The sequence below is a fragment of the Epinephelus moara genome, chromosome 10 (genome assembly GCF_006386435.1).
Source record: "Epinephelus moara isolate mb chromosome 10, YSFRI_EMoa_1.0, whole genome shotgun sequence".
NCBI classification, from domain to species: Eukaryota; Metazoa; Chordata; class Actinopteri; order Perciformes; family Serranidae; genus Epinephelus; species Epinephelus moara.
Window position 1 is genome coordinate 25,900,699 of NC_065515.1, and position 288,358 is coordinate 26,189,056.

Here is a 288,358-nt window from a genome sequence, read left to right on the forward strand (position 1 = left end):
GATGGCCCTGAGACAATGCAGAATAATAATTCCCCATCACGAGCCAACTACACCTCTGCGGAACTTACATGAGATTTTCTGTTCATATTTTAGCAGTGCATGGCAGCCATTTTTACTGTGGGATAGGAGAATGTTATTATACTACGCACCAAAAGTGTTACATGCCCCATTGCTAGTATATTTCTAAAATTATATGTTCTGTAAAAATACAGTAATAAGATAATATTACAGCATTTTGAGTCAGACAGCATTTAATGTGTCTCTGTAATTACAAGTTACGACCATACAGACACCACTGATCCTTATATATTTTGTTAGATCTGTGGCTCTTAGTGTGTTTTATTAAGTCTTAACCATTGTATGTTAACTCACCAACAATGTGGTTACAGCATAGCTACACAAAAACACACTGTATCTTTGCAACTTTGTAAAACTAAATAAATGTTTTTAATCCTTAATTTACCTTTCTCCAAATTAAATTTATACTATATGTAGGAATTGTCTATCACTGTACATAAACAGTTTTGCCAGCGAATCGAAAGCCAACTCTAGTTTCATGTCAGGTTGGTATTTCTGAGGCCTGTACTACAAGGCAGGATTTAGAGTTAGTGAGATAACTTCAGGGTTAACTGGGGTTTTCAGTACTACAAAGCTGGTTCTATTTTTACCGGGATAAATCACAGTGGCAACTAATGCTGAACAGCTAACCTGCAGGTTAATTTCAGGGTATCGGATCACACCCTGTCAACACCTCTGCCAATCAGATCACTGAAGATAAAAGTATCCATGGACGAAAGTCAGGAGTCTCAGGTAAAAAAGAGGAGCCTGTATGTTGTTAAATGCCAGTAGAATCATTGGCTTTTCACTTTAAAACACAGCTTCTAACAAACAGAGAGATTGTTCACAACACTCGTGATTTTTTTCAAGTATTTGAACTCAAATAACATGACACACCTGTGTGATGAGAACTTGGCTAAAACAGATAATATTTTATGAGTAAAATAAGCCACACACTGTTAATTAGCTCCCGTTATGATAAATGCCACATTTCGGTCAGATAGACCTCATCAGTCATTAACTAGGCTACTTTTTCACCAATTACTTCAGTAGCAGAAACAGTCTGGTGTTACTTTAAGTGTTTTATGTGATATATTCAGAGTAGTTTCATCATCATCCAACTAAACAGCAAAAAATACTAATACTAATTATAATGTCACATAAGCTACATAGGCATAGTGATACCTACACATTATTTGTGTCTCTGACAATGAAATTTTACTGTACCATTTCATCTCATATGATAAGAAGCAGTCTACTTCATTCATGGTTCTGATGATGTCACTTGTAATTAACACCCCCGCCTCTTTCACATGAACGCGCTTGTGGCTGGATCGGAAAACCAAGAGCTGACTGAGCTAGTTGATAACCAGCTTTGTAGTACTGGTTAACCAGACTAACAATGTTAGGGTTAGTCAAGCCAGATAATGAAACGATATCCTGGGTTGTTATGAACTGGCTTTACAGTACAGGCCTCTGCTCTTTATATCTTTGTGGGATTTTTTTGTGTTCTTTCCTGGCTTCCTCTCGGATGCTGCTGCTTACAGTCCGGCACCTGGTTGCTACCTTTTTATAAAGTCCCAGCCTCACCTGCACACTGTACTCAGGTACGTCACGACCACAGCAAAATAAATAGAAAGTAAGAAAATACATGCAGAGAAGCAGAGTCTCTGCAGATAGATACACTGCCATAAGATGAATGAGAGAGATTTGTTTGTTGTTGTTTTTTTTAATCCTGCATAGTATGTCTTTAAGGCCCTAAAGTGGTTGTTTTTTCTGATGAAATCATCAAATGACCATTACATTTTTATTTGAAAAAAGTCATCAGTTGTTGGGCTGGCGTTGGCCGGTCAGAAAATTCTAACATGATGCTCAGTCCTCATGTAGCCTTCATAATTCTCGACCAGGAAAAAGACAGAGAAAAGGGCAAAAACAAAACAAAAAAATGACCCCAAATCACAGAGATGCCAATTCACCCAGGATAAATACCATCACTTGACCTTGTCATTCAGCGAAATATGGAGGAATTTTTACTTGACAAACTAGGGACATGGCAGATTCACATGGCATTAAGATCACACACGACCATCACTGGTATTACAATTTACCAGGGGTCTCCAGGTCTTGCTAGTCCAGTGTGAATAGGAACATATGAGGATGCAGTAAAGACAAAATAACACTTTATTCAGTATCTAGTTGTCGTTGCCTGATAGATAGTTGAGTGTCATCAGTGGACAGTGTAAATAAAGTATGGTGTAATCGTGGTATAATTGCATTTGATGTGTTTATGCTTTATTAGGTTTTGATCATGTGTCAGCTCCAGTGCCTCGTCTCGTACATAAAACCATGTTAACTCTATTTGTATGCAGCACTTGATTATTTTTCCCTTGTATTTTGCTTGGCTAATAGCTGAAGCACCCGCGGCACACTTATTTCCCATGCACTAACAACATGGAGATTCCCCGCCGACTTTAAATCGAATCACTATCACGCACAAATAGCAAGATGCTCTGGCACTGAACTTTTCGATTCATTCCATTTTCCAGACGATGCTATCCGACTGCTTTTCTCTGATTATGCAGATGATATTACTTTTTTTTTCTTTGCCGATATGTGTTTAGGTGTCATTTGCAGTGGATGATGTTCTCATTGCTCAGTTTACCGCGCCCATAATAAGATCACCTGTGGTATGAATACATTTTCCCACTCTGCTCGTGTATTTGGATTTGCAGGGTAAATGAGTTTCTCTCAGCCTCGCAGAGAGCGGGAGAGACAGAAAGAGAGAGAGAGAACACATCAAGCACGTTCTTAGATTCACTTTAGAGCTTGACACCTCGGCGCTCGGTCAGTAAATGGCTTTTCTACAGGAGGAGGTGGGAAAGGGGTTTGTGTGTGCGCGCTTGCATCAACATCTGTGGATATCTCTGTGTGAGTGTCTATGCGGTGACGAGACCGTACGTGTGTTTTCTCATGTTTCTGTGTGTCTCTTGTAAGTGTGTTTGCGTCAATGTGTGTGTGTGCGGTGGCCTAAGCCGAATTTTACGGCCACATCTACATCCATGTGCCCTCTTTGTATTCCACCCTGCTACCCAAGCACAGGCCTCAGCTGTCATTATTCCCTGTCCATCCACAGAGAAGTTATAGTTGGCAAAAAACCCATCAGGTGGGCAGGACAACGGATAATTGAGGTGATGATCGGAGCTGTTCAAAGACAATTGATAGTGATGGAGACAGGGGGAGCGGGGAGCTCAGCCGGCTGACCGAGCTCTCCGGGGGCTCGGGGAGCGCCAGACCAGAATGTGGAATAACACATAGCATAGATACTGCTGCTCCTGCACCATAAAAAATGTCCAGTTTTTTATCATTTTATTTTTTCACTGAAAATTAATCAAAAAAAAAATTCCACTCTCAACCAAATAAAAGGCTGTTTTCTGCTTTATTCACCGCAAAAAAAGTTGCAGGTTTTTTTCTTTGACAACAGCAGTACAATATGTGCTGGCCCCGAGACCACCCTGGGCTTTATTAATAGCCCAAATCCCCTTCGCCAAGCCTGCCTCAATCACACAGCAACATATTGAACTAGCAGAGAAAGCCATGACCTGAACATCATATTTCCACCTGCTCCAATCCGAGTGACAAGTTGCCAAACTTCAAAATCTCCCAGAAAACCCAGTTAAGGCAAAGCAAGTTGTAAAGGCGTTTTTCATAAGCCGAGGGACAAGGGGGAACAAATGGAGGTTATTACTTTCCTCCATTCCAAATAGCCCCCTACTGTCTGGCTGAAATGGGCCTGGCAAAAAAATGTCTGTATATCTCACATCCATACCTGACATCATTCCTCTGGATTTTTCTATTACCCACTGGCACCTTTTTTTTTACCTCCCTTTTCTCCATTTTTCTTTGCCCACACGCAAATGTTATCACCGAAATGTCATCAATTGTGTACATATAAAATCAGCCCCGTAATGTTAACACATCAGCTGATTGAGCAGCTTCAGGAACATGTATCTTCAAAGTCCTTGGATGTCTTTGATGAAAACTTTGGATCCTGCCAGCGAAACTATCCGTCGTGTTTCTGAAGCGTGCCGTTTTCACCTGACTTGCATGCAGGTGTTGTGTTTCTTGGAATCGATGGGCAGTTTGAGTCCAAGTGCGCAATATCAATAACTCCATCACACATATGGTGACACCTCACACACAAAAAAAGTCATAGACACACATAAACACACGCACGTTAAAGAGGCAGCGTATCAATAACTCTTTCATTCGCACGATGACGCACACACGCTGTCACACACACGCTGTCACATGCAGACACTGTATCGATAACTCAATATTTCAGGTGTCAGTCTTGTGTGGTGTGCCATGCCCTCTGAGTGGCGGGAGGGGGGGGAGCAGGTTGGCAGCAGAGGACAGGGAGGGACACTCCCTGACAAGGCCGTCACACCTTTCAATACCTCCGCTCCGCCTGTCATTAGCTCGTACGTGTGTGTGTGTGTGAACTCCTGGCTTGAGCTGGCACAGTCAGCAACTCCGTCTCATTTCCACCACGCTCACACACACACACACACACACCTCGTCGTCTCAACATTCTGCAGACTTCACCTTAAAGCTGGCTGATCTGGGAGGGCGACCCACTCTAACTCCCCCCTGTGACTCCCCCCCTGCTGCATGATCCTCCACCAGCTCCTGAGTATTGACCCAAGCTGTCACCCTGGCCGGCACCCCTGACCCCCCTCGGCGGCAGGGGATCCATGGCGAGGCCGAAGGTTCAAATGATTTTCCTCCACCTCCCGCCATCCTGTTTTCCCACTGAGCTGATTGCTAATGACAACATTAGAAAAGGGCATAATGGAGATTCCACAAACAATTTGCCCCTTGGATTTGCAAACCTAAATATCTGCAGAAGTTACAAAAGGGTGATGGATGGTTGTTTTGTTTGTGTTTGCTCACACTGGAATGTTAAAACTGGGAAAATAAAATATTTGGTGCTTAACGACAGTGGGCCCCCGTGGGCCTTAGGTTTGGAACAGTTTGTTCATAAAAATATACTGAATAATTGAAAAAGTAATGAAATAACTGCATTCTTGTTCATGGGTAATAAAAACGCGTTGCCGATGGGGCATCCTGGTGGCTGGTGTTCAAAGGAGCTGAGCATTTAATTGTAACGTCCCTGGTTTGAGTCCAGACCGTAGACTTTATATAAAGATAGACGACGTGTTTCCACTTCCTCCCACTGTACAAAAGTGAAATCAAAATATCCTGGATATGGTCACCACCATTTTGCGCTAGTGACGTAATTTGGTATTGAGTTGCCGCCCACACACCTGTTCAACCAATCGCAAGCAGCACCATTGATCAAAAGCACACCACTTGGCACACACAGCTGTCAAATAACTAATTAAAACCAGACTTATCAGAACATCTTGGTCATCTTCCATCTTTGGAAAAAATGTATTTGATGTGTACTTTTAGTTTTTGGTTAAGCCCTTGTCCTTCCCGCTAACATGGAGGGGGTGGGGTTTAACACCTACAATGCAGCCAGCCAGCGGAGATGTCATGTCATCCATCTTTATTATACAGTATGGTCCAGACAGGGGCTGAATCCAAATATCCGAACTTGACCGCACTTGCAGAATTGCAGACCTTTTCGTATGCGTTCCCGGGCAGTCTGGGAGTGCTTAGGGCTGTCAAAATCCACAATCCAACAAGTCCACAAGGGGCCAAAAGCAGACTTTCTGCAGACTTCCAGAGAGTATGCTTAGGGTGCAGACTTCAGCAGACTTCACTGATTTAATTACTCACAGTTCATCGCAATGCGGATGTGATGTTGTGGGTTTTTCAACTGCCAAAAAAACATAAGAATGTGTAAAATACTTGATGATAGTTGGGCCTATTAAAACGCTACTTGAATTGTGTAGGCCAGAAATAATATTCAACCACATCATGATACAGACATATGTATAGCCTAAGTATAGGGCTATAGAGGGACTGAAAATGCATTGTAGTATTGCAGTCTATCAGGCTGTGCAGTGTAATAGGCAACAAACAAATGGCCGAAAAACACAAAAGAAGGTCTTCTAATGTCAGTAATGCCTGATTTATTGGGTTGTAGTCCTGTCCTTACTTACAAATGTTCTGTTTTAAAAAGTGTGTAGCCTGTTATACAGAGATGTATTAATAGCCTATATTTTTGTTTAGTCACAAAAAAGATTTATATCTTGGTATCTGCAGGGACAACTTGCATGACATGAATATGAATATGACAGCAGCGTAGTTGAACATTTCCACAGCAACGAGTAAAACAGTCTATCATAGTCTATCAGCCACTTGTGGTCTCTGTCCAGGCAGACTTTTCGTGATGACAGTGAGTACGTCACACTACGTACAACTAAAGTCAGGGAGGGCTCAGTCCACAAGTCCAGAGGGTGAGCATTTGGATTCAGCCAGGTACTTTTGTGCACCTCATCCCGCATCTCTCTTATCTGCTATCAAATTAAGGCCAAATTGCCCAACAGTGCTAAAGTCCAACCTGTGCTTATGTCAAGATGCTCTTCTGAGAAACTGTAGCACTGAAAGGGTCAATAAAATATACCCAAAGAATAAAAATTTGCTTTGAAACTTCATTTTTACCAAAGGAAAATGCAGAGGTTGAAACAAGAGCCTGTCTGACGATAATAAAACCAGTCCCTGCAGTCTTTTATCTTTCACCTCGCGGATTAATGCTAATGTAAGTTTCTCTCTCAGCGCAACCAATAACATCCTGCCAAATATCCTAAAAGGATCCCCAGAGCAGCCCTGATGCTCCTCCATTACAGGCCTTATAATAGCTGCCTGAGATATATGTATTTATGTGGCAGGAAATAACATCAGAGTGAATTGCCATAACAACTTTATAAATCAGGCAGGCACAGGGATGGCAGGTACGGGAGAAGGAGAGGGAGAGGGGGAGAGAGGCAGTGCCAAGGTGGCGGTGACGCTCATGAGAGGTATCTGAGATGGCATCCATCACCACTGTGAAGCCATACGAGAGAATGGGCTAAACCCTGGTTCAACCATCGGGTGCTCCCACAAACACAGGCCTTTCTACATCAGCACCATCCATGTTAAACCTGCCGGTCCTGCAGGTCGTCCCGTCCCCCATCCACCCAGAAAAACAGGGGAGATCTCCCCATTAATCAAAAGTTACAAACAGACTTCACCGTGTCATAACTCTTGCGATGGGCTTTTCCGTTGATTGATTCCTATACACACATACTGTCTGATTACCATAATGTGTTCTTGTGGCGAAAATTCTGGCGGCAGGGGCGAGTGGGGGTGGGGGTGGAAGGGAGGGTGGTGTTGGTAGGGGGGTTTGGGGAGCGAGGAGGGGGGGCTGTTGTGAAGCGAGCGGGAAGTAAATAACAAATGGCCCAGACCCCACCTCATCCGGAGTGATTTCAATCCAATGTTCCATCATAGCTAGTGGAGAGAGGCGAGTGTTTGGGGTTTGGGCTATCAATTACAGATATGTGTAGGCAGGCAGACACTATCATTTCGCTGATTGTCACCAGTCCACCGCAGTGACATCAGGAAGTGATTCATCAGTCTATTTCCTGTGACACCCAGAGAAAGATGACATGCTGGGGCCTGTGGAATTATGGGGGATCCTGAAAGAAGGGCTCTTTAACATGCTTGGGGGGCAAACACATTCTAATGCAGACATTTAACCTCTCTCTGCCAGCAATTGCTCTTGACTGACTCGGTCCATTCATTCATTTCAGCCAGAGTCTGGCTGTTGATGAAACTATCTGTACTATTTGCTCACCAGCGTGTCAAAACGTGTCTGCGGTACCGGAAACACTGAGAAGTTGCCTTTTACAAGTAGCGCTAAACAAATCCTCCCGCTTAAAAAAAAAAAGTGACAAATTAACATCCATATAGAAGAAAAAAAGATAATAAAAATGTATGTCCTTATTTATTATCATTATGTTTATCACATTGATAGACAGCAAATGTGATTGTAAATGTTGCAGTATTTTAATAATAATGCAGTTACCACAAGAAGCATGAGTAAACATTAAATGTTAACGTTAACAGAAGCAAACTGTGATTGTAGGTTAATTATCTCAGTATATGTATTCTTCATTAAGTCAAGGTAATTCCACTGTGATAGTGCTGAATAGCTCAAACAGGAATTCTAAAGGGACACAGTGGGTTTTTATTTTCTTCGTTTTCATCCCTAAAATACATGCTTAACAAGCAGAATGTTTTTAATTACTTGCATCTGCTCTTATTTTACTATATACTAATTTACCCACTCTGTACATTATGTCTTGTGTCATTTTCTTTGCAGTACTTATAGTGTACAACTTGCACCAAACAATTTTTCATATTTTTTGGATGCTTTAACCTGAAATAACAAAACACACAAGGGGACAGAAAATTAGCCTGCAGCTAACATTTTACAAGGTCAGTGTCTATGTTCGGAACTCTCATGGCCTGAATAGGAGGGCTAGTGTATCTAAACTAGAACAGCCCAACCTAAAAAGCAAAGTAGGGAGAAGCACTTTTTTCTGCAGAGAGGGGAGAAGTGGAATGAAATCCCAAATGGAATGAAATCTGCCTAACCTCTAAGTATTATTAAAGGGGCGTCGGTAGCGTAGTGGATAGTGCCGGCCTATATACAGAGGCGATTCATCGCCGCAGCGGTCGCAGGTTAGACTCCAGCTTGCAACCATTTCTGCATGTCATCCCACCACTCTCTCTCTCTCCCCATTTCACCCTGTCCTATCCATTAAAGGCAAAAATAGCAAAAATAATCTTAAAAAAATACATATATATTATTAAAGATCAGCTTAAAGGGTGAATGCCAAGTAAGTTAGTAAAACATCGCTTCTAGGAAAGTTCTAAGTTTTGGACTGGTTCCTGATCTTGTGTTTTGTTTTCTCTATTCATTATTATTTCAATGACTGTATATTATTGATGTTTTTGTTTCGGTGTAAAAGTGTAAAAATGGGATATTAGTAGCAGCCTCCTACCCCTCAGGATGGCAATGGAAGTTAGTTGTGTGACTTTTTTGTAATATCCTGATGAATTCTAGTAGTTAATGCCCTTTGTTTACTGTATTTTAATTTATTCAATACAATCATCAACTAATTATTAATGACTGATGTCTGATGATTGATGGTTAATGACTGATTTAAGTATTGATTCAACTGCTAATTTTTTTCTTGGTTAATTTATGATCCATAACATGTCAAAAAATTGTGAAAATGTGCGTCACAGAGCCGGAGGTAACATCTCCACATAACTTGTTTTTTCCAACCAACAGTCAAAACCCCACATATATTAAATTTACTATCACATGAGATGAAGGAAATAATCAGAACTTACATTTTATAGGCTGGGACAAGGGAATGTTGGTATTTTTTAGTCAAAATACAAAGCTGCTTTTGATTTTGATTGATTTTTATGTTGATCGACTAATCACTAGGCTTATCCAAGAACATTGTAAAGAATTATCAGTAGGATATTGGTGCGTCTTTGTGTACAGTAATTATATGGAATAATAAACAAAGAATAAAAATATTGGTTGTTGTGTGGCAGACATGACAGTTATGTGACGATGGTGGCCCATCACAGCTGCATGGATACAAAGGAAACAGAGGTAAATGTCCTGTGCCTTGTGTTACTCTCAGGTCATCCTTCCCCAGAGATTCATACCAAGCTGGCAGTAAGCACAGATGATACCAGCAGGCCAAACTTTATTCCTCCCCGTTGCAATTGCGTCTGTGAGCAGTGACTCTATCAATCTGCTGGCGCTTGGGAAGATTGCCTAATCCGGTAGCCAAGGGACTCTTATCATCAGTCTGCCTCTTCATTGTATGTGTGTGTATTTGTGTGTGTTTGTGTGTGTGTGTGCGACCAGTCAGTACCTTATTGGTGGGAAATGTATGTACTGCTCCTCTGCTTAACATTGTCACCCTCATTTGTAAACACAGTCATCCATCAGGTGCCGGCCCCCCACTTATCCAAACAGATGAAGAAGGTGTATGTTCTTATAATTTGCTCTCATCTCGGAGAGAGAGAGAATAATAATAATCTCTCCCTGATGTACAGTTGCCCCCTCCTCCTTCTTCTCCTTTTTTTCCTCCACTTTCATTCTCTCCTCTTTCCCTCTTTATCGCTTGTGGATAGTGTATTAATGAAGCGGCCTAATTTGACACCCCACCGCAGCGTAATGGATTAAAACGCAACACTGCCATCCGTCTGCCAGCCACAAATAAAGCACGCAGTATAAATATTGTAATTCATACCTGTAATAAGAATCATGGTGCCACCTCTTGCTTGTGTGATAATAATCTTAACCTGCTGATGTCTTGCAGATTGGAAAAATGTGCAAAATGTATGGGTGTTTTGGAATTCATGCTTGTGCTGCATGGACTTCCACCATTTATGTAAAATTGTGCAAATGTTCCTGTTTTCTACTCTTCTAGGCCGTATTATATTTTGTGAGGCTTTTAATGAACACATACATGCTCAGCATTGTTTCGACACATTTTTGACCCACCTAATATTCAAATATTTTCATCATGAGTAAGCCTATAGAGTTGCAAAGTTGGGGTATGTCAATATTTTAGCCACACTGTGAGGGACCCCCCAGTATTGGTTTCAAAATTTGAAAACTCCTGTACTATTTTGTTATATTATTTATCATAAGCAAAAACAGCTATACAGTGTACAATATGAATATGGAATAAAAAATATTACTATCAACATAAATTACATGCAGTGTAGAATAAATGGTTGACACCTCATGTGGGCTATCTGAAAAGTACCATAATAAAGACACTATCATTAGGTGAATAGGCCTGTGAGCACTGCTTTTGGTCGCTGGGTGAATATGTGGAGAATTACCTGCAGGTAATTTAGCTACAAATGCTGACATTAATGATTATTAATTGATAAGCATTCTCAAAATTGGCTTAATTCCACTCCATTTACTGATGCTTTTTAGCAGAATATTATTTATTTCAATAATTGCAGTTCCAGCACATATGATCATGCATGTCCTGACTAAAAATAAAGTGTTATTATTGACAATAAGTTCACCACCAACAACTTATGGGCTCGTTAATGGATCCTAACTATATGCAAAGCTAACAGGTGCTCACAATGTATCTGGTGTTTGTTAGCTAACGCACAGAATGTATGCTAGCTAGCTAACGTTCTGACAGGAATTCAGCGCAACACGGGCTGTTGTCACGCAGTCTTCATACGTTTTCCCATGAAAAGTAATGCACCAAAATTCATACATATCCCAAGAAACAAAAAAACAGTAATTTGCACATAACCCACATATTTTGGAAGGCTGTGATCACGTGGCAAACGCATGGGAGTTAAGAAGGAAGCGGTCCTGAGGAGTCCACTACAGAGGCTGTTTGGGGTGGTGTATGGGTCACAAAACACAGGACTTTCCCCAAGGAGACCAGTTTTCAGAACCACGTGAACTTTCAGTGAACCTTGATTCATTTTATGGTACGTTGTCACCATGTTTATTTTCCTAAACATAACCACAGTTACTTTACTTGCCTAAACCTAACTTCCATAACTACATAACTGCCTCATCTGTGAGGCACTAATTCATAGGATATTATATATTTGATGCACGTCCGTGAGGAGAAAATGGATAAAGAAAGAATGGTTCTCTTGACAAGACCAAAGTTATTTGCATTTACTGTCGATGTGAACTGAGTTACCAACAGAGTATGTCGAACTGCTTTAAAAAAACAGGGGATGTTTAGTTAATCTTAACATTGTGTTAGTTAACTAATTAATATTACATTCAGGTCAACATGACCGCCTGTTGTTGATTGTTGGGCTTGAGTTTGACATGGTTTGCTTTCAACATATTTTTTGAGCATGCAGTACCTTTGAGGTTATTCTGGAGAATATTCTGGACATGTCATTGTTTTGGATTGTTGCAATAATAATAAATATACATTTGCATAAACTAAACATAGTTGTCCACTCCCATATTGATATACTGCTAAAAACCTTAAAAATATCCCTATAAGGTACATTTTGAACAGATAAAAAGATGTGTGATTAATTTGTGATTAATTGCGAGTTAACTATAGACAGTCATGCAATAAGTCGCGATTAAATATTTTAATCAATTGACAGCCCAAATATATATTTATATATTTTGTTATTACTACCTTGGGGGAAGTGTTTTTCCACATGCAGTATTCCCATTTTAAAAAAATTCTTTAAATGATATCTGCATCTATTCAATATGAAATGACGCCATGTAACAATCATATTAATTAATGTTATGACCACTAGTTTCTTTAATTTTACTCCATCATTGGTTTTGTGAACAAACACTCCATAGTTGCTAAATTAATCTAAAACTAGCAGGGAATCAAAAGTGAATTGATTTAAACTGCACTTTGCATTGTCTGTTCTATAAACAACATAAACTTTAGCTTCCCCGTGTCATTATCGGCACATGTAATAGACTTTTAAGACCTTCGATTGGATGTTTTTATGTACACAGCATCGCACCTGTTTTCAAAGTACCACATATTTTCTAACGCAGGTAGAAATCATCTTATGACGACTTATGATTCAACCAGAAGGGTTTTATATCCATCAAGCCGTAGAAATACTGCAACTGTCAATCATGTAACATTGTCTATGGGAAAAATGAATGGCCAGCTCTGTCCACACAATGATCATCCCCTCCTCCCTTTCCACTTTGATTGCAACCACACCTCATCATTCTTTTCTTTTTGCCCTTTTTTTTTTTTAATCGTCATGTTCATCACCATCATCAGTGTCCAGCCATCCTCTTAAGCAGCAGGTGTCCTGACTTTACCAACTCTTCTTTATAAGCTGCTCAGACTGTCAGCACTTTCGTCACGCTCTGGCAAGGAGCTTTAGGCCATTGTGCTCCCGGCTTTGTCTGCTGCCAAACGTGGTTGACATGCTGAGATAGTCATCTGTAACAACTTTATGAATGGACATGTGACGCGTGGCAAGCTGCATGGGAAAAGATCGGTAAGGCAGTTATGAGTGGAGATGTTGCCATCTGTTCAAGCTTCTGGACACCCTGAGAGATTTAGACTCTTACGTCTTCACAGCAAATATTTCTGGATGTTGAGTGTGCTTGCTGCTGTTCCAAAAAATTTATTGTGAAGAAATTTAATTGTGGATTTAGACATCATATTGTAATATATATAGTAAATGTTTTATATATTTTGGACATTTAAAATAGCCAGTATTGCTGCAGGTAATGCAGTGTCGGGATCAATTACTGCTGAATTTATGTTCTTGTAATGTATTTTTGCTTTCTTAAATGTATCTCATAATGCAGCTTTTCTCATCAGCAAATAAAATACTGTTTATAGAACTTGTAGAATGAAGTTCTCCTCTGAATCTATTGAATTTAAATGAGTTTCTAATGTTATGCACTGTGGCCACAAAATCAGCCTAATCCCCTCAACAGCATTATGGTTGACTATTGTATTCAGAAGTGGACCTCTTGTATAAGCACTCTTACAAAGAGGGCCTATCTCAACTGATGCTGTCTGAATAGCAAACATCCCAGCGCCTCCATTTGCAATGTAGATGTGCGTGTGTGTTCCCGCTCTCTATTGAATTGTTTTCTTAATCGTTTCCTTTGTGCCAAGAAGTAAAGAAAACAGATTGTGTCTGAAGAGCATTGGAAGTGCCAATGACCCCTGGTCACGACAGCAACATTAGGACTGCCAGAACAGCAGATAAAGAGCCAGGCGGGTCAACCACTCTGTCCTGCCATGATTGCTAGCACCAACATTTTCTTAAAGGCAGACCATTTGGAATTCTGTGTAGCCTCTTGCATTTTAAAGAACAGGAGATGAATATAAATAATTCTGTGTTGCTATTATCCTTTCTTTTGCAAGATCTGGACTAATGCTGCGTCTCTATCACATATTTGTCCTGTCACTCTTCACTGAATGCTCTCTACCATAAGTCATATCTTATTATTTATTGAGCAAACATCAGAGATCATTGCGATAGGAGCCAATATTTAACCCAGTGCCTCTCTTGTCTTAGCAGAAAGGGGCACATTCTCAACATATAAATGTACCCCACACTGTAGCAATGATCAAAAGGCCAAAACATCGTATGATTGGAAAGAAACCTAATTGCCTTTCAAACCTCTGTGGCACGTTCTATTTATTAATCTGAAAGTGGTTCCAAATCTTGGGGATAATGAAAATCTCTTTTATAAATATGTATGCAGTGAAGTCACAACATAATAGGGGCCTGGTGAAAAACAGGAGGCAGCAAGGCGGCTGAAGGATGAGGCAGAGGCCCTGCAGAAAAGAATGTTCCCCCAGCAGAAATTGGTTTAATTAATAGGACATTTTACATAATGATTACAGTGTAATTGCACCGACTAGCAGAGTGTCATTAAATATATCCTTGCTCCTTTACAACACCCTCCAGCTAAAAATAATGAGTTACATTGGAAATCACTATGCAACAGGTTCATAAATAACATTTAAGCCCATACAAGGCAAGTACTTATAAATAATAAATATTTGCCTTTTGTAATTGAAGAAAAAATGACTGCCTCTTTTTTTTTCTCCACCGCTGCACATTGCTTTGTCCTGTTGTAGCCGTGGAAAGGAGATTTTTCCCATTTTTTCCCCTCTTGTAAGTGCTGAATAATTTATTTGCCGGCTAATAGTCAACACTGTCAACACCCGGTGGTTAAAATATACCTGTGTCCAGATAAATGCAGCAGCAGGCTACAAAGCGATTATTCCCTGCTTCCAGATATTTTGTTGGATGCAGTCCCTGTATACACTGCAGTAAATCACCAACTTCCAATTACCTTCCTCCATAAAACAAGGCTCGTATTCAAATCAGGCCCCAAAAGAGAGAGACAGAGACGGGGACAACTGAACCCATGCCTCGGGGCGCTGACTGAATGTGTGCATGCTTGAGTGTGTGTCTGTGTCTGCGTGGAGGGGGGTGTGTGAGGGGGGTGGAATTTGTTTCTTCGTTTAATGCTTATTCCATTTTACTGCAAAGTGGCACCGCTCCACTATCCCTGCAATAGCGCTTTCATGCTGGCTGGGTTTTCATTGGCTTAAAAAGTTGGCTACTGAAATATTTTCATTAGTCTTTCTTCAACTGAAGAGCCAAAAGTTTCTCTTGAATATCATCCAAAACAGGATGAAAGAGTTAGATATGCCATGATCAAGTGCCAGGATTGCAGAATTACCAAAGCGGTGGTAATTGTTCTCAGGGGATTGTTGTGCTGTAAGTGGATGTATCAATCATTTTTATGTATTGGAGCTCGGAGGCGGATATTGGAGGCCTTGCTTAAGTCCTTGCTACTGTTGGATGATTATCTTTCATCATCAAAAAGTCAACCTTTCAGAAATTAAGAAACATGAAAAATTGCTTTGAAATATTTTGGAATTGCACTTATGTTTATCAGAGTTTTAGAGTGACAAAACACACTCAGTGCAAAAACTTGATAAAAAAGCATTTAGAAGTTTTTTTGTATTCAGACAATGTATAGTTTATTATCATCATAGTAGAGCTCACTGACATCCCAAAGATATCAGGTCATATCTCTGCATCACCTTATCAGTGGACTATCAGGATTAGTGGTGTGACTCTAATTTGTTCTCTTTGCACCCCCTATGAACTCTTTGAGCACTGTTTACAGGCCCCGACACACCAAACTGATGCCAAAGAACTAGTGGCAATGAAGGCCGACTGTTGGTGTCACCTCATGTCGCCTGAAAGGCCAGAAAGTTGCACTTAAACACACTGCAAAGTCTACAGCTAATAGCCTGCGGGAGAGGAAATTAATATCCTTACCAGCAGGGGGCGGTAGTCTGTCTTAGTCATTACAAAAGGGAAATTTAAAGAACATTGCAACCAATCCAAGATGCTAGTTAGCCAGTTAGCACATTAACAATATAACCCAATGTTGAAGGAACAAATTATATTTACCATGCGCCAGCAAACAGTAACACCAAAAATCACAAACTGTTTCTACTAAAGAGTTCAATGGCTAAAAAAAAAATCTTAGCAAAAGATGTTTGTTTCGATCTCGTGCCTTCTTCCATTTCTCTTCTTGTGCACAGCTAAACTGCCAATTAGAGCGATTTTTTTTCACGGACAGGCACCGCCTGGTCCGACGTCAATTCAATATGCTGAATCAGCCAAAACAAAGCCAACAAGGGCTGAGTGGTGCCAACGGTGAGGGGCACACCATAGAAACTAGGGCAACAGACACTCATTGATGGTCTGACATTGACCGACAGCTAACTGTCTGCTTTGCATGGTAGGGCCCTTAGACGTATGTGTGTGTGTAGCCCTTTCCTTTGGCACTACATTGTGTGTATTCCTATGCATTAGCACAACTATGTGCACACTGTATTACGCCGCAGATCGTCTGTTTGGGCCAGACTTTCAGTGGTTTATGGAAGAGACGGCAAATACAAGAAAATAAAAAGGAGTGATTCTGACAGCAATGAAGTCTATCCACCATGGAAACAAGATACCATGAACCAGAGTATACAAAAGAACGTTAACAGAGGGAGACTGAACGGGCTGAAAGAGTGTTGGAATACCAAAGTTCTACAGTTGAGAAAATGTAGCGCCAAAGGAAAGGTCATCTGACGACAAGGTAAATCAGTAAAAGTATTCTCATTACTTGAAGTTTTATTGATGTTTTTTAGGTGAGCCTTTCTTTTAGGTGGCTGTAATATGTTTTGCTGCTGCCCCCGCTCATAGCAGTGCATTGCTTAGCTTCCGTGCCAGTACTCCTGCCTGCTTTTCCAAACTGGGGGCGAGCTGACAGCCACCTCCTGTATATATTACACTGACTATAAGTACCTCATACAATCCGACTTTAAAGAATCAGAACTATCCCCTTAAGCGTTCAGGGAATTGATTTAAGTCAGTAGTAGAGTGGTACAACTTTGCATCTATGTATGTGTGCAAAATTCATGTCGCTCCCTTCCACACGCCGCCCACCTTCAACGACCTCCTTCTTGTCCTCTCATCACCAATCCTTCTTGTCATTTTGGCTCCTTTCCTCCACATCCTGCTATCCTTCTTGTTCCCATTAAACTAGCACACAGGGTCTGATAAATGTCTACCCAGGTATCATCATCACACATGCAGATTCCCCTCGAACACGATTCACTTTTGATCAGCGCCTCTGTACGGCGGTGGATAAAAAACATTCAGGATGCTCTCCTTGCTGCTCGCCTCCCTGCCTCTGAGTGTATTAAATACCCCGCTTCCACTCCATACACACACACATACACACACAACCAGCCGCCTTCCCTCCATACCTATATTCCGGCAGCAGACACCATCAATGGATTGCATTTATGCAGAATGCATCAATAACCGGAAAAACTAAGAGGCCTTGTCAGGGACGGGGAGTTGTCACAGGCGCGGGCAAACGATTCTACGCGGTGCTCATCTGAGCTGCAATCAGCCCATAATCTGAGTATACATCAGGCCTCTGTGACATGGAAATTTCCTGCTCCTCCGCTCTCATTTTTAGAGGCAGTAATCACAGGGAGAGGCGCTCAACCTCACCGAAATGTATAAATAATTTTCATTCAAACATATTAACAGTCAAAATACCAGAATCCATCATGGCGGTGCAGGGAGCTTCTTAAGAAGCAATCAGGGCCTCTGCATGTGTTCTTTGTCTTTGGCAGCTGAGAGACAGGGCGCAGATTACTTGTGCGAGTCCTGTTTTGCATAATGGCCTACCCCCTTGGTGCTTTTAAACTTTCCTGCCGATCCATTACGTTTACCAAGCCCAGTTCCCTGCCTGTCTTTAATATCATGCTTCCTTGGGAAGAAGATCTGGACGAGGGTTTAAAGACCTTTTTATTAAGGCAGGCATGTGGGCCTCCATCCATCTTCCCCAACCAGCAGACACGTTTATGTTCCATGGATGGGTTATGTACCGCCATCTTAAAAAGCGAAAACTTGCCCTTTTTACCTCACTGGGAAAAAAGGAATTTTGGAGACGAGTTGGTAGTTTTCAAGGTTACCAGGCCAGAAAGACCCGGAGCAGCAGTGGACGAAAACGTCTCTTAAAGTGTGTGTTGTGTGCCATCAAACTATATCAGATCATTTTATAACAAATTTAGATGAAAGGCAATATTAGACCTGAACAGGCGACCCCTTGTGCCGCCATGGATATAGTGTCATATCCTCAACACATTTATGTATGAAGATGTAAAATGGCATAATCCAGGCATAACACCATCTCATTAAAGCACAGCAAAATATCCCTTTTTTCATGCCAGAGGAGAAAGAGGATGTTAGCGCAATTCACAGGAGGTGAAAATTAAGGCAGTTTGAGCTTGGAAGCCACCCGAGCTTGACAGGACATGGGCTGCAGTTTTATGTCACGTCGTTTATCTGCAGTTTATATTTTCTATGACCGCATTGTCTCTTTCAAGAACCTTTGGAAAATACACAGGCTGTAAAAACAGCCACCTTTTGTCTGCGGTGTACCTCACAAATGCTAATGTTTTTGTAACAGTTGCAGCCTCTTAATGATCCACAAACACTTTTTGCAAGATATTTCTCTCTAATATCGGTTTATGTCTTTCCTAAGCAGCAGATGTGGGGTCAGCGAAGGTGGGAACCTTAGGAAAAATAGGAGAGTAATGAAACATTCTGGAAATGGTGTAAAGCTAGTGAGGGATGCCCTCATCGTCGACGATAAAGCACACTGAGGCAAAGCAAACACCCATGGATCACAACCCTTTTCATTACAACTGTAAGAGGATCCATACTTTCCATTTCTCACCATCAGCTTTAAACGGTAAAACCCAAACTTTGATGTAAAGTTCCATAATAAAAAGAATAATAATGGCTCTCTGTGTGCTTACTGATTAATGGGTTGGATCCTAGCTGTGTGCAGACAGAGAGCAGAATATATTCTTTTCTAGCTGGAATTAAAGTGAAAAATAGGCATGTCTTATCTTTTAATCAAAAGATATGGTACGTGCACCCTGACCTCTGACAGATCATCCCAGAAATGTGAAGCTTTCAGCATAGCGTCCTCTGTAAAATGCCGCCACACATTCTTTTCTTGTTGTTCCCCCTTTCCTTTGGCTTTATATAAAAAGGTAAAAAAAAACTCATCACCAACTTTAAGACCCAAGGAGGCAGCATAAGAGCATTCTGAATACAATGTAGACAACGTAAACAGGCCAAAGCAACTGTCATACATGACAGTAGAGTGGAAATAACTTTTAATTAAGACACATAAACAGGTATTAGTATTGAAATCCATTTAAAATTACATTGACCATTATTGTTTCAAGATCCTTTTAAATGGACCTGAATTCACCAAAAGTGATCACCTCAGACAAGTTCAATTTCCGTCTTACCTTTAAACCATCTAATTTGTGGGGCGTCGGTGGCTTTGTTATAGAGCAGGCTCCCCATGTACAAGGCTGTTGCTGCAGCGGCCCGGGTTCGACTCCAGCCTGTGGCCCTTTGCTGCATGTCACTCCCTCTCTCTCTCCCCCCTTCACACTTGTCTGTCCTGTCAAATAAAGGCTAAAAATGCCCAAAAAATATCTTTAAAAAAAAAAACCCAAAAAACATCTAATTTGTTACATGAACACTATGTCTTAGTACATATATCTTAATAAGTAGTTGTTTTTATGTGCTTTTCTCTTCCTTTTATTGTTTTATAATTTGTTTCTTGTGCTTTTACCTGTGTAATCTGTAAAGCACTTTGGTTTGCCTTTAGGTGTGAAATGTGCTATATAAATAAATTTGCCTTGCCTAGTAAGTATTGTATATGTTCAATCTCTTATCTTCCAACTCTTAGCTATTAAGCTATTATAAAAAACTGATGGCATACACAGAGCATTATCATGTAGAGTACCATGGTTGGTAGTACCATCTATGCATGTTGTGACAGTGATTATTAAATTGTAAATCAGGATGGCAAAGAGAAAAATGCTGGCTCTTATTACATCTATTTTTTATTTTTTTTTGCTCCTCTCCCCTTTTCTTCTTCGTCCTCCCCTCTCTCTGGCCCTCTAGACTGTAAGGGCAACAAGGAATTATAGCTCAGTGAAGTGCAGTGGCAAAGCCCCAGAGATTCATAGACAGTCTCAATGATAAAGTCCAATCCGGGAGAATCGCTACTAGTGCAATAACAGCTAGAGAGGGTCACAATAAAGTTTAGTTTAATGACAAGAACAAATAACTTTAACATTTGGCTGGGGCACTGAACCCCTTCCCCGGGATCGCATCTGATATATCAGCGGGCAACTGCCCGTGACTGCTGGGCGATTGTGCTCGCCACTCTGGCACTAGTGATGCATGCGGGGTCCCGTGGCAGGTGTCCATTTTATAGACTTATTCAGTCTGAAATGTTGGACACTGGCTGAGGCTCAAGCTGGGGCGGAGAGGCCTGGCTGGATTGTTGTTACTGCACAGCTGACATGTCCCCGGCTCCTCTCTGTGCTGCTATCTGGCCCTGACACTCAACCTAACTGTAAGCCACTGAATAGCTAACAGCCAGCGTCTGAGGTGATATCAAGGCTACTGCTGCAGAGCTTGGACACAGTCCTGAGGACAGAGCCACTTAGCCTCTAATCGCCACACAAACGACACAGAGCAGAAGAGGAATTATAGGCGACCAGCTGTTGGTCAGTTTACTCTTCTGCTACTGCCAGCCAATAACATTAGAATTGTTCATTGGATTTTTCATACTAAATAGGGCCACAACTAACGATTATTATCATTACTGATTAATCTGGACATTATTTTTCAATTAATTGATTAATTGTTTGGTCTAAAAATGTCAGAAAATAGTAGAAAATGCCAAGTACAATTTCTTTACATCCAAGGTGACGTCTTTAAATGTCTTACTTTGTCTCACCAACAGTCCAGAGCCCCAAAATATTCAGTGTCCACTCATGTAAGAGCTGCAAACCGTCATATTTAAAGAGGTGAAGTGGGTAACGTGTGGTAGTTTTGCTTGTAAAATGATTATCAAAAAGTTGCAGATGAATTTCCTGACGACTGACGAATCTATTAATCAACTTGATATTTCAGTTTTTATATTAAATAACTTGCTTACAAAGTAGCAAGGGCAGATTTCTGTCACAGTTATCAGCCTGCAAAAGATGAAGGCAACAAACTCCACCAGTAGACGCTTCAAAAGTTTTTTCTCACATGGTAAACCTGTCTTGCATCAACATGTGAACAACATGAGCAGGCACGGTGCATCGATGAGAAAAATCTATGGATCATAACAATATTCAATTTGCAGCCACAGCACCCTCTGACAGGCTACTTAGCCCCGGTGAGTGATGAGAGCCGATGGCCCCTGAGGTGTCGCTGATGGCTGCACGGAGCTGCTGGGCAGCTGCTGGTCTTCGGTTGGATCAGGGGGTTCAGGCCGGCAGCCATATTGTAAAAACCAGCAGGGGTGGAGGCCATGGGGAGACAGATAATGGAAGATAGATACCATGCACAGGACTATTTTCTCACACCTGAAGTGATGGGCTTAGATGTTGCAGGTTTAATTGATTTGGTTTGGAAAAAGATATAATAAATGTTAGGATGGAAAGATTTTAAGAAAAAAAGCAGCTTTCGGTAACTCAAACCTGTTTCATGAGACTATCGCCTGAACTCATCCTCATGCTAAGTCTCTGTCTGCACTCACTCATCCCAGAAACCCTCCTAATGGTTATTTGTTGCCACATTTCTAGTTTACACGGCCTGAAAAGAGCCATTCAGGACAGCTATTGTTGAATGCAGGCCTCATATGCAGATCCATTTGAAGGGCCATTATCCAAAAAGAATGTGGGAGACAAAGTGAAGACAGGCTAGTGACAAATGATCAACCTGATAATAGGCTGTAAGACACACTTACCATGCTAACAACACGCCGCACAGAACGTACGCGCCCCCCGTTGAAAACAAACAATGTGCTTCCAATCTATCATCGTTGATCCGTGTCATCATTACCCCTCGATGGCCGCGCGGACATCAACATGACAATGCAACATGCAGGAGCCGCATTTAGCACGATAGATTATTATCATAGAGAATGTGGCACAAATCTCTTATGGAGCATTATAGCCGGTGTGGATGGTAACAAACAAACAGATTTATGTCGTGCTTTCTCTGAGGAGGCAACCTGGCTGGGCAGTGTGTATGCGTGTGTGTGTGTGCATGCATGTGTGTGTGTTGGAAAGCTTTGCAGGTGAAATGTTGTGCTAATTTTGTACAGGTTGGGCTAATGTCGAGCCCCCGGGTCCTGTTCTGTTGGCAAGCTGATTGGTGATTAGAGATATAATTAAGAGCAGCTTTGACACAGGCGCTGTCCTCCACCTCCTCAAGCTCCTTTGTCAAACCCCCCCCCATGCACACACACACACACACACTCCAACTGCCCCAACCACCCAACCCGCAAAGCCCCCCAGGCCACTTCCCATCGCTGTTTATGGTGCTTCCTCCATTATCCGACAACAAAAGGAGTCCTCAACACACAAAACCCCAGCCAGCTGTGTGCCTGACATGGTGGGGAATACACAGCCCCTCTCCAGTGACAATAAAAAGAAACTTGAGTTTAAACAAAAAAAGTTACACCATATTTGCTCAGACTAACTATGATGAAAGGCAATGAAGACAAGGGCTCCTCATGTAGGTATCAATATAAATATTACTGGAAGGTCAATTAATATGTAAATTAACTCCTCCATTTAATTAGCTATTTAACTATTTTCCAAGGCATGGACATATTAAATCATGCTTAAAGACCCCTCTAACTAGCCTCCTGACAATAGTGCCAGGGAGTCGTGGGCTCATAAACTACCGGCTTGACCTATAAAGAGCCCCGAGTCTGCTAATTCCATCTCAGCCTAATTTTATGACTTGCATAAAATAACCATAGTGCAGCTTTGTAGCTGTAAAGAGGATATGGGTAATAAAACGGAGCCGGGGAAAGCATCAGAAATCTCCTCTTCACTAGTGTCCTCATTTATTATTCTATTATTCTTTGCAGGGTACCAGGCTCATGTGAAAGACAAATGACCTTATTATATTAAATAATTTGTGAGGATATTAACCGTTAATCACACATAAACAGCATTTAAAAGGTATTGATTTTCCAGCGCTCTCAACAGCTTGTTAAATTTACGTCCAATAACATGATAATAGATAATCAGGTGAATGATACTCATTTGTAGGGGACAAAGGAAAGGTAATGGGCATCGCTGACCCTGACTCCACCTTATCTCTCTATCCCACTCTTTTATGACCTTCTAACAGGTATTTGACCTTGAGCACATCTCAGCATAAGTCTGCAGTGATTGACAGCCACATGTCTGATATTACGTCCAGCCAGGGAATTTAGTTTCAGGTCGTAACTTGTGCTTTCTAGCCAGGGTTTGTAATGTTTCAACATTGTGCTGATATCTGAAAATACTTTAGACAGACTACATCTGTATAACATGAATTCAAAAAGTTAATCAGCTCCTTTTAAAAATCATTTATGTTTTTACGCAGATTCGAGGATTTGCCTGCCGTTCACTGTTTTATATCATGGTACACTAAATATTTGGGTTTTGGAATATTTGTCAACGAAACAACACATTTGCAGATGTCATCTTTGGCTTTAGAAACCTGTAATGTGCATTTTTTAAAAACCAAACAATCAAATTAATCTAAAAATCAATCAGTAGATAAATTGTTTTTAACCTTTTTTTTTTTTTCTATAGTTTTATGTTATTATTCCTTTTATTTATTTATTTATGGAATTCTATTATCAATTTTAAATTCATTTAAAGTACTAATTTATTTTGTTTTATTTTATTTTATTTTATTTATTTTCTTGCCAGGGTTGGGGATATTATACTTATTTTCTTTGTTGAAATGTCACTGTTCACATTTAATGTTTAAAAACTCCATAAAAACAATTAGTCAGTAATTACAGTAACCTCTTCCACCCTAAATTAGTGCTATTACTTTATTGTGTGTTGTTATACTGAGCTGATGGCAGCCCATGTGAGTAGAATGTCTACATTTTTATTGATTTAAATTTCTGATTTGGACAATCCAAAGGGACAGAAAACACTGGTAGATAGCTGAGGATAAGATATGACACAAGTTGAGTTGAAACATGGTGTTACAAATGCTGTATGTAACATGTTGTAGCCCGCTGAGCCACAATGATGACCCCACTGTGTAGCTTCATCAGAGCCAACAAACTTGGGCTGAAAAGTTGATAACCGTTTCTTTGTTTCTGAAACAGTCCAACACTTCATCAGAGGCATCACTTTTTGTTTGGCACCGTTGACAGCTGTATTCTGATCTCCATGATTACTTTTTGATGCAGCTTTTCCCCTCCTCTTTGTGTGTGTGTGCGAGAGAGGGAAACAGCGTGTGCGTGTGTGTGTGTGTGTGTGTGTGTGTGTGATTTCTATGTGTCTCCTGACCGCCCGCAGATACCATTTAGGTTTGAAAAGTCCTCCAAGTTGCTGTTGGGGAAGCTGACTTGCCACAATAATAAATTTGCGGCAGGTAGCAGAGAATAGCGAGTGGCATGCAAATCCGTCTTGGTGTCCCTCTGGGGCCCCGGTGCTCACTGCGGGAGAAAATGAAGCCATGCTGCTCCAAATACTGTCTCTCTTTCTCTCCTGGGCCTAAAGTTAATTTCAGTGGAGAGAGCCAAATAGGGTGTCGACTGGTCTCTTTTCTCCAGCCATGTAGACACACCGGGGCTTGTTCCAGAGATGGATATGTGAGAGGATAGACTCACACTACCTACCTGACACTGGCCCTCTTGATTCATTATGACAGGCCAATCTTTTATTAGCCTGGGCTTCGTATTCAAACCCTATCAAGAAAAAAAAGTGAAGAAGCTGAATTTTCTCTAGATGAATACAGCAGATTTATTATGCAGCGCCTCCTCCTCCTCCGCCGACCCCCCATATAGAGGCATGTAATTATTAGCCTCATGTTTTTGACAGATCTGGTTAGCAGGCTGTTATTTGATATCCATGTTAACCGAGGCACCTGGATTGACAGATATAACCACACAAACAATTATTTTAAAAGAGATGTACTCCGTAGGACTGTTTCTAGTGTACTGGCCGAAAGGATGGGATCAAAAACATCCCGTTTTACCATTACTTGCAGATTTTAGAACAGTAAATGAATACAAGGCTGGACGGTAGAGTAATTCAATTACTGTGTGGCAGTGCAGGCCCGGTTTTATAGCCCGCTCTCTGCTCTGTGAGCACATCCACAGCTAAATGAACATGATAGGCAATGGTCATCTCCCCCTGTTGTTACAAGATAGCTGTTAGGCTGCCTCAGTAATGATATGAACCAAGCCCTGGGTTCCCCGGAGTATTTATGAGGCATAAAACAATATTTTAATTTGGTCAAAGGATTTTATTTTTTAATGATGTATGAGCACACACCAGCTCGTGAAATCCACCAATATTAGCTGTTGAATTTTTCTTGGGAATATTTGACACATCCTTAAAATTGGGAACTTTGGTCCAGATTTCTTTTTCTATTCATTGTAGAAATAAGAGCAGGTCAGGAATTCAATAAACATTCTCAACGAGATATAGAAATGAAAATGTCCAGGCAATTCCTACAAGTTTACTCCATCATCCTACATATAATTTGATATATAAAACAACTAGAGCTGCAATATATAGTTGATAAATTGATTAGTCGATCGAACGAAATCTGATAAGCAACTATTCTGATCAAATTTGAAAACAATTTCTGCAGTTTTTCAGGATAAAATGCCAAACATTACCAACTACTACATCATTTCAGTTGTGAGGAATTGCTGCCTTTCTTTGTCTTATGCAACTGCAACTGGAATATTTTGGGGTTTGGGACTGTTGGCCGAACAAAAAAAGCAATCTAAAGTCGTCACTTTGGGTTTGAGGAAACTGTAACGGGGAGTTTTCACCATATATGGATTTTTCAAATACACTAAACAATTTGTCTGGTAATAAAAAACAAACCTGCAGATTATCAATAATTAAAATAATCTTCAGTTGCAGCCCTAACAATACATAATGATATTGCATAGGAACATTTTTGTTTGTTTGTAACAGAACTGTATAAGTGCTGGTGTTTATGTAGCCTACTGGTAGTAATTCACATATTGCTTCATGTTATTGCATGATTATTGCTGTATATTACTCAACAGAAGGCTATAAAACACGATTTTCCACCTGATTTTTTTCCATAATGAAATCATTCACCACTATAATGCCAAAATACTTCACTATGATTGCAGCCAGAAGCAGCAGTGTCCAAACCGATTGGGCCTCTCTACGGCTGAGAGCTGCCTAGTCACTTCAAACAAAATAAGAATTTCTCAGTCAAAGATATCCATCCACAGAAGCCCGCGCTGTGTGCAGTCGAACTCACAATAAATCTGTGAATCATCTTTGAGTCCCATCCCAGTCTTTCAAAAGTAATGCTTTTGTAAAATAAGTCCAGCCTCTGTATGACAGGGAGCTGGCTAGCCAGAGAGTCGAGCCTCGTAGTGCAGCTGATTCCGAGGCTTGTCTGTGATGGTGTTGGTGGATGGATGTGCTCTGGTGTTGGGCAAGAGGGGTAAACTGTATTGATCCTGATCTAGTCTCATTTTTGTAAGCAGACGGCATTTCACGCTGTGTTTGGGTACCTTTTTGATGGCCCCTGACAGCCTCTGCTGAACGCTGTCGGAGACTATTTGACAGGCTGGACAAGGGTGGGAGGAGGGGTGAGACAGGAAGGAGGAGGAGGAATGGAGGGAGGCAAAAGGAGGAGGAGGAGGAGGAAGGTAGCTGTTCAGCTCAGCGCCGGCTGGTGACAATCGCTTCAGCCTTGGAATCAATTCCCTCTGTTTACAGACCATTTCACAGCCCTTTACCTGTAACATCACTTGTGTCAGTCCCATTAATACCCCCAGATATATAATGGTTGAATTAGCATAATGGCTAGAGCAAGGCCCTGGACTGTGAACACATAGCAAATGTCAACATGTTCTCTTCACTAAGCCAATTAGAGGCCATTAACAGGCCTGCTTGGCTGCAAACATCATCAAAGTTAAAGACAATTCCAGACAGCATCCCTCCGACCCCCTTTTTCACTGTTGTAATAGATGGGCCATAGAAACTGAAATGTTAGTAAACAGTCGGCCAGCTTAGACTTCTGCTAGTTCATCCTCAGTCCGCCAGTGTATTCAGCCTTAAAGGTAAATTGCTGTGGCTGTATTAACTCCATGTACCTGAGTCTACATGGTACTACTGTCCTAGTGGTTCCCAACATCTGGCTTACACCTGCTTAATACAAAGAGATACAACCCTCGTGTCTTTGGTGTCTTGGAAAGAAGCTAAATTAATTACATTTACTTGTATGAAGGAAAAACATTACTTGAAATAATATTTTTTTTTACATCAAAATCATAACACAAGGTGTTGAAAGGACAAAAAGGTAGGCAGGCATTTGCAGATCATTGATTCCAACATGTGCTTAGCATGCCTGGTAAAATTTTATGAATTTAAATGCATATTTAGACTTGGCCTATTAACTTTTTTTTCAATTACCAGCTTCAAATGATGTACTCAACTGCACAGAGTCTTTAGACAGCTGGTGGTCTTGCATATGTTAGCAAATTAGCAAGATAATGAGCACAGTTTTAAGATAAACACCAGAAAATTACTATATTACATAACAAAAATGCATCCAGATGCAGCTATCTGACAATTATCGAGTGGTGTATCAACTGCGCAACACACAACAGACTTTGCATGTACACATAAATCTGAGCAGTGTGCTTATACTTTAACATTTAGCGCCTGGCCATCATATAAAAACTGAAAGACAATAGTGCTAGTGTTAAGTAAAGGCCTTGAAAGTATTGTCACAAAACTGCAGAGGCAAGCAAGGCCAAGAGTCGAGTGTTCAGGACCACACATCATCCTTTACGGCCTTCGAGAACAGTTAGCTGTGTACTGGACAGATTAAAGTTCCCCTGCTCATGAAAAACTCTCAAGATGTCAAGAGAATGCGTGAGTTTGTCAACATTATACAAAGGGCTGGTCACGCACTTAAACTGTGATATGAGTTATACTGTAGGCAGGAGTTGGTTCTTTCCTTTGTCGCATACTGTGTGTCACATATTTCAGTGTATCAATAGTGGGGATATGCTCTGATTTTTTTTTTTATTCTGGACAGTGTTCTAGCACTGACATGCATCCCAATTTTATCAGTTTGTTTAAACAATTTAGGATGGTGTCCAATTTTTGGAGCTCTATGTTTGTAGTTTCTGCAGTTTACCTATGCCATGTTTTGGAAAATAGCTGCAGTATGTTAAGCTTTTGATTACAAACCTCACTTCCACACATCAAATAACTTCAGAACAGTTGTCTTTAGACTCTTCAAAAAGAGTGGCGCTTGAACATTTGCAGCACGACAGAAGTAAAGACGTGCTTAAGTTAAATAATGTCTTTGCATTGGATTGGAACTCTGTATCACCACAGTCCAGCATGTTAGGCAAATGTTAGGCCAATCGGCAACAGAGTTAGATCAAAGCTTGTGGTTCACCATCTTCAAAGTCTGTTTTAAAAGTCAGAAAGTCTCTCTTAAGAAGTGTGGTCTTCACTCCAACACACAAAAGACAGCAGCCACTTATTGATCCAACTAGCACCAACTATATCATGAATGCATGAAGGTGGCTGAGAAAAAAAAGGGAGGAAAAGTACCTGGCAAAGAAACACAGGACACACAAATCCAACACCAGCCTCTGCCTTTGTGTGCACTGCCTGTGGAAGACTGTGTGCATACCGCATTGGACTCATGACAAAAAAAGTAGTAGTCATCATCAGACACAATGGACAACAACAATCTTTCTGCACTTACCCACACAAGCACACATAAGTTATACCGTGGCCAATCATTTCATTCATTAACCCTCTAAAGTAGTCAGTCCAACAGGCCTGCTCTTCATTTTTATTTTGTCCTGCTATTGTTCTTCCAACTGCTCCCAAGTTTCTGGCTTTGTTTCTCAGTATCTACTTTATAATACTTCTTAATTATTCCAGAATGTTGAATTAAAAAATTGAGCTCACCATAATTAATTCATAGGTCTCTCACAAACATCTATATTATTACAACTCATAATTATGTAAAAATCCCCTCAGAATTATCAGATAATTTAACTGTTATTTGTCGACTATGGTGTCTAAACATTACCATATTTCACGGTCTGCTTTGATACAGGACCAAGAGTTCTATTCGGCTTAATCAAGCTTATTTGTATGAGTTACAGTTCTTCGCTGTAAACTCTTGGTATGAACGTTCTTCTGTAAATTCAAGGACAGGCCCAGACTTGTGGGGGCCCTGAGATGGATTTGGTTTTGGGGTAACGTGTTGCCACTCCATATGGCACTGAACCAATGTGTGTATTGTTAATATTAGTTTAAGCATACAGTATGTAAATAAGCATGTAAATACTTAAGTGGGACCTAATAGCTATCTTGAAATAGACCTCCAAACATTTTGTTTGTTGTTGTTGTTTGCCACAGAATACTGGGAATGCTTGTTTTATAGGAGACAGTACATTTCTAAGTCTACGTACTATATTTTCCATTTCGACAGTCTCTGAGATTATGGCTACTATGTTGCCCAATATGTCACGGAATGTTAACAGTTTTAAAATTCATTAGTCTTATTTTTTTTAATCTTTTCCAGGAGGCCCCACAGAGCAGGGGTCCCAAGTGACTGCTTATATCACTTAATGTATAGGGTCAGCTCTGTGTAAAAAAAACTTCTCAAGGAGAAGCTTTTGTTTCCAGAAAAACAATTATTAGTGTCCTGACACAGAAAAATCCCTTTTACTCTTAGATGGCATCACATTTAGTGTGTTTAAGCATTCTTTCTGGCTGAAATAGTATAATACCCAGTCTGTGCGCCCTCTCCAAGAGATTTCTCCCCATCTTTCCCCGTGTTGACTCATAACAAATTGGTCACTGCCTGGCGGGCAGGTCACCAACAGCCCTCACCTCACGTCTGCATCAGGATGCAGCCCACTGTCTGCCGCCCCGCTCGGCTCAGCTCAGTTGAGCTCTGCGGCCAGCCCGCAATGATAAGTCACCCAGCCAGCCAGTATTGATTGGGGGTCCTCGAGGCTTATACAAAGGCAAGGAGGGAGGTGACTGATTGTGTTTTACAGAGAACATTATCACTCCACTCAACGCAGGAGGGCCGACAGAATTTCCGCGCCCAAGAAATGGAGACGACCACCCGGGCTGGGAGTATATGACTTGACTCACTGAAGCGCTAAGTCCAATTTGAAAGCCAAATTGTGAGGCTTAGAACAAAGGGGGGAAAAAGAGAAATGGTTACAGTTTGTCTGGTGATTTTTCTCCCTTTAGCGCTGCTGACCAGTCCATACAATACCACCCTTTCTATTTTCTGCATTTTCTATAAATTCATAAAAGCACTGAAACAAATTGCCTTCTGTACGTGCTCTGCATGCTCTTGCTTCGCACACAGGAGCAGCTATAACATCAGGTTTTGGCTCATTTTTCCACCTCGTATTAGGTTCTTTTATTGCGTCAGGTGGATATAGTAGGATAGCCCTGGATGACTTTGTCAAAGGTAGGCTCCAGAGAAAAAGGTAGTGCATGTATAAATCTATTCCTTATGGGAATTTAAATAACTTTTTATCTTAGCCTATTTTTTACAAAGAGGATTTATGCCAGAGCACGGCCTTTTATCAACTCTGCTTGCAGATTAAATGTGGATCAGGGTGAGAGCTGCTCCCCCTGAATGCTATAATGCACAATAGAAGATGATCGCGACTGATAAAAAACTGCTTCACGGTGATAGTGCTATTGAGTCTCAACCCGTGGCTCCAGTTTTATCCCTCTAACTCTCCATATCTCCTCTCCCCCAACTATCTTTCATGATCATTTCTTCCTAAATAAAGCTTGCACTCTCCCCGAGTAATCAGGCAAGAGTATCAGGATCTAATAGACTCACACAAGCTCCCTTATCAGCCAGGTGCAATCTGAGGCTGCTACTGCTTAACAAGGAATTAAACATTTTTCCATGCTACTGCCAGCACTTTAATTGATTGATGCTAAAAGTTTGGAAAATAAAAGCCTAGTGCGTCAAGCGCCGCACTGCTTTCCAGCCCCTGCCGGACCCCGCAGAGACCGGAGCCCTGGATTAGAAGTGGCAGCTCGCATTTTCAGCATCAGCCGGCCCTGTCATCTCACGCCCAGCCAGGATGTGTGCGTAGGTGTGAGCGCGTGTGTGTGTGTGTGTGGCATGTGTGTCTGCCACTTCACATGGAGAGCAGCGGCTGAAAGACACATGTACTCGAAATAAGGGAATCAATAGAACACTTAATGAACAATTAGGAGAACAGCTGTAGGCCTGTCAGACACCCATCTGTACACAGATCTGCTCTGAGAGAGGGAGAACAAGAGAGAGGCCTCACCACAGCACAGAGGCTATCGCTTCAGGACATGTGCAACCCCCCCTTTAGCCTAACTACATCCACCCCGCTCCCTCCCTCAGCCCCACGCCATGAGAGCCAGGCCCAATTTAGCCAAGCAGACCTCCATCTCCTTCCATCCCTCACCTCACATTAGCGGGAGAAGCCGCTAAAGATATGGAAATGGCACAGGACATCCTTCAGGCTTGTGTCAGGGGAGGGGGGGATCGATAAATTTGACAATCCATGGCATTTAATTAAAATGGCTGCCGGAAGCTAGGCAGTTTGTTTTTCTGTGTAGGACCCAGCCCGGCGTTTATTGCTCAAATGAATACATAAGTATATTCATAAGCACCCCTGTACATTAAATCCACCTCACTCTTTGAGATGGGTTGGGGGCCCTCTCAACTTTCAACGCTGAGCGAGCACACGGACACATGAAATTAATATCTCCACCTCTCCCCCCCAGTGATTTTTAACGTATTCCTGATGCATAAAGAGATATCCTCCTCAACGAGGGCACTGACAAATGAACGTCGACCACAGTCAGCTCTCCTGATTTGCCTGTCTGTGACAGTGGCGACCTTATGTGCCAGTCGGGACGAAAAATAGTCAACAGTAAACGTACACTGACAGAGGTGTTGGATAGATAGGTTCAGCCTTCGTCTGGGCGTCTGACGTTTTTACGTGTAGATCAGCAGGCTATGACTGACAGCTATTATGGCTAACTAAGCACAGGGATCTGAGGAGAGTATCAGAGGATGGGCAAAGTCTGATAATTGACCTTGTACAGCCTCTCCGTCGTTCTTTATTAAAACTTCATTTAAAGAAGAACAACCCCGGGTGGCTGCTGCTGGAGACTCTTTATCTCTCGCTCCCTCAGCAGCCATAATGGATTACATAGGAATCCATTATGCATTCCACACAAGAAAGAAGTAGGGCCCAAGACCTGCTTAAAAATATATTTTTAGTACTGAAAATTAATGTGTTCACGCAAGCCACTGAATCATTTTAAATGTTCTTTTTTAGTATATTAGGTATATGTGTTGAAAAGACCTATATTTCAATGAGGCCGTGGGCCCAGCGGTGCGAGAGTAATGGGCGCACTAATTTATTCATGATTTTAGCTGTGTCGCTATCTGTGTTTTTTCTTGTGGTTGTTGTATTGTATTGTTTAATAGTGTATGCACTGAAAACTGGAACACCTCTTTCACACCTCTTTCCATCTCGTGAGTTTAAAAGACAACAACGAGGAAGTAATCTGCATGTGTGCTTCTTTAAAACACGCTTTCACAGCAGTTGTCAGGCTACACGCACAGCCCCTTTGCACTCCTTTGCAACTACCATTCCCTACAGGCTATATTTAGGTCAAGGTCTTTATAGGTTGTGCCACACATAGAACCACCTGGTATCTGCTGAATCACTGCACTCCAGTGTTGAACTCTTCCTCATCTTGCAAGATTTGTTTGGGGAACTTTGCCTTTGTTTGATAGTGACAGCACAGGAAACACGGAAAGAAAGAGATGGGCACAACATGCAACAATGGTCTCAGGCCAAAATTAAACAGGGGACACTGCAGTTATACATGCAAGTGTTTTGTACAGTCATCAACAGCCAGTTTGGGAGCAAAACTACTGGACTTACAGGACTAAGCTACTGCATTGTAATAAAAAGCTGTGGTTGTTTTCAGAAAGTTAAAGTCCGAAGATAATAGAGCTCAACAGACCCTTTTCATATGAGATATTTTACCATGTCATGGGAAGAAGCACTGTTCTAAATAATAGGATTATTAGTTCCTGTAACTGTTCCACTTGCATGCTAGCTAGTTGTCACAGCTTACTAAAACACTCAAATGGAACAGAGCCATCATCACCGTCTGAGCTCCACCTGTGCTTTTCTTGTTATGAGAAAAGTCAAAATGTCTGCTTTGAAAAAGCTCTCTGTTGGATGTTTGGTCAATCCAGAAACTGGCAAAGTGAAATTCATTCCTGCATCTTTTCCAAGGGAATGTATTTGTACCATCCAATCCTGTTTCTCAACTGAGTGCAAACCATGCCACATCTGTTTTGTGGAGCAGAGCAGTTCATACTCAGACAGAGGAGGGTTGCATAAAACTGAATGCTGTGACACAGTTAATATGACAGCTCCTCCTTTTCGACTCCCCAGTTCTCTTCATTCCCTTGAAGATCAGCACGAAGAAGCAAGAAGCTCTGAAATTTTGAAATTTGAAAATCTCTAATTCCCGCTCCATATATGTTACTTTTTTGGCATCAGCTATCATCTTATGACCTAGGGCTGCAGATAGTTGAATTGTTTTCATTATATAATTATTTTCTTTCATTGCTCGGTCCATAAAAAGTTAGAAAATAGTGCATTTCTTCCTCAACCAACAGTCCAAAATCCAAATATATTCAGTTTACTATCATAGTAGAGCCACTAAATCTTTAAAAAAAATTCCCCAAGATAATTTGAAAAAATGATCTGTTATGAAATTGTTACATTTTTCCTGATCGACCAATCAATTAGTCAACTAATCTCTTCAGTTCCAATGTAAACACTTAGTTGTGTGATGTCATCATCCTGACATTTCTCTCTCTCTCTCTCTCCCTCTCTCTATGACACACACACACACACACACACACACACACACACACACGCACGCACACACACTTTCCCAGATCTGCGCACTCAGCAGACTGCAGCTTTAATATTTGCCTTGGACAATGGTCCACTCATTGTCCACTCAAGAGTTTCAAAATACAGAATGATTATCAGGTGTATAATTTTTTACAATTCTAATTTCTGGGGTATTAAAAGGTTAGATTGCACCATTAGGTTGACTGTGAGCACAGGTGCTGATTAAGTTGATTCACTGAGGCAATTACAGCCAGATCCCCTTTAATTACTGTGGGTTTTATTGCAACTGCGTGATAATGGTGCACGGGGCCTGCAGGAGTTTTAGATGGAGATGAGATTGCAAAGTATCACACATAGACACAAATCTACAGGATGGAGGATACCTTTCACACACACACACTGACACACACTGTTACATGCACACACACAAAAAAGAGAAAAAAAACCAAAGAAAAAAAACTCACATGGGTTTTTCTCAGTTTTTCTCCCTTGATTTATCCCTATCTCTCTCTCTCTCTCTCTCTCTCTCTCTCTCTCTCTCTCTCTCTCACACACACACACACACACATACACACTCATTGTCTTTAGGCAGTCACTGGACAAAGCTTACAGGCCACAGCATTGCAGAGACTGATGCTACTTACAATCCAAGAGTCAGGTTGAGCAAAGACTTGTGATGTGTGTGTGTGTGTGTGTGTGTGTGTGGGTGTGTGTGGATGATACACACTCCTTAATTCATAGCATGTCCTGCCACACACGTTTACGCACACACAGACAGGCTGACACCCTCCTAACCTCCACCCTCCCATCCACGCATACACACAACACACTTGCCACCCTGCTCAACACAGGCATGCAATAAGAAACAAGTCGACAGCTACACAGCAGGCAATATCCCCTGCCTTCAACCTCGGCGCCCGTTTCGGATGCATCTGGTTAGTAAAAGCTGACAGAGGGCCGGCCATGCCTCAGAGGACAGCAGAATGAGGAATTTCGGCGTTCCTCCACATCACCCCTGAGATGCAGGAAACACAGGAGTGCCCCCACCCCCCAACACACACACACACACACACACACACACACCTACACACACACACACACATACACAACCCGTGATGTGCTCCTAAGATTCCCTGTCACCAGGAATGGAAATTGAAAGCGGCACACACATCCGTTATCTAAATGTTAACTCCAGTGCCCTTCTTGTTGTCACAGGCGGGCGAGGTTAGCCAACACAAGGTGAGGAGCTTTGCTTTGGGCCTCTGCCATGGTACACTCCTCTCAGCAGGAAGAGAGGAAGACTCTGATGCAAAACAATCACAGCCTCCTCTCATGAGTTCTGCTGCATTATTTAAGTAAAGTAAAGCACAAAGGGAATGGTCATACTGAGCTACGATGCCACACAGTACATTTATTTGTTTTTTGGTTACCTATCCATATTAAATCTAATATAAAAACAATTCAATTATGATGAAGCAATGAATATTTTCTCTCCAAAAGTCCCCACCGACCTTGTCCTAAAGACAAGTTCCTCATTTCAGTTCAAATAGTGATTGTTTACACCAACTCTTGGCTACTCTTTACTGAAGGTGTTGTGACTGTAAAGAATGATGTCAACATTTATAGTAACAACTCTTATCAGACCTAAACTGATCTCTATTTGACCTCTAAACTATATTGAATAAAACCAGTGAAACTCAGTTGGTCTTCTGTTGACCTTCTTTTCCGTGTGTGTGTGCATAGGTAGAAAAGTCCCAGGGGCGTAAATAAAGACAGTGCAGGCACGGTGGCTGTGCTGGAGCCCGTGAAATGGGGGGTCCCATGGAGAGAGTGGGCCCTCCAACAAAGTGTTGGGTGGAGAATGGGCCCTTATGAGTGATTACCAACTCAGAAATATGCCTGTGTTCAATGAAGAACTCTCATTAAATTAAAAACAGTGCCATTTGCTAGTCTATATATGAAAAAGGCAGACAAATCTCTGTCATATTTTTTTTCTTATTGTAAAATAGTCAACAGCATTTATAACAAAACTATACTGCTTATCCCAAATAAACTAAAATAAACTATTAATATTGTTAAATTAATGATTTCTTTATATGCGGATATGCAAAGATGATTGCTGGGTAATACGTATGTTGATCTTAGCCAATCTCAAGTCTCTGATCATGTGATGAGACGATATGTGCACAATAGTATGCACAAGAGCCCATCTTAGCATTCGCTGGGGACCGTCGAAACTACCTTACGCCACTGAAAAGTCCATCCAATTTCTAAACTTATCCCATTCAGGGACCCAGTGAGCTGGAGCCACAAACTGCAAGACAAATCCAGGTAATCCAAAACCTTTTACATTCCTCTAAAACATGAATACGTTGATGTCTGTTGACTTTAAAATTGCAATTTATCGGAATCATTAAAATATTTATTCTGCAAAAAAAATAAAGTACTTGTAATATAACCAGCTCATTATATGAATCCACTGAGAGTCAGTGACGTCCCCTGATGAGTCTTTGGTTCATTAAAGGATCACATACTTTTTTCTGCCATGTGTTGATTCTGCCCTGGTGGTGAGCTGTATATTACAAGAAAAGCAGTTTTAATTCAGCTGAAATTATGTGTCTCCTGTTTGATCAAGTGTGAATAAAGTTGAAGTACCTTTGCCCTAATATGTGCTGTGGGACATGTTCACATGGTGGAGCACCCTTAAAGCTCCTGTCCTGTGGTGCTGATTAATCATCATCATGACATCTTTCTGGCTTCGACCCAGAGGAGATGTGTGAGGCATGCAATGCCTCAGCACTTCTCCAGGAGCTCCTCTGAACGGGATAGATGGGGGGGGGGGGGGGTGAGTTGGTAGAAGGAGACGGGTGGAGACAAGTGGACAGTTGCGTGGACAGACTTGAGACTCTGAATGCAGTCTGATGCAGCGCAGGCGGTATTTACGCTCTGACGGCTGCGGGATCCGGGAGCCGGATATATTTAGCCGCCTAGAGATATCACGCCGAGATGAGATTTCAAAGTGAAGTACCTGTTTGAAGATGCATGGCATTCCACAAGGGTGGGCAAGGGCTACTGGGTATAAATCTAGCACCCCTGCACCTGGTGTGAAGACAAGGAGGGAGTGTGACACCTAAGATTTAGAATGACTTACACACAAGACGTACATGTGTAAACTACACACTCATCCATATAAATTTACACACTACTCATGAATGGAAAAGACCGGACACATCACTTTTTAGCTCTTTCACATCCACACAGCCTCACACACACACACACACACACACACTGTGCATATTACATTTCTCCCTGTGTCGTTCTCTTTTTGTTAAATCTAATTCTCCTGGATGTTCTCAGTGTCATCCATCATGGTCTGATCTTGGCTGGAGGAAATCCTGAGAACCGCAGGGTTGGAGGGAATAGAAACGACACTTTGTAGTGCATCACAGTCATCTTCTTCAGCACAGCTAGATTACACTAATTTGATAATCTGATAATGGAAAGGAGAATTGTTTTATGTGCTGACATGGTGTGCGTGAGACTCAGACAGCTTGAGACACCCCACTCAGTGCTGAGAATATGTGTGGCTTTCATAGGCCTCAAAGGGAAGAAGCACTTTCTTGCATTATGCGTAATGTCACAATAAAATGATATGATTAATACTGTATTACATGCACTTGGATTTTTAGAGTTTTATCCCAGTTTCATGTTGAAGACACATTTTCAGAAGCTTACCAATACTTTTAAGTCTTTTGTATCTGCTTTTCTTTCCCATTTTCTGTAATATTTTGAAGATAACATCTCACATCTCAACCTCTAACAGCTTATCTTGGTATCAAGATTAACCCAGCTGTTCTCAGATCCCAACTTTAGTTCATGGACTAAGTCCCAAAGGTCTCCTTGTCCCAGTGAAGCCTGCAGGACTAAGCCTAATCAGGGGTTTATCCCTAATACAGGTATGATTACTAGATATTAGAAGGTCTTACTTGATCCCTCTTCCCTGTTGATCCCTCTAAGGGCTGCATGCCACAAGCCATTTCCTCCTGTGGATGACACCAAAATAAAATCTTTATTGGGCGTCTCTGGGTTTTTACGTGCACCCCTCCCTCTCACACATCCATCCATCTGTGGAACAGAGGAATGACTCTCATGGACTCCCTCTTTGTGAGGAATTTGCGCGGCTGCAGATTAGATTTTCAGGAATCTGCAATGTCAATGACACTTTAGGCAGCTGTGTTAAACGGGAAACAGGGTGGTGTATGTGTCTTCATGCGTGTGTGTGATCGGCTTGCTTTGTAAAGCCACCGCTCGCTTATTGCATTTCCCTTGAGCCTGTGTCTCATTAATCAAATATTCATACATCCCCTGTAAATACATGGAGAACACAGTGAACCCTCAGAGCGCTGTGTGCCCCCCAGCACAAATGCTCTTTCATGTTTCTCACAAAAATCCCCAAATGTCCCACCCCACCCTCCCCACACCTCCCTCCTGTCCATTCAACCCTTCCATCTTCCAGATTTGGAGAATGCCGCCGGTTCTTTGCTCCTGCATACTTGATGTTCCCGCTCTGTCCAAACAGCCGCTCGGCCGTCCACTAAAATAAAATAAAAAAAAGACATTGAGGAAGACACAGATCAGACGGGGGGATCTAAATGATGCCTTTATGTGTTTTGCCATTGCTTCTCAATGGTGGAGAAGAGAACAGATGAGGGATTCTTCTTCCTGTCCGTCCATCCATCCTCACCCTTGCCCCGGCTCCCTCACAGATGGGACAGTTCCCTCCTTTAAAAAGCAAGGCTCATCATAATACAAGAATTTGTATTGTGCGGGAAAACAGTCCGGCATAGCTCAAACTAAGGGGGCAACACACAGATTATCCATGGTAACAGAGCTTTGCACACAAGGATATTTTCTTTTCCTCCGCAGAGGAACACAATTGCCGCCAGTGTCACTGGGTCACATTTTTTCCGGTCCCTGGTTAATGGGCTGTAGAGATGGTTAGCACGTACGATTAGTTTTAATCTACTACATTTGACCGGGAGAGAAAGGGATTGAATACATTTCAACACACCACTGAGGTTTGTATCTCGCACAGAAAATGAAGCAAACTATTTTTTTTATTCTACTAGAGTCAAATTCTTCAAGTGGACCCAAAAGAAGAAAACTGGTTAAGAAAATCAAATATTTGACTTTATTCAAAATCTTTGTTTCTCCTGGCAGGGTTAAAATCAGTTTACATTTTGTAAGTTAATTTATGCAAACAGAAATGCAGGTGTTTTAATGCAGAAAAGCACATGAAAAATATCCAACAGTTGGAATACTTCAGTGTTTTGAAGGTAAAAACCAAAGTGCATGATCAACTTCTGCAGCCTAACGTGTGAACTAGCGCACTTCTTCACTTCTTTTATGTTCAAGTGTACATTACGTAGAGGTGATGAGTTAAAAAAAATCAAAAGATCATTTAGCAACTCAATGCTGGAGACTATAAAAAATACACATTAGGAATACAACATGAAATGTTAGAAAATGCTTTGAAATAATTGGCCAAAATTGTTAATTGCACACAACATATACAAATAATAATATTGATTTTAAAAGCTGATGTAGTTTCGGATTTCTTTATGTGGTGTAACTATATAGTGTAATTATCTGATCCGACTAAGGAGTATTTTTATGTCTTGACTTCAGTGTGTGTCAGACAAACAGTAAATACTTTTACATGTAAAGAATTCAATTGTAAAGGGTAACTTATGACAGACAGTGCTTGGTAAGACATAACGCATGACTTCATGTCCCCACTGGTCACATTGCACTGCGATGCATATCTCAGTCAGAATTAATACTACTCAAAAGCACACAAGGCAAGCAAGCAAATATCATCATACAACACCATTATGTGTTATTGCTTGGAGAAAGAAATTTGCCCTAGTGTGAATACAAAGAAATGTTGGCAGGATTATGAACAGGGTATCCCATATGCTTCTGTTGTCGAGGTGTTTCAGACGGGTGAAGAATTCATCTTGTTTGATGACAAGTTTTTGGCAGAGAAGTTTGGAAAAGTTACTTGGCTCAATCTTAAGAGAGAGGCCTTGGCCCATATTAATTAAGGCTTTTACAATACTCCTCTTAGCACAGTGCTAACAACAGAAAACTGTCTAAATGCTGTAGGTGTGGCCCTGGGAAGAGATTTTAAAGTGGGCCAACACTGATTTTAGTCATGGTAACTATGACACTGTTAGCCTTGAAAACATGCCCATGTGGGAGTGCTGAACTGGACCTTGTGGTCATTGTAAGCAAATCCCTTTTAGACTTCTTCAACATGATGTAATGTGCAAAAAAATCCGACACCAAATCTCTCAAAATGTGACACACTGATATCGTTGCCATCAACCCCTTGTCTCAAGTCCATTAAATCACAAATAACGGTGCAAAATGAATAGTGTTCCCCTAGATGTTCCTATTCTTTAGATGAGTATATAAAACATTTTCGGTCATTAAATTAAGCAGAGCACCAACAGAAATGTCTCAAGGTTCCCTGACAAAATGTTAAGCAAGCCCACATTGCCGGGCAACAAATACAAGTCCAACCAGTTAATGACAGTTTTGGCAAATATTGCTCAGCAACAAAGTTTTCAACAACGTATAAACTAAATTACTGTAGTTTTAAAAAAAAAAGTTCCGTAACCTTCAGCGTCACGTCAGGCTCAGACACGAGGCTTTGGATATCGAGCAGTTTGATTCATTAGAAGAAGAAGTTCCCTGGCTGTCAGTAGTCTTTTAAACAGCGCCGTCAAAGCAGCACAAAGTCCCCGGCAGTGGTGACCGTCCTCCGCGGGTCACGGATGAAGGGCCATTCTCTCTTCTCCGGGGTCAGGCCTGCAGACAGGTTGTAATCTCTGCCGTGACCTTGCACTAAAGTGAACGCGGGGTATTTCTCCCTCGCTGACGGCTGCAGCACCTGGAACAACAACAGACCAGTGTGTTGAGAGGAGTGCTGGTGTTACGCCATACTGTGCACTTCATAACAGTCTGAATGTCACCACTGTAACCTAACGAGGGGTATTTCATCACACCTTAATTGTTCTCACTTAGAAATAACAGTATATTCATTTTAATATAATTTCTATAGAGTCTTCTGAGCAGAAGTGTGATTGGTTTGAGGAGGGAAGACTCTGGTTTGCACCATTTACCCAACATGTTGACTGGTTAAGGAAGCAAAGTAGGAGCAGATTCATGGCTAAAGGGTGCCACCTACTGGTCAACTTTTACCACACATTTGCAGGACACAAAACAGAATTAATCTAACATGATAATAATAATAATAATAATAATAATTGTGAAATGTTAGTAAATTTTAAGTAGTGCCGTACTATTCCCTACCTTAGAAAGCTCTTGGCTGATTCTCTCATAGTCTTGAGCACTTCTAGAGTAGAAACCTATGGTGCAGCTTGGGTCCATCTTGCTGAAAGGCATCTTCTTTGGCGAGGGGCAATGATACGACTAGACAAAAAGAGACAAAATACATCAGAAAATATTCATCAAGCTGAAGGGCCAGGTGATGTGTAACAACTGCGGGGCATACATACACTGCATGGCAGCGTCAACAGCGAATAAGATGTATTCTGCATCATTTGATGAATGAAATCCTATTTATCTGCTGTCACAGCATCCATAAATTTACAACTCTGGTGTGTTGTCACATTGTATACCACTGCATGCAAAAGCATAAAACAAAGTTGCTATACAGTGCTGTGTGCTGATTTTTATGTATGGGTCCTGAAATATTCAGGCTCGCCGTACCTGATCCGGTATTTGCCGTATTTCTCTTAAGTGGCAGCTTCACACTTCTGAGCAGCAAATAAATCAGCAGATAGGGACTCGGTAATTGGGCCGAGGGCTGCTTTAAGATTCATACCCTTAAGTACTAACAGAAACTATTAAATTCACATTACTGGGGCCCCAGTCAGCTCGTCTGTGTAATTTCACATTACCTGGAGAGGGAAATCGCTGGTGCTGACATCCACAAAAGACTGACAGTAATGAGGGTCCATGTAAATCAAGCTGTCATCTGCAAGGACAAAACAAAAGACAAGTTATTCAAAAACATCGGATTATTACAAAAACGCGCTTCTCTCCAATTTCTATGCAGAGTAGCTCAAAGTCACCCGCTTGGCCTACTGTTAGGCTTGTGTGCGTCAAATATGCCTCCCAGAAGGTTGTTGCTTTTTAATATCCACCAGGGTGGATTAAATTCCGCATAATCAGATGCGTTTGTACAAGCACATTCTTTACTCCCACAAAAAAAGGGGTTGTCATTTAATTTTTGTGTGGGGGAATTACTTTTACAAACACGCAATTATATTCGACTATTTGCATATGATAAATGCTGCGCAGAGCCGCGCCTTGGCAGGGAGAATGTATTGCTTGTCATTTAGACATCATCCACCACTGTATTTCAAATTGGTAAAATGTAAATGCGTAAATATTGACTGCCAAGATGTACAACTGAAGGTTCCTCCTGGCTCCTGAAGGTGATGAAGAGTGGCTCACTTTGGGGCCCGGATGAAATTTAATGCATGCCTCCTATGGAAATCAATTACAGCTCACAACTTGGGAGGTTTACTTGTGATAAATGGGCGAGGCTTTGATGGGTCAGAGAGAATAAAGTAAGCCCTGCTTCACTTGCTTCCATCTCCACTCCTCTCCGTTTTCCTCGCGCAAACAGGAATACATTAACTTACTTTGTCTCTTCACATAAGAAGGGTATATTATGCAAAATAATCTGTTATTCGCACCAGCCTCTCTGTGTGTGTGTCTTTCTCTGTTTTGCATGACGCTAACACTAACCTTGAAATCCTACAAAGTAGCAGGCCTGTTTGGGCTTCCCTCCGATGATGCCTATGCAGTACTCCAGACTCAGTATGCTCTAAATGCAGAGAGAGGGACAGAGAAATACAAAGTACATCTGACTCCGAGTCTAAATACTTTCATTGTGTTTCCCCACATACTATATTTAAATGACAGTAAAACTCACCAATCCCCACAGTGACTACTTCCTGTTTACAGTATGATAATTTCTCTTACTTACATGTCCATCTTGGCGATCAACAGGGCTGGGTATTGGTACGCAATGCTTTCATTATCTACAAAATAACCCAGAACCAAGTAGTAATCAAAACTTCTCCAGTCAAACAATGCCTGCATTCGATCCTTTTGTACCCAGATCATGGGTAACAATACCCAGCCCTAGTGATCAAACACCAAAAGATCAAGTTATCTGACTGACAGAAGGTTCTACAAACTTCCCCCTGACCTACACGCATCTCTCACCTTTGCAAAGTTAAAATAGTCAGGGTTTGTCTTCTCCCCTCCCAGCCTCACAGGGATGAGGATGATGACGGCTCGGCTGTCGGACGGAGTGGAGTCAGACACTGGTTGGTCGCTCTGTGGAGAGGGAGGGGCATCTGATCTCTCCGCAGAGGTCTGCCCTGCTCTCTGTGCCCTGTGGCTATCCATGACATCGGCGCTGTAGACTGTGGAGGATCAATAACACAGAGGTCATTTGTCGGTTTCTGTGTCTGCTGTGTCTGTCTATCAATCTGTCTGTTCATCAGGCTCTCTGTGGTCTCTGTAGTATGAGATCTTTCTCATAACTGTCTGCAAAATTGTCGTACTTCAGTAAGAGTTTGTTACGGGTATCATAAATGTCACTTCATCTTGAGATATTTTACAGTGTGGCTTTTAAAATTAAGAGACCTTAGCGCTCTTGTTACTCAAATCACGAGTGTCTTTAAATTTTATTTTGGGCAAATATGCTTCTTTCTTTTGTTTGACTTTTGTGTCTGTCAATCTGTCAAGTACTTTAACAAATTATTGTAAAATCGATTAATCTCTAGTGCATCAGAAAAGGGTGTAAAATGGCCATTGCATAATCTCAGAGCCCAAGATAATGTCTCCAAATTCCTTGTTTGTCAGACCAACTGTCCACAACTCAAAGAATTACATTTACAGTGGTATTAAACAGAAAAGCAGGAAACTGTTTAGCATATTTGCTTGATAAATCACAAGGAATATTAACAACTGATTAGCAAAATAGTGACAATTTATTTGATTGACATTTGATTAACTCCATTAAGGACAGACGGTTAAATTCCCTCCTACATTCCCTCTGTGCCTCCCTCATATCAGACTCATAACACACCAAGACACTCGCTCTCACACCAGCTATCTTCTGCTGCGGCTATGGAGGAGACAAACATGAATCAAAACCCAAGTTATTGGGGTTAACAAGAGGTTGGAGCGGGCCGTTATAGATTTGGAGTCAATGTATTTGTCGGGGAATAGACATAGTGAGTCTCCTGTCACCGTTCTAAGCGGCGCCGGAGTCTCCCAGCAGCAGAGAGAGATGGTGGAAGAAGAAGGGTCAGTTTGGGCGTCGTGCCCAGTATCCTGTTTTTATCAACAGCAGGCTCATCTTTCATACCTGTGCAGTCCTGGGAGACATAAGCAGTTATACCCGCCAAGCCAGGGTCCATCGCCTCCTCGACAGCTTTCCTAAGAGAGAGACGGAGGAGAGGAGGAGAGAGGAGACAGAGAGAGTGAGGGGTTTTAAATGTTTACATGCAGAGCTTATGCTAAGTAAACATCAGGCATATATATACTGTATATCACCATGATACTACAGAGTTAATTACAAGTTAACTTGTGTCAGATCAGTGTGTATATTCAAAGATACTTTCATTAATATATATCTGAATGAGTGAGATGCTGTAAATTTTCTATGGTATACAGTATATGCTAGTTCCTATGCATTATTTCATTTATCTGCAAGCTTTTTATACAACTTGAGCATTTTAATATATTGCACAATTGCATAAAGCTGGCTTAACACAAAATACTTTGATCCCCTACAGTACAGCTATGTGTAGGCTTTCTAGTTGGTGTAATAATATAATAATTACACAGGAGTCACTTCAAAGAGTTCAATAAGGAGTTATGAACATTCTGCTGGGTCTTAGTAATATCAATCCTGCTTGTTGGCCCTAAAACAAAAAGAGAAATGCTGCTTCATAATCGTGGGAATTAAACTCCCTGGATTAAATTTGAAGGTACAAGTCTTGGTGTGATCCTTGATTCAGATCTAAGCTTCAATCCCACATTAACAAGGTGATGAAAACATCACATTTCCACCTCAGAATCACAGTCAAGGTACGACCATTTCCAAATGAAAAAGATGCTAGGAATTTGATTCATGCCTTTATTTCAAGCCAACTCGACTACTGTAACACACTTTTTACTGGCCTCCCAAAAAACACAACTGAGAGACTTCAGCTCATTCAAAACTCTGCAGCTCGGCTATGAACCAGAATCAAGAGGAGAGAGCACATCAGGTCAGTCTGAGCTGCTCTGCACTGGCATCCTGTTACATTTAGAATTGATTTTAAGGTCCTTCTCTTTGTATACAAAGCCCTAAACGGGCTCGAACCGAGCTACATTGCTAACTGCCTTGATAACTATTTGCCTCCAAGAACACTGCAATCATCTGCTGCTGGTTTACTGGAGGTTCCCTGCAACAGCTGACAGAAGATCGGGGATGCAGCCTTTGTCAATTATGCCCCAAAACTATGCAACACACTACCTATAGATATCAGGGAAGCTAGCTCGCTAAATTACTGTAATTACGCAGTAATTACTCTTAAATCAAATTTATTAGTTGAATTTAAGACTTACTTGAGGATGTGTGCCACCACAGCAGGCCCATACCAGTCCCCTGCCTGTTTCCCCATCGTCAGGCCCATGCGGACCAGCCTGTGGAGGCCCAGCTGCGCCGAGGGGCTGTCCCCGAACCAGGACACCAGAGTGCGGTGGTACATCTCTTTCAAATGTGCATCTGCCTCCTCTGCAGACCCCTGAGCCTGGCCTTGGTGCATCGGTGGTGATCCATGATCGGAGGGGCTGGGGGAACCTTGCAGAGAGGCCTCCAGAGAGGCCACCAGACGCTTGGCTGCGGCGGTGGTCCACGTCTCTGTGTCCAACGGCTGGAGCGCCAAGGCTTGCGACCAGGTCCAATCTGCGGAGGAATAAGTCATGTATAAAACAAAGTAATGTTTTAAAGTCATTAAGAAGGCCTAAGAACTATTTTTTCAAAACAATGATGGCACATGGGAAATTTAGACGTTAAGAAAGAAATCCCCAATCAAGACTACAGAGTTTCTTATAAGTTTGAGATGAATATGTAACACAAATCCTCATTTAGGAATTGATCAAATTTGTAGAAGTGGCTGCTGCTTTCTCTACTTCAAGTGATGAGATTTAAATAATGAAAAAAAGAAAATTAAAAAGGTAGGATAAAATTACTGTCACGTGACAACACAGAAAATATGTTTTTCAAGGTTTTCAAAACCTTAAAAAATTATGGAAGACATCTATTTGACCAGGTATCTGTGAGGCTCTCTGAACCTGATCATCCAGCACATTAGAGTTTACATTTTAGAGTATCAACATCGAGAACAAAAGTCTTTCAGAACTAGTGAAATTTAAGGTTTTTCCCTTAAACAGACAGATGTATGTGCGCTTCAGTAACAGCATAGGCGTCATTCCGTTCAATTATAAGTTTGAGTGTCCCAGTATTTCACTTTAACGGTGCCTTAGCCTTACAAACAGGGTGGGAGCTGAAGGAGGAGAGAAAGGGAGTGGTCGTGGCTATAAAATGGGCCAGAGCAGAGTCTAAGGCATTAACAAAATGACCTTGATCCAAAGTGAATCAAAGTGAAATTGATCAATAAATATCCTTAAGTGGCCATTAGTCATTTTATAGAGAAATATTTCATTAGCGACATATTTTAGATTTGACAGACGAACAAGTTTTAAATATTGTTTTCTAAATGGCTGCATTAAAGTGGTAGTCATCTCATTATGTGGACCTGTAAAGCCGAGGACACTTGAGAGACAATAGATCTGACAAAGACAGGAGGAATTCACTCATTTTAAATGCCTCGCATCAATTAAATCAAACTTTCACTTTTGAGGTTGAGAGAGAGGAAACTCTCTAAACCAGCTACAAGTTTGGCTTCCTGCTTAGAAAAAGAGACACTAGACTTAAAAGAAATAAAGAAACTTATCACAAGAGACAGCTGCAGTGTGTTCCAAAATTACCTGTAATGATCTGTAGTCTAAGTTACAGTTGCAGTTTCTTTATAACTAGGATATACCACATTTTTATGTTGCCCAGAACTTCAGCCACTGTAGTTAACATGCTGAATAAATGTCCCATTTAGATCTTTGTATCATTAAATTATGACTTCTGCTGTTGATATATCAGTGCCCATCTCCACATTGATATACAGTAGTTCCAAAAATGAACACTGGGGAGCTGCAGGATGAAGCAGGCACCAAATATCTATCATATTGGCAGTATCTCTCCCAGCACTCCAAAGGCACTTCAACTTGAACTTAAAATATATTGGGAAATGCTAGATTCTTATCTTATCTATCATTTTAGGCTTTATTTACTTAACATTTTAAGAAGGGAGAATGACTTGGTTAAACTGCTCATGTCTTTTGTACAGTATAGACACTGCTTTGTTTCACAAGCCAAAAAGTTTGGGGCCCCTTACTTTAAAGGTTAAAGAAGAGGGCTTGTGGCAGGGAAGTGTCTGATTTCAATCCTTGGACTAGCGGTAAAATTTCAGTTGTGAAAAAGAAAAATATCCCTTCATACATAGATTGACGCCAGAGAATATGAACATAATTTTGTGTGGGAAAAAAAAGTTGTATTCTTTTTTATACTATTGATCATGTTGTGTTCTACAGTCTCTCAGGTATGGTCACCATCATTCCACCCACCTCTGCCCAAGAAGTGCAGAACAAGCGCCTGAGCCAGCATCATCTGCCCGGCTCTCAGCATGCAGCCCCAGCCGCAGTCGGAGGTCAGCGTGGAGCCGGGCAGGGGAGGGAACTCCTCCCTGTAGGTGAGCCACAGGCGGGACGCAAAATCCTTGCGGAAAGCGTCCACGTTCCCCATGACGAAGTCCTCATCGGAGGCTTCGTAGCAAGCTTCTGTGACACTGTCGTCATCTGAATCACACAAACGACATTTAGATCTATGATTGGCAGTTTGTCATCTTGTGTCCTGTGGAAAAGTCTAGTTTTGAAAGTTAATAATGTATTATTCATTTTAAGATTCCTTTTGCTATTTCTGTTTTGGACCACATGAATGATGTCTTATGTCGTGTCAGATAAATTTATTGTGGGCATTTTTATTTTTTGAGAAAGGGCTGTAACATAATGACACAAGTAAAATATCTTCCCACTGTTTTACTAACATCTCAGAAAATGAATAGCCTACCTCGTTTAAGGCTTGCATCGTTACAAATAAATGCTGGTGGTAGCTACACTGCTTTGTTGTCGACATTTGTGGTCCCTGAAATTAAATATGATCAACAGAGTGGTGTTCTATAACTGTTTTACATTGTGTGTTTATGTCCTCATTACACTCCATATGGCTGTTACAGTATAAATGGGTATGTATGTCAAGCCTTTGCACATGAATGCATACGTCATTGTGTATTTTAATTGTAGTCGTATGTGTTTGTGCATGTGTGTGTGCACCATACCTTCAGCCTTAAAATGGTAACACTTTCCGAGCAGAAGCACTGGGGAATTCCTACTGAATGAGGTCTTTGATTTCAGAGCCCAACCTATGACACACAATGAAAAGACAATATGTTATGCTTTAGTTATGGTTAAAAACAAAACTTTGAGACATCCTATTTACTCAGTTGGCTGGCGCACCCATCATTCAATGATCTGGGTTGCTCCCACGATTCCTGCCTACTACAATATTAAGTTTTTCTTCACTTTCTGTTGCATAATAGACTAGAATAGCCATTGTGTTTTTAAGTAAACAGAAACTTTAGTCCTGGGGAGCTGAAAGAACGGAGTGTTGCACACAAACCAGAGTGGACAGAATGACAAAGAACTATTTTAAGGGCTGACTCAACAGCAGTAGGTTCTTGTCTCATTTGATTCTGATGCTTGCTTTTATTTGTGAAGTCTCTTGTGTCTGTAGTATATGTTGTTGTTGATCTCTCTGTATTGACTTTGACTTGTATAGACAGTATTGTGCACACCTACATCTACTTGTATATACACAAAAGTTCTATGTGTATTTTTACCCATCTTTGCTCAGCTGTGTTGTCCTTGTGTTTAGCTGCATGTCTATTTCTATCTCCATGGAAACTGTCCTTGGGATTGCTAGTATGTGTAACGTACACATACTTAGCCAATAAAGCTGATTTTGATTTCACCTATATAAATTCCAGTTTAGGTTTCCTAATTCAAATTGTGTCAAGAAAATGAGATTGTGGGCTATATAGGCAGGTCGACACAGCCCAGCAGCGATGCATAAATACATTAGAAACAAAGTGGACACAGAGGACTGAGCTCGGGTGGCAGGGCTGTGTGTCTGTGTGTGTACTGGCCTCAAGCAAATCACTTACTGTACTTCACATTGTGCCACACAGACAAGAACTTTGTCTTCAATGTTTCCACCTCGTCGCTCCCTTTATTGTCCATTTGGACCAGCAAGGAATGTAACCCATTCCCACGCGGCTGACAAACCCTGCTGCACAGTGCACGCGCACACGCACAAAGAAGGAAGAGAAAGAGAGCTGACTGTATCAGTATCACTTCACGATGTAGAATTACGTGTAATCACAGCTTGTAGAAAGCACTTCGTTACCTTAGAGCTTCTTTGATTCAGTTTTTCCCACTTCCGGTCGCTCTGTAGCTCAGTACATACTTAACAACATTGTATATTACTGTAATACCAATAGTTTAACACTATATATCGCCCATGACTCGCTGTTTAACTTAACACTACCCTGCGGTCACCAATGTTTACACTTTGGGGAAGTAGAAGAGTCAAATCACGTGATCTCGCGGTGTTTCCGCCGGGACTAAGTAGACCTTCGATATAGTGATCAAAGTAGCCCAAGCGGGCGGTGTTTAAGCCGTTTTTCGATGACTCGTAGTGTCTAGACTCAATGCTCCGCTTTTTGGGGGTGTTCCGTGTAACAAAACATACATACTTTGTTGTATAAAGGCATGGCGACGCATAAAAAGCCAGAGAGCATCTGTTATCCAAACTATTTATCACGTCACCTTAAAATTAATTTCTGCCGGTACACTGATTACATTGCTGTTTTGATGGACATTCAAAAATACACGTTTCTTTATTCACTCGAAATAAACCAAACAGTCAAACATGCATGGTCACATCAAACACCATGCCAAACATTTACCGTAGCCAGGGTCATTGAAACGTATCATTGATTAATTTGATCAGTTGTAGATTTTTTTTCTTATTATTGCCACAGTTTTTGCTGTTGCAATAATCTTTTACTTTATATTTTGCTATTTAGCTTTATTATTTATTTATTTATTTATTTTTACAAAATATAGATCATAGGACTTCTACCAAATTTTCCCAAGGGAAATGATCACTTTAAAAGCAGTGACAATCAATAAAAACATCACTGAAAGCATCATTAACTATAATAACTAAGTAATAATAATGATAATAATTTGGTTTTCTATTACTAATTTGAGAATGGAAAAGTATTTTCAGATAAAAATATTTAAACTTGATCTTCCTCCCCATATAAGGACATCTTTCTTGTTTTTCAAAAACTATTGCTGTTCAAAAAAAAAGCTTTGTTTTTTTTTATACCTATCAGGTCCCCCTAATCCCAAATAGTTAGGAGAAATCAAAAACACATACCAAACAAAAGCTAGTGTCTCAGGAGGTTAAGATTAAATGTTAAGCTTTATTGTCATTATCTTATATAATACAGGACTACCAATGAAATGCAATTGCAGCTACCTCCACATTACACATATAAAATACATTATACAACTATTCACTTACTATTGTGTTTATTTTGCATTGTCTTAAAAGGATCAAATGCCTTCTATGTTTGTGTATGTCTCATTTCCCAGGTAAAATCAGATTTAAAATAAAACTGACAACATGTCAATCAAAGTATGGGGTCATTTCTGTCTGAATGTCTGAATGACCAAGACGAAATAATCTGATAATAACAATGAAAAAGTATATTCCACATTTTTGGAGTATTAATGCATTATGATAAATTACATTTATAAAGGTGAATATTATGTAGAATCTTTAAGTAAAGCTGCCCAGCTGTTTGAGTGTATTCCCCACAGTACGGTGCGCAAGGGCTTTTCACTGGGTGTGTTCTTTTGCACACCATTGCGGTGATTACGGTAATGATCCCATTCTCCCGTTTTTCCCGTTTTCCCTGTGGCCGTAGTGAGTGAGTGGAAAGCGGAGTCTGCCTGCTGCCTGCCTGCCTGGGAATTTCAAAGCACATCAGCGGCCACTGCCATGGCTGAACGCCGCGCCTTCGCCCAAAAAATCAGCAGGTAAAAGCCTCGAGACCCCGAAACGAGCTCGGTAAAGGCACACCGTGCACTTTGTCGCTTCTATGTAGGTCGCCCTCAGACCACCGCTGAGGGAACCCTGTGAAGGAGGCCCAGCCATAAGCACAGCCTGGCTGCTCAGAGCTAGCCGCTCGTTAGCCATATCGGCAAAGATGCTCAGACCCACCCAGACAGACAGCGACACTGCTAGCTGCTAGTCTCTTTTTTCACCCCGAATGCTAACAAAGGAGCGAAATGTAATTCAGTTGTAATAAACGTATAAAACAGCAGTTAGGTTTTCAGTAATTACCCGCTCCGAAATGGACTTACTGTAAATTGAAAACCGTTAATTTTAGACAGCTAGCTATCTTGCCTACAGTTGCTAACGACTGGTAGCTAGGTACTACTGGTAGAGATGAGGCTGAACTTTGTTGACTTATGTTTTAAGTAAAAACCCAATGACAAAGGAGAGCAGATAATTGCAATACAGTAAGGCTGCAAACAAAAGCCTCCATCAACAGTTATCAAATAGCGATGTATTAATCCCCTCCCCGCCCCTCAGACAGATCAAAGTAATCTCTTTAACAAAGGGCTTTGTGCTAGCTGTCAAATACCATCATCCCAGGCGATAGATATATATTGTAGATCTGGTAGAGATGAACTGTGGTCTCCTACAGCTATCAACATTATTTCTTAAATCACTGATATTGCTGCTTATTTAAATCCACAGGGAAGACATTCTTGTAATTATGAGCTAAAAATAAACGCAGTCTGCTTTTTGGTTCAGCTTTTCTGTGATCAAATGTCAGACGTCTTTATCAGATAAAACAAGATTTCACACCCATCTGGAGAGATTATCATGATGATCTAAGGCTTTCTGAAAGGAGGAATGTCTGCTGTCACTGTTGCTTTCATTTTCTATATGCAAAAACGAGATTATTTATGAAAGGCCATGGACATGCTCTTCAATATGTCCTCTATAATTGTAGAACGGTTAATCTCCATGAGCCTACTTTATGTAACTTTAGGACAAAAATACAAGTGCTAGCTCTTGTGATTATGCAGGATGTCCATGTCTTTGTTGCTGCCAGGACTGGAGGAGTACGCATTTCTATTACAGCATGAATCCAGTTCCATTAATCAAAACCACATCCAGTTATTGAGAGTTTCATATTGATTTTTGTGGATTGAACATGTCCCACCTCATAGCAGGTTATTCACGCAGGATGAGGCATGATAGGATGGTCAGCTGACAAACTTACAGATGATTATACACCTGCATACATCTTACAGTGTAATAACAGTACCACGACATCACAAATTGTAGCCTCAACATTTCCCCTAGAGATAAGGCAACAACTCTGTGACACAGTTTAAACAGAAAATGAGCATTATAACCTTCACAGAGGTGGCTGGCAGATTGCATTGTATTATTCAAGTCTTTTGCAGTTGACGTCTCAGTAAAACTTCCTTCAGTAGATAAAGGTGAAAACCTTGTTTGCTGTTTTCAGACTCTTAGATTAGTACTCTTTTTGCTTTGCTCAGTTTTGTGCATTCAGCAGTGAATAAGTGCCTCTGTTGTACCTGTTAAAGCATGCTAACTTTTAGTAATGGAAGTGAGTTAGCATATGTCACATGTTGTGGCAAATTAAGTGACTAAAATTGCTGGTGGCTTTGCCCACAAGTTTGAATCACATGTCTCAGTTGAATGCTTTGCATATATATGATCTTCAGTCACTACAAGTTTATATTTTGTTCCTGAGAGAGATTGTTGTCGCCATCTTAAAAAGATAGCCACAAAGGCTGTTTGTTTAATCAAGTTATTCCCATGTGCATTGACCAGTCAGTGCTAAGTAAAGGTCTGGTGAGAGGCTTTGGGGAGGACTGTGGAATGTGTTTGTCGGTTCAGTGCTTTTGCTTTTCTCCAGTTGTGACAGCACTGCACTGCAGAGGCCACTGGATCTCTACTACAGTACATTATCACGTTTATCATAAGCTGGCAAGTTGGACCATGCAGCTGTTGTTGTGTTTTCTTGCTGAAGATGATAAGCTCAAAGCTCTCTTGTTTTGCTACCTTGTATTTTTTAGGAAGGAACAGTGATGAACTCAGCACTATAGCAGCTTAGGGAAACTAGACTCTGTTTAGACTTTTGAGGTTTTGTGACCTTGCAGACTGAATCACACCTAATCCTTGCTCACCATCACAGTAATTATGGCTGAGAGTAAAAGTAACCTTCAAACTAGCAATTATGATTTTGCTTTCACGATGTAGGAAAAATGGGTCAGATTGTTGGTTATGAAGAAAAAGTTTATCACAAATGTTAAATCCTTATAGCCTCTGTGTTACCTGTGTGACATCACCTTGAGTTCAGTGTATAGCCTTTATCCTTGGTTCTAACTTGTTATTTGTTTGTGTCACATCGGGCAACTTGCTGCGTTGTTGTTTTGTTCAAGGCAAAGGTCTTGGAGTGGTTTTGTTGGTTGCTGTGATTTAAAGGACCTGTGTATGTGTGTGGCAACGGCAGCGGTTGAACATCAGGAGCTTTGTGCTGACCACTGGGGTCCAGTGGTTTATATTTGTTTCGTTCCTCTCTGTCTGGGTGTAATATATGATGCTGTCCAAGACGACACAGTAAGACTATGAGACAAAAAGAGAAAATCCTAGATGGACAAGAAGTGTTTAATAGCCTTGTATTTGAATTTTGCAAAATACAGCGGTGTGAAAAGAGTGTTTCTAATATTTAAATATACTTTTAGTTGAGTAGCAGTAAGTCTCACTAGACCCCAAGTGTCAACAGAATATCTCACAATACAATATCATTGAATAATATTAGCCAATTTGTGATAACGTCAAAATACCTTATGCCTCCAGAAAAATTTAATACTGAGATGAATTCTGCAATTTAGCCTATTACTCTTTTTTATTTCATTTTCACAGCTAGAAGATTAAACCTAACATATTCCTGGGGCCTTAAGTATTTTTATTAAACTAGGATTAATTTGGCTTTGAAGCGTTTCAGTTTGATTTAGTTTTCTGTTTATTCTCAGACAAGGGCATAGGTTTCATTTCACTGGGGTGGATACACATGAAAAGGGAGTTTCAGAGGTCCTTCCCCAGGAAATTTTGAGAATCAGCATCATTTCCTACCTTCTGGTGAATCTTCCTGCGCCAATTTTATGCAGTTTCTGCATCAGTTTATGGTGGAAATGTTTTTAATTCTTCCAAAATAAAGGAGCGGGGATGTTCTAAGTATTGAAGGGGGCTGTGGGCCTTTATTTGACAGTCAACAGTGTAGGGAGAGATAGGAAACAAGGCGAGAGAGAGTGGTACGACATGCCTGGCTGGACATTGTGGTTATGTGGTATACGCTTTAACTATTAGGCTAAAGAGGCTCCCCTGACTTACAAACTCATGTTGCTTAATTTAGGCATTTTTATTTTCTTCAGTTACAGGTGTTAGGATGTGTCATACAAGATTGCCTTGCAGTTGCAGCATTGATCATGATGTGTCATAGCTGAAAGTCTTTCAGTATGTGCATTGCAACATCACCTGTATCCTAATCCCATTATTATTATAACCAAAGTATGTATTGCTGTTATTTTCAGCCCTAAATGCAAGCCCCAATCAGGCCAGCAGTATCTAGTGTATGGATCTTTGCACAGACTTTTAAAAATGGGCTGTTTTCACTCTCCTCCTCGATCCACCAATCTTCCATCTGCTTGCAGGACTGTGGCAGCAGAGGTCAGGAAGCAGATCGCTGGCCAGTATGGAGGCTCCCCACAACTCTTCAAAAACCTCAATGTTGGGACCGCAACAAGCAACACAGTGAGTAGTTTCAAAGACCATCGAAAGGCCAGAGCCTGATATTGACATTCTGTCTTGGATCATCATACGAGCGTGACAGCTGCTGCCGCTGCACCGTCTGAAAACGTCAGCCTAAATTACAACAACAGTGTCTGTGCTCTCAACAGTTGCAATGCTGTTGATTTTTCACACTTGCCTAAGTACATTTCTGGTGTCTGCTGTGTTGGGGAAACAAACACACAAGCTGGTGAACTGTCTGCTCACATGCCTTTATGTGTTTTGGTATAAAGATATCACACACTGGGCTGGTTGGAAAACAATTTGCTGCTCAGCTCAATGATATATTATTTCTTTGTTTTGTTATTCTTATTTTATGAGTTAAAGTTTATTGAATTTCAACCTTTTATTATTCCTAAGATAGTATTATCTCTCACTGCTGTTGCTTAATGTGCAACTGTAGAGTGTAGTTTTTAATTAAATTTCAGCATTTAGCAGATTTAAAATGTTTGAGAATGTGGTTAAATGTTGGACGTGTATCATCAGATACTGATTAATCAGTGCAGTTGTGCAGTAATTTAATATTAGGGATACCTGTTGACATCAGTCTAAGCGTACCACAATATTACAGCCTAAGACAAGGATGTCATTTCTGGTTGTTTGAATTGCTGCACTGCAGTTGTTTATGTCATGCTAAGTACCATGAGAGATAACCATTGATTGTCCTGTTCACCACATCTAGTCTCTGCTGCAGTGTTACAAATGTATGAGGTCAGACAGTGTGTTTGTTAAAGGGGTAATGCCAATTGCCCCTCAGCAGGCCTGAGCCACAACACTGGCAAATACCACCCCTCCTCCTTAATTAGGCTACAGTTGGCTTTTAATTAAACTGTGAAAGGTATTTGTGTTCAAATTCCTCGGGAGGGAGAAAGAGAGAAGCAAACACACACACACACACACACACACACACACACACACACACACACACACACACACACACACACACACACACGTTTACACTTAAACTGAACCTGCTGAAACAAAGATTCCCCCCTGGGTTCATCATTTTAGAAGCTGACTAAGACCCATGAAACCATTAGTCTAAGCTTGAAGTAGCACACTTGCTAATCTGGTTACTTGTATCAGCTCGAGGGCATTTTAAAGCATTTGCCCAAATCACACATGCATCTTTCTCAGAAGTGATTCTCCTATTTGGAATTAAAGACGATCCATAAAGCAAAACTGCTCTCTCAACAGAAATAACAGAAATTACCTCATATCTTAGGACCTGTTGGGGCTTTACATGGTGCAGATTCATGGAATGACTAATAACCCATAACTCTGCTACTTTCTTTAGAGGTTTTGTGGGAAATCAATCCCCTAAAGCCCTAAAACTACAGACTTTAAGACTTTACCAAGGCATTTATGTATGGAAGAAGTACAGACAGGAGAACTGAATAGCTGACTATGTTTTCACAGCTAATTAACTTTTCCCATCCCTCTGATCTCTCTCATCACCCACTAGGTTCCCCTTACAGAGGCGGTGGAGCCTGTGGATTTTGAGGAGTACCTCATCACTCACCCTCCCATCGTTGAGTCAGGTCCCTTGAGAGATCTGATTGAGTTTCCCCCAGATGATATTGAGGTCATCCACACACCCAGGGAGTGTCGCACAGTGGCGCAAGCCGTCCCTGAGGAAGGGTAAGAGTGCTGTGTGGTTGAAATACTGTAGATGGTAGAAGCAGGTGTGGAATTGAGCATAATTCTTTCTCATGTAAGAGCATTTTGAGTATTGAACCCAGAGCAAATAGTGTTTATAAAGGGAATTATTCATATTAACTGGACTATAGAGGGATCATTTTTTGGGGAATTGTAGTACAATACAGTGTACATTATCACTTGCCGTGTGGACCTCTTTAAATTGTATGCCACATGGCCATTAGGCTGTGCTATCTCCCTTTGAGCTTTCCTTGCTGCTTTGTATTAGATACTGATACAGAAGGTTTAATATATTTATGTAATCTAATCATAGCAATCAAGTTATAGCATATGTTTCTATTAGATTTTTTTGTGTTGTTATTTTATTTTGAGGTTATAGTGACTTTAGGAAAATGCAGGCATTTTTTAAAAGTAGTGATAATAAGTCTCTATGCTGCACCACATGTTTAAAGATGAAAGATCAGTAAGCTTGATGTCATCACTTAGCTCTGGCTCTTGGTATATCAGAAGAAGTGGCACAAACTGCGCGAGTGTACTTCCCTGTCTGATGTACCAGGAAGAATAAATGACATCACTCTGGTAGCCTGTCGTCTTTATTCACTTAGACTAATGCATTTAAGGTCTGACTCTTGCTGGTAAAATAAAGCTTGTTTGATTGATTGAGTCTGTCTGGCTGCAGGGACACTGATGCTCATGTCAGAGACTGTGTCAGATCCTACACAGAAGACTGGGCTGTCGTCAACAGAAAGTAAGGATTTACTGTGTGGAATTATTAATGTTTGAATCACCCAATTTTACTAGGTAACACTTTACAATTAGGATTATATCTGTACAATATTATGGCTATATTTAGTGTTAATATTAAGTAAATGGCTGTTTCTCCCCCAGATACCATAAGCTTGGTACAGGCTTTAACCCCAACACTCTAGACAAGCAGAAAGAGCGTCAGAAAGGCCTGCCCAAACAAGTGTTTGAGGCGGATGAGATGCCGGACAGCAGCAGCTACCAAGATGACCAGGTACCAAGTCATCTAGTTGTAAAAAAAGTCCTCTTGAATATTTCAGATTGGTGATATACATATTTTAGATGACCATGTTTATTTTAATACAAGAGTTTAACAAAATGCTGTGCATGCAAGGCAAATTTTTTTGTGTTGTTTGCCCTGTAGGATGACCTGAAGCGGCGGTCGATGTCTATAGACGACACCCCACGTGGCAGCTGGGCCTGCAGCATCTTTGACTTGAAGAACTCCCTCCCTGACGCCCTCCTCCCTCACCTCCTTGACCGTGCCCCTAATGAGGAGATTGACAGGCACAACGAAGAGCATCGCAAATCCAACCGCCACCGTGAACTCTTTGCTTTGCACCCTGCACTGGATGAGGTAGTTCACCCCTTTATCTTTGCTACATTTCCAATATAAATTGTTACTTTTTAGTGACATTTTTGTGAGGTTAATCAGTTTAATTAATTAAATCAAAGCCAATTAGCTCAATCTTTGTGTTTGAAATGATTCCCACGATGTCAGTAATTTTCTTTGTAATGAATATATTTGCATGAATTAAGTGTTTTTCATCACAGCATCGGCATTCACAGATCTTTTGATCATTTTTACCGATTTTTGTATGTGATCTTCTCTGTGATTGTGTAGGAGGAGCCCATCGAGCGCCACTGTGTGCCTGAAGTACCCAAAGAACACTTTGGCCAGAGACTACTCGTCAAGTGCTTGTCCTTGAAGTAAGTGGTGGACAGCCTTTTTCAGAAAAAAAAGCATTTTAGTGCTTTTCTTTAACTGCTGCTTTCTGCTGACCCATTCCTTTTTCTCTCCACTTGAAGGTTCGAGATCGAAATTGAACCGATATTTGCTAGTTTGGCCTTATACGATGTCAAGGAAAAGAAAAAGGTAAGCTGTTATGCTTTCCACAGTGCCTCCTCAGCCCTGAGTTGTTGGGTCACTTCTGCAAGCCATTAAAATTGTTGGGAGGCCAAAACGAATTTGATGAGTGGACTATAAAATTTTATGTTGCGGCCCTGTTATGCTTGTAGGAATGCAGTTAAATCATACACTGGAACCATGTGTCTATCCGAAGAAGAACATCCACTGCTGATTCTTTCCACTCCTCTTTAGCTGACAAACACTAGAGGGTAGCAGTTGCCTTGATAAGTAGATCTCTCATATATATTGCTCTGCACAGGAGCTCCATTGATTTACAAGTGGGTCATTTGTCACTGAAATGTTACTATGTTTGTCAGCCTCCACAAGCAAAAAATCAGGTTGCCGCAACACAGCCGTTCACTGAAAAATTTTGATTGAATGCTAGTGGTTATCATGGCCTGGTCATAGGATTACATTTAATGTGCGTTATGACTGTGTTGCAATCACTTATGTGTCTGTCTGTGTGTGTTTTGAATGTGCCCCTCAGATATCCGAGAACTTTTTCTTCGACCTAAACTCTGAGCAGACAAAGGGAATGCTTCGTCCACACATTCAGACAGCAGCCATCTCCACGCTGGCACGCTCTGCCATATTCTCCATCACCTACCCCTCCCAGGATGTCTTCCTCGTCATCAAGGTCAGACAGTTACGATATAGTTTAGTCTGTCTTGTCAAGACTTGTTTTGCAAATAAATGACTGAGTAACAATATGACCCTGATTTTAAGATGATCCAACACCTGTTTTTGGAAAAGGATTTTTTTGAAAATAGAAACCCTGGCTAGGAAGATACTGTGAATTGAAAGAGAAGAGAGTCCTTATCCTTGCGGCTTTCCTCTTGTAGAAGTGACAGTAACAGATGATTGAGTCTGTGGTCTGTTTCAATGCATTTTCACTCTTTTATTTCCTTTGTGGCAGTAAAATATGTTATACTAAAACCCTTGTTGGGTTGAACCGTGAGAGACACATGATCCATGGACTCAAATAAGCTTGCTAGCCTAATAACATTAAGGCTACATGCAACTAATATTGCAGTACTTTCTGTACAAGCCAGTGTTACACTTGTACTCTTTCCATGCAAAAAGAAATTTCATAAGAAACAGTTTATATGTGGGCCAATACTCTAATTTAAATACAGTTAGCTCATATTTGATGGTCAGTCTTTATCCTGTATGATCACTTTGTTGCTGTGACTGAAAGTAGTGACTGAAAGTGTGTGCTTTGTCCGCAGTTGGAAAAGGTACTGCAGCAAGGTGATATTGGAGAGTGTGCTGAGCCCTACATGGTCTTCAAAGAATCAGATGCTGCCAAGGTATGATCAGTGTGAATTAGATGTTGAATAACACATAAAAAGTTTTGAGATTTTTCCCAGATGTATGATAATAATACAAATACAGTTTGTGTTCTCTTTAATGTCAGCTACATCACTGTTCCTAGCAATACTGTCAGTTTTATCACTTAAATTGTGCACAGTGTATAATCACGTGTTAATGAATAAATTAATAAGTACATTTTAATATAGTTAACAAGCTGTTTATTTTATATAAATCGCAGCTATAACTAACTTAAGCAAGCATGTATTTTTGTTGTAGAATAAAGAGAAGCTGGAGAAGCTTCGCAGCCAGTCGGAGCAGTTCTGCCAACGTCTTGGCCGCTACCGCATGCCCTTCGCCTGGACCGCCATCCATCTGATGAACATTGTGAACAGTGCTGGCAGTCTTGAGAGAGACACGGAGCTGGAGATGAGCCTCTCAGGTCTGATTTTGTCTGTTAACACAGCCCTTTGGTTTGCCACTGTAAACACACAGTATCTCATTATGAAGTCACATTCAGCGTAGAGGCGTATAGGTTTATGTTTTTATGCTTGTACTAACTTACAGCTTCAGTGTCACATTAGTTATCGGGAGACAGAGACTATAAGAGACCTGGCAGTCACGCATGAGGCTCATGGGCTTGTCAATATATTACCACAGTGTATTGTCTTTATCTAAAATCAACTTTCCAACCACAAATAGTAAGAAAGGCAAATTCAGACCGAGAGCAAAACACCTAAACAAAACATGGTGCCATATTGATCCTTGGTGTGTTCTTTTTGAGTTTGACCTTTGGTGTTTGTCTAACCTTTAACCTCACAAGGTATCTTTGATGCTGACTGTGGTGGCTGCCTTTTTGTTGCTAGGCAGATCAAAGAAATGTATGTTTTCTGCAATATGGACAGAATATGGGAATAAGCTTGAGCCTGATGTAGCATCCATAGAAGAAAAAGCTGTCATTAAACAGAACTTAATATTTTTTAAACAATGTTTTCCCCTGTGTGCAGAGAGGAAAGGCTCATGGTCAGAGCGGAGGAACTCGAGTATCATGGGAAGGCGTTCCCTGGAGAGGACCACCAGTGGAGATGAGTCATGCAGTCTGACCGGCTTCAGACCTGCAACACTTACCATCACCAACTTCTTCAAACAGGTCTCCACAACCATATCTACTGCACACACATACAAGTCTAAAATATGTATTTTTTGTACTGCTTGAGATGCACGCACACAGACAAAGAGGGATATGTCCTCTAGCTTATCTGACACTATTGCTGCTTTGTAACTTTGTACTGGATTTTTATATGTTGCAAATGTGTGTTTTAGGAGGGGGATAGACTAAGTGATGAGGACTTGTATAAGTTCCTGGCTGACATGAGAAGGCCATCGTCAGTGCTGAGGAGACTCAGACCTATCACAGGTACAAGCGTGAATTGAATCAACCTCGATTTCCTTATCCAATTGGTAGTTGTAAACGTGATGCTCATAATTGGCATCATGGTTCCCTTAAATTGCTTAAAGTGAACCACTTGTCTTTAAATTAATGCATCTCTCTTTTTTTTTTTTTTTTTTACCTTCCTGTGCACCTTCTCTCTTCCCATTCTGTCCTCTGTGACTGTCACCACAGCCCAGTTGAAGTTGGACATTTCTCCAGCTCCAGAGAACCCCCACTATTGCTTGACCCCTGACCTTCTGCAGGTCAAACCTTACCCAGACAGCAGGGTACGCCCCACCAGGGAGATCCTGGAGTTCCCTGCCAGGGATGTCTATGTGCCAAACACCACATACAGGTACAGGAAAATTGAGCTTTCGCTTCTTCATTTTTTTCAGTTTAGTCAATTTTGTCAGGAGAATGTATTCATTTGGCAAGATAGAATTTTCTTGTCAACGGGTGGCAAAATTACAAGCTATATTTAACAGCTGCATCTAATTTTAAAGCAACTATAAAATGAATATTTTAAAATGTATTTACACATGACCTTTACGTGCCTCTCATTGAGACATAGCTTTATTGGCGTACGTGTGCGTTGGCCTCTGTACAAATATTACATTTCAATAGCAGGAAACATCCTCAACATGCGGAAATCAGTATGTGTCAATTCAAGCTTTGCACAGTGATGACCGACGCTGTGTCTCGTTAATGTTCACCTCATGCTGCAGGTCACTGTAGTGCGGGCATATTCCATCTGAGCAAGTGCTATTTCAGTCAAGGTTACTTTGAGTGAAGTTCTTATTAGCAGACGTTGCTGGTGACATGACCTCGCTGTCACAGGCTTTGTTTGTCTGCAGATAAACAGGTACATTCCTATTGTAGATTAACTAATGCCAGACCTAATTGTGAGCCAGCAGAACTGGGTCAAAGGAAATCATAATGTTGCATTTTATTCATAATGTTTTTTGTTTTTTTTAAATCACTGAATTATTGCAAGTTGTCTGAGATCACAAGATTTCTGTAAGCCTTATTGTTTGATAGTCTTAACTATCACTACTTCTCCTTTTAAGTATATTTGAATGTCAGCTATACTTTATGAGGTCATTGAAGTGAAATAGTGCCAGCAGGTTACAAAAATTTATCAAGCAACCTCGCTTTTATAAGACGCAAACAGGAGGATATAGGCCTTGACACATCGTTGTTTTTTTTTAAACTTACACATGTAAGTATATTTGCGGATTATAGCTATATGGACTCAAAGCACATTGATGGGGGCATACTTATGAATTGTCAGTTAATGTACATCGATCAGCCAAAACATTAAAACCACTGGCGGGTTAAGTGAATAACATTGATCATCTTGGTAGTGTAGTCTTCTGCTGTGAAACCTTGGGTCCTGGCATATATCTAGATGTTACTTCTTGACGCACTCCACTCACCTAAACGCAGACAAAATAAACAAACAAACAAAATAAACCCCCTCATGGCAACAGCACTTGTCGATGGTAGTGGCCCCCCCAGCAGGACAATGCACCACGCCACACCACGAAAACTGAATCAGGAATGACCCCAGGAATGGGACAAAGAGCTCAAGGTGTTGACTTTTCCTCCAAATACCCCAGTCCCAATCTAATCGAACATTTGTGGGACTTGCTGGTACCCCAGAGGTAGCCCAATCCATGTTGGGTCCTCCTTGGACCTGACTTGGCTCTGACCTGTCAAGGCATGGACACAGGACCTCTGGAGGATGTCCTATAGTGTCTAGCACCAGGGCGTTGGCTTCAGATCTTTTGAGTCCTGTGGGTTGTGAGGTGGGGTACTAGCATGCCCCACAGATGTTTGATCAGACCGGGATTTTGGGATTTTTTATTTTTTTTTTCAGGTGAATGCCTTGAGGTCTCTGTCATGTTCCTTGGGCCACTCCTAAACAGCTTTTGTGGTGTGGCATGGTGCACTGTCCTGCTGGGGGGCCACTGCTACTGGGGAGTGTTGTTGCCATGAGGGGGGGTACCTGGTCTGCACTGGTGTTTAGGTGGGTGGAGCGTGTCTGGTGGCATCCACATAAATGTCAGAGCCCACGGTTTCCCAAAAGAACATTGTATTGTAATAATATGATCAATGTTGTGTGCTTCACTTGTCAGTGGTTTTAATGTTTTGGTTGATCGGTGTATTGTTTTAGCTAGGGATGCAAGATATTGGATTTTTTGCCGATAGCCGATTTGCAAATATGTAACAACTCATTTGACTGATAACCAATACAGATATTGATATATGCACTTTTTTCCCCTACCTAGTTTTAGTGATCATCAAGTCTCTTCCATAGTGGAATTAACATCATGTTATGCATGCATACCCTTAGCATGATGGCCCACCAGCAGATGGAGACATGAAATATAATACTTTTCAATGCATGTAATGCTCATTCATTGTGCAAATTAAGAAAAAACACGTTGGCTGATTCTAATATTGGCCAATACTGATGACACACCAATATTATCAGCATGTCGGCCAATTTCGATATTTAATTTTAAGGTATATATATATACATATATATATATATATATATATATATATATATATATATTGATGATGTGCCGATATTATTGTGCATCACTGGTGTTAGCAATTATTTTTAAGCTGTGAATGAGTGTTGTCTTACTGACTGTGATGGACTGCATCATGTGTTCTTTTTCTCTAAAATTTTATTTGGTTCAATATTATATTACAGATCAACACACAATAAAACAGTTAGTCATCAGGTCAAGATTTTTATTTTGTCTTCATAAATATGATTTATCAGAGCACATAGCTACTTGTCAGGGCGACGTGTTAGTATTATGCACATTGACAATAAAGTTAGTAATGTTGTAATAATGGACAAGAGTCAATATGACTCAATAACATAAGAAATATACGGAAATTATTTTTTTTCTAACAATACAAGCATAGATCATATAATAGCATGAACATGGTTTAAATACTTTACAGAGTAAAAAAACATAGAACAAACAAAGGGAAAAAGTTCACCAGTGTGCTGCCAAATGTTTGACTGCTGACATTGTCCACACTATAAAGACTGATTTACTTTAAACTGGGGATGGAGAAGAATAAAATACCAGGATAAAAATGACCTTCATTGGGAAAAAAAATACCATTATTGACACTTGTTGAGAGTGTTTCTCTTGACCCCTGACTTATATAATTTGCATGCTTTATGTAATAACCTGTTGGTATTTCTGCCCATAGCCCCTGGGAACATGCAACAGTTTCACATAATTGGGTTGCTGATGTGGATCAATATGTCCATTTTGCAAGTGATCACTGATGTTGCATAATGACAAGTCTACTGTCCTTGCCAGACCCATTAACCCAGTGGGTTAATGACCCGCGTGGTGTTGTTGCATCATCGCGACAGTTCAGCATTTGTGACATTTTTGGCTTGTTACTTGTTGTTCAGCACCGGCCTCAGACAAAACGCTGTTAGGAAGGAATCAGCTAAATGGTGTAGATAAACTTAGGAATTTGTCTGTTTACTTTCTCCTTCTGTGAAACTTTTAGGCTGAGCATTGGATATTATCAGTGTTTTTGAATAATGCCCTGGTGTGTAAGAGAAGGTATGACTTGTGGGGTTCAGTTGAAGTTTTCAGCAGTAGGGGCTGGTCGTATGGTGATCTTGGTCATCTTGAGGGAATACGAGGGTCCTGTGCCAGGCCTCCAGTGAATGCCCCTTCTTCTCATTGAGCGTCCTCTTGTCCTCAACCACAAATACCTTCCATTAAGGCTGTTCTCTCCACAATCATTGAACCACCAACCACCTGCCAAAGGGTCAGCACAAGTGATATAAGTTATATAAACATAACTTGGTCTTTACAAGTTTGTCTGAACAAAATGACTTGTAATACCAAACAACCATTGCTGATCTGCTTGTAAAACTGTTCACCTGTGTAACGAGGGCAGTTTGAGTTTTGGTGGTTGTCATCATTTCTGTCTTTTGTGGAGAATCTCATGCCGGTGCTGTTGGCCATGGCATCAGGAAGGTCACCAGAGGAATGGCTGACATGAAGGGTGTAGGCCTTGGAGGGACCCTCCAGTGAGAAGGTGTACTCCACCCAGTGCTTCCCCTCCTTCAAGTCCTCCAAATCAATACGCAGGATGTAAGCTCCCTGCTGTGTAAAGCTGTGGATCTTCTTTAAGCCCAACCAGAAGTCCTCTGCATAACACATCACATTAGCACATTTTATCTTGTTAGGATATCTCTTGTGTGGAAAAAAAAACCTTTTTGTCTGTTACCAGGGAATCTCCAAAGGTTATAGATTGATTTGTTTGGAAAGATTGTTCATGGAATAAGGAAGAACTGATAACCTTTTGGTGTGCATGTCTCTATAGCACTATCCACAAAGGTTTACAGTTCATTTTGAATAAGAAATTCTCTGCTTCTTTATTCTAGTATTGAAAATTTGTCTTGCACAATACGTGTACAACAAAACACTTGTTTCCTTGGGCCTGCGGCGGATTGCTGCACCAAACTTCAAGGTATAATCATTAGGGATGGTAATGGCAACTAAAATTCATGGCTGCAGGAGCCATTACTTTGGAATCTGTCATGGCTGCACCCATGAGCGGCTGTCTGAGCCAGTAAGTGCTGCAGGGAAAACTGCCAAACCTCTTTGTGTACTCAGGCAATACAGGATGTCACTCTGTCAGTTCAGGTTGATGTGTAACAAATATTATTTCCTATGACCAGTCGTACAAGAAGTACTTGCTGTACTTGCCCCCACCCTCCCATAAAAGGATTAAAGTGGTATTAAGTGTAAATGGTCCAGTGCTGTAGTGCTATCTTCAAATACTTTTTATTCTGTTATAAAAATAAAATGTACATAAATATTTATACCCCTGTAAAGCGTTATTAACTAATGTGTATTTATTGCTAGTAAGGGAAAGGTCTTAAGTACAGTGTGTATAGTTTTGGCAAATCTTAAAAGTTGCATATTTTGAATTGAAGGCAAAGTTTAAAAAGTACTCACTCTCCAGATTTCCAAAGCCTTTCTCATACTTGTCCCATGTCTGGTCAAAATCCACTGAATCATCGACCCTGCGCTGGATGACAGTTGAACCACCATCTATAGAATGGATAAGAAATATATCTCAAGTCAAGTAACTGTTGTGCAAGCCACACAAAAGTTTACAGAGAATCAGGAAGCCTCCTTATCATAGATAACGTGACGGGGATATCCACCCCATTGTCTGCCCTACGGGTAACCTGCTTCTGTGGCTATCTTGCTTGATAACCTTTTGCTTCTTGATAGGAACTGTGCATGCATGCCAATACCTCCTCTTCAACATGTCATTGCAGCTGAATACAGAAATAGTATTTTAATGCCCTTACTTAAACCCCAGATTGGTGTACTCTCACCCACCTGAACCCATTTCACAGTAAACGTTGAATGGCTCAGATTGATTTGGCTTGATGACATAGATTCCACTGTCTGCCTCTCCTTTGTTAAACAGCTCACTGCAGTCCATGGCGAGGTCTAAAACACATTGAAGAAAATCTAAATGAATGCATCAAAATATCCTCAAACATTTGCATTCTTCTTTTGTTTTAAGACATTTTATCTGCGTGCCTACTTATAATAATTGATGATAAAATATCTTTACCATTTGGGTCCAGGTCAGTTGAGTTTCCTGTCAGATATTCAAACATATCAGGAGCTGCAGGGTCTGAATTCATTGGCTTATCGAGTGTATCTTGAAAGCTGTCATAGCTTAGCTGCAAGAGAACGCAAATGAATCTATGATGTTAAATTATGTTGTCAGCCCTCGATAAAGCACTTTCCCCTCCCCATATTTCTTTTTCATTCCCACATAAAGCAGAATTGGCATAGATAGCTCCAAGGACCAGACTAGGTTCTCACAGATAGATGTTTGACAAAATGTAGTGAAACCATGTTGAACAGGTGTCTACCTTGTCCTCCAGGTTTTTGATCTTGGTTTTCTGATTGTCAAGCTGATCGTGCTGCTCCTTCACAGCTTTCAGCAGACTGGTGATTGTTTTCTCTTGAGATTCAATGACTTCCTGAAAATGCCATAATTAATACACTGTTAAATACAACACATGTAGGTTTGATTGACAGATAATGGTTGTGAGAGCAGCTTTTGAGTCACATGAATCGAAAAAAAAAAACTGTTGGTTATGGTCATTTGGATGTGAACCACATTAAATGCATCTCCATTGTTAACCTGATTTGAAGAAAACTTTTGGTGCAGTTTTTACTAGCTTACTCTTCACTTCTATTGATGTGCACATATTATCCATTAAGTGATAGAAACTTGAATAAGGAACTTAGAGGACTTGCTTCAGTGTGTATTAGCTGCTTACCTTGAGGGCTGTGATTTCACTAAGCTGGTCAGCAGGGATAATACTCTCTGACAGTCCCTTCAGCCGCTCCTCGAGGCTCCCCACCTTGCTCTGTAGCTGTGTGCGCTCCTGAAGGATGCCGTTGATCTTAGAGTTGATTTCCAGCGACAGGTTCCTTATCTCCTCATTGTTTGTCTTTAAGAAATTTGTGGTCTTCTTCAGCTCCTCCTCTTCCTCCTTGATCTCAGACGTGACCACCGAGAGCTGGTAGAAAGAGCGATCGAAAATGTTCAACTTTTGGAAGATGTCGTTGATTTGGCCCTTTGTCTTGTGGACGAACTCACGTAAACTCTGGCCTAGCTGAAGGAGGCCGTTTGCGAGGAGACGAACGTCATCCAGCATGGCAAAGCGAGACTTTGCCTCAGTTGGGCTCGGTGCTGTGGTGAGGGCCTGGGAGGGCAGGGTGGGGTACTCTTCTCTACCTGAGGACTCCAGAGGGACAGCAGCAGTGTAACTAGCCAGCAGCAGCAACAGGCAAAACAGCTTCATCGTGACTTTCTTGTCCAATCCCGGGTTGTGGAATATTTTCCAACACAGTGTTCCACTGCTCCTACTTTCCCCTACTTTTTCTTCCCCTCTGCTTTTAACCCAGGCTTCTTTGCTGTTTAAATGATGTGAGAGCAGCAGGCTGCCCGGTGTTATATACTGCCCTCTCAGTAGAGGAGGGGGGGATTAGCTGATCATTAAACCCTACTATGTTTTAGCTCTGTACCCCACCTCCTTCCAAATCCCCCTCGAGCCCTCCCTCTCCTGAACAAACAAATCACAGCAGTGAGCAAATGACATATATACACCCTCCCTCCCCCCACTACCCATTTAACCCCAATCCCCTCTCCATACCACACCCTACACCGTTCTCCATCTGTGGTGCAGAGCTTTAGCTGATCAGCAGAAAGCCAACAATGGCCATCACAGGTTTTTGATGGATCGTCAGTCTGATCAATCTCAAACCTTATAACCCTGCACACACTTTGCTCTGATTGATAATGCAGTGTGTAATTAATGCTCTTGGGTTTGATTTAGCATCGTGCTGAATCAGCCCAGCACCACGCTCTCTCTCTCTCTCTCTCCCTCCTTCCTTCTCTTTGTGTGTGGAGGAGAGCGAGCCTGTCATCTGTGCCAGGGTTGAGCTTCTTGGCATGAATGATGTCGTAGAGTTTGGACAGTGTGTACTCATCATCTTGGTTTTATTGCTCAGCCTTGTCATTTTTTTCAAGTTTGTCATGTCTGGTGTGATATTTTTTAATGTCACCAGACATGAGATGGGGGATATATAGTTTCCTGATTAGCTTGCAGCTTTTAAGGGATCTTTCCGTTGCTCTAAGTCCTGTCGTAAAAAAACAGTCTTTATGGGAAATTCTTAGTAAGTTGTTTCACGCTGCAATGTTGGTGAAATATGTCCACCTTCAGCCAGAGAGGGAGGAAGAACTAATCAGCAAAATGACTTGGTGCAGTATAATTGGAATATAAATATTTATACTTTTGGCACTGCGTGCTGCATGGTTCTCAACCTCTAAAGTAAATCTGTCATGTTATGTAGTGTGAAAAAAGACTCTCAGACAGTATAATTGCCATGTCATGCAGTGATTGCATGTTTTGGCGAATTAAAGCCTAAAATTGGTTCTCGTTCACACAGGAATGTATACATTGAAAATGTGCTGTTTTTATGGCTTTTATGGAGTCTATTTATTATTGCTGTTAAAGTATATTTTCATTTGTCACCTAATCTGTCACTTTGTATGGCAACGGATCAGATGATTACATTACTATGAATAGCAGAATGTACTGTAATATTTGGCTTTGGTTTAAGATGGAAAACACTTCTGGCACTCTGGCTGTTAACAGTGCATTTTAAAATACCACACAGTCATCTTAATGAGCTTTCTCTAGTAATTTGCGGTTGTTAGAATGGATTACTTTAGCTTTCAGTAATGAGGGACTGCTACTTTTTCATATGGACAGAGCAGAAAGAAAAGGTCCTATGGAAAGAAAAAATTGGCCATGGACTGAGTGAACGTGCCAGGAATTTGCTCCATCAGCATAAAGCTGGTAAAGATATTTAGTATCCGTCATGCCAGCACGGTGGTTAGCGTTTTGGCTTAGCAGCAAGGGGGTTGAGAGTTTGAACCTAACATGACCTGCTGGGGCCTTTCTTTGTGCAGCTGGCATGTTCTGTCCAAGTTTAGATTTGCAGCGCAATTTTCACTCACTAAATTGGCATTTAGTCACCTCAGCAGTATAGCTAAATAAATAACAGGATATCCTCTGTCCATCACTGTGTTTGTTTTGTGGAAGCGTTACCTTTGTGCTTTCTAATGTCATCTGAATTTTTAATTGTCCATACTGCTGTATCTGAAGCTATACCGATTATTATCATGCATACTATCAATTATCCCTGTGATATTCTTGTAATTCCATGCATTGATCACCTCGTTTGTTGACCTCTGGGTGAGAGGACTGCTCTGATAATGTGTTGTGAGTCAGTCTTTTGTTCTGTGGTTGGATAGTGTGGATCCCCTCCACCACTGCCCCATCCTTTGTTAACCACAAGGTGAAAATAAAAGTCACGTTCACTCACTGTTGTAGCACCTCATTGGCTGAGTCTGTCAGTCTGACTGTCATGTGTTTATATTTAGTTGCACTTAAATATGTCTCTAATTTTTGATCTTGTTTGAACAGATTTTTGTGCTTTTAAGAAACAGACACTTGGGTGGACTGAAAAGGATTTAATTAAAACTGTAGTTAGGAATAATCTAAGATTTGTTAATCCAAGATTATTTTCAATTCTGTTTTAAAGATTATTTTTTCGGGCTTTTGCCTTTAATGAATAGGACAGAGTGAAATGGGGTGAGAGAGAGAGTGGGGGGGTGACATGCAGCAAATGGTTGCAAGCTGGAGTCGAACCTGCGACCGCTGCAGCGAGGCATCGCCTCTGTACATGGGGCGCCGGCACTATCCACTACGCTACCAACGCCCCTTCAATTCTGTTTTAAACTCTTAAACTCAGCTTGTCTAAAGTTCTCGCTTTATTCGATTATTATTTTTTACCATTTTGATTTAGAGGAATATGTGTAAAATCAAACCTGGAGATAGGGTTGCCTATAAGAATTAAGGTCTGGTGCTGGTGGGATGCAGTCTAGTTCTGCTTGGTCACTATAAAGTGGCACTTGCAACTGTACAATTAAAAGCACAGCCTCTACAAATATGGATCTAAGAGTCTCATCCATTCAGTTATTCAGGGTATAAAGGTTAAAATTAAATGTCTAATAAGTTTGGGCTGACAATATTTGTGAAAAATACATTGTAGCAAGTTGGACCATGTGTGTGCTTTTTATACAAATTGTAAAGCGTGAGCAAAGTTCTTCTACTCGCTATACATTTCTGCTTGTCACATTGTCCTATGATCATGGTAGACTTACAATTTATTTACTGTTCCTTCTCTGCATGCTTTGAATTAATAGAGAGTGCCCACTGGTAAGAAACTCATCCTGATCTATGTTTAGAGTCAGCAAATAATGACTTTGTCCCCTTACAGTATGTCGCCTCTGGACTCAAAGTGGGGAAAGGTCTGTAGCTGTAGTGTGACTCTGCAATGCAGAATTTCTTCCACAGTATTCATGTGTACTGATTAACCGGAGTTGGATCTGATGAGATAAGCTGACCAATCAGTGATACTTCCTCACTGTGCTTATATGGGGACAGTTTTTCCACTGAAAAGTCATCACGGGGTCTATTTCAGTTCAAATTCAGCAACCCACTTTAAAGCTGCCATTGTTATTGTTAGGACATGGTACATGGAAGGGAATGATTTCCAGTAATCAGACCAAAGAGATTCCCACGCTTCCTTGTCATTTGTGGTTCCAGCTGTGGTCTCTGTGGGGCCGTCCCCTACAGACTCGACCACGTCATTGCGGTTTGTCAGCTGATCCCGGGTTACTTTGCACTTCCTATTGTAGGACTTCCTCCCCCTTCCCATCAGTGTAGCGACCAGTGTTTTCGACAGTACAGTACCATTCCTTTTTCTGACAACGATCATAACAATGATCAGGGCTGTTGAATTACCCAACCAACCACTTTCAGTATTTTATCCGAAAATGCATTTTGAACAGTGTCTTACAACAAGTTAACATGTTGTAGCTGTCAAGGTGTGAGGCAGAATCAGCCATAATGTCATTTGAATTATTTACATGATGGTTCCCCTTATGATGACCTTTGCTCAACCTCTAGTGCTAGCTATTGCTACTTTCAGAAGAAACATAGATAATGACATAATTTCTGATGTGCCTTGTTTTCTCTGTGTTTGTGTCTGTCTTTCAGGAATCTGCTGTATGTGAACCCTCAGAGTCTTAACTTCGCTAACCGCCAAGGCTCTGCCCGCAACATCACAGTCAAAGTGCAATTTATGAATGGAGAGGATCCAAACAATGCAATGCCGGTACGTCATGATGAAATGTTAAAAGATAAAGAAAACAGTTTTTGTTTTTGAGGTTATCTTACTCCAGTCTACCCTCTCAGTGGTATGTGTTGTTGTGTTGACACCTAAGAACTGATACCATTTGATGGTAAAGTTATAACACTGGTCCAGTGTTGTGGCATTTGGTAAGACTGTGGTTGTATGGCAGAGCACTGCATTGTCCTTGTGCATGCTACCTAATAAACTCTAGGTAAATATATGTTGACAAATGGTCATAATTAATTGTAACATGATTTCATGACCACCTGATTGTCAATACTTTATTCATCCCCCAGGTGATATTTGGCAAGTCCAGCTGTGCTGATTTTGCTAAAGAAGCCTATACTGCTGTGGTGTACCATAACAGGTAAGTTCGAGTCTCTACAGAGTGCTGAAGGGAACCTGTGATGGCGATGAAACGCAGCCAAACCATCCAGATATCCAAACGTTCTGACTGAGAGCTCCATAGCAATAACATATTTCAATTCCTTCCAGTAGTTAATATCAACATGATATGATTTATATGATGACCCCTCTCTGTAATGTCATGTTAACTCTTGACATGCTTAGCCTTGTACTCACATGGTCTTCATGATTATCATGGTGTTTGCCGATTGAAAATTAGCCTTGCAAATATTCTCCTTTAATTTGACATCAAAGTAATATCTACTATTACACCTCCATTACCTTACCTTTGATGGCGTTCATTAAAGAATAGCTGGAGTCAACCTTCTGGATATTGTCAAGCGGTGTCCTTGGCACACGTTTCTTTCATCTCTACATATAAGCTGAGGGGTCTCTAATATTTTATCACCACTATCAGGTGTTTTTACGACATCCAGCGGTTTGTCATCTGTCACCCAGGGGTCACACCTTCAAGGCTAAAATTAATCAACCTGTGAATAATGTACCACTATGACCAGGATAGCCAGGACTTAATCAGACTCTAAGAAGTGCTTATGGGCAACGGCCAATTACAGTCTGCGTTTCACTCAGAAGTAGTACAATATTTCTGTTGTCAAAACTCTTAAAGGAACATATGAAGAAAACTGAATGAAAAGGGGACAAAACAGCTCTCTCTATTATTAGACTTGTTTTATAATCTGGAAAGCTTCCACTTTGTTACACAGCTTTGATGTAACGTGCTCAGCCAATAACCCTTTATCTTTTACACTGCGGTAAAAGTTGCTCCTGGTAGTGTTCTTTCTCGAGGATTTTTCTTGCTCTGGTCCATAAACAAAATGTTTGTTCCCATGAGAAATAATGGCCCCTCTGTGATCTCTTAAAGCACTTTTGGTAATTTCAAGCCTCAAGGCAAGCCTAGTGTGTTTGTTGATTGGCCTGCTGTACTGAATTTGGGAGTTGTTTGTTTTTGGGCACTGACCTACAGTCGAAGCTTCCTCCTGAGGGACTAAAAAGAATTCAGCTGAAGTGAGTTATGATGCATTAGGTAATTTCTTTCTTTTTAGACCACTTTAACTATAAACACCTGCTCTTGCTTTAGACAGACATTCCAAAGTTATAAATGGGCTCAGCTGGAAATAAATGATTTGTGCATGATGCACATCCTTAGCATGTATATTAGCTTGTTTAGCCAGAATCTGAAAGCATGGAGCAAACCATTCTCAATAGTTCCCAGAATGAGTCGTCTAAAAGTTAAAAAAAAAAAAAAAAAAAAGCAGTGGTATGACCCTATACATATTTATGACTACCTTATCCCTGATTCAAAAACATGTTATATAGAGAGCACACCAGTATTGAGGAGGAACTAACAACAGAGCAGGCAATTGGTAGAGGAAAAAGTTGCCCCCTCGTAGCTTTGATGCAAAAAAGAGACTCGTAATGGAGAACTATTGAACTGGTACCCATAAGCAGATGCTTTATCTGAAGTGAGATGTTGTTTTGATTATAAACTGCGTTCAGGCAGTAGGATATTCATGGTCAATGCAGATATGATTAAAACTATTAAGTTTAAGTCGAATGCCATTTAGATGGCAGCCCGAACCACATGACTCAACACCTCTACCTACTCTGGAAACAAATCTAATTTAGGTCGTTGTCCTTCCTAATCTACCAGTTCATGGAATATGAAGCAGCATGCAACACTGTGGTTGAATAGTTTTATATTATTGTTACTAATTGCTGTCAACAGATCCCCTGACTTTCATGATGAGGTCAAGATCAAGCTGCCTGCCTCCCTGTCGGACCACCACCACATTCTCTTCACCTTTTACCACGTCAGCTGTCAGCAAAAGCAGAACACACCACTGGAGACCCCTGTGGGATACACGGTAGGTAACAGCCAGCTACAGCTTCAGGAACCACATGTGCTGTTACCGTGGTTGTAGAAAACAGCTATTTGACTTTTACCGTGATCTTTTTCTTCCCTGTTTCTCTGTAGTGGATCCCAATGCTGCAGAATGGGCGTCTGCGGACGGGACACTTCTGTCTGCCCGTGTCTCTGGAGAAGCCACCGCAATCTTACTCTGTTCTCTCACCAGATGTAAGACAGTTTTTTTTAATAAGAATATACATGTTTTTACAGTATAAAGACATTTTTTGAAGTATGAAGAAGTATGATTATAATACAGATGTATTTGAAAAGGCAGCCAGGTCTCAGCCTTCTACGCACAGTGACCAATCGTTCATTTACACCGCTTGTAAAATGAGATTTACTCAGGTGTTTTTGTATTTCAGGTTCCTCTCCCGGGGATGAAGTGGGTGGACAACCATCGAGGAGTTTTTAATGTGGAAGTTGTGTCTGTTTCAACCATCCACACGCAGGTAACAGTATTGTATTCATTAGTTTTACTAACAGCGCTCGGGGGATTTGCGGATTAACCTTCCTCAGCTCTCATCCTCTTTTCTCTGTTCTGTCTTCCCTGTTTTTGTCATACATTTGAGCAAAGGAAAAAATGCTGCTCGAAAATTATATTATCAAAATAACCTGCTTTTCAGGAATGAGGAATAGCTGTTTTATTACAATATCAGTTGCCGTAGAATGATTTTCTTAAGTGTCACACACAGGTTATCAGTAAGAATTTCAATTTCATATCAAGAGAAACAAACTTAGTGTTTTCACATTTAGACAGTAATTCCTCCACAGCACCAGTTCATTAGTGGGTGAAGCTGGTCTCGGCAGTAATTTACTGAGGTCTACTCCATCTCTATGTCGGCCGGTGTGTGGAGGGCTTGACTGTGGTCCCCAGGAGCCTAACTGGGACTAATGTTCTCATAAATCACTGCTCCTGGCGCAGATTAGACTTGCTGGATTCTACCGTGTTCTTGTAGTAACGTTCGTTTTGTGGTTTCCACTCGGTGAGCCAACTTACAGGCGAGTAGATCCAAGCTTACTTTTGTTTGTCGACTTCCTTCCCCTCTTTTCTCCTTCACCTTTCTCTGCCTTTAACACTGTTATATTTTCTACTCTAATCTTCTTCATTATGCTTTCTTTTCTGTCCATTCATCTCTCTTCTTCTTTTTGGTTCTTTTACCATCTGTGTCTTTCTGTATCCTCCTTTTCTGCATTTGTTTTAACAACAAATTTCTCACAATGTCTCCTCTCCCTTGCACCCCTCCAGGACCAGTACCTGGATAAGTTCTTTGCCTTGGTGCACGCCCTGGACGAGCACATGTTCCCTGTCAGGATAGGAGACATGCGCATCATGGAGAACAACCTAGAGGCCGAGCTCAAGTCCAGCATTGCGGCACTCAACTCCTCCCAGCTGGAGCCGGTGGTTCGATTCCTTCACCTTCTGCTCGACAAGCTGGTGTTGCTTGTAGTGAGGCCGCCAGTCATTGCTGGGCAGATAGGTATGATATGCATGTAGCCTGTGTGATATACAGTATATATATGATGACCACATATATTTTATATATTTAATTACTATGAAAAAGGAAAAATGCAAAGAAAAAAAATGCAATAATTATGATTAAGATTCAACTGGACAGATGTCGATATGAGACAACTGACCCCGACATAGTAGAACTAGATATCATTGTTCAGCTCATGTACTCTTTTTTTTTTTTACAGTAGCCACTGTATTCTGCACAGTAACACAAGCACATAATTCTTATAACAAACTCTATAAAGTTTTTAAGTTGTTTCAAAAACAGTATTGTGCCAACTGAGTCATTACAATCCCAAAAATTTTGTAAAAACAATATTTGGGAGACATAAAAAAGGTCTAAATATTTATGCTAAGAAATGTCTTGCTATGTGATCGCCTTTTTGAATGTCTTATTTCGTCATCCTTTGCACATGTGTCACTTTGTTTGTCTTTTTAGTGAACCTGGGCCAGGCATCCTTCGAGGTCATGGCGTCCATAGTAAACCGGCTTCATAAGTATTTGGACACCAGCCAGGACATGCATGGTCGCAACGGCCTGCTGTCCTCCTACATCCACTACGTCTTCCGCTTGCCCAGCACCGACCCCAACTCACCCTCTCCAGGTATTCCACCATCAACACAGTGAACCATCTTACATTTTTCTTTATTCTGTACCTGTTTTTTCAGTTTTCTCCTTTTAAGTTAACTTCATCCTACCTCCAACTCACCTTCACTGGGTGTCTTATTATCAGACCTACCTGCCATAATTTTTCTTCTTCGATTTCTTTTTATCTTTTGCCTTTTTTCCCTTCCACATCCATTTTGTCTTCTGCCTGCCCAACACAGACCCCAACTCTTCCTCAACAGGTAGATATGGCCCGCCACTGTACATGTCACTGTGTGAAATTATTCTTCCCTCTAAAATTAATATTGCTTTGTAGTTTTTGAAGTAGTAATCCACTTTGGTTGAGCATTTGATGTGTGATACATGATTTCCTGCAATCAGTCACGTATTGGCTAACTAACCATCCACTGCCAAGATCAATGGAACTATAATATTTTATGAGTAAATATTTTTATGAGTTTCTTACCTGTGTGTTCACCTCTGGCAAGATAAAGTGTTGTGTTTGGCTTTTTGATAAGAGGCGGGGTTGGTACAAATAAGGCATTTTGAGCTAACAAACAACCAATCATGTGAGTGGAACCACAATGGCTTGGTAGACGTAGTTATTCCCATCACATCCCAGTTGTTCTATTTTCCTTCCTCTGTGTGTTGTCCCAGGCCCAGGAGGGTTGGGAGGTTCAGTTCACTATGCCACCATGGCTCGCTCAGCTGTTCGACCAGCCAGCCTCAACCTTAACCGCTCCCGTAGCCTTAGCAACAGTAACCCCGACATCTCCGGTACACCCACCTCTCCTGACGACGAGGTCCGCTCCATCATTGGCAGCAAGGTAAGGTCATCGAACAATGTCTTCGGTTATACATGAGCCTGCAACTTGTTTTATCTCTTGTAGTGTTCAGTTGATTTTCTGTTGCGGCATGAAAGAGGAGCTCAAACTTAAAATGCGGACAGAACCAGCAGGGATCGATATTTATGTTTTTTGGCACTATTGCAATATTTGGCTTGTCCACACTGCACGTGGATGACAGATATCAGAGTTAAATATTTAGCATTGCCGTAGTCTTGCAGCTCTCATCGATTTGTGATGTATTTTAGACATGCTCATGTAAGGTGATTGAACTCAAGTCTCCTCTATAGTTCTTTACTCACATCAAGGCAGAGACCTTCCATGTGCACAGTGACCCAGGGGGCTATTTTGTCACATGCAAACTGTATAGCCAATACGTAAACATAAGATTGGACATCTTATCTCTCTAACCGCTGTAACAGCAGGTTACCTGACACACACGCAGTGCTCAGTGTGTGCAGGCTGTTAAAGGCACAAGAGACACTAAGTTTACAGACACATCAAACAGCAGATGCTGTCATGCAGATACAACAGCACATTGTTTTATTAGTCATTAAGAATAGCTTAGTCATGTCAGTCTCTACTGGTTTTGTTTCCTTTTAATTTATCTGTTGTCATTTATTTTGTCTTGTTTTAATTCGTGATTTCCCTCTTCAGACATTTTATTTAACCCAAAAGTATCTAAGCAGTGAGTGAATGCAGCCCCTTGTTTGATTGATGTTCCCTTTGCTGCTGATACTTAACTAAACCTTTCTTCTCTTGTCTCTGAGGGAGGGGAAGTTATTTCTTACACAGAGAGGGAGAGAGAGAACCTATGTGCTTTGCTCCTCTGTGGTGATGATTTTTGGATTTTTTTAATTTACTGACAGCTAACCTGTTTTGGGCCCTTGGCATCTTCCAGCAGTCCTGAACCTCTGAACCTCTTTTAACCTGTCATTATTCCTTCCCTCCTCCTTCCCCCGTGCTGCTCGCTCATTCCCTTGCTTCCTGCCTGCCTTGTGTCCTTTGACCATGGCACGCCTAGGGCTTAGACCGCTCCAACTCGTGGGTGCACACCATGGGCTGTAAGAGTGCCCCCTGGGGATCCAGCCCTGGGTCCGCTCCAGAAACCATGCAGGTGGTTTTATGAATGCCCCGTCCTCTACTTTGCCTCACTACAAAAAAAAACTCACCTTACTCGCCTTGAAGGGATACTGGGATATTTGGAGTTTTGGTTTATTTGTGTACTGTGCCGGAGTAACTGGCAGAAAGGTGAGAGTTGGGGCAATTTATATCCTTAATGAATATTTTAGGTTTTACATTTTTTACTCCCGCTTTTATGTGTTGTCATGATCATATATTTAATTTATAAACTCAGCCTATCGTGAAGCTACTTTTGGACGTATTCACAACATCAGAGATTTCTAAACCATATCCAGTGTGACTGGTGTATCACAAAGACATGAAAGACCAAAACTTCAGAATATTACAGTATTCTGGTAAACTTTAAATCACAACCCTCCCATGATCCCATACATGGGAGTCACAGCCGCTTCCATGACCCTCTGTCTCTCATACTAGAATCGTAGGTGTCATCCCTCTTTACTTGTCACATCTAACACCTCCCTTTTTCTCAGTACTTGCATGAAAAGACACATAGTCTAAATCCAAATATTCGCATACCAGTTTACCAGAGTTAATCATGGCAGCAATTTCTTGGACATTGTTGGCCTCCCTTTTTTTCTGTATCCAGCCTGCCTGCCATTTTGAGCCTATGGTGGTCAGTTGTTGCCAAACCCAAAACCAAGACATACTGTGATCTTTTTATGTGCGTATAGTTCGCAGAGGACTTTTGGAGTAGTAGAGAAAAAGAGTAGTGTTAGAAATCATCGTCATTCGCAGAGTAGATTTTTTATTTGCCTTCACTTTATTTCATTTATTCTTTCCTTCTCTCTTTTCTGCCGCTAACATTCATTCTCTCTGCTTCAACCTCATAGTCTCCACTCTCAGATAACATCCCTGCATGACTTTACTAACCCTGCATAGCATTCACTTTGTCACTGGAGCATGGTATATCTGTGAGTGTGAATGTGTGTCTGTCCACATGCGTGAGGTCATTTGTCAGCTTTCCATTCTCATGTGATGTTATGTCCTCTGTCACTTTAAGTTGCCATGACATATGCCTGTGTTTGTCACAAATTTATGCATTCAATGTGATGAATATCAGACAACCAAGATTAAGTGAATTCTGTATATTGGAATTATGAAATCACAGCTAGTTTACAACATGAAATTAATTGTGCCAACACTGACAGAGCACGTGCATTATCAGCATTTAACCTAGGACGGAACATTATGTTAGTCTGTCTACCAATACTGTGGGATGGTTTTGTCTTGTGCCATTTTGCATCATTGTACAATTGTATTCTTCTGGAGGGATGCAGAATGGCACATCTTTAAGCAGTGGCTGTAAAATCAAGGACAAGAAAACCAATATAATATCTTCACTTGATCTTACAGCCATTTATGCAGCTATTTTGCATCCCTCTTTTAAGGCACTCAATCTGTATCTGACTGTTGTAGATTATGGGTACAACGCTTTTAAATGTTGTGGCCCTGTCCTGTGTCTAATTGTTTTGTGTCTCCATGTGTGACAGGTGTGTGCAAGAGATCACAAAAGTGTGTAGTGTGCGTGTCTGTGTGTGTGTTTGTGGGTGCGTGTGACCCAGCAGACACATTTTCCCTGTGTGCTGAGGAAAAAGGTGCAACCCCACGCTCCCGTTGCTCCTCCACTAACCTTGTTGTCACCGTTCCATTCATCCCACCCATAGGCCATGGAGCGCTGTGGCAATCGCATGTCTTCGCACACTGAGAGCGCCAGTTTCTTGCAAACTTTAACAGGACGGTTGCCCACAAAAAAGGTAGAGCAACTTGCACTGGGGGAGGAGCCAACCCCCCGCCCACCTCTCAAATCGCCTCCTCACCTGTCTTGTCTGTGGATGTGTGCCTCTGGATTGGTTGATGTCGTATTTGGTGGTTGTGGAGTCTTGCTGAATGCTGAATGTCACTGATCTGCCTCTTGTTCTGAATGTGTCGAGGAGTCTTTTTTTATGTAACATGAATGTTGGTTGTAGTCTGGCTAACTTTGTCTGGGAAGTCTCCTTTTATTGTGCATTATTCTGTCAGGTATTAAGTGCATATATTTTTTATTTAAGAATGTGCAACTTCCAATCAGTTTACCGTGACACTACAGGAGGTACTGCACCAGAATAACACATGGTTATTTAGGTAGCCATAAGGATACAAACCGCTATAAAGTTTTCTAATATTAAAGAAGTTGTTTCTCAAAAAATATTCTTAACACAGGCTCTATTTACAAGCTTTTTCCTCCAGAGCTTTATACCGCAATCCATGACCTACCTCAGCAGATGGAGTTTGCACAGTTGTTTATACTGAACAGCACTAAGTTGTCAATACTGACTACTTTTAAAGTAGTGGAAATTTTGTTTCTAATAAATACACACATAAAGATTAACAAAATGTGTCATTTTCGTATGCAGCACTTGAAGAACCAGTGTGTAGGATTTAAGGAGATCTTTTGGAAGAAATTGAACATAGCCTAATGTTCATAATTATGTTTTTATTACTGTATAATAACATGAAACTAAAATTGTTGTGCTTTTGTTAGCTTAGAATGAGCTCAATAGAAAGATAGGGAGCAGGTCCTTTTCCACGCCATGTGGCACCGCCATGTTTCCACAGTAGCCCAGAATGGACAAACGAAACACTGGCTCTAGATAGGGTCTTTTGAGTTTTTACGTAATCTGAAGGCCAACATAGGTTCTCATACAGGCTTGGAAGAGTAGGGCTGAGGGAAGAGGTATTCTGTTGGTTGCAATCCACAGCCTCACCACTAGATGTCACTATATTCTACACACTGGACCTTTAAGTCACATATAGTTAATGTTCGTCAGATGTAAAATGTGAATATAAGTCAGGTCCTGCCCCTTCCTAACCTGTGCAATATGTCAACATGATCAAGGAAGACTTGCCAGACTCACTGGACAAGAGTCGGTGTGTTAGCCAGACTGTGTTAGATGTTGGTTTTGCACAAAAACACACCTAAATAAATGCAAGTTATTGATGCATAAGACTTGGAAGAACAACCTCTTCATGCACACAGGAATATATTTTGATCACTTCAGTCATTTATAGCATTATCAGAGAGTAACATGATGTAATACAATAATTTGCATGGTGATGAGGATGCATTTGTCGTCGTTTCACAGAAGTGAAAGTTGTTGCACACAATATTAAATAATATCAGATGATTTTTTAAAAAGTTTTATTAGAATGATGTTGTTTAGAATTTTTGTTTTAAGCTGGTAACCCTTAACATGTCTATATATGTAATGCTTTTCAGTTAAACCTCACTTTGTCTTTAATCAAGTTAATTTTCAGTGTTGGGGGCGCAGCAGCTTTACTGGACTGCTATTTTGTCATATATATAATATTAGAATTGCTAATCCTGGTTAACTAAACCTGCTTAACGTTTCATTTCATGCCATATCCCCCATTAAGTAAAAACACTGTGGAATCCAGTTAACAGTATATTTGCTGAATAATTCACAACATATTGATTTAAGTATAATTTAAGATGGACAGTGATACTTTCCCTGGTGCCTCACAGTCTTTCTGTCTGGCTCTATTGCCTCTCCATCTCTTCTCCTCCCTCTCCACTTCTATGTTTCCTGCTTTCCTTTTCCTGCTCAGCTCTTCCACGAGGAGTTGGCCCTGCAGTGGGTGGTGAGCAGTGGCAGCGTCAGGGAGGGTGCTCTACAACAGGCCTGGTTTTTCTTTGAACTAATGGTAGGAAACAACTTTTTTACACCTAAAAACTGCTTTGACTTGGATGGATATGTCCTCTATAGTTCTTAATAAACTTATCAGTGCAGTACTTTTCCAGTGACAAAATATCTTGACCATTACCACAGGTGAAGAGCATCATCCACCACCTGTACTTTACCGATCGCTTAGAGTCTCCCAGGAAGAACCGTTTCCCAGAGCGCTTCATGGATGACATAACAGCCCTGGTCAGCACCATCGCTGGTGACATTGTGTCTCGCTTTCAGAAGGTAAGTAACATCCTAGTGAAGTGTTACATATTATTACATCTATCCAGTGGGCTCATAGCTTGTGGAATATTAAGGTGGTTTAGAAACATACAAGGGAAGTCAAGGACTATATAAATGTTATAAATGAATCCTTTCAGTATTGTGTTAAAACAGATGATTTTGACTTTCATAATGTGGCTCAATAAGTTTTAGGCCACAAGGAATGTCCCATATTATCCTTTTTGTCTGTTAGTTTCAACAATTTTATAGAGTAGAGCAAAACAGAAATCATTTTTAAACCCCCATCTCTTGAGACTTTAAGATGTTTATCTCATCCAATCAGGACCTAGAGTTGGTGGAGAGACTAAACACTAGTCTGGCCTTCTTCCTCAACGACTTGCTGTCAGTCATGGACCGAGGCTTTGTCTTCACCCTAATAAGGGCATACTGGAAACAGGTAAATACTTTAGATTCACGAATTATATACATTTCCTGTATTACTGTGTTTTTTTTCATGATTAAGAATAATACAGTTTTATCAGGATTAGTAGGAGTGAAGAGAAGAATGCATATGAATTTGTATCACTTTTTAAATTTTTAAATCTCCTTTTAATATGGGTATTTATTGAAAGCTGCTGCCAGATCTTGTCCTATTTGTCCATATTCTGGTGCTGTGAAGTGCACCTTTCATGCTGTCCAAGTTAAGATGTATAAATAAAGCAGCCTTAACCTTTCCTCCCAGCGCTAAGAATATATTAAGAGCTAATTTGTGATATTTCAAGATTTCAGTTGTCTTCACAGCTCATGCTCCCATTCTTTATTTTTGTGGTTTTCAAAGTATTTCCTGTAAAAAAGTTAAAAAATAAAAAATAATGTGTGATCTGCTCTCTCCAGGTGTCCACAAAGCTTTACGCTCTTCAGAACCCAACCCTCGAGTCTTTGAGGCTCGATTTCTTGAGAATCGTTTGCAGCCACGAACACTACGTCACCCTCAACCTGCCTTGCAGTCTGCTCACCCCACCTGCCTCGCCTTCCCCCTCTGTGTCTTCAGCAACTTCACAGGTCAGACAAGAAAAGGGGGTGTAGGGAAGTTGAAAAACCTGCATGCAAATAGACATGCACCCTATGATACAGTGCTACACCAACAAAACAATTTGTGCAGTGATTTCCTAACCGATCATGGTGCCACTATATCAGTTATCTTTTCAAACATTCCTGCAAAATTAGCAGCCTAAAAAAGTTGAATCAAGTCCAGTTAAAACACTTTTGGTTTGTCAGATTTTAAGGTTTCACCACTCCTCATGACAAAGATATCCTAAAAGTCACAGAAAAATGCATATTTGCTTAATTTATTTAGTAATAAATATTAATGGTCTTACTTGTTTGGATGTTCTGTGTTGTTCCCCTTTCTGTCCTGCAGAGCTCTGGGTTCTCCACACATGTCCAGGACCAAAAGATAGCCAACATGTTTGAGCTGTCTGTCCCCTTCAGAGAACAACACTACCTGGCTGGACTGGTACTGTCTGAACTGTCTGTGATACTGGACCCAGACAATGAGGGGTTAGTATGTTTTTAATGCACACCTTCTACACTTAGGAAGAGTTTGTCTTGACTGAGGGCGAGTTGAGGGTGAAAAATAGGGTTATGTTTTAGGGTCCACTCATGTTACATTTATGGATGGGTGTCAGTATATGCGCGTGTATTCGTGTGTGTTTACCCAATAAGAATACAAGTACTGTATAGAAAGGAAGGGGGTGTTTTAGCTCGAGTCTCTGTATCTGTTGGTGAGAGATAAGCCTGTATGCATGCTGACAAGCATTCATGTGAGTGAGTTATGGTTACAAGCTTCTCCTGTCCTCTTACCCACTGTGCTTTTCACACTTGAAATGAAATACTGTACCTCTGTGTTCCTCTTTTCTTTCTTCCATTTTACATTTGTCTTTTCTTCTGTTTCCCTGTAGGATGTTTGGCCTACATAAGAAAGTGGTGAGTGTCGTTCATAACCTCCTGTCAAGCCACGACTCTGACCCACGCTACGCTGATCCTGAGGTCAAGGCCAGAGTCGCCATGCTTTACCTGCCTCTCATTGGCATCGTCATGGAAACACTACCTCAGCTCCATGATTTTACAGGTAAAGACTGGGAGCATCTTTGAACAAGAATTTTGTCAAATGTCTGTTGTTATAACCAACTGTTGGCTTTCCACCATCCGGCCAGCAGCACTCTTACCAAGTTTCCTTTAAAGGAATACTTCTTCCCCAGTGATAATTTGTTTATCAATTACCCAGCATGTGTTTGCTGAATTTGCAGAAAACAGCTTTGTTTTTTATTGCATGCCTTCATGTTGAATGAGGAATTTTTGATGAATTGAAGTCATAGGGGGCCACATTTAAACAAAGCAAAATTATTTCCGATCATCCATTTACAAACTCTTACACAGCTCATGCAGTTAAATCTAAGTCTCATTTATCCAGTTGTATTCTTACATTTTCACTAAAACCGTAATATTTAAAACACTTCTGTATAAAAAGTGCAGGTGCGCGACAATCTCACACAACTTGTGTGAGATTGTTGATGCAGAAGTGTTTCAGTTGTAGCAAAAATGCATGTGCTTGGTAAGTACTGAGCATACGACTGGATAAATGGGACTTTGATTATACTGCATGTGTTGGGGACTTCAGTTCATCAAGAATTTTCTGCATTTTTTGAATCGTCGATCACTGGAGGCAGTTTCCTTCATGAATTTAATGTAAAACCAGCTGAGTAATTAAACAAATGATCAATTGGGGAGTTAAGTACTCCTTGAACTGAGAAAGTTGAGATGAGGCGTACAGCATTGTGGCACAGATGTTCAGTTTGGTACACTGAAATCCTCTCTCATGAGTCATAATGTGGCAACATTTCAAATAACCTGAGCTAATGACGTGCAGTAGCATTACCTTCGTAATTCAGGACTCATTTGAATTTTGAACCCTACTCTGTCTTGATTACATCCAAATAACATTCTCACTCTCTAGTGTTCTTACATCATGCTATGAACTTTAGTCCAGATTTTCTAAATCATGTATTTTCTCTAATTCCATTTGATAGGGTAATTTAATTTAATTTGGTTCTTTTCTTCTTCTTTTTTTGTGTCACTAGAGTCCCATAACCAGTGGGGTCGGCCAGGCGGTCCCCAGGGGGCAGCGATGGGCAGCAGTGGAGAAGAGGTAGAGGGAGAGGGTAACAGTATGATCAGCCAGACTGTCGCCATGGCAATAGCAGGCACCTCTACCCCCACCCCAATGTCACGACCAAGCAGCTTCTTGCTAAACTCGCAGGTAACTCCCTGTTCGTGACTTTTGTCTGCAATTAATGGAACAGTCCGACTACTGGATGTTGTTACCTAATCTTAGAGAGACAGTTCACCCTGAAACACAAAATACATATTTTCCCTCTTACCTTTAGTGCTATGTATCGATCTAGATTGCTTTAGTTTGAGTTGCAGAGTGTTTGAGACATCGACTGTAGAGATATCTGCCTTCTCTCAAATACACAGTAATGGAACTAGGTAGCACTTGTCTTGTGGTGCTCAAAGTATTGTTTTTTTCAATACTGTATTCTTTATGTCTTCTTTTCTCCATCTCTCCATCTCTCCAGGCGAGTCGTCAGCACGGGAGCTTCTCAGCCGAGTCAAGTCGTAGTCTGCTCATCTGTCTGCTGTGGGTGTTGAAGAACGCTGACGAGCTGGTGTTACAGAAGTGGTTCACAGACCTGTCGGTGTCCCAGCTCAACCGCCTGCTGGATCTTCTCTACCTCTGCGTCTCCTGCTTTGAGTACAAGGTAACATCAAGAGTGAATACACTAACTAAATGACAAGACGAACTAAGGCTACATCCACAGTAATGTTAGGGCTAGACTTTACTTACATACCTTTTGTGGTTTTATCCTTCTTGTGTGGATACTCCTTTCCTATCTCCTATTGCTCTGGTGATGGTTAATACTCTCGGCACCACACTTTGATATGTCGCTGTGTTTGCATTGCAACGAAACTCAATCTGTTTTTTGCCGCCTTTATCGCACATTACTTTCAGTAACACTTCTACCTCGTCGTCGGTCTAAGCAAGGAAGTATCTGGTCGTACTGCCATCTCCGTAGTATTTTCTGTATCTAAGCAACCAACTGCATGGTTGACAATCTGCTTCCTGTTTACATCGGCACACGCTCAACTCTCAACTCAATAAATTATACTTTGCTGTGGACTTTTATGTGGTGTACTACATGAATTATTTTAATGTTGTTTTAACTTTTCTAAATCTCATATGGATGATTAGTGGTGTGGTGCACTGTGGTACGCTTCCATACAAAACAGGCGTCTCTGCAGTCTATATGCTTTGGCTACTGAATGTGGTGATAAAATAGTACTCAGACAACTTGCTGCTCTCTATGCTATAATCATCTATTCTGTGTATTTCACTTTCTGCTATGCTAAATGGTTGCTGTTTGCTTCTCTATGCTTGCACACTTGCTTATGTGCTTCTAACCTGCTTTGCTTGCTGAGTGCTGTGCTGCAAGTAACTTCCCTGCTGTGTGTTCTCTGTCCGTCCACCTTTCCTCTGCCTCATGGATACAAGGCCCATGTTGTGTTCACCATGCAGGGGAAGAAGGCGTTTGAACGGATGAACAGCCTGACCTTTAAGAAGTCCAAAGACATGAAGGCCAAGCTGGAGGAGGCCATACTGGGCAGCATCGGGGCCCGACAGGAGATGGTGCGACGCAGCCGCGGACAGCTAGGTGGGCGTAGCACATTGCAGCACATGCTCTCGCACATCTACATACTTTGGAAGCTTTGAACTTAAATAGTACTGTAGAACATCGTACTACAGTCACGTTTCACTGTGTACACACTTTATTTCACCACCAATAAAAAAGTAAACAATCCGTTCTCCAATATTCAGAGCGAAGTCCATCTGGCAGTGCTTTTGGCAGTCAGGAGAACCTTCGGTGGAGGAAGGACATGACCCACTGGAGACAAAACAGCGAGAAGATGGACAAGTACGCTCTTTCAAACAATCCACTCTCTTACTTTATATTACAGAAAAACCTAAATGATACTGTCAACACTCACCAAACTGATCATTCACTCAGTGGTGTGTTTTCTGAGGGACCACATACACACAGATCATTTCAAGTGCATAATCCATAAATGTATATGAATATGTTCATCAGCACTTTAAATTTTCAGCTCCAATCAATCATTTAAAGCATTAACCAATATATTATGTTCCAGTTTAAGTGGGAAATCCAAGAGTTATCATCTCTACTACTCAAGTCCATCCAATAATAGATACAAACCATCACAAACTCTGCCAAAGCCCATTCAGTTTTCATTATTATTTTCATGTTTCCATGTGTTTTATGTTTTCCATCAGGATTTACGTGGGAACAGAATCACATGATTGACAAATTTTACCATTTCTATGTTTGCCCAGCAACTGCAGATATCTGTGTTGCATGCACTCTTTTAAAAAAGCCACAGTTTTGTATCTTACGTCATTTATTTTGACCAATCGTGGCTAAAGATACAGTGCTATGCTTTTTTTTTCCTGTTCTTTTGTAAATTCAGCTCCAGTCTTTGTTTTCTGTTAATTTCCATTTGTTCTCTCACGTTGCTGTGTGTTTATGTAGGAGTCACAGATCAGTCAGGTATTGTATGGTCCACATTTGCCGTGTGCCCCTTTGAACCCCCGCCCGCTTTAGTTCCTTGTTTACGGCGCATTTACATGCTTGTGTGCAGTTAGACAGTTGTGATGGACACATAATGAATTAATTAGTTTGTAGATTTCCTCCTGATTAACTTGGCTTTAAACAAGTCATGATTTCCTAATTCATTTTGTCTTGGGTGAGCCATGTTCATTTTTCTAGCCACTGATGCGCCCGTGTTATGATTAATTTCTTTCTCCATTTTGACTGTCTAAGTTCACACATGCACATGAATGCACCAGCAGAGACCCCCTGATCCTGGTTCTGACCCCTGAACCCCCTCCCCATCCATCCCATCATTCCCTCTGTCCTGGTAACAGTGTCTGTCTCAGGGTTGGTAGTGGTTGCAGTGGGTCTGTTTTGCTTCTTAACCAGTGTGCTTCTTGTTTTGGGTCGTGTGTTTTCCTGGTTGCTGCTGCAGCAATAAGCAAGATGAATGTAGCCATAGCTTTTGTTTGTCATAGAGTCTTTATTTGTGCTTTTGATGGTGGTGAAATGTGATGGTGAGATGAAATGTGATGGTGAGATGGATCAGGACTAAAGGCAGTACCTTTTATAGTTTATGTCCTCAAACTTGTAGGACATGTAGATGTAGAACATTTAGCCCCACCTGTAGTCCAGGAATGGATTTCTCAGCTGTTCACTCACTAAATAATGAAAAACAGCCTCATTAATCCTTTAAACCTTTTGTCTTTGGTTTGGTGAGGGAAGTTATAGGTTTGGACTAACTGTCTACGTATGGGTCAGCATGCACTGTCTGTGGTTCATTTGAATAGTTTGGGGTCCGTGCCTTGCAGGTCAAGAGGCATCTTTCAGCTCAAAACTAATTTGAATATGGATAGACAAACAGCTTTATTAACCTCATCGATGTTTATGAAAACAAAGATACTGGCTGAGGTTTTACTAGTAGTACACTGTTTATGACTAGTTTAGACTATGGCTTGAATGTGGTGACTGGGAGCTTAAGCAACATTTCAAGGGTGTACATCATCAACATCGCAGTTTAGGGGTTGGTAATAATTTTGTGACATTTCTCTCTGGTTCTCGATTGTAGGACCAGAGCAGAGCTGGAACATGAAGCACTTATCGATGGTAACCTCGCGACGGAGGCCAACTTAATTATTCTTGATACTTTGGAGATCATTGTACAGGTATGCAAGTAAATCTACTCATGTAGACTCAAAAATACTGAAATCCTTATGAAGTGAATGTGGAAGCGTACATAAACCCCAACATGCTTCTATAACAACTGCATATGTGTCATTCTCCCTCTCAGACGGTATCAGTGACGGAGTCCAAGGAGAGTATTCTGGGTGGGGTGCTGAAGGTGTTGCTCCACAGCATGGCCTGCAACCAGAGCGCCCTCTACCTCCAGCATTGTTTTGCCACACAGAGGGCGCTCGTTTCTAAGGTTAGATGACTGGACTTTTATTAAAGTGCTTAAGCCCAGATCACCTTTACAATCTCCTCCAGGACTTTATACTTTCATTCTCTTGTTTTAATTTGGGTGTATTTCTCTCTGCCCGTGTAGTTTCCTGAACTGCTGTTCGAAGAGGAAACGGAACAGTGTGCTGACCTGTGTCTGCGATTGTTGAGGAGCTGCAGCAGTAGCATAAGCACCATCAGGGCCCACGCCAGCGCCTCCCTCTACCTCCTCATGAGGCAAAACTTTGAGATCGGCAATGTGAGTACACCTGAGAAACTAAAGATTTACAACCCAGAATGTTTGGCTGTTGGTTTGATAGCAGTATTTGTTCATAAACCTAACCATAAATGTCTAAGGCTCCCTGGAGTGTAGCTTTCATAGAGCTATTATATATCAGTGGTGAAGGTTAGAAGTACTGTTGCCTGCGTCAAACACGCCTCCAGAAATGACCTCTTATTTAATCTCACATGTTAAGAAACTGAAGCCATGTGCAAACCCTTCTCATTAGCTTGCCAGTCCTCAGCCATATATTCATTTTGCTTTGTTCCTATTTTTCTTTCACCTTACGTCACCCAATTTAGTACAAAAGCACTGCAATCAGCCATCCAATTTAGGCCCAAATTATTGGTGAATACATTATCTCCTCTGTTATAGTCCAGGCAGACTCTTCACACACACCATTTGAAAATTACTGCCAGGCTAGAAGGGATATTTGCTCTGTGGAGTGCTTCCTTTGCAGTTCATATTTATTACACAAGAGCCAGCAGCGCTGATACATTATTATTTGTTCAAACCTTTCTTCTCTTTGTGGTTGCACTTTCAGAATTTTGCAAGAGTCAAGATGCAGGTGACCATGTCTCTGTCTTCACTGGTGGGGACATCTCAGAATTTTAACGAGGAGTTTCTGCGTCGCTCACTAAAGACCATCCTCACCTATGCAGAGGAGGACCTGGAGCTGAGGGAGACCACGTTCCCAGACCAGGTACTGATTTATCTATCAAATTATTTAGTTGTCCACCACAATGTGAGCAGGACGGTTGACTGATGAAGAACTTTTTTTTCCCCCCAGGTCCAGGACCTTGTGTTTAACTTGCACATGATCCTGTCTGACACAGTCAAGATGAAGGAACACCAGGAAGACCCTGAGATGCTGATAGATCTCATGTACAGGTACAGAATACATGCGCACTCAAGCAAACACCTCATGATCACTTACAAATGTATTTCTGCGCTGTGATCATCATTATCTTGTTTTTGTGCTTCTGTGTGTGTGTCTTTGCCTTTGTCTCTCCAGGATTGCAAAGGGTTACCAGACGTCACCAGACCTGCGGCTGACGTGGCTTCAAAACATGGCTGGTAAACACTCAGAGAGGAACAACCACGCCGAGGCTGCTCAGTGTCTGGTGCACAGCGCCGCTCTGGTTGCAGAATACCTGAGCATGCTGGAGGACCGCAAGTATCTGCCTGTTGGCTGTGTCACCTTTCAGGTAAGGAGAATACTGAATACATGTGTGCATGATCATGTCCACCAATAGAAATGTGGGCTGATGTGTGTTCTTGTATTGTTTTTCTTGTATTTATTCATACATGTGTATACCTGCACACTCCAGAATATTTCCTCCAACGTGCTGGAGGAATCTGCAGTCTCTGATGATGTGGTGTCACCAGACGAGGAGGGCATTTGCTCAGGGAAATACTTCACTGAGATTGGCCTCGTGGGACTCCTGGAGCAGGCTGCTGCCTCTTTCTCCATGGTGAGAAGTGGAGAGGGATATATGTGTGATTAGATGAATGGATGAATGCCAACTATGTAGTCACAATGAGTCATTGTGTTCAGCAGCAAATTAATCCTAAATCTTCTTATCAGAAGGTTTGTAAACAAAGAAATGTGCAATACAAAGACTGTAGTCTTCTCCACTGACTCTAATTCAGACCTTTAATACTTTATACTTTGATACTTTGAAAAGCTCTACATTTAGGCTGAGATGTCGGTATTTTTCACTGACTGGTTGTAACATGATAACATTTGTCTCGTTTTTCCTTCCAGGCGGGCATGTATGAGGCTGTAAACGAAGTGTACAAGGTACTGATCCCTGTCCATGAAGCTAACAGGGATGCAAAGAAGCTAGCTACCATTCATGGTAAACTACAGGAAGCCTTTGGCAAAATTGTACATCAGGTAAACACACACTGACACACAGTGCAGATCTCTTCTTCCACACTAGTCTTTAGCAGCTTGAGGTTCGAAGCGGACACTGAATTTACACAAGAACGAATGTTTGTTTTATCTCAATGTGACCCAGGCTTGATGAAAAGGTCACATCTGTGTTACATAAGCTTATAGATGATTTTTCATTTGTTCCTGTGTAATTTCAGTAATTTAGATCAAGTGTTGAAACAGAAAAGCATGTTCTAAGATCATCACTCAGTAGGAACCCCACAAAACCTCACTGACACAGTCGCGTTAATGTTTTGCACGGGCACACTTGTGTCGTATCACATCTGTCACATTTGTGGGGCAGTGTAGAGTGGTTAAGTTTCTCCCAGCAGGATTTTATAATACTGAAATGGAACATCACCAAGGTCTGTCCAAAAGGAGCGAAGTGTTTCACCTACAATACCTCAGAATACTTTGCACTCTTCACGGTCCTCGCACGAATAATGTCAAACACAACTGGAGGTATCCTGGAGACGTAGTCATGTTGCCTAGCCTTCACACAGACACAGCTTCGCATGGTTTTATCATTTGGCATTTTATTCCCAGTTTATTTACGTATATATAGTTTGTCAGATACCTTGCATGCTCTATTATATTTGTATGTAGTATGAAACAAGATGCATGAGGTTTGTGAAGAGACTCCTGTTTTGGTTTTTAAGGGCCAGTTGTGTGACTCATAATGATGATTTCAAGTTACAGTGTGGGCAAGGTTACAGTTGTCTGGTGTGCAGAGCAACCGCTCGCACAAAGTCAGTTTGTAAGAAAATATCCTTGATTCATTCTAAAAGGATAAAATTCCATGTCCGCTTTGCAAAAAAAAAAAAAAAAAAAAAAAAGTTGCTCTGTTGCTCTGTTCTCCAGCTTGACAGCTAGTAACCTGGATTAGTTTCAGAGAGTCCATTCTCCTTACTGTAACATCACCGTGTGTGCAAATGCCACACTGTGTGGGGGGTGTTTGTGTGTTGTCGTTTACATGTCCTGTATTCTCTTTGTCACACAGAGTACTGGCTGGGAGGTAGGTGGCTTAACGGTTCCTGCTTGGCCCTGCTCGTGTTGTTTATCTTTTTGTTATTTTTTATTTTACTCTCATCTTTTGATATGCTAGCCGTGGGCATTCTGTTGCTCTCTTTGCTTTGTTACATACAGCCAATCCATTAACATCTGCAGACAATGTCAACTGTCTGCTCCCCCCTGCTGGGGACACTCGCTGTACAAGCAGCAACACCCTCATCGTTTCCCCTCTCTCCTCCCTCCTCTTCATGTTCAAGGGGAGCTTTGTTTTTATAATGTGACCGTGTTGGCAGGCTGTGCATGGGAGCCACAGTGTGTGACACACTAATGACAAGTCTCAGTGAATGCATCACCTGCACAATCCGCCCTCTCCCTGTCCTCATCTTCTGTCTGTCTGCTGGTGCGTCAGTCACAACACATGCATTGACTGACACCATCTGCTGTCACACTTCATCTCATCTCATTTTCAACCACAGGGCTCGATTTCAGTGCACCGTTTTTACGCGAAGGGTATCTGTTCTGTTGTCACCATTGGTCATTCTTTCCACACACCATTAAATGAGCCTTTTAAAACACAAGGTGTCGCAGACTTGCATTGGGTCGAAGCTGGAACCAAATTCCTGAGGCAGTCAGTTTTTTTTTTTCCAAGAGGGTTCAACTCACAGTAATCTCAGGATTACTTGATTTATCCCTTTTGATTTTGGTTAGTTCTTATTCTTGCCCTTTCTTTTAATAGATCAAACTAAATCGACCCCTGATTATTTTTTTCATCCATTCTGTTCTTTTGTTAACAGTATTAACCTCTGAGTTCTCATGGTTTGTTGCATGAAATGGACAGAGCACTATGTGTTCCTGTTGGAGATGCACTGAGAGTGCATGTTGTTTTTCTCAAGGTTTTGGATTTTATATTTTTTCTCACTTTGTTTTCCCTTTTTTTTTCTCTTCATAACTGTCTGCCTTTGCATGGTCTGAATCCTCCACAATGACTTTATGTTCCTTTTCAAAATCAATGGAGATATTTTTGCTGTTGTGTGTTAGTTTGTGTTGTTTTTGGAATTCTCTGGAGGAACCCAATCCTCATTAAAATTTGTTCTGTTTTCTCCTTTTTGATTTCCCTGGTTGCCGACCCTTCCTTCCCACTTTACTTAATTGTGTCTTGTGGTAAGTTCCTTAGTTTTCAGGGCCTTAAATTTATACTTAAATTTCTTTTCGAATGAGCAGCTGCATTAGAATAAAAGATGGATTTTAAGATTTGCCTCAAGCTCGCAGTTACCAAGAGGGTTTATGAAATGAGCATTTACTAAAAGTCAAATGCCAACCTGCTCGACTTATTCACAACTTCTCCCTTTCTCATGTTACACACACACACCTGTTCACTCACATCCACACTTGTATCAGACCTGCTGGGCTTTCTGACTTAATGTATGTTCTCTAATGTGATGCTGCTTTCTGGATGAAGTAGAGGTCTATGCAGAACAAAATTCTTACTTTCTGGTTTTGATGACCATTTGTCTGCCACCAAGCATTAATACAAGGGGTGGGAATCGCCAGAGGACTCACGATACGATATTATCACGATGCTGCAATATTATTGCAATACATTTTTGGGATACAATATATTGCAATTTATTACCTTTTTTCCCAACTGCATATTATTTCCCCAAAGGAAGACTTAGTCAACATCAGTTTTACCTCATAAGATAAAGTTTTCAGTCATTTTTATTGCAGCAAAATGTGATCAAAGCAGACAGACTGACCAACGCCATCGTAAACCTGTCAGAAATGCTGCATACACCTGACAAACTTAACTACTGACAGATTTAACATCCCCTGCAACTGAATGGCAGCACCCATGTTAGAAGCCTGTCTGTTACAATGACAATCTCCCATTCTCGTGCTGAATTTTGCAGGTATGTAATGTTTGCTCCGGTGTGACTTTCGTGTACTGTTCTAATTTGGAGAACGTGAGGCAGCAGTTGCCAGTTCTCTGTGATATAATATGCTGCTGTAGTCACATATGAATCCACTGACCTTGAAGTCCAGGCATCACAAGTTAATACCACCCTTCCTTCTCTACTCAAAGATTACTTAACTTTATGCTTCAAGACACTGTGGGTTAAAAAACATCAGGATGGAGTCACATATCTGAGTTTCAGTGTTTTTATCATGTAACAAAAGCCTTCGTTTTCAACAACGCTGTATGGACTCAGATCTTTGCACTTGAAGTAGGTGATGGACCGTGTTGTTTTCTTAGCTCTCTCAGAGTTGGATGGTAGTTTTGTCAAGCTAAGTGTGTCCATTTCTGGTCATTTTTTTCGGCGGAGCAGGTTTAGCATTTGCTTGGTCGTCAGCGGCTAGCACTATCGCTGGCTGATGGAGCGTAAGGCAAGTCCTCATGTTCATAGTATTCCCAGAGTATTTTACTCTCATGACACTGTTTGCAAATCGCATGTGTCATATCTAAATCCTCCTTCCTTTCCATGATAAAAAAATCAAAATAATACGGACGTTTAATTTAAACACCGACGTCGTGCCTCTGATTTCTTTCTCCAGTGCCTCCATCTTTTTTTTTTTTGATGAACTTACTGCCTAATGCTCCAACTGAGACCTCTGCTGACCTCACCAGGGAAAAAAAGCCATCAGCACCATCTAGTGGAGGGAAAAAGCAATTGATTTTATATTCTAGTACAAAAAGTTGTATTAAAATGGTATTTGCAAAAATTAATAATGCATAAAAGATCTATACTCTTTCTAGATCTATCTATACTTGGCATCCATGTATCGATACAATATAATGGAATATAATACAATACGATGCAAAATATCGCAATACTATGGTATATAGATTCCCCCCCCCCATCCCTAGTTAAGACGTCCTAAAATATCACAGAGTGGTTGAGTTTAGGCTTCAGTTTAAAGTAGCTGTGGCCATATTTGTTCTGCACAGTCTCTTTTCTCAGGGCTTCCTTTGTTCTCTTTCTCTGCTCATGGCTCTTGTGGGTGATGCCATCTAAGACTGCTTTTAAGCAGCGTTATCTGCTTTGATCTTTGAGCTTGGCCTGATTTTCTCAAAACAGACAAAACACAGACGCAAAATACGTACACACATGCTAGGGCAAAAAGAAAAGAAGTCAAAGTTTATTTGATTATATTGAATAATGTACTAATGTAGGAGTATCTGTTTAGACATGTTCATTACGTGGATATTGTTTTGGGACAATGTCTCTGGTTGATGTTTTGTCCTCTGCGTGTTACCCTGAGGAGAAACACTGTACCTGCCTGTCCTCTGTGCACTTAACTATCGAAGAGGAGGAAAAAACAGGCTCATAAAAACTGGAAGTGCTGCAGTGGATGCAAATATGTCATGCCTGCTTATTACTGTGGGACTGTGGTTACTGTTGACAGAATGTGTGGATAATAATCTGGAGGTTGCTGACCTCCTCTTGGCTGCTTTTGTATCTTACACTGGCATTCATAGAAAAACCACATACACTTGTAAAGACTACAACACACTACAACATAGAGAGAATAAGCAAATCACTTAGTGCTATTACTTCAAGTTTTATTGATGTTAGCAAAGTGTTTGCAGGTAGCCGTGCTAATGATGAAACTTGCTGTTGCATTTTTAGCTGTCATTTCTCTGAAAAAAAAACCTCACCATTGTGAGAGCTTAGGCTATGCACTGTATATCACTGTATCTGATTCGAACTGTGCCGTTTTAAATATCTGAAAGGTTTTTTCTTATATTTTGACAGTGTGGTGCAAAATAAACAGGTTCTTTTTTAAATTTAGTTCCTATTCTTGCTCAGCACTGAAAGTTGTCTCCCTCTGCTCGCAGGATGGAAAGAGGATGTTTGGTACGTACTTCAGAGTCGGATTTTACGGTTCAAAATTTGGCGACTTGGACGAGCAGGAGTTTGTGTACAAAGAGCCTGCCATCACGAAACTGGCAGAAATCTCTCACAGGCTGGAGGTAAATACCCACCATGAGGCCCCTAGATTCTGCTGTGATAACATGATTCTTGATTCTTAAATTATTCTCTCAACTGTGTGTGTTTTAAGTAGTCTTTAGCTAAGAACCAGTGATGCGTTTCTTCTCAGGGTTTCTATGGAGAGCGATTTGGAGAGGACCAAGTAGAAGTCATTAAGGACTCCAACCCAGTGGACAAGTGCAAGCTGGACCCAAATAAGGTCGGTGTTTGGCACATTGTGTACATTCCCATATCCTTGGATAAGTGGATGGAATTTGTAAATGCAGTTTAGGGTAATTTTAGTCAAGCTTTTAGTTGATGCATCAAGCTTTGACACAAGGAACATGAACTAAAAACTCAACCAGTCAAAAATATGATTGTCTTCTGCAGGCGTTCATCCAGATCACATACGTGGAGCCGTACTTCGACACGTACGAGATGAAGGACCGCATCACTTACTTTGACAAGAACTACAACTTGCGACGTTTCGTCTACTGCACCCCCTTCACTCTGGATGGACGGGCCCACGGGGACCTGCACGAACAGTTCAAACGCAAGACTATCCTCACCACCTCGCACGCTTTCCCTTACATCAAAACACGCATCAACATCATCCACAAAGAGGAGGTGGGTGCAAAACAGCATGGAGTAACTGTTCTCCACCTGTTGGAGGAAGACATTCTAGAGATTAGGCGGTGTGCTCTGATCACTAAAACCACTTGTCTCTGTCATTTTCCAGATTATATCCACACCCATCGAGGTGGCAATAGAGGACATGCAGAAGAAGACTCAGGAGCTGGCCTTTGCCACCCACCAGGACCCTGCTGATGCAAAGATGCTGCAGATGGTCCTGCAGGGATCAGTGGGAACAACTGTCAACCAGGTAAAGTTTTAAGATGTAATTAATAGCAAATATAACTCTTAAGTTCTATATTTGTATTGGTTCACTTTGGAGTAAGATGCCTCCATTTTGAGTTTTGGCATAAAAGACGGCAAAAGCTTCAGTACAGGAATTTCTCAGGATAGGTAAATTTGTAGATTGATAATCATATTTTCTGTTTTCCTCAGGGTCCTCTGGAGGTGGCTCAGGTGTTTCTGTCAGAGATTCCCAGTGACCCAAAGCTTTACAGGCACCACAATAAGCTACGGCTCTGCTTCAAAGACTTCACAAAGAGGTATGGACTGTGGTTGATGAATCCATCCGTGGAATTATGCCCATATATCAAATGTCTTAATAAGCTTTGCGCCAAATTGAGCAAAGCAAAGATTCTCTGTCTACAGTTGCATTTTTGGTATCAAACTATTCCTCCTATCAGAAAAGTCAAAACGTAGTACATAATCTACATTCCATTGTTTTTTCTGTCAAAGGTGTGAAGATGCCCTGCGTAAGAATAAGAGCCTGATTGGTCCAGACCAGAAGGAGTACCAGAGGGAGCTGGAGAGGAACTATCACCGGCTGAAGGAGGCACTGCAGCCCCTCATCAACAGAAAAATCCCTCAGCTTTATAAACCTGTACTGCAGGTCAACTCACACAGGTAGGACTGAACATGGGCACCATTTCTGTGTGTGACTGAAGATGATATAAGGTGTCCACAGAGTTTTAAAAAGTGTTAAAGGTTGATAAAATCGTTTTGGGAGAATTAAGGCCCTTAAAAAGTCTGAGACACCACCATTGTTGTCTGGTCCCATATGCTGAGTGCTAGCCACAAACCTGCTATGGGACGCAGACAGCAGAGCCAGGATGCATAAAACTGTGTGGATTCACAACTAAAACTGTGTACCCACAAAGACAGACATATGTCTATGCAATCTCTTCATCTGATTTTCAAAGACATACGTACGTCTGGTTCTGTTTTTACATGTCTTATTTCTTGTGGAGCTTGCCGCACATGCACATACCTCATGTCCACTCCTACAAGTGGCTATGAATGGATGGAGGAACACCTGTTTGCATATCGATATTTGTGCCCCTTCTACCACTCATTGGGCCTGTTAGTGAGAAGAACAGCGAACAAGAAGTACAGTTTCGCAGTCGCACCAGTGAGGTTCCCCAACAGCACCACAATGGCTGCCATTACTTGAAACCGCTACACAAGGCTGGGGTTGTTTGAAATGTTCAGAAGCTAATTCATTAAGTGTACCTGAAAAGTTGACCTACTTAACTATGAGTTTTTCATGACATTTTTATGACATACTATACCATGACCTTTTTGATGACATTTTTATGACATACTATACTATGACCATTTCATTGACATTTTTATGGCATACTATCCTATGAGTTTTTGATGACATTTTTATGACATACTATACTATGACCTTTTTGACGACATTTTTATGGCATACTATACTATGACCTTTTTGACGACATTTTTATGGCATACTATACTATGACCTTTTTGACAACATTTTTATGGCATACTATACTATGACCTTTTTGACGACATTTTCATGGCATACTATACTATGACCTTTTTGACGACATTTTTATGACATACTATCCTTTGACTTTTTGATGACATTTTATGACATACTATACCATGACCTTGTTGATGACATTTTTATGACATACTACACTATGACCTTTTTGATGACATTTTATGACATACTATACCATGACCTTGTTGATGACATTTTTTATGGCATACTATACTATGACCATTTCATTGACATTTTGATGGCATACTATACTATGACTTTTTTGACAACATTTTATGGCATGACCTTTTTGATGACATTTTTATGGCATACTATTTTATGATGTTTTTGATGACATTTTATGACATACTATACTATGACCTTTTTGACAACATTTTTATGGCATACTATACTATGACCTTTTTGACGACATTTTCATGGCATACTATACTATGACCTTTTTGATGACATTTTTATGACATACTATACTATGACCATTTCACTGACATTTTGATGGCATACTATACTATGACTTTTTTGACAACATTTTATGGCATACTATACCATGACCTTTTTGACGACATTTTTATGGCATACTATACTGTGACCTTTTTGATGACATTTTTATGGCATACTATACTAGACCTTTTTGATGACATTTTTATGGCATACTATACTATGACCTTTTTGACGACATTTTCATGGCATGACCTTTTTGATGACATTTTTATGGCATACTATTTTATGATGTTTTTGATGACATTTTATGGCATACTATACCATGACCTTTTTGACGACATTTTTATGGCATACTATACTATGACCTTTTTGATGACATTTTTATGGCATACTATACTATGACCTTTTTGACAACTTTTTTACGGCATACTATACCATGACCTTTTTGATGACTTTTTTATGACATACTATACGATCCTTTAATAGACATTTTATGGCATACTTTATTATGGCTTTTGTATGACATTGAATAAGATTGTGTTTCTAGCTCTTGGGTACTGATATTACACTTTGTAATAAACCTTGCATTGTGTTCATCACCTAGTTCATTCCTTTGTGTTTTGTTCCCGCCCCAACTCTCTGATCAATGCTTTATTGATACAGTGGCTCAAAGAGTTATCACAAACTGAGACTGTTTAGTAGTGCTATCTTACAATCAGTGTATAGTAAATATAAGCTACAAAGGTTAGAACTTACAGTGGCAATGGCGTCTTACATGTAGGCAAAGGGTCTTGTAAAAGGTCATAAGTGGTATTAAATTTAACTTCAGGATTCCTGTATATATCCTGCAGTATGTTTTGGATGTTAAATTAAACGAGTCTTTGTTTTTGCTTCTGTAAAAATCACGCAGCAAACGGACAGCTTGACAAGGTAGTTTGGGACTTTCAGACTACATTTTGTGATGCTGTTTTGAGTCTCTATGTCCTGTGTTTGTATTATGTATGGACGTTTTAGTCCTCCCAGCCTTACAGTGTTGCTACTCTCACAAGCCAGATGTCTTTATAAACAATGGGAATGGAAAAACCAACCAACAGTGTAACCCTCCAAATCACTTTCTGGTTTATTGAAAAACTCTGATATTTCTCTGCTTAAATTAAAAACATGTTTTTCTTTTCTTATTTCCAGAGATTCCTTCAGCAGATTGAGTCTTCGCAAGCTTGACATTTGAAGATGAAGAATAATACAGACACAAACACACACACACACACACACACACACACACACACACATACCAGAAATTGCAATATTAATTTATTCTCGAGTGTAAATAGGAGTGTCTTGAAGGTTGGTCAGTGTTTTGGAGAGTGTGCTAAAAGAAAGGCTCAAAGTGTTGCAGCTCGGTACGTCATTCCAGTGTCTTAATTTGTTTACAGACAAACTGTTACACAATCAGAGGGACGAACAAGTGGATCTTAAAGATTAAAGAGATACCTTGGCATTTAGAATTTTTCTTTACTGGCCATTTGTCACACAAAGGGACAAGTCTTTATATTTGTCCCTACGCTACCACAGACCACTGATGTAAACTAACAAGCCACTGAATACAAAGAATGCTCTGAGCTCCCTTTATTAGTGAATTAAAGTGCCAAAAAAAAAACTATTTCTTCCGCCAAATTTCAACAAGTGTCCACAGAAAAGGTACGATTTTAAAAGTCAAGGTGTCTGTTTAACTATGTACTGTGTCAAAAATCTGTATTCAATTTCATGTGTGCACTTTTTTATTACGGTGTAGCAATGCATTTTACAACTTGAAAGTTTATGTAATTCAAAACTGGGGGGGAAGGAAGAAAAAATGAAAACATGCAAAAAATGGTACCATTATTTATCATGATGCTTTATCATTTTTAGTTGAAAGAATGTTTGAGTTAGGTACTTTAAACATCCTTGTATAATTTTATGTAGTTTTGTTTTGTTTATTTTAAATATTTTACTAAATAAATATTTTAATGTTCAGTCGGGTGTATGCTGGTTATTTCTTTGCTTCCTAATGTATTATTTGTGTTTATGTAGGACAGTAAATCAGTAGGATGTGAATAAGAGTATCACCAGAGAGGACGTGAAAGTAAAAACTTTATTGCTTATAGAATGAACCTGCCGACATTAATATAATTACAGCTGGAATGAGGTACAGTTTAAAGGAGACAACACACACATTGGGCCTGTCACATTATGTTAAACCAGATCGGAAAGCATTCTAAAACTTGCTCTGAAAACAGTTCCCATGTACACATGATTTATACTGAAATAACTGAACCATAGCCCACAATGTCTATTACTCACTTAGCTAAATAATAACTGATTCAATCCCTGAAACTGACTGGACATATAGACACTCAGCTGTGGAACCTAAATGAACGATGTCACCTTTCAATCAAAGGTGTTTCAGTTGTCCAACGCCTGGAATGAGCCTGACATCTGTGGAAGTTGCAGAGCAGTAGGATGTTGATTCACTTACAGCCAGAGTATTTTGTTTTGCAGTGCTCTCGGCTACAGTTCACACTCAATCGATACAAACTGCCAAAACTGGATGAATGAAGATACCAAGCAGTTACATCAATAACGCTCAGATGTGTCTTGTGCTGCTCTAATGTCTTGTGCTTAATTGTTTTGTCTTAAAATGATCTTAAGTAGAACAGAACTGGAGGTAGGTCGTATGATGTCAGAGTCAAGAGTCACTGAGCAGGAATTTAACCCGTCTTCTGAATTAAATAACAGATCCATTAAGCTAACTGTTAGTCACACACTAAGTTAGATAGGAAAATGAACGAGGCAGTTTTTCATAATCTTGCTGAACACATCTTATAAAAATATGATAGCTGAGTGAAGAAATATACATTTAAGTTTCACAACTTTTACTCTGCACTGGCACCTTCAAAAGGCTCCTGATGTGAAATGAGCGAGACTATCAGCATCCTGCATAAACTATTTGAGTATTAACAGTACCAAAAATATGTATACGCTTGGCACAACTAGCATTGTTGTAGAAGTCACAAATCAGTCCAACAATTTTTTCCAGCATTGATGGCTTCAGTTTCAGGCTTCGGATGTATTACAAAATTTAATAAATCAGTGCAAAACAAAGTTTCTGAGAAGCTGGTATGGGAGGTGGGCAAAGTTCTCTCCAAAATTACAGAAAATATTGCAGGAAAAAAAACTGCAGCATGTTGTTCTTTCTAACCCCATGAAGTGTATTGTGTATTGCTCTGAAAATGGCAAATATATTTGGTTGTTATTTTGGCTTCTAGTTGAGTAAACTATTCCAAACATACACAGCACGTAGTCTCTTGTAAATGCAAATAAATTTTAGAAAAGTGTTCAGCTAGAAAAAGACATTCCCCAACATTTTTGCATTTTCATTGAATGAGATTTTAGTTCAAAAGTGCTTTTCCAATTTGTAAAAAGGAATCATATAAACTCAATAGCTGAGAAAACATTGAACAAAAAAAAAAGGACGTTTTAGACAAAAAATCATCAAAGCCAGCCAAGAGAGAAAAGTACAGACAGCAAAAAGACAGGTCACTGTACTCAGTTTACAGAGGTTAAAGTCACAACCTCCCAAAACATGTCTCAAAAGGGCTGAAGTAATCCCGGCACGTAAAAATGAATCCCCATTTCTAAAATACAACCTTGAGCTTATGGACACTGATGCGAGTCTCTCTCAAACCTGTTTCCTCTGTAAAATGTATCTTTAGTTCAGGTGCTAATATGGCAGCCACTGGATTTTTGGCACTGTTTATAGTATTGCAAAATACAACCGTACTTTGTCTGGGTGCTCAACTACTAAAGGTCTGTCTGCCCCAACCCCCTGAATCAACAGCGGCCCTTGTGATCGCCTTAGTGTCCGGGTTCGGGCATCCTTCTGTAGAACAGCAGGTAAGGTGTGGATGAGGAGTATGTCTCAGGAGAGCAGGCTCGCAGGAAATCCTCCTCCTCAAACAAACGCACCTCAGAGTCATCAAACAGCAGCCATTTGCCCTCATACTCGAGGAGGTTGTTCAGAGCCTGCTGCTCTGTGGCCTCTGCCCCACCACAGGCAGTCACTGATGCTTCCTCTCCTACTTTGGCCTCCTTGGTAAGTCCTGCTTCAGTATTTTGGCCCAGGTTACTGACTGGTGTCCTCCGTTTGGATCCCTCTGTTGAGCCACTGCTGGCTGGTTTGTCTGTGTGTTTGCTGCTGTTGCTCCCCAGGTCACAGCTAGACAGACTCCTCTGCCCTCCCAAGAGTCCGACCCCACCCTCTGACAGCTTCTTTCCTCCAGTTTTGCTGCCGGCCAAACTCGCACCTCTCTGTCCCCTTGCATTCAGGCTGAAAGACACCTCTCCATCATCATAGTCCAGCACTTCCTCTTTCACCTGTATTCCCTCTTTACTTTCCTTTTTCTTCTCCTCCTCCTCCTCCTCCTCTTTTTCTTTTCTGTCTCCCAGCCAGAGCTTCACATCTTTCAGATCGGACATGCGGACGTAGGCGGTGTAGTGGCCGCTGCTGATGGTGACGCCGCTGTGCATGACCACAGCAAACAGCTGATAGTGTTGATCCTTTGCAGCTGAGGGCCGGGTGCACCACTCCTCTAGAGACAAGGTCAAAGGGGTCTGCAAAGGCGTGTTCACTTTGGACAGACCTGCGTATGGGTCCAACCTAGGAGGAAAGGAAACAAGGAGATGAGTTATATTCCTGTGTAATATCAGGCTCTTACAAAAGTCATGATATAGTATTCCATAAAAGAAGTGCACAAAAATGTCATAGTATGGTATGACATAAAAATGCCATAGTATAGTATGACATAAACATACCATAGTATGGTATGACATAAAAATGCCATAGTATAGTATGGCCTGAAATGACCGTAAATGTGTTAAAAATGTATCAACTCACTCTAAACTGTTGGCAGAAAAACGCTTTAGGTGAATGGTGATCACTTCAGGAGTTTTGTCAAACAGCAGACTTCTCTCAGCCTCCGTGTAATGATGACACGTCTCACAGAAGTATTTGTCCTCGCCAACGATGCGCTCCACTGAGGCAAACTGGCCGATGGCCCATTTCAGAGTCTTCAGCTCTGGTTTGGGATCAGGAGAGACTGGGAAGAGAGAGGACATCAGTTACTGAATTAGTTATTTTTCTTCTGCACTGTGGTCTGGAAAAAAATGAAGGGTGTACAGGAAAGCTCCCAATGATAGCAGGACTGACCAGGTGCAAACAGCTATTGTATCTATGGGAATTAAAGTAAGACTCCTCACCCTCAGAGAAGTCATCTGGGCTGCTGGGTTCGTCATCAAGCACTGGGACACTGATGTCCTGGAAGTCCTCTCTCCTCTCTGTGAAGCTCTCGCACTCCAGACAGCGAGTCCTCAGAACCAGTCGACCCTGGAACAAGTGCTCCATCAGGTCCAGACCATCTGGATAGGACGGAAACACAGACGCACACGGCTGAATGATTTTCTGTTCAAAGACTCAAGTATACCCGGCAAATAGGACCACCCATATTAAATCAATACCAAATAAAAGCACAGCCCATGTCCCACTCCTCTTATAGTAACTATACCTTGATGTTCCACTGCTTTCTTGTCTTTAGCCGTGTTTTCTGATCTCTCCTCATTGGTCTTCTCGTTCGGACTCTGGTCGTCAGTCAGCTCTTTCTCCTGCTCTGACTTGATCTGGTTCCTCACAGAGCTGATCTTCCCCACACTGAGGAACTTGGAAAAAATACTCGGTTGTTTCCCAGAAGGCCTCAGCCAGCTCAGCTTGGACCTCTTCTTTCTTTTCCCATCTGCCACTTTACATGCCTTTTCACCTTTCCCCTCGCTGTCGCTCTCTTTTTCCTCCTCTTTATTTAGCTTCTTCATCCCTTCGTCCTCTGCCTCCTCTCCATCTTTGTCTCGGGCGCTGTCCATCACGATGTCACTGGAGGACTTCCTTTTTGAGCGAGTGAGGGGTCTATTATCTTCAGCTTCGGCTTTCTTACTCTTGACAGATTTCGGCTTCTTCTTGGCATTCCCCACTTCGGTGTCGCTCTTTCTCTTGCCGCTGACTTGGCTGTCCTCTTCAGTGGGAGATTTGGATTCTGTCACAGAGCTGCTGGAGCCCGAATGGACACCGTTCTCAAGTTTAATCTCAGTCTTGATGTCATCCGTCTCCAACTCCTGCTCCTTCCTGATGGTGTCACAAGCCTCTTGGATGCATCCCAGGATGCACTGCAGCACCTCCTGGGCGTCATGCTGGAGATAGCCTTCGTACATAGGGTTCAGCTGCCTGCAACACATATAGAGCTGTCACAGTTAGTTCACTGATGGTAGTTTAAGAAAACAATTTCTTTAACATTTTTAGGAAAGACAAGAGAATCAAAATTCCACTCATGTCTCATTCTACATCATGCACCAACACAACTTGTTTCTGATTTATCTGTGACAAAAAAGACAGTTTTGTCACACTGATTAATTCAGGTGCAAATTAACTACCTTGCTACCTACTACATCACTAGGTCAGCCATCTGGGTATAATTTATAATTCAAAATAACCACATCATTACCTGAGTGTGTGGAGTATTTTTCGAGGCGGTGTGGCGAGTTCCCCTTCACTGAAGCTGTCAGGGTTTAACAGGAAGCTGGACTGCAGCTGCTCCACGGACGTTATCAGACTGTTGAAGCTCCCAATGAGCTCAATCTGAGGTGGCAAAGTCTCTGCAGCAAATTCTGACTGCTGAGAAAGAAATTACAAACAAAAAATGTATAAAATAAAAAACTCTCTGAACTGTAGCTTAGTAATAATATATATATTGTTGCTTGTTTCATTGTACCATATTGTACAATAGCCCAAAAGTACATGTGCTGACCTCATGACACTCAATTAGTGGTGTTGATTTTATGCGTTTTTGGAGACCATTGTTTGCAAATGTAAATCTCATAAAATAAATGTAATTTGCCTTGCACCAACCTCTTCGCTTGTATCAGCTTCTTCCTTTGGTTTGTCCTTTCTTTTAGACAGGTTGTACAGCTTCTTTATGCCTTCTCTGAGCCCTGGGCAGTAGTACAGCACCTGCAGGGGCAGAAAGACACCAACAAGATTAGTCATAAGGATATGAATGAATGGCTGGCTGGATTAACCATTTCGATAATAACTAATGAAATGTAGAATTTTTCATAAGGTACTTTTTGATGCAATTGAACATTTTAGGCCTTTTCAAGACTGTGGTTACCCTGTAGGATGTCAAAGCATTACACACTAATACAACACTGAAAAGTTTCCTGCTTCCATACTGCATAATATGTTGCCTTATTGTCTAGTCAGTGGCCAAAATGAAGAGTGACCCAAACACATAGTGTATGTTCTTTACTCTGCAAGAGAAAAAAAGTACTTCTTATTCCAAACAAGAGAAGAAATATGACTACACAGCTACAGAAACTATCTGAACAGGTGTGGCAGAGATCATACAAGTGCTGGAACGTGTGATCAAACCTCCAGTGCCTGCCCGTCTCTTTACGTTCTAACACTGCCAATACAGATAAGCCAAAGTGACACGATCTGATCTGAACACAGAGTATGTCACAGTACTGAGGAGACATAACACAGCGGAGGAACAACTTAGGTACAAGTTGTTATCTATTATTCATCAGCCGCAGAGGACACTGTTTGCCAACTATGTTCAACTATATTCCCAGGAACAAGAAAGTCATTTTCTTTCTAAATTACTTCCTGGTAAGTTGCTTGATGATTCTTTGTGCAAGACAAGGCCTGTATCTTGACGTTATGTTATGACTTGTTGTACCACACACAGAAGGGGAAAAAAGTGAAATCCACCACTGAAGTCAGATGAGATGTGGATCATAAATTATCAGTGTAAAAAACATGGACTATTCATGTTATGATGCAGGAAATTCATTCCATGAGATGAATACAGAGAACCTTTGCAAATACAAATTATGGTCTTGGTTGCCTGTGCTAATTACTGAGTTGTTTAGTCTAATAATTACACTTGCCTTGTGAAGCATTATCCTCTTTATACATTTTACATATATGGGTTATAAAACATGAAAGATGTACATCTATTCTGTCTCTGGTGAGGACCCACCTGCAAGATACTGTTCAAATAGCAGGTGTTGCCCAAGTTGTTGAGCCCCACGAATGGCACCAAGGACTCTCTCTTCTCAGATGGCAGGAGAAGGCCAGGTGAGGCTGGACATGGAGAAGGACCAGGGACCACCTGATCACAGCTGCTGAATGTGGAGAAGAAAACACAGTTTCAAATTAAACAGAAAAGAAGAACAGTTACTTGTTACTGGTTTGACTCGTGCAGTTTGACTAGAGCTGGACGATATGGTTGTAATCACTACCCACTGCTGTGCATTACATGAAACTAAACTCTTATCATGTAGGGTATAAAACTGAATACAAATAACTGGCTAGTTTTGATTTAGTTTGCTTAAAGTCATTTAGTGTGAGAACTGAAATTTGTAACATGGTAACATAATATCTATATTACAAATTCAACATATAATGCTTATTGTTATTATGTTTGATCCTAGAATTACTCAAATATCCAGTTTTAGTAGGCTTATCTGGCAAAAAGCAGGGTTGCAGGACCAATCAGGGGTCCAAGGTTCCCTTGGACATAAGTAGTAGTTTGGGTTTCTAAGCCTTGTGGCCACATTTTTGGCCCCCCTTTCCCCACAGGATTGAGAGTTGTTAAATTATCATATGAATTAGTGTTTTTCAAACTTTTTGTGACCAAGGCACACCAAAGGGCAAGCCAAAATCTCAAGGCACACCTACATTTATATCAGTGCACAATAGCTTTTATAACTTGTGTTATCACTCTTATCACAACATAAGACAATAAAAATAAGAAAAAAATAAGACAGGTAGTCTTTGTGATACCGTCTGCTAACTCATTGGTAGGTTGTCTTCGCTGGTGCTTTGCTGTAATTTACTCTGTACAATAAAGCGATCCATTGTCCCACTCACACTTTCTCCTTTGTAATTGTTATCACCCTCACACTGGCTGTCAATCAGGGCTCTTGATGTGTCACATACATATAATTCCCATTTGTTAATGGCGACAAATAGGTTCCCCATGAAGGTTTTTTTTTTATTATATTAAATGAAATTGCATTGATTAACTAGAGTTTGCCTCTTTATTATAAAATGGGTGTGCACTACATACTGATATAGTCGATTAAAATTCATATATTTTTATATAGGCCCAGTTGTATATTGCAATAATAATGTGTGGTTGTCACAAAATCCCATGGCACACAAGGACTGGCGTCATCAATTGAGAAACATTGATATAAATGATCGAATTTTTTTTAGATTAATTTTGATTGTGTTTTAAAAGCATAAAGATAATGATTTGAGGAAAATAAGGATGCATTTATCATCAAATCTCAAACCTATCCCTGTTATCATATCCATTCATTACCATGTCATTACAAAGGCTGAGGATTTAGCACAATAATATGATAGGAACAACCTAAAATGTGTGACATGACTGGCAGGCATGTTTTAGGCGAGAAGCAACAGACAGCTTTACCAGACACACCATTCTTCAACAAAGCAGGGCCATAAAAGCTGTGTTCTGAACTTTGTGTGACCCCACATTAATGGCACACTGACAGACAGCAGAGACCCACCTTGCCTCAGGCTCCACTTGTTCAACAGTTTTGGGTTCATCTGCCTGAGGTTCAGAGAAATCCAGGACCCGTTTAGTTTCTTTCTTCTGGAGGAACTTCAGAGACAGTTTGCTCTTCTTGACGGGGCTCCCCAGCGCCGCCACGACATGTTCCCCCTGCAGACCTGGCATCTTTGCTCCTGGTACCTTGAGGGTTTATTTCCTCTACAGATATGCAACAGCGCCCCTCACTGGCGAGAACAGGAAACACAGAATGTAATATCAATAGGCGCCATAAGAGTTCAACGAGACCGAAAAGTAACTAACTACGCACTTAACGTTAAGTTAACACTGCGTAGTTGAGTGACTACAACCAAACAAGCTAGCTTAAATTACTGCAAACAGCTTTAGTTCAGGAAGTACAACCCGGCTACCGACTGAACACCGAATTACATAACATGTTAGCCGGCTAACGCTAACTTACTGGTGCTTCTCTTATTTCCGTTGCCTCCTCTATGTTTGAAATAGAGCCGTTAACATGAACAACCGTTATCTTTTTGTCGTTACACAGCAGCAGAGACGAAGCAAAGACGGCTCATTAAACTGCACTTTGCACACAGCACAGCCACAAAACTGGGTCAAAACGGTGCGGCGGAGAAGTGGGAAGAGAAAACAAGCAGCACGCCGCTTCTAACAGTCCACTCCAACTAAACTAACTCCAAATATCCCCACAATGTCTGCAGCTTTTTATCAACTCTTACCTGTATGAGTCATTCCAGGTTTAAGTTTAATATATTTCACGGAATATCCAGGTTTGGAGCCATTTACAGACTGTTAGACGATTCAGACGATGCAGCAGAAGTTGGCGCTTTTTCCGACTGGAAGACCCAACGCCGACAACATCGCCAGTGAAACACCAGCACGACTTCACAACATCCGGGAAAAACGTCCGAATAACGGTCGTTCCTGACTCTAAACGTATTTCAGAAGTATACGTTAAACATTTAAATGTGCGTAGACCTTTGCAAAAATTATATAACCAGAGAAAGTTATATTCTAGATCTCAGGCATATATTAAGTCGCCTATTTAATTTAGGACCCTCGGAGCAGGGCTTTGTCAAGCTGCGTCAAGTTAGATTGAATGATACCGGAAATGGTCTTTTAGACTCCTCCATCAGATTAAAAGTGAAATAAATTGTTGAATATGAATCCTGCACGTGATCTCAAGTTAATCTACATAAATAAATAAATAAATAAATAAACAAACAAACTAAAAGGAACACATTTTAAAAGGCATTGTTAAAAAAAAAAGTTTTTCCTGATAACACAATACCTGTGTAGTTTTTCTAAAGTACAACTGTAAATGCAGGACTTTTACCAGTAAAGCCTGTTTTTAAATTGTTTTAGGGCTACTTTTGCTAAAGGAAGTAAATAATTCCACTCCTGATCGATTGCTTTCTCAGCAAACAAGGGACAGAGACACTTTTCATTTTATTTAAATGTACTTTTAATTACAATTTAGGGTGTAGATTGCAGGGGGATGCCAGAGACACAGGAAAAACAGCCCAGTTTCTCTTTACTGGTTTGATTATTGTACATTTTACCAGAGCTGGGCAATATGGTTGCAATCATTTGCAGCTGCACATTTTATTAAACCAAACTCTTAACATGTATAAAATCCAACATGACTAAGGCACGTCTACTTTTTATTTAGTTTTATCATTAACTTTAAAAGCTGAGGGTTGTAAAATGACAAGATATGATTATATGTAACTATTATCAGAATATTTTTTTTTAAGTGTGTCTCCAGTCATAAATATTCATGGTCATATCTCCCATGTTACAGCTGACACATTGTTCCTTGGCGCACAGATGTATAACAAAAAATATTTTACTTTTAAATCCCAGAATTATCAAAAAAAAAAAAAAAAAAAATCTAGCATTAGTAGGCTTATGTGGCCAAACTCAGGGTTGCAGGGCCTCCATTTGTCATTGAATGAGGTTCAAGGCCCTTGTGGATTAGAACCCCGCAATAAAAACATCAGGATAGCAGACATAAAAGCCATAAAGACACGAATGGATGCGGAAAATGCTTAAATTGGTGTATAAAAATTCTCCACAAATCAGGAAATGAAGTGTTTGGCGCTCAAGATTTTCTGGCGGTGGTATGCAGTGTTGACAAAGAGAAGTCAAGCAGTGTATTGAAAAACCTCAAGCAAGACCATGGGATCCAATCCAAGTGGGAACTGAAAGAAAATCATATGCATTCACACAGAAAGTACAGCAGATGGGTTAACCACATTACTGATGCAAGCCTATTTGAACCAAACCCTAGTGCTGTTGACTAGCCTATAGCAGGGGTGTCAAACATACAGCCAGGGCCAGAACTGGCCCACCAAAGGATCCAATCTGGCCCACTATGACTTTGCACACCTAATATTGACGCACTTGTGAAGGCTAAGAGGTGCCAGGTTTCAGAAGCAGTTTAAACAGTGAGCAGATACATCATGTAAAATGCTGCCCCTGAGGTTTTACCATCCTGACCAGAATAAAGTTCTCTGAAATAACAGTGACTAGTTACTGTGGTCATATTTAAAGATACTGAACATTGTGCAAAATATTGTCAACCAGCAGCTTCAGTATGAAAGAATCTGCATCAGACTTCTATCTTAAAACAATATGGGTGAAACCCTTTTGCTAAAGCACCAATAAAACTTCACTTTTTGCAAATAGTTTGTGAGGCAGGGGATGACTTAACCTGCTTCCTCAACAGCGTTCACTTTAGTGGGAGTGGAAAATTATGAAAAAAAATGTACATGTAATGAAAGTGAGTAGCAGACTGTCTGAATGTGGAAAAACTGACACATACTGTTGAATTTGCACATATTTTTCTTAGGATATCACGGGTTGTTCATCATTTGTTTTCAGAATTGTCTTCTTGACACTAAAAAAACAGAAACATTTGAAACGTTGTTATTCAGATGTTATTATGCAATGGTTTTACTGGTCCAGCCCCCTTGAGTTAATTTAATTTAATTTAATTTAATTTCATCTAATAATTTTATTTCATTTTATTTTATTTGTCTAAGAGGGACAATGCACAGCTATGTAGCTGCACTAGAGTTAGCTATTATCTAATTTTCATCTGTAGTCACTGGGCAGGGACTAAAGACACTAGTTTCTCGGCTTTTATTTTGAAGATAATGAACGGAAGTGCAGTTATATTTCGCCTGACTTGATAGTAGTCCTTTTCGCGAAACTCAATCTAAAAATTATTTGTGAATATTTCATATTAATAAAACGCTGTTTGCGCTTCAAAATATTTTAGGAAGACTTTTCTTGTACATAAACACGAAACAAAACAGTTCGTCACCGTGAATGCTTGAACACGGTTGTTACCGGCAGTGTCCACCTTCAGCCGGCAGGGGGCGACATTGTACATATAAATGAAGGTAGAAGTGTTGAGCATCAGTCCCTCCTCCTCTGGAGCATCGCTTCATCTGACAGTCAGCAGAGGCTATCCTTCCACGGTTTTAACGGTAAGATACTATTAACGATTTCTCCGGTGTCTGCGTGAATAGATGAACTAAAATGCGCTTGAAATGCTCACTGTGAGAGCAGCCTATTTAATCTCTGTTCCGGCTCATCTGTATCAGTTGTAGTGTGTTAATTGTGACAGGGCTACTGAGTAGTCCTGCTGGCGTGCGTTTTATCACACACGATGGATCGCAGCAATTCAACGCAGCGCAAAAATAAGAAATGACAGGTGTGTCGTTTCCTGCTCGCACACAGGCAGTATAGGCATTTGTCAATACGATGGTATGTATGCAGGACGAGCCGCTGCTGCCGCTGCTGCTGCTGCTGCAGAGTGGCTGCTTGGTCAGCAGCAGAGATGTATCGATGGACATGAGCATCTGTGTCTCAGCTTCCACAATCCACTCTATTTATTTCCTGGCTTGGTGATGAAGTGATGTTGCAGTAAGGATGCTGATAGTGGATGGGAGTAGTTTGGAGATACGGGACTTCCTGAGGGGCTGTTGTGTTGTGGTAGTGATGGAGCTACAGCATGCAATCACCATCACCATCCTCAGAATGTGTTATCTTTGCCATCTCCAGCTCTGGGTTGGCTGCAACAGTACATTTCATCACTAAATGAGCAGGGCAGAACTCCATACCTCATTTAAATTGGGTTGAAATTATCTTAAACCCCACATATGATATTTAATAATTGCCCGGTGAAATAGATTTCATTACAGATGTAATAACCAGCAGGTGATTTATCCAGGTTTAAAAAGGAGCACTGGTAGAGACGTGTTCTCTTACATCTCGTCTAAAGCCTATCCAGGAGGTGCATTATGAAGAAGGATTACCGTGTCCCACTTCCCTCATCACCTCCTGATAACATCATTTTCTCAAGGGGAGCAGTCTTTGCCTGCACTCCGAGCAAGGCAGGTGTCCTAAAGCGATGCGAAATCAACACGAGGCCTTGCTTTTGATTGGCTGTTATGTTACACACTGAATGCAACAGGACTGTCACATACTGAACAAGGTCACTGGACAGATTTGAGGATTTGAGGTGGTGGAAATGTGCATGTACGCCTGTGCTCCTGGGAGACTTTCTTTCTATTTTCTGAAGAAATAAACGCACAGATTGAAGGAGAAACAAGAATCAAACATTCACCGGCTCCTCATTGAATTCTGGACAAACTGCCCCCACTGTGGACGCAAACATTTCAGAGATATTGCCACCTACTGGCCCACCCCACAAGAATTTAACCCCTAACCTGTATGAGTAATGAGGACCGTTCTCCATGCACTGAGCACTGGAGTTGGCATTTATCAAGGCAGGCATTGTCCCAGGAGGCATGGAGCTCTCTCACAGCCGGAGCAGCGGAGGTTGGCGGTGTGGCAGCTCTAAGTCCTGGCCCATGACACAAAACCCCCCCCCCCCCCCTACCAAGGAGGGGAACACTGGAGGGAAAATGAAAGCATGTTGAGCGACAGGCAATGGTGCACTCCAAGAATGAGAGGCATGTCCTGCAATCTACTTCAGTTTACCTTTCAACAACAAATCCCTCTGCACACACACACACACATACACACACATGTGCCTTATTTTTTGTACGCCTGCAGGGTATAGCAACTCCATTAACCATTTAATCACAGCAAACAAACAAGATGTAACATGTTAATGAGTTTTAGCAGTGCCAAAGGTGGATTCTTTTAACCTTTGAACTTTTTCTTTAGAGCCCAAAATTGAAGAGTATTTCAATCACAAGGAATTAAAGGTAGGATTTAGAGGCATTTAGCAACCAACTGAAGCTTCCCTACAGGAGAACTACGGTGGCTGACGTTAAAACACAAATGGTCTGAGAGCCAGTGTTTGTTTTGTCCGTTCTGGGCTACAGTAGAAACAACATGGTGACCTCCATGGAAGAGGACCCACTCCGTATGTAGATACAACATACTGAGGTAACTAAAACACAATGATTCTTATTTTCAGATGATTATACACTCAAGAAAACATACTTATCATATTATATATTCCGTTTCTGCCAATATATTCCTCCAGCTGGTGGGTCAGGGTCCAAAAGTGGGTTGCGGGCACATTCCAAACGGACCCCAAGTGACTCCCAAAGTGTCAAGTTTGTAGAAAAACACACTTTATTTTCAAGTTCTGTGAATTTCTAGCACAGAGCTTATATTTTAAAGTGCCGTTTTCTGCTGTAGAGCTATTCATCATAGATGAAACTCACTGTGAGCTCTAAATTCAACTCATTAAGGGCTGTTTTTGCCATGAAGCATGTTATTGCGTTGCTCTCCCATCAGCTAGTTTATTTATTTTCCCTGAAATCCCCGCAGACATCTCACGCAGGCTCTGTTCAGCCGAGAGAGTACTTTGTGTGTGTGTGTCTGTCAGTAAAAGGGAGCTAATGAGATCCTCCACGAGTGTATGCCTGTGTGCATAACCTCGCATGCATATGTGCATATATCAGATCAGATCAGGATGCCTCCCTCTCTCCCTCCCTCACACACTTTCTCCCTGCATACTTTAGAGCATCTGAGCGACTCCCATTTGATGCATGCTGACGAGGTGGGTGTATCCAGCCCAGCCGCTCTGATGTTTGGAAGCAGTAACTCCTTCATCCTACTCAGTCTGCTCTCTACTCTCCATGCTCTCCTGTTTCAGCCAGTCTGTCTGCCCTCTAGCGTAGTACTCTCCTTTCACTCACCGCTATTCATCACCGTCCAGGATACATTTACACAAACCCACGTAGGTAGACAGAATACTGTCCCAGTGGAGTGAAGAGTTTGGCTGATAGATACAGATATATGTACATTACCTTGGAAAGAGCTAGAAAGTGGGGATCTGTAGCGGTGCAGTTGAAGCTGAAGTTTTCTCCCCCACTACGTTTTTTTTTTAATGATTTTTGTCCCAAAGGATACCACACACAGCTGCAGAGGTAAGGGAAGAATAGATGTGCTCTGCACTTTTTGCTATTTTTTTCTCTTTATTCTACTGTTTTGCTCTCATTCTTTCTTTCCCAGCTGTTTTTTGTGTACCATTTTCACAAAGCATCCTCTGTCAGTTATTGATATTTAATGTATCTTCATCCTTTTTGCTGTCTCTTTTTTATTTTTTACCACTTTTCCTGTTTATTGTGCTGCTATTCAGTGCAATATTTTTCCATTTTCTTTCCTCTCTTTCTCAGTGCAGCTCATTTTAAAGCCATTTCTGGAGCTGCTACATTCTCAAACCAGCACACATTTATATACATCCCAGCCATGCTGTGACAACTCCAGCTTTTATCATCTTTCTCTCTCCCTGTGCTGATGTTCATTTTTTCGCACTAAGCTTTAGGATCTTCTCGCATCTGTGTGGTAATCAGATGCTGGAAGTTAGGCACGCATGTACATATTTGTGCACAACATGTACAAACATACCGACAAAGGGGATTTCTCTTTTTATCTTTATCTGTGTGTTTGTCTTTTACGTCTCTCTATACCAGTTGATCCCCTCTCTGAAGCGTTTCATTAGCTGGACCAAGTTTCAGTAAAATTCCCCTCTGGCCTGACTAATGTCTTTCAGCTGGAGTCTGACACGTGCACATATGAATACAGTTACAATTCATACATACTGTAGGAAGCACGCTAACTAGGCAGCGGATGGAGCTGAGAAATTGCAAGTGATGGTTGTTTAGAGTGATCATATATGTAACTCGTGCAGCGATCTGCATGCATTCACTCTGCATCTTTGCTTCGCTTGCCATCCTCGGTCTCTCTCTCTAACACAAACCCCCCTGTCTTTCTCTATCTCTGCTCTTTTGTGGTCTGCATGTATTCTCAGTTAGCCTTGGTCACTGCTCTGCTTGCCTGCCACAGAGCATTGGCCATGGTTGGTTGGTTGGCTAACCGCAGCTACACAGCATTAAAAAGGCAAAGCGTCCCTGTTACATGGGGCATGTTTACAGGGTGTCACATTGTGTGTGACTGTGTTTTGTGCTGCATTCACTGACATTAAGAACTCTTCACCCATGCCCAGGTTAAAGGCCACATTGTTATTCTTACACACACAGTGTCCTCTGAGATATTGCTGACCCGCATTAGTGTACAGTCCCCCTCGGTGTGTGTGTGTGTGTGTGTGTGTGTGTGTATCAGCGTGATTTCCTCGGAGCTGCAGCGAGGTGACTCATAGCGGCTCACATGCTGGTGGCTGTTAGATGTGTTCACTGTAACGATGCCATGATGTGTGATTTGCAAATAGGCAGTGTCTGATGAAACCATGTATCTGTGAAATGTCAACTTTTCAGGAAAAGAAAACAAGGAAAACAGCCCCTCCCCCACATTATTTTCACCTTCCATGAATTCTTAGGGTTATCGAGTGCGATCTGAGAAGATATTGTCAAATCTCAAAAGATTTTTCTAAACATGTAGAAGAGTTTGTAATGCTTTAAGGAGAGCTTAAAATATTACAATAATCTAAAACAATGTTTATGCTGTATTGACATCAACAAAATTGAATTTCTCCATTGGGATAAATAAATAAAGTTTCTCTTAATATCTAAAACACTAAAATCATCCATTTGTTTTTAAAGGTTCAGTGTGTAGGATGTAGGGGCATCTATTGGCAGAAATGGTATATAATATTCATATCTATGTTTCTATTAGTTTATAATCTCCTGAACTTAAGAACTTTACCTTAGAATCAGCCATTGATATCGGCATACCATGCGGGGCCTTCTCCATAGAGTCCGCCATGTTGATTCTACTGTAGCCCAGAATGGACAAACCAAATATTGGTTCTAGATAGGGTAAATGGACTTCATTTATATAGTGCGTTTTTAGTCTTCCATGTACTCAATCACTTTTTACACCACGAGTCACATTCACCCATTCACACACACATCCATATACTGGTGGCCGAGGCTACCATACAAGGTGCCACCTGCTACTCAGTTTTTCATACACTCACACACTGATAGAACAGCCATTGGGAGCAATTTGGGGTTCAGTGTCTTGCTCAAGGATACTTCAACACGAGAATGGAGGAGCTAGGAATTGAACCACTGATCATAAAATTAGTGGCCGACCCGCTCTACCTCCTGAGTCACAGCTGCCCTAGGGGGCCACAGATGGGGGGCAAATCACATTTTCACGTCGGCCATCGTAGTTCTCTTATATGGAAAACCACGGTTGCCGATGACGTTTCAGTTCTGCAACCTCACCGCTAGATGTCACTAAATCCCACACACTTGACCTTTAACTGAAAAGTGGTCCAGGGACGGCAATGTCTGTCACTTTGGTCCAGACTGAAAGATCTCAATAACTATTGGATGGATTGGCATAAAATTCGGCAGACGTATTCATGGTCCTCAGAGGATGAATCCTACCAAATTGGTGATCCCCTGACCTTTCCTGTGGCTCCACCAGCAGGTTGACGTTTGTGGTTTTGAGTGAGATGACAGCTATTGGATGGTTTGGTATTGAATTTAGTGCAAACATTCATGTCACCCTTAGAATGAATTGCTGCTGTTCATCTTTTTGTGAATGCTGATTCATGTCAGGTGGCACGGTTGTGGAATGGTTAGCATTGACGCCTCCTGGCTCCTGGTTTGAAGGTTTGAACCCAGGGTGGGGGGTTCGAATCCAGGGTGGGGGAGCCCTTCTGTCTGCATGTTCTCCCTGTGTCATCATGGGTTTTCTCCGGGTACTCCAGCTTCCTCCCACAGTCCAAAGACATGCAGGCTAGGTTAATTGGTCACTCTAAATTGGCCGTATGTATGAATGTGAGCATGAATGAATATATGTCAGCCCTGCGATAGTCTGGCAACCTGTCCAGGGTGTACCCCGCCTCATGCCCAGTGTCAGCTAGGATAGGCTCCTCGCGACCCCCAACGGGATAAGTGGTTACAGAAATGAATGAATGTATAATGGTTTATGAACAAACCTGCAAAGCTAATGACATTCCCATTGGCCTCAACTCTACTTTTTGTTCAGTGCTAATTAGCAAATGTTAGCATGTTAACACGGTAAAGTAAGATAGTGAACATGGCAAACATTAGATCTGCTAAACATCATAGCATTGTCACTGCGAGCATGTTAGGATGCTGATGTCCATCTCAAAGAATCACTGTGCACATCACCTACAGGAGGGAAAACAAACAAGATTTTCTGGGGTAAACTAAATGTCACGAATAGTAAAGTAGTCCACTTTAGTCCTGCAGTGGAAACCAGACCATTAGCGACCAAGCCTTAGGTAGAACTGTATAGGAAAGGCTTAGCAGCTTAATCTGATGGAAAGTGTATTGAAGCACATAGACAGGCACACACACACACAGACATGCACACACACACTGGGCCCACCCAGAATCTGTAGCCACTCCAGTAAGCATCTTGGGATGGCTGCTCTTATACAGAGCAAAGCACACAACACTTTCTTCACTCCGAATAACTAAACATGCTATGCCGTCACGCTGAATAAACACACACCGCTCGGCTCGTGTTTTCTGAGTTTGTGAAATTGTCACAATGCTAATTATTCGTATTCTAAAGTCAGCTGTCAGCTCCGAAACAACACAAAACACGAGGCACATGGCACGAATCCTTCACACAAACATTGTAGTGATGCATGTGTGTCTGGCGTGTCTAGAGCAGCGTGCTGCAGGTTGTTTTCTCACCAAGCAAGATGGGCAGTAAAGTGCATGGTGTGTGTGTGTGCGTTTGAAGTTGGCCGGTGCTAGTCGATGCCAGCCTGTGCTCTGTCTGGACTGGCCAAGCGCCCGGTGCTCCCATGTGGTTCATATTCTCCAGACTTTCACATCCACTGACTCCTCCTAAGGCCTCTCTGAACCTATAAATGCCTTTGTTGGCCCACACAGCGGGAGTGTGTTTGCGCACAAATATGTGTGTGTGCTAAGTTGATTGCTGAAAGGGATAAAGGTGTTCGGTTTCTTACTGAACCAAATAATCCACTACAAAGACAAAACAAAGCTAAAAAAAAGAGAGGATCTGTGAGGGTGTGTGCGAGCTTTCAAGAAGACTTGCAAGTGTGCTTGAGATCGAGCCATGCAGGGCGACACTAGGTTGGATTTTTTATTGTTTTATCTCCACAGTTTGGAAAAAAAAGAGATGTTCTTTCATTGAACAAGTGGCAGAGCTTGGGCTAAGGAGCTTTAGGGCTTCTTAGCTGTGTTGTGGGAGGGAGAGGGACTCCCTAAATTCTCTGTCTGTGTCAGTCAAAGAAGCCAAAAACCCCTCGCTGTGAACACACACAGATACATGAGAGCCACGAGTCAGCAGGCTCACACTCGCACACACCAGCTGAGCGAACGCCTAGGGATAGCACTACTAATCTCATTCTCTGTTGACACACTATTCCTCAGCTGTGCCATGCTTTCACAGCTCTCCCTCTCACCATGTTGGTATCCTAAAGCTAGAGGTGTGCTCCTTCCTATCACTGTCAGCAGAAGGGTGAGTTTGCACCGTGCCGGCAGCGTGTGTGTGTGTGTTTGCTTTGTGCCTGCAGCACATCTGCTCTGCAAACCACAGCTTCCCACAGAGTGCACAACTTTAAAGAACAGTGGGACTTTGCAGAAGTTCAGATAAAGTGGCTCTGTGGTCCTCAGGTGGTTTCATAGGGGCGGGTAGGAAGAGGAGAAATTCTCTAAGTAACTTAATTTATTGGATTTTCCAATTCTAGTGAATACATTCTGAACAAATCTAATTCAATCCAGTTTTTGTTTTCCTTTATTTCAAAAATGTGGTCCCTTGAAAAGGGAAATTTAAGATATAAAGAAAAAGCTAAGATAATAGAAATGTATGAATTCAGAGAAAATGTGAAACTTAATTTACCTTCGACAAAATGAAGAGTTTGTACACATCAGCACTTTGGCCCCTGACAATTCATGAGTTTGTTGTGGCTGATGTTGATCCAGCCCATTTTTTGGACGGTAGCCAGCCGGCATTGAAGTCATTGCCAAGGTAGGCAGATTTCTTTCTTTGCCCTGAAAGCACATTTTATGTTTAAAGGAATGTCAGCTGGCTCAGTTCTGTACAAAGCACAGCCCGATGACAGACTCTTAGCTAATTTGAGTCTTTCAGATGTGTTATTGAAATGAGCAACTGACTGATGACATGATATGTGACAACCGAGGGACCCCACCTTATCTGTCCACAGTGTTTAACTGCTACTGTGAAGGTTGAGACTGATAATTCAATTTAATTGAATTTAGTTGCCAGAAAAAGAGCAGACAATGGTAATTAACCTACAGTATCTTAGAGTGGCAGTCCAAAATAATGCATTTCGGCTGATCTGTCACTGAGCTCACCACATACACCATTTATTGTATTATGACTGGTAATGGGTTATCCCTATGTATTTTCATGCAAGCTTATTGGCATTGGGCTCCAGGGCAAAATATATTCCCATAGATCACCATCAGTCTTTCAACCAAAGGATCACAAAGCTTTTAAAGGTATACAATGCAGGATTTTTCTAAAAAAACACAAACAAAAAATTATTTATAGATTCATTTTCTGACTTTCTTATTTTGCTAAGTGCAGGACATTCGTGGTCATGGTGCACAGGTGACTTTGAGACTTAATGAAAAGGCAGCGAGGTGTTAGACACTAAGCAGCACGCATCTAAAAGGAGGCTATGAAAATCTTGGATACAGCAACTGAAAAAACTGGGGCTGCCCCCGACAAAAAATATTCCTAAAACCAGTAGTCATCATTTAGGGCCATTAGTCGACTAGTTGCCAGCATGTTCATGATATTAATTTAATTATCAAATGATATATTTTGGGCGGGGCAACTCAATGGTTTGAGTTCAAGGTGTGAGAAAGAATACTATCAGTAACATTGTTAACACTGTGCTACATTACAGAGAAATACAAAAGCATACTAATGAACCTTCATTAATATAGGCCTATAGGCAGAGTTTACATATCACCTTGGGTTCGTCCTTCGCCTTCTCAAAACGATCCCACACTTTGGATTTCCTGCCCGACATGTTATTAACTAGCCTGTGTAATAACCGCAGGTACCAGTCCTGTAAATTAGGGGTCGTACACATGCTGCGTCCTTAACTGCCTGGAAAATGTGAGTTCGGGCACTGGGTGCTACTCCTGTGCCTTTTTTGTGCCAGCTTTCAAGAGCGCGGCGGCAGGTTGCATCTGAGGTTGCTAAGCAATCTTAACAAGCATGGTATAGCCTGTTTACCTGAAATCCTGAGTGCAGAGCTGATCTTCTTCCAGGTGCTGTTTATAAGTGTGTAGGCCTATCGTCCATGGGACAGATGTAAAGCTCTGGGTAGCCCTGCACTAAAATGATCAACTTTCCCGTATTTATCAGACTAAAAATTTATGGAAGAAGGGAAATTGTTTTGTAACGTGACTCCTGTCTGACTTATGTTGCCTCTTCCTGTGTCTTTCCTTTCAAATTAAATTCCCACATGGTCCAGTCATGTAAGTTTTGACTTATTTTGACAAGGCGCAGCTCTCAATAGAGTTTCACTTTTTTTTCTTTTTTGTTTTTCCTGCGACTAAGCGTCTAATAAAATCTTGCCTACTAATGACCTTTCTTGCCAACTAATGTTTGGTCTACTATTAGGGGGCAGCCCTAGAAAAAATGCAATTATAGTGAGGCAAAACGCCAAACAGACAAAGCTTGTTTCAAAACGAAAGTGAATCTAGGTTTGGCTTTCATTTTCTCGTTTGCTGGCAATACTGTTTACAAATAGTAGCCAACAACACCTGCATACTATAGCTGTAAGCAGAATATATACTGGTAACCAAACAGACAATGTCGTATCCCTTTTAAAGCCACAGTGGAGCACTACGGGTGGGCTGCCTGTGAATACGATCCCATATTTCTCTGTTTTGCAGCATTGTGCCTTTATCGTGTCTCATTTGATGTATTGAACATTGATGTGGAAGAGATTCAAAGTGATCAAAAGCCAAAAAAGTCCATCATTTTCTCCACACATTCTTCAAAACAACATTTCTCCTATTTTCTTGTTAGTGAGATGATGTAGGAAACATCCCTCTTTATGATGTGACAGTAGCCTTGTGAAAGACAATGCTTTTAATATTTCTTGTGTGACATCTTTCACCTCTTTGTCAGAACAATCCCACTGAGATCTGAATGTGCTTCCAGCTTTTGCTAAAATGTGTGTGTGTGTTTGTGTGTGTTTGTGTGTGTTTGGGGGGGGTTGCCTAGACAGTCAACAAACACCTCGAAGATTAACAGCGTGTAATACCGTATTGTGATGCCTTTGTAAATCAGTTCAGCCTTTGAAAAAGAGTGGGTTATGCTGTTTGCATTGTTATTGAGCTCCACAATAGTACGTGTGTTTTTGTGGAGTTTCCATGGTGGATGTGTGTGTGTGGGTGAGTTTAGCAGGACAAGGGTCACTGAGGTGGGCTGCAGTTCATTGCTGAGGGGAACTGTGGAGATCAGAGGAACAATACAAGCTGTAAGACTTTCCCTTGTCCCAAGGCTGCTGGTTGGGTGGGGGACACCAGCTTGGTTTTCACTTTCTAGCAAAACCATTTCTTAGAAACCGTCCACTTTTTAAAGGACTGCACCAGTGGCTTTGCAGATTAGCAATTTACTGTGTATATTTCACACTCCTGCCAACCATTTCCCCAAGCAAGCAAAGTTTTTTTCTACAGTCTTCTCATGGTAGGATAAAAATCATTAAGACATTATCTGGTGGCAGCAAAAGCTTGAATGCCAGAGTTCCCTTAAATGCACCATACCATACCAATTTATTTATATAGCACATTTAAAACAACAGAGCTGAGACCCAAGTGCTTTAAGTAAAAGAAAAACAAGTAACAACTCACAATCACAACTCATAAATAAAAACATACACAGTGTCACATGAAGAACACCAATCACTCAGGCTGTGCTTGAAAAAGCCAAAGAATAAAAATGTGTCTTGAGGCGTGATTTAAACACCTGCAGAGTGGGGGCTTGCCTAACATGCAGAGGCAGCTCGTTCCAAAGCTTTGGGGCTGCCACTGCGAAAGCCCGGTTTCCCCTGAGCTTCAGCCTGGATTTAGGGACGGCCGGGAGAAGCTGATCGGAGGACCTGAGAGACCTTGGAGGGACATAGGGTTCCAGCAGGTCGGAGAGGTAGATGGGTGCCAAGCCGTTAAGGCGCTTGAAAGCAAAAGCAGAATTTTCAAATCAATCCTATAGCGCACAGGCAGCCAACGGAGGGAGGCAAGTACAGGGCTAATGTGCTCTTGCTTACGTGTACCTGTTAGCAGACGAGCAGCGGCGTTCTGGACTAACTGTAAGCGAGAGATGGAGGCCTGGCTAACACCAACATACAAGGCATTACAGTAGTCAAGGCGGGATGTCATAAAAGCATGCATTACAGTTTCAAAAACAGAACGTGATAGAAAAGATTTAACCTTGGACAGCCTCCTGAGCTGGAAGAAGCTCTTTCGCACTACATCATTTATCTGTTTGTCCAACTTTAGGTCAGAGTCGATTTTCACCCCTAGATTTTTTGTTGGCTTCACGAAAGGTTCAAGGGGGCCTAGATCACCAGGAGGAAACACATGTGCACTGCTGGGACTAAACACCATAACTTCAGTTTTGCTGTCGTTAAAATTTAAAAAGTTTAAAGCCAGCCATGCTTTGACATCTTCCAGGCATGTAAACAAGGGTTTTAAGAAGTCAGGATGGTTTCGTTTTAGAGGCAGGTAGATTTGACTGTCATCCGCATAACAGTGGAAGGAGACACCATGTTTTCTAAAAATGGATTCTAGGGGGAGCAGATACAGCATAAACAAAATTGGCCCAAGGATTGAGCCCTGTGGCACTCCGCAGTGGAGAGATGCTGTGGAGGATGTAGCGTCTCCCAGGCTGACACAGAAGGTTCTCCCTGACAGGTATGACCTGAAAAACTCCAAGGCTGAACCTTTAATGCCAACCCAGTGCTCCAGACGGGAAAGCAAAATAATGTGATCTACAGTGTCAAACGCTGCAGTGAGATCTAACAGCACAAGAATGAGAGAGTCACCAGAGTCTGTGGCCAAAAATATGTCATTGAAAATTCTTAGGAGTGCAGTCTCGGTACTGTGGAGTGCTTTGTAACCGGACTGGAACACTTCCAAAATGCCATGAGTGTTCAAAAATGACATCAATTGGACAAGCACAATTTTTTCCAAAACTTTGGAAAGAAACGGGAAAATTGGATAGGACAGAGGCATCGAGGCTGGGCTTCTTAATCAGTGGTTGCACCACAGCATGTTTAAAATTTGCTGGTACATCTCCTGCCAGGCCTTCATTCATGATTCTTTGGACATTTGGCCCTATAGCCCTGCTGGTCTCTTTAACAAGGTGAGGGGGAAGGACGTCTAAGGGGGAGCCAGAGGGTTTCATGCACCAAAAATAAGACGCTTGTACACATTCCCAAAACCGCCCTACAGTGAGACGCTAACATAATTAACCCCAGTATGACCCTTAAAAGACAAGGGTCAGGTGTAGTTTCCAGTGAGTCATAATTTATACACCCATGTCTTCAGGTAGAATTTAAAACAAGCTCCTGCACCGCAGCTCAACCCGAAATAAAGAACCACAACCGGACATCTCTCAAGTAGCAACGGTGAGGAACAATGGCTAGGTCCATCCTCACATTGTTTCCCTACGTTGTATCCCCACCACTGCTCCTTAATGGGTTCCTGGTATTGACAGGCAGGAAAAAACAGAGTCTGTCGTGTGAGGAGTCGAGAGTGCACAGGGGAACGTGGGACTTCCTAATGCAACCTTCTTCACCGTATGCTGTGTTGTGATTGGCTGGCTGCAGGAGGCAGGAACTTCCTGTCTGAGTGTTGTTGGAAGTGACCACTCCCTGCAAAAAGTCAAAAGACTTATTGAGTGTGTGCATGCATATGTGTGTGTGTGTGAGTGTGTGTTTGTGGGAGGCTGTTGTGTATTTTGAACCTGAAATAACCTTTGGCTCTCTGAGTGTATATTTGAATGTTTGAGATGCTTGCGTGTGTATAAATACATCGAATGTGGATACAGTTTGTGTTCTTATGAAGGTTGAGAAAATGTTGTTTCCTCTGCAGACTAGAGTTCCTCTTCCAAACTCAAACAAGACATACTTTATTCACTGAAAAATGTTGTATATCTAGTGCACTTTTATTGCACTGCAGTCTATTTATGCACACTCTGTTTTTAGGATCTTTCCCTGTGCTGCCTTACTGCACAATTTGCAAACACTCCTGTTCCTGTTCCTGCTGCTGGTCAGTATTACAGCATTTCCCAAGTCCCACTTTGACCTCAGCATCCACCTGCAGGGTCTTGATTATAAGTTTTCCCAATTGGTTTATTATCTTCACTCCCCAGTCTCTACTGTGCCGCACTTTGGGGTGACAAGACCAGAGCCTTAACCTCAGTCATCAACATACTCTGCATCCACATTATAAGTCTGTTCAATGTGAGCTCGCTGACTGAAATGTGCAGAAACACACACACACAAACACACACTCAGTGACTGTTGCTTACTATCTGCATTGCCTCCCATTGCTCTTGCTGACAGCATGAGTGGCAAGTAGAGATTGTGGGTAAACCACAACTATGTGAGAGTATAGAGAGCTGTGATTGTCACTGTGGCTGCTGGACAATAGTGGGATTTCTGAGGGATTTAACTGTTATATCAAACCAAGTCAGGGGTTGGTGTCGGAAATAGCTCATTTAAGACTATTTCCTAGTTTTGGTCAACAGACTGACTAAAAGTAAAAAAGAAGGGGAGATATGTTAAGCCTGAAACAATGAGTCTATTAATAAATTAGTTAATGTGAAACTATTTTGATAATTGATTTCATATTTAAGATTCTTTCAGGCAATATGTGAAATACTTGATGGTACCAGCTTATTAAAGGTGAAGATTTCCATTTTCCATTTCACCTAAACAAAAATAACCAATCGGAGCCAGGAGGAGTACGCTATCAGTCAAGCGCAATATCAGCGCACAGGTTCAGGAAGCTTTGCAAACACATTCAATGAGAAACAACCACCAGCAGTGAAAAAACTGCCCATCCCTCCTGTGCCAACAACAGCATACACTGCAACATCTGCACTGCAACACAGTCTTCTTCTGTGAAAGTGAGAGCAAGCTTTTTGTTATCTTTGCCGTGTACGCTGTTGTTGAATAATAGAGAGCATGCATGGGGAGGGGGGCAGTGTTGCACGTGGCCTATGAGAGCATTTATACGTGTGCGGTGGTGGGTCTGTGTCACCTCCAAAACACTAGTCAGCGGCAGGGTTATAGTGAAGTTCTATAAAGAATTGTTGATTCAAAACACACATTAAACATGGCTTAATAGCGACAATTTCAAACACAAGCACACAGATCTGCTTAATCATAATTTGCAGGATTCACAGACAAAGCGCTTGTCTTTATCTGGACACATTTTCCCCACAAATACAACATGCCAATGTTTTTAGCGCAAGCCTATGGCGTTTTACATAGTATAAATTAGCCTAGCGGCTAGCAGACTTTTCCTTCACTCATACGAAGCCAGGGACAACAGTAACATTTAACAATGGTAACGTCACGTTACAAAATTATGCTCCATTACAACACACGAGGTTCACTGACAAAACTGTCTTATACTTAACACATTTTCCAAACAAATACAACATGCTAACATTATTAGCACAAGCCTATGACATTTTACATTGTTATAAATTAACCTAGCAACAATCTGAGTTTTCCTCTACTCATTTCCTCTTCACAATTTATTGTTTATCTGTGAAATTAAAGTAAATAAAAGCTTTGTTTCCACTGAAATGGTTTCAGCTTACAGGAGGTCTGCGTTGCTGCACTGTGTAGTTACATTTCTTGGGAGGTGCACGTCAGGCTACAGTTTAGGGTACAGCGTAGGCTCTACGTCGACGTGGAGCCTACTCTGGAGGTACGCTGTTGATTCGATTTAGAAATATAAATCCCACAAATAAGTCTCCTCCTGGCTGTGATTGGGTGTTTTCATTTAGGTGTGGTGGATTCTTGCAGATGTCATTAGGAGCACTAGGAGGAGCCAGGGGAACCTGATTTTCTCGCAGATTATCTGCTGCTACTTTAAATGCTGCATGCAACTTGCATGGATGGATGACTGAGAGGAACAAGTGACATCCTTTAGGAGGTTAGTAGAGCAAGTCAGAGATGTCTACAGACATATTTCTCAGGTGTGTGGTTCCAAAATGTGTGATTAAAAGAGAAACAAACAGAACTGGCACACACTGAGCACAGTAACACAAAATCGTCTCTGCGAACACCCCAAACCTGCACAGACCAATATCACCCAGTTGCAGAGCTGCAGTGCCAGCAGACTTGTGCTTCTATCAGCAAGAAGTGGAACAGCAGCAGCTGTATAGAATTGCAAATGTAGACATGTCAATGTGTATGTCTTTCTGCTTAGCGTGTGTGTGTGTGTGTGTGTGTGTGTGTGTATGTATTTGAGGATTTTAGATTTTACATTTTAAACTTGTGAACTTCCAAATGAGTCACGAGCCACTTCCATGAGCTGCTTCCCATCTCAAACTTCTTGTTCTTTCTGTCAAAATGCATCTAGACTCTGATGTCATTCATTTAAAGGTCATTTTAGAACGTGTGAGCTGCTGGCGCTTAAGATTTTGCAGTATTCATTCCTCTTGTGTGTGCAGGTTTTTAAGTCGTTTTGAGCATTTTCTTGACTGTTGTGTTATCCTTGTGTGCTTATGTGTGGGCCTTAGTGCACCAGTTTTTACTTACTGATGGTTTTTATATTTGTCTCTCACTCCAAACCCCCCAAACTCATTCACAGGATAACGTCAACACATGCTTTTTCGATCTGACAACTTTTTTTCTTATGAAAGTTTTGTGTCTTCAATCTGCAAGCCAAAGAAAAAAAATGACTCTATGGCACTCTGTCTCTTTCTCTTTCTCACACATACACACTTAGCTTGATTTAAAATGTTATGATCCAGTACATCTTTAATACAGCAAAAAAGTAGAAAGTAGAAAGACACATTTCCTTGATTTTTAAAATTGTCCATTGTCCTCATAATTTACAGCGAAACCAAAGTGGGTCCAAGCACCAGACCTGTAGGTTATTGGAAGATCATGCATTTATGATCAGGTTACTAACTATCTTGAGACAAGCTAGCTTAGCGTAGCAGTAGCAAGGAGGACATTATACTGTATTAAAGACAGTTTAAGCTGTATATTTTCTTTTACAAAGTAACAGAATAGTAACCTGGAAATCCAGATGCCCCGCCCCTAGCAAATTCAAATTTGCACTGCACAGGAATATGGCCCCGACGAGCAGAACCCGCTGAATCGCCAATCGGACCAATCAGATCAGTCTATCTGACAGAGGCGGGCTCTGGGGGGGCGTAACATGATGAAGACAGCGCTGTGCCGTAGGAGCCGAAAAGTAAACAGCTAAGATGGCAGCTGCCGAAGGACCGCGTGCATTCAGTTTAGCTCTGGAAGAAACGCTAAGCCAACTACTCTTTTTCCTTGAGAGAGAAACAGAAGACTGCCCTAGAAGCCTTCTTTCCAGGAAGGACGTTTTTGCTGTTTTTCCGACGGGATACGGCAAAAGCATAATATATCAGTTAGCCCCACTGTTCGGCAAACAAATGGGGCTTACTGCAATGAATATGTCACCTTGTTTTTTGCTCTGATTGGCTATCGTGCTATTCAATTGCATGCGGCAGCATTTGAAATGCCTCAGTTAGTGCCACCCCTTGGATAGGAAGGGTGTATTGGTGAGGGCCAGACTCCAAATCTTTCTAGATTTGAGTCTGGATTTCCAGGCTAACAGAATAGTTGTAATGTAGTTTGTAATGCGTACTGAACCCAAAGCCTCGTACTTTGTTCAGTACTAATACGTGTATTGTTACACCACCAACACACATACACACACACACACACACACACACACACACACACACACACCTAGACTTACCTCAGTTTTTTCCAAAGCCCCTTTCTCACTCTCAAAAAAACCCACCAACACCTGCTAACATCTGGCTTTTTAATGCAATGGGAAAGGTTTTAATCGACATTTACACCCGGGTCAAACGATTCTGCAGTAGTCACCAATATTTATCGCCTCCAGCGAAAGGCAATGACGTGCCACCACAAAATACTGTCCATCTCCGCCCAAGCAAATGAGTCCGCACTTAGTTTGAGAGAGAGACTTAATAAGTAAGAGTTTCAAAAAAGTAACTAGTATTAAAATTTCACTGGCCTCTATGGTCCATTCTACTGTTTGTTGGCCTGGCCTGTCCGTGACACTGAAACTCACACACACACAGAAAGGCTTACTCATCTGCAGCAGAGTCGTGTACACCATGCTGATCTACTGGCAATTGGAAAGGAGTCTATATCACTTGTTTTTAGCAGGTTTACTCATGGTAAATAAAACACCATACACATGCTAATCTTGGTGGAAAAGGGGTATACAGGTAGTTAGTGCTTTCCCAGAGGTCAAAGCACACACAGTTGAGATGATGGAAGTAAAGAAGAGCACAAGAAAGGCAGAGATGAAACAAAGATGAAAAGGAAGAAAAAAGATGACAAGATGAGTGGGAGCGAGTGAAGGGGAGAGACAAGTGCGTTTATGTGTGTGTGTTCGCAAAGCTTGTTTGATGTTCCTCCCATCTCTCAAACTGACGCTGGTGAGATGGCTTGCATGAAGCTCAGGAATGTAGATCAACAGATGAATGCCTCACTGCTGCATATGACTGTCTGTGTGCTTGTGGTGTGAGAGAGTGAAAGCACACTGCACAAGAATCCAGTGTTGGTGCACACACATTCACACATATGGCTGCTTGTAAGCTTCCAGGTTATGAGCTTTCAGAAGTGTGTGTGTGTGTGTGTGTGTGTGTGTGTGTGTGTGTGTGTGTGTGTGTGTGTGTGCCTCAGTAAGAACCTTTCTCGTGTGAGTAGCAGAGTGTTTGGCCTCAGTGGAGCTGCTGCCTGACTGAGATTTAATGAGCCCTAACCCTTGTCTGCTCCTCCACCTGTGAGTGTGTGTTTGTGCATTTCAGTTTCTCGCAGCTTGTTGTTGGAGCTGCTAAAACACTCGTTTCCCACCAGGGACCAGGCGGACATTTCCGTATCTCAGAGTGTTTGCCCAGTGTTTTCTGTTACGTGCATACACACATATCCGCAGATGTTGTGGTGCGTTCTGACTGAATTTTCAGGAAACCAAATGTAAATCTGCCAGACATTTAGAGGTTACATTCTGGGTCTTCAACAGAGGGTCCCTGACCCCTATGTGGTCCTCGGAGATATCTCAGGGTGCCCTATTTAAACTGCTCTGGCCTGCCTACTGTTGCTGCTTCCTCTGCAAGCTGCTTTGCAACCTGCCTCCACCCCAGCTCCTCCTTTTCATGTTGTGTCTGACTTATCAGTGTCATTTCTGTTTGTCATTGATGCTGGCTCTGCCCTGTTCCCTGGGGGTCTTTGATGCTGCTCTCTTTTCTTTAGGCTTTCCATGTAGGCGCAGGGAAGGGCAGGAAGGTTCGCTCCTTCTGCCTCAGATTTTCCTTGTTTGCACGTGAAAGGGCAGAGAGGTGTACTCTCTCCGCCTTAGGCTTTCCACATAGGCACAGAAGAGGCTTTCTGCATAGGCCTGAGGAAAGACAGAGAGGCCCCAGAACAGAGCCATACTGCCAAATATAATACTGCAAATGGAAATTAGGTTTTCTTTGAGTTAAGTGTTCCTGACGGAATTAGCTTTATTATTATTTCAAGTGTGGGGCCATAGTCTTTTGTGAGCCACAGTCATGAACGGATTACGAGACAATGGGCCTCTAAGCATAGATATGCTTAGGAGCTATGCTATGCTTAAGACCCCACTACCTCTCCACCTGGGTTAGTTTTGCGTCTCTTTGTAGTCATTATGCAGCTTTTAGTGGGTTTGTGTTTCTTTGTGCTCATTTTGTGTCTCCTTATGGTTATTTTGTGTCTTTCTGAGGATATTTGATGTATTTTTGGTTGTTTTATGTGGCTTTATAACAATTTCATGCCTCCCTGTGGTTATTTTATGTCTCCTTGTAGTCGTTTTGTGTCTCTTTGTGGTTGTTTTGTCCATTTTTGTAGTTATTTTGTCTCTTTGCACTTCCTTTGCATCTCTTTGTCTTTTTGTGGTCATTTTGAGTCTCTTTCTGGTCGGAACATGATAATTTGAGTGACATTTTGCAAGTGAAGGCTAGGGGCCCCCTGACCATTTGGCTCCCTGCACCTGTGCCCAGTAGTCCCTTTCAGTAATCCATCCATGGATCGTTTTGTAACTTTTTGAGCAAGAGAGTCCTAAATACCATTCACCTCAGGAACAAACATGATGTATGAAAATATGAATCAACCACTAATTACTCTTTTAATAGCGTAGGTATGCACTATAAAAGGGAATGTTTAGTATACAACCCAGTTTTATACAATGCATGTAGTAGGGGGTCCCTGCTCCATCTCTCTTTCAGCTAAAAGGTCCTTGGCCTGAAAAACGTTGAAAACCCCTGATTTATGTAATACTGTGTAACAACAAAAATATTCTTAACAAGCAAAGACCATTAAAGTATTTACAAAGTATGTATTGTGCGTCAGTGAAGTGTTTTAAACACAGTTTGTGGCATAAATGTCTCTCTGTGGACAGATAAAATGAATTTTGTGTGCTTTCAGATAGAAAGGAATTAGCTCACAACTGGATTCCATTGGCAGCAGGCAAAAAGATTCAAATGTTAGTAAAAAGGCAGTTTATGGAGGGTAACGCTCGGTGACAGGCAGACAGGATCAGGCAAACAAATACTGCAGACTTGGCAGGCAGAACATACACAGCTGGCAGGCAACAGGTAAGAAGCAGGCAAACAAACAGAAATTGCTTGAAATCCAAAGAAACCTGCCACTGTAGCTCAAAGGAAATTTGACAATAGGGCAGTAGATAAAAAATAGCTAGATCTACAACTGTGTTTCCATTCAAGGGTTCCTTACTTTGAATTTATACATCAGACAGGGCTGACCCCCTTCAAGCTAATTTGAGAATTGTGGCTGCAGCCATCTGAGCCCTTAGCATCCCCAAATCCACTGTCCATCCTCTTGAAGGAGGCGGCCCCTGACTACTCTACCACAGAGAGAAAAAAAAAAAAAGAGTCGGAGGGATAAGAGGAGGGAGAGAGGGAAGGCGCAGGTGTCACTGTGACACAATCAGACTAGATTGCAGCACTTGAACTGGCACACCCACCATGAATGGCTCCAATCAGCAAGATTGTATCATCAGGGAGGCCTCTTCTGACTGTCAATCAGGGCCCAGCGTTTGAAGCCATCCTTCGTTTGAAATCCAGCTTCTGATCTGAAATATCAATGTTGCAAAACTGCTTTGAAATATTGTAGTTTATTCCCCAACAGTACAACAAATGAATGAAAGGGGAATACCTTGTACATTAAAGGATTCCTATAAAGTACACCAGGAATGAATCCGAAAACCCGGAAATGAGCTAGCATTTTAAAATTCGTCTCAAAGTCAATAGGTTGACCACAAGCTTAAGAGACCGTAAGTGCTATTATCGTAGGCAACTAGACTTGCTTGTGTTTCTTGAATTTTTCAAGAAATGCAAGCAAGTCCAGTTGCCTGTGATATTAGCACTTACGATTACCATGACCTGGATGACTGAGAATCTTCACCAACAAGCCTAAGAGACTTTCACGTTTTGTTCTACAACATAAAATCTGTCAGTAAATACCCTCACTTGTGAATTTTGAAGGTTCCATCCGTCTTAAAAAAAACAGCTAACAAGTGGCTAGATGACTACAGAATATCATCACTCTGAGCACAGCTTTACAGCCATGTTGTGGTGGCAACTGTGGTGTAGTTCATTTATAGTCTAACGGTAGCTTTTTACTTCTGGCGATTGAGTTTAGGCTTCAAAAATCAAAACAAAATGAACAAAATGTGTAAGTTTAAAAAGCTTATTTTCTGCAATAATCCAAAAAACAATGCAAAAATCCCACAGGCTTTTTGACTAGCAAACCAGGACGCTAACTTTTGCCTCGGCCTTCAGAAGAACATCATCCCTGGAGCACTCTATTTCACCTTTTTTTGTGATCCAGACATTCAGGAGGTTTTTACTGTGAGCCATATTATCTGCAGAGGTCTCTTGCAATCAGTGTTTCTCTGATGCTTTTTGATATGTCAGAGTTGGGCTGTGAGGCTACCATCTGCCAATGTGTGCTCACTTTTTTCTCTTATAACTTAAGATCCAGCCAACTTCTTTCACCTGGAGCTGAATTGTCCACAGATCTCCCTTTCCTTCCAAAACAGAACTGGTGATTTAAGCCAGTAGACACACTGAATAAAGCAGTTTTGCATTTAACAATCAGTGTTTTTCTGCCACCTTGACATGGAGGGACTTCCAGCTATGGTAGTCCTTACGAAAAATGTGAATGGCCCCATGTAGAGCCAGCATTGGGTTTGCCCATTCTGAGCTACCACAAGAAAGTGGCGGTGCAACATAGCAATTTTCATAGGGGAGGACCTGCTCCCTATGTAGATATAAACAACTGATTCTAAGGTGATGAAATCACAACAATTCTAATTTTCAGGGGATTAAACACAAAAGAAAACACACTCATTATATTCCATTGTTGCCAATATATGCCCCTACAGTAAACCCTATACCATTGGACCTTTAAGCAGTGAAGTTGTTTTTGGACAGTGGTATTATGATTACAACAACTGTGACTCATGCAGAAGGCAAATTATTTGAGTAAATCCTGAGGAAAAACTTCCTTTCATCAGCGTATAGTGAACAATTCTGAGTCACCCTTCAAGGCATTTTTAGAGAGAAAGTGTACTGTATATGTGTTCACATATGTTCATACTTTGATTCATTCATTTTTTTTTTCTTGCTTCGCCTCACAGTGATGTTTGCAGAGCCTGGTCACACAGTTCACAAGATGACTCCTAGAGTCTGGTTATAGAGAGTAAAAACTAAAATTCAGATATACTAAAACTGTGACAACACATAGGACTGGACATCCTATCTACTTCTATCTTCTTCTGGCCCCTGCAGCTGAAGAAGTTGCTGACACAGTGCCATTATCTCCCTGTTCTCCCCGGTAACTAAAATCCACAGACAGCTCTCCATGTCAGCCAATCAGATAACAGATAGCCCCTAATTTTGAGTCAGTGCTGCATGCCTTTCATCCCAGTGCTAGAAAGCATTTCGCTAGACAGATAGGATCCTGCCCAGTGTTTACTGTGTGCAGCATCTGAGAAATGGACATAATGAGATAGAAGAAACAGAGGGATGATCTTGCGCTTGATTTTAAGGATAAAGAAATGAATGGAGTAGAAAATGAGCGAAGCAGGGAGAGATATAGCCCAGATGAAAGCAGGGAGACAAATAAAATAATTCTAAAGGAGGGAGGGATGATGGGTGGAGGGAGACAGAAACCTTCTTTCAGCTCACCGCTCCCATGTCAGCTATAGGAGGGCCTAGTAGAGAGACATTAAATGAATGAATGAGTTTGAGCAGCAGGGAAAGAATGTCAGCAGAGCATTCCAGAGGCCATGTTTACCCCGGCTATCTATCTTTCTGCCTGCATGTCTGCCTCCCAATCAGATATTTCTATCAGTCAGCAGTGGGTTCCTGAAACACTGAGCCATCTCTTTTTTGCATCCAGCAAATCAGATGCAGAGAGATGGAGGAAGGGAAGGAGGGAGAGTGAAAGATTGAGGGTAGAAAGGGGAAGAAAAAAGCAAGAAGGATAGACGATGAGAGGAGACAGCAGTGATGGGCGAGAGGGGAACGAGTGCGAGAGCAGAATCTGCACCTCTGATATAATTGGCATCTTAAATGAGGGTTTCGGTAGCACCAGTACACTCACGCTTTGGAGCAGATTTCATTGCACCGCATTCGTATTTCCTTAGCAACATTAAGGTCCTAATGAAATTCTCGTCTGAGCCCAGGCCAAGCCTCAGAGCAAATGAGTTTCTCCACCACTATGATTTCTGGTTGTACCGCACATTTACAAACGGATAGAGAAGGCTTTCCTGTTCAAATTAGCCTGCTTGGTCAGCTGTCACTGTGAATTATTTTAACCATCCAGTATAATAAATGTTTCAGATTTTCGTGGCAGGGTTGCGGATCTGCACACAGTTTCATAGTGGATGCATACAATAGAAGCACAACAGAAAGGAGCCGTCAGTGCGGAAGATGCACTCAAAAAATATGTAATCAATATCTAGCTCTGAAGGCAGTTGGGCTGCAGCGTTGGAGGAATGTGCAATAAATGAACAGCAGTGCAGAAGTCAAAGTCAGAACTGCTGTAACATATTTTTACCTAATGGAAGAACTGAAAGCATTTTCGAATTTATATGTCAGCATGTCATTATGCAATTACAGCGTTTTTTCCTTTGGGCTCTGTATTCATAGCTCTACATTTGTTTTGTTTTATTCCATTTTACTAATTACACTGATGTTGTTAGCCATGCTGGTGACCTGACTCCAGAGATGGTAATGTCGGTTGGTCCATCGTGGCCCAGAGTGAAATGTCTCAACAATTACAGGATGGACATTCATCATTTATTTTGACCAAATAACCTGCAAATCCAGTGACAGTCACATCAGCCTCGGCTGAATTTTGTGTTAAGTGCTAGGTGTTAGCTAGGTGTGTTTAACGAATTAGCGCCCCATACATGACATTTCGTTGTAACATAAAGCTACTTTGGTTAGGGTTAGGAAAAGCATCATGGTGACGACGTACCTTAAATAACTCAAAGTTCACTTGGATTCGTAGAGTTCTGAACACCTGTCTCAAGGGGAAAATCCTGTGTTGTTTGACCCTTCCTTCACCCTTCAACATGTTTCCCTCAGGCCCCCAGGAATGCCATTCAGCCTTGCATCCAATTTGTCCCAGTGGCCATTCATGATATTGCAGCAAAAAAAAAAATCCCCTGTGGCCAAAAACTGCAAACAACAGAGGTTCTATACCTGTAAAAATGGCGAGAAAATGATTTAGAAATACATGACATTATCACAATGTAATGTCTATGAGCCAAGGGGTAACCTGTGGGTGGGGCCAGCGGGAGAAACACATCTGCTAGTGATGGGCAAAGCAGTTCTTTAGATGTTACTGAATCACTAGAATCAGTTCATTAAAAAGATTTGTTCAAAAGATTCATTCACCGAATCGTTCAGTGCTTGGCGGGAGGAGCCCTGACCATGTACTGCATAGTCCGACTCACTGAACTGATACGCGGCTGAGCAGCTGCTGTGTCTGCCCTGCACTGGTGAGACATTAGCCGTTAGCTTGGAGAAAACGGTCCCTATGAAAGTGTATTGCTGGGAAGAAATTATTTGAATAACTCTGGGATCGGGGTTACGTCGTTCACCGAGTGATTCGTTCACAGAGTGATTCGTCATGCGGTAGGCAGTCCCTCCCTGCACCCTGGCTGCCTCGTGACTCAAGAGTGATTCATCGCTTGCACGAACTGAATCGGCAGTTCCGCTCCCGGCCTGCACGCTCGCTGCTGAGCTCAACTGAACTGAGAACTGAACAAATCAGTTCTGGAAGTGATTCAGTTCAGTAAGTTCACTCAACAGATTTGTTCTTTTGAACGATTTTTTTGCGAACTACACAACACTAACATCTGCGCATATTCAAAAGTAAACTGGGGGGAACTTTTTTATGCCCTCAGCGAGCAGTTCCATAGGACGTAACAGGTGCCATCTTGGCATTCAGTATTTAGGTATTATTATTCATCTACGGTTCCCTTACATGGACTTTTCAGTCTTAATACTATTTCCTTCTTTCCTCCCTGCAGCTAATTGGTCAGGTGATGGCAGCCTTCCTGATTACGTGGGCTATATTTGTGGTGCATTCGTTGTCATATGTAGCACATACAAACAGTGCAATCCTGCTAAACATAAGCATGTTGGCATTGTGATCTTGATAGCATGCTGCTGTTAGCATTAAGCTCAAAGCAACATTGTGCCCAAGTGAAGCCTCACAGAGCAGCTAGCATTACTGTAAACTCTGTTGTCTTGTTTCACAATAAGTGCAGTCTGCGATATTTGGACTGGGACACATTTTTGTGTTGACTGTCTGTTCCGGCATGTCAAATGAAATAATGACTGTGAGGTCAGCTGTTAACTTTAATTTAAGGTTTGTTTACATTTATGTTTGGGTACATTTATGTCTGACTGTCCAAATTTTGGGACAAGGACTACTCTCAAAAAACAAACAAACAAACATCAAAACTGAAAATTACCTTTTGAATCCATTGATTATATATATACATATTCATGTATATATATATGTATATATATATATATGAATAAGGAAAATGGCCGTGGGCGCCATCAGGCCCGGGTACATCACACTTTGTTCCTGCTGTGTGGTCATGCCTTCTCCCAGTAGAGAGCTAAAGCCAACACATGCTTTGCCAGCCTGCATTGCTGCACAAACACAAACCAATAGTGACCCACTGACGCTTTGTTTTTCTGTGTCATGATGCCACCGCTGTGCATTGTCTTGCAGCTGACTAAGCCGCTTCAGAGCTCTCTATGCAATGCGGCAATTTGGCCACAACCCAGAGCCCCAGATTTGTCCTAAACCATTTCAGTTAGGGATGTTTGTGCCAACTGTGGTTTATTATGGAGAGAAATAACTAGCCTGCGTAACAAACCCAATTTTACTCACCAGGATCAAGCAGATGGGTTGTGTTTAGTATGTCTGTTTGGTCCAGTCCTGTCCTGTCTCTTTATCTGATTGTCTCACTGTTTTGCACATGTATCTGGCACATCATCGTAGGTGGCCATCTGTCTGTTTACTGTGAAAAGATGTAGGCTATCTGGACAACCGCTACCTCCGTGGCTGCTGATCTGCCAGTAGATTTATGGTTAGTTTGGATCTCTGTATGAGGTGTCAGTACAGTATGTGTGTGTTAAAGCTCTCTCCTCTATCAGTGCTGAAAGCCTGATTCTCTCCCTTTGAGCTCTCACACCATGTACAGTAGGTCTACATGCATGCACAAATGGATGGAGAGAGGTCTGCAGAAAAAAGAAAATCTCTTCCTGGCTCCGAGGTTATTTTTATCCTGAATGCTCGTAAGCTATGTGTCTTCCTTTTTAAGTACCTCTGTCTCTTAGTGACTTCTCTTTCCCTTTCAAATCACTCTCATTCCACCCCTCCCTCTTTCTATCCATCCATTCATCTGGGCTGTGTAAGAGTGAGGCCACGAGACAAGAGATGAAAGAGTGGTGTTTTCATCATATACACACACAGCTCCTGATGTAGTTATTCGTACAGTAACTGAATTCAAGTGTTCATCTGTTTTCATTCTGATGTTCACATGATTCACCTCCTGATTAAACCCTGGTGATAATAAAAGGATTAATGTGCTTTGCCTAAAATGGAAAATTTATGAATGTAAAAGTTGCATCATTCATCAAATTCAGGACCAATTTTATCATTGTGTGTGTGTGTGTGTGTGTGTGTGTGTGTGTGTGTGTGTGTGTGTGCGCAAGCATGTTTGTGTTTTTGCACCTTAAAAATAACCAGGATAAGTCAGTTACCAAGAAACCGTGACAGTGCATTTTAGATTTCACAAAAAGTGTGTGTCTCTGTGCGTGTGTGTGGGTGGGTGGGTGGTTGCATGCACATTATTGATGTGAGTAAGAGCATGAATACATTTTTTGTTTTTGTTAACACCAGCAGCCTTCAAAGCTGAAAAATGAAGCCAATGCAGAAGTGCCAAAACTGCAGTTCACGGAATGCCACTTGAGGTTGACCTCAAAAGTGAGTCAGTCCTCATAGACACTAATGTTAATATGCTTAACTTTACACCAGAAATAAACATATTTACAGCCTGGCACAATAAACAGCTAATATCAACGTTTCTGATAATTGTACATAAAGCTACGCATATTTAAAGGGATAGTGCACCCAAAAATGAAAATTCAGCCATTATCTACTCACCCATATGCCAATGGAGGCTCAGGTGAAGTTTTAGAGTCCTCATAACACTTGTGGAGTTCCAAGGGGAGAGGGGGTAGCAACACAGCTCCACCTAATGGAGGCTTACGGCACCCCAGACTTGCCTCTCTGTGCACCATGCGCAAGCGCACATGTATGCGGTGCACAGAGAGGCAGTCAGAGCTACAGGCTATAATGAGGCTAAAAACAAAGTTCAAATGACGTTTTTCCAAACAACTTTTTATGTCGGGGCTTCAGTACACTTGGATCACTACGGACAAGCAGTATGGAGATATATTGTGGTTTCAATTATGTTTTTGGACGTTTGAATCTGGGGTGCCGTAAGCCTCCATTAGGTGGAGTTGTGTTGCTAACCTTGCTTCTCCGCAAGTGTTGTGAGGACTCTAAAACTTCACCTGAGCCTCCATCGGCATATGGGTGAGTAGATAAAGGGTGAGTTTTCATTTTTGGGTGCACTATCCCTTTAAGGACGTTGCGGCTTGAGTGACACGCTGTCTGCAAGGCTTCACTACAGTCTGTGAGTCAGATCCACCCCTCGATCCTCCACAGCTCCACCCTCTTGCCAAATATGGACACTTCTGGCTGCAAAAATTCAAGATGGCATTGGCAATGGCCAAAATGCCGATCAATGTCAATCAAACCAATGGGTGATGTAGCTACAGTCAAGTCAGTCCAAAACAGTCATAATTTCCCAGAACTGAAGATAACATCTTCATACTGTTTTGTCCAGCCAACTGGATGTTTGGCAAGTTTGCTCGATGAATGACTTCACCTCCTGAATGATTAATTAATTATTGTCATCCGTAAGTATTTTTGTTACCCGACTAATTCATCAGTCGACAAATGGTTTTAACCATGCCATAAACTGTTCTTTTGTTTAGTTAAACTGTCATTTCATGGCTACAAAATGGATCACTATGGCTGTCACCAATAATAGCCAAAAACATAAATGCTATTTTTCACGTTACCGTTAACATTAAAATGCATTGCCACAATTAATTTGTCTTGTCAATGAGAAAATCCTCTCTGCAGCACCTTGAAGCTGAATGAATTTTTGGAGGATGCAGTGCTGCTGAGTGGGAGCGCGACGTCTGCAGACCGAAGCCCGGTTGACTCTTGACATACAGCTTTGTGGGGGGTTTAACGTGGTGTTGAATGGAAAGAGCATAAACTGACAGGCAGAAAGAGCCCTCCTTTGATGGGATTAGCACAGTGGCAGACAGGGACTAGTGCTTTAGATTGATTAAAGTGTAATCCTGGTGGATAATCATGCCTCCTGATGTGACATGTGTGACCAGCACCCTCGTGCCGCAGCCCCCTCTATTTTACACGCATAAACAAAACAAACAGCATCCTCATTCCAATCACTAGAATATATGATGGCATTGCACGTTTCTGTAAAGCAAGAGTATGTAACATTTGTACATCATTGTGTAGCGGATATATTTAAACTTTCCGTTTCGACAACAGTGTGGTTAACATGTGGTTGTGTTTAGGCACATAAACCACTTGTTTATGGTTAGAAAAATACCATTCATGGCTTAAAATATCGGCTTTTGATGGCACAGTCACCGCTGATGTCTCGCCAAAAAGCAAGCGGCATTGTTGTTTGTTGGTCTCAAACAGTGGTCTGCAACTTGGCAGCTGTCTCTCCTTGTTGTCGTGCCATCCACTTCCAAATGACAAAGTCACCACATATATATAAATGCAACTACGTCACTTTAGAAACGTTGATATGATACATATGAAACATACAAATATAACGTATTTGTGGTTTGAAGAAAAGTATAATGTCAACCTTGTCTCCCGGCAACTGGGTTGCTCAGTCACATTCATGCTCACTGCTCCATCTTATTTTTTCTTATTGTCTTAACTTGACTGTAGCTTATTTGAAAAGGTCAAGAGGACTGAAGAGGAGATGGCAACGATGGGAAATGAACACTCTGGCTGTCATGTCATCTGTGTCTCATCCAAGATGTGTTTGGAAGGTTTAAGGGATGGTGTGGAGCTTGCATCATCGTGGAAAAATAGGTCTCCCTCACTCCATGTTTCTTTTTTGTGAATGGCACCCTAACTAACATAGAGAGACGCCATGTCCAAAATCACACATTGAGCACGCAATAGTTTATAGTAGATAGCAATGTTTTACTCTAGACGGTCATGAATCATCATCATCTTGAGCCATCACTGGCAGGTGCTTAACTGTGATTTACACCTCGACTAAAGGCAAAAACACTGTAGGATTTTTAACAAAAAGTTGTGTACATGCTATGATGATCTCGTTACTCATTTTATTGTGTGAATTTTTAAGGTGAACCATAGTGCATAGTGAAAAATGGCAGAAATAGTGTACTAAGTAGCAAATACTGAAAGAGAGACACTGTCTTACATTCTCCTCACATTTGAAACAATCTTTCTTTATTGTCTGCTATTCCAACATGGTTGTTAGTGTTGTAAAAGGAAATCCCTTTTTAACATTGACATGGTTGTCATTTGCAGTAGGTTTGGCTGTGTTCCCCCAAGTTGCAAGTTTGTTTTTCCAAGTTTGGCTCATGTCTATCGTAGCCTTTCACATACACCTCTCTGTATACAACTTCACATTGTGGAAATACATTTGCATTGGCCAATGTTGTCCACAGACCTTACCTCTAAACTGCATCCCACATCTTCAATTCAAATAGCGAGACAAAATGGTAGTGCACTTTGATTATGAGATTAGGCTGGCATTCATTATTTATGAAAGAGTTGAGCAGCATTGTCCCCATTAGAACGACGACTCAGTAAATACAGTACAATCATCATGGATAATAGCAAAGACAGAAAGCAGCAACCTCGGGGGCTGAAAAATGAAGCCAGTGCGGAAGTGCCCAAAACTGCAGTTCTTTGAATGGCCACTAGAGGCTGCCCCCATAGACCAGCTTAACAGCAAAAATTAACATGGAACAGGGTTGTGGTCTCTATCGCTAATTTCCCCCTTCATGACAGTTGTTCAGGGAATTAATTTTCACTCACCGGTTTAAATTTTATTAAGGCTTAGAGTTCTGCATAATTATGGGCGTGGCCGCTGTGAGTGAGTCGAAGAAGGATCCTCAAATGGCTGAATTTCAAAGAGGCTACGTCATCAACTCCCACCAAAGGACTGTTCCAATGATCATAGAGTTCTACCAAGAGCCGAGTACTTCCTTCAGAGAATTTTCAAGGATGCATGTATGTATCCTCAGTAGGCATGAGGTACCCACAATTCTTAGTGCATTTGCCAGAATTGAAGGCGAGACCTCTTCGATAATGCACACCTGGAACTCACTAGCCTGTTCCGATGTGTGTTCACAGAATGCTAGGAAGAAGTCTTGCCTAGCCTCTGTAGGACCCAACTTGGAAGGACCCGTCCCACCAAGGAAGCATCTTTGACTTTGAGAAGCACTGCACGAGTAGGATCTACCCTCCATTCCTCGACAGCTCCACCCTCTTGTCCAAAAATGGTCACCTTGGGTTACCTCTGATTCCAAAGATCCAAGATGGCAACTGCCAAAATGCCAAACTCAAGGCCTTAAAACAGGAGTCCACAAACCTTTATGTCAATTGTTTTCATACAGTCTGTGGGTGATAGTGTTGCCGAAACTATAACTTAGGTAAGTTTAGTCAGTTGACAGGAAAATAATCATAGGATTAGTTTTGTAATCGATCAGTTATTTAATTCGTTTATTGCCAAAACTGCTCTTTAGTTGCTGGCGTTGCTGGCTTCTCAAATATGAGCAAAAACAGCAACAATAGGATTTGCTGCTTTTGACAGGAAATTCTGCTGTTGCTGTTTCATAACATTGTAAACTTGGTAGTAATTTGGACTCTAGGAAAATGTAATGAGCATTTTCACTATTTTCTGACTTTTAATAGACTTATTGGTGAATTGATTAATCAGAGAACAAATTGACAGGTCCACTGATGAGGAAAATCATCCTTAGTTTCAGTAAATGACCAATTCTATGCCTCAGTTGAGCAGTCTCTATTAGCACTACCACAGTAAAATTAGCATCCTTGGATACAAAATTCTTTCCAGTGTTCCATGTTTTGTTTCCAGATGTGTGACTCATGGGAACATTGTGCATGAGGGGCACTGACAGTATGGAACTGAGGTCAACTATCAGCACTTAGCCAGGCATTATCACGATGGGAAAAATAAGCCCTGAGCTCTGCGGGGTCTCTGTGTGATAGCCTGGAGTATGGGAACTCGCCTGCAGCCCAACGGAGAAGAAGGCTATTTATTTTATTTTCATATACCACATCCATGGTCTGGATAAATTCAGCCGTAATGTATTCATCATGTTCTGAGGGAGATTAAAATGTGATTATGTCGGGTTTTGTGGTGACTGTGTGGTTTAGCTTTGAGTATGGGAACGCAGTTAGCAGCCCATAACATGAGGTCTTTTATTCTCTGAACTGTTTATTCTGGCATTTACACTGTGGGTTGTAAAAGAAAAGAGGCAACAGAAGAAATTGTGACAAAGTGGATTGTGAGAGAATAACAAAGAACAAAGAGTTGTAGTACATACCAGCAATTAGCAGAGGAAAAGCAAGGCGGAAATACATAATAAAACACCCAGGCTGTTTACTGCAGCTTCACACAATAATCACACAAACATTGTGGGTGATTTTCATCTCACCTGTACAAGCTGTGCACTTCCCTCTTCCCTCTGTATTTTTGCTCAAGGATTTCATTATATCATAGCAACTCAAGTGGTGACATCTTATCCTGGCAGACAAAGCAGGGGACAGGAACGAAAATCAATACAGAGAGAATAATATAGAGCCAGAGATATAAGATGGTGCATGCTGGTATTTGTCGAGATGAAGACACAGAGATGTTGTTGACCCTGATTCTGCTGCTATTCTCTGTTCATCAGGGAGAAGGACTGGCCCTCTTGGGGCATATTTTGCATGGTAACATATGGAGGCTTGTCAGCATGTCTATTTGTAGGTAGGTAAGTAGGCCTGTGAGGCTGTAGCTGCCCATTTGCTGTTGCTTTGAGTTGTTTTTAATTCGTTATGCATCATTTGCTAGAGATATCCTCCCTCACATTTGTTTAAAACTTTCTACAAAATTGCTTTTCAGGGTTTTCTATCATCACTTTCTCTGAATCATTTGCTGAATCTGTCTTTGTCCCTCTTTTGGACACTCTGGTCTCACACATAGACAGAGTTCATCTTAAGCCATCTGCACTGTATGTCTCTGGCCATCTGCTCTCTCAACCTCTTGACAGTGGTCTAAATGTTACTCAGTGCTTTCGATGGAGAGGCGAGCAGATTAAGCTTTCTGACTTTGTTTTTTTCCCCGCACATCACTCACAGTGTGTGGTGCTAAGAGACTATAAAGTAACAGATGGGTTTTCGCACATCAGCATCATGAAAAGCAGGGGATGGTTTGATTTGAAGGGCACTTCGCTCAAGGTGATTCTCAAATAAACATACAGCACAGAGTTTTTATTGGCAAGCTAATCCATTGCATCCTGCTACAATCGACATATTGGACACTGCCGACTTAATTATGATTGATTTTGGGGAATAATGTCAGCCCTGTGATGGACTGGTGATTTGTCCAGGGTGTCCTCGCCTCTCGCCCCTCAAGACCTTAAAACAACGTGATTCATCCATCTACACCCGCTTACAGATGATGGCTGGATAGATTGATGAATGTGTCACGTCACTGTGCCCTGCTGTTGTCAAGATTGGACTGGATTTTGGGCATTATCATTGTCTGTGTGTCATATAGAGCAGCTTCAGTGCATATCCTCTTTCTGTGTATCAATCACAATTATTATTCGTTTGCACTTCATCGTTTTCTGCATCATTTTATCGGATTGGCATGTTGTTGGTCACGCTCACTTAAGGAAGAGTTGAACATTTTGCGAAATTTGCTAATTCACTTTATGTCTGACAGTCAAATGAGAAGCTCAGTAAGCTCTTACAACCAACAACAGCTGGGCACAGACAGTGATTTCCTGGAGTCTTGTTGTCACAGTGGGGTGGCCAGATTTGGTACCTACAGTATAAATCTGTGCTCACTAACCACATCTGACAACAAGTGCTGGAGCTGTGGCTGTTATAGAGGTGCTTGTCGGGTGGATACAATTTTGTAATAGTTGTCCTTTACATTGCTGTTTGTGTTTGGATTAAAAAATCAGATACAATGGGATTATTGGTGAAGTTTACGGGAACAGTGCGTAAGATTTAGGGGGATTTAGTTGCGTGTAGTGGTGAGGATTGCAGATTGCAACCAGCTGAAACTTCCTCTGGCTAGAATTCCCTCGGTGCTCATTGTTAAGGAGAATTTTACCAGGAACCGAATTATATGCAGAGGTCTCCTCTTCTCGGAAACAAATGGGCCTGGTGATTTAAACATGTTGAAACACAGAATAAAGCAGTTTCACATTACAAATCAGTGTTTCTCTAACCCTGTATGGCATGATGGAGACTGGCCCCGAGCTTAGCACATGCTAACGTATACTCCCCTTTTTTTTTCTGATAAGTTAAGATCCAGACGTTCAGGAGGTTTTAACTGGGAGATGAATTATCTGCAGAGGTCGGACCCAGTGATTTAAAGCAGTAGAAACACTGAATAAAGCAGTTTCATGTTGCAAATCAGTGTTTCTCAGACGCTGTTTGCCTTGTTGCAGATGGGCTGCTAGCCTAGTACCTGCTTATGTGTGCTTATCTTTTTTCTCAGATAATTTAATATCCAGATGTTTAGGAGGTTTTTAGCAGGAGCAGCATTATCAACAGAGGTGTCTTTCTCTTCAAAACAAATGGACCCAGTGACTTAAACCAGTAAAAACACTGAATAAAGCAGTTTCACATTTTAAAAAATTGCGTTTTTCCGTCACTCTCTTCACGGAGGGACTGCTAACTATGCTGGCTGAAGTGAAAATGCAAAAGGCCCCATCTAGAGCCAGTGCTTGGTTTGTCCATTCTGGGCTACGGTAGAAACATGGCGATGCAACAAGGAGATCTCCGTAGATGAGGAGCTGCTCCCATATAGATATAAACGGCTCATTTTAAGGTAACAAAAACACAATTCATAGTTTCTCATACACTGAAGAAAACATACTTGCTATGTTATATTCCATGTCTGCCAAAATACCCCCCCTAAATCTTACACACTGGACCTTTAAGAGGTGCTGGAAGACTGATTTTTCATTGCTGGACAGAGCCAGGTTAGCTGTTTCCACCTGCCTCCAGTCTTTACGCTGAGCTAAGTTAATCCCTTTCTGGCTCTAGTTCTGAACTTTGTGCACAGACATGAGAGTAAGTTTAATTTCTGTAAAATGTTGAACTATTTCTTTAAAACTGTTTAAGACTGTCAGGCAATCATATGCGTAATTCCTACATAAAGTAAAAATGATTGTCAAGGCCTGAAACTCTCTTGCTTCCCATCATTTCATGTAAAAATCAAATTAAATACCTATGTTTTCATGACTGCAGAGAATAATTGGAAGACATTACTCTGGGCTAAAGGGAGCTGTGATGGGCACTTGTCATTGACATTTTATAAGTTAAATGCTTAATGAATTAATTCCTGCTGTGCAGCTTGATTAAAATTTAGTTGATGTACTCTCACTGTGAGCTGGTATTAAGCATACACTATTTTTGACTATATTGGAAATGGGAGATATTGTGTCCTCACCCTATTATTCATCCTATTATTAATTTAAATGTTTTTTTAATTCCTCATTTTTTGAGATTCAAAATCTGTCGACTCCCGTGTCCCCTTCACTTATTCTCTTCATCTTGACGAGTGTGGAAGTCCAGAAAAGGCTCGCAGTTGTGTCCAGCCCTCGCTGCTGTAGGTAGCGTCCTTATTTTTACTAGCTTGCAAAGCTGTGATTTCAAAGTGGCTCTTACAACTCTGGCAGGTTGACAGCCAATCCATGTATTTCCCAGGTCAGTAGTTCAGTGCGAATGGAGAATGAGAGCTGAACAGCATGAAGTTGTCATGGTGTTGTGGCCACAGTGGCGAGAGAGAGGAGCAGCAGGTAAAAGAGAGCCGAGGCCAAAAGGAAAAAGCACGAGTGTGCACTCAGCTCGGGAGCTAAAATAAGAGAGGCAGGAAACAAACATAGCTTCATTCCATCGACTCAAGAGAGAGATTCAGTCATGGTTCTTTGAAGAGCAGGGGAATCCCACTGAGGTGACCGGCTCCCAGAATCCTTCGTTTAGCCAGTTTCCTGTTAGTGGTTTCTCTTCCCTGCACCATATGATCATAACCTTACAGCACGCTCTTTAAACAAACAGAAGACCATCCAGAATACACTTTGGTGGAGACAAAAACAAGTTGAGGAAATAAGTAAAGCTCTGTCGTCCCTCAAGAGCTGCCAATAAGTTGCTCTTGAGCTTGGGACTTAAATCCCAGCAGCACCAGTAAAGCTGCCCACTGACCAGAGAGTAGATTGCTGGTGTATATGTCTGAAACAATATGAATGTTAAACTGTGCAGTGAAGGAAAAACATACGTTTAGCAAAACCCTTTACTGCATAGTGAATTTACATAGATTTTCTTAATATTTTCAGATCTTGTTCTGCACTCTTGGACACTTGAAGCCACTTTAAATCCATGATAGAGTTACTGAAATGGGTAACAGAGTGATTTTTTCGTATTTAAATCATCTTGACTTTTGGTAATAAAAAATATTGCAGAGCAAATGAATTCAAATCAGGGATGAACGTGCATGAGCAAGTGCTCCGAGCCAGCACAGAGGGTTGTCTTAACACAGCCAAGTTTTCACAGACCATGGCCTGTTCTTTCCCGCATTTGAGTGCCTTCTGCCACTGCCTCTTTTTGGAAAGCAATATGACTTCATCAGTTTTGTCCTTGGCTGCGAGGACTCTATAATTCCAACTGTGAAAATGGTCCTTTCCCTGCACATGTAAAAGCTATGTTTTAAGTTTGGGTTATCAGCGAAAGCAGGTGTGTTACCCTTAGGGATCAGTGAATTGTGTTATGCATCATCACCTAACCTAGTTGTCACATGTATTTTTATTAGCTCTATGTTTACTTCATTGCAAGGATATCAAATTACAAAATATTTCTCCTCACATTCAGTTTCTCTCTTCTTTCATCTACATCTTTTATAAACATCTGAGCTGCCTCGAAGCGGTGTGTCTGCCTCTACTCAGCCAGCCAGCCTTTTGTTTAAGAGTCCTCTCTGCTGAAAACAAAGTCTGTGTTTTTAAATTAGCTCCCTTCAGGCCAAGCCATATTGTGTTCTCTCCATTTGGATTTTCTAGCTTTCATTGTGCGGGGATGTACAGTCGACTGACCCAGTGCCCGTGTCCTGGTCTGACTGTGGCCTTCTTCAGGAGACTCTTACAAAACACATTCTAGTGGTCTGTTTTATACTAAGTAAGAGTCACAGCAGCTGAATGTGGGAGCCAAAGCAGAGGAGCCTTAAGCTGCAGTCCCCCCTAATGACCACTAAATGCTGGCTTCAAAGAAACTGTGACTGCACATGGAGAAAGCTCCACCGTCTCTCTAGAAATAACAAGTCCATTTATTTTATTTTTTTCTTTGAGAGGTGGAGACTTTCTCGCTTGATTCACAGATGTCCCAGTCGATTACACTCCAACCTTCAGTTGTTTTTGTCACCAAACAACTGACAAGATGACAGTTGGTGTTAAATCTAACTCCAGGCTTCAAAACATCCCTTCAGGATGAGGGACATCAAAGGGGCGACCTCACTGTTTTTCACAGTCAGTGTTGCAGTATTCCCTCATGGGATTCAGCAGCAGTGAGGCAGTGATGCAAACATGTAAGAAGTCACCGAATCGTACAGTCTTGACCTGTAGTCTTCTCGGGTGTCTAAAGTCAGCTGTGCACCTTCTGCTATTGTTTAACTTTAATCTATAATAACTCATTCTCACAGTAATCTCACACAAAGAGTTTGTGTCTGTGTCACTTTCGAATCTTCCCCCTTTGTACCACAGTGAACCCAAATACATTCCCATGTCATTTCATCAGAGAGCCATTCAAACCTGTTTCAAGAAGCTGGTAATTTGGGAAGCTTTGGAAACAAAACGATGCTGGAGAAGCAGTCTTTTGACTCATTCTGTCCATTCTCTCAGGTTTGGACTGGCTGACTCCAGCTATCTGTGCAGTCTAGGTGACGGAGGAGGGATTGGAAGATGTAGGGCTGTCTATTTCCTCAGATGGAGAAAGAATTAGGGTATGAGGAACACTGTAAGATTTATAATGCCATTAAGCTCCACAACAGAAGTGTAAGCCACTGTTTTACTATTACTATGTTCTAAAAAAACACAGTAAGAACTACAATACAAAGTTTTTACCACAACCTTCAAAATACTGTATGTATGTGTGTGATTTTCCACGCAGTTCCTCGGTCCATCATCTGCAGCCATTTTTGCATTGACCTTTTAACCTTTGTCCTCCTCAAGATTTCATTGGCTGCTTAGATGCAGAAAAAAAAGAATAAAAAATAAACATGAAATCCTATTCGGAGCTGTGCCTTATCAAAACAAATCAAAACCTATATTACTGAACCATGTGGGAATTTACTTTGAAAGGACAGACACAGGAAGTGGCCACACTCAGCAGTCAGACAGGAGGTCTGGTACCTGTGATTATTACACAGGTTAGTTAAGAACATGTTGGGCAGGAAATCCAAAGTGTGGGATCATTTTGAGAAGGTGAAGGAAGAACCCAAGGTGATAGGTAAACTCATCTTCATTGGTCGACTACAAACATGACGTATCATCTGAAACATGGAAGTAGCTACATGCCCATTAGCCACTTAGCACAATCATTACTGCTTTGCCGACAGCGTCATTAACAGGCGGCTCGCTCAGTGTGTGACGTGCACTTGTAGATAAAATATAGGCCTATATTAATGAAGGTTCATTAGTACGGTTTGTATTTCTCTGTAATGTAGCACAGTGTTAAAAAACCATTGTGTTGCCCCGCCCAAAATATATAATTTGATAATTAAAATAATATCGTAAACATGCAGCAGACTAGTCGACTATTGGCCCCAAATGAGGACTATTGGTCGACGAGAAAAATTCTTAGTCGGGGCAGCCCTAATTCCAATTAAGGTTGTTGGCCTTTGGAATTTTTAGTTGAAATGTTTGTGAAACTGAAAACAGAATACAAATCAAAAAAAGATGAAATATCATTAACAAGAGTTAGACCAAACATACAACATACAACTGCCAGGATGGAGCAAAGTATCATCAGTTAAAAATCAATATTAAATCCGTGTAAGTACAACATGAGCTGAGACAGTCACAGAGCTCACCGAAGCATGTACTGCTATGTTCTGTAAAACCACGCCCGTCTGCCTGAAACCTCATGTTTTTAGGGAGTCCAAAATCGCGACAGTATGAGGAACTTTTAATTTGACACTGACATGACTGATGTTTAAAAACCTTCTTGTTGCTCTGTGTAAAGCAACACAGTATCCTCATGGGTGTCTTCAAGGTGCTTGTGTGTGTGTGTGTGTGTGTGTGTGTGTGTGTGTGTAAGCCCAGAGATTGGTCATATGACCACTGCAGTGAATAATTAAGCAGGACTCCCATCATCAGGAGGAATAATGTCTATCCTCCTTCCTCTGTGAATAAACATTTATATGTCCGTACTTGAATTTGTGTGTGTGTGTGTGTGTGTGTGTGTGTGTGTGTGTGTGTGTGTGTGTGTGAGTGAAAGAGTAAGAGGGAAAGAGAGAACTAAAGTGACCTTGGCAACCCTTTTTTTCCCCCCTCTGTCTTATTTCTCCTTGAAGGAACGAGTAGGAGGCAGTAAGGAGAGGAGTGGGAGACGGATTTCATTTGATATCTCTCCCCTGCTCAGGGAATACACCCTCCTTCCTCTCTCAGTCCGGCTATCTGTGTGTCTTTCTCTTTGGTTTACAGCAGAATAAAAGCTGCCCTTGGAATTAATGACTTGGATCTTCGTCTCCATTAACATGGAATTTACACATGATCTGCTCAGGGATCATGGATGGATTTTATGGGACTGCCTGACCTCTATGAAACCTTAAATTAGAATCAAACTGAGATTAGTGCACTAAATAATTTCATATAATTTATATACAAGTGTACAAACCCTTATGTTTTGTCTAGCATGTTAAGAGCTGCTTTCCACTTGTGTTGTGTCCTTGTTAACACAAAATACAGTGGAAATGTTTCCAGGAGACTTTCAACATCTTCCAAACTTCTTGATACTAATACTGTTGTTAGGTTTGACTGAACGTCTCCCAGCTGTCTCAGTCACTGGTGTTAAGAAAGCACTGATCAATATTTCCCCTTCTCTTCTTGTAGCTGTGACCAGGAGATAAATTGGCTAGAAGCTAAGCCAGGCTGAACACAAATAAATTGGGCCTCTCTCAGTGGTATAACCGCACCACGTACTTGTAATGCCGTGTGCCTCTGTACGATCAAATGAGTCAGAAATACCCAACCAATAATTATGAGATTAAGTGTGCGCTGTGAGCAGTTTAAGTGCAAGCTGTGGATCTGAAGAAACATTTCTTTTCGTGTATTTGTGTATCAGAACAGCATTTTTTTAAAACTGTTTTGTCCCTTTCTTCAGTCATGCATTTATAGTCTGAACCAGCAATTAGCTCAACAAGCAGCACCTGTGCCACTGAGTGTGACCCACTGAAAGGCCCCGCAGACCTGCACAGGTGTTTTCATTTATTCTGGATGATTAGACCTCTGCTCAGGTTGAGACTGGGAAGAGCAAGGCTGGTATGTGAGGTCACCAAACTCTATGGCTTAATTAAAAAGGATGACAGCGATTGGAGAGAAGAGGTGATCTTTATCGGGCTAAGGATTATGTGAGCAGGTTTTAATTCACCGCTATATTTAACTGGAGAATACGATGTTCTGAAAATCTTTTTCAGTGGTGCTGTAGTAAATATTTTCAAAGAGTGAAAAACACAAAGAGATTATAATATGAGGCAGGGAGGAATGGAGTTAAAAAGCATTATCAAATATATAGGTCAAGGATCCCGAGAACTCAGGAGGGGGTTGATAGGTAATGTCATGGAGACAGGATTAGGAAATTATAATATCATAAATCAACCCACTCTGGTGCAGTATGCGTCTTTTACATTGGTCTGCAATCCACCAATGAACACAAAGAGGAAACAGAAGGTGCACTCTGGATTCCACTCTCCATTAGGTTCTATGAAGATTGACAGATTGTTTGTTTATAATCGTAGTTCTGTTACATTACAGTGACACAGATTAATGACACTAAATAATTTACAATCTGTATCTGTACATATATTTATATTCAACTACATTAATATTATCCATTTCCATTTCCACTATTCATTGCTCCTGCACTACTGGGTGCCTTAATTTCTACCTACCCACCTGTATCTCTTGAACCAACTAAATATCTGTACTCGGAATGGGCGGGATTTATGCCAGAAGTGGGTGGGGTTTAAATCCAAACTGGGTTGGGCCTATTCAGAAGTTGTTATTTTAAGCCTGAAATTTGTATGGATCAATCAGAATTTGTAATATTTATTATCTATGAAAAAAGTATTTACAGAACAGCTCCAGCATTGAGCTTCAGGTAGAAAACTGGATTTTCCTTTATCAGATAATGACAAGTCGTACTCGTGATAAGCACATTATCTGTACTGGATACTCGTTTCATCTGAGTATTCGGCTCAACCCTAGTTACAACCCTACCCATGCCATTTCCTGTTCCGTCTTCTTTTAGTCAAACCATGCAAGTGAATTTCATCTGGCACAGTCCAGTCTGACCACAGTGTAATAGAAAAATATAAAGGCAGCCAAGTCTGTCTATATACAACCATGCAGTCCTCTAAAGAGGTCTAATCGGGCAAAATATATGAAAATACCTGTGTGGGTGCAACATGGCTGTTCAAAGCCAGATTTAAAATAAAGTTTTTTATTAATTAACTTTTAGAAGTATGTGAGATGCTTGTATTAAAGGGACACTGTATTTTAAAAACCTCCATAAATTTGTGGATTAATAAGTGTTGTATTTTAACTTCCATACTTGATGCGATTTGTCTATTTTCCATTAAAACGTATATTTAAAGTTTAATTCTTTATCAAAGTTTCAAACTGTCAAAAGTAACATCTGCATAGTGCTCGCCATTTGCAGCTCTAGATCTGTAAAGAGAGAACACATCCTCATACAATGGTTCGTATACTAGGTTATGAATTAGGGCCCGACCAGGTAGGTTAGGATTAGGAAAAGAATCATGGCTGGGCATGTAATGTAACAACATGACATGGCAACATGATGTGACGTGACGTGACGTGATGTGACGTGACGTGACGTGACAATGTTACATACTTAAAATAACTCTTATAACTTTTAGTTTTGGGACACAAACCCCAGTCTGCTGGGTCAAAGTCCTGTGTTTGTTTGACCCAACCACCTCCCTATGCAGACTTTATCGCTCTTTATACTGCGGCTCTTGACTTCCATCTTCACTCCAGTCATAGGAAAGACGGCAGCCTGCAGTGCATAGGTTACGTGATCACAGCCTCCTGGTTCACATTAACATGGGTCACCGGTATGTATGAATTATTGTGAATTACTTTTTGTAGGTATCAGTACTAACAGTGAATGAGAACAGCCGCCACATCATACACTGTGAGCAGTAGCAAAGGGAAAGCTGAAAGTTGAAATTGCTTCATTTTTACCGCAGTTCCATTTGGTGTTGAAGTTACGGTTGTCAGAGTTGACTTATCCCTCCTAAAATGGAATATTATAGAGTTTGCTGTCTTTTCACTGGTTGAAAAATGACCTCAGCAACATTAGAGACATCCTGATGGAAAGGATGAAAGGATAAGAGGCAGTCCATCCCGTTGAAGCTCTAAAAAGTTGCACTCACTTCTTGTGCTTTTTATTGAAGTGAAAGTGGAGGCACCTCCGTATTAAATCTGTCTCACATAGATGTACACTCACTCACAAACTCTCTGGATTGGTGTTTAGCCAACTTTTTTCAAAGCCTTGTCTGACGGTTTCACTCTCTGCTTTTGATAACCTCATCAGTCATCCTAAATTGAATCCGGTCTCTAATATGTAAATCTTTCTGGCTTTGGCTCGGTGTTTAATAGTTGTTTTTCCAGGTTCTCACTAACAATTGCCCCTCAGGCTGTCCTCTGCATCGAGGGAGTGTAGTTACACATCTGCTGTCCATCCATCATCCTCTTTTGTCCCAAACCCACGTACCCATACGACAGAAGGTATTGCTGCAACAAATGACTGAATACACCTCCTTTTTTAAATTACACAGGAAATAAGTGTTTAGTCTCCCAAACACACCTAAGAGTTGCCAATTGAAAAGAAATATTCCACATCAGAAAGTACAAGGTGCAGCTAATGTAGCTGCAGCACCCTGACCAGCACCCCCTTCATCTCACTTCAGCAAGATGCAAAAGTGATGGATTATGCCACAGTCGCAACTGAGTGGAAAATCAATTTTTCCCTGAGAAAATGTTTCTCTTACATACATTATCATATTTCACGCTACATGACACAGACTGAGATGTTTTATTTTCAGATTTTCGATTTCGCTTACGGCAAAAGCAGAGACGGGCTGATGATTAAAAAAAGTGGGAGTTGGTTAACGAGGTGAGAAAAAATAGTACTTCAAAGCCACAGCCGGGTGGTGCAGAGTTGGGAAAGAGGTTTTTTTTTTGTGCTCATTAGGAAAGAGAGAGCAAGAAAGGGAGAGGAGTAAAACTTGAGGTTGTTTACACTTCCACTACACACAGACTTAGGGTTTCTACCTGGATGTTAAATTACAACCGGGGTGCTGTCTGAAATCTGTTTACATTTCCAGAAATGATATTCTAACAAATATCCCTCAGTGGACGTACACAATAATTAATCTCCTTAAATAAAAACAAAATAAGAAGCATTTATTCAGTATATGGAGATCTTGAAATCAAGCAATTAGCAAAACAAACCAGCATTGGATTGGCACAGTTTACAAGCAAAATATCAGAAACAGATTTAGAAAATGAATCAGTAACAAAAAATAAATTGGAATGAAATGAGAATACTAATTGGCTGAGTGTCTCTGTGGAGTCAGAATGGATGAATGCCAGAATCCATAAATAACCTTGTTTCTCTAAGGCTGTCTACCACATGATGAATATAATCTCTGTTTCACAGGTGCAGTTAATAATATGTGTATTTCTTAATAATAAAAAAAGAAATATGTTTTATGCAAATGTATGCAAAATTAAGACTATTAATCCTGCTTAGGGAGGGGAATATAGCTGTGTCAACATGTCAAAAAAGGATGAATTACTTTAAAAAATGTCTTTAAATGTCTCCTTATTGGTATTGCATGACCCGCCCAGCCCTCCCTCTGATTGGCTAGTTTGTTGCTTGGAGAAGGTTTAGGCATGAGGAGTGAGATTGGTTAGTGTTAATGCTCATTTATACTCCATATACTTTGTCTGTTTCGGACATTGTGAACGTCACTACCCTTCCATGCGTCCTTTATGATGGCATAGATACAGCCAATAGATGGATAGAAGTCAAAAGTTTCACGCAACAACAAATGAGGCGATGGTGGAGAAGGGCTTAATATTGTACCTTTTAATGGATGCAGCGTTGTAGATGGAGGTGGTCTGTGTGGATGGAGAATTCTTTTCACTATACTACCAATTCGTTCCGTTCCGCAGTTATTTCAATTTCATTGTTGTCTCCTACAGTCGTATCTCGCTTGAACCATGCTACATTCGATCTCCAGTGGACTGCTGTTTCGTCCATATCCATAAGTTTTCAGAAAACGTGCACAGATACGGACCAAATGAACTCAGTGTACGGACAGAAGCCTTCGACTGTCTCCATCTCTGTATCTAATGTTGACCCTTGAGGTGAGAATATCAGAAAAAGCCAATTAGAGGCAGAGTAAGGTAGAGTAGGGTGGGCATGCCTTCTCCATCCCAGGATAAAAAAAAAGAACACTCCACACTTGTGGAGGGTGTTCTATGTCTTTTAGAGACTACAGCTGGTCACCATACTCAATATCTGACAAGTGCTCTGCATTTTCTACAGCTCTGATTTGTGCATCCGACTGGCCATCACTTATACTTAAAGGTTGGATCTGGAGGATTTTCAAACAAAACAAAATATAGACATATACAAATGAAATCCTGCTTAATTATCACCTATGGGCTCCTACTCATGTGTGGTGGTGACTCTGTTTGCAGAGCTCCTGCCCTTTAACTGTATTTTGATGTTTTTGTGAGCTCGGACCTCTTCTGGGCGGAGATTTCCCCAGCCAATGAGAAAGTGCAGGTGCCGTGCCCGAGCGTGTCCGAGCGTGCACCAGCGCGAGCCTTGCCTGAACCTCTTCTGTGAAGCCTTCTTCCGTATCCCCTTGGATATTACCTCCAGGTCTGAAAAGCAAAACCAATCCCAAAGTGCCTTAAAGCTGCATTCTGTCTTATGGCCAGCAGGGGGCGACTCAACTAGTTTCAAAAACTAGTCTGACTGGAAACAAGTCTATGAGAAAATGACCTTATTTCTCACTTGTTTTATTGCCTCAGTAAACATTTTTCCAATGAGTTTACAGTCTCATTTGCTAGTTTCAAGTCTTCTCCAATACAAGATGATGTTCACTTTGTAAATGATGGTCCCATTTAGAGTAAAATAGACAATAAAGCAAGTGATGCTTTAGGGTGTGGCTACCTTTGCTACCGACAAGTAGCATTTAGGGCAGTGTCCTTGGGTCTTCAGTCACATCCACCTTTCTCTCCTCCACAGCTCCACTCTCTTGTCCAATTATGGTCACCTCTGCGTTCAAAAACAAAGATGGTGACTGTCTAAATGCCAGTCTCGAGGCTTCAAAACAGTACTCCACAAACCAATGGCTACATCCACTTCTTTTGTATAGTCTCTGAGCATATAATTAAAATAAAACATTAAATAAAATGTGGCTGGAACTAGCAGCTCCACACAGCTCACGACTCGATATGCTTGTTTGGTTTCTCATTCTACTGCAATGACTCAACTTCCTGACAGCAATCGTTTTAATCTATTATAAATATATATAGAATGAAATAAATTTGTGGAATTGTATGCTATCACGTATCATATTATAAGAGCAAACATTGGCATATCCAGATCATGCTTCAAGCCCTCAACCTTTATCTAACAGGATATACATATCAAGCATGCTTGGTAAAGATAGCCTGTCATGTTCATTGCTACACAAATGGCGAGCCGCTGTCTCAGACGCTTGTCTCTGCTGTGACATATTTACTTTGGCATCAAGAAACTGGGAGAGGTTTCTTTATCATTGTGTCTACCTTCTTCTCTCTGTGTGTCTGTAAGAAGGGATAAAGCCTTTGGTATGTTATCCAGCAGGATTCCGTTACTTACTTATTCCCAGCTCACCCCATGGTTACTGCAGAGATAGATGGCTTCTATTAGACAGTGAGAGACAGAATGAGGTGAGTTGAACGGGGGTTTAGCTACACAGAGGCAGACACCCCCCCACCCCCACCCCCCCACCCCCCCATAAGACATTGTTTTGATAAATTTGGGGTCTATGAGATTTTGGGATTCAGCTACAGTGAAAAGGGAGATGGAGAGGTTGAAATGATGTCTCCATTGTTCAACTGAGCATGTCCCAGATCTTCAACATCTGTGAGTGCATGTGTGTCGGTGGCGCGCGTACTGTATGCTCTCAAGCTGCAGTAAATGTGGGTTATATGTGCGTCTCCTTGTTTGTGTTTGGTGTGCAATTTTAAAGAACTGTATCCACCCACTCACGCGGCAGCTGACAGACAGACAGATGGATGCGCAGCAGTCGCGGCATCTCTTCAGTGTCTCTGGGGAGAGCAAACTACAGTGCTGTCAATATGAAAATCAAGCAGATACATTTTGCAGCAGGGCTGGGCGAAGACTGAGCAGGACCCAGTGAAAATGCTTACAGCGCAAGATCAAAAGCACTTAAGAAAAAAATTTTGCTTAATTAAAACGATTGCGGGGATGTGATCAGAAAGACAAAAAGTGCAGGGAAGTGGCACTCTCCTCGCAGAAATGAGCCCCCTCAAAATCCTCTAGAAAATAAAAAAATATACCTCACTGACACCCCGGCTAATGATTTATCTCACCTGGCAGCAAGAGGGAATGAAAATTAAAAGCCCTGTTGTCAAAATGAGTCCAAGCTGTGTACTACAGACAGGTCCAATAATCAACACCCCCTCATCAGCATCTTGTCTGCCTGTCATTTCTCTTTCCTGTCCCTCTTTAGTATGTGGTTTCATCTCCTGTCTCTTTACTTTAATTTATTTCACTTCTCTTCAAGCTCCCTGTGTTTCCTTATTTCATCTGACTGATATCCCTCAATCCTCTTCTCTCAAAATGTCCTAATTGCTTGCTCACTCTTGTTTCCCATCATCCCCTTCTCTCACTATGATTAAAGACATGGTCTCATCAGCAAGTGGCACAGTAAAGTTCATCTGCATGTCTTTGGGAAATAGGCAGTGCAAGCTTGGTGACGTAGGGAGTACAATATAATACTGGCAGGATGGAAAGAACAGAAAAAACATTCATACATTAGGTGCACTATTACTTTGTATGATGTACATTACTACTTTTCAATATTTTGTATAATATTTTCTCAACATCATGGTGCTATATTACTTTTCATTATCATGATGACTTGACAGTGTAGTGCAATATCTATTTCTCAAATCATATGCAGTACTACTTCTCACCATTATATCATACTAGTCCATACCCATTGAGTACAGCATACCATACCATGACTTAGTCATACCAAAAATTAAAAAACAAACAAAAAAAACACAACAACATTCAGCCACAGGGGGAGCCACAGCGATCGGTCGCATTTTAGCCATTTTTAAGCATTTTCTGTTGTTATAGCGCATACATATCTACCAAGTTTAGTAAAAATAGATATGGCGGTTAGGCCTAGATAAGAAATTAGCTCTCTAGCGCCCCCATTTTGTTTGATGGGGTCAATAATGGAGGGGTCCCCTCAGATTATGAGTGGTCATATGCCTACAAAGTTGCGTGGTGATCAGTGAAACCCTTGAGATGTTATACACCTTTATGTGATGAGCCACACCCTCCGCAATATTCATTGCCTTATAGAAGCTCAGTTTTAGTAGTAGATTGGTCACACTTCCTAGGAAGAGATCGATTTTAAGTGTTTTTCAAAAAATTCAAAATGGCAGAAAATCTATATAACCGGAAGTTATGGGTTCTTGGGGCAAATTTGTTCCTCATGAGGAGAGGCATCTCTGTGCAAAGTTCCATGTCTCTGCAACATAGAGATATGAGATATATGAGATACGCCCATTCAAAGTGTGCAATTTCGGTTGCTATAGCGCCCCCCCTTTGGCCAATTGATATAATATTGCTTCATTCACATCCTCCCATGACCCTCTACCACTGTGCCAAATTTCACATGGATTGACCAAGTCAGTGAGGAGAAAAACATGGAACACACACACACACACCTACAGACAGAGTTTTCGTCATTATATAGTAAGATGTAACATTGATTATCAGGTACAGTCTGCATTTTCCCACCATTTTAGTTCATTTTAGTAACTCTTGTACTTATCTTACTGCTATTGTTACTCTATTAGGCACTGTTTTTTCGCTTTTGCTCCTTGAAAACACTTCTTATCCTGTATATTTTTATATTTTTCCATATATTTAATACTCTATTGTTTTTAAAACTGGGCCCAGTGAGTGACCCTGATGTGGGGACCAGACTGGTCGACCCGTATGCTTTCATTCAGTGGATAGATGATGTGACAGGACTGCTGAAGGTGGGATGGCCAGCTTTGTATTACTGTGCCAATCTTACAAAGGAGGACAACACTTCAACAGTTTCCTCCAGTTTGTTTTGCTATTGAAGCTAACATTAGCTAATGCGCTAAAAAAGTTAGCGTTGTGGAGAAATCCAATATTCTTAATATCTCCCCAATTTCTGATTCTGTGGACATGATAACCCTTAATAAATAACGTTATTCATCCCTACAACAGTAAATACCTTTTCCATAACCTGATATGAAGTGTGCGCTGCACAACACGAGCATTTTTGATGATTGCCTCTGTCCAGTCCTTTCGTGTTATCGCATTTAACCATAGCTGTCTTCATTTTTGTTGACGGGCAGTGGCGGCTGGTATGTGATAAAATGTAAGTTTTGAGCCATGACTCCTTTTATTCTGGCACCCAATAACACAACAAGACAACATTTTAAGACTCCTGTGTAGCCTATAGCCCTGTGGTGGTGAGTTGTGTTTTGCTTCCAGCTAACAAACTGACATCATTGTGACGTCAGCCTTAAAGGGCCCTATTTGTAGCAGTTCATTAACAAGAGAAACCAGATCCAAACAGTGTATGATAGCCCTCTCCATTTTGGACTCCCCAGCTCTCCATTACCTCACAGATCAGACCATTGTGTTTCTCTTTTTCTGTTTGATATTCTTCAGTTCTCCCGTTGCCTTTTTTCAGTTTTTGCTAATTGCTCTTACCCCCCATCATCAACCTCTCGCTTCCTTTATCTGCAACGTTCTTCCTGTTGCTGCTCCCTCAGTCTCACAAAATTCTCTATTTGCACCACTGGATTATCTTGGTACATAAAGAACGGCCCGTCAACATCTACATCGCCACATCTTCGGCGTTAAAGCCAGCGGGGCCTCGTTTCTCACACCTGTCCAATATTCCGCTGCTGCTCTTTGTGCAGTCCTTCTGCCTGCAGCGCTCTGCTGTATTTAGTGTGCTTCCCAGTGTGGCGAGACAGATAATGAAAAAAAGGAAAGCAAAAGCACAGAAAGAAATACAGGTGGAGAGAGAAAAAGGTTGAAGAAATGAAAGGGTTCAGCCCCTGACTCTCTTCTGTGTAGCCGCAGGCAGCTGTGTTGCTCTACAATGCCAATAAACAAACCGCTCCCCTCTGGTTACACTTCATCTTCCAGATTAGTTTGACACTCCAGCTTTTTAAGATAGGGAACCATGGAGAGTGTCAGGAAAGATAAGAGAGCCGGTGTGACACGAGAAAAGGGCTGTGAGCCAGACTAGAACCCTTGATTTCACAAGCACATGGTAGAAGCTCAGCCAGCTGATTCACCAGTGCTGCCTCCTTCTACATCTCCTCCTTGTTTTCTCCAGTTTTTTCCTCATCTTTCCTGAAAATCTCTCCTCTCCTCTCGATTCTAAAAACACTGAGTGGGAGTAAAATGCCCGAGTCCACATTCTTTTTGTTTACTTGCAACTGGATCCAGACCAGAAACAAATTCCCTCAAAAGACAGTTTATTTACCCAAAGAAATTACTTCCATTGTTATCAGCAATTATGCAAATCCCCTAAGCCATTTCCAACATGTGGCCTCAGTTTTAAAAAATTCACAGCATTTTGTTTGAATTATAAAGATCTATGTACATGCTATCTCGCCGTTGTCTCTTTTCAACTCAAAGGAAAACATTACACTCAAACAAAGGACTCCCTCAGGGCAGATAAAGATGGCTCTGCTTTGTGTGAGCAGTACGCAGGGGTCTAGAGTAGGAGAGAGACGAGTATATGTTGTATGAAATGATGTTTATCTTTAAACCTTTTATGATTAAGGCTCACGTCCGATTTCTGCGAGGCCTTTTCTTGCTGACCGTAACATTTTGTTGCAGCATGTGTCAGACCTTTCCAGATGTAATACATTACCCTTACAGCATGACGACCAACCGAATAGATTTAACCCTTATAGCATCAACACATCTATGACCCACGCCACCCCCCTCCCCTCCACCCCCACGTCGCATTTTCACTTATGTAAGGAGAGATCCTGGGAATTGTTCAGACAAGGTCGCGACCCCCATGTAGCTTCCCGTCAGACTCAACAAATTGCCTGTGCTGAGAGAGGTGAGGCAGCCTCCTGGCCAACGCCACTGTTTTCCACTTGTACAGTGTTGGACAGAGTGAGCTCAGATGTGCCTCGAGATAGCTGGACAGATTTAAAGGAAATCAGTGGGAAGCAGAAATATTCTTTACCCTCCAGAAGCTTTGTAGTCATTGCCCTTTTAGAAAAATAAATTTCTTGGGTGTTACTTTCATATATTTATCCATCATTTTGATTGGGAATGATGACATTTAACGCCTGGGTCCAGACCTTTGATTCCGCCCACTTCACCGACTTGACTGATTGGTCTGGCATCATGGCATGAAACTGCAGTTTCTCGGTTGAAAAGTTGATTGATCGGGCACCCAGTGGCTCAGCAGGTAGAGCGGTTGTCCCATGTACAATGGCAGTGTCCCTGCCTGTGGCCCTTTGCTGCATGTCAGCCCCTCTCTCCCACTTTCATACATTGCCCTGTGTAATAAAGGCATAAAAGTCATCTAGAAAAAAAACAAAAAAATGATCAATCCAGTGAGCACTGCAAAGAGGCAAACGAATAGCCAATCAGCGCCACCGGCGAGACTATCACCGCTGTAAAACTGATGTCAAGCGCTGTCAGGCTGTGCAACAGAACCAGAGATGTAAACACTGAATGCAAAAAAAGCACACGCACCTTTTTATATACCTCTTTTCTCCACTTTTCTTCCCACTCAAAAACAAACACACTGGTCTGGTCTCTCTCTCTCTTGTGCAGAAATTAAGCTGTTCCACTTAGCGCTCCCCCTAGAGGCCTGGGGTCTCATTTATAAATATTGCTTATGCACAAAACGGCGTACAGCACTTCCCACGCAAAAGTTGGGCTCTATATAAACAGACTTGATGGGAGAAACTTTGACCCATGCTTATAAACATTTTGGAGACAGGAAATTGGTGATGCCAGATTGTAGATGGTCAAACATTTTTTGGCACATGACATTTTTGGCTTTTGTCTGTACGTACATTTTTAGTATGGATCCTATGCACCATTTTATAAATGGACTTCTATTGTGTGTGTGTGTTGCATTTTTTTCGGAGTATGTGTGTTTTTGACTTTGCATAGTTTCTCTATTTGCAGTGTGTTTTCTGCTAATGTATTTGTGTTGGCTTTCTGCAGCATGTTTGTGTTTGTTTTTGATTTTTATAAGTGTTTTCAAATTGGCATTCCCTCTGAAGTTGCAGCCTGTTTCTCCAAATGGAATTGTTTAGGGCCATTGTAGCACATTTACCCTTGTCAGCCACCTAACAGATCTGCCTGCCAGAGCATTTTCCATTTCTTTATAATGCACTGTACAAATATGGTACTGAGTAAAACAGTATTACAGTATGTCATAGCTGATAAAAACATGAGAATAACACCCAGGTTGAACATATAGTAATTCCCCTTTAACCATGCCTATTATCATGAGCTTTCAGGCTGTTAACACTACTGCCACTTTTGCAAAGTATATATTTATACATTGATTTCCCATCTTCCTGAGAGCTGCTTATTTCTGTCTGTCTCATGACGTGACGAAAATCAGTGTGGAAAGACTTGAAACCTGCTTTAGATGGTTAATCAATCACAGTCAACATTTAGTCAGTTATACTGTCATCATGCAGCAGTAGGACTGTCTTGATCTCCACTACGGGGCCACTGCTTCCCATTGTTGCCCGTATATCATCGCATTTGTTTACATGCATAACTTACAACTCTCCCATTATAGACTGGAGGGTGAGACACATTGGCTGTCTACTCGGGTCATTGTTTAGGCTTCAGCGGCTTCAGGGTTGATTCATGGTGGGGAATAAACTTAGCAAGATATGCCAACACAGAGAGAAATACGAGATGTACCGTGCCGCCAGGAAGACAATAAAACATAGATAAAATAACAGGCACATAAACACTATCTCTCTCTCTACTTTGTTCCGCTCGCTCAGTGCTCTGTAGCTGCGGTTTCTTGGCTGTAGTGATTATTAGTGATATTAGAGCGTAGGCTGTAGTCTGTGTAGTCTGTCGCCCCCACAGGTCAGCAGAGTTCAGCCCTACAGGAAGAGGATGTCTGTGGGAGAGTGCAGACCAAAGTCACAATCAGGTTATTGCTCAGCCATGCTTCACCCACACTTAATGATAAAACTCTCTCTGTGTTTCTTTCCCTCTATCTTTGTCTTTCCTTGGATCCTTTCATTGTGAGGCCCGTGCATTCTCTTTTCTTTGTCAGTTTTTTTGGTCATTTTTCACCTCTACAATTTGTCTCCGTCCTTCCAAATCAGATCACCACCTAGGAAAGACAGAGATTGAGATCAGATAAAAGTGACACTGAGATCAGATTGAGTGACACTGGGGGATAAATAAAAACAAATCTTATTTACAAAGACAATAAGAAACTGATGCTGAAGTTCCACTCCCAGCATCAGTCACTGGAAAGTGCTTCCTCACAAAATCAATGAAAGCCGATCACATTGTGTGCGAGCTGCGGATGCATTGTTTCACACCTGATAGAAAAGTGCAAGCTCAGAAATTGCCCAGATTAAATTCCTGACGACTGATGCACATTTCCATCCCCATCTAGTGCACTGAACTAACAAGGAATTTGATTTTGTTGTGTTATGTTTTATTGACTCCAGTAAAAACATCGTAAAATCCACACAAGCTATCATGCCCACTTAAAGACAGGCCTGTGTTTTAAAGTGACAAATCTCATCCAAAAAGTAAATAATGTACCATTCGCGCCTGCCTCCAGTTTGCTGTATCGCAGTTTCTTCAAGCTTAAAACACCAAAGCTGTTGTTTTGCACACTATTAACTAAAGTACAGATGCATTTTCCCTCTGCTCCTCTTTGCAGACAAGCCACTCTGTGGCAGCTAGAATGACACATTGTCATGTTTAGTAGAATTTGTGGGGTATAGTGACTCCTCTGAGGCTCAGATGAGAGTCTGAAATGACAAAACCAGGGAAATGTGACATTATAAAATACAAAGGAATGCATCTGGGCACGTCTGAATGCATGAGAAGCTTGGCATACGGAGGAGAAACTAGAATTATGTCACACTGTCTTTAATGTGTCCACTCTTTCTGTTTCGCTGTTGTCTGTCTGAGCTGCTTCTCTCACAAGCCAACAAGGAGATCTTTTTGTCCACTAATTCACATATTGACTACATGTATGTTTTACACAACAGTCATAGGCTGTGGTGACCCTTCGTAGACAGCCTGTCACTCAAAGTGGCCCCGGCCTGAAATGTTCATTCAATCATTTTCTGTAACCGCTTATCCTCTTGGGGTCACGTGTGGGCGTCTTTCCCAGCTGACATTGGGCGAGAGGCAGGGTACACCCTGGACAGGTCACCAGACTATCGCAGGGCTGACACATAGAGACAGACAACCATTCACGCTCACATGAATGAGCGGACAATTTAGAGTCACCAATTAACCTGCATGTCTTTGGACTGTGGGAAGAAGCTGGAGTACCCAGAGAAAACCCACGCTGACACCGGGAGAACATGCAAATTCTCCACACAGAGGGGCTCCCCCACCCTGGGTTCGAACCAGGAACCCTCTTGCTGTAAGGCGACGATGCTAACCACTGCCGCCTGGCCTTAAATATGCGGAACTTTAAGCCTTACTAAACAGGTGAGTTATATAAAAAATCACCACCCCCATACAGTTATCATGGGAAATTAGCTTTAGAGACCAAAACCATTTTTTGTACCACGCTGTAAACATGTTTACTTCTGCTGTAAAATTTGAACGTGGGGATATGTGGGGATTGACTCTCTTTGGAGCCAGCCTCAAGTGGCCATTCTAGGAACTGCAGTTTCTGGCACTTCTGCACAGGCTTCTTTTTTCAGCCCCGAAGAATACCGCTTGATGCAGACATACAAGGCTGACATGACAAGGCTGAGTTCCATCTTTAAGACTGCTTCTCTCTGGCTTGCTTTCTCCCCATCTGACTGTTTCTCATACACACATACACACACATACACGCACACACAGCGCTCACCACAGCTCAGGTCATTTCTACTTGAGCTGTGCAATGAGGTGTGTACTGTGGTCAGTTCAGTGGGCGTCTGTTTCAACGTATAAACAGCCTTTTCCCTGCCGGAGGCCTTATCAGCCACTGGCCTTCCTCAGGATGTCTGCCAGCCACATACACACACATTTACAATATACACACACACAGACACACACTCACACACGTTCTCAGTGGAAAATCCTGCTCATAGCTTGATTCGCTGTTTTTTCCATCTTAAAACCATCTAAGTAATGGATATTTGTTGTTACAGTTACAGAAGTATTTCTTGAGCGATAGGGTAAACCCTGAAATGAGTGGGTTTAGTCTGGGGCTGATCTCAACGCTTCACTTGCTATGAGCCATTATGTATTTCAACTTGTAGATATAAAAACAATTACTCCAGAGGAATTCTCAATAGTTTGCAAGTGGATGGTTGGTTGTTTTCTCAGTGCAGTTTCTGCAGAAATTTACTGGTCAGTCAACATCTCACATGTCAAAAACTGTACTTCTTCTACTCTGAACAGATTTTTGACATGATTTTAGCATTGCAGACATCTTAACGTCATCTTGGGACACACAAATGAATCCACTTTCACATATACACAACTGGAATTTGACCCAAGAGAGGATGTTTTTTGAGGGGGGCTACACAGGTTAAAAATTCATCCGAGGCAAATGTGCAGGCAGCAAGTGTGTCTCTATCCTCATCTCTGTGTCTGCATATGCATCTTCCCTGCAGGAATAAGAAAACAGAGCAGCTGTGATAGCCAATGATATCATGTTGTCAGTCGCTGGTGCAAGGTTAGACTAGACTATATATGGTCTTGAGCTGGAATGTTTTACTTCCAAGAAGAGATATTTGATACCGTGTGTGTATCCCAGCAATGATGTATGGCTTCAGTAATACACAACACGCATTTCAAACATTTAAAAAAATATGCTGGTATAAATTAAAATCAGTTTGACAGATGTGGTGAGCCAACATCTTTGCGAGATAGTGTAGATCACGAAAGGAATGTCTGTTCAAAACATTTACGGTATTTTGCTTGATAAATGAGGCACAATGTAAAACTATGAAAAGAATGGCAAGCCTAAACATTGATGTATTGCCACATAGGATTTAACTGAAATGTTACGTATCCCCAGGCAAAACATGGTCTCATTCATGAATGATTATATACTACTGGTACTGGATAAAGACAGTTTTCTAAAAGCAATGCTCAACTCCAAACTCTGTTTAAAGCACAATCGTAGTTGCATTTGGCAAAACAGAAGGTGTCCATCCTAACATTAAACAATTGTGATTAATTACATTTTATACATTTTTTAAACTTGTGTATTTAGTTCATTTTCAGAGTAAAACTTATTCTATTTGTCCAGAAGGCTTCAAGCTGTTGAATTTGATGTTCTTTGAGAACTGTGAGCTTTGCCAGTAAAAACAGTTTGAGGTTTTTCACACTTGCATCCACTCAGACACACTGCACACACATACCGCAGGCTATACTTGCACAGATAATTGTGTGTTGCAAGACTTGGCATGAATCTCAAGCTGCCAGTGAACCTGAGCCTGTAACAATAGCACACAAAATGATGTTACGAAACACAGAGGGCATTTAAAATGATTAGTAGGAGTGTATTCCTTACAGTATTATGAAAACTTAGATTCATTGCTATTCCCAGAATTGGGATAATGTAAAAAAAAAAAAATGCATGCAAAGTCAAAATATTTGACAATGTAACTTGATTTGATGTGAGTTGAAGAATTAGAAGGAGCAAAATTTTGGCTGATGCTGAGTGATATATGATTATAATCACATTCTGCATATTACAAATACTTTACTTTCTTTGTTACTCCCACGGTTATAAAAACAGCCTGCATATGACTCCAAGCTGTTATGCTGAACTGTATTTTTATGAGCTGTGGAGTGCTGCAGTTAGAACATTTTTAGGTTTTCACATACAGCCAGACGCATTCAAACACATGCATTGGCAGAATCCTGGGGTGCCAGACTTTGCATAACGCTGCCTGTTGTTATTTTAACATTTTAACTGTGTTTTTGCCCGAGCTGGAGCAGAAAGACTGAGCTCTGCTCTGCTACACAACAATACACTTTCAGAATTAATGTTCTGTTTCAGACATGGAGAGTAAAAATCTCCAAAGCCAGGATTTCAGTCGGCCAAGGTCCCTGCCTTCAGTAGCCATCGCAAACTGTACTCTTACCTATTCTTGTAATGATGACGTGAGCAAAGAGAGAGATCAGATGGCATTAATATAGATATTATTATGGAGAAAAAAAGTCCATGTACAAAGGATGTTGGGGTGGATGGTCAACAAAACATTGGACTTTAACAAAGGAGACAGCTGTTTGTTTCCTAATACCAACCGACAGTCAGCCTTGTCTTATTTAAAAGCTTTAACCATGCGGTTATTGTTGCGTCCATGACAGCAAAGGTCTCCTAACCCTAACTAAGAACTTCTTTTAACCCAAACCATGATCTTTCCTTCAACCTACCCAATCAATTTTTGTGCTTAAACCTAATCAAACCTTAGTCATAGCATTGTCACCCCATAAAACAGCGATTTCTAACTTTTTCGAAGGCACAGACAGGTGATGCTGTCCTACATATGGGGGTGTCAGATCAGAGGACTTGTTGTGATGGCACCGTGTGGTTGCTTTGGACTGAGCTGGCTAGGTCTAATAAGCCCAGCCACAACACGCTCACCTGCAGGTTCCCCTCACAGGTCTCGTTCCCAAAGGGGGAGGGGCCTGATCTCTGGGCAAAGTTACATTTTCCCAGACTTTGTGTCTTTGATCACTCTCCAGCCCAGTGCTTGTCGGATGGTCAAACAGCACCTAAAACCCCCTCCCTGGACACCTTTTCCGACATTGGAACTGGGGAGGCTGTGTCTATTTTTGTAACTTTCTGAATCAGACAAGCATGACCACTTCACGCAATGCTTGGCCAGGTGAGCAGAAGTGAAAAAGTATGCAGGAGGTAAACTCGGGCTTTGTTTTTTCATTCTTTACTTCCATCACTTTTTGTACGGAGAAACAAGTGCAGCAATATGAGTGCCTTCGGGAAAGACTTTCTGAAGGTGTGTGCTGTTATTCCCATATTCAGATGATAATTGCATCGATGATGGCCAGCTTTTCACCCTGGAGTGAGGCTATTTAGAATAGCTGTGAACTAACCCCTAACCCTAACCCTAACCCTTAAGACATGGTCAAAGACACATAGCATACTACTTCATTTCTAGCCTCACCTAACCTTTAGGCTCTTTGCCTTGCCTTGGGAGAACCCCCCAGGAGCTTATTTCCCAACAGGTCTCAGGATCATGTGGTCATGTGAATCCCCCACCATGATCACTTTCAGTCTATTACCCCTCAGCCACTGCACCAACTCACCATTTGATTTCATACTCCATCATCTCAATCTCAAGACAAAGAGATACTTGAGCTTTTGACAGAATCTCCCTCCCAACAGCTGTTTGTTTCAGTTCACACTATTTTGACATTGCATTTTCATTTCTTTTAACATAAGAACAAGCAAGACGGACAGACAATGTCTAACCTCGACACACAGAGAAAAGACAAGAGGAGTGAGACTCTAGACGTCCTTGGGGCCTGAGGTGGGATCTGATCCCTCCTGACAGGAGACGGTTCATGTGATCGGCAAGGGGGAAGCTTAACCCTCCAGGCCGCATTACACCCTCTTTCAGTCCGCTGCTTTAGATGAAAGGATGTGAGCTGATTTTATGCAGTGTGTTGGACACATAGGGCGAGGGGAGGATTTAGCCACAGATGTGAACATTGTCTAAGTTTGTGTTTGACAAGCGGTTCTCTGTGCGAGTTAACACTCTCAGGAAAGAAAATCATGTCTTCTTTTATCAGTTTTAAAATAATGGGCAAGGAGCACCCTGAAAGGTCCTCTTAAGCTAGTGCAGAAGGTCCAACGTAATATTTAATTTATGTTCATGGTGCTTATATTAAATGTGTATTGGATTCCATTATCGTAACGTTCAGTCCTGTCCATGTGCCGTACTACATGTTCTCTATGTCATCCGGTTGTTCGCTCATCAGCATCACCACACACTCACAGACATCCTCACATGTTCTGCTTCCCGTACTCTTATTTAGTCATTATTAGAAACAGCATCATCAAAGTAAACAAAGTAATTTATGACACAATTAAAGTGCAAATTAGCAGTTCAGCTATCAGCAGTGCGAGTGTCAACTTCTCTCCCCCCAGTCTTAATTAAAATGAACCCTTGGGCCTCAGAAAACATCCATTCACAAGGGTTTTATTTAGAGGCCTGGCACTGCTACAGCTACGCCATATATCCACGTGAATATTTCATGTGCTCTGTATATCTCTGCACTCACATGGCATGTCAAGCCAAAGTGTGGAGGCTATACTTCAGATGCAGCGCGCTTGCTGCCGAGTCGTTTTAGGGTGGATGTTTGCTTTTAAAATGTGTTCCACACTCTCCCTGAGAGGGGAATTAGCTTTGGTGGTCTGAGGGATCGGTGCAGGAGCAAGATAAGAGATAGGACCCATTAGCCTGGGCAGTTAGCCTATTTAAAGGCTGTTAATTATTTACCTCATTTACACTACAGAGCCGGCTAGGCTAGCCAAGGTTTACTCATTAGGCTGCTTTCTGTTATTGAGATGAACAGAGCTAACTAGGGGGATTACTCGTTAAATTCACAGAGATTATACCTTGGCGAGGCTAGTTTGACGCTTCTGAGAAGCACTTTTGATCCAGTGTGGAGCTCGACCTGGACAACGCAGGCCTCGTGTGGCCCTGTGGCAGCACGGCGGGGGGTTGACTTTAACTTCTCCGGTAATAATTAGACTGGTGCATGGTGGGAGTTCACTGCAGGGCAGGTCTTGTGCCCGCAGGCTAAATACACATCACACACACATACGTCAGAAACACACCAGTGGATGCATGAATGAATGCAGACCTGTGCACAAAAAGAGTTTGCATACACACAAACACTTAAGGAAATCTCTGGCTTCACAGATACACACACTCATATCTACACACACTAAAAGTTGCTGCACTATCAACACATACACAGAGAGAGGTGGTTGATTACCGTGTGTGTGTGTGTGTGTGTGTGTGTGTGTGTGTGTGTTCTCCGTTGAGCCCATTTATCTTTTAGGGTGTGATTTTTTTCTGGGCCAGTTGGTTGCAGCGGGCAGGCTGGTGAATCTATCACACTACGCGAGCAGATACTCTGACCAGCTAGAGAGCTTCTTTTTCTTCCCTCCACCCCTCAGCACCATCTCTGCCAACACCTCCACCCCTTTCCCACCCTTCCTCCCTCCTTTTTTCTGTGTTTTTTTTTCTTTCTTTCCCTGCTGAGGTTAAAAGAGAGACAGGGTCAGTAGCACTCACAGAAACAGGAAGGACACGAGGTGAGTGGAGCTGCATGGCAGGTGAGAGGCACACCACCCCATGAGAATTCACTCCCTTTTCTCATCCTCCCATTTTTGTCTTGTTTGCCAGTGTCCTCTCATTATTTTTTCTCCCTTCTGACTCTTTTCTCTCTCATGAGTAATTTGCTCTCTGTATCTCCCTGTTTTCATCTGCCATAATTCCATTTTGTTTACCTCACATTGCTCATCTTCTCTTCTGTGATCTGCTACACCTCACCTCTCTCTTTTCTCACTCCCTCTTTCCCTGTCTATTTTTGCAGGGTAGGACATGGGTCACATGTTGTTGGCTGGGATGTGTGACAAAGAGTGTGAAGAGAGAAAGAGAGAGTGTGTGTGTGTGTGTTTGTATGAATGTCTAAGTGCATGAGAGAGAGATAGAGAGGCAGCGTGGTGTTTTTCTATCCGCAGACTGTTAGCACTCCTCACACAGCTTTGGCAGCTGATACAATGCGGGAGGAATAAATGGGCAGGCCGAGTCAATCAGGCAACACACATGCATTTAGCCGTTCACACACACTCCCACATGCAACACAGTGAAATGAGTATTGAGCTTCTCTGTGGCATTCAGCCAACTCTTCTTTTTCTGAGGCGGTATTTGATTATACGCATCCGATCTGTGTTCTCTGTCATGTATGTGTGTTTTTCTGTGTGTGCGTGTGTGTGTGTGTGTGTGTGTGTGTGCGTGCAAGTGGAAGCCGAGCTGGAGGCTTGTCATCATGCTAAGATCAATAGAGTGTGAATTTAGAAGTGTTGATTTCTTCCCAGAGTTGTCCTGCCTGCTCTGCAGACTGTGCTGCACAGCCGTCGCCTGCCTGGCTTCACACTTCGTTGGTGTCAGGCGGGCCACTTATCACCGGGGGGTGTGTGACTGTGAGGGGGGATAAATTGTGTGCATGTTTGTGTGTGCTTTCATGCAAAAATGTCTTATTTCATGTTTGCCCGACTCTGTTAGAATTTCCTGATTGCGTGTGAGTGTGTGTGTGTGTACTCAGTTTTGGCTGTGTAAGTAGAAAGTGGTAATTAATGAGCAGGGGGACCCAGAGTTATTTATAACCCATGTTTCCATGAGAGTGTGTTAATACATCAGCCTAATCTTTCTGTATATTTAAATATTTTATGCATGTTTGGTGTTTGTGTGTGTGTGAGTTGTTTTTACCTGTCATGGTGAGTAGGGGGGGATGTAATGTGACATGGCAGCGCTGTAAGTGATCTACTTGTCTGTTGCAACATACAGCACACCTCTTTCCTTTTGCTTTTTTCCTCACTCCTGCCTTCCCTGACTGCATATCCTCCTCTGCCCCTGTCTTGTCTATTTCTCACTTTTTTTTTCCCACCGCCACTTTCCATAAACCACATTCCCTTCTTCCCCCCCTTCTCTCTATCTTTCTGCCATCTCTTACTCTGCCACCCATCTCCAGCTGTCCCTGCTCATTTCATCACTTGTCATCCTTTTCGACCCATTTTAACATCTGCCAATGTTGACACAGGAATAGTCCGATAGCTCCACGTGCTAATTAGCGGTAGCAGTTACTTCACCACCCTCATTAACTTCCAGGAGCGGAAGTAGCCGTAATGCTAACGTAGCTCCAGCTAGAAGGGGTTGGCTGTGTGCTCCAATGAATAATAGATGGTGTGTCACTTCCCTTATCGCTAATGAAAGCAGGCAGCTGCTGCTCGTGCTGGAATACCATAGGGCGTGAGGAGAGCCGCCTGAGAAAGGAAGATGCTTTCGTTCTGTGTACGGAGGGATAAAGCGATCGAGCGATAGGCTGATAAGAAAACAGTTGCAGGGAGGGCATGGCGCAAGGGTTATCTGTCCTTCGACAGACAAGGCAGAAGCGGGACAGGGGTGGTGACGTTACAGTCACATCCACGCCAGTGCAGATAAAGTTGAAATCTATTTTCGATCCACATTGTTTTAAGCAGACTTTTGAAAACACCCTCCAGAATTAGCAAATTTAAAAAAATGTCTCACACTGTTTAGGCTGAGAAAGTCTTTCTTCCACCTCCCCCCCGTGGTCACTTACTTTGTATTAAAAATAGCATAGTGCAGGTTTCATATGACTGGGTATAAAATGGTGACTTGATTAATGGTCCTAATGCAGTAGTCCAGGAATTACCACCCCAGTTCACAGGGACCACTTATGCACCACAGGTATATCAGTATTTCTATGCTCAGTCGTTTGACAAGAAAAGCACATGGTGTGTCAATGGGAACACCTGCAGTGTACATTTAACAACATTATATTAAAATAAGGAATAAATGATCACAGAAAGTGTGACAGGTGACAGGATGTAGCTGTTCTCTTTTCAGACCGAGCAGAGCTATTCCTTTTCATTGATTTTTAGAGTAGTCTCTCTCACTGTTTAAAATCAGCACTGTTCAGTGCCCAGTGTAGCCCTACTGGAAGGCTAAGCATCATGGTGCAAAGTGATTCCTCTTGTAACATGTGAAGGCCTTTTGTGAGCATAACCCAACATGTTTAGTGTGGTCCATATAAACGGCTGGACATAGACATGGTTCTGTTAACACTACATTGGGTGTCATTTGCATTTTGACAAGGATATCAGAGGATCAGAGGGGTCTACCACAAAGCAAGATTAGTGTGTTAGTGAGGTATGTTGAATCTAAAGCCGGGGTTTCCCATCTTACAAAGGTGGATCTCTTTTAACCTGACTAGATCGCCATGGTAACTTATGGGACCAGTTTTTGTTCCAAGCTAAAGAGCACCTTTTATGGCTCCTTTGATTAGCGTCAATGCATGATACAGATTCTCAGGTAAGGGAATACGTTATAAACGCACTTTATCCATGCACTTGTTAAGCCGTAACGTTACACTACCGAACAAAGCCCTGCAATTATAGGAGCGCTTACTGCATTTATTATCATTAATATTATTTATTTACCATGGGAACCTACCGTATATCAGTGATGTAGAAAATCTGAGCAAGAATTTTATTGTTTTTTTTACTTGCAAGGTTGTTCTTGCTCTCACTGGAGTACTGAATACATCTGTAGTGTCTTCACTGGCTATAAAAGAACCTTATATAAAATCAATGGTAGCATTGTTATTACTGTTATTAATCAGGATGACATTTACTTGCATATGAAATGTGGTATATAACCCCTTAAAACCATAACGTTACCACTTCATGTTTTTATGCCTGGTCCTTATGTGCTGAGGTCTGTTTAACACTGCTGGTATGTTATAGCAAATAGTACACCGATTAGAATATTGATCTATTAGATTAATCTATTGGTATTTATCACAGATAATATTCAATCAATAAATTTTGAGTCATTTCAACATTATGGGACAGTGTCAGTATACCAAAATGTAGTACTTGTACTGTAATATTTTAATATTCGGGAAAGGTGGATGTAGGCAGCACAGACCAATCAAACAAACATGTCATTTGACTCATTTTATGGGAACGTGCACAGACCCTGAAGAGCAAGTTGATAACCAGCTTTCTGGTACCTGTTATCTCTGATTGAGGCTTTAGGGTTTGTTGATCTAGCCCAGACAAAGAAAGCCTGGCTCTGTCGAACTTGTTTCGTGGTACAACCCTCAGGTGTATTCAGATGACAATTTTCATTTCTGTCAGCGTACCCATTACATCACCGCAAAGCAATGGCTTATATTTGGCAGCAGCACAAGCAGATCTTTCCAGGTTGAACAGAACGATACATTGGAGGTCACCCTCCACATGCTTCCTGTACATTCTTTGTCATCTCTCTGAATGCAAGTGAAATCCTTGGGCCCTGTGGTGTTTGATGTCCTCACAACTAATTTCCTTACGCGGAAGCAGAGGAAACTCGCAACTGAATGGAAAGACTTAAAAGCCATCAATTTGTGTCTTTTGGTTTCTTTCTTTCTTTTATAAGCACGAGTTTCTTTTGTTTGCCCTGCGCGCAGTAAGAAATTTCTATTCAGCAGTCAGTAACAGAACATAGTGCTTGATGTAAGCTGAACTAAAGTACTGATAATAGAGTTTTTCTAGACACAGCTGATTTGTTTTTTGTCTCTTTTGGGCTCTACAAGTAACTGATAACCAGCAAACCAATTAAGGTAGCCAGTTTTTTAATTTTTGCAATTGTCACTATTGTACTTTGAGGACAACATGTGCTTATCATGGTTGTATTAAAATTCATGTTCCACTCAAATATCTGTTCTCTATTAAAGTATTCAGTGCAACCCATTATCTTAATTTGCAGTTCCTCACAGAAAATGCAGTTTAAAGTGACCTACAATAAAACAGTAGCCTGCTAACTACAGCCCCGCGGGATAATTTTGCCACTGTTTAATGAAGCCCATAGACAGAAGTTCCCTTTCCCATTTTCTCTCTGGGGTTGATAGCCAGATGTTGTGTAGCACAAAGGGAACAATCTGGCCCCTTGTGAATACAGGCACTGTTATACTGGACTAGACTAGATCATACTGGATTAGGACCGGAAAGAAAAGGCCTGGATAATGAACTAGAATGGACCTGACTGAACTGGGGTGAAGAAGATTAGAGCTAAATTGGCCCAGAAGATGTATTATAGTTGTAGGGTATTGTTGTAATGGACTATACATAGCCAGAGACAATCTTAGACTGGTGTGAGGCTGTGCTCAAATAGCTCCTGTAGAGCAGAGGGATTGATCTGTTCCTGTAGAGCACACAAAGACTAAGCACTGAGATATCAGATAAATGTCTCCTGGTTCTGTCTTTATGATCTGGACGGCAGCAGCACCCTTCATTCGATCTGACTCAATCACAGACTTTCCAGTTCCCAGTTGTCTTGTCATTGAATTTTCTCAGTTGGCTGCGCTGGAGCATCTCCATGCTGTAGTGTGTCATTATGCAAAATTGTCATCCACACCTGCAACTCAGTAGACTGAACTAATTGTACCGTCAGCTGCGTCCCTCACTCACACTTGTGTCATAGGGAATGTCTCTGTAATGGGACACAGATGAGTACAAACATCAGGTTTAATGTAACACCCTGAAAAAAGCAACAGCTGTCATGATGTGATCCTAAATCTATTCAAAGTGAGTTGTCGTGGCCAACAGTGGCTAATGGCGAATGCTAAAACATAGTGTAACAACAGTACAAGTAGAGAGGATGCATAGAAATATCACTGTAAAGCTTGCTGCCATTAGCTACCATTAGCTTCAGTAAGCTACTGGTCATACACAATGGGTTCACTTCGGGTCTGAAAAGTGAAATCAATGTGGAAATGCATTAAACCCTGCAAAAAGAAGTCTGTTTGTATAGACGTCTTTCAGAAAATGACCCTACTTCTCATTGATTTATTACCTCAGTAAACATTTTTCAAACGAGTTTATGGTCTCAATCACTCAATAAACGATGACGTTCATTTTGTAAATTGTGGTCCCGTTTAAAGTAAAATAGATGATAAAGCAGGGTGTGCTTTGGATGTGAGTACCTTGTGATTGACAAGTCACTACCCCAGCAACCTTTCAGTCAGCATAGAGGCAAAGCAATGCGTGTCCTCTTTAGCTCCACCATCTTTCCCAAATCTGGTCACTTCTGGCTCCAAAAAAACCAAGATGGCAACGATGCCAAACTCGAGGCTTTAAAACAGCAGTCCACAAACTAATGCTTGACATCACAACTGCTGTCCACTTCTCCAAGGCCCCGATCACATAGACAGTTTTAGTTTTAGCAGCTGGAGCTGCCAGTTGTAATTGATTTTAATGAGAATGAAGCTTTTTGCTTGTGTTTTTTGTGTTGCAACGCGACGCCTGGTAGTTTTGCTGTAGCACTCTGAACTCCTTGAGCTGAAAAATCTTCAACTCCGAGCGGAAAATCGCCCAATGTCATCTCTTTTTTTGGTCATCTTTTTTCCTATTGTCCAATCAGATAATTTGAGAGGTGCGTTTTCTGTGGTCGTCATGACAACAAGTTTACAGTTGGTAAACAACAGAGGAGAAACTGGTGGTAGCCGTTGCTGGATACCCAGAGCTATACGGCCTGACGATAGACAGGAGATTATCACCTGCCTCCGAGTCATTGTGAAATATGCCTGTAAACAGCCATCATGGAGGAGAAGCTCCTGGACCAACTGGTGGTGCTCCCCATTATCCACCCTCTTTTTTAGGGTCTCATGTACCCACACAGATCTCTGTTTCCCTGTGCCCAACTAACTATTTACTGACAGCCTCTCACCCTCAACCAGAGCTACAGCAAGTACCCTCTGCCTCAACATTTTAGTTACTAGCTACTAATTACTGGGGGAAAAAACAAACAAATATAAACAAGTAGAGTGATTATACGGGAAGGTTAGCATAAGGACATGATGTTGTGGTTACCTGGCAACAATGAAAAGGCACAGCAGGTGTTTTTTTTTTATCAGTGGAATTCAATTTAAAGGAAAAAAATGCAGCGCGGTGTGCTTCGTGCTTTGCAACCTGCAATACGCTTCCTGTGTGATCAGGGAGTCTATGGTCACACCAGACCAAATAAGTGTGTAGCAGTAAAGAGTATTGAATTGAGCAATAGAGCCTATTATCACTGGTTTATTCAACATTTATTTGTAGAAGTAATAGTGTGTGGTTTCCTCTTATCAGAGTTACATAATGTTGCTTTAAAGGTATCAGAATAGCACAGGACAGACTGCACTTGTGCACAGGTAGGTGTCATCTGTGACATCAAAATTGCACATGCGGCTTGTTTTTGTTTACTGATACACCCCTCTTTCTGCCATTTAAATGCACTCACATTTATAGCAAGTGACCCAAATAACAAAAAGGCAAAGAACAACAATAATGAACAAAAACAATACTGAACTGCCATATAAAGCATCCACTTCAGCGTAGCAGTGTGAAGGCAGAGGTTTAGCTTTTCACAGGCAGAACAAACACAGTTGTGGTCCTGACTGGCTTTCAACAATAACTCCTCTAATTCGAATGAGCTAAGCCTGCTTAGTGAAAGCTTCTAAACCCTGCAAACTTGCCTAATTTAATTAATTTATCTGGTGAGGAGAGCAAAGCAAAACCAAGTGGCTGAAGTTAACATGCTGTAAAAAACGGCTACATTTTGTTTTTAATCCTGTAGGCTACCTTTAAATTTAGAAATGTCCTCAAATGGCTTTAAATGTTAATGAGGTACCTTTAAACACCCAAATTAGGTTGCAAAGTAATCTTTGACTGTGGTGCCCCTTGAGATACCACCTTTTGCTGCCGGCTGTGAGGTTATGCTGCAGTAGGCATTTAACACAAGTATTGAGTACTTTGCATACGTGTGTCTTTATCAGTGTCTCCGTGTTTGTCTGCACATGTGCTCTTGCTTGAATTTGTTGGTGTCTATCTCAGGCTGAGAGCTGGCGTATTAAGCCGGACTGTTCTGCCTTCGTTCTCAAGGTAGTACATGGGTAAACAGAGATAGCCGGTCCCATGTCAGGGCTGTGATAAGGACTAGGGGACTTGTGTTATTGTTGCTGTCCTTTCTGTTTTTCCCTCCTCTGCTGCAGCTTGCAGCTCCCTACTGCTGCTTTCACACAGCCGATGAACACTAATGTGCAGAGCTGCAGCCGGTGCACAGTGTTCAAGCGTACGAGAGATTGTAATGCATTCATGCGTACCTTTTTTTTTTTTTTTTTTACATGAGATGAATACGAGACAGAAAATGACAGAATGAGAGCTTGAAGAGAGGGAAACGTAATGGTAAAGCTGCTCTGCATGTCTGTGATATGAGCGTACAGCTGCCACTCCCATCTCTGCCTCTTTTTCACTTTCTCACCCACTTTCTCTCTCTTTCCATACCGCCCACCTCCTGTCCCCCTGCTCGCGCTCTCCAATCCTATTTCCTGTTGGCCTGTCTTCTGTCTAAGCCTGCTCTGTGTCAGTGTATCAGACTAATTCAATCTCCAGTACACAGGCACTCCAATGTAATGACCCATGACATTCAATTAATGCTTTTCCCCCTTTTCTTGGGTAGGTTGGGTCAGCAGTAATTTTCTGTGTATGTGTGTTTGTCTGGTATGTGTGGGTGTGTGTGTATAATTTGAAAAAAAGCTTGGCAGTCACTGTAACATTAATTCATATCATCACAGGCTGGATTTGCAGAATTCCCGCAGCAGTTTTCCCTACTGACTGCTGTGTGTTTTTGACATTTTACAATACCACAGAGTATTTAGTTGACTCCATGGGTCTCTGTTCCTAAAATACCCCCAAAACAACTATATTACTTTAGCTGAGGTTTCCACACTGCTGACATATGAAACCCCCTGGCTGTCAGTACAAACTTATTTACTACACTCTCATTATTCCTGTCTTCCGGGCTTCACATAACCGATGTCGTCGCCTCTCGACCAGCTGTCCCGCTTATTGGATTGCTGATGAGAGATTACTGCATGTCCTTTAAGGGGTTATGTCGTGCATGTGCGAGACTGCTCAAAAACAGTGACTCAACCTGACACACACATAAAACCGACATACTATAAGCACACACACATAAACAAACACTGACAAAGAGAGTGACTAAATTGGTGCTGACACTCACAAATACAGTTTTGGACACACATATCCGTGGCTTCCTCTTAGCCTTGTGTAGCCTGTAGCAAATACTGTCAATTTGGCTTAACATAGCCTTTATGAGCTTTTAGCTCATAGTCATTATGAGTGTAATCCAGTGTGGATTGTGCAGCACCGTGGGCTTCCAATATTTAATCACCAGTCTAACCTGGATAATCTACTAGTTACCATGCCGCAATAACACCGCATATACAAACTTATGCATTTGCAGTGGGTGTTTACATAGACTGATATTATGGCTCATCATTTATGGTAATCATTTATATTACCCAGCTGAAGTTCACCAAATACAACATGATTCCTCTGTTGCTCTGAGGCTTGTCATTAGTCACACAGCCATTAAAGCTGCAGTAGATAACTTAAATGAAAAAGCTGAAGCTGTCACAATATCCTGACAGTAGTTCATGAGACAGATAATCTGTGAACCTGATCCTCAGTTTCCTCGTAGTGCTTGTAATGGCATTTGCAATAAGTTGTGCAAACATGCCTGTCCTCACAGAAGACACTGCGCTTCCTTTGGTCATGATCAAAACACCTGGGTCCCAAACAGCTACATGTTTAGACATGAAAAATATTAAATTATGTTCCTATTTAAAGTCATTGTACCCCAAATTAACATACAGAAGGCCCCCAAACAAATATTAAAATCAATGGTATGACTTGCTTACTGTGAATTACTACCTCTACTTCAGAGGAAAACACTGTACTGCTACATTTACCTGATAAAGACATGCTATTGGTTATGCTGAAGATTCAGATTTTACTCACAAAATATGACGCTTAAAATATAATGCATTATAATTCATTAAACTATCCAGGATTATAACTGATTAGAATTGAAAGCTACACCTTGAACAGCCGTTAAGTAAATGTACATTGTGTTGATAATGCCTTGCTTCACTCTGCACTTTAACCTTTAAGCTTCTTAACTGTGTGGTATTCATAGTTTTACCCAACCTTACCTTTTACCTATAGTCTTATATTTAAAAAAGTCCTGATAATAAAAATTTTGAGAAGCTACTTCCTCTGAAACTGCAAATAGCCTACTTACATTCCCCAAATCACTAAATCTACCCTTGAAAATCACACTCAAGTCATGGCTACTCGTAGTTAAAATCAAAGCCAAAGTGGTTGTATTCATTTTCAAATAGATGTAATAGTTACTTGCTTTAACCTCTACAGTTATAAAGTAGAGCATGAATTGAATTAATTGAGTTATTTTGCTGGCAGTAACAGTATTAGTGTTCTAAGCTAATGTTGCAAACGTATACACTTAGAGTTGCAATGGCAGAGTGGCGCTTATTCTGTTGGCTCTCCGCTCGTGCTCATTAATTCCAGGAAAATGAAGAAGAGTTTGGTTGTAACATTGGTAAAACAAAGTCAGGGAGCCACAGCCAGCTGGTGGGTATGGTTAAGGATGGCATGCCGCTCGCTCTGCAGGGCCCTACACTTCCTTGGGTTCAGTAACAAAAGCATTTCTGAAAGTTACATTGCTGATGCTTGAAATGTTTGCTACATGCAAAATCTCTGGTCTCTTTCTTCATCTGTTGTTAAATGTAGCATTACCGTAGTGAGCGACAGAGTCCTTGCTTACATAGATCAAGGCATGCTCAAGTCTACGTAGAGCCCTGAAGCCCCGCCCCCTCCTCTGCACAGACCGCCATTCACTTGTTCATTCAAAGTTTATTAATACTAAACAAGTAGCATGCCCCAGTCGCTCCAAATTCAACACTGCACATCCTTGGGTCCCCAGCAATAACCTCGTCAAGTGTGAAGTAATTGATGAATGGCTCTCGATATATGACGAGGACACGCACACACAGACTCCTTGCTTTATAGATAGATCCACCGTGCCTGAAAGTAAACAGCCAGTCAGATCCAGGGGGAGTCTCTATTGCAGTTCCAAGCATTATTCCTGCACATGCTGCGCTGCCAACAACAGCATACATGGCACAAACAAGTAAACAGAGAAGGAGTGACGATGAAAAGCAAGCTAAAAAGAAAGAGTTAAACCGAGCCTGAGATAAAACGAGTAAACTTTGGAGCAACTTTTCTGAGGTGGAGAGAACTACAAAGCTGAAGCCTCACGCAGACGATTGTGAACTTGACTCAGTAAGCGCATGCGCGTGGGAGGGGAGATGCACAGTGTGTGCACAAGCAGTGATTGGCATGCCTTCTAGAGTCTTCCTGGCTCTGACTGGTTGTTTGGTGGATAGTGGATTCTTGCAAATGCCATTTGGAGCAGTAGGAGAAGCCAGAAGAACACATTTTTTTCAAAGACTATCTGTCTCATTACTGCTGCCAGGATATAGTGACAGTTTCAGCAAATATGACAAAAATGTATTTTTTTTTAATAAAAGTTACCTACTGTAATTTTAAGAGTGACTTTAATTAAAAGGAGGGATTTTAGAAATCCTCACAACTACACTGTGGAGAAGGCCAAGTAGACTCTCTTCTAGCAGTTCTGTCAAGTCACTGATTGTTACAGTGGCATTTTTTTTCCCACAGTATCATCTCTTCTGTCACGTCTACCCCTCCTCATTTCTTTCTGTCATACTCATCTGCCAAACTCAAGCTTTCATTCAACATTCTCCACATATTCTCCACCCTATCTCTACTCTTTTGTCTCCCCTCTCTCCTTTTTTTAGCTCCCCCTCTTTCTGTCCCTACTCCATTCTCTCCTACTCTACCTCTCCGTTTCGGTAATGATCTAATTAAGGAGGGTTTTGTTGCCTGCCCACTGTGTATAATTGCCAGTGGGGTCTGCCTGTACTTCACTCAGCAATTACGAGCAGCATTCTTCTGCTCCCAAATCGGCTAATTAAGCCTTAAGGACAGCGAGCCGATCGTAGTCGCATTAGGCATCAGGAGGAGTCAGGAATGCCTGTGCTCTCCTCACTCCTGGGACACGCAGAAGTAGTGGATTGAAGAATGGTTGCCATGGTTGCAATCACATGGTGTCAGATCCTTTGCAGAGGCTGTCAGTCAGTTGATCTGTTTGCCTCCTTCTCCATGTGTGCGTGTGTATCTGCTCATCTGTAACAGAAACAACATTTCTGCTCCAGGTCACCAGCTCTGTTCATTATTAAGGCTCAATCTATGAGGACGATGCAGGAGCCAAATAGAGCTTGTCACAGTTCCTGTTTAGGCCCCTGGGTGCCCTGGTTGTCATTTTGATTGATTGCATCGCCAGCTTATGTATTGCTTGGTTTGCAATATGTCTCCACTCAGCACTGCACGACACAGAGCTTACCTTGTGGCCAGGACTATGCTCTTGCTCCAAACTTTTTTATATCAGTGAAGTAGTGTACTGTTCAAGCACAAAAACATGCTGCAATGGATGTCTTATTGCATTTGAACTGTGTCACATGCAGTAGAGTGTGGGTGACTTTGTGATTAGAAACTAGGACTGAACTGCTGCAGAGATAATGCCAACTTGTTTGTTGAGTATTTTTCGTGTTAGACCTTTTTTTCAGTTTCACAAACTTCTTGTTGAGAGATACAATGTGGAGGTGTGTGTTCCCATTCTTTCGAGTCATCAAAGCAGCCGTTTCAAATGGGAGAACCGCCTCTGTAGAGACAGTTTCCATATTCCCACTGGACCTTTATCCTCTTTGAGTGTAAAAATGGTATCACAATAGGAAAGCAAACGACACATGATAGAGGAAACACCATTAAAGCAACATGACCTGCACTGTTGCACTGTAATATCTATTTGCAATACAGTATAGCATCAGGCATAACATCTGCAGTAACTTGTAACCCAGGGGCATAATAGAATACAGTGCCTGAAAGCCTGGTGTAAAAAAAAAACAAAAACAAAACTCCATCTGTACAATCTGTTCCAATACATATACCATATAACACTATGGTAGACCACCCACTATAATAATGAAAATGCTAATTTACACCTCACATGTTGAAGATTGAACTCTAGCACGTATTAAACCAGAGCTGCAGGCACTTGCGCTAGCAGATATTTTTCTCCAGTGACACAATTTGCATGGAAATTGCATGAATAATATGTGCCTATTTGCTAAATAGCCTTAAAGTTGATATTTGTCTGTGAGGGCTCAAGTGCTCATTTAATGTGGATTTGAGCTGTTCAGCTCGCTCAAATCTGGCCAAATTGCCCAGGTTTTTTTATTAGTATTGGATATTTTATTAGGAAGCTTTACATAAGCCCTTAAAAGTTCTGACTCCTCTCGCTGAATTGTTTTCCACTTAGCTCTACTCCTTAGTAAGCTTATTGTACAAAAAAAGAAGGGCAACTGGCTCTGGTTTCTTGGCTTCTCCAAGTGGAACAAATGATACATAGTGGCACCAAATGGATGTTTTCCCTTCTGTGGGCCTGTTCAGGGTTGTGTTGACTTTATATGGCTCAGCAAGGCAAATCAAATTAAGTTAATGGACACAATGGCATTACCTTTCCTTTCATTGCACTATTAATATTCACTGTTGCTTGGTATACCTTCCTAATGTTGTCTTCAGTAGAGTAGCTGAGGCTGCACAATAATTAATTACATATTTACCTTTTAATTACATTTAAAGTCACAGCTGCATATGAGCCGAATAATTGAAATGTCTTTCCACACCCCAGTATAACCATCTGGACTGTTAGCACTGCGGCTCTGCTGTATACTAAACCATTTGTCATAAGTGCTGCTTTTTGTTTAGCCATTAAAATATTACTACATGTACATTTGACATAATGTTTGGTTTTACTAGATACTGTTGCTAATTGCTCAGGTTTTGACAATCAGCATATTTTGTACCATTTTTTCCATGCAACCCGGTCAAGGCTGGAGTATGGTCTTACATAACTTATTGAATATCTTATCTCAGAGAGGCAAATATTTGTTCTCCTGTAGTATGAGCCTGCTGTCATTTTGTCTTGTTTCAGTTGCTGTGCTGAATCAATGAAAATATTCAATAAATCTTGGAGAACAAGTAACTTAAACAAAAGAAGCCTTCAAGCTGTTTCAGGCTGCACACGTCCTGGAACCTTATCCACAAGGACCAGACACTGTTTTCCTTCTTTCATTTGATTTCACAGATCTAGCATTCTCCTGTAAAATATTAGACACGGCAGAATGTAGGACTCTCTATTGTTCAGGCGACGATGATGGATAATATTTCAGTTTCTTATACAGCTCTCTCATTTCTGTTTTATCCAGGCTGCCAGCTCCAACTGTAGCAAACACAAGTCGATGACTGAGAACTCTGCGTCCCATGATGGACAAGAAAAGTGGTGAGTGTCACTGAAAGCCTGCGCTTAAACAAACAATTGCATTGCTTCTAACTTGTGCCACAAATTGGATTTCTCTTATTTTTCTACAACTGTAAGTACAGTAATTACTCCTTTAGAATCTGATTGTTAATAACACAATACAATAAAGACATACAAGGTTAAACATTTAACTTCCTGTTCTTGTATGTGGCCAAGAGCAGTGAAGGCTTTATTTCCTTCAGGTGATAACCGTCCCCTGTCTCATACTGTATTCATAAGTTGACACAGCATGAGCAGCGTTTTGCATGCTGATTAGTTTGTTTTGGCGCAATCACTGCATGATAATTACTTTCCAGTAAGTGATATGGTTTTACATAATGAAGCACCATGTGTGCAGCACAGTACAGCCTGTCTGTACAAGTGATAAAAAGGAATAATAATGCTGATGATAATCTGTGATTTGGTTCACATTCATTTTATCAAGCAATTGCACCTTAATACATTTTAGTTGTTTAATTTCAGCTATTATTATTGTCATTGTTGTTATTTGTAGTAGGAGGAGAAGTATTGATTAATTGATTGATTTTTATGTTAATTCCTTACAGCCAACGGCTTTCAGACCAAGGCCAGTGAGGGCGGCGTTCAGAGGAAGCAGCTGCCCTACTCAGTGGAAACTCCCTATGGCTTCCACCTGGACCTGGACTTCCTCAAGTACGTTGATGATATTGAAAAAGGCAATACCATCAAAAGGGTCCACATTCAGCGAAGGGTCAAGGGACCGCCCAAATTCAGCACTCTGCCCAGAAATTTCAGCCTTCCTGGGCATGGGGCTAGGCCTGCCCCGAAGGAAAAGGACAGCACATGGTCTGGTACGTCCACCCTGGGGCCCAAGCCTAAATCACGGGTGACAGAAGTCCAACAGATCTTTGACTTCAGGGCAAGTGAAGGGGGAACTTCCACCCAAAGCAGCAGGGGGACAACTGGTGGGGTAGCTGGCTATGTTTCAGCTAAGCCCAGAGAGGAAGTAGGAGCTGGTGCTCGGGATGTTGAAGACAAAACTGCGGAGAATCAAAGCCGGCCGAACTTGCTCCGAGCATCAAGCATGCCCATCACCCTACAGCAGCGGAAAGGTTCTGATTCAAGCAGTCCGGACCGTGTTGTGGGAACACCGGAGAGTGGTTCGACAGAGAACGTGTTCCGTGCTTCTCCGGACATAACAGAGAGACGGTGTGTTCCGCAGGATCGGACAGGGCTTCACCAGCAGATCACAGTGGCACTGAAGCGGGTCAGAGAGCTGGAAGAGCAGGTCAAAACCATCCCAGAACTAAAGGCTCAGATCTGCTCACTGAGGGAGGAGAGGGAGAAACTACTGCTTCAGCTCCAAGCCCAGGCCCAAGCCCAGGTTTCCACATCGTCCCCTACAATTGTGCCGAATTCTGATTCTGGGCCACGCGCTCAGCCACAAGGACACAGACCTACAGAAGGGCTCAACTTAGCTCTGATGACTCACCCCACTGGAGGTTTAGAAGCTTCAGAGTGCATGCCAACAAAGCCAGAAACAGGCAAAGGAAGACAAAGTGTTACAGAGAAAAGTAAAGTGTCACAAAAAGAGAGCTCCTCAGCACATGGAGAAGTGGGTGGGTTGTCAGATCAAGAATCTGAGAGACAAACACAGCCGTCAGACAAACAAAAGGAGACATTAGACAGTCCTCTGGAGCATGCAGTGAAAAAACTATCACAGGACATTGCAGGACAGGAATTAACATCACTTAGGATGGCTATAAAAGACGCAGAGACTAGCAGTATTCAAGATGGTGATGCAGCAAAAGGAGGAAAACTTGAGGACCCAGACAGTATGCAGAATCTGCAGGAGAAGCTAATGACACTGGAGGCTAAACTTACTCAGGCTAAACAAGACTTGGAGAGAACGAATGCTCTTTTGAAAGAGCAAATAAATGAAAACAAGGTAAAAGAAGAGAAAATACTACAGCTGAGTGATGGAATAAGAGTGGAGATATGTTCGCCAGAAGCACACAGCAGGCCAAGAAGAGAGAGTATTGACACAGGGACAGAGACAGAGAAAGTAGATTTTACCAACCGGGAGACAGAGACTGAATCACCTGGTACAGTAGATCAGGGAACAGATACAGATAGAATCTGTATTGAGGTGTGTGTACCCAAACCAAGGGCTGGAAGTATAGATCAAGGCACAGAGACTAATAAAGCTGACACACATGAACAGGTGACAGGGATGGAGGCAGAAGCAGCTGCTGTGAGCCCACCAAGACCCAGAGCCAACAGCATGGAACGGGGCACAGTAACTGAGAGAATCGCCACTCAGGATCAGATGACGGAGACACCCGTAGCGGAAAGGGTAAACCAAGTCACAGAAACAGAGGGAGAGACAATAACGGACCATCCGCAGAGACCGAGGGCCAGCAGTGTAGAACGGGGGACAGTGACAGAGAGAGTGGACACTGTGGACAGGGTGACTGAGACATTGGAAGCGCAGAGGACAGACCAGCAGACTGAGACAGAGGTAGAAAGACGACATGATAACAATCCAGCCAGAGGTGCAGAAGCAGAGAGTCAAGTGAGAGAAAGTGCAGGCAGCGAAAGAGTAGAGGGTGTAGGTACTGTGGTCAGCGAAAGTGTGGAAGATAAGGAAGAAAACGAAAGAATTCAAAGAGATAGTGAAGAAAGTGAAAGTGTGAAAGTTGTCACAGAGAGTACGATTACAGTACTAGAAAGCAGAGCTGATCAAACTGTAGTTTCAGATATTGTAAGCCAGGATGAAGGCCGTACCAGTCCTCTTGTTGCAGCAGGAGAAAGTACAGAACCTAAGATTGAAATGGTTATGGCACAAAAGGGCTCAGAAACAAAAGAAATTGAACCTCCAAAAAGTGAAATTGTTGAAACACAGCAGATTGCTCTTGAGACAGTGGAGAAAAAACAAACAGCAGAGGGTGAGACTGTGTGTGCAGCAATCAAAGAAACTGTGGTCACTGACACGGTTGTGGTAACAGCAGCAGCAGAGAATGCAGCTGTAAAGACGGTAGCTCCTGTACGACCCCAGAGAGGCCGAAAGCTCTCAGCAGACCAGGCACAGCCATCACCTTCTCAACTTCAAACAGCACCTGTACGTCCTCGTAGGGGATCCAGTGAAACTCAAGCCAAGGAATCCCAGCCCCAGACAAAAACCCAGCCCCAGGTGCAGGTACAGGGTTCACCTGTGCCTGCACTTGCGCCTGTCGAGGCCCAAACCCCAACACAGCTCTCTGAACCACAGATAAAACAGCAAGCCCCATCTCCTGCTCAGGTTGAGGACCGCACCTCAGCAAAGAGGCCTCCTGGGGAGTCAGGTGAGAAACAACCTCAGACTGCAACTCAGGGCCCGCTCCCAGGTTCCAAGGAAGTCCAAGTCCGCCCCAAATCAATTCAAGCACAGTCTCGGTCTCAATCTGCTGCAACTCGACGAGATTCCAAAGAGGGTAAAGCACCACAGAGGGGATCTAGTGTATCACAACCTCCTAGCCGTGGATCAGCAGAAGCTCAGACCCGCCCAACTCGCCAGGGGGCATGCGACACCCAACCTCAGTCTCAGGGCTCTCGTAGAAGTTCCAGTGAGACTCAACCCCCTCACAAGGATGCAAGCGAGACACAATCACTACGCAGAGGCTCCAGTGAAACAGCCCAGCGTCGTGGTTCAAGTGAAGCCCAGGCCTCACGTAAGGACACTGGCGAGGCCCAGCCTCCTCGCAGAGGGTCCAGTGAGTCACCAACATCGCCAGCGGCTTTGGGCCAAGTCGTAACCCGGTTAACAGGGCTTCTGGGGGAGCAGTGGGCGCAGCTGGGGAGCAGCTCTGGAACTCAACAGACGGCCAGCCAGCAGGAAAGCCCCAACACACAGAAACAGACGGCAGGGAAAAGAGCAGAGGCAGGGAAAGGAGCATCAGCCAAGCCTGCAGGGAAGGCAGTCCCTGCAGCAGCGACAGGGAAACCAGCAGGGAAGCCTGGTCCTTCCAAAATGAGCACTATTCAAAGTCAACTGGTCAGCTCCCTCAGTGTCCTCTCTGCCTTCTACTCTCCAGGCCAGAAAGCAGCTGCTGCCAGCAAACAGCAAGAACAAGGTAGGCCTGTGGTTCAGTTTGTACCCCACGGTTTATACACATTTGTGCATCTGTCCTTCACATACCTCTCTACCTTTTTGTAATAGACTCAATGAGCTGCATCCATTCCACTCTATTCACCGAAATGATCCTCTCGCAGCTCCTACTCTCCATGCCACTTAATTACAACATGTTCCTTCTGATCTCTGCCAAGATGTCTCGTGATTAATGTCTATGTGTACAACTCAGTAGCCTTGATTATTAATTTCCCATCCTTGCTTGTCTCCTTTGAACAAAAAAGCAGACAGGAGCAGCCAGACATGGACAGAACGATTTGACAGATTTCTGTGGTGTCACTTGTGTAGAGCTTTTTAGTAGTTCATGTAGATCGCTTATTCCTGCACACTTCTCAGCTGATGTGAGACACACGCTATTACTATCAAACTGACAACAAGGTGGTGTCGTTATAATTCTAAGTTTATTTTCAGTGCAATGTGAAACCATGCTGGTCCTGTTCTATTATTCAGAAATACCCTACTGATGTGCTGTCAAGTCATGTCTTTCAGCGCTTCTATCAATAGTACTGTGCCAACACAAAGATTATTGTGTACCTGACTCATTAGACATGCAGTACTAGGACCTGGGTTGATGTAGGACTAAAGGGTATTGCTTGATGTCTTTATAGGATATTTTCTTAGACCTGGACAGTCACTGTGACTACATATCAGTTTGGTTCTGCTGTTTAAGTAGGAAAAAGACAGGGAAATGATTTTATTTCCCTCTTGTCTGAAATATAATACCTGCTACTCTTCTAGGTACTTAATTATCCGGTACTTTGCCAGAAGTCTAGTGACTGTGAGTGATATGGATTGCGATTTAGTGACACTTCTGTTCTCCCAGTTATTTTATTGGTGTACCTTGCCTTCTAATTTATAGTTATAGCTATTTCTGTCTGGTATATTTTTTTTTTATATTTTATTTTTTTTGTTTGCATCAATCTACTCTGCTGTTAGCATCTCCTTTTGAAGCTTCTTTAACAGTTCAGAGGTTAAGGTTTAACTCCGTCCTTATCCCAGTTTCTTCAGTTTCTCTGTACTTTACAGGTACAGGATATACAAGTAGAGTCCCTCTTATATAAATGCTTGGAATTACAGTAACATTATTGTAATAAAGGAATAGAAATTAATGGCATTATCTGTAAAACAAAACTGCGCAAAACACAGTGTTTCAAAGATACAGTATTAGCTGTTATATAGGGTGGGCAGGCAAAGAACAAACACACACCCACACTTATACAGAGAGGAGGCACACACATGCCCATGAGCCCTTACTTACTTACAGCACATAGTCAAATTGACACTCAAGCACAGACCCTCACAAACCCCTTTACACTCACACACATCAAACAGATGATGACTTTCTCCCCTCCCTTGATGTCTCACTCTTCTGTTTCTGGTCCAGGAGCTGAAGCACAGAATCCCTCTGCTATCACATCACATATTTTATGTTCAGAGTTCATTTTGAGTTCAGAGTTGGGAGTAGAGTATACAAGAGTGGTTTAGAGTTATTTGTGTGTGCATGCATGCCTGGATATATATGTGTTCTCTTTGTGGTTGATCTCTACATCTCTGACATCTGAGATTTCCAGCCTGTCTTGTCAGCCTGAAATGACATCAGTGTTCTTCTACAAATATTGGAAACAGAAGCCACGGGTGTCAGGCTGAGAACCCTCACTCATCCCAGCCATCAGAGACTGGAGTTGAGCTTTAGAGATTTGTATGGATGAGTGAAGTATCTCAGTGTCTCCAAAGGTTTAATCACACCATTGTTTTATTTATTACAAGTTGGTAAGAGGATGTATTAAAATGCCAAATATGTTTTAAACTTCCCCTCTCCCAGTTGCTATCTCCAGAGAGATAGAGGATCTAAAATCATTCTTCTTCTTAAATGGTGGTCGCTGGGATCTTTTTAGTGGTGGTTTCTGGCTCAAAGCCACATCCTTATGTCCCTGCATAAAACATTACAGAGCCTCTGCACCATGTCTCGCTGTCAGGCACAACTAAGACAGCCACACTGGGCTTAGAGCCAAGGAGAGTCAGCAAAGGAGCCCATGCAGAATCGATTATCGGGCAGTTACATACATAAGTAGGCCCGACAATGTCAAGGTTGTGCGTTGTCATTATGGCCTATAATCTTGACTTGTGTACATCGCCCTGGAAATGCTTTGGGTGGTCCTGGACTAAAAATAACCACAATTATCAGTCGATTTGATTATGTTGATTTTCTTGAACAAGATCTTCAGTGTCTAATTGTCATTGTGTCTCACTTAAAAAAACAGGCACTCCAATTAAATAGAATTGTTTTTCTTGACAGTGTTGTACTGTTCACTCACATTGGTTCTATTGCTGTCTGCATATAAAGTACACAGATGAAGCTCTATAGCTTCCCGCCTCTCTGCCAACATAGGGCTTCCATATTATATGATGAGCTATATTTGCTTGTAATTGCATCCAGAGGTTCTTCAATATCAACCAGCCCCGAAATGTTTTCTAAGAGACACACATATATTCACACACTGACACACATAGAAGTACACACTGAAACCAGCTGGCAGATATACTGTATACACTTGCACAAAGAAATACAGCCAACATGTGCAAACCATTATTGTCTGTATTCTCATGAGCTACCAATATCAGTTTGATGTATTGCCTCTACTCAGCCTTTAGACTTATAACCTACTTAAACTCAGTTACTCAGTTGTGCTGATTGTCTTTGCCGGATAGCCATGATGGAGAAAAAAAGATTTCTTTCCTCAGATATCTATCATCCTTCCTGTTTTGAAAGATAAATTATTTTGAATAAGGAAATGTTATATGACTCTCAGAGGCAGTTGAATTTACAGAAGTTGCAGCAACTTTGGCCGCACATGCTTGTCTAGGGGATACTCAGTTACATAGCTTCTTATTACAGTAACTTACACACAGCTAAGTACAGGCCAGCTATTAGTAATGATGGACAGGGGAACAAAATATTCCAAATTGGGCCCCTCATCCACACACCCACTCCAGCAACACCACTACCCACCCAACATTAGCTCTATGGGCAATTTCAAATAAGCTTCTGATCTATAGACTTGTAGAAACCAAGATGAAGTCTCTAACAACCATTTCCAAATCCAGTGTTATAGACCCAACCACGCCATGCTCTGTTTTACTGCAAGGCATTAAATCGTAAGATCAAATCATGAGTGAACAAACAGGCCTTAATATGCTCTTCATCTATCACATTTTCCAAATCCAGCATTTATTATGTGTTAGTTTATGCAATCTGAAGAATGCATACAATATGTTGAAATATTCAAATTCACCATTTTAATAAATGGCAATGTTATTTATTCTTATTAAACCTGACAAGATAGATTGACTTGGTTGGTACCAATGGATGCCTTAGGATGTCTAGTATTTTTTGATACCATTATCAGGTAAACTGGGCCGTACCATTTTTATAATAACTGCAGGGGTTGGGGTATCAGATAACGAGTTAAATTGTGTTTTAATGATAACAATAAATATAACCTATGTATTATGTAAATACTGTAAAATGTCAATTAAAAGCCTAGTCCCAATTGACACCTAGTCCCTTTTACTAGCCCTGTTTGGCTCCACATTTTGACAAATACAGGCTTGTCTCAATTAGACACCTGGTCTGGTTTTTTATAAAAGTTCTTCAGGTGTATAAAACCAGTTTGTTGGCTACCTCAAATTATGTGACCATATCTTGATTACCCTGTACATTATTCATATTCCTTTGGTCCATAAGGGTCCTTAGATCAAATAAATCAAAAGTTTTTTTTTTCATAAAAATTAATCCAAGTTGTGAGTATTGTTATAATAGGATAAAGTGGTGTTGTGTCGTATACCGGGTGCAGTAATCCCCGAGAGCTGTAACTCTCTCTCTGCTGCGCTGTCTGTCAGAGCCAGATCAAATGAATGATTCATAATTGATATGTTATTTGAAGCCTAATTTTTATACAAGTAATATTCATACTGATTCCATTAAACAATTTTATTGTATTTCCCATCTTTACTGAGCAACAGTTTAAGGTCTTTCCCATATAGACGCATGTCCCATACATAGGCCTGTTCATTTCAGTGATTTAAGGAAATAATAGCCCGGGCTACTAATTGAAGTTTTATAGTACATGTAACTTGTATTTCACTGGTATAAGTCAGAGTAAGTAAGTAAGAGTAAATAAGTCAGTAAGTAAATTGTTAATTCTTGATCCCATTAAAGGGTCAAACATAGACCTTTGCATGGCCACTGGGCCTTGGGCCAGCTTCCTCTGTACCCTTTGAACCCTCGGCGGGCCTGGCTAAGCAACAAAGAAGTCTTTTAAACTCACATGTTGGTCCACCTCCATATCCTGGAGGTGTTCAATTGCGTTTACTGCAAAGACCATATAAATATTTTACATAATTTTCATACTCATCAAAACATTCAGTGACCCCTGGGGAACCTTTTTCTACTTACTCATGTTTTTCGTGAATTTGTCACTAGTCTGCAAGTTCCTCTTTGTACTCATGCACTCATAAACAGCAAGAGAGTGTCAAATCTTGTATTAACAGCTCAAGTTGTGATAATGTGATATCTGTCTAACCTAAATCAAGCAGTTGTTTAGTTGCGTAAACTCAGCCATACATTAACAGCACAGGTTGCAGATCATGCATTGACAAACAACCTACTGCGTTTTGTGTGTTTATGAGAACATGTTGGAAATGATACAGAATATGAATTCTCACAAACATATACACACTCATATTCCACAAAGGCCTAATGAATTTTTCCCACCCTCCCTTTTTCTTTCATCTCTCTCTCTGTCCTCCTCTTCACCAGGTCTCAAATCTATTATGAAGAAAAATGGTGTTGCTGACAAGCAGGGGAACAAGGGAGCCAAGAAAAACCTGAAGTTTGTTGGGGTGAACGGAGGGTAAAAACTTATTTTTAATCAGCGTCCAATCTCTCTGTGTGATTCATATCTTTGTGTGGGCTGCAGTGTGTTTTTGTGCATTTTGATTTGTGCGTCCATGAATGTTTTGTTGCTATTTTGTGTTTTCCCTTTGCGGACGTTAATGCAATATAATATTCTATTTTTATCCTGATTTAATTTGAGAATATTTTTCAAAAAACAGGGATTACATATATTCAATTTTCAAAGCTGTCAGATTTAATGTGTTACGTTCTGCAAAGTGGCTTCAGTCGGATTAGCCAGTTAGCCAGAAAACTGTGAAAAATGACTGCAGGTAATCCTTACAGGACCTGGATTTGGTCCTGTAGAAAAGCATAAGATCCAAAAATAAAAACATAATGCGGTATAATAAAAGTAGAGTATACACTCAATCTATAAATAATGTACAGCCAGCTAGAGTAATTTGAAACTATGCTCAAATCTATTGCCCATATAGGCCTCATTAAATGGATTCTGTTCATATGCATCATGGAGAATTTCAGCTTGATAAATGTATGTTCATTCTTACTTTTAATTAATCCACTGGCAGCAGTTTGGATTTTCAAGCAGAAATATCCTCCATCCTATTATATCCCACCACCTGTCTCATATAAATTAGTACTCATAAGTTGTTTGCTGAGTTTGACCACTGAGACTGTGAACTAAGTCCAGCTGTGACTGACACATCTGCTTCATGCTGTTAGCCGTCAAGGCTCACTTGAGGACACACTGCCCCGACTTTGACCCCACGGCTGCAACTGGGCGTGTGAATGTGTGTGGGTATGAATGTGTGTTGTGCATGATGTGATGTGTGCGCATATTTCTGTCAGTATTGATGATACCTCAGTGCTTTGTGCAAGTGTGCTTATGTAAGCGTTTGCTGATGCTGGATGCAATGTGTGTGTTTGTGTGAGTGTGAGTGTGTGTGCTTGTAAAAGCTGATGAATTTTAAGTAAGCAGATGGTTGTGGTTGGAAGAACAAAGGTGTGTCCCAAAGCAGGGAGATTATTCTTTCTTGCTGGTATGATTATACTCAGCTGTCTGTTGTTACAGTTATAACATGAAGCACCTGTAAACGCGCGCACACACACACACACACACACACACACACACACACACACACACACACACACACACACATGCGTTGGTCTAACTTGTGAGGATCGACAGACAGAAATGCTCTGGATGCTTACCCCAAACTCAACCATAACTGCTACGTGTGTAATCTTAACCCTCAGCCTAAATGTATAACCAAATCTAGTCCTAAAATATAATTTGGTTAACCTTGTCGGGACCAGATTGGGTTCCTAAATGGAAGTGGGTCCCCACAATGTGACTGTGGAGACAGATTTTTGTCTGCACTCACATTCATAGCACTTACTTCAGTGGTGCACATGACACTTGGCAATGATCCACTGCAACAGCAGCCAAGGCATTTGTAAGCTGACTGGTTCTTTTTCTTAGACTATTTTAAAGGGACAGTTCACTTCAAAATCAAAAATGCATATTTGTCCTCTTACCTAGAGTGCTATTTATTAGTTAAGCTTGTTTTGGTGTGAGTTCCCGAGTGTTGGAGATATGGGCCATAGCGATGTCTGCCTTCTCTCCAGTATAATGGAACTAGATGGCACTCTGCTTGTGGAGCACAAAGCACCACATAAATACATTTGAAAAACTCAACAGCAATGTCTCTTTCCTGAAATCATGACTCAGTTACTCAAGACTATCCACAGACTTTGTTTTTAGCAGTTTCATGTGGGAACAATTTTCTTCTGACAGAACTACAGCCGCCAACTGTATCACAGCGCAAAAGGAAGTGTGCATCTAGTCATGGACAAGAGGGGGATGTAAACACTATTGGCATCCTCTTTGGCTAAGCTGTAACATAAGATAGCTCGGTAGTGCTAGGAGAGCTAGCAGTAGATGCACGCTTCCTTCATGAGAGACAGACAAATGTATGTATTTATTTGGTGCTTTGAGCACATCTCTACGGCCGATATCTCCAACACTCAGCAAGTCACACCAAAACAATCTAGACCGATAAGTAGCAATACAGGTAAGGGGAAAAATATGTATCTCTGATTTTTGGGGTGAACTGTCCCTTTAATCTTACATTTCTTTCTGTGCACTGGGTCTCATTTTGTATAAAATCCCAAAGATGGCAAAGCTATTCCATAAACCACAAGCATGGTCAAATGTTTATTAATAGCACCATGCACACATCTAATGACACATTTGTTTCTCATTACCTCCAAGCAACATTTCCATAATTTCACAACACTTGTTTTCCAAAGTCGTTTCTACAATGCCTCAGCAGTGCTACCTCCTGCATATCAAGGAAATGGCTGCCATTAGGAGATTTGTTTTATTCCTGCGTTCCTGCTTTTACATTCCTGAGCTTCACTGTTTTATGACCTGCTTGCCTTTGCGATGTTTTGTCAGAGCTTTGGTGAGGTCTATTCCTTCCTCCCCGTTTTAGAATGATCTGCAAACATAACCTAACAGCCATCCTCCAGAACAAATAATGAATTATCATATGTGGTATTGTAAGGATCTGCTCCTTATATAACCATTAATAAGTTATATAAGATGGCCCATGTCTAGTTTCTTCTGAGTTTTTAACCCTTGATCTGGACAAGAACTATCTCTCCGTTTCGATGTTACAGATGCTATTTCCAATGAAACAAACATGACAGACAACAATATTTTCTCTGACTATCTTTAGTCTTCTGCCCACACCAGGAAGTGGGCTGCTGTTTGCATTTCTTCTCTTTGGATGGTCTAACCTATCTTTGCTCTCCCTTGAGCTCCTCTGGAATCCAGGGAATGCTGTGGCCCCTGAACGCCTCTTGTGGTGTGGTGTGCATGTGTGTGCGTGTCTACAAATACAAATGAATCAGTGGCATTCAATATACGACTTATCTGATCATTGGCCTCACAAAGGTTCCTTTAGGATACACTCCAGTGATCTTACACACACGCACACACACACAAACAAACACACACGCTACACCTGCAACCACCACTGCTCTAAATATATCGTCAGCCTTTCTGCTCTGAACAAGGATGGGTTTTGTCCAAGGTTGCATATGTGAGTGTGCAAACATGCCTATGGATTTTCATGTATATGTTTAACTGTGTGAGGGATGTTTTGGATATGTGGGCCAAGGTTGTATCGGACAAGCGTCTTTTTCATGCCAGGCTTGAGGTCTAGAGGGTAATGACTGTTAGTATTTATCTAGCCTTAGCCAGTGTTGACTTTATTGCTTTCATCTTCTTTTTTATCCGTTTAGGTGTTTGACTGATGTGGCTTCCTCTGTATATATATAATTTCTGTACGCATGCTTACTTTTAGGGAAGAAACATGAGTTAATTGTTTCAAAGCCCATGACAGACTAAGTATTGTCTGCCCTGTATCATTTAAAAGTGGATTTCTGTTTAGCTACGAAGTATTTTCTCACTTTTTAGGCCACCTATAAGCATTCACAGGCTAGAGTATGCAAAAGCTGTATTATAGATGATATAATGTGGATGACTTTGCTTTGAAAGCTGTTCAAATGTCTACTTGCTTGTGTCTGCCTCCAGCTATGAGACGACATCCAGCGAAGAGTCCAGTGGAGATGAGAAGTCGAAGGTGGAGGTGGAGGTGGAGGAAGAGGACAGCTCAGAACCAGAGGTAGAAAAGGAGAAGGAGACGGAGCCTCAGCCGGCGGAGAAGCCTGAGGAGGGAGCAGAGACCCAGCAGAAGGATGCAGAGGTCGCAGCCGAGGGAGGAGGTGCCGTGGCTGCAGAGAAGGAGAGTGAAAGAGGCCTGCTGGATCCGGAAGGCCCCCAGGAGCTACTGGAAGAACAGGCTGAAGGGTGAGATAGACAGTAAAAAGCTTCACTTATAGTAGTGTGTCAGGGGTTGTGCCACAGCTATGGAGCCTATGCATGTAGCCGCTGTGGGCTATACGCTGCAGAGATGCCACATGGGTACCTAATGAACTGTGATTGGTCAGCATGGACCACTTCCTGCTGCTGGTAGAGATGATGATAGTAAAGAATATATGAGTCAAGTGGAATAAAAGGCTCCGGCATCTTCTTTATTTCAGTACCGCCCGCAGAGCAATCTCAAACCTGCTCACTGTAATCCATGCTCTCCATCACAGGAGCTGCACAGAATAGTCTCACATTAAATAGCTCATATCATTAAGTGAATAAATAATGGAAACACAGTTAATGTAAGGAATATAATTAAAGCGCAGTACAGCCATGGAGATAACAGTGTGACGTGATGTCAGGAAGCACAAGTGAGTGCTTTGTTTTGTGTTCAGCCACAGCCTACATACTTTGTCTGAGACAGACAGGTGCTGAACGGTGCTTCAATATACAGTGGGCCACACACACACACACACACACACACACACACACACACACACACACACACACACACACACATTCATACAACCCTGCTCACCTCTTGATATCATACACCGTCACACACTGTAAGCCCCACGTACATAGGCTTCGCACCAGCACACACAACTTGGTTCTACAAACGTCAGTATAAGATGCTTCAGTCTAATCGAGGTCTCAGACACACACACAGACACTTCATTCCCTAAAGTGCCAGGCGTCTGGGACAAAAAGCAAATAACCAGCAGTGTTGTCCTCTTTGTCACGGACTGATCACTTATCTGTCTCAGGTATGTGGACCGGGTTGAGGGCCCCGGAGCCAGACAGTAGATGAGGCCCCTGGGAGAAAGCAGAACCTATATTAACCCATCACTCAGCACCTGTCGGATCATTCCCATGCATGTGTGCTTGTATGAGCGGGGTACAGTACACAGCAAGAGTGTGATCCACTCAGGCTTAGTGCTGCTTGAGATGTAGCATGACTGTGCGTGATAGACGAGCAGCGTGAGCGCTTGGTGGATATTATTGGGCAGTGAATCAGTGTGAACTGTTGCCTTCGAGGTTTGCATGTGTCATCACAGCGTCAGACTGTTGACTGATGTGTGTGTGCGCTGCAGGGGCCTGTGAGGCGTCTTTTATCTTTTGTTTTCATCCCAGACAGAATTTACACAAGAACCAAAGTAGCCGTCTCTTGGCCATATGTTAGGCAGACTTGAAGGTGTTTTCACACTGAACCTGAAAGAGCAGGGAAGAAAACAGATGTGGAGTGCGCTGGGTTAAATTTGGATGGTTTCTGTTTTTTGCTTCCAGGCCTGCTTGAAAGATCTTCACCCAAAAAATATTTTCAAAATTGAGCTAGTATGTGTCAGGAAAAGATTGTTTCTCATTTTGTTGTCTGGTCTTTGTATGCAGGGAGAAAGTTGACCAGGGGTTTATAGACGCCTGCATCTATGTAAAAGACCGCATGGAAGAAGTTTCATCTCCAGATAAAGAAATGGTAAGGCTTTATTTTTGCCTGTTTTAATTTATCGAAGATGTTTATTAAAATCTAATCTGACTGCAAAGTTAATGTTTATGGTTGCCTCCACACTGTATCAACTACACGCTTTTGTAATGTATTTATCTCTTCATAAAGCTGCAAAAGTGATGCCCCTCACATTTTCTCAATTCAGTTTCTGAAACATTAAAAATGATTTGTTTAGGGAAAAAGCTTCAGGTTATTTGTTGATGCTCTCTTAGAGCTCTTTGACTTCACGGGGTAGAATTATGTGGCTTACAATGCCGTTCCTCAGGCTGAAAATGCAAGCTGCTCAACAGCCCAAACAGTAAAACTGATGTTGAGGGAACAGTAAAACTGCTGCCACAGGCGGCTCTTTCATTTATATCTTTTCCTCTCTCTCTCCCCAGCGTCAGGTTTTAGTGGTGCTCTACCAGGAGTGGTTCAAGATCTCCAGTCAGAAAGACTCGCAGGCAGATACCGTCAGATTATACCTGCGACAAGTGGGCTTGACCACACCCACTCTCCTGCCATATGTAGTTAACTTGACAGACGGCAATGGGAACATGGCTCTCCACTACAGTGTGTCGCATTCAAACTTCCCAGTGGTTAAACTGCTGCTGGATACGGGTGAGATGAAAACACACACAACAGAAGAGCATGGATACAGTCAGAAACACAATTTTAACTGAAGACATAATGCACAAAATGCCTTCTGACTTATTAAAACATTGTGTTTGTGTCTTCAGGCCTATGTGAGACAGACAATGTGAACAAGGCAGGCTATACTCCGGTGATGCTCGCTGCTCTGACGGCTGCTGAGAGCCCTGATGACCTGGAGGTGGCACAACAACTGTTGAGACTGGGTGACGTCAATGCATGCTCCAGACAGGTAATATATATGCTTACACTGTCTCGTCGGCTCCACTAGATTCGTGTGATGTGTTATTGTTGTTCAGAAAGTTGCATTTCCAGGCACAGTAAGTCTGGGAATTTAATAAATACTCAGGGGAAATCAGAGCATGTTAGAGATGTTTTACAAGTGGGTCACTTCACAGAAATACGCCATAACTTCAGCTTGTTTTCCTCAACAGCGTGGCCATCTATAGTGCAAACCGAACTAAATTTATAAATGGGAGGGAACAGCATGTTAGGCTAGGAACGCTTTTTTCCTCCCGCATCCCCCACCCTGCATCTCTTTATCTCTTTATCTCCCCCTCCTACCTTCCCTCTCACTGTTTAATTCTAATTCTCTGTATTTTTCACTCTTTCTCTAGGCGGGCCAAACGGCACTCATGCTCGCAGTGAGCCACGGCCGCGTTGCCATGGTGAAGCTGCTCCTGAGCTGTGGTGCGGATGTAAATGCCCAGGACCGTGAGGGCTCCACGGCTCTGATGTGTGCCTCCGAACATGGACACACAAACATTGTTCGTATGCTGCTGGAGACAGGACGCTGTGACTCCAGCCTCACAGATAAGGTATCCTGTCATACTGTAGCGATACAATTACACTGTCAACTGGGCTGTCTGAATCCAAGATATGTGTTGTCTCTTCCCTGACCTCTTCAAAATCTTGTTCAGATTGTCCATGATCTCTCTCTAGGATGTGTACATTTTTTTATCCTCAAAACTGTCCTTTCTTGTAACAGGACATAAATTGAGGCATTTGTGGTTTATAGCACTTCAAGCCTGCAGTCCCATGGGTGAACTGTTGCCTTAGTGTGTTGCCAGGTTTAAAATATATCACCATGTTGTATAAATAACTGAATGCAGCTCAACTCAGACGAAAAAACATTGCTCAGAGACCTGTGTCTACATAAATGAAGCACAGAGAAAATTAAGAGCTGTTCTCTGTAGGTGAGAAAAGGCATCTATATAGATTTATGTCTAACCCCCACAGTAGCATATATTTATATGTGAAGCAAGTGGCAAGAAAGACACTAATCCGCATTTGGGGGGAGTTCACGGCCAACGCCTGACACCCTCTGTCTGTGCTGCTGTCTAAAGCTTTATTTGGACACTGTGACTCTTCCATAAGGGTTAATTGCTAGTAGCACTGCATGAATGGTCACACTCCCAGTCTCAGGCTCATACTGTTGAATATGTCACTAATAAGGGTATAGCCATACAGCAGCTGGTGCCTGGCCCACACCCAGTAGAATGATTGTACAACCAAGTGCATTATTGATTTCTCTAAATTGTTGATTCTCATCTGCAGTCTGAGGTGCTCAGTCAGAGAATGGCCACATCATGACTGGTGCCTTGCACTTACTCCTCGCAAACAATCCTGTTAACACTGTTGGAACACTGCTGCTATTGTTCATGTAGCATTTCACAAGCCCCACCTCAACACCTGCATCCAACTGTGGGCTTTGATTCTAGTTTCCCAAAGGATGCAAGTCTTGTCACTCCTTGTTCAGCACAACATGCTGCTTCTGATGCTATTATGATATCACAGCATTTCTACAACACTTTTTCCTGCTCAGTCTCGCAGGACGGGACTTCGGTGGAAACCTTTTCTCAACGATAAGCTTAAATCACGACGCCTCGTCAGTACAACAGTTCAGTGGATTGTTTAAGGAAGCTCTATACAACATTAAGAGTATATCTATGAGTATGGGCCAGGATTGTCTGCACATGGTTCTCAACATGGAGGTGGCTGAGCCAGCTAGGAGCTAATGATGCTAATAGTGCAAACAGTGCTAAGGACAGCATCAGCGCCAACCGTGTTAACCTTGGAGGGAACTGAAGGGTGGGCATTATACTTCCGCAACATTGCCACCTCGACGGCGTTATCAGTGGTAATCACTGTCCGGCACAGTGCAGAGTGGCATCAATTATGCTGTGTTTCATTTACCTCTGTGCTCAGAGGTTGGAGCTGGGAATGATGCCACACCCGAGTTAATCGTGTTCAAGCACAACAAGTGGTAAAACCAAGATGTTAGCAATGCCAGGTCTAGCCAGTTTAGCTGTTGTTAGCAATACCACTTGAAAACACACATTAGGTGAGGTTCCTCTGACTTTCAGAGTCATATATCCAACTTCAGGGGGCATTCCAGTGAAATATATGACTGGGAACTCAAAAATTCTGACTTTCCAGTTGAAACGGAACACACCATAAGCTAGCCAGTGGGATATACACACACAGGGACTCATATGCACCAACATGAACATGCGGCTAGACCAGCGACCAAAAGAAGAGGGAAGAATACAACACACAGAGGTAGCATGACTTCATTCTCCACTCAGGACACCATTACTCCACTATATCTTTACATAGCAAAAAGTTGAGTTAAAGTTCCTTTAAGATAGATCTTACTGTACCACTTGGATGACTGAGATGAATCTCTGCAGACATACAGTATCCTGCAATCATCCTATAACTCAATCATGTGCCTCTGGTAGATCATTTGCTGTGTGACTCCATGACAACACATGAGCACACACTATATTTAGTGGTGGTTTGGGACCAACATTCTCTCAAAACTGAGAAAATAAGCAGCTGTGGCAAGCAATTTGAAATCATATCAAGTAAGTCGGGCGGTTTGTCGAACAGGTTTGTGATATTTACACAAAGTATAACACACAACATCCACACAGTGTTCCCATGAGACATGAGGTCTCTCTCAGTATACAGCCTTGTCTGTTCTAGTTTGCTATGTTTAATATCATGCCTTTGATTAGAAGAATAAACAGGAAACACCAGGACACACTGTGAGAATGACGCAGGAAGTTAGAAGTAGTGTTAGAGCACTGCAAGTCAGTCAGAGGGGAAATTTTTAAGGGTGCTCCGATCAGGATTTTTGGGCCGATCACTGGAAGCAGTATCGACCGATACTGATCACAGATCTTAGAGTCACTTTGAACCCTTCTTATTACTAATGAAATCCACAGTAATGTCTCTTAATTGATGTCTCAGTGGGTACGTTGCACACTAACATGCCAATGTTATTCCAAGTATGATAATATTCTGAATTTGATATGGTCATGTAAACAGCATATTCCATTTAGATATTCCATGTGGGATATGCTGGTATTATTTGGGTTTTAATAGCAATCTTTGGGCATGTATACAGCACATTTGGAATATTTGTCTTAAATTTGGTTTTTACCGCAGTTTGCAACACACAGCGTCTTATTTATTGACTCTGTGTGTTGTCACGGATACATTGTAAACAAACCAACTTGCCAACAGTTTGCAAGCCTGCTTTAGAATTGCATGCCCAAAGAGATGGATTTCTCATTTTTGGTAACTGTTAGTAGAGCATGACTTTTTCCACACATCATGAGTATAATGGGTTTCATGAGAGATGGCTACAAATATCAGAGCAGTGACACCAAAATCATCCATGTGAGAAAAAGACTGAACGGAAAGATCTTCATAAAGCTTGTGCATTATTTTTAAAATTGGTTATCTTGTATATAAATGTGCAGATGCAACAAGTGTGGGTACATGAAAGCATAATAGCATATTTTCTGATTTATATAGGTATTTTTGCAGTATTCCTGTTGGTCCTGGAGTAAGGATTTAGGATGTTATCACATTAAAGTGTCAGAGTTTCTCTTACTGATGTTTGTTTTGTATGCCTTTGGACATTTTCCCCATTTTCCTTTTTATTATATCATCAAAATCCTCCCTGGGCTTATTATTTAACCCAGGGTTATTACACAGGCAATTTCTGCATGAAGCAAAGAGGCTTATCAGAGGATATTGTTATAATCTTTGTTGCACATTTTGATATGTATTTTGGAAAGGAAATTGTTTGATCAGATTTACATAAACATGATAGATCATAATCTCATCTGGCATTCAAGAAGGGTCAAATGCTAAAACTTATTGCTAGATACTGAACCCAGCTCTTCCAGTTCAGTAGTATTGCCTCAGCATCAGGCCAGGTGCTGTGTGTACACATGTACTCTAATGTCAGGTTGCTAGAGAAAGAGCAACACTGCCACTATCAGGATAAGAAGGGTCACTGCAGTGATCTTTGATGTGAAACTGTGACATTTCCTCTCTGTTTCCCCCCAGAATGGACAGACAGCGCTGTCGGTGGCAGAAGCAGCCCCCCACCAAGAGATAGTTGACCTTCTTAAGGCTCACGCTGAGTCCAAAGCCTCTGAGCCCTCGTCTACCGCAGACCTCCTCTGAGCCAGACCGAGTATGTTTACTTCTCCAGACCGCTCCAGCTCACCGACCCCCAACCCTTCAGTTTCCAAAACACCCCGCCCACCAACAATGAGGGAAAATGTTGACATAGTGACACTGTACAAGACTCCATATGACCAGTGGAACAAGTGGAACCACATATAAACCTCTGAGATTGGAGTGTCCAGCAATGTACGCCCACATGTTCTCTTCCACATCTCTGCCAACATGCCCAGTGGGTGTTTATGGATATGCTGCATCAACCACTCAGTGGACAGACAACAAAGGGGGCCTGGTCGGATTAACGATAAGACGTTTCCATGGCGACAAGTGTGATTGAGAAGATATTACATAGGGCACAGGGTCATGATATAATAAGGGAGCAGGGATGGACGGACAAGCAATTGGATGAAGAGATACTCTGACAAACTGCTGCTTCTTATCATCAACTAGCTCTTCAAGCAAAATACTAAGCACATGATCTACCTTTCAAATATACTATATTAAATATGACATTATTTCTATTTTTTTCCGTCATGACGTTGACATCATTCTTTTCATATTTGGACATAAGCCATTATTGAAATCATAGTATTATGTAGAATGTTATTCTAACAGATTATAATCATAAACAAACACAGAAACTGTATTTTCTACTGCACTTTTTTATTGTGTTTGTGTACAGTAAATAGTCCGCTCAAATATCGGTGTCCACAAGAAACTATATATCTCCAATAGTGTGAATTATTAGAAAATGGAATAATAGAGTAGAACTTCTGGTCAAATATCTCATCATTCAGTGAATATTTGACAATATTTAATGTATTGTTTTTGCCACCGTCATAATGTTTTTCACATATGGGGCATAGGTGAATATCATCTGTGAATTATTGAAAAACAGATGGTTTAGTTGGAGATAAAATGTTTCTGTTGGACACAAAGGAAATGATTTTTATAACCACAGTATAACCAGAATAAAGAAAGACAAGAGTCTTCTAAAGAGAAGATTGTACTGTTCAGAAGGTGCTGCATGCCAATACACAGTTATTCCCCCTACTGGCTGTCTTATAGTCCTAAATAACAGTATGTTGTAATACTGTCTGTTCTCATGATTAACATCTCTCTCCCTCTCTTTCTCCGTCCCTCAGTTCAGATATAATGTACGTCTTGTTCGCCTGCTCGTCTCAAAGCAAATCCTGTATGCAACTGCTATGAAATGCACAGTGAATGTCAGGCTGGCTGTGATACATTCCAAGAAAACTATGTAGCAAGTCTAACTATACTGGCATGGATCATGGGGCTAACAGAGACATAGGCTGCCTGTGGATCTGGCAGACATAAGAATGAGTCTGGATATTTTTATTATGTGCGACGAAAGACACTAAGAACATCTTGATTTCAAGGTTCCGATCTGCCTTTCTTCGAGTTACTAACACTTTATTACTGCCTCAAGGCACTCATATTTCAAAAATGCTAAAGATGTTAATGCAGAAAGGAATGGGTTGTTTATGACTTGCAGTCCTAAAAGAAGCAATATCAATGAAATACTACCTTTTCGATCAGGAATAAGGTAGGGGGAGTGGCTTCGGTCTAGCCTTAATCAGATGACCATCCTACATTTTAGAGGTGAGATGTGTTCCAGAGAGTGTGGTCTTTTTCCTCTGTTTCCCACACCCATATTCCTAAAGTATCTTTAAACAGGAGTACTGGTTTAATAAAATGTTTACAACTTAACAGCTCCCCTTCAGTGACCCCTGCAGAACTCCCCATAAATTTCCAGCAGGTCAGGAAGTTTACAGGACACAAAGGGATCAATAATTTTACCTGTGAACATGCATCAGGATGAGTGTTTCGCCCTTCTGGAGAAAGATGTAGTCATACTTCATAATGCTTTGAAAGGCAACACTTGAAGAAAGCTTTAAAGCGGTACTCCAGCTATTTAGTTTTGCACTTATATGAAGTTGGGGAACCCTCAGAGGTCAAAAAGGAAGCAGCAGAGGCCGAGATATGCTGACTTCTAGTCAAGCTCCATAAACACTGGATGTTCCAATTCCCATAATGCACACTGGTGGTGGTGTTATGTTTGACCCTCCTGCCTGGCAAATACCCATGTCATACAAAAGCCATACCCCCAGTTTGTAACACAGACTTCATGTTATAAACTTATGTCTCCAACACAAAATAACCACGATGCCGTTACATTGGCTTTAGACAGCTTCTCCAGAGAAGACATGAAACGTCTTTTTTCTGTCTGATTGGGGTTTGCTGGGGGGTTACTGAAGGTGGAATTTAAAGGGAAATACCACTCATTTTAACAACTGCCATTTTTGTGGTCTATGACGGTCGCAGTCTGCATTTACAGTCAGAAAATAAATCACTTTCTACAGAGACGACATCCAAGACTTGGATCAAAATGAACTCTGGAGAGTCTTCAGTATCTGTTTCTTACTGAAATCAAACATCTCAGCTCTTATTACTTTTAGAAAGATGGATTCCAAATTTATTGGTTAGCTTCAGTTAAAACAAATCTACATTTATGCCTATATGTAGTAACTTCTAAGCTGAATCTAACTTTTTTTCTGAGCTGCAGTGTGATCTGACCACTGATGCTGCACCAGTGCTCTCTCATTCCTGGACACTTTATTAATATGGGTGCTAATATGGGACTTTATAGATTGAAATGAAGATAGACCTTATATAAAGTATCCTGATTATATAGTAGTATATATACGGTGGCTGCATCCACTCAGCAACGATGGGAATTTTTCAACAATGGCTTAGTAATCAGATCGTCATTTGTTGAGTCACAAAGTAGCACAGATTTTCTTAACAATGAGGCTGCATTTACACAGGATCAGCAAGAATTTATTTTAACTCAGTGCAACACATCTGATCATTATTGGTGGTCTGTATATCAAGGGACGGTAATAAGTGTAGCTTCCCACATGTCAGACAGCTAAAGGATGATCCGATGTGTGCTGTGCGAAATATCTGGTATATCTGGTCTTCCGTGCCTGTGTATTAAGTCTTAAAGTAAATCGCATCCATATGTTTAATCCAGTGTGACCCAGATGTAATATGGTTTCATAACTGGCTCAACACCAAAGACGTGAAATCAGATCTGTTCCACATGGGGTTAAATATATAGTTTTATCTGTTCCTGTAAATTTACCCAAATACGTGTACATACAGTATTGTGAAAAATATATAACAAGTATTGTCTGACAGTTGGCTCTAAAAATTATATAAGTATTTATTCCAAATGCTATATTTTTTACCATATATAGTATACTTATGTATGCATGGACAAATATTCCAGTGATTCTGTTGGAGGGGAATTTGGATGATTGGAAATTATGCTGAGTGTTTCCCTGATGATGTGATTGTTCAGCTTATCTTTGACTGGTTGGGTGGTATAGTACATGTGTGATAAAAGGTTGTGGACTGTGTCATGTGCCCTTTAATGCTACCTTTGACTTTTGTGGGGGAAATGTGAAGTAAATTCGACACTGGCTAAAGCTATACAGGCACTCCCTTGTGTGGATACCTATCTGCAAATTAAAGTCTATGTACATGACAGAGTCAAATTTAAAAACCTGTACCTCTCTGTAATAATTCTTGTACAACAGGCTTATATGTTGCAATCCAGAGAACTACTTCTAAATAAATAAATATGAAGATTTAAAACTAAAAGTGTATGTTGTTCTCAATAATTTCCAACAGGAAACACCAGCTACTGCAAACCCATTCAGAACCCACATGTTCCAAACACAGAAAAAAGAAATGTATTGATAGATTTCTACTCTAAATGCTCCCACCTTTCAGACTGGAATTTTTCCTAGTCTTTTGGTTCTCTCAGCTGATATTACTGCTCTTTCTTGTGGTGTACCTCAGAGCTCTGTCTTAGGTCCTATATATTTGCTTTATACATGCGTTCACTAGGTCAAATTATTAGCCAGTTCACAGGAATATCATATAACTGTTATGCTGATGACATTCAATGTATGTGTCGTTTAAGCCTGACAACACAGACAAACTTGCTGTTCTTCACAACTGTTTGATTTCCATCAAGGATTGGATGTCAAACATCTACCAACAATTAAACACAAACATGACAGAGGTTCTGATAACTGCCTCAGAAAGTATAGCTTCAAAGGTTGCCTAGAGTAGAGGGTCCCTTTTGTCAACTGTACGGTCAAATGTCAGGAATCTTGATGTTATTTTTGACCTGGCCATGCACTTTTTTCATCACCTTAAATCATTGACCTGAGCTTGTTTTATTTAAATACTGCAAAGCTCAGGTATGTGGTGTCTTGACCTGAGCTAGAGATCATTATCCATGCGTTTGTGTCCTCCCAGCTGGACTACTGTAACTCTCTTTTTACTTGTCTGAACAAATCTTCTCTGAATCATCTTCAGATAATCTAGTATGCTACTGCTAGGCTGTTAACCAGGTCTGACAACTCACATCACACCCAGTTTAGTTTCTCTATACTGGCTTCCCATCAGGTTCAGGATTCACTACAAGATACTTATTCTCACGTGTGAAGCCCTCCACGATCAGGCACCTGAACACATATTGTCAGTAGGTCCCTTAGGTCTTCAGAGCAGGACCCATTGGCTTTCCCCTGCTCCAGACTCAGAACAAAAGGGGATTGTGCCTTTGAAGTTGTGGCTCCAACACTATGGAACTCTGTTACATTAGGCTTACAGTCTGCAGTCTCTTTAAAAATGTTTAAAAAACAAGTGAAGACCCATCTCTTATTAAGCTATAGGAAAAAAATGATTGGGATACTTAATTATGTGTTTTTTTGTTTTCCCATCCATTCCAATGGACAAAGAATCTTAAAGCAGAAATCACCTAATAGTACAAATCACAATAAAATGGTCTTAAAGACTTGTTTTCAAAAAACCCATAAGATTATTGATTTTTCATGAATGGTTACCTCATATTAGTGAATTAAGTGATGCTTCAAAACAAATGCATATATATACATTTTGTATTGTATTTGTCATTATGACTCAAAATATGTTAAAAAATCTCCTGAGATTATTATTCTAAAATTAATGTAATGCATGATAAACTGACTGTACTATTAGATAATCAAATTAGAACAGCATTTCCCTTTTTAAACAGTATATTTCCCCCATCATGAGTTGTGCATGTGTGAAAAGGTCTGCCATCTTGGACAGCTAGCTACGGTTTGGACAAACCACATCAAGATCTGAGTGTCGTGTCACGATTTGAGCTTCAACCATGGTTGTACATTATCCTGCTTATTACACCGCTGTTTCCTAAAGAAATCAATAACCTGCTGCAAAATATTGATGTAAGAATTATTTTATTGATTTAAAAATGGTTCTGTCTCTTTCCTTAAATGTTGTTTTTTTCTGAGCTGTCTTGTTTCCTCCTCCAGCATTGACATTAATTTGAAACACTAATAATATGGTTTATTTTGGTAAAATATCAGTGTAGGTAAAGATATTGAATACAATGAGATCAAATAGAACTATTACCCCAACAAGCACAGGCTGCTGACCTCATGGAACTTTTCATCTGTTTTCAGTATTCTCATTGTATTGTGCATACAGTGTGATATGGCCTGTTGAAATGTAATGGAGATGAGAGTTAATGTTCCTACATCCATAATATTACTGTTAGTCAGTAGTTGTTAGTTACTTATTTCAATATGTCTGCTGTGCTCCTTCATCTTTCCCAGAAGTCCTTCATCAGCACACACACAAACTGTGTACAGTCAGTGAAATTTGCAGTTGTTTTAGTAAAAAAGTAAGCTGTTCTTCTTAAAGTGTGTAATGCTACATTAAATCAGACACTGCAGACTAGAGTTGAACAAAAAACATTTTTTCCACAAAAGCAGGCAATCCTGCATGAAAGATATATATCTTTCATATGGTGTTTTGACATCTATGAGTAATACAACATCTCATGTGTAATTTAAACACAATTTAAACACAAATTATGTACTTTAACAATATGACTTACAGACTGAAAAGTGCCTTGTGCTCATTTCTTGCCTCATGGTCGACCAGACTTGTTAAAAATGAGGGCGTGGCTCTACAGAGGTCCACTTCAGATGATGTGGAACACTGTGATTGGTTTTTAAGCATCCCATCAAATAGGTCTGTGCATTTGGGTGGAGTCAGATAACAGTAATCATACATCTAAACAACCTAGAGAAGTTATGTCCATTGGAACGGACGGGGAAGTGGAACGGCTTAATTTATACTTTATTTACATTTATTTTGTCTTTATTTTCAGATATGATCAATTGGGAACTGCACATAATGGTTTATTATAAGTCAGTGGTGAACAGTAGTGAGAATATAGTTGTAATTGACAGTGTAGAGACTAAGGTTACTGATTTGTCTGTGAAGCTAAACTTTTTTTAAATACAAAAACTTCACGTTAGACTATGCAACTTGATACACATAATTTACCATCAGGCACCTTGATGTGCAGCCTAAACAACATTTACAGGCAAATTATTGTGTTGTGATGTTTAGATTAGGTTTTTGGATTTGTTTGTTTGTTGTTTGTTTTTGTTAGCTTTAATAGGGAAAAACAGAGCCAAAATGTTACTCTGTAACTACAACAATAATATATGCATAGTGCAGCTTCTAGATCAAATGTTTGTGAACACTGATTTGACAATATAAATGAATTTAACATGTTTTAAAGTGCATAATATCACAAGGATGGAAGTTATATTTAGCCGTTGGTGCAACAAGATGATTATGCTTAATCACAGGACCAGTCCTCTGGAACACCGTCTGCTGATATTTCCAAAAACATCTGTTTTTTTCTAACAGAATCCTCTGGATGCTGATGTACATTTGCAGGCCTCAACTCCAATGCCATTTTATCATGTAATAGGAAAGAGTGACCAGCAGATGGGGATATTGCTGTGTGGTAACAACACCAAGTAGGGACAGCCTCCTCTTCTGTCTCTTTTTCATGAGTTGGATCATTGAGGATCTTTTCAGACCTTCTTAACTGAGAACTGCATGACTGTATGAAAGGAATATATGAAAAAGTTGTGAATAAGTTACACAAGTTAAAGCAGCAGTTCCTCTTTGATGTACTTCAATATCAAAGAAGTTCTGCTGTTCTTGAAAATTGAAGTCCTGGTAACAAAATTAGTGTATCAAAGTTAAAGTACTCATCATGCAGTGCTATATTAGCAGGGATGGAAAAGGGATGGAAAAAGGTACAACTACAATATTGCACTCAAGCAAAAGTCCATATGAAAGGATAATGCGATGAACTCAGGTAAAAAATCCAAACAGAACGCCAGGCAGGGAACGGAACAGGGAATGACACTTAGACCATAGGGATGACCACAGGAATGAACTGACAAGGAACAAGGGGAAACACACAGGTATATATATACAGAAAACTAATCACAAGAACGAGACACAGCTGGAGTAGAAGGACACGGGCAAAAGGAGGGAAATGGAGATTGGCTAACAACAAGGGTGTGAAGGGAAACACTAGGGTGGAGACTAATTCAGAACAGGTGTGAAGGGAAGACTCTTGGAACAGGGAAGGACTAACGAGACAGGTGGGACAGAAAACAGGCGGGAAAACACACAAAGACAGGAAGTAAAACCAGACACAACACATGAGGAGAGGATCTACAAAATAAAACAGGAAGCAGATTAATCATGAATGAATAACATGAAATAAGGAACACAAACAGAAACCTCCAAAACAAAGTCCATAGGATAGCAGAATAAACCCAGGATCATGACACTGAACGTACAGTCTTACTAGAATTATCCAGACAAAAAGACAAATCTCAGACAATTAAAAAAAGGACCAACAACATATAAAATGTCTGTGGACAACACAGCATCTGCAAGAAGTAAAATTAAACCCCATAAAGTAAATTGCCTGGCACTTCTCATAGAATCAACAGTGTAATAAAACATCATCAAAGCAAACACAACAATAAATAATATGAACTCCACAGCAAATACAACCAGAGAAACATTGCTTAATGTGCACAGACAGCACCAGTTGTTGATATTCTCATTTGGAGAGTTCAGTGAGTTTGTTGTACTCCTCATTCTGATCAAGATTCACTGCTCGTTCATTCTCAGAGCATAACCAGTCCACTTAGCCTCTGAGTCTCTGTGGCCTCCTCTAAAATTTAAACTCTTTTGAGCTGAAGGAGGATGCAACATCGAAAAAGTAGTTTAAAAGTTTAAGCTAAAGTTGCCCAGTGAATGCAGGAGTCACTGCTTGAGGTTATCTACCAGTATGGAGCTTTTTAATTGCACACACAACCGGAATTTGTGCCGGAGGTGCAGCAATGTTAGCGTTACAACTCATGCAGCAAATATATCAGGGCAACAGGTGTTTGGCCTCTCACTAAGATGATGATCTTGATGGCACATGACAAATGTTTCTGAATGAACATACAGTATGAGCATAATTGCTGCTTTAACACATCAGTCCTCTCTAAAGCACTGAGTTCTTTATTTTCAGGGTTAGCCAGCATAATGGACAATTAGGAGTGCCTATCATTTAAAAACCTTGATCATTATGCCATACTGCTTGATTTCCTTGGGGACTACGTCTGAATGGAAACACCTGCTATCAATAGACTTGGTATCCTTCTTTATCAAGTATGTCTTTTGTTCTGGCAGTTGCCTGTGCATATTGAGGACTCAGTTTTGGCTGACTTTTTATCTTATTAATTAGAGCTGAGAAATTGCGCTGTGATTTGCTCAATTGAGTGTCACAGATTTACCAGATTTTAAAGTTACACTGGATAAAATGTTCATGTAAAAATACACTTATCAGTCAAAGATAAAAGAGTGGGGCTTCTCTGTACAGAAGACTGTCTGTTTCTACTAATGACAAAAGTAGCTTTGTGCTCTTTTAAGAATCTGCTTCGTAGCTATGAAGGGGAATTGAGACAGAGATAGAAAACTTAAACCAACCACAGTTCACTCACTAACATGGTATAAAAACAGTCGCTATTAGGCCCAATTAAGACCATAATAAAGTCTATAGAGTGTGCAGTTTAGTATGATCATTTTTGCAATGTTGAAATCTTGTAAACTCTCAAATTCTGTCTGTTTCTTTTATGTTCCTTTATCATCCATATCAAAGTGTGAACACACCAGATGCAGCTGTAAGACACTTGGTATAAAACACATATTGAGCCAGCAGCGTGGCACTGGACCAGCTCCTGTATACTACGGTAATTTAAAAATTAGAGCATGTCTCTACATTAAGTTTATTGCCATTACTATTCTTCATAAACACACTATTCACACAAATAATATTTTACAATGATTTAAAAAAAAACTTTATTGGAATGACTTGATTGATTAAAGCAGACCGGAAATTTGTTTTTTACAGGAAACAGATGGCGGTTAATCACAAACTGAGAGGAGGAGAGTGATTTGCTCTTAACTGAAGTGGATGATGTGTTAGAGCTGCTTTTGAGTTGTTCCGGCTGCAGTAATTATATACACACAATACACACTGGTGTGCATGTACATGCATAAACATGTGGACGCAGAAACACACACACATTGGAGGCAATTTTGTATTTCCCTTTGCACACTCTTAGTATTCCCATTCACGGAGGATTGTAGAAGAGAGGATAATGAGTAAAAATGATGTTGTTCTCTCCTCATCAACTACTGTTTGGAAGCCAGGGGATTGTAAAGATGAAGGCTTAACAGGCAGGCTGCAAATCAGATTTGTGGTACTTCTGGGTCTGAACACCCTCACCTGTCCCAGCAGGTAGAACGTTTAATTAAATTTATTTCTCACATACATATGCAAAAAATAACATCAGCAGCACAAAGGGGTAAAATATTTGTTTTGGTGCTTTTTGTGTAATTACACCTTACACGTTTATGTTCCTGTTGCTGGCTGCCTCTGTGTGCCACAGACACCATTTAGGAAAGGAATAAGCCCATCACAGGGAGTGAAGAGTGAGCCCATTACAGGCACCCACTTTATGTTGTGTATGGATGCCCTCAAACTCAACTCACACTGGGCTCCTGTGCCAGCCAATTACACTGATATACAGCATTCATATTTGTGTGATATACACCCGCACACATGCAAACACACACTCAGAGGCTGGCCTCTTATTCAAAATGTGAATAACAGTAATCCCCTCATCATACAAGTACTAAACACACACACACATATAGAAGAAGAGCGAACATAGCAGGAGAGCGATATAGAATGAACACACACACATGCTCCTAAGTGTGCTCCTAATCTGAATTGCAGATGTTTTTTTGTGGACTCCCTGTCTGCCAGCTCCATGATGATGAGCCGTCCTCGTTAGCATGGAGACTTTTAGCCGTAATTATCTGGTAATGGCACTTAGCCCATCAACTCCTCCTCTAGTGTGTTCCAGTGCAGGCACACACACACATATTAAGACACAAACACACATGCTGGCATGCAGACAGACACAATGCAGACAGACAGACACACACAGCTGGATGGAAATCCATGAATACAGACAAAGACAAGCACGCTCAGACAAACAGGCAAACATTAACAGCCACACACACACACACACACACACATACACAGCTAAACAGAAATCCATGGGCAGATAGACAGTGACAAACACAGACAGGCACACACACACACAAACAAGCACACATACAGTGTGCCATATCCCTGCTCCTCCGTCTGCCCCCATGGCTAATCTGTGCAACTTATTATCCAGGAGATAATAGGAACTGTCATCCATGAGGCAGAGGAGGGAAGGAGGCAGAGAGGCAGAGGGGTGGCCGTGTGTTCACTGCATTTTTAAACAGAAAGAGACTTTATTGCAATAACTTTACGAGGCCAGATGTGGCAAATTAACCAATCTGGCTCCTTTCACAAAGTCGAAACATCTTATCGCTGCAAGAAAAAGGTGCCACGGTGGGAAAGGCGTTACAAAGGGAGAAGCTAAAAAGTGCTGATGGAGGTAAAATGAAATGGACCAAGAGAGAGACAGAAGGTGAGAGGGAGAATGTAGGAGGGATAAAATGTAGAGAAAGAGCTGATGCAAATGGAAAGAAGTGAAAGAGGTGGAGAGAGAGAGAGAGAGAGAGAGAAAGACTGAGTGTTAATTTGCTTTTAACAATCCCATTTTATTGCACTGGTTGTGAAACACTTCAATTGTTAATTCTGTGAAATTGTTCACACACAGGAGCGCCATAAACCCGCATCTCCTCCGCAAAGCTCTCAGAGGCAACACAAAGGCAGAGAGGAAGGTAATGAGAGAGGGGAAGAAATAATGAAAATAGGGGAAGAGAGTAGACAATAATGAAGAATGATTAAAAGGAATTACTACAGCAAACATAAGCACAGACTTTGCTTTATGTCACATCGCTTTGCAGGGAGTGCTGTGCCCTGAGAACAAAATGGAGGATTAATCTTTCTTGGATGACAGAGCCAAGCAGATTGGCAGCCTGTTTGGGTTTCAGTGTGTTGCTGCACTCACAGTTTTAATGGCCATAACATTAATGTAGTTGGGGCCTCCAGCCAGCAGGGGCAGCAGAGCATGAAACTGATGATATATGACATGGGTGTGTGGGCAGCTATGTCTTAATACCTTGATACCACACTAATTCAGTGCATCTTATTCAAATGTCACTTGCACAGTCAAGACGCTAGCCCTGATTTTTAAGTGTGCTGTTGATGTACACTATATTGTTCCAGAGTGTATTGCACAAAAATAAATAATTAAACAGATAAAAAATGAAACCAAATCATGGATGGTTAAACAGATGTATCACACACAAAGAAAATAGCCTGCATAATTGATGGGAAATCTGTTTACACTGATTGTGTTACAAAACAGCTGCAGACCTGAAGCAAAATTAGCATTCATTTGAAGTCATGCTTCTGGCACCATTCAGAATTTTTAAGTTGAATATTTGGTGTCTTTTCAGCCGTATTTATAGCTCCACCTTTCTTTGGATTTTCCATTGTCTGCCATTTCCGCTACTGGGACACTGTTGCTCTTTAGTAACTGGGGATAGCTAATAGCAAACGGGGGAAACAAAGTGCTATCCTCTTCCTGTTTTGGTTGCACAATGGTTGACACACTTTCTTATAGCCTAAATTTCCTGGGAGATTTTACCCGTTGATACAGAATTACAAAGTGAAAGTGAGGCTCATAGGCAACCAATCTACATGTTACTTGTGTCATTATCCAATGTATCTTCGTACAACAAACGTATGATATATATTTTTTTTTTTAGCGCCTCTACTGGTTAGGTTAGTTTAGGTTTAGGAAAAAAATCATATTTGGGTGTCATCACGTGACGTGACATTACATAAATCATATTTGGGTGTCATCACGTGACGTGACATTACATACGTATTAATATAAAACAAAAAACTCTAGACTATTCATGGGGCATGAAGACTGATCGCATGGGTCAAAGTCCTGTGTTTGTTTGACCCATTCATCCTTTGCCTCTTAACTGCGTGGAATTTGTTGCTCTTTATACCAGTGGTTCTCAACTGGTCCAGCCACAGGGTCCAGGTTTCTCCTTAGTCATTAGTTTAAGGTCCACACGGTTTAAAAAATTTGGCAGTATACTTGCGTTTGGCCATGTCATTGAGATAGTTTGCTGATTTTTTCAAGTAGCTGTCCATTAGTCACTTACTCAACAATGGGAAATGGCGCTTCAAGCTAAAAATTCTCTGTACTAAAAATTAAATGTGTTATTTACAAGCTTGACACATTGGCGAACCACTTGTGGTCCATTCGGAATGGACCTGCAACCCACTTTTGGACTGCAAGCCACCAAGTGGGAACCACTGCTTTATATTACTATCTATCTATCTATCTATCTATCTATCTATCTACTTTATATTATTATTATGTTACCTGACTTCCTCCCATGTGCCCAATAGCCCGCAGCTCATAGGTCATGTGATCACAGCCCCCTGGCTCACAGTTATGTGGGTTATATAGTTAGTTATTTTACTGATACCTTTTTACCGCACCTAGTGTTCATGTCAACAACCACCACATAGCCCATGGTGCTGTCCTGAGCTCTGGCCTGGATTTCTGAAAAGAGGTAATCAGATGGTGGTATATAGACCCCACCAAACGTAACACTTGGATCACTCTGTTGTTGAAACCATATTTTCTCTTGAGCTGACATATCTGTTACAGTGATGTCGTTATATGTGTCATGTTTAAACAGTACAACAATGCCTCTCTGACTACTTTGGTTTATGGCTACAGCAGGTATGAATCCAGGGGCATGGTTCACATTAGCTCTTATGGTTTCTGTCAGCATCACTACATCATGGTCCCTCAGCCACTGTATCACATTTATGATTTCCAGTTTATTACTCAGCCCATTGATATCCACAACCCAAGTCTTATATGTTTGGACCCAGTTGCTGAAAAGTGGCACAAACCTACAGACATCTCCCCATCTGTAGTTACAGCGTGCTTCTTGTAGTCCACTGGGATGGTACACTGAGTATTTACAGGAGCAGCCCTATCTGCATTTGCAAAATCAAACAGTCGCTTCCATTCCCTACAGAGTGCAGGGTGTAGATCCTTCTTTCCTTTGTAAACCTTTCTGTGCTCATCCTAAGTAGAGTCCATCAACCTTCTGGCATTTTGCAACACTCAGTTATGCTATTAGTAATAACCAACAAAGGCTGAGGTGGTTTCCCAAGCCTCATAATTTTAGCGGGGACAACACCAGGAGCCTGTCTCTTCACTATGTCTTTAGCATCAGTTGCATCCTTTTCCCAGCTTTTCTCTCCTTTCTCTCTGCCACTATATCTAAAGATAAAGTTTCTCTCCCTGCCTTTGTTTCAAGTGCATGTTGCTGATAGGCTACAGCTGTCTTCACCAGGCTATACTGCTCTGTTGCAGTTGCCATTTGGGGTCTTTTACTTTCTGCACTTGCTTCAGAAAGTTGTTGCTTGAAGATCTCATTTAGACCCCTGAGATCTTGAATTTCCTTCCTAAGAAACTCTTGTCTGGAATTAAGCTCTTGTATCTCCTCTAAGGCCTGCTTCAACACTGCAACACATTACTCTGCTCTGTCTTGGTGGACATTCAGCAAATCCAAGGCCTTTCCCAACTAAGACCTTAATCTATCTTTCGGCCATACATGGGGAATTCAGCACTTGTCAAACCCTCTCGTCTTGTTGACATCTCGCTTAATTGTTCCAATAAAAAACAAAACAGAGTGCCGATCTTCCAAAATGGCCACGTGATAGATGATACCACAAAAGTGTTGTATAACATCAAGTTATCACTGGATGGCAAACTTTATGGCAGATATTTGATGGATTGGAGGACTGAAAAAAATGTGCTGTCCGCCATCTTGGATCACCACCACCTACATATACACATTATAGTGCATTACTTTTTGAAAGTCTAAGTATAAACTGTGAATGACGCCAGCCTACAATATTCTTTAGCCATTACATTGTGCAATCAACATTTACGTCATCATTAGTTAACGCAAATAAATCACTAGCATTTTTACTATACATTAAATTTAAATAATTGTGTTTCAACCCATTGCAATGTCATTAAACCTTTCCTACTCTCAAGAACAAATTGAAATGTGCACCTAAAACAGAACCGTTCTCTGGGGAGGAGAAGATGAGCACGCTAAGGTCAGCTGTGCTATGCAGAAATAATTTTCATAAGTAGAGTTGTCATGCCAGGCTCCCATAATATTTTATTCATTTTTAAGTGACAGGTGGAGAGTGGAGATTTTCTGCACTCAGCCACCTGGATGCCCCACTAAATCCAAATGTTAACTAATAGAGTCCGACATTAGCTCCATTTAGCAGAGAGGAGAAGAAAATAGTTGGAGGGAGAGGGAGAGGTTGTGGAGTGAGGCTGGATTGCCACCACAGTTTGAAAAGTGGATTTCTCACCAGTGCTGGAATTGGAACCAGCATAAGATGATTAGTTGAGTTTGGGAAGGTGTCCCTGAAAACTGATACAATAATGATGACATCAGGTGTAACAGGAGAAAATACCAACAGAGATCCTCTTGTTCAGTGCTGTGACAGTTTTTTTGTAGCTATATCTTTTAATTAGGGGCATCATTTCTTGTATTTACAGGAAGAACTGGGAAAACTCACAACTATTAAGGTGCCAGCTCACAGACTGACATTAATCAGGACACAACTGCAATCTACATTTTTTAGTCCAGATTCTAGAAATAAGTGTTTTTAGCAAACTGCCTTCTTCAGAGTAACAGTCAACCACCGTCTCACTAACATAAATAGTGTCAAGGTCAGATGTGTCAAATCAGGGTTCTCAATGCAATCAGTCAGTCTGCACATAGAAATAGAGAGAGACCATTAACAGCTTCTGGAGCCTCCTGGTTCTTCATGTGGCCGTGATAATGTTGCAGGCCCTTGTTAACGTGATTTTTCTAAGGAGGACATGCTCCTGGATCAACATCCCACATTGCATTCCAGGACCACCATTGCAATCAATGAATTACAGCCCTCTGACATCATCAGTATGCTGCTCCTGTGCTTCTTTCAGAATTCCCTTGTGCTTCATCTAAGCTAAGCTAGTTTTACAAACTGAAGTTAGGGCAATAAAACAAAATTCTCTGGTAAGCTACTGCAGGGTTAGCATGCTAGCTTGCTAACTAGGTTGGCTATGCTAATGAGTAAACGTGCCAATAGACAAGGATAAAGAGTAAGGATAATAGCATTTTTGGCTGCAAATTCCTGCAAATAATATTCCCTCCTTTTTTCCATGTTGATCCTGGATGGAGGTTTATCCAGGCACATTGTGCTTCTTGACTATGAATGGCCACTCTGTGGACTCTGCTTCTAGTTGTGGTGGTTTGATTGCCCCAAGAACTCTGATTTGAAACACCTGTCCTTGACTCTACATCAGATGACAGCTGAATCTGTAATTATTTTTACTTCAAAATTTGGGATTACAGCTGTAGAAAACTGCTCCAAACACAACTATGGGACACACACAGAAAAATGCAAGATAAGATTTCAAAGGTGTAGCCTGAAATATGTCACATTTTGCTCAGACCTACAATACTGAGTACAACCCATAACACCATAGCCCTTTGATCCACCACGACTCCCTCAGTTATCATAAATCTTCAATAAAAACCCTTGACTTCTGTATTGCCCGGGAGATGACAACGCAGGGCACCGGCAGGGTTGAATCTTCACTGAAGAGCAACAGCAACTCTGGAACAATGGGCAAGCCAAAGAGCACCCATATCCTCAGCCAACTCTCCCTGCTGCCTCATCCATCAAACCCTCAGTGAACTGTCAGTCTGCTCAGTTCTCCAGGGACTACACATGTCCCCCGTCTCCTGCTACATTTTTCCCTTGGTTACACTGTCAGTCTGTTCTAACCCCATTCTTCTGTTTCTCCTGCCCTTTACTGTAACTTGTCTGATGTTTTTCTCTGGAGCATATTGTGGACAAAGAGGAAATAAAAACTCAGGGTGCTGTTGAGGGTTGATCAAAGGAACACGCCAGAAGCTTTGTTTGGGATACACAGATGTCAAAATCACCCATGTGTCTCTGTGAAATCATGTGAACACTTCAGCGTGTGCCTCTAAAAACTCAAATCTGGAATGACTTATTTCTGCTTCAGAGATAAAACTATCCAAGTAATCTTTCATGATGTGAAATGCCACACAGGTGCATTTCCCCTGAGTGAGTCAGGTGCTCTGCTGAAGGGACAGAAACGTATGCACTGGGAAAGCAGCACTCAGAAACAAAAAAAAAAAATCTCAATACTAGTTATCATTGACCCAAAATGTGTTCAGCAACTAGTTTGTAAAATTTGCTCCAAGCTGCAAAGGACTGTTCAGAATCGTTGTCTATAGTACTGTATTTGCTGTGTTGGACAATGAAATAATAGAATATATAAAAGTACATATTGAGGTTTCTCACCTAGAATAGTTATTTAATAAAGGTTACATCAACTTATGCTTACTTTTGTTTCATTCTGACTCCAATTATTCCATTTCTGGCTTATAACACTCACCAGTATACCTTGTGTGGTACACCATGGTGGCCTTTTTACTTTTCAAGGGTCTAAGGACAGAGGGGTGTTGTATGCTCCGCAGACTGTAATACCATGTGAGAAAAGCTTGATTTGACTGAACTAAACTAGCTAGCAACAGCCAGAAAAACATTTTGCCATGTAGCAAAGCTGCAACCTGTTAACTTTAAGACCCATCTTCATCATGTAACATCAACACAGTGTATTCAAATGGCAGAAAGATAATCTATACACATTTTGCCATATCTATCCGAATTGCTTGTTTTTCATTTTTACTTTGATAAAAATGGTAAAGGGACTGCACATACATAACACCACTCTCCCCTAAAGTGGAATTAGACATGCTCTTTTCTTTAACTTAGAATTATGAAGTAAATGTGGATTGCACAAAGTAATGGCAAAAGAATAATGTCTTAGGGCTGCTGTGAAACTGAGCCTATTTAGGGCAACAAAAAAGTTTATCTTGGGTGCGTCAGTACAATGGACAATCAAGAGAGGATGGCAGAAGAAATACCTGCACACTAAGCAGCTGGGTCGGACAGCAACAAAATGGTTCACAGGCTGAGATCAATGCCAAAAAATGTCAGTTTTTTTCAGAACATCCATACACAAAAGAAAAAAGTGCTCAAAGTGCAAAAAATAATAATGTAAAGGGATAAAAAAAAGCAGCAAACATTTCAGTCCTTGACTATTATCATGATATGAGTGCTTCACAGAACAGATAGTCACAGACAGATTACAGCCAGGTGTGATGAATCAGTCAGCTGGTACTAATTAGATGAGATCAACTCTGAGGAGCAGAAGCCTGACTACCATTTTTGTGGCTGTCCAGCTCAGTTGAATTGGTGTGCAGGTATTTCTTCTGCAATCCTTTATAGAATAATGAAACCATCCACATTTGGATTGATTCCCTATAGTCTCGTCTTTACCCTGCAAGTCTGTCTGCCACCAGTTACAATCTCCTGGGAAAATGAAGTCTCAATTTTCGACACAAAGTGCATCAACTATTGTGCAACCAAAACAGAAAGAGACAGAAAACTTTTGCTTTCCCCGGTAGCAATCAGTATCTAACCATAGTTACCAAAGATTATCAGTGTAAGTTATCTGAAGTAACTCTCCCAAGTAGTGGATATGGTGGACAGTTGAACATCAACATAACTGTGGTAGTTGCTAGGCTTTCAAGGGGGATGGAAAACAATCTGGTTCAGTTTGCACATTCAGAACCAACAATTATACCACTTGGAAACATTGGAGGCAATACATTCTCCCAACTTGACAATTATCAACACTTCATCAGTGGCCGTTTACATCGAAGAATGACCCTCTAGGCACCACCTCAGTGTTGGGTTTACACAATCAGGAATGGTGTGTCAAATCCCACTTGTTACATGCATTGTGTCTTTTTAAAATAAACTTCTGTTTTCACTGGAAATACACAGTTTCTGTTTGTTAAATGAATACAGTCTCTTTTCAAAATAAACTTAATAATCTTGGTGAAAAACTTATTTTAGGTTTACTTTCTTAGGATTATAGGCAACATAAACACATGGTTAGGTTTAGCAAAAAAAAAAAAAAAATCATTATTTGGCTTAAATTAAGTAGATCTGTTACTAATGAAATGTAATGACAATTCACACGGAAATGAACAGTGGTCTCCAGAGAGAACGTCCGGAGTTTGTTCGTTTTTGAGATGGCAGTTAGAAGATGCTACCTTGGCTTACAGTATTACAATAAAGATTATTTACTTGGGTTTTAAGTCAATCTAAAGCTTACGATACGTGGTTATTGATGTACATAAATTATATCAAATCAAAACACATTCCCTAGTGCATTCCCTAAGCCTAAACCTAAACCTAAGAGACAATGAATACAAGAAAATTAAATGAGTGATTATGACAGCAAAAATGAAATACCATCAACTGTGGAGACAAAGGAGTACCTTCATGAACCAGAGTATACAAAGGAAGATTTTTTGCTGAGGGAGACTCAACGTGGCGAAAAAGAGAGAGGGGAAACTTCTGTGGAAACTGGAGGCCAAGAAAGAGCACAAGCTAACTGTGTAAACAAACCCATGCTCATGGACCCAAAGAGTTACTGCTGCCATGAGTGGGCCTTGAACACAACATCACCTCCGGATCTTTCTGAATCTTAGGATGCCAGCACATCACACTTCACTGGTCGTTTGGTAAGTCATTTAATTTAATTTGTAGGGTAGCCTAATCTTACCTGATGGTTGAGTCCAGCAGTGTTCTTCAGTAAGTGTCTCCGTGGCTTATTTGGGGGTGGTTTTACATAATCCTTCTGAGAGAACAACACATTCTTACTCCAGACTCAACACATATCGTCGCTTTGTGATTGATTTACCACGTCGACATATGACATGCAAGGTACCCAGGTTTGTTGGCTGTTGATGTTCTGGGATACAGTGTATAGGCTACTTCAGTCTGTTACATGGTTTGTGTGTTTTCAAAATACACTTCCTTTTACACAGGAAATGTACCATTTACATACAGTCTCTTTGAAAACATAATATGTCGGTACAAAACTGCATGCTGATGTTTTTTTTCTTTCAACAATAAAGGCATGTGGTTACGTTTAGCCAACACACACACATGGTTGGGTTCAGGCACAAAAAAACGTAGTTAGATTTAGAAAAAAAGAACAGGGTTTGGCTTTACCTTCATAGGCGACGTGAACATCGGCCTCCAGTCTTGCCATATTTCCCCCTGATGCCACCAGGTGCCGTTACACAATAATGCGACAGCTGCAAATCATGCCAATATGTAAGGACAGCTTTTTTCGTCTGTGTTTGATTATGGAAGTCACTGCCCAAACTTTGGAGTGAGACCGGGTCGGTGAAAAATGCTAACTGCAAAAGCTGAGTTGTCTCAGTCTTGCAGTTGGAGTGTTGATGTCTATTTTCAGTGCAACTAGCAAGTGCCATTGTAGAAATCTTGAGTTAAATGAAGTTTTGATTCATGTTGATTGTGCAACAGCACTTTCTGACCCTAACTTCTGACCTGCAGCTTAATTCAGTGCACGATACATTTGAGCATTTTTGCGTAAGAATATGATATGGTTGAGAAAATGTAGTGCCAGAGAAAGGGCTGTCTGAAAGCAAGGTAAAGCTGTGAAAATATTCTTAATAGGGTGTCCACTCAGAGTGATATTGGTTTTTTAGGTAGGCTTTTTTTTTTAAGTGGCTAAAATACCTTTTAGTGAACAGCCCCATTCAAAGTTATCCAGCTCTTCTGGGGCGGTAGTCCTGTCTGCTTCTCCAAACAGGCAGCATGCTGATTGTCATCTGTATTTATTACACTGATCATTAAAAACTACTTCATACAGCCCCATGTCAAAAAAATCCTAGCTATCTCTTTAACACAACCATCTCCTATTCAGGTCCAGTACAGGATGTAGGAATTTAGAAAGCTTCTTGTGCCATCTTGGGATCTGGTATCTAGTTATTATTAAAATCTATGCTGACCTTGCATGGTGTGGTCAAACACAAGAAGGCAACATCAAGATATAACACAGAGAGACAAATAGGTTGGACAGTTTTTATAAATTTAATATATCAATATATAGAGATATTTATCAACAGCTTGATTTCATAGAAACGTGAGTGAGACCATTTTGGCATACAGTACAGATATTCCATGTAAGTACAGAAGTTGCTAAGTTTTTAACTCCCCCCAACCCGTCCCTCACCAACCCGTCAGTCAACCCAGCCCCCCCCCCCTCGCCCTCCCGCAGACACGTAACACAGAAAAACAGAAAGAGTAAAAGTATACAGGAGCACAAAACAAGGCACCAATAAATTAAAATGATAACCCCTCTTTTTTTTTTAAAAAACACACAACAATAAAATCTATTCAACAGAATTAAATACAGTATGAACACTAAAAATCTGCAATGCTGTTAAAAAGCAAAATAAAACAACAACAACAAACAAATGGAACAGACAGGAGAAAAAGTAAAATAAAAACACTTTGGCAGATTATTAATTTTTAGTTACAATCAAGTAGTAAATAAATCCAGTGCTCTTGTGTACAAATAAATTCATATATAGTCTACACTCCTTTTTACCCCAGAGGTTTATGTACATCTTTTTTTACAGATACATTTAAAACATTATCAAAAAGTTTTTGCTGTATGAAAACGTATTTACAAGTCATGATTCAAAACCATTGGACTGTACCATTGAACCCCCCCCATCCCCTTTTATTTCTTCCCCTCCTAAGAACGTTATCTCTTTACACAGTGCAGAAGGCTTCTTGAAAAGTTTTGTGCAACAAACAGCGTAAAAAAAATGCCTGTCGTATGGCTGTGGAATGGACAGAGCCCCGGGTGGTTTTTGAGATTTCCTTGCAGGCAATGACACATCAGCAACATTTCGATATAACGCAGGTAGACAGTTTTGTAAAAATGGGAGCCAATAGTTTCTGGAATTTGTGGCCATTTTCTCCCACCTCAGTCACTGTTGAAGGAAGATGTCTAAATCTGTGACGGTGCTGTTATCAGAAATGTTGCCCGTGTATATCGTCATCCCAACCGATAAAGAGATTTACACACACAGATTTCACAACTTCCCCACTGCTGTTTTGTCCCTGCCCCCACAACCTTTATTTTACACTGACTGGTAGAAAAATGTAGGTGACCAAACACTGCCCTTCAAGTAATCAAACACCAAGAAGATCAAATATGAAACTGAGCATGGTTTGGCAAGGAGAGAGAGCAACAACTACAACTCACAGACTAATAAAACACATGATAATAAGAGGAACCAGTTGGAGGAAAGTCACTGGGTCAACATGAGCTAATTGCCATTTAAGTAGAGTCAGTGAGGGCTCTTTCCACAGTCCAAAACTGTAGCTGGAGGGTGAAGGGGGGGGGCTGCTTCTCCTGGCTGAGCGTGCTTTAACACCACTTTGCTGGTTCACAATCTGAAGGGTTTTTTCCTTGTTATTTTGAGGATTCCAGGTCATTTCCTTCCGGTGTTGTTTTTCAGTGTGTGCGTCTGTCTACCCAAAGACTGATAGCCCTTGCCAAAAGGAAAGATGTCGATGGCTAAGATGAAGATGGGAGGGCAAGAGGGTTGAGAATGCACAGGGACAACAATGCTGACTTTGCTCATTAAAAAGTTGAAGCCTCACATCTGGCGTTACTTTTGATACACTGCATGAGGAAGTGAAGTGGTGGAGAGATGTGAGTGATGTTAGAAAGCAGTCAAATGAAACCTGGTTAAAAGCAGCGCGGGTCGGATTCTCTGCTCAGAAAAGACGAGAGCAACCAATTAGAAGAGCGCAGAGAGGAAGAGAGGGACATGCGATTGGACAGTTAAAAACAGGGAGCACAAATCAGGAACACTGTAATTACGGCATACAATTAGATTGGATTATGGGTTATCACAGCTGTTAGTATTAGCTATGATGAGCTAATAATGTCGTATCGTTACTATAAAATAAACCAGACGCAACCTTGTCACAGATGGTTTGACATAATTTAGTTGTGATAGTAACCTGCCTAATATGCATAAGGAAAATCCTACACTTTGTGAATCTATGAAGTAAATCTACAGATGAATACACCTACACAACATGGAAATTTTTTTTGAGCAGGGAGTGTATAGATCATAGACTGTACATTTCCTCCCACTGTGCAAAAATGAAGACATAATATCCCGCATATGGGCGCTGCCATCTTTGTCATTTGGAGCCAGAGTCTGGGATTGAGCATCCGAAAATGGAGCTATGGTATTTAGTTCCTGCCCATACACCCATCCGCCCCAGTCAGGAGCACACTCATTGTCACACACAGCTGTCAATCATGACGTCACATCCCTTTTTATAGCATCAAATAACAAATTAAACCAAACTTAGCAAAAGGAGGAACATTAAAAATACATCACTGTGATAAGAACTACCTAAAATAACGATGCACGATATTGGATTTCTTTTGCCGATGTCTGATATGCCAATATATAACAACTGATTTGACCGATAACCAATACTGGTATCGGTATCGATCTATCTACTTTTTCCCTACCCAATTTTAGTGATCAACAAGTCACTTCTGTAGTGGAATTAACATCATATTATGCATGCATACTCGTATCATGATGGCCCACCAGCAGATGGAGACAGAAATACAATACTTTTCAATGCAGGTAAATTTAATTTCATTTCTTTGTGCAAAATAAGAAAGAGCATGTTGACTGATTCTGGTGGCTCATTTTAAAGCCAATATTGGTTGATACCAATGATGTGCATCCCTCGCCTAAAAAGAGAGAAACCATCCTCAGGAGTTTTTATTATTGAGGATCGAGATGTTTTGACTTCATTTTTAGGGAGCTGTCATGTCATCCATCTTTATACACAGTCATGGGTTTATATCTAGAGCCAGGATTGTGTTGCACCAGCTGTTTGTACATCCATCGCAACATTTGTGTAAAGGTCCTCATGGTAACAATCAGTTACTGTAGTTTCAAACTGGATTTATTAAATTGGGTTTATCCATGAAAATTTGATGAATGTCTTGAGCTAGTAAAGACAAGTAATTTGAAAATCAATTGCAAATAAATATCTGATGTATCCAAGCAAAAGCATTCAACTACTCAAATGGAGGTCAAGTGATGTATTAAGCTTAACCACCAGTCTTTGTTGTATTCATATATGCAGAAATAAAGAAATGTATGTTTTAGAGTAAGTAGTATTGAGTCAGGTCTCAACTTGGCAAAGTTTGAACTTACAAACTGCCGGTGCAATCAGCTCCAGATTAAGAACTTATTACATTTAAAAGGGTGCATCTGAAATTTAAGACTGACGCATATAATAGTACATCAAGCAACGTTTTCTGGATTGAGTGTTAGGTAACTGCGTGCTGGATATTATGCAACCCTTCATCAAGTACTAAAGGACTTCAAGTAATTATGAACAAAAACTGACCTTGGGTGAGAAACACGTACACCTACACAACATCATACCGGTACTACATAACGGAATATATGTACATAAACATACACAAAGTTAACTGTTCTTCGGCATTAGGGAGTAAGAAAATGTTGACAGATTTGAGTTCTGCGATAACATGTTTTGTGATGCTGTATCGATTCTCAAAAACTTTGTCACGATTTGAATCTTTCCTGGCAATGGATAGCAGCGTTGAAATCTATCTTCAGCCATCTGATGCATCCGCTCCAACTTACCTATCGCTAGCATAAACGCAAAGAACACGGGCCTATGAAACAGGCAGTCATAAAGGTTGTACCGCTAGCTCCTAAAGTTAGATAAAAAAACAAATCGCAATATATCGCCTTGCTTACAGTATCACAAAATATTCAGTCGTAACCCCTATATCTTAAAGCGTATTGTATTGCCTGATTCTTGTCAATACACAGCTCTATTCAGTGTGAGGAGAAGTGCTCAACTTGATCCTTTTAACTGCAGTTGCTTGTTTATGTAGCTAAATGACATTACATCTATGATTTCACTTCCATTAGGTCACTGATTAGCTCCTGAATGGACACCATACTGTCAAAGCATGTCCTCTCCTACCACTACAATTACTACTGGCTATATGATGAATGACAAAAGTCCTTCTCTGGACTTTCCCAGCGTCCTTCAGAGGAGACGGCTGCTCTCAAGGTGGCCAACGATGTGGACCAGCCAATCTGTCTTCGCACGGTAGCAATAATAACTTTTCTACCATGCCACGCTCAGTCACCTCAATAAATAAGCAATTTATTCTCCTAACTGCGAACCCTCTGTATGGAACTCCATTAGACCTGCAGCAAACATGGACCTAAAGGGAAAGTATGTGGAGTGCAGAGCTGGCTCAGCCCAGGGTTCAATCCAGCAGCGGGTTTGTGATTTATTTAATCTTAAATTCACAAAGATATCTGACCTGTTTCATCTTCCTTGGTATCTTACATCATCTTCAACTTTCCTTTAGGACTTAGATATCGGATTTAATTAAACATTTGAAGTTGTGAGCATTCATGACAAAATTCCCACGGCCATCATACTCACTGGAAATATTAGAAAATTACCACTGTTTATACCAAAATGTAGTTGTGTCAATTTAACTGTTTGCTATATGTCAATTCAATATTCTGCCATAAAACAAACACAGAATGACGCTACCAAGCCAGGCATGGATCACGCTGAGCTGAGTCACAGTCTTCCTCACAGTGTCATGCATTTTATTTCGCTTCACTTAAGTTAAGATGAAGGGAGATGGTCTCCCCCTTGTGCTCAATCCTCCTTCATTAGATAGACGCAGGGGAGTGCAGTGCTGGAGAGGACTATAATTTACCTGTCTAGCATGCCACTTGTCACATACAGAACATACAAATCCCCCACTGTGCATCGTAAACCGAGCGGAGAGAGTGCCTTCCTTCCGAGGGAGGTGAGTGGGAATGAGTGTCAGGAAAGTGCGACACAACATCAGCAGAAATCCGGCACAATAAATGGCCCGCTATTCATCTTCCGAGCACAAACCTGTTCGCTTACGCTTTAGTCTGAGTCCTGGCAGTCATTTCCTGCCTACCTTTGTCTCTGTCTGTTTCTCTCTTCCCCCCCGTGGTTACCCGAGCATCCACACTGAGCAAACATTTCCAGGAAACAGTCAGAACTATGAAAAATAACTACCATTAATCAACTGTTTGCTTGTATGCACATACTGTCTGTATCGTATAAGATGAATACATATGCTGTTTCTGTACTGAGCCTACATTGGAAGACTTTTAATGTTTGCATTCTATACTTGTTTTTGCTTGTAATAAAAAAAGACTACGGATGCGACAGACAAAATCATCTCGTGGCTCAGCTCAGCTGCACAACATTGTTCAAATTTGTTATTCTAAGAATGGAAGACTAGTGTTGTAGGTAGAATTCGGACAATGTAAAACACCTCCATACATTGTATAATTCATTATAAGTGTGCTTAACAACTAGAAGATGCCCTTTATTGAGACCAAGTGACGTCCAGAGTAGGAAAGTTGTTATTCTTTAACTACTTGTAACAGCGATCGTTTAACTTGTCATAGCGGCCTATAGTAATTCACTATTAAAACACAATATAAGCAATTATCGTGATAGTCACTGAGCATGATTTCCATCTGATTTGATGGACTGGAAGCATGTCTGCGGCAAGCCAATGGAAGATCAGCTCTTTACGCTGGTTTACACGCTGCCTCTCTATCCAGCTTTCAAATCAAATCAGCGCCCGGCTCAGTCAGCCTCGACGTATTACTCATCTGCTCACACAAAACAGGGCCACTAACAACCACGCTCAACAGTCAGTGACAGCGGAAAGTGATTCCTTCCAAATGTGGGCTCTTTTTCTGCAGCTTCTAATCCAGAAAATACACAGCCACATTGTTAAAAAAAGGCGGGGATGAAAGACTGAGAAAGACTAAGCAGCGCTGTGAAGCCACTGAAACACAGGGATTGATGTGAAGTTATGAAACCATGTTATGTTGAACCAAAGGAAAAGTGACATTTTGGGAGCTATAGTATAGCTATAAGAGAAATGTAGTGTTATAGACTTTTGGAGCCAAAAATACAGCAAAAATGCGTACCTTGAAGTTGTCTATTGCTAATAAAATTTGCATCGATAGATCAATTTAAAGGCATACTATGCAGGATTCAAACTTGGCCCCTCCTCCTCAGCTCAACAAGACTGAGAGAGCAGCGCTGGTCATGAAACCCAGAGAGTGAATAAAGAGAAGGAGCGGCGTACACGAAAACAAAGCAGTGAATCAGAGAAATAAAACACTATTTTCTGATTGTTTCATAGCGCTTATGTTCTAAAGCAGAAATAATTACACCCACACCTTCGCACAACCCTGCAGGAAGGCGCCGCGTTGCCAGACTGTGGGAATTCTGCTGAAGCGCATGCTTGTGTGTGTGGCAAAATCTCACCCTCGATCAAACAGACTCACAGACCTGCAAGTGACATCCACAGAGTGGAGAAGAGAGACGGCTGGTTGCTACGTTTTTATAGAGTCCTGACCTTGCGCTGCTATTGGCTGGGGGCTACACACCACTACCCAAAGGTTGACACCCAGAAACACCCCGAGCAAATTAATATAGGAAGTAAATACGAAAATACAGGCAGAGTGCAGGAACAGGCACTGCTAGTGGGTCACAAGTGATGATTGAGAGGGATTACTTTTATGTACGTCTGTATATATATATATATCTATGTATATATATATGTATTTTTTACACTCTTTTTTTAAGGAAAATCCTGTGTAGTATGCCTTTAATCAGTAAAACAAAATATACACCTTATTTTCCTAGCCTTACTCCGTGTCAGGATATATTTACAGAACTGCAACATATTGACGTTTTCTTCCCTATTATATTATTTGTTCTACTTCACAAGCTTTACATGAAGTTGCAAATGGATCTTCATTTTCATACTGTCGTAATCAAAGCCTCTCTCATACCCTAGATGACCTTGCTTTCTAATGCTTCAATTTCTAGGACACCATTTCCTCATGATTTCAATACAGCACATGCAACTATGCAATTAAATGTATTTATATTCAGAAAACATACAAAATGTCCTGTCTTTTGAATTACTACCCGAATGATGAGAGGATTTTTGTGTTTGGGTTGAGAGTCTTAGAACTCAGAAACTCAAAGCACCATTTTCACATGTCAAAACAGTCACAGGAAGGTGTTTTATGACAGTCTGCTGTCTAGAAATTAAGGTTTACCTCTAAAATATCAATGGCAGCAGACACAAACACAAACACAAACAAAAAGTCAGAAACAGGTGTGAGTCCTAACACCCACAGTGAATGAACAAACAATCCCAAGTTCATTATCGACTGTACGCATACCTCTAATACCAGGAGAGAGGATTACCCATAATCCTTTGCCTTTTCTGCCCTGCTGCTTTCTGCCCTGAGGCACTACCCTCTGGTGGCACAAATCCTCCCATTCCCCTCAAAAAAAAAAAAAAAAAAGCCCCCCTCCCTAACTCTTTCACCCCGAAATCACCTCCAAACATGCACACAACCCCATCATTTTTTCTGTCTCCCTTCCCCTTGGCTATATTTAGCTTTGCCTGCCTACATACAATATGTCAAGGGGCGAAGGGTGTGAAAAAGGATGACATTCCCCTCTTTTAAAATCTGTTATGTCAACTCAAGATGCAAAGGGAGCTATGAAGAAAAATCACGTCCTTGCCTGCTACTGTACGTCCTTGCCAACTTGAAGTGGTCTGACTGTAGCACTGTGCGCTGAGAGATGCTGATCACATATTTACAACAGCAAAGAAACATACAAATAAATAAAATGAGGAATTAAAAACAATGCATGCTGGCTTTTTCCCCCCTGTACGGTGGCTTCTATTTACAATGTGCACTGAGATAGCCAAATGATGTTAGTTTGAACAAAATCATCAAGCAGCATTTTTACACACCACTACAGCTAACAAGAGGCAGAGAGAGGAGAGGAGTGGAGCAGAGGCTGCTAATGAACTAGCACTAAGGGAAGTAGTAGTGGCTAGTAGTGGTAGTAATGTTACTCCAGTGGAGAAAGTAGGAGAGGGAGGTAGGGGGGATTTACAAGATGTACATGTCATCCCTGCTCCTCAAAAAGGGGAGGCAAAATGAGGACTCCTTCTCTTTCTCCTCTGCGTTGTACTGGCCTCATTGTAGTGGTGTAGAGGCTGTGGTGAGAGGAGGGGCCAGGATGGGATTGGGGAGTGGGGGGTGCAGGCTGCATCACCCCCCCCTCAGGGATAGCCATCATCCTCCAGACTGAGTGCCACGCGCTGCAAACAGCAGATAAAAAGACTGTTACCACAAGTAGGATGGTGTAGGGGAGAGAAAGAGAAGTGAGATGCACATAAAGAAAACAGAGCGGCGTGATGGACCGAGAATGAGGAAAGAAATCAAAGAGAGATTCAAGTCTAGATGGCATCCAGGAAAGAAATGGTAGCTTCATATAGCATCCATTCTCCTGCTCCTTCCTCACTTCTCTCTCCTCTCCTCTCCCCGACCTTCCCCTTCTCCTCTTTCCAATCCCCCCCCCTTGTTCATTCCCTCCTTCTCTGGCTGCTCCTATGCGAGGAATGCAGGATGCTTGCCTACGGCTGAAAATGTCTGGCCCACATAATGCCAACCTGATTTCTCTGGCTGTCTGAGTTGCCACACTGCCACAAAAGGAAAGGAAAAGAGGGGAGAGGGGAAAAAAAAAGAGGACAGGAGAGGAAGAAAACAAGTAAAAAAATTTAAAAGACAATAAAAGAGATTTGTGCAGATGTAAATAACAAAACTGGGAGAGTATAGTTCCCTCTCTGCAGCCCTTCACTGAGGGTGGTTGTTAATTCGACCTTGAATCTTAATATGACTCTGTCGTGCACCTGTTTCCTGTGTGTGTGCGTGTGCGTGTGTGAGAGAGTGTGTATCTCCAGCCTGTCATCGTGCCAATGATACCCAGAATTCTTTGCCTCCTTTCTCTCTGGAGCAACACAAAGAAATCTGTGTTACCATGCCAACCGATCAAAGCGCTAGACTCCCACCCCCCTATAATCCTTTTTGGCCGCCCTTCCCTGCTCGCTTTCCGATAGCTAAAATGACAAACATATTCAATAAATGTCAGAAGTGTCTTGTACGTTTAAGTGCAGTTTGAGCAAATCACAGCTGGCATTGTGTCAGGAGTTTCCATAAGTGATTCGCAAAAAATGCACCTGCATCAACGGGAAATCAACAGGGTAGTCTGCAACTTGTGAAATGTGGAGAATCATGGTTTCTGCAATTGCACTCAAGACAAATAAGAGGTAAATTCTTTTGGACTGTCCTTGTTTCTGATTTGTGCTCCCCTTTTTATCCTCCTCGTCTTATTTACACCCTAACACAAAAATAAAATCAACATAAGAGCAATGCCATGATGTTGCTATCCACTCTAAAAATCCAATTTATTTGTAGACCGGTCTAGTCCTGTGCTCTGCCGTCTTTTCAGTCAAATGTCTGACCATAAAGCAAGTCTTCTTTCTCCTCAAAGGCATCTCAACACTAAAATCATTTTTGTTCTACCAAGAAATCGAAGCCACTGCAGATGCCCCCCATCATGCATCTCTCTTTCATATGATCTGCACTGCCTCGAGACAGCAGTAATTATTTAAGCCTCAGTGCCCCTCTAATGTCTGGATAACCCTTTCTTATTTTTAGCAGCAAAGTTAACAAAGACAACATCAACAAAGTTCCTCTCTGACAAGGATGCTACCTGATGGCACATTTTCTGTCGTGTCCATGTTGAGAAAATTTAAACTTTTGCATCTGCTGCTTCTGTAAACAAAGATGATATGCGTCTGTGTAAGGAGTCTGATAAGAAAACGGGCGCCTCGTGAGAAACACGTCTCGCCCAGTAACGGAACAAACACGTCAATCACTAGAAAAACGAACACAACGTACAAGGGATGACAGGTTGGCGACAAGAATGTGATGGTGATAAACATATGTACTGTATGAGTATGGTCATGAAGGTGACATAAATGTGATGTACTTGGGATGGGCGCATGTGTGTGTATGATTGGTGTTTTCAGTGATTACTGCAAAAATGATGTGTGAGAGTTTGGGCATGTGCGTGTGCAAGCCTGTTCTTTCTTTCCTCCAGGCCTACATGTACAACAAACGGGCTTTTTCCAAACCCCTGCCCAACCTCCCATATCCCAAATATTCCAAACTCCTTCCTTTCCTCTGCAGCTTCTCTCATTTGCTGCTGGAAAGCATCGGTGCCCCTGAGTACCAGTGAGAGTTGCTGTCTGTGACGCCGCCCCCTAGAGGAAGCGCTATGAAGGGCTGACTGTGGCTGCCACTCACTGCTGGGTACACGTGACCGATGGACTCGCTGTGTCGTCCGATGTGGATTTCGTCGTCGTCGTCCTCCGTGGTTTTGCGGTAAACAGGGTTGTCGAAGTTCATGCTCTTGGTGTTCTTGCGCCGCCAGTTGCGCCAAACCAGGTATCCGCCGGTGCAGAGCAATCCGATGACCACTGTGGCAAGGATAGGGACTGCATGTGTTTAACACACACACAACAACAACACACGGCGGGAGCGTTAACACAGCCCAGGGGACACAGAGCGGCGCTTTAAGCACTCACACGCACAAACACGCCTCACACACTTTCCTTCATGTACTGAGGGCTCATTGTTTTCTGTCTTTAATTTTTCAAAATTGTATATAATTTAATGCACACCTGTCAGTAAGGTTTGTAGGGGAATTAAATCAAGAGGAAAAGTCGTCCCGTTTGGAGAAGCAGGCAGTAGAACTGCCACAGTAGCCAAGCAATGTATTGCTGTTGATGGGGGTTAGCAGCAAAACATGTTTTAGCATCCTAAAAAAAGGTCTGCATCAGTTTAAGTGTATCTAGAGTATTTTCACCACATTTCCCTGCCATCAGACAGCGATTTCCAATGGAGAACAGAAGCCGTTGTATCACAGTCCTCAAAGCCAGACTCCATTGAGAAAAACAGTGATTTAACATCACTGCCATTATCATTTAGGTAGTTTGTGTCTTGTGTGACTTTGTTGGTTAGTTCAGATTCACCAGAGTCACACAATGACACAAACTAGGGGCGCTTTCACACTTGCCCTGTTTGGTTCAGTTCAACTGAACTCAAGTTTGTTTGTCCTTTATGTGCGGTTCGTTTGGGCAGGTGTGAACACAGCAATCACACTGGGGTGTGCACCAAAACAACTGGACTGAGACTCTCTTGAAGAGGTGGTCTCGGTCCGGTTACAAACAAACTCTGCTGCAGTCTGTTTTTGGTGAGAACGTGTGTTGACCTGGATCCAAACCAACTGTCGTTGCATTACGCATTGTTTGGGTTAAACATGAGCATGTTACAGTCCTGGAGGATTGTTAATGTGCACCTCCTCCTGTACTGCCTTAATATGTGCATTCGACGCATCTAATGCATCAAAACTGTTTTCTAGTTGGAGCTGCGCCTCGTTTTCAAACTGTATGATTTGCCTAAAATGAACAATGACCGCAATATAGTAACACCAACCTGCGTAGTTGTCCCTCCATTGTGACATTAGAAAGTGTCACATTTATCTTGCAAGTGCACTCTTCTTCAACGTTTTGTTTACTTCCTGGATTTTTCCTGCATGGAAATTCTGACCAATCAAGAGCAGCTTTCTCATGCAAGGCATTTGATCTGGTCTGCTTGTAAATGCTGCCGTAAGAACACGAACCAACTCTAGGCAATTATGCAACTTTGTAACAAAAATAGTCCTTGATTCGGACCAAAGCAAGACAACTCTAGGTCTGAAAGCACCCTAAGTAACTGCTCGAGGCAGCAGTAATCCAGCAGCTCCCTTGTTGGGCAAGCTACAACTACTGTTTTTGTCAATAAACAGTGTTTTTGGTATTGATTTTTTTGGGGGTGGGACTTTTTTTAAGGGGCTAAAATTTGTTTTGTTGCTGCCCCCATCTACAGCAATACTTTGCTTAGCTTCCCTAGTGCTACTCCTACCTGCTTCTCCAAACTGGACACATACCGATGACCATCTTTTGTAGGTAATACTATGACTACGGATAAGAACCTCATACAAACCAACCTCAAAAATCCAAACTATCCCTTTAAGGCCTCAAATGTACTTGAAAAGCTTGCTTGTGGTTCTTCTGACTCTTTATTATGCAAAGAGTATGCTCATCTGTGTTCACTGCGAGAGAACTTTATTTACTGTAGCTAAACTGCAGTGATCAGCGTCTTCTTGCAGAGGGAAGCACAACAAATTTTGATGCATGAGGACATAAAATCCCTGTGAAATTCAGTTTCTTTCAGGATTTCACACAGTGTTTTGCATTGGAGTTTGACCACCTTGCCAGAAACAAAGACCAGCTCTGCTAACGTTAAGAAAAAGTTGTGTTTGAAAGAAAAGATCAGCCTTCAGGGAGGAGCAGGGATCTTATTTTTGCACAGAAAATGCCATATATTCAAAAGGTGTGGCTCGGTTATACAATTTCCAATGGGAAACCCTGTATATTAATGAAGCTGGTAAAAACTGAAAACAATGAGCCTTCATACTGTATATGTGCAATCTTTTACATTTCTTCTTAAGTCTCAATCTTACAGAATGATCTGAAACACACATAAACATGAATACACATGCACATTTGCAACAATGAATGCCTGCATGCACCATCACACACACACTATAAACCCCACATTCAAGACATACACACACAGATACATGCATAAATCATGTGGCCTTCATCCTGATGATAATAATAAGGGTTTGGGGTATTTTTTTTTAAAGTAAAAGCCCCACATGGTTGCTTAACTGTCATTATTAACTGCATATTTTGTGCTGCATTTGGGCTTTGATTATATTTTTGCACTAGTCTGGGCCAAAAACACACAATCTGCAGACTGCCTAACGCTGTTATTTTTGGAGGAGGTTATGAGAGAATGGACAGGCGAAGAAGAAAAGGGAAGGGGAGAGAAAAAAGGGGGAGTGGAGGATTTGAGATAAGCTCTGTCTCTCTCCTCTCATTACCATATCAGCATGACTGTCGAGCTGCCCTTTAGGACCTGAGTGTGTGTGTAGTGCATGTAAAAGTCTATGTGTGTGTAGAAACCAACAGCCAAACCAGAGGTGTGTCAACGAGTAGAGATAAAACAAGTGTGTGTGTGTGGGGGTGCGTTTGTGTGTGCGTATGCCCACGTCCATAGATGTGTCTTCATCCCCTGTGGAAGCCCCATCTAATTGCTCTTTTGTTGGATAGGCACTTGAGATCCCTGTGCGACTGGGCTGGAAACCCCACATCCTCCTTTGTTCTTCTCTAAATGCTCACTGGTTTAAAAAAAAAAACATCAGCTTTTGTCTCATTTAGAAAATTTTCACTCCAATTAGAGAGCGACATAACAGCCTGACTTTGGCTAAATACCGATAATCATTGTTGGGCTGTTCCCCCTTGCAGTGCTGTGGGTGGGCGTGGTGCATTAACGGATATGAGCGGAGAACTGGGGTGCAGAAATCCGGCCCCTTGTGGACCTCCAACAATAATTAACGTTTCAAAGCTGCCAAAAAATGCAGAATGAGGGGATTTATGGCAGCAATGAATGGCAGAAGGACAGAATGAGGGATGGAGTGGAAAGGGTTAACAGTCTCTGGGGCTGTTTTAATGAGCTCATATCACAATCGTCGCGAATGAAAGGAGAAAAAAAAAAGTCGCTTTACGATGTTTTAGAGCCCCCATAATTTATCAAAGTATTCAATATTAGGGATGAAAGAGATCTCAATTAGCGACATATGCTGCTGCTATAAGGTCATTTGCACATTCAGCTGATTTCTCAGTTAAGTTATGCGTGAAAGTATTAAATATTTCCATAAAATTAGATTTTCATTTTAATTAAAGCTAATAGAATAGATTAACTTTACTAAGCTGGTTTGATTGTAAAAACTTGCATTCTCTTTGTAGGCCTATATTTCTTGTATTGTATAGTATGGTGGCCTATTACTGTTTTTTTTTTACCCTGTACCGACAATAATGTCATTTCCCAGATCAAAATTTCCACTGCCCCAAGCCAAAAACACAATTTTAGCTTATTAAGTCCCTTTTCCATGTATTCAGAATCTGATTCCAGCAACTGTGTAACCCACTCTCAGTCCACTGGGTCAGAGAAATATAGGTCAGAGCACTGGACTGATCGCGGTGTGAGCATACTGTATGATCAGAGCAGGAACATGAGCTTAATGTTATAACAGCTGGTCAAATGTGATGACAAAACATGAACTGAATTTCCCATTTGCTCAGAACTCATTAATAATGACATAATGTGCACATTACAAAGGCTTCGCCATCGCCGGCTGACGAGCTTACTGGCCCATAATGGCTTTTTCTAGCCGTAGGCCAGGAGGCTATTGTTGGATAATACCACAGCTCAGTACATTTTCTCAATTACTAAACTATTATTTTGTACTCAAACATCAGCTGAGGCTGACATAGCGCTTGCATGTTCAAAAGCCACACAATTGTTCCTGTTAAATCTAAAATAAAACTCCTTTTTAATAAGTCAGGTGGGAGTGCGAACTCTCAAACGAAAGCCAGTGACACACACGTGCAAGTACACACACACACACACACACACACACACACATACGGCCAGACACACACTGTAAAACACCACATCCACACACACAACATGCAGGACTTGAGCGACAAGCAGAGACGGAGAAGCGAGGAGGGAGAAGCAGGCGGGCAGAAAGCAGAGGCAACACAGCAAGACAGTCAAGAGTACTCACCGATAGGAATGACTATCCCCAGAACAGCTACTGTGATGTTGTTACCTATGAGGTAGTGATCACTTGCAGCTGAGTTGAAAAATAAAAAGAAAAATAAAAATAAAACTAAGCAGAAAGTTTTGTTCCAAAACACCGTCCCCAAAGGCTTTGCTAGAAAGAAACAAGTTGGAAGCACTGTGCTGGAAAACATATATTTGCATAATAAAAGGGCAGAGAATCAGATTTCACTTTGGACTGATGACTTTCTGAGCATGTGTAAATAAAATGTGGATACATCATACCAGGATGCCATATTAATGCAGGAAGTAATGCATCAGAATTTGTACTGATAAAATTACAAAACAAATGTTGATTTAGGAAGTAATATACCTTTCAGTGGAGGCTTGAAACATGATGGATAGTCTCGCTGACCTTGAGAGTGAATTTAAACACACAACTTTGTGTTGCAAGTCTTTCTTTTTCAAACATTTATTCCAGACTTTGCATCCCTACTCCCCTTCAACTCTCACCCCAACAGGTCGGTGTGCAGCGTGACATTAATCCTGCTCCCAACCCTCCTATTAGCAGCAGGCTAGCCATTAGCCAAAGTGTGATCAGATGGCTATAATGAAGTCTAGTGAGGAAGATTAACAGAGAAGATCACAGTGCTGGCCCTGCATACTGATTGGCTCATTCTAGAAACAGACTCTGTGTAGTTGGATGCATGGGAAAGGCACAGATGGGAGGTGACGAATGGGACGTACAATAAAGACATATTTACTCACAGAAATGTAATCATACAAAAGATAAACTGCATTTTGATAACTGCGCACACACACACACACACACACACACACACACACACACACACACACAGTAACACAAAGAGGCACAGCAGGTGACGCGACTTCAGACTAAGCAGCAAAGCGTCTGAATCCTGAGTCAGCAGAAGTGTGAATTTGGCTTTTCTTAAAGTATGAGTGACGCCCAATGGGTCCTAAGACTCTAAAAGGCGGATTAATAGAATCTTATTAAAGCAGCAGTTATGAAAGAAGCAGTCCTGGAAAGAGAAGGCAAAGAGAGAGAGAGAAAGTGAGAAAAAGGGAGAGAGAAAAAAAGTCTCAATTTCATTAAGACCATTATTGCTGGAGGGATTTTAAGTTCAAAAAGAATTTGCTATTTGCCTCGATGAAAACATTCCCTTTTTAAATCTCTATATTTAGTTCCCTTAAATATAACCCTATCATAATATGTAAGATACCTACAGTTTATACAGTAGATAATATATGCATGCACTGTTAGTTATACCTTAATGAAACATTTTTGATAGAAAATTATTACGTGAATCTGGACACATTAACACAAGCAAACTAACTGATCGAGGCAGCGGTAGACGAGCAACTCTCGACTTTTGCGAGGTCAAATGACTGTTTATGTTAATGGAGTCTGGGTTTAAGTTTCACTTTCAGCTCAGTTCCCTGCACTGTTTAGTACATTTTCCTACAAAAAGCAATGCACCAAAGTTCGTACATATCCTACATAATCATGGGCCAGTAATTCGTGCATCACCCATGTATTTTTGGAAGGCTGCGATCATGTGACCAATGCACTGATGGGAGTAAAGAAAGAAGTAGTCCCTAGTGGTAACCAAAAGGAGGCAGGTTGGGATGGTGGATGGCTCACACAGGGTTTTCCCTTGGGACTTTCACCAGGAGATCAGTGCTCAGAATTGTGTGCACTTCAAGTAATTTTAAGGTACATCTCCACCATGTTTCTTTTCCTAAACCAAACCACAGTCACTTTATTTGCCTAAACCTTAACACCATAACTTTATGCTAATAATGTATCTTCATGTTAAGTATACATCATTGTAGGATTTGTAGTAGGGCTGCCCACTAATATTCGACCAGTTGTTAGTCGACCAGAAAGGTCATCTGTCTGCAAGATTTCATTGGTCACTTAGTCTCTATTAGGAGCTGCACCTTGTCAAAATAAATCAAAACCTATATGTCTGGACCATGTGGGAATTCAATTTGAAAGGACACACACAGGAAGTGTCCACGCTCAGCAGTCACACAGGAGTTAATTTCCAGGTCTGGTACCTGCAGTTATTACACAGGCTAGTTAATAACATGTCGGGCAGGAAATCCAAAGTGTGGGATCATTTTGAGAAGGTGAAGGACGAACCCAAGGTGATAGGTACACTCATCTTCATTGGTCGACTACAAACATGACGTATCATCTGTAACATGTAAGTAGCTACATGCTCATTAGCCACTTAGCACAATCATAACTGCTTTGCTGACAGCGTCATTAACAGGCGGTTCGCTCAGTGTGTGACGTTCACTTGTAGATAAAATATAGGCCTATATTAATGAAGGTTCATTAGTATGGTTTGTATTTCTCTGTAATGTAGCACAGTGTTAACAATGTTACTGATACTATTCTTTCTCACACCTTGAGCTCAAACCATTGTGTTGCCCTGTCCAAAATATATAATTTAAAAACTGAATTAATATCGTAAACCTGTGGGTGACTAGTCGACTAATGGCCCTAAATGACGACTATGGGCCGACTAGGAAAATTCTTAGTCCAGGGCAGCCCTAATTTTGTATGACATTATGTTGTATGTTAAGGAAGTACTGAGCATACGACTGAATAAATGAGACTTGGATTATACTACATGAGTTGTGTGAGAACGGATATTTTTTAAAAATTTTGCTGTTGTTAAATGTGGACCCCTATGTCTTCAATTCATCAAGAATTTTCTCAGTTTTTGGATTCTTCGTTCACTGCAGACACGCGAGAGAAACAAATCTTTGTGAATTCAGTTTAACACTAAGTGTCTGATTGATATACAACCATCTGGGGAAAGTATTACCTAAAGGTGGCCACAATTAAAGGACAGGTTTACATTTCTGTAAATCTTTAAGTCTCTATATACACAACAGTTTTTGCTTGCTTCAGTTGTTCCTCCTGTTCATAGTGGCCGTTAAAGCCTTTGGAAACACAGCTTGAAATAGTAAAAATGCATATATTATATCGAGTGTCTCATTAATCATCCACAAAAGTCTGAGTGAAAATAACCATTAATAACTATTAGAAAACCTGGTTTAAAAACAGCTCATTTTGCTGTTTAGACCACTTGCCAGGACAGAGTGGGCGTGGCAGGTAACGCTCTGATTGACAGCTCTATTGTTTTGATTGACATCTCCCTGGCTCAGCAATGGCTGCCACAAATTTAATCCAGCCGTACATGTTTGAGCTCTCTGATGATTCAGAGGACGAAGCAGAAGCCCTGCCAGCTGAAAATGATTCCTTTCAGGTGGTCACTGAATGGTAAGTAAAAAAAAAAATAGTTAGCATCTCAGCTAACATGCAATGTGAACCGAGCGGTTCAGCCAGTTTACGATCTGTATTTTCTAAACATCAGACTAGAAAGCTGTTTGTTGGCTCAGACTCAAAGAGGCAGATTTAGCTGAGCAGAAAGGTTTTGTTGCGCTGCCACTGGGGGGCGGGATGAGACTACTGACGGATGATTTATATTGGTTTGGAATTCATTGCGTAATAAATCTCAGAGATAACCACGGCCAAATCAAACCCAATTTCAAGAATGTACAAAAACTTAAAAGAAAGATATTTCGAATTTGGATGGAAACTGATTTCTAATTGTTTTTACATGTTTAATATTATGTACATAAGACCCTAAATTACATAGTTAGAAGGCTATTGTGGATTTGGGTTTCCAGAGGCTTTAAAATACAAACAGGATAAAAAGGACAAACTGCACATTTCTGGTTTTGTGCAAAAGTCTGTCCAAAGTCTTTCTGAAGCTAATATGAAGCTTGTGTCATCTGAGTTAATCAAATGAAGTAGATTTTTTTTTAAGTTAAAGTTTCTTTAGAACAGAATTCCGTGTTTCGTTTTTGTGCTGGGAATGCAGAGAGATGGTGACACAAACGGGGAATTTGGAAATTGTCCCACATCATTTCAATTGACAGCACATTAGAAAGGCATCTCTTTAGGGCCAGCATGAACATCAAGCAAAACCTGTTTCAATCCCCATAAGGACACCTGACTGACCTAAAAAAATCGTGAACCTATTCTTTTATGAGCAAGACTTCACTTTGTAGTCCAGTGTGGCTGAGAGATTGATGAATAATTACTAGCATCAAGAGTGAAGGTTCAAATTTGTAAGAGCACAGATGCATGTGAGCTTTGTGTACCAGCTGTGGTTTATCTTTTATTCTTGATTTATTCTCAAAACTGCTGGTTCTGCCTCGCTCCACCATGCCAGCCGCAGCGCCGCACATGTGTAACAGCTGATGCCGGCACACTTGACAGTGTGCACTGAGTTGAAAACGATAACACATGGCCCGTGGGTTTGGAGACGCGTCTTGTTCATGCCCCATTTTCTCATCCGTGTCTGCTCCACCTCTCATCTGGAGCACTTGTGGTGTGGTGAGGAGGCTGACAACTTCAGAGACTAGAGGAAACATGTTCTTGCTCCTTAGTAACTCTGGAAAAACCCAGGCCCCCAAAGTGAAGCGACGGGCAGCCATTCTCTTTAATTCCCAGAAAATCACTTTCTCTCCTGCCTCTTTTCCATCCCGTCTTTTCTCATCCCTGTAAATGCTGTTTTCCCTCCCAACAGTGTGTCGTCTTCTAACTCCCACCCTCCCCGCTCGAGTGCCGGACTGTCATGTTCCTTTTAGTGCTCTGCTCATTCTTTTTCCTCTATGGCCTCTTTATTGCCTCTCACTGTACCTTCTCATTTAACAATCCTTAGTTTTACTCGTCGCTCTTTATCTCATTCATTTCCCCGTCCGCCCTGTGTGTCTAACTCTTCCTTTTCCTCCAACTCTCTCTCACACACTCTTTCATCATCCGTCCTTTCTCCTCTCCCTCTAGCCTGTGTAGCTTTTTCAATCTCAGTCCTTGCTCTCCTAGCTTCTCAATATAATGAGAAACGTCTCTGATGTAAACGCAATATTGTCAAATCGGAGTTCAAACACAGTACGGCAGCTTGCTATCTTTCTTACTTGTTACTTTTATATCCTTCAACTTCTCCCGCTCCATCTTTAATTATCCTCTGAGAAGCAGGCTATGTCATTGAAGAATAAGACATTAGCTAAGGTTCTTCTGAAGCGTGTAAGTAACGGCATAAATCAGTAGATCTTTTGGCATTGTTTTACCATTAAGTCTCCTGCTGTGCTCTGAAAAGTGAGATGCACTGGCATTGGATCTAGTAGAACATACAGAGGAAATGCACACATCCACTCAAAGACGAGCCAGTGCTTAAAAAGACAACCTATTCAGAGCATTTTTGTTATCTTTCTTCTGTTAAAAGGAACAAACGACTTGAGGACAAATAAGTGCCTCTGCAGTTTGACAGTCACCACTATCTTATTTTAATGTCTCTTTCAAACCAAAAGCTTAAAACACTGATTTCTGACACACACATACAAAAAATCACAGTGTACCATGTGATGTGCATCACAGGGATTTATCAATTTTGCTTCGCGGTGCTCCCATGGATAGCTCTCCTCTTCAATTTAAGTCTCAGTGTGGCTTTGTAAAGCATTGTTACTGCTGTTATATTCTGCTGTCATTGTTTGTCTGGGCAACAAACTGTAAAGCGGTATTATTCTGGCGCACCAGTAAAGCATGATTGGTGCGAGAAGGAAGAACACTGCCAGTTTTAGAGAGCGAGTGCGAAAGAGAGGAGGAGGAGAGAAAGACAAAGAGAGTTAGAGAGGCTGTCAGAAAGTGAGGATGAGTGATGAGAGGTGGAAGGTGAGAATGGAGGGGACTGTCGTTTGTTAGCTCTGACAGCTCTGTTACACGCCGCTCACGGGGGACCAACAGCAAGCAGACCGAGAGATACACCAGTGAGGATAGTGTGTATTGGTGTGTGAGAAGACAGAGAAAAGCAGAGGACGTACAGTAGATAGACAGATGGTCAGACAAAGAAACGACAGGGAGGAGAAGGCACAGAGAGAGGAGGGAAACTGATGTAAGTAGTGGTTTTCAACTCCCTGCTGCTTTAATGGCAGGTGGTAGCGGCAGTGATGGTAGCGGAGCATTAGGCTCACACACACACTCTGTATGCATACACTTCACACAAACTCACATTCCTATGCACAAACCTTGCTCACCATGATCCTTACCTCTGTGGGAGAGATTGGCGTTGCTCTCTCTCTGTATGCTGTTGGGGGCCACGGGGCCCAACAGGGGCGTGTGTGTGGATGTGGACGTCTGACTTGTGCTGCTGAAACTGGTTGTCTCTGTACTCGTGGCAGCGGGGGTCCGAGGCCGCTCCGTAGAGGTTCTCCTGGGAGTCTGAGGAGGGGCAGGTGTCGTCAGGCGTCTGGTCGTGGACCTGAGTGTTGTAGCAGCAGAGGTGGTGGTAGTGGTGGTGGTAGTAGGGGGAGTCGTGGTGGTAGATACAGTTGTGCTAGTGGTTGTAGCGCTTGTTGTAGTGGTTGTAGTTGGAGTTGTGGTGGTGGTGGTGGTGGTTGGAGCAGCTGTTGTGGTTGTTCTGGGTCGGACTGCACAAGAGAAACAGGACAATAATTGTAAGTATTTAAGATTTTACTTAAACATGCTAGAAGCTGACAAGATGCATGCTCCCAACTCTCCAGAGTTTTTAATAGAGCTGGGTGATAAGTAGAGGTGAGACCAAGTCATTGCTTCGCAAGTCACAAAGTCTTTGCACTTAAGTCCCAAGTCAAGACAGGCAAGTCCCAAGTCCTAAACTTTGAGTTTAGAGCCCTAAACAAGTCATAATGTGCACTTCATCAAATGTAAAACCATTTTAACAACAGAATTATCACAATATTACATTTTAAAAAAATGATGAATGCTTAAAAGTTTGTATCGTCTTTGTCTGTTATTTTTGAACTGCCTGTTTTGCTTACTGTAATTCCTTTTTTAATGACCAGCACATAGTTTTTGTTTGCAAACAAAGTATCTTTGGTATCATCTTTCCAACTAGCGCTCACTAACATAACATTAGTTCTCCAAGGTTCTCTCCTGCAGCTTGATTGGATGCTTTGGGACTGGTTTAAAGTGGATTTGGGAAATTGATTGTCAACTTGCTAGGAATGAAAAGCATTAACGTTAGTTGATTCAGGAAATGAAGCAAAATGACTTGATTTGTGGCACACTTTAAATCACAGACTATTTTCACGTCTAAAGGGTCAAGTACAGGTGAAGTCAAGAGTCATTGGGGTTATAGTCCAAGTTATAGTCTGTATCGAGTCCAAGTCATGTGACTCAAGCACACACCTCTGGTCATAAGATTTGATAGGATTTACAAACAAATATCAGGATATTTTATGATATCAGTAATTATTACAATATGGCAAATGTATGCAAAATCATACTGCAAAGTAATTTAACTGAACGTGATCAACTGAGTTGATCGATGTAACTCTTAAATTTTAATGATCAGTTTTGTTATACTGAGAATAATGCACTTGGATAATAGACATTTGGTCCACAAAAGGGCATTTGATTGGGGGTTTCTGAATGCCTTTCTTTAAAGTTTTATAGTTGCTGCAAAACTGCCAACGGCTTTGCTTAAAATTAGACAGTGACATAAAGCAGGGAAGAACATAATGTAAGGAGCCATTTTTATCAACCTTAATAAGAGCTCAGCAGAAATATTTGTACTGCATTAAGGAGTCCAGAAACTGTGAGTGCAAATGTTCCCCTTCTCTTTTTGTGCACGCTCAATGGCCATGTTCCCTCTTCTCAGAGGGATTCTCTGAATGGTGGCCTACATACATCATCATCTCTTTTCTCTGTCTCAGCTCATTTCTCCAGTCCTCACCTGTGCAAACATGAAATGCGAAACAGTGCGGGTCTATTAAGGATAACAACGTAACAAATGTGGTGACTGTAGAGGCTGGGGACTGGCTGAGCGGGGGAAATAAGGTCAGTGAAATAATGGAGGTGTGCTGGGAACAAAGGTAAGCTGGGAGAATCCCCGAGCTGCTTCCCAAGATAGTGTTACATTAAGCACAGGTATCGAATTCTCTGAAGAAGTTGGCTCTTAAATCAATCATAATCAATAATATTTTTGCATTGTTGATAGTAGTGAATACTGGGTCTGGACTAAAGCTGCAACAGTCAGTAAGCTACTTTGTTATAACTTGAGACAAATATAAATATGATGGTGTAAATAACAGCTTCATTGTGAGTAAAAGCAGATAAATTCCCTGGAAGCAAGAATATACTTTTGATATTTGTGTTTTTATTTAATATATTTAGCATTTCCTGTGTAGATTTTGCTGACATTTTAAAAGGATTCAGTGGATCTGCTAAAATGTTACACATCAGAGTGGGGGGCACACGTGGGAATACCAGTATGGGAAGCTATTAGTCTGGCACTGAAACTATAAAGAAATGAGATGGTCTGGCTGTGGTGAGAGCAAAACCTGAATCATATTAGAAATGACAGGCCAAGATAGAAAAATAACCTATTTCCTTCAGCCTGTAATACCATGGGAAATGTTTCCCATAGCGTCCACGTATAAGGCTGGACAGCACCAACATACTGAACAGTTTTAATTGGAATATTTATTTAAAGATACGATTAATACTTAATTATGAGGTGATCCCTTTTTAGCAGCGTTGAGAGACTGAAACCAGTTAAATATCCACATGGCCTGGCACTCCATCATGTCACGGTGATCACAGTGATGTAGACTTCCACGTGTCGTTTCTTAGCACAATCCCTTTAATTAAGTGTGTGATTTATTGGTTTCAGAGTGTGACCGACTTACCTACAGCACAGCGCCTCATGTCTGGTCCCAGCTCCATGCCGTCAGGACAGGCACAGGTATACTTGGGAGAGTGGTCTGTGATCTGGGGGGCCTTCAGACAGAGGTACTCACAGCCACCGTTTGGCAGGCTGCCCATGTTACAGGTATCTGGGGCTAGAGGGACACAAGCAGAAATTAAAAGAGGATTAAAGAGGGCCTGGGCAAATATGAGTTTAAACATTTTCCCTGACAAAAAATAAAGGATTATTTTCACTTTACCTATTTAAAAGCTTTACATCTCAATTGAAAACAATGCATGGAAAACTTTCAGTAATGCCATTTCATAAACTTTTGGTGCTTCCTCACAATGTCTATGAAATTCTATCAACAAATTAAATTTTATTGTACAGCAATTTTTCATACGGGTTAGGGCAGGTCAAATTGCTTCACAGATAACTGATAAGCTTAGAATGAGACAGAACATATAGCCCCAAAAACAAAAACAAAAGGAGCAAAAACAATTTAACAATTTAAGACCAATGCATGCAAGACGATAAGACAGATTTAAAAGCTACAATAACAGTAATAGTAGTAAAACTGAGTAAGATAAAAAAAAATATATATTAAAAAAGTAAAGACAAAAAGATTAAAAATGATGAAAGTTAAAGACAACTAGAAAATGACTGCTTTAAATAGGGATGTTGTTGCTAAGAAGCGATTCTAAAACATGGATGCTTCACACACATCTTCAACCTGACAGCAAAGGAGATCTATACAATCAGCACAGTTTTGATATGGACACCCAAGATTAGTGTCACCAATCTAGTATCCAATCAAACGTCTCCCCTTCTGTTCCTGAGTCATGATGTTAAATAATGGCCAGAAAAGTGTTTTTGTTGAACATTATCATGTCACAGTAAAATTGACCTTTGACCTTGTGGATATAAAATGTCATCGCCTCATCAATTTATCCTATCAGACAGCTGTGTCAAATGTTGTTATAATTAGGGCATGAATTCCTAAGTTATGGCCAAAAATGTATTTTGTGAAGTCACAGTGACCTTGATCTTTGAGACACAAATATCCGACAGAAGCAAGGTCACAGTAAGCTTTGACCTCTAATCACTGAAATCTAATCAGTTCATCCTCAACTCAGTGGACGCTTGTGCCAAATTTGAAGAAATTTCCACAAGGCGTTCTTGAGTTATCACGTTCACCAGAACGAGACACACATAGGGAAGGACAAACAACCTAAAACAATAATGCCTCCGTCCACAGCTGTTGTCGGAAGGATATTAAAAAAAGATTTAAAAGCTATAACAATAAGATTACTGCTGTAAAACTTCAAGTAATAGCTCACAATCAATCAATACTCACAACTTGGATTAATTTTTTATGAAAAACGTTTTTGATTCTTTTGATCTGAGAATCCTTACAGCCTAAAGGAATATAAATAACTCACAGGGTAATCGAGGAATGGACACATAATTTGAGGAAGCCAACAACCTGGTTTTATACATCTGAAGAACTTCTATTAAAAAAAAAAAAGAAAAAAAAAAAAAGAAATGCTTAATACATTTGTTTTTGAAAATATATAGCCATACTGGGCTAGTAAAAAGGACTAGGCTTTTAATTGAAGTTTAATGGTAATAATAATATAGTAATATAAAAGCTAGTCAAATTCTAGATAAAATTGATTAAAACGAAAAATCAAAAAAGACAAATAATATTTAACAACACAGATACAATAAAGTAGGTGAACTAAATAATGTAAATAATGTCTATAAGCATTCTTCATCAAAAGCCTGCTTGAACGTGTGGGTTTTAAGTTAATTTTTTAAAGATTTCAACACTTCCAGCTGCTCTCAGATCCTCAGGCAGACTTTCCCAGCAGCTTGCTGAAGGTTTTAGCCCTGCACTTTGGAACAAACTAACCCGTGTCAGCTCCAGGGTGATGAGCACAGAGGTTTACATGAACTGTAGACCTGAATAGTTGAGAGAAAAGGCGATTAACAATTAAAGACATACGCTCAGTTCTCGGTCTCTGTCAGCATCAAGCATTTAAGTAATTGTGAACTAAATTCAAGCTGATACTGGTGTGGACAGTATTTTTAAGAGAAATGTAAACACATTTTTGTTTGTTTTTGGAGATTACACCTGTACAGTCTGAATTGATTATTTTTAAAAGTCTTGTAATGTGACAGTATTACTGTGGTGTGCTTGTAGAGGTAACACTGGACCCCAAATTAGAAACACCATGTCAGAGCACAGGGTCTTGGACACTGTATAGTAGAGAGTTTCGAATCAGCCCTAATACTTCTACCACTTGCCACCTATTAACCTTAATATTTCTCATTACCTTGTTGTGTACCATACTGAAAAACATCATTGGATAGATGCTGAGACCAACTTCTACAGTAGTATTAAGGGACCTACATCAGGGACCTACATTTATTCCACAACCTATTTTCTGGTCCTGTGAAGAGATGCTTAGGTTAAGGCTGGGGTGTCTAAACTTTCTTTTTTTTTGAATCTCTGCACTCAAATGAAAAATTTAAATGTAGTTTCCCAGCCCAAGACTCAGCGTCATGGAAAAATATTGCTACTCTTGTCATGTGGGGAAGAATTAGGTCAGGTCGCGGTCGATTCTGCCTCCTGACTTGTGTGTAGTTTTAAAAAGCAGCACATCAGAGGAATCATCAGCCGTCAGGGGGATGCAGCACCATCACTCACTGCACACAGTGTGATTCTAATAAGCTGGGAATACGTTTGTGCTCGCTGTACAGTACCATGGCATAGCAAGCATGTTATATGAAACTCTGAATATCTCTTATATCTATGTTCATAGTTAAACAAATTAGGCTCTTTGGGTAAAAGCAAATCTTTGAAATGCTATGACACACTATGAGAACACACTGAGAGAAAAGGGCACAACTGGGTGGAAGAGGAGAGGAGGGGAAATGAGGAAGTCAGTGGATAGAAAGACGGAGAAAAGGAAGCAATAAGAAAAGAAATAAAATAAGAAGAGAAGAAATGATATCAGAAAAAAAACACAGAGGAAAAAGGAAGTAACAGACGGGAAAGAGACTGAGATAAGTTTTCCAAAAATGGTGTTCTGAAGTCAGCTCCAGTGTCCGCTTCTCTTCTTCTCCACTGCCTCCCTTAGGTCTAGAATAAGAACTAAAACATTGAACCTAGGCTTCAAAGCACAGCTGGATGGACAAAAAAATAAATAGATAAATAATAAAAAAAAAGGCACAAAAAAGAGAGGAAAGGAACCGAGGCTCTTTTAAGGAAGTGTATCAGAAAATAAAGACGTTCAAATGTGGCTCCAACCCATTCAACATGTGTGGAGGTGTATTTTGGCAACCAATCATTAAGTGGGGATCTTTCCATTTGGGTTTTGTTTAGATTAGAGCATTTTCTGAAAGGACAAAAAATGATATGAAAAGCAAGCGAGACATAGCGAAACAAAGGGACCTCACAAATTGCTTCATTCAAGGTCACATTTTATCGAGCATTTCACTTATCAGTGCCACTAGTATCTCCACAGGGGCAGCTCAAGTTCATTCAGTATATCTTCATTTAGCCCAGTTAGGCCTGGTTTGTGTTATGTCTTGCTTTTGTTGGCATTTTGGAAAAAACATGCTTAATTCTGTGATATCTCTTTGAGCAGAACTCTTGATTTATTAATGAGAGAATGCAATTAGCTCCCCACTGGCACTCAGACAAGACTGCTTTGAGCTCCGAGTGAGGGGAGAAAACAAAGCACGAAAACACAGACTCACACGAGCAAATAGCTTGTACACACTGTCAAACACACACAGACTCGCTTTCACTTGCATGCACACACGCAGGTGTTTCGTTCGCACACCTGCGGGAGCATCCATCCTGGGAAAAATACTACATCAAAACACATCATCTGACATGCACGGCACACACATCAATCTAATCACACACACATCAGGTTATTTGTTTATTATCTCAGACAATTTTAGTAAGTGGATCCTTTGGTCTATCCATGGCTTATTCAAGGCTTTGTTACCATGATGAGTGATGCTGAATTGGATTTTTTTTTTTGGTCTGCACTAACAGACCAACACTGAGAAAACCTTCACACACACTCGCATTGACTGCCATTAAAGTGGTAACCTTCGGGGCTGAAAAAAGAAGCCAGTGTGGAAATGCCAAAAACAGCAGTTCCTTGAAGGCCACTGGCTCGGAGAGCATTTCAATTCCAATAGACACCAATGTAAAAAAGTCCAACTTTACAGCAGAAATAAACATGCTCACAACCTGGTACAACCCCCCCCAAAAAAACAACAACAAAACATGACAAAAAAACCAAACAGTTTTGGTCTCTAAAGATAATTTATGCATTCATGACAACTGTACAGTGGGTGAATTTTCATATAACTCACCTGTTTAAATTTTATCAAAGCTTAAGTTTATACATTATCAAGGGTGTGGCTGCTTTGAATGAGTGCCATTAGTTGACAAGCTGCTACCACAGTGACAGTGTTGGTTTGGTTAGGCAAGTACGGTGTAACCCCAGATTCACAGAGCATAGCCATAGCTGTTGCAATTTCTGTGTGTTTTCAGTTAATGCAAAAAAACAAAACAAAACAAACTGTAAATATGCTCTTGTCAATCTTGTTCAGTATTTAGTTGTACTAAATGACCCTCTAAGGACTCGAATGTTGAGTTTTTCCGGTAAGTATATTTGTTTTTATGGTTTTAAACGGATAGTGCACCCAAGAATGAAAATTCAGTCATTATCTACTCACCCATATGCCGACAGAGGCTCAGGTGAAGTTTTAGAGTCCTCGCATCCCTTGCGGAGATCGGCGGGGGGAGTGGCTAGCACACCTAATGGCTGACGGCGCCCAAGACTAACGTCCAAGAACACAAAATTGAAACCACAAAGTATCTCCAACATGCTCATCCGTAGTGATCCAAGTGTCCTGAAGCCCCGACATAAGAAGTTGTTTCGAAAAACATCATATGAACTCTGTTTTTAGCCTCATTGTAGCCTGTAGCTCTAACTGCCTCTGTGTACACTTCGCTGACGTGTGTGCGCTTGCGCGAGACAGTGAGATATCGGCACTGCTTTCATGTGTGTTCACGTGCTTTCGCTGGTCTCGCACGCAAGCGTACACACATGAGCACAGTGTACAGAGAGGCAGTTAGAGCTACAGGCTACAATGAGGCTAGAAACAGAGTTCATATGATGTTTTTCCAAACAACTTTTTATGTCGGGGCTTCAGGACATTTGGATCACTACGGACGAGCAGTATGGAGATATTTTATGGTTTCAGTTCTGTGTTCTTGGACGTTTTAATCTGGGTCGCCCTCAGCCATTAGGTGTGCAGTTGTGCTGCTAGCCACTTCTCCCTCGGATTTCCACAAGTGTTGTGAGGACTCTAAAACTTCCCCAGAGCCTCCCTCGGCATATGGGTGAGTAGACAATGGCTGAATTTTCATTTTTGGGTGCACTATCCCTTTAAGCCTGTTTTTGCTAGCAAAAATTAGCATTAGCATAACAACAGTTTTACTGTAAAGGCACCATGGTATTCAAACTAGCACCTACCAGAGGGTTCGGTTACCCTCTTGTCCAAATATGGGCACGTCTGGCTCCAAAAATCCAAGATGGTGATAGTCAAAAATGCCAAACTCGAAGCTTCAAAATGGGAGTCAACAAACCATGTCACAGTGGCTCTGTCTATTATGTTTATACAATCTATGTTGCCAATGAGTTTGGTGCTTGGAGCAAACATGATCAGAGCCCATCATGCACAACTTGCAATGCGTGCCCGACACCTATAGCTCCTTATCCAATCAGTTTGCTGTGACTGTTTTGTCTTTTATCATACTAGACACAGAGAGCACCAAAATGTTCATGTCATATCATCCCTGTATGTCTTACCTTTGGGCTGCCTCTGTTCGTGAAACACCACTAGATCAAGGGGGTTGTTGAGGTGCTCTGCCACTTTCGCCACATCATGTCCCGTCAGCCGGTTGGCACTGTATATCGCTTCGTCCTCTAAGTCTGTCCAATAAATGCGATCCTGGAGAGAAAGAGAGAGCTGGTTTAAAGAATACATACACAAATCATTAAACAAACAACAAAAAAAGACAGGTGTAATTTCCCAAAACCAAACCTCCATTCATCAGTTTCTTCAGAGACATACTGGATAATATTTAGGCTTGTTGATTTACAATTTACTTGATAGGACAGACTAATCTTAAGGAGATGTTTTATGCCTGGGGAAACTTTAATTCAATTTTTAATTAAAGGCATATGAGGAATGACAGGTTTGAAAGCTAAAACATTATTTATTGAAGTAAGGTTAAAAGCATTGCATTTTAATCATGGAGAGGTTTAAACAGACTGAATAAGTTATATTGTAATGGGGAGCGTGCTGTTTTTTGTAACATCCAGCACTCAGTCCTGACAATCGATTAATGCTGAGCAAATAAACTGTCAGTATTGTTTGCCACCATATATAATACCACTCCTTGAATTATGAGAAATCTCAATAGAACTAGTAGTTAAAAATGACAAAGTGGTGAAGATTGTATTAATGCCATTTAAAGTAACAGGGATACACAGCTTTAAAATAAAGATATGGCATTTCAACTAATGAAAAAAGAGGAAGTGGAAGTTTTTATTTGTATTTGGTTTCACATCAGGGACCCGGGCCTGGATCAGTACACGGTACATTAATCCATGACCGGGTCCACTTGAAAACGTGGTCTTGAGTATTGTTCATGTGTATTCGGCTATTTGATGGGAGTAGCACTTGGCAAGTAGAGGTGCAAAGGCATTTCTCAGAGGTGGCAGTCTCCTTTGAAATCTGTGTATATCACACATCCATGGGTAATAAGGTAGGAAGGAAGGTGAGAGGATTGTTCTTGACATTGTCTTCAAAATATAAACCATATTAGACATAATGCAAAGCTTGACTTAATTGCATGGGCTTGGGTTCCAGCAGTTGGCACTCTTTAATGACATAGATAATGACGCGAGAGAACTCAGGTAAGGAGCAATATTACCAATGTAAAAGCTAAACTGTGGGAGAGTTGGTAGGGACAACTGTCAATTGATAAATGCACAGTACGATCAATCATACCTAATATGAGAATGGTCCGTGTACTTCGCAGTCATTCGTTTTTCGTTTGGAAATAACAAATTGAAACACAGAAAACCAACCATTATCCGTTTTTTGTTTTGAAATGACCAAATGAAAAAGGAAAAAAAAACGATCCGTTTCCCATTTTTTATTTGATAATAAAGAAAAAAAAAAAAGGAAAACGAATCGTTACCCATTGTCCGTTATCCGATTTAATTTGGGAATTTAAAAAAACCCTGTGGGAAACTCCTTGCTTATTTTTTGTTCGTTTCTTCTCTGTGATTTGGAGGACAAATGTAGTAGCTATAAGGAACTGTTGCTGCTAATGCAACTGGCAGAAACAGCTACAACAACACTACAAAACATAACATCTATAAGGACTACTAGGCTTCTATACCTACACCTTACTTTTTCACCCTATTGTGAAAGTCCCCTGTGTGAAAAATCACTTGCTCCTGTTTCCACTGAAGTAAAGAAATGAATAGTGCTAGCCCTGACCTGTGAGATCTTCTCTCATCTTTCACTTTAGTTCTCTTTCTTTCCTTCCATTTCTCCTCCTCTCTCTCTCTTCCTCCCAATTCCCAATATAGTGACACTACTGTATAACAGGATACACCACGCAAGTGGTTATGGCACTTGGTTTCCATAGCAACTGCAGACTGCTACATCTACACAGACACACATCAATTAAGAAAAGCACAATAAATGATAGCAAGAAAAAACACACACAGATGCTGAGAACATAGGAAGGTTAAAAAAAGGATGAAGAGACAATCAATGAGGTGAGTGTGAGACAGAAAGAGGAACGATGGCTCTTACGGGCATTTTTTCATTCAGCGGAGGTTGTGTTAACAGTTGTATGGTCTTTTTTAAGGGCAAAGACCTGTAAAGGTCCAACTTCAGATTTTTCTGATGTGAGTATATATGTATTTGTGTATCTGTGTGTGTGGTTCAGTCATGGCTGTTATCCACGCTCTCCATTTGTGTTGGGTTATGAGCGGACTTAACCTTTCCATCACCTTCTCCTTTTCCATCTTTCACCGAGCTCTCTATCGCTCCATCATCACCCTCACTCACACTCGGATAACCTTTACTTATATGACAGTAGTGGTGAAACAATGAAAGACAAATATCAGCTGTGTTGATAAAACAATGCTCAAATATATCATTCCATCTCTCCCTTTGTCTTTCCGTCTCCATGGATATCTTTCTCGGTCTCTGCCAGTCTCCACCTGTTTTTCCTCTTTCAATTTCTCTACTGTCAATCTTAGCATCCGTCACATTCTCTCACACTGAAAGCTTCAAAGAGCAATGCAGACCTGAGAAGGTCATTGTTCTTTGTTGTAAGATCAAGGTGAATCTTGCATGTGTTGAAAGAACTGAGACACATGTGCACGCACACGCTCCCCCGAACACATGGCATTGCATCACTTCAGTTGCAGCTGTCTGTATCTGTCTGCGGTTGTCGAGGGGATGAGACTACAACTAAATGGATGTGGAGTCTTTTAGGGTCAAGGGGAGAACAGCTCTTGATGATTTTGTCATGATTTGGTCCCCAGAAGAACCTTCTGACAAGTGCTGAGCCCTTTTTTGACTGACACATCTGCTTGATGCGCCTCTGGTGCCTCCTTCATACTCAGATGTCATGCCAGCAAACTACAAGTGAAAGCTCAAACAAAGCCAACCCACTCAACTTTTGAAGCCTTTGATTGTTTGGGTTTGATTTGTATTTCTTTGTTGTATCAGCCCAAGTTATGAAAAAATAATGTGCGCTTGGTGTTCAATCTGTGTAGGAATCAAATGACATTAGGAGACATTCTGTGTTAATCTCCACTAAGCTGCAGAAGAGTATTAAATCCTTTCCACATGCATGGTGCACCCACACAGGTGTTTCCAGTTATTTTAGCTGATTAGACCTCTTATCTGGACTGTGGGTGTGGACAGATAGGGCTTGACTGACATTTTCCTCCCTTTTCTGTTAAAGCTGTGGTCCCACACGCTCTAGTCTCAATATTCACTTCAACTCTCATTTGTTTAATTGATCCCTTTGTGACTGATTACTCCAAGACTGTGCGTCCTATTGGTTGTGAGTACCAACCAGCTCTGATTCTCTGACAAGCAAGGTCACACTGTCTAAACCTTTTCTTTATTATCTCAGTCAGACTTTTTGGTGCAGGGTGCAATTTTAAATATGACAATAAAAGCCTGGCCAGGGTTTAAAAAGGCAAGATTTGGCAATCCAATCAATTCATTCCGATTAACCTCCTGTGTCAGAGAAGAACTGCTCCACAAAACAGCAATGGTTTGAAGACAGTTTTAAGAGGTGGATGGTACAAATACAGCTATTTTGAATAAACTGTGAACTCGTCCCATCAATGACTGAGCTAAGCTAACAAGCTAATGAGTTTGCTAGCTGAGTCGTTAATTCTGAGGGCTTTATTTTCAGTTCAGACCAATGATTCGTGATGAGACGAAACAGTTTTAGAACGTTGCAGAGAAAAGTTGTAGCGGTGTGAACTGGCCAGTCTGAGCTTGACTCAAGCCGGCTGATGGTATCAACTGCAACTGCAACTCAGCTGGTTAAATCGCCAGCAGCTGGTTTTAGAACATAGAGCAAGTCACCTGTTTCAGCAGCCAACTAGCTTCTAGTGAAGTCCGGTGGTCAAGTCAAAATGACCGCAGACTGTGTGTTCGCTTGCTGTGGCAGGTGCTCCGTCCTGCTGAGCACCCTGTTTCCGTACACACAGCGTGCTGGTGTGCAACGGTGGGTTGCTGCTGCTCGCTGTATGTGCTTATGTCCCCCCCACACACACACTCTCTCACTGACTGATTAACTGGTGCTGGTTATTTATATTATTTTGGCGTATTGATTACCAATACAATCCATCTGATGATCATTTTGTTTTAGTTTTTCACCGTTTCATCACTACTACAAATGCCACCATAGCCAGTAGTCTCGCCACCAGACAATCAGAGATCTCCGCCTTCTGATAGTCTGGGGACACTCCTTTCTAAAGTCTGTTTAACACACCGGAGAAAACGGCCGGCAACAAAGCAACGCCTCTTGCATTTTTTAAAAGGACATGCCCTCCTCGAAATGTGCGCTCCCCCTTTTCTCGTCCGCAAGGAAACAAACACACAGAGAGCTTGAAAATGGATGCTGAGAGATTTAACTCTGTTTTATCAAACGTGTGCTCAGTCCACAAGATTGTGGAAATGAAGGACTTATTGTTAGCTCAATAACTACGACGACAACTGTACGTTTCAAGACTTTACTCCAACTTCAGCACGACAACAACGACAGCCTCCGCACTTCCTCACTCAGAACATACACGTAATTCACACATGCGCAGTGAGAAACATAGCACATAACAAACTCCCCCCTTCTCTTTAAAGAAAAACAGTGCAAAGAAAACATTTTTTTTTCTTCTTAGTGGCATTAACAGATAGCCAGGTTTAACGTTTCTGCTTTAATAACTACAGTTGAACAGTAAAAAAAAGGTCTTTGTTGTTTAGTCCATTTAGCTTTTAAGCTGCCATACACCTTCACTGAGAGCTCTCAGCAGAACAAGTGCAGACGTCCCCTTCTTGGTCAAGCAGTCAGCGAGCTGCTCCTTAGTTGCTGACCACATGATCTGCTGAATAGTCCCAGAGTTTATGAGCTCCTTGATACTGCTGATTTCGAGTCGGAGTCTTTTCTCTGTGACTGATTTGGTGGATTTGACAGCATCAAAAAGAGAGTGGTTGTCTGTTACACACACAATAGGCAAATTGTTGCGTGTACAGTCACCTGTGGTGAGCTCTGAGTAGAGTGTAGCTAAGAAGACTGCACTGTCGATGCCATCTCCAAGTGCCAGAGTCTCTCCTGCTAAAGTGCTTCGAACAACTCTCCTGATCCTCTTTGACTGCCAGCATATAGGCGAGAATCTTCCATCCTCTCCCATAAGCATGATTAGGTGCCCACCTTGGGTGCCTCCATCTGGAAGATTTCCCATGGATGAATCACTGAACACCACCAGTTTTAGGGAGCTGTCTTTTCCCAAGTACTGAAACCTCAAAGTCACCTCCTCTGATTTCAGTTTTCTGATCAGTTTATTTGCACAGTGCAGAGTCTGAACAGTGGCATGCTTTGTACTGGACGCCAGGATGGATACGTCACACATTATGTCGGGTCTGCTCTGCCTTGCCACCCACAATATTTGGCCAATCTTCGACTTAAGCATATCATATTCAGTGTCTGTTAGGGGGGCCTCTCGCTGTGTGGCTCTGGTGGGGTCCACAGGAATGGGTTGGAGATTTTTTATGTACATCCATTGTTGCACCTGTATTTCATCCTCCACAGAGAGAACCTCCATTCCAATGTAGCTGAAGCTGTTGTGTTCTTCACGTCCAATTTGAAAAGCTGCTTTCAAGAGAATGTTTCTGAACCTCCCCAAATAAAGTCATCCACATGACAAGCAAGGACTCCCATCACATTGCAGGAGTCATCTAACCAGTAGAACACTGCTGGGTCAACTTTTGACACAGTACTGCTGCATAATGTCTTTCACCCTGTTGTACCAATACAGAGAAGCATCTGCCAGGCCATAAACACACTTCTTCAACTTCCACAGTTTCTTTGCTCTGAGCTTCTGGGGGAGGCCGAATGTAGACATTTCGGGTTAACTCTTTACCTTGCAAAAAGGCTGCTTTAATGTCCATGGAGTTCAGCTGCCATTTCTTTTGACATATAACAGCCATGATCATTTTTAGAGACTCTGAGGCACACGTAGGTGAGTCTTTTGGGAACTCCTCAGTGTTCATTTCCTCAAAGCCTCTTGCAACTAGTCTGGCTTTAGGTACAACACCATCTTGTGTTTCCTTGAGTGTGCACACCCACCTTGTAGAGATACATTTCTGACCTTCATCTTTCACCTCTTCAAAGACATTGTTCTGTTTCCAGTTACTGAGTTCAGCGTGTTTGGCAGGCATGAAGGCATCATCATTCACAATCAGTATGTCCTCTTTATGGCAGTCTGAACATAACTCAGCATGCTCAGATGGAACCACTTGAAGATTTTCTACTTGTCCTAGGTCCACTGATCCAGTTATCCCAGCAATTTCCTCAGGCTCTGTGTACTGTAAATTGTACCAGTATTTCCTCAGGCTCTGTGTACTGTAAATTGTACCAGTTTTTGTATGTTCCAGTGGCCTTTCCTGCGCGGCTGAGGATTTTTCCAGTGTGTGCTTGGCCACTTCCACTGTCTGTATGTAACTATTTGTCCAGTTTTCAGCTTAAGTCCTTCACAAGTAGTATTTGAGTGTGTTTGTGATGTATCAGATTGCTCATGATCATCCTCTCTTCGGTGTGTTGACGTGTGAGGGGGCTCATTGTTATCCTCAGCATCTTCATCATTTGAGGGTGCCTCTTCCTCACTTTCATTTACAGTGTTATTTTCATTGAGTCTGGTATCTGGTAATGTGGCATTTTCAGTTCTCATCAGTTGACTGTCTCTTTCTCTCAGCATACCTTGTGAGCCATCAACCTTTCGAAGTCTAGATTGATGTACACGAACATAAGTGCCCCCGTGGCGAACAAAGATCACCACACCATCTTGGCCACCACACCATCTTGGCCCATGACCACACCAGGACCTTTCCACCAGAATCCACCCGTTTGTAGTAAACCTTATCACCTGTTTCATATCGGTCATCAGTGGGTCGCAGTTGTTTACGAAGGGCTCTTCGGATCCTCTCAGAGCATTCTGCTTCTGTGAATGCTCTCCTTGTAGCATGTAATGCTGAGATGTGCTGGGCTATCCAAGTAGCCACGCTAGTCCCTTCTAGAGCTGGCGGCTTATCAGTGAGAACTGACGGCAGATTTGGGTTCTGACCGAACACTAGCTGGTAGGGACTATAGCCATGTACATTGTGCATAGAGTTTTTTGCCATCAGGGCCCAGTCTAGGGCTGTCTTCCAGTCACATCCGTTGTCTCTCTTTACTTTCAACAGGATTTCAGTGAGGGTTTGATTATGCCTTTCTAAGAGACCGTTACTCCATGGACTATAAGCTGCAGTTGTTTTCACTTCAATATTAAAGTTTTCAGCCATGTCCCTCATTTCTTCATTGTTGAATTCACCCCCATTGTCAGTGAACAGTCTGCGCGGAGGACCATGAACACTTATCCAACAGTGAATAAAGTGCTTCACTATCTCCCTGGGTTTCTTGGTGGTAATAATGCTCCCTGCACTGAAGCGTGTGAAGTGGTCAATGGCGTGAAGATACCACATTCCTGGCTCTAGCTCATGTAAGTCCATAGCTACAGTTTCATTGTAAGTTGAGGCCATGGGTAAACCTACTGCTGGCTTTTGCTTTGGTTTACTGTATCTGATGCATGTCTCACAGTTCTTCACAATTTCCTTCAGGATTGTGGTGCACTCCTCATCAGTATTACCTTTTGTTTTTCCTGCGTTTTCATGCTTTCTGTCACAATGAGGATGTCATCTTCATTTTGGATGTCACTTCCCTCTGGGGTACTCTCATCCCTCAAATTCACACAATAATGTCCTGACGATGTCAGTTCAAGTTTCACAGGTTGCTTGAACATTATGGCTTTGTCATTCTCAATGTCCAAAAATGCACCTGCTCTTTTCAGTGAAGTTTTGCTTACAAGCAAAGGGATATCAGCTGGGACAACTTCTGTCTCAATTTGACATCTAGTCTGTGCTATCACCGCTGGGATTTTCACTTTCTTTGTGGAGTGGACAATTCTCCCATCACCAAACTTGAATGGTCTTGCGCTTTTTATGTCCTTCATTTTCAGTAACTCATCCTGTGTTAGTTGACTGACATAATGATCAAGCCATTTTTCACCACACACTGTTCTTGTGCAAGCTGTGTCAATCACAGCAGATCCCAAAGACTCCACCATGAAAATCTCTGTGTCAGACAATGTGTCTTTAGACAACAAAGTAATGTTGCATTCTTCTATCTCTGTTTGTCTTTCATCTTCTGTTAGTTTAGCATGTTCATTTTTGTGGGGGCAGTCCTTTGCCCAGTGATATGTGCTTTGGCAGACTGCACATCTTGTTCTCCTACCATATTTGTCAAGCGGATTGGTACCGTGAACAGCTGTTTGATTTGGCAGATTTGACCTACTTTCTCTCCTGCCGGTAAACTTTGTGTAGTAGGCAGCGTCAGCATCTCCGCTCACCTGCAGTGCATCAGCGCCACTCTGTGGCGTATTATCGCCAAAGATCCTTTTCAAGGCGGCCTTCATGTTGTCAAACGTGAGGCCTGGACAAGCGGTAAGTGCCAACTGTTTGTCTTTAACATTAAGTCCCGCAGTGTCCAGCAGCTTGAATGCTAACACCGCATCCGGAAGCTCCATTTTGAACTGGCAAATTCTGTTGTATCTCCGTTCAAACTCGACAATGTAATCCACCATCGAAGCGGCATTGTCTCTCGTTATCCGGTCAAACTCCGTGTACGCCTCGTATTGGCGGTCCTTTTCCTCTTTCAAAAACACAGAGTCCAGCTTTATCGGAAGTGTAGTCATTCCATCATCTTTGTTCAAATCCCCTGCGGCTATTTCCAGTGCGCTGTCCCTCGCTCTTCCCGTTAGCGACAAGGCAACCGCCAAGGCCTGCTTCTTCTTATCCAAGTCAGTAACCAGTCTCCAGATTTCGACCTCATTTTTCCAGCTTTCGTATGATTTCTTCTCATCAAACGCTGGCGGAACTTTATAATTACCAGCGGCCATCCTCTGCTACCATTGTTAGCTCAATAACTACGACGACAACTGTACGTTTCAAGACTTTACTCCAACTTCAGCACGACAACAACAACGACAGCCTCCGCACTTCCTCACTCCGAACACACACGTAATTCACACATGCGCAGTGAGAAACATAGCACATAACACACCAGCCTGAACCGTTGATACAAGGTAGGATGGATCCATGCTTTCATGTTGTTAACGCCAAATTCTGACCCTACCATCTGAATGTCCCAGCAGAAATCCAGACTCATCAGACCAGGCAACCTTTTTTCAGTCCTCTATTGCTGAATTTTGGTGAGCCTGCGTGAATTGTAGCCTCAGTTTTCTGTTGTTAGCTGACAGGAGTGGCACCTGGTGTGGTCTTCTGCTGCTGTAGCCCATCTGCTTCAAGGTTCGACATGTTGTTGGTTCTGCATACCTTGGTTGTAACAAGTCTGGCCATTCACCTCTGACCTCTGGCATCATCAAGGCATTTTCACCCAGAGAACTGTCGCTCACTGGATATTTTCTCTTTTCTCTTTTTCAGACCATCCTCTGTAAACCCTAGAGATGGTTGTGTGTGAAAATCCCAGTAGATCAGCAGTTTCTGAAATACTCAGACCAGCATGTTTGGCACCAACAACCATGCCACATTCAAAGTCACATAAATCACCTTTTTCCCCCCATTCTGATGCTCAGTTTGAACTTCAGCAGGTCGTCTTGACCATGTCTACATGCCTAAATGCATTGAGTTGCTGCCACGTGATTGGCTGATTAACTATTCGCGTTTACGAGCAGTTGAAGAGGTCTAAGTGGCCTGGGTGTGTATATACCTACAGACTAAGTATGTATGTAGGGTTGGGTACCGTTAACAGTTAAACCCATACTGGTTACTGTGCCTGGAATTCGGTACCAGTACTGAACAGTACCTTTTTTTTTAACTTTACCTTCTCAGCAATAAAAAAATGAATTGAATTTTACTAATTCTGGTCTTTCAAATCACACATAGAGCTAATCTTCTGTCTCTGTCTGGAGGAGACACAGTTGATGAAGAAGATGACAAATCACATCTTCCCTTCTTTCCCTCACCTCTTTCCCAGCCAGCCTCTCCCTCAGCGCCTGGTTCTCCCTGCGGAGTCGTTCATTCTCCTGCTGGGCCTCCCTGAGCTGAGCCTCCAGGTTCTGCAGGTACTCCTTCTTCTTCTTCCTCGACTGGCACGCTGACTCCCGGTTCTTTATCATCCTCTGCTGCCGCTTCAGCACCTTCATCTGCACCAGGAGGGGGAGGAGGTGGAGAAAGATTGGTAAAAGATGAAGGAGGGTGGAGGGGAGAAAGGAGAAGAAGAAAACAGAGGAATAAGAAGGAGGAAGAAGGGAAATATCACAGAGGAGGGAAGAATTTGAAGAAAAAGGAGGACACGGACACAATGGATGAGGAGGAGGTTGGTGTACATGCAACGACGAAGAGAAGGAAAGGAGGAGGGAAGATGAGGAGGAGGATGTTGAAACAGAGGTAGGAGGAAAGCAGAACAATGACAAGACAGGAAGAGGAGGGAAAAGGAGGGAGGGGAACAAAAACAGAAAACAAAAAGTTCAGCAGGTGAATGATATAATCCTACACCCCGAGGGAAACTGATGTGTTCATACATCACAGCTTATATAAGAGGTGAAACACTGAGTAACAGTCTGATGTAACCTACCAAGCTGACTAAACAACAGAAGTTACGTCTTTTCTCTCACATATTTAACAAGAAACAAACAAATGATCACAGCTCGTAGGTTGGTGCAGCTGTAGTGACTGCAGTCAAAAGTTTTAAATCTTATATTAATGCCAACTTGAGGTCAAAAACAATAGATTTTTTTTTAACTTTATTTTCTAAATTAAACCAGAAAGGTTTCAGGAAAATCTGTCAGCCTGTCTGTCATCACTGGGGCTGGGTATCTAACCTAAATACTTCTTGAGGACCAACTAAAAGCGGTCTGTGCTGAACGCTGCACATTTGCCTTTTTTTCCTGGTTGCTGAGAGTTAAAAAATATTCAACTTAGCATAAAAAGCTGCAGCTGCTCATCACTGTAACTTTTACACAGCTATTCACTCACAGCGGAGGAGGGGCAGGACAAACCTCATCGAGACCAAATGTCAGATCACTGAACAGCAACAACAACAATGGAGGAGAAATGAATACTGAACCCACACAGACTTGCAGGTCTGTCCTCTCTCCTTACGTTTTTCAGCCTTCCCGTTCCCACAGCAGGTACTCTACCTTGTGCCGACATTTTACTTCTGCGGATATTCTGTATGATAGCAGCCAGACGCAACTTAAGCGTCTCAGCTAAAGGAATGCTGTACCTCTAAGGCACACACACAAAGCGTTCTGCAGGTTGCAAAACTTGAGGCGCACCGCATTGCCTTTTCCAGCAACCACTGCCAACAGTTTCTCCTTTATTGTTTACAAACTGTAAATTTGTTCTCGTGACCACCACAGAAGGCCCGCCTCTCAAATCATCTGATCAGACAACAGTGAAAAAAAGAGATGTGGAGATGGCGCTTTTCTGCTCCGGCAAAAACGGCAGGCATCTAAAGCGCAAAAAACATCTGATGGTAAATATTCTTTGACAAAAAAGGGTTCACATGTCCGAAATAAGACATTGTTTGGTGCCAAAAGTCAAGTATGCTACCCTGGCTGTGATTTAATGACTGATGTGTGAGTTGGTACATCCAGCCTACTCACATCAATATCGTTGGAGTTGTTGCCGGGTAACGTCGTCGTTGCAGGGACGATGGGTTTGCTGGTGGGCGGAGCTGTGGGGCTGGAGCCGTGCTGTGGGATGCTGGGAGAGACAGGCTCCATTTTAACGATGGCCGGGGCTGAACTGAGGCAGACGGACTGAGACAAGACGACTGAAGGAAGCAAGAGAGAGAGATACGAATCATCATGATACAGCCAATCACAGTAATTCAGTATTTTGATCACACAAACACTTGTTACCAGGTCTGTTCTGGTCCATGGAGGGGAGGCCCTGCAGTATAAGGGTCTTGGCCGGTGTGGGGGTTTGGGGGACGGGGAGGGTGGTGACGCACACCGGTCTGGGCTGGATGGGAGGTTTAGTGCTCAGGATGGTGCTGGCCTTTAATGTGGCCGAACCTGGCAGAACTTCAGGTGACAGAAAACAAATATCACTTACATTTCAGACATTAGCAACTTAAATCAGTCTCTTGGGAATAGCTACTTTTACAAGAACATTCACTTTAACTGTTTTGCACTGTAGAAACACACTCAAGCTGTCAACAAAACACATGACTCAAGCTTTAGTTCTCTGTGGTGTAAAGTGGAAAATTTTGCAGAACCAATGAAATGATTTGGTTTGCAAATATAAGTTGCAGGATGATCTGCCACACACACACACACACACACACACACACACACACACACACACACACACACACAGACAAGTTCTTTCAGTTTAAGCAAATACATTTTCTGTACTCGCACCCAAAAGATGGAACTTTTTTTTTACTGATGCTGCTGTGAAACACAACAAGCTAACCCATCACTTTGTGTTGTGATGTTTATCCAGGTCTGAGCTGCAGAGGCACAAGTCTAAAGCAGAGCTCCCACACCAGACGGGACATATACAGTAATGCCTCCGTTGTGTTCTGGGGTATCTGTACAGTAATATCCTGATGTAAATATAAGATAACTGGTAAATCGAGAGCTTTTTGTTCAGCGCAGATAGCTCAGTATCACAATAACGTGGCGGATAGTGGGGCTTTTCCCAGACACATATAGTGGTCAAGTACTGATGAAGCACTAGTGATGAGTGTCTGATGATTGCAATGATTAATCGATCAGTCAACTACTTAATTAATCGCCAACCAGTTTTATAAGAGATTTGAGTAATTTTTAAGGAAAAAAAAATTTGAACTCTCTGATTCCTGTTTTTTTTCTCCTCCTCTATGACAGCCAACTGAATATATTTGTGTTGTGGACAAAACAAGACATTTAAGACGTTATTTTCAGCTTTGGGAAACACTAACATTTTATAGACCAAACAACTAATCGAGACAATAATCAGCAATGAAAATAACTCTTAGTTGCAGCCCTGTTGTCTACTTAATATTATTTTGTATTCATAGTGCTCTGTACATGTTTTTCATCTTGTTCAGCTGCTCTCATGTTTTGTCTTCTCCTGTTTCTAATTTTCCATGTTGTGTCTTTTATTGTTGTTTTAATGGACAATTTAACAGCGAGCTGAGGATTAACAGCTGGAAATCAGCCTTTTACCATGATGTTGATTAATGTGCATTGTCCCTGAAAATATATTAATAAATAAACAAGTAAATAATTAAATAAAAAACACTGCAAGTGTGACAACAGCCTGAAGCCTCATTTTAATATCAAAGAGTTCTCTCTTTCTTTTCTTCTCTCAGCGCAACAAACAAACAGGCGACGAAAATGATCTGGTAGACCATCGAAAACACGAGTCTGCTGCTATACCAGCACTGCATGGTTAATATCCAGCCCCATCCAATTTTTGACCACTCCTACAAAAGGTACCATAATTTTATATCTACTTTCCTGTGCATTAAACAGGTGTTTCTTTTAAAAAAAAGTTTATCTATTCATTTTTCATATTTTAATTCCGTCAAAATATTCTCAAGACTAAAGAGTTCATTCCTCTTTGAAAGGGTAAACTAGCCTAACTTTTGCTATTGTATTATTATTATTTTATCAGTAGCATAAAATGGTCCCAAAATAACAATCATATTGTTTATTGTGGTTTATTATTCTGAAACAATATATCATCCTACAAAAGTAGATATCGAGACAGACCTACAAGGGTCTGAACCTACCTGCCGCCTGCGTCTGTATTCCACTTATGACTGCTGGGATCTGTGTTGTCAACGGCGTCTGTGGTGGGGGTACAGCTGTTGTTGCCACGGTGACCTCCATGGTCCCCAGCGGAGGAGACAGCACGTCTCCGTACATGTACGGAGGAGTCGGGGGGTTTTCACCTTTAACTGTGATCTGGACGAGAGATAAGACACAGTCAGCTGATGATATTTAGGGTTTTTTTTTTGTTTGTAATTTCATGACTTTTCCTGTCGATGTCTTGTGATTTTACAAATTTAAAAGTCATCATTAAACAAGGACCTGTGGGTCAGGTGATAAGGCAGAGCAGTCGGACCCGAGTGAGGATGCAGGGGAGGGAGGCTCTGCTTTCACCTGGAACACTGGACACACAAACACATAAACCAGTCAGAAACAGAGTATGTATTTGTATGTATTTGCTCTTGTTTGATGAGATCAATTTGAAAAGAATCTGGAGAACTTACACATTTCCACTGGTAATGGCTGAGTGATGGTCATTTCATTTTTAATCACAGGAGTTTCCCCTTCAGAGAAAAAAGACACACAGACGTAACGAGATGTGAAGTCAGAGGTTGTCTGATGTCAAACTATTAAACCCATGATGGATTGTGAGATTTTAAGTCTTAACAATAATATAATAATCATAAAATCAGGAGATGTGCACTGCAATAAAACATAAAGGATTACGGTTCAAGTTGGAGACTTAAATGACTCAGTGTTTCTAAAAAAAATTACTGTTGCCTGGAGGAGAAACTGCCACCACAACCCAGAATGACAACAGTAACACAGTACTGTAACAGTGCAACACATAGTGATGTAATTTAAAAGCCATGCTGATTCAGGTTCACAACATCCCACAGAAAATCTGTTGTAATGAAAAATACTAAATAAAATAACTATTTGACTTCCAGCTGCCCTTCTTTTTTTTTTAAAGTGAAAAAAATAAAAAAATAAAAAAATCTTCAAATAATGATTATTTTTCTGTAAAATAAAACAAGAACTGATATTTTGGCTCCAACCAACACAATTAATCAAACGACATGTGACACATGGCTGGCTGTAATATATTTGTAAAAGGCTGCTGGGATAACAAGGTTTTGCTCTCACTGTTCTATTGCTTTAAGCTTTCCATGAAAGAAAACAGGTAAATTAATGAACCTGAAAATTTGAGAAGGCTTCACCTTTATCTCTGCTTACAAGATTTTCACTAAGAAAAGGTACAACACCAGCGGTATATTTTTGGGCTATGAGCAGTGTTGGAGGTAACGCCTTACAAAAGTAACCTGTTACAGTAATATATTATATTTCAACAGTAACAAAGTAATATAACGGGTTACCAACAACATTTTGGGTAATGCTATTGCATTTAGTGTCACATATTGTGTTACCACCCAAAATAAACCATATATTGTTTTCATTTTTCCCCACTGATCCACACCGCTCCACTTCAGCCAGTGCTCCAACAGAAAATTATCATCCAAAGGTTATTATGTCTTGTCATGTCATTACAGGCTACATTATAGAAGGGTACCAGTGATTGGCACATCTGGGTTTCCATTGATACACCAACAACGTCTACAACGTATCCTGTCTTGCTTTTGCATCCTAAGGCTACTGGAAAGCAGCGGGGAAAAGGAGCTGGCCTCTTATTTGTTGTTTCCTCGTCCCGGTGATCAACATATCTGGGTGATGTTAGTATATGTTGGATATGTTTCCATTCACATCCCCTACAACTGCAGAGCAATGCTGGCACACAGCCCCGTTCTCCGCTGTTTTAATTCACGCTTGTCATAGTGACTGACTTGCACGCCATTTTGTTGGTTGTGCTAACCTCTAGTTTTGAAATGAACTGTAATAAACTGGAGCTTCTGTGCTTTGATCATCTTTGAATAATTAGCCTCACCCATTCATAATGCCAATTAGTTCTTCTGATGTCATTGTGGTGATAGTAATGCAAAAGTGGTGTAATAAGTAACGTATTACTCTACACAGAGAGTAACACTATAAAGTAAAATATTACTTTCAAATGTAGGCAACTAGTGATATGAGAGTAACTTGCCCAACACTGGCTATGAGTGCTACAAGGCCTCTTCAATATAAATATTTTCACAGAGAATAACGAGAGTTAATTGCGAGCTTCACAAGGTAAAAGCTGAAAGTGGGACAGTGTAAAAAACATATTTTTGGACCACAAGACAAATTAAACATTGACTGGGCTGAAAGAAAGAGAAACTTAATATCTGGAAGGACAAGAATCAAAATTATGTACCTGTTCTTATTGTGAACAAATCCTGTTGTATGAAAACCATTAAAAACAAATCAGCCACCCTGTTGCACTCAGTGACATGTTCCTTCATTACCATGATCCCATTCACTGTCGTTTATTTTGACTGAATCCCACATACGCCGTCCAGCTGCCACAAATACTCACTAGAGCAGTGGTTCCCAACCCTTTCCTTTACAGGACCTCTTTTCTATCATTGTGTAAGCTGACCACCCCTGACAAAGTGACATATTTTATGGATATTTCACATTATATTTAATGTAGATTAATCTGCAGCTGAAAATAGTCACTAACAAATGCACTATTTACTCCTGCTTGTTGAAAAAATATAGTGAGCAGCTGCTCTAGGAAATTACTGAGACTTAAAAAGAAAAAAAAATTAACACATTGTAGCAGCAGAGGGGATGAAGCATCTCCTGTTTCAGAGACGTTTTGAGGGGTGAAAGCAAAACGCTGACCAGAGGTGGTTTGAAGTTTCCTATAAGCGCCCAAAACTGTTTGGTCTGTACCTGTGAGAAGGTTGTCATCGAGGTGTTGCCATGGCGACGTGGGGTTGTCAGGATCAAGGGTGAGCACGAGGTCATTGTCAAACTGCGAGAGGTTGGCAGAGGAAGAAGAGGAGGAGGGAGGGAGGTAGAGGATGGAAAACAGAGAATGTCAGCTGAAAAATGAGGTCAAACAACTGAGCTGAATTAGTCTGTGTGTTTGTGTGTGTGTGTGTGTGTGTGTGTGTGTGTGTGTGTGTCTCAATTAGCCTGATTATCCTTTGATCCATCATCTGTAGTTAAAAGACCTGATTTAAGCTGCTGCCAGCACATTGTGTTTGGGAGATATCAATATGTTTATTAGAGTTAAAGAGGTACTTCAACATTTGCATTTTGGGTTTCTACTAGAACATGTTCACATGCTTTAATGTTGACAGAGAACACATTATTTTCCTCATACTGTCTGTGCTAGAACACCTGTTTTTACTTTCTGTCTCAAATGCTCCACTTAAGCGCCTGTCTCTTTAAAGCCAAGTTCACACTACATGACTTTCTGTCTTGTAATCGGGATCTTATAGTTGTTGCAGTTTTCACACTATATGATGGACTGGTGACGGGGGGATCACACACAAGATCTTTCACCAGGAGGAATCCTTGCAAGTATGTCATGCACACATCGAACAATAACTCAGGGTCAGGGGGATGTTTACTGGAAAGTAGAATTACCGCCGCACAGTTGTATGCCTCCCTGAAGTTTCTCTTACGGTTTACATTCATGTCTGTGGATGCTTCACACACATCTTCTCCTGGCAGCACAGAAGATCTATACAATCGTCACAGTTTCAAGGTGGACACCCAAGATACGCGTCACCACTTCAGTATCTGATGTCTCCCTTTCTGTTTCTCACGTTGAGTAATGGCCAGGAAAGTGTTTTTGCAGAATATTATGATGTCACAGTGAAGTTGACCTTTGGGATAGAAAATGTCATCACTTCGTAATTTTATTCTTTTAGACATTTCTGTGAAATCTGGGCATAATAAGTGCATGAATTCTTAAGTTATGGCTAAAAACATGTTTTAAAGGTCACAGTGACCTTTGACCTTTGACCACCAAATTCTTATCAGTTCATTCTTGAGTCAAAGTGGCTGTTAGGACCAAATTTGAGAAGACTCCCTCAAGGCCTTGAGATACCACCTTCACAAGAATGAGGCAGATGCAAGGTCACAGTGACCTTGACCTTTGCTCACCAAATTCTAATCAGGTCATCGTTGAGTCCAAGTGTAAGTTTGTGCCAAATTTGAAGAAATTCCCTCGAGACGTTCCTGAAATATCGTGTTCACAAGAATGAATGCAACGGACAACTCGAAAACATAATGCCTGCGGCCACGGTTATTGCCATTCTGGAGGCATAAAAACAGAAAGTGTTTGACTTGACTCATTTGTCATCAATCAATCAATCAATCAATCAATCAATTTTATTTATAAATCCCAATATCACAATTTGCCTTCAGAGAGCTTTACAGCACACAACATCCTTCTGTCCTTTGGACCCTCACAGCAGATAAGGAAAAACTCCCCAAAAAACCCCAAACTCAAAATACAACAGCTAAGGCTAAACATGCTAAAATTTAAACTGCTAAACATTTAGCATAACATGCTAAATGTTGATCTTGTTTAAAAACATGATTATCAAACAGCAACGTACAAATGCTATGCACGAGATGGAAAATGGTTCCCCCTTCAAAAATCAAGGTTAAAAAAACACAAAAAAAACTTAAATTATTATGTAGATGCATACTGACCAGTGTTTATTGCGGGCAAACGAGGATGTTATGTTAGCATTGAGCAGGATTTATACTTCTGCATCAAATCGACACCTTACCTATGCTGTGTCCTGACATGCACCTCCCTAGAAATTTAACTACACGTAGCTGCGACGCAGGCTGCAACAACTTTGATTGGTCGGCTTGGCAGCATCACATTTCCCCCTCCACATTTCCAGCTGTGCTTTCTCTTTCCGTAAACATGGACCAAATGGAGGAGAAGTTGATTGCAGAAGTTTGCAAATATGTACATTTGTGCGACTCTTTTTCACTCCACTTTAGACTGTCAAAAGGCTGCAAACTCCTGGAGAGAAATTTCTAGCAACATCTGTGTGGACAAGACGGAATGTACGTAGACGTGGAAAAACTTAAGAGACAAGTATGTTTACCTCCGAAAGAAACTCGCCACATGGAGCACGGACCTGGGGGAAAGAAAGTTCCCAGGTTTTATATGTTTCTCTCCAAGCTGGGACTGCATATTAAACACCGGAACACAGAGTCAACAAGGTAAATATATTATGTCTTTCTATTATAAACGTCTATGTTTTGAGTGTTTAGGTTAGCTGGTATTGTGTGCTGGCAAGCAGGAAATACTGTCGAGTTGTAAACAAGGCATGCTCATTTGTCTTAAAGTCTCAAAGGGTGGCTGAAGCTGACAGGAACTTAGTCAGTTTTGGAAGTATATAGTAGAGCTAAATCAAAGGTCAGAGGATCAACAAAGCCATAAGGACTAATTCTCTGGGGAGCATGGAAATCTTTACCAAATTTCATGGAAATCCATTCAACAGTTGTAAAGGTATTTCACTCCAGACCAAAGTAGCAGACTGACGGACTGACAGATGCACTGAGTGACATTTCTGTCCCTAATTCCCAAATTCATCAGATGTAGAAGGCCTTGACTGCTACAAAGAGAATTACTAACAGGGAAAGATAGAAAATAAGTTCACTAATCTCTAAATGAGCGGACGACTTTGCCTGTAGACTGAGCTCTAAACCTAATAATCTGTGAAGTGTGTGAGGGTGGAGTGTTTGTGTACGAGGTTGAGCATCAGTTTCACTCTCAGTCCCGGACAGAAACCAGAACTGTGAGCTGTGACTCTTTTTGTCTCCTTACCGAAGGTTCATATTTCAGCCCCCGGCTGAAGTCCGTGTCCTCCCCCTCCTCCATGCTCTCACACTGGTACAGGCAGGCATCTGAAGAGAGACACACAGGGTTGAAACACATCATCATATTTTCATCCAATATATTACATGCACTAGAAGTGTAAAGCCCCCAAAATGCTGTCAGATTTCAGCAACATCAGATTTGAAATGCAAAGTTGGTCATCACACACATGTCAGTATTGGTTTTCATTTTTCCTCTGTCTCTGCCCACACAACATCTTGAACGTCACACGCTGCACCAACACCAACAGCAAACAGATTGGACAAGTGTGTTTTCTCAACTACAATGCATCTGCATCCAGGGCTCGACAGTGCGAGTGTTTCACTCGCATTTGCGACTAAAAATAGGTGTGTGCGAACTGTAAAAAATATTTAGGGGCACATGTGCGCATAAAAAAATCAGCCGAAGCAGCCTATATTTTTGTCAATAAAAAACATATGATAATCTAACCGCAAATGTTGGAGGAACTCCAGCCGCCTTCCCTCTTCCCTCTTCCCCGTGTGACACGGTTATGGGCGGTTTTCCAAGCCACTGTCGGCACAATGAATATCGTGCGCGACGCCAAGGTTAACGGGACAGCCAGCGCAAAGCGGTTTTACAGCTGATCATGTGTAGAGGCCTTGAGGGACCGTTCGCCACGGTACCGCTGCTGGGCAGGGTGGAAATAAAGCCCTTTTCACACAGAGCATGCAAAGTGCAGACCTCCGCCGATGAACCCATTCATTGTGTATGTGCTACCGCGGCGCAAGAGCGCACCGCTCTGCCGCCGAGCTGAGCGGCGCGCGCCGCCAGCCTGCGCTCGAATTGAAATTTTTTTAATTTCACCGCAACGCGCTGTGACGACACCTCGGCACCGCGCGTCCAATAGCAGAGAAGAACCTGAAGTAGACCCGAAAGCGGTCACCATGGAGCTGTAGCTCCTGAACGAGCATGTACTCCCCCAAATCCTGTCCTCTGCGCCCTACCCCGCGGTGGGCGCCGCGAAAGCTCGGTGTGAAAGAGGCTTTAAGTCCTGCAGAGTTTCAGAGGACCTGGAGAATGTTTTAGGATAGTAATAACATATAAGATAATCATATTGCAAAGATAATATATATAAGATAATAACATTAAAGACAAAATTAAATTGCAATACTATTTCAAAACTTGATGATTTTACCTTTCTGTACATTTTGTATACAAATTCATTAAATAATTTTGCTTGTAAATGTCTACTTGCATCACGTTTATTACGGAAAACACATTATTTGATCAATTTACATTGTGCCCTAAAGTTCTTTGTGCGCTCCTTACTTTTTCACCTTAGGAGCACATGTGCTCCTTGGGAAAAAAGTTAGCGTCAAGCCCTGGCATCTGTTCACTCTGGCCACACAACAGATTCACAAACAACATTCACCAGTAGTCTACTAATCATTTATTTAAACAGTTATTGTTTGGTCTATAAAATGTAAAAAAAATAGTGGGAAATCACAGTTTCCTAGAGCCCGAAGTGACATCTTCAAATTAGATTCAACATTACAACACTGAGTACAGGTACTGAGACAATGAGATACAATAATGCCTTTTTGTTCCACCAACAGTCTAAAACTCAAAAATATCAGTTCAGCGTCATCGAGGACAAAGAGACACAGAACTTAACAGGAAACAGTGAATTGCACGTGAAATGTGCAAGTAAAGTTTTGCAATTTTTTGCCTTTTTTCTGTCAATTGACTAATTCCATCCATCCCCTCCTTTTTCATCCTCTAATCCAGGGTTGGGTTGCAGCAGGGTGAGCAAAATACTCCACACATCCCTCTCCCCAGCAACGTTTTCCAGCTCTTATTGGGGTGTTCCCGGCCCAAATGAGATATATAATCCTTCCAGCGTGTTCTGGATCTGCCCCGGGGCCTCCTACCAGTTGAAAGTGCACGGGACACCTCTAATGGGATGTTCCCAGGAGGCATCCTGATCATATGTCTGAACCACCTCAACTGGCCCCTTTTACGTTTAGGTGCAGTGGTCTGAGCACCTCACTCTATCTTTAAGGCTGAGCTCAGTCACTCAACAGAGGACTTATTTCAGTTGCAAGTATCTGCGATTTCATTCTTTCGGTCACTACCCAAAGCTAATGACTATAGGTGAGGGTCGGGATGTAAATGGACTTGTAAATCAAAAGCTTTGCCTTCCTGCTCAGCTCTCTCTTTTCAACAGGCCTGCGCAGCGCCTGCATCACTGCATCTCAGGCTCCGTTTCACCCTCAATTGACTAACTGACTGACTGAATGATTGTTGCTGTTCCTTATAACTGTTTAAGGTTGTCTTCACATAAGCAGCTGCAAAAGACTGTGTCTAATAATCAAATAAAAATAGTTTAAGTTTAAGTTATTATTTAGTTCAGAAATATTTCAGATTAAAGAAAAAGAAGATAAAAATGTAATCAGATGATCAATGGACGTTTCATAAACCATCCCCTCCATCCTGTGCCTCCCCACTTACACTTTATTTACACAGAGGGTCCACCACATTAGGTGCCATCCCAAACTAATTAGTGGGGAGTGAAAGTGGGTTAGAACTCCCTCCAACAGCGAGCCTGCATCGATGTCGACTTACTGACAAAGTGCACCGCTGATTGTGTTAGTCATGTGAATCACACCCCATATGAAAACAGTTCAGTGCAAAACCAGTACAGACATAAACTGCTCAAACTATGATAGACATTTAATATCAGATCAATAGTAAGTGATACAAATATATATGAAGGACATAAAACGGGAGTAATTTTTATTTTTCTCCAAGGTTATGTAAACATACACATTTTAGTCTTAACTCAAAAAACACTGAATTTTGACACCTAAACCTGATCTAAATACTTCAGGCTGACTTTAGGACAGTACAGGCATTTCTGCACTATTACATTTGTGAGTAAATAAATGGTTAATCATCAATTGACTATTTGAACTAAACAACAACAATTAATCGTTTAAAAAATGTCTTCTTTTTTTTTAAGCATAACCAGCTACTCACATGTCCTGGATTTGTTGTTTTTCTTTTCAATCTTTTCTGCCATTCTATCCTATATCATTAAACAATCAATACTGAAAGTAATTTTTAGTTGCAGCCTTGCCATCAACAACACTATTTCTAATGCTCTGGCAATCGATATACACAGAGATGGCAAGTGATTTTTAAGTAAAATCACATAAAAATCTGACAAAACAATGATTGGCCCCTTCATCAGACATGACAAACAACCAAAGTTTGCCTACTGCCTCAGTCAACAAAACACAAACACAGACAGACAAAAGTTCAGCAAGGGTAAACTGATGAGTTATGTGCTTTAAATCATATTATTTTGCATCACTACGTCACATCAGTAGATACAAGTATTTTTAAGATGTATAAACATTCAGGTAGTTCATGGTATGAACTTCTTTATATGCTTAATTTCCACAAACCCAACAAACCTGTTTTTACCATGACCCAGTCTGCCATTATTTCTCCCACCATGCCTTGCCTGCTCTGATGATGCAGAGGTGAAAACACGACTCTGGACTTTGAAACTGAAACAAACACTGAGGCCATTTATTGAGCCCACATCCCGCCAAAGAGAGCAGGTGTGAATTGCAGCACATATCAGCTAAGATTTGCTCTGTACAACATTTTACAACACTGGAGGGTTATAAAAAAGTAGCGACCAGTAGCTACCATCAAACAATAATTCAGGGTCAGGGGGATGCTTACTAGACAGTAGAATTACCACCACATGGTTGTATTCCTCCGAGAACCTGTCAAGATTCTCTTACAGTTTACATCCATGGATACTTCACACACATCTTCCCCCCAGCAGCACAGGAGATCCATACAATCTGCACAGTTACAAGATTAGTGTCACAGTATCTAACCAAATGTCTCCCCTTCTGTTCCTGAGTTATGAAGTTGAGTAATGGTCAGAAAAGTGTTTTTGCAGAACATTATGATGTCACAGTGACATTTACCTTTTTGGTATAAAATGTCATTACTTCATCATTGTATCCTATTAGACATCAGTGTGAAGTTTGTCATAATGAGCGTATGCATTATTAAGTTATGGCAAAGAACATGTTTTTCTGAGGTCACAGTGACCTTGACCTTTGACCACCAAATTTGAATCAGTCTATTCTTCAGTCCAAGTGGACATTTATGTTAAATTTGTAGAAATTCCCTCAAGATGTTCAGGAGGTTCACAAGAATGAGATAGATGCAAGGTCAGAGTGATTTTCACCTTTGACCACCAAAATCTAATCAGTTTATTGTTGAGTCCACGTGTATGTTTGGGCTGAATTTGAAGAAATTTCCTCAAGGTGTTCTTGAGATATTGTGTTCACAAGAATGGGACAGATGGACAACCCAAAAAACATTATGCCTCTGCTATCGCCAGCTTGGAGCAATAAAAACACAAATACAGTGATGCGAAACACCAGAGTGAATCTGGTGCTTTTACCCTTACTCTTGCTGGTAGCATTTGTGGTGACTAATTATAAATCAAATCGCCTATTCATTGTAAAAAACAAAAGCTAATATAGCTGTTAATAACTCTTTTATGAGCAGTAAAATTCTTTAAGACAGTGGAGTTTTATGAAGGTAAAAACCCTTTCCAGCCGCTGCCACTCTGATAATGTTAGGATAAATTTGTTGTTGTAATAGGGTCTAGTGTAACCTGCATAATTGTTTTTTTTTTTAATTCTTACTATTATCGTCAGTGTTTTCTGTTGTTGTAAATGTCTTTTGTGTTTTATGCCTCTCATCTGCGTTATCTCTTGCTGCTGCATTGACCCAGTTCTCTCAAGGGGACCGTTAAAGTTTCATCTAATCTATTCTAATTGCCTTTCCTACCTAACTGCAGGAGACCAACAACAGGAGAGTGAAATACTTTTGTCAACCAGCCTCAGGAGGTGGAGCAAATCTCCCCAATCTCACTGTTTGTCTGACAGATTTACTAACAAAACAGTAGCAGACAAAATTCAACAGCAGCTGGTGTTTATTTTTCACTTCTGTCTGGTTCTCACATAATGATAATAACAATGTTTTTAATTATAAGACAGATAGATAGATGGATAGATACTAAAACTCTCCCAAGAAGAGATTAAATGCTTTTGTCTCAACACAGCCTAAATAACCTGCTTGTTGTGGAAAAAAGTGGCTCCAATTTTTGTATATGTATATAATTATAAATAAAGTTAAAAAAGATATGTCTACAACTGAACTTTTGCACTTACTACGTATGATTATTCTTAACATTTTGTGACAAAATTCTCCTCAATAAATCCATGACTACACCAGTATCTCTTTAGTTTTCCAGATTTAATGTAGCCTCACCTATACACATATTCATTCACTTATTGAGGTCACGCATTATTACATAATTCAATGGATTTTTTAAATGCACTTTTTCCTGACATTTAATAGACCAAATAATAACATGATTAATCTACAAAATAATCAGCAAATTAATTGATAATGAAATAATTGTTAGGTGCAGCTCTAATTCACAATCACATACCAACTGACCATGCAAACACAAACATTCTCTTAATGCAAACATTTCCTGTCCTTTCCAAACAAAAACAAGCAGCTTCCTGCCCCGCAGAATCTCATCTGTTTGCATTTCTGAGATTTTGAGTTTGTGAATGTAGTGTAAACTATACACTTTACATTAACTTACTTCTGTGCACTGTATACACTTGACCCAAACGTTTATACTACTGTCTACACTATATATACTGACCTATGGTTGATACTTATACCATTGTCTAAACTATTTTCATATCAAAGTTCAGCTATTTGTTCTGTATATAATGTCCACTATTAGCATTATGTGTAGTAACACTCTCCACTATGTATTTTATATTTACACCTGCACTGCCTGCTATGCTTATACTGTGTTGGCTATCTGCATACACATTGTTAATACTGCTAATACTGTATCTAGCGAATTTATACTTCTTACTGTTTATTCTTAATTCTGTTAATTCTATATTTTAATCTGTATATTACTCTGCATTTCCCTGCCTATTGCACTTCAGGTTAGATGTTAAACTGCAGTTTGTTGTCTCTGAACCTGAACTCTCTGTGAAAATAACAATTTAACTGAATCTAATCTAATCTAATATATGTTAAAGCTGCAACAATTAGTCGGTTATTCAATCAGTTGATACACAGAAATTTAGTTGGCAACTATTTTGATGATGTAATAATCATTTTAGTCGTTTTATAAGCAAAAAAGCCAAACATTGGCTGGATTCATCCTCTATAGATTTAAGAATTTGATGCTTTTCTTTGTCCTGTATAATGATAACTAAATAGCTTTGGATTTTTGGACTGGTGGTCAAATAAAACGTGATTTAGAGACGTCACCTTGGGCTCGGAGAAATTACAAAGAGCATGTTTCTCTACTTTTTTGGCATTTTATGTAAAACAGCGCTGATATATATTTCTAGACATGGACATACACTGTAGAATAAGGCCCATATCTGGTAGGTTCATATTAAAACGACCAGTAATTGGCAAAGCCCCATTCTGTTACGTGCATTTATTTTACGATACATCCCAGAATAACACCACTTAGAGACCATATTTGACTGTTAATGTAATGGCTGAGCATTACCAAGAAACAGGTCAACACAAGACAATAATATGCGGGTATTAAAAAGTGAAAGAAAAAGACAAGACATGTGCTCGTATTAATGTGTGATCACGCTTCCACCCTCAGTGTTAAAGATAAACTGACATATCCGGGTCTGCAGATTGAGGAAGCACATACACATACACACTGCAACCGCGTGCAACGGATATCTTGGACACAATATAACACCATTTTGTTAATCAAATTAAACCCTTAATGACCATAATGGAGATTTGCAGGGTGGGAATGTAACGTTAACAGTTTTAACGCCCCAGCTTCCCCCGGACGGCTGCTAGTCTGAGGGGCATCCTCACACCCGTTAGCTTCATATCGGTCAAATACATGTTTATTTACCGCTTTAAAGACTTTAAATGTTAACTCACCCCAATCTTCGCTTGTCAGGAGGTTATCAGCGAAGAAACGAGTGTCCAAATCAGACAGTAAATCCGTACTCATAGCCACAAAGGCGGTGTGTTTGGGGAGCAGTCAGATAGCGACGTGATAACAGCTAGCTAAACAAATACAGACACAATATGGCCCCTAAATATAGCATTAAGGTACCCGTGTGATGTAAAGCATGAATATCATTTATAATTCAAATTAAGGATGTATTTTTTCCGTCGGAAAGTAATATATTTATTCAGTTTGTATCACCAGACGGTCTCTGGGTTCTTCCCTTTTGCTTCGCATATGACAGAGACGGAAACGTCGTTTCTGGATCGTTACCGCCCAGCTGCAGCAGAGCAGCCAATAACAGCAAAGGATATTGTGATTGACGAGAAAGAGACCCAATGAGATGATTCAGAGAGCGCGATTGGGCGTTAGCCAGCCAATCGATGAGGACAATGCAGAGAGGGTGTTTTAAAGGTGATTTGGCCCAATCGGAAGAGCGCATTCTGATGGACAGAGACATTAATAAATAGAAGCGAGGAAAATTCGGGTCCGCGTTGAATTGACATGCGCGCTAGCCAATCACGATTTACTAAAGGAAAAACATATTTAAGTGAAAGTCACGTTGATTCAAGCATTGTGAAAATAACATTAGTTAGGTTATTCACGAAACAGAATACACTGATTTAAACAATTGAATCAGTCGATGCTGTGAATTCTTGAAATAAACTTTGTTGCTGCAAGGACTAGTATTTTTACTCTTAATGTGTTCGGGCGGAGAGGGGGAGTTCTATTACATAACTCCAGCAAGGGGCGTACGAGGACATGCTGAAACACCGCCAGCAGCTTGTACCTCTTCTTTGGGCTTTGTAGTTTGTTTTTAAATCAGTGAAAATACACTTGAGGATAGAGCAGGTGTTGGGAACTGCAAAGTCAATATTTAATTGGCAGAGCATAGAGCTGCAGGGCTTTGGTCCTCTCGTGTATTTGGAAGTTAAAGAACGATGTAAAGCAGATAAAAATCATAAGCAATCCATTGACATTTGCGCCATGAACAGTAAATTATACACAAAGAACTGAACCAGGCTGGCTGTTTCCCCCTACTCCAACTCGTGATGCCAAGCTAGAGATAAGCAGAGCTGCATTGTTTTAATACACAACCTATTTATAAACAACCATTACCATAACCAGTAATAAGTGACACCTCTCTCTGAGGTCATTATTATATGAACTGCAGTCAGCATCCAGTTACTTGTGTTCACACCTGTAGCTGCAAGTGAGTACGCCAAACAGTGACACATGCAATACTGAAATTATTGACTGGCATCATACAATGCTGGAAAATAAATTGACTGGCATCATGCTAATACAATGCTGGAAAATAGATTATAATCATATTAAGAATAACATTACTAAGTTTAGTGTTTCTATGTTCAACTTCTTTGGCTCAGTACTAAGTAGGTTACCACTTCCAAATAGAGTGCTCAAGAAATGAGTCCTAAAACCCAGAAATGAGTATTTTTGCACTCCTGCATGATGCAGTCAACGCCGCCATCCATACAGCCGTCACACACTTACAGTGCAAGGACACATATGTGAGAATGTTATTTACTGACTACAGCTCAGCATTCAAAACAGTCATACCACACAAACTCTCTGAAAAGCTCACACTCACTGACTGCTATAACTCGATCTGATTTGTTGCAATAGCTGCATGAGGTATAGTGCACTTTACCTTTAAATTCTGGATTTTAACTTATTTCTTTGTTTCTGCTTATTTGTTTGTTTTATTTTTCTCAAAGTCTAACTTTTATTCTAAATTTATTATTGTTTTGTGTAAAGGGAGACGGTCAAATAAGAATTTCCTTGTATGGTGTGAACCATTGTGTTTTTACTGTGCATATGACAATAAACTCTTTCAATCTTGAATCTTTAATTTCAACTTAACTCAGCTTTATTTATATAGCACTTTACACACAACACCATTGATCCAAAGGGCTCAAAAGAAGAAAAGAAGAGAACAAACAAGAGAAAAAGAACAGTACACTCAAAGTAGTAATAGTAATAGTGATAGTACAATTAGAGTAAGGTGCAATAAAATCCTGATAAGGATAACAGTAGTTATAAAAGCACAATAAAGGCACAGACTTCAGGTTAAAAAACTTGGGCTGGTTGGCTTAGGCACAATCAAAGGTGGCAGTATACAGGTAAGTTTTTAAATGACTCTTAAAAATCTCAATGATGGGGGAGAACGGGATTGGAGGAGGAAGAGAATTCCACAGTTTTGGGGCAGCGATAGAGAAACTCCTGTCCCCATAACACTTACTCCTAGATCTCGGCACTGATAAAAACCTTTGATCGGAGGATCTTAGCTTTCTGACTGTGTGATATGGGGAGGAGTTCTGTTAAGTAGAAGGGGGCGAGACCATTGAGCGCCTTATATGCAAGCATCAGAATTTTAAAATCAATCCTGTAGCTAACAGGCAGCCAATGTAGTGAGGCAAGAATGTCTAGATGCCTGAATTAGCTTTTTACTTCTGGTGATTCATTTTGGCTTCGAAAGTCATAAAAGTGGTGTTTGCCACATTTTCTGCAGTCATCTAAAAGACAATTTTAAAAAAAACCATTGGATTTTTGAAAAACGTCATTCCTGGAGAACTCTATTACTCTATCAGCTGATATTACAAAGCAACCAACTGCAGATCCATGCAGAGTAGCAAAGTTACAGCTAGCTGGCTAACCTTAGCTTAGGTTATGGTTAGTTTGTTAGCCGCCCCTGCATTGCTCTTTTTTAATGTTCAGTTCAGTTCAGTTCTGTTTAATTTATTTCAGTTCAGTTCAATTTTATTTATTTGTCACATTTAATCATGAATATAACTATAGTGAAATGCAATCTGTTAGTTCCTCCAAGAATTAGATTCTGAGCTTAAGTTTGATAGACACGTGAAGAGACTGTGCAAAATTGTCAAAATAAATCTAGATTGCTTCGCATAATAAGACAATATATACCTCTTGAGGCAGCACAGCAGTTCATGCATAAGGTGATATTTTCTCATTTATCATACTGTATAACCATGTTGGGCCAGGCCAACCAAACAACAGTTACACCCATTAGGTCATTATATAGACAGGCATTGAAAGTAATGGATCGGAAACTTGTTGGATGGCACCATTTTGTTATTCTACAGAAATACAAGTCTTGTCAATTCTTCACCTATGAAACTAATTTTGAAGTGTGTGAACAACCTTGCACCAAACAAAATAGTGGTATCAGAACAAGGGGTCTAACAAGTGGAAACTGTAGAGCAGCAAAACACAGAAAAACATTTGGTCAATCATCCTTGTCAGAAAGAGGTATACAACTGTGGAATGAATTACCGTCTGAAATTAAAAAAAATAACACACATACACACACACACACACACACACACACACACACACACACACACACACACCTCATACTTAAATAACATAGTCACTGTTGATTGTTTTGTCTCTGTTATTATTGTGGCCTTCTCTTTGACTTAATCTTTGTCTGTATTTTACTGTATTTGTTGTGTTGTATTATTGTATGGAATAACTCCATGCTCAGTAACCTTACACCTACTGTTTTAATTCTAAAAGCCTAACCAGGGAAAGGGGTTGCAAATTAGCCATGGCTAGAAACCTGTATGCATTGCATCTACTTTGTGTTTTACATATAAAGCATTGCCATATGCATTTGTCCTTGTCAAATGAATAAGTAAATGAATAAACAAACGAATGCGCTTTGAACCGGTAAACAATTTGCAGTAATTATTAGGCTACCGTTTGTCATGATACATAAGGGAATATCATGGATCACATTAGCTGGTGGAGTAATTTGAGTTAAAATTGACATATCCACTCAGATAGTATTTTGCTAGTTAGTAAGTAAGTAAGTAAGCTAAGGTTAGACAGCTAGTTGATATTGAGCTAGAATTAGCTAGCTAGCACAGCCTGTGGACCCTCCAGGACACCAGCGTTACTATCCCAGGGGAGAGCAAACAACAGCTCAGACCTTAGCCACTGGAGCAATTCGAATTTAGCCAGCACACACTTCAGCTCTGGGGTTCTAGGAGGGCTGGTGGCAAGCAGCAGCACCTGGTCTAACCCATGTAATGGTAGCAACAGAGAGTTTGCTGATTTAACAGGAGGAGGGTCCGGGATCAGACCCACTGCGCTTTGGTACTTGGTCTTGATCCAGCTGAATTCCGGTAGCTATAGGGTGCTAAGTGAAGGTCCATGTCCGCTAGGCCACCACTGCAAAATGTAGGCTTTACAGAAACATCGCATGTGGACTCTGGGTTGTGGTGGGTTCCAGTCATTTGTTAATGTTACAGACTCCAGTGTACCAAAAACTACACTGTGCAACAATAAAAAAAATATTAGATGGTTGTAAAATGCCATCATGATCTGCATGCTCTGACAGTTTCCTGTCAAAGCCACACCATCCACCACATTAGGACAGAATGGGTGCTGAAAAACAAATCAGCCATAATGTACAAAAATGCATTTGCTATTTTTCCAACAATAATGTAAGCATAACATCAGGGTTATGGTTTGACTTCAACTCAGCCATCTCAGGTTCATGTCATACAAGTTGGCTGTGTAGATGTTTTTATAATGACCAACATCTTTTCCAACCATAAACAAGTTGGTTACGACATATCCTTTGATATTAATTTTAATTTTTGATATTAATATTAATATATAACCTAGCCTGCAAAAAAACAAACCCGCAATTAAATTTATATAAGATGCAGTTCACACCATGACATCTTAAACTAGCAGTGGACAAAGCATACTACTAAACACATAACACTTCCCAGGTACCACACTGCATGTTTTTGGTAAAAATGCATTAAGCTCAAATGTTCACACTTGAGAGTCACTTCAGTGCTCAGCAGACCGACACTGATGTGTGTTCAGGATGTGTTTGAGGAACAACATATAACCACACAGTTTTTGCTCTTATCTCAAAAAAGCAGTAGTCATAAGTTCCTGAATCATTTCAGTCTGTATTGAAGATGAGGGTGAATATCTTCAGCTGCCTGTTAGCCTTTATTCTGGGCTGTAACGTCACTGCAGGTAAGAACTTTTCATGTTAAACAGTAACTGTTCACCTGTTAAAATAGATTTCTTATTTGTTACAGTTTCTTCTGCTAAACAATCAAACTGGCTTATATCCTGAAACCCAACTTCATGTAATGTATCAATAATGCTAATTAATGCCATGCAGTCTGTTCTATACTGTGAGGTCTCAGAGCTTGTCTCAGTGGTGTCTGATATAGCTGACTTATAAAACACCAATTAACAGGATCATATTTGATGTGCAGTTCCAGCATTTGACAGTCAAATGTGAACTTT

General features: G+C 41.2%; 7 protein-coding genes across 36 annotated transcripts in view; 2 read left to right on the forward strand and 5 right to left on the reverse strand.

The window, feature by feature from the left end:
* Nucleotides 1-39,407: 39,407 nt before the first annotated feature.
* On the reverse strand, nucleotides 39,408-50,155 carry atg4c (autophagy related 4C, cysteine peptidase). Of its 2 annotated transcripts, none has more exons than XM_050055472.1 (11): nucleotides 49,974-50,155; nucleotides 49,732-49,853; nucleotides 48,847-48,930; nucleotides 48,077-48,307; nucleotides 45,962-46,301; nucleotides 44,715-44,785; nucleotides 43,562-43,764; nucleotides 43,079-43,157; nucleotides 42,223-42,299; nucleotides 41,612-41,731; nucleotides 39,408-41,189 (listed from the first exon to the last, which is right to left on the reverse strand). In XM_050055472.1, the coding sequence occupies exons 2-11, from the start codon at nucleotides 49,805-49,807 to the stop codon at nucleotides 41,022-41,024; spliced, it is 1,449 nt and encodes a 482-aa protein (XP_049911429.1). In that variant the 5' UTR covers nucleotides 49,808-49,853; nucleotides 49,974-50,155; the 3' UTR covers nucleotides 39,408-41,021. The 2 variants fall into 2 exon arrangements, with proteins under 2 accessions (XP_049911429.1, XP_049911427.1); XM_050055470.1 differs by having other exon boundaries at nucleotides 49,732-49,856.
* Nucleotides 50,156-51,554: 1,399 nt separating this feature from the next.
* dock7 (dedicator of cytokinesis 7) lies at nucleotides 51,555-102,387 on the forward strand. Of its 22 annotated transcripts, XM_050056002.1 has the most exons (53): nucleotides 51,564-51,679; nucleotides 55,403-55,502; nucleotides 57,004-57,179; nucleotides 57,877-57,945; nucleotides 58,086-58,215; nucleotides 58,366-58,578; nucleotides 58,846-58,931; nucleotides 59,031-59,097; nucleotides 59,618-59,767; nucleotides 60,360-60,440; nucleotides 60,721-60,883; nucleotides 61,449-61,591; nucleotides 61,765-61,858; nucleotides 62,066-62,228; nucleotides 72,606-72,723; nucleotides 73,038-73,108; nucleotides 74,894-75,032; nucleotides 75,143-75,244; nucleotides 75,439-75,525; nucleotides 76,323-76,554; nucleotides 77,029-77,193; nucleotides 77,417-77,437; nucleotides 77,853-78,022; nucleotides 79,065-79,157; nucleotides 80,851-80,940; nucleotides 82,793-82,888; nucleotides 83,014-83,154; nucleotides 83,477-83,590; nucleotides 84,028-84,195; nucleotides 84,554-84,693; nucleotides 85,095-85,264; nucleotides 86,274-86,452; nucleotides 86,772-86,954; nucleotides 87,746-87,905; nucleotides 88,070-88,166; nucleotides 88,800-88,817; nucleotides 89,929-90,025; nucleotides 90,151-90,285; nucleotides 90,406-90,558; nucleotides 91,124-91,282; nucleotides 91,370-91,470; nucleotides 91,595-91,787; nucleotides 91,911-92,054; nucleotides 92,348-92,479; nucleotides 93,519-93,533; nucleotides 97,377-97,502; nucleotides 97,631-97,720; nucleotides 97,891-98,127; nucleotides 98,240-98,383; nucleotides 98,569-98,675; nucleotides 98,869-99,036; nucleotides 101,289-101,308; nucleotides 101,564-102,387. In XM_050056002.1, the coding sequence occupies exons 1-52, from the start codon at nucleotides 51,642-51,644 to the stop codon at nucleotides 101,302-101,304; spliced, it is 6,444 nt and encodes a 2,147-aa protein (XP_049911959.1). In that variant the 5' UTR covers nucleotides 51,564-51,641; the 3' UTR covers nucleotides 101,305-101,308; nucleotides 101,564-102,387. The 22 variants fall into 22 exon arrangements, with proteins under 22 accessions (XP_049911951.1, XP_049911959.1, XP_049911958.1 ...); XM_050055994.1 differs by lacking the exon at nucleotides 101,289-101,308 and having other exon boundaries at nucleotides 51,555-51,679; XM_050056001.1 differs by lacking the exon at nucleotides 101,289-101,308 and having other exon boundaries at nucleotides 87,770-87,905.
* On the reverse strand, nucleotides 64,626-68,908 carry angptl3 (angiopoietin-like 3). Its single transcript, XM_050056021.1, has 7 exons — nucleotides 68,250-68,908; nucleotides 67,836-67,946; nucleotides 67,529-67,640; nucleotides 67,288-67,401; nucleotides 66,895-66,990; nucleotides 65,811-66,080; nucleotides 64,626-65,685 (listed from the first exon to the last, which is right to left on the reverse strand). The coding sequence occupies exons 1-7, from the start codon at nucleotides 68,775-68,777 to the stop codon at nucleotides 65,501-65,503; spliced, it is 1,416 nt and encodes a 471-aa protein (XP_049911978.1). The 5' UTR covers nucleotides 68,778-68,908; the 3' UTR covers nucleotides 64,626-65,500.
* A 108-nt stretch (nucleotides 102,388-102,495) lies between the features above and the next one.
* On the reverse strand, nucleotides 102,496-111,087 carry usp1 (ubiquitin specific peptidase 1). Of its 2 annotated transcripts, none has more exons than XM_050056020.1 (9): nucleotides 110,802-111,087; nucleotides 110,063-110,291; nucleotides 108,502-108,643; nucleotides 107,367-107,468; nucleotides 106,963-107,132; nucleotides 105,979-106,685; nucleotides 105,674-105,832; nucleotides 105,312-105,513; nucleotides 102,496-105,074 (listed from the first exon to the last, which is right to left on the reverse strand). In XM_050056020.1, the coding sequence occupies exons 2-9, from the start codon at nucleotides 110,230-110,232 to the stop codon at nucleotides 104,273-104,275; spliced, it is 2,454 nt and encodes an 817-aa protein (XP_049911977.1). In that variant the 5' UTR covers nucleotides 110,233-110,291; nucleotides 110,802-111,087; the 3' UTR covers nucleotides 102,496-104,272. The 2 variants fall into 2 exon arrangements, with proteins under 2 accessions (XP_049911977.1, XP_049911976.1); XM_050056019.1 differs by having other exon boundaries at nucleotides 108,502-108,646; nucleotides 110,802-111,085.
* Nucleotides 111,088-113,478: 2,391 nt separating this feature from the next.
* Nucleotides 113,479-207,002, forward strand: kank4 (KN motif and ankyrin repeat domains 4). Of its 3 annotated transcripts, none has more exons than XM_050055868.1 (10): nucleotides 113,479-113,579; nucleotides 186,644-186,717; nucleotides 187,302-190,826; nucleotides 195,702-195,795; nucleotides 199,399-199,674; nucleotides 201,124-201,208; nucleotides 201,619-201,838; nucleotides 201,958-202,100; nucleotides 202,486-202,686; nucleotides 206,237-207,002. In XM_050055868.1, exons 2-10 carry the CDS (start codon nucleotides 186,699-186,701, stop codon nucleotides 206,354-206,356), a joined length of 4,683 nt encoding a protein of 1,560 aa, XP_049911825.1. In that variant the 5' UTR covers nucleotides 113,479-113,579; nucleotides 186,644-186,698; the 3' UTR covers nucleotides 206,357-207,002. The 3 variants fall into 3 exon arrangements, with proteins under 3 accessions (XP_049911825.1, XP_049911826.1, XP_049911827.1); XM_050055869.1 differs by lacking the exon at nucleotides 113,479-113,579 and adding an exon at nucleotides 116,235-116,504; XM_050055870.1 differs by lacking the exon at nucleotides 113,479-113,579 and adding an exon at nucleotides 172,899-172,922.
* A 19,993-nt stretch (nucleotides 207,003-226,995) lies between these two features.
* Nucleotides 226,996-288,358, reverse strand: part of lrp8 (low density lipoprotein receptor-related protein 8, apolipoprotein e receptor) — a 267,040-nt gene continuing 205,677 nt past the window's right edge. Inside the window, exons 14-19 of one of the 5 annotated variants that reach the window (XM_050054742.1) lie at nucleotides 256,365-256,506; nucleotides 250,460-250,612; nucleotides 247,838-248,218; nucleotides 241,689-241,757; nucleotides 237,254-237,426; nucleotides 226,996-235,203 (exon numbers count right to left, since the gene is read on the reverse strand). In XM_050054742.1, the coding sequence (XP_049910699.1) occupies nucleotides 235,165-235,203; nucleotides 237,254-237,426; nucleotides 241,689-241,757; nucleotides 247,838-248,218; nucleotides 250,460-250,612; nucleotides 256,365-256,506 (957 nt within the window). In that variant the 3' untranslated portion in view covers nucleotides 226,996-235,164. Of the gene's footprint in view, nucleotides 237,445-241,688; nucleotides 241,758-247,837; nucleotides 248,219-250,459; nucleotides 250,613-256,364; nucleotides 256,507-288,358 lie in introns of all 5 variants that reach the window. The other 4 variants (XM_050054741.1, XM_050054740.1, XM_050054739.1 and 1 more) reach the window with 4 other exon arrangements.
* LOC126396557 (cyclic AMP-dependent transcription factor ATF-6 beta-like) lies at nucleotides 266,021-283,273 on the reverse strand. Its single transcript, XM_050054744.1, has 9 exons — nucleotides 282,964-283,273; nucleotides 275,893-275,972; nucleotides 272,979-273,060; nucleotides 270,650-270,709; nucleotides 270,468-270,547; nucleotides 270,167-270,341; nucleotides 268,302-268,466; nucleotides 268,044-268,213; nucleotides 266,021-266,579 (listed from the first exon to the last, which is right to left on the reverse strand). Exons 1-9 carry the CDS (start codon nucleotides 283,034-283,036, stop codon nucleotides 266,322-266,324), a joined length of 1,143 nt encoding a protein of 380 aa, XP_049910701.1. The 5' UTR covers nucleotides 283,037-283,273; the 3' UTR covers nucleotides 266,021-266,321.

Coding starts and splice junctions, on each gene's coding strand:
- atg4c (XM_050055472.1), bottom strand. CDS start 49,807: ATGGACAATAAAGGGAGCGACGAGGTGGAAACATTGAAGACAAAGTTC. Junction 46,302..48,076: donor TCTGCACTTCTTGGGCAGAG/GTGGGTGGAATG, acceptor ATTCCTCCGCAG/ATTGGACCTGGTCGCAAGCC. Junction 44,786..45,961: donor GTGGTGGCACACATCCTCAA/GTAAGTCTTAAA, acceptor TCTCTCTCTTAG/GAAAGCTGTCGAGGAGGCGA.
- usp1 (XM_050056019.1), bottom strand. CDS start 110,232: ATGCCAGGTCTGCAGGGGGAACATGTCGTGGCGGCGCTGGGGAGCCCC. Junction 107,469..108,501: donor ATTTGAACAGTATCTTGCAG/GTGGGTCCTCAC, acceptor CTGCCCCTGCAG/GTGCTGTACTACTGCCCAGG. Junction 105,833..105,978: donor GAAAGCAGTGGAACATCAAG/GTATAGTTACTA, acceptor CGTCCTATCCAG/ATGGTCTGGACCTGATGGAG.
- dock7 (XM_050055994.1), top strand. CDS start 51,642: ATGGCTGAACGCCGCGCCTTCGCCCAAAAAATCAGCAG. Junction 51,680..55,402: donor TTCGCCCAAAAAATCAGCAG/GTAAAAGCCTCG, acceptor ATCTGCTTGCAG/GACTGTGGCAGCAGAGGTCA. Junction 59,768..60,359: donor ATGTCTTCCTCGTCATCAAG/GTCAGACAGTTA, acceptor CTTTGTCCGCAG/TTGGAAAAGGTACTGCAGCA.
- kank4 (XM_050055868.1), top strand. Junction 201,209..201,618: donor CATCTCCAGATAAAGAAATG/GTAAGGCTTTAT, acceptor CTCTCTCCCCAG/CGTCAGGTTTTAGTGGTGCT. Junction 202,687..206,236: donor ACTCCAGCCTCACAGATAAG/GTATCCTGTCAT, acceptor GTTTCCCCCCAG/AATGGACAGACAGCGCTGTC.
- angptl3 (XM_050056021.1), bottom strand. CDS start 68,777: ATGAAGCTGTTTTGCCTGTTGCTGCTGCTGGCTAGTTACACTGCTGCT. Junction 67,641..67,835: donor TCAAAAACCTGGAGGACAAG/GTAGACACCTGT, acceptor GTTCTCTTGCAG/CTAAGCTATGACAGCTTTCA. Junction 65,686..65,810: donor AAACTGCCCTCGTTACACAG/GTGAACAGTTTT, acceptor ACCCTTTGGCAG/GTGGTTGGTGGTTCAATGAT.
- LOC126396557 (XM_050054744.1), bottom strand. CDS start 283,036: ATGAGTACGGATTTACTGTCTGATTTGGACACTCGTTTCTTCGCTGAT. Junction 270,710..272,978: donor CGATGACAACCTTCTCACAG/GTACAGACCAAA, acceptor TTTTCTCTGAAG/GGGAAACTCCTGTGATTAAA. Junction 270,342..270,467: donor CCTTATCACCTGACCCACAG/GTCCTTGTTTAA, acceptor TCTCTCGTCCAG/ATCACAGTTAAAGGTGAAAA.